At 39.8% G+C, this 284,934-nt stretch overlaps 28 protein-coding genes across 36 annotated transcripts; 16 read left to right on the top strand and 12 right to left on the bottom strand.

The window, feature by feature from the left end:
- Positions 1-33,407: 33,407 nt before the first annotated feature.
- Positions 33,408-34,744, bottom strand: LOC119560675. The gene is made up of 2 exons (XM_037874247.1): positions 34,379-34,744; positions 33,408-33,634 (listed from the first exon to the last, which is right to left on the bottom strand). Exons 1-2 carry the CDS (start codon positions 34,663-34,665, stop codon positions 33,538-33,540), a joined length of 384 nt encoding a protein of 127 aa, XP_037730175.1. The 5' UTR covers positions 34,666-34,744; the 3' UTR covers positions 33,408-33,537.
- A 1,384-nt stretch (positions 34,745-36,128) lies between these two features.
- LOC119560673 (homeotic protein deformed) lies at positions 36,129-49,505 on the bottom strand. The gene is made up of 5 exons (XM_037874246.1): positions 48,213-49,505; positions 47,045-47,145; positions 46,802-46,979; positions 37,615-38,003; positions 36,129-36,902 (listed from the first exon to the last, which is right to left on the bottom strand). The coding sequence occupies exons 1-5, from the start codon at positions 49,000-49,002 to the stop codon at positions 36,606-36,608; spliced, it is 1,755 nt and encodes a 584-aa protein (XP_037730174.1). The 5' UTR covers positions 49,003-49,505; the 3' UTR covers positions 36,129-36,605.
- Positions 49,506-52,593: 3,088 nt separating this feature from the next.
- LOC119560160 lies at positions 52,594-54,594 on the top strand. The gene is made up of 6 exons (XM_037873516.1): positions 52,594-52,647; positions 53,126-53,371; positions 53,430-53,580; positions 53,639-53,814; positions 53,873-54,029; positions 54,093-54,594. The coding sequence occupies exons 1-6, from the start codon at positions 52,594-52,596 to the stop codon at positions 54,569-54,571; spliced, it is 1,263 nt and encodes a 420-aa protein (XP_037729444.1). The 3' UTR covers positions 54,572-54,594.
- A 35,149-nt stretch (positions 54,595-89,743) lies between these two features.
- Positions 89,744-91,537, bottom strand: LOC119560145 (protein amalgam). The gene is made up of 2 exons (XM_037873499.1): positions 91,449-91,537; positions 89,744-91,029 (listed from the first exon to the last, which is right to left on the bottom strand). Exon 2 carries the CDS (start codon positions 91,020-91,022, stop codon positions 90,021-90,023), a length of 1,002 nt encoding a protein of 333 aa, XP_037729427.1. The 5' UTR covers positions 91,023-91,029; positions 91,449-91,537; the 3' UTR covers positions 89,744-90,020.
- A 4,263-nt stretch (positions 91,538-95,800) lies between these two features.
- LOC119560325 lies at positions 95,801-98,377 on the top strand. Its single transcript, XM_037873707.1, has 3 exons — positions 95,801-96,440; positions 96,643-96,937; positions 96,989-98,377. The coding sequence occupies exons 1-3, from the start codon at positions 95,992-95,994 to the stop codon at positions 98,282-98,284; spliced, it is 2,040 nt and encodes a 679-aa protein (XP_037729635.1). The 5' UTR covers positions 95,801-95,991; the 3' UTR covers positions 98,285-98,377.
- An 820-nt stretch (positions 98,378-99,197) lies between these two features.
- Positions 99,198-103,481, top strand: LOC119560841 (homeotic protein bicoid). Of its 3 annotated transcripts, none has more exons than XM_037874493.1 (4): positions 99,198-99,543; positions 100,205-100,280; positions 100,336-101,273; positions 102,362-103,481. In XM_037874493.1, the coding sequence occupies exons 1-4, from the start codon at positions 99,385-99,387 to the stop codon at positions 102,647-102,649; spliced, it is 1,461 nt and encodes a 486-aa protein (XP_037730421.1). In that variant the 5' UTR covers positions 99,198-99,384; the 3' UTR covers positions 102,650-103,481. The 3 variants fall into 3 exon arrangements, with proteins under 3 accessions (XP_037730421.1, XP_037730420.1, XP_037730422.1); XM_037874492.1 differs by having other exon boundaries at positions 100,321-101,273; XM_037874494.1 differs by having other exon boundaries at positions 99,269-99,543; positions 100,183-100,280; positions 100,321-101,273.
- Positions 103,482-105,417: 1,936 nt separating this feature from the next.
- Positions 105,418-106,554, top strand: LOC119560360 (protein zerknuellt 1). Its single transcript, XM_037873763.1, has 2 exons — positions 105,418-105,504; positions 105,568-106,554. The coding sequence occupies exons 1-2, from the start codon at positions 105,418-105,420 to the stop codon at positions 106,552-106,554; spliced, it is 1,074 nt and encodes a 357-aa protein (XP_037729691.1).
- A 7,553-nt stretch (positions 106,555-114,107) lies between these two features.
- On the top strand, positions 114,108-114,994 carry LOC119560986 (tetratricopeptide repeat protein 12). Its single transcript, XM_037874763.1, has 4 exons — positions 114,108-114,211; positions 114,276-114,548; positions 114,599-114,721; positions 114,787-114,994. The coding sequence occupies exons 1-4, from the start codon at positions 114,108-114,110 to the stop codon at positions 114,992-114,994; spliced, it is 708 nt and encodes a 235-aa protein (XP_037730691.1).
- A 3,264-nt stretch (positions 114,995-118,258) lies between these two features.
- LOC119560344 (protein zerknuellt 2) lies at positions 118,259-119,116 on the top strand. The gene is made up of 2 exons (XM_037873740.1): positions 118,259-118,318; positions 118,391-119,116. Exons 1-2 carry the CDS (start codon positions 118,259-118,261, stop codon positions 119,114-119,116), a joined length of 786 nt encoding a protein of 261 aa, XP_037729668.1.
- Positions 119,117-120,360: 1,244 nt separating this feature from the next.
- On the top strand, positions 120,361-157,661 carry LOC119560030 (homeotic protein proboscipedia). 2 transcript variants are annotated; one of them, XM_037873326.1, is made up of 9 exons: positions 120,361-121,227; positions 122,760-123,380; positions 134,530-134,544; positions 151,783-151,925; positions 152,109-152,223; positions 152,802-152,933; positions 152,988-153,160; positions 154,431-155,182; positions 156,601-157,661. In XM_037873326.1, the coding sequence occupies exons 2-9, from the start codon at positions 122,840-122,842 to the stop codon at positions 157,061-157,063; spliced, it is 2,334 nt and encodes a 777-aa protein (XP_037729254.1). In that variant the 5' UTR covers positions 120,361-121,227; positions 122,760-122,839; the 3' UTR covers positions 157,064-157,661. The 2 variants fall into 2 exon arrangements, with proteins under 2 accessions (XP_037729254.1, XP_037729253.1); XM_037873325.1 differs by having other exon boundaries at positions 151,768-151,925.
- Positions 157,662-160,234: 2,573 nt separating this feature from the next.
- On the bottom strand, positions 160,235-161,003 carry LOC119560143 (larval cuticle protein A2B). The gene is made up of 2 exons (XM_037873497.1): positions 160,949-161,003; positions 160,235-160,893 (listed from the first exon to the last, which is right to left on the bottom strand). Exons 1-2 carry the CDS (start codon positions 160,958-160,960, stop codon positions 160,279-160,281), a joined length of 627 nt encoding a protein of 208 aa, XP_037729425.1. The 5' UTR covers positions 160,961-161,003; the 3' UTR covers positions 160,235-160,278.
- Positions 161,004-162,422: 1,419 nt separating this feature from the next.
- On the top strand, positions 162,423-172,310 carry LOC119560392 (cuticle protein). Of its 2 annotated transcripts, XM_037873820.1 has the most exons (3): positions 162,423-162,475; positions 162,542-163,123; positions 171,693-172,310. In XM_037873820.1, exons 1-3 carry the CDS (start codon positions 162,464-162,466, stop codon positions 172,191-172,193), a joined length of 1,095 nt encoding a protein of 364 aa, XP_037729748.1. In that variant the 5' UTR covers positions 162,423-162,463; the 3' UTR covers positions 172,194-172,310. The 2 variants fall into 2 exon arrangements, with proteins under 2 accessions (XP_037729748.1, XP_037729747.1); XM_037873819.1 differs by lacking the exons at positions 162,423-162,475; positions 162,542-163,123 and adding an exon at positions 171,382-171,464 and having other exon boundaries at positions 171,531-172,308.
- Positions 172,311-174,428: 2,118 nt separating this feature from the next.
- LOC119560393 (cuticle protein 21) lies at positions 174,429-175,248 on the bottom strand. Its single transcript, XM_037873821.1, has 2 exons — positions 175,195-175,248; positions 174,429-175,129 (listed from the first exon to the last, which is right to left on the bottom strand). The coding sequence occupies exons 1-2, from the start codon at positions 175,204-175,206 to the stop codon at positions 174,470-174,472; spliced, it is 672 nt and encodes a 223-aa protein (XP_037729749.1). The 5' UTR covers positions 175,207-175,248; the 3' UTR covers positions 174,429-174,469.
- Positions 175,249-176,142: 894 nt separating this feature from the next.
- Positions 176,143-176,975, top strand: LOC119560394 (larval cuticle protein A2B). Its single transcript, XM_037873822.1, has 2 exons — positions 176,143-176,194; positions 176,347-176,975. The coding sequence occupies exons 1-2, from the start codon at positions 176,183-176,185 to the stop codon at positions 176,950-176,952; spliced, it is 618 nt and encodes a 205-aa protein (XP_037729750.1). The 5' UTR covers positions 176,143-176,182; the 3' UTR covers positions 176,953-176,975.
- A 1,181-nt stretch (positions 176,976-178,156) lies between these two features.
- LOC119560395 (larval cuticle protein A2B) lies at positions 178,157-178,741 on the top strand. The gene is made up of 2 exons (XM_037873823.1): positions 178,157-178,238; positions 178,304-178,741. Exons 1-2 carry the CDS (start codon positions 178,227-178,229, stop codon positions 178,739-178,741), a joined length of 450 nt encoding a protein of 149 aa, XP_037729751.1. The 5' UTR covers positions 178,157-178,226.
- Positions 178,742-181,161: 2,420 nt separating this feature from the next.
- On the bottom strand, positions 181,162-182,010 carry LOC119560107 (larval cuticle protein A2B). The gene is made up of 2 exons (XM_037873452.1): positions 181,954-182,010; positions 181,162-181,780 (listed from the first exon to the last, which is right to left on the bottom strand). Exons 1-2 carry the CDS (start codon positions 181,963-181,965, stop codon positions 181,217-181,219), a joined length of 576 nt encoding a protein of 191 aa, XP_037729380.1. The 5' UTR covers positions 181,966-182,010; the 3' UTR covers positions 181,162-181,216.
- A 1,224-nt stretch (positions 182,011-183,234) lies between these two features.
- On the bottom strand, positions 183,235-183,942 carry LOC119560106 (pupal cuticle protein Edg-84A). Its single transcript, XM_037873451.1, has 2 exons — positions 183,851-183,942; positions 183,235-183,786 (listed from the first exon to the last, which is right to left on the bottom strand). Exons 1-2 carry the CDS (start codon positions 183,860-183,862, stop codon positions 183,235-183,237), a joined length of 564 nt encoding a protein of 187 aa, XP_037729379.1. The 5' UTR covers positions 183,863-183,942.
- A 9,466-nt stretch (positions 183,943-193,408) lies between these two features.
- LOC119560060 (homeotic protein labial) lies at positions 193,409-211,495 on the top strand. Its single transcript, XM_037873367.1, has 3 exons — positions 193,409-194,849; positions 209,504-209,922; positions 210,569-211,495. Exons 1-3 carry the CDS (start codon positions 193,622-193,624, stop codon positions 210,821-210,823), a joined length of 1,902 nt encoding a protein of 633 aa, XP_037729295.1. The 5' UTR covers positions 193,409-193,621; the 3' UTR covers positions 210,824-211,495.
- Positions 211,496-213,245: 1,750 nt separating this feature from the next.
- Positions 213,246-213,934, top strand: LOC119560910 (methylated-DNA--protein-cysteine methyltransferase, inducible). Its single transcript, XM_037874611.1, has one exon. The coding sequence runs from the start codon at positions 213,329-213,331 to the stop codon at positions 213,905-213,907; it is 579 nt and encodes a 192-aa protein (XP_037730539.1). The 5' UTR covers positions 213,246-213,328; the 3' UTR covers positions 213,908-213,934.
- Positions 213,902-215,674, bottom strand: LOC119560911 (signal peptidase complex catalytic subunit SEC11A). The gene is made up of 4 exons (XM_037874612.1): positions 215,481-215,674; positions 215,152-215,411; positions 214,167-214,344; positions 213,902-214,104 (listed from the first exon to the last, which is right to left on the bottom strand). The coding sequence occupies exons 1-4, from the start codon at positions 215,547-215,549 to the stop codon at positions 214,054-214,056; spliced, it is 558 nt and encodes a 185-aa protein (XP_037730540.1). The 5' UTR covers positions 215,550-215,674; the 3' UTR covers positions 213,902-214,053.
- A 684-nt stretch (positions 215,675-216,358) lies between these two features.
- On the top strand, positions 216,359-217,984 carry LOC119559761 (probable peptidyl-tRNA hydrolase 2). The gene is made up of 2 exons (XM_037872836.1): positions 216,359-216,634; positions 217,360-217,984. The coding sequence occupies exons 1-2, from the start codon at positions 216,443-216,445 to the stop codon at positions 217,729-217,731; spliced, it is 564 nt and encodes a 187-aa protein (XP_037728764.1). The 5' UTR covers positions 216,359-216,442; the 3' UTR covers positions 217,732-217,984.
- Positions 217,985-218,437: 453 nt separating this feature from the next.
- Positions 218,438-229,066, bottom strand: LOC119559760 (transcription initiation factor TFIID subunit 1). Of its 5 annotated transcripts, none has more exons than XM_037872831.1 (16): positions 228,799-229,066; positions 228,104-228,411; positions 227,502-227,636; positions 227,235-227,446; positions 226,498-227,129; positions 226,058-226,438; positions 225,285-226,002; positions 224,955-225,227; positions 224,417-224,638; positions 222,439-224,326; positions 222,229-222,371; positions 221,839-222,169; positions 220,633-220,731; positions 220,095-220,289; positions 219,308-219,403; positions 218,438-219,183 (listed from the first exon to the last, which is right to left on the bottom strand). In XM_037872831.1, the coding sequence occupies exons 1-16, from the start codon at positions 228,981-228,983 to the stop codon at positions 218,582-218,584; spliced, it is 6,420 nt and encodes a 2,139-aa protein (XP_037728759.1). In that variant the 5' UTR covers positions 228,984-229,066; the 3' UTR covers positions 218,438-218,581. The 5 variants fall into 5 exon arrangements, with proteins under 5 accessions (XP_037728759.1, XP_037728760.1, XP_037728761.1 ...); XM_037872832.1 differs by having other exon boundaries at positions 222,232-222,371; XM_037872833.1 differs by lacking the exon at positions 219,308-219,403.
- Positions 229,067-230,139: 1,073 nt separating this feature from the next.
- On the bottom strand, positions 230,140-231,684 carry LOC119560741 (terminal uridylyltransferase Tailor-like). Its single transcript, XM_037874355.1, has 6 exons — positions 231,550-231,684; positions 231,281-231,493; positions 230,977-231,222; positions 230,760-230,924; positions 230,422-230,617; positions 230,140-230,366 (listed from the first exon to the last, which is right to left on the bottom strand). The coding sequence occupies exons 1-6, from the start codon at positions 231,557-231,559 to the stop codon at positions 230,204-230,206; spliced, it is 993 nt and encodes a 330-aa protein (XP_037730283.1). The 5' UTR covers positions 231,560-231,684; the 3' UTR covers positions 230,140-230,203.
- A 1,756-nt stretch (positions 231,685-233,440) lies between these two features.
- LOC119560868 (argininosuccinate synthase) lies at positions 233,441-235,684 on the top strand. Its single transcript, XM_037874540.1, has 3 exons — positions 233,441-233,646; positions 233,765-234,010; positions 234,509-235,684. The coding sequence occupies exons 1-3, from the start codon at positions 233,476-233,478 to the stop codon at positions 235,349-235,351; spliced, it is 1,260 nt and encodes a 419-aa protein (XP_037730468.1). The 5' UTR covers positions 233,441-233,475; the 3' UTR covers positions 235,352-235,684.
- Positions 235,685-235,910: 226 nt separating this feature from the next.
- On the bottom strand, positions 235,911-237,824 carry LOC119560869 (ectin). The gene is made up of 5 exons (XM_037874541.1): positions 237,678-237,824; positions 237,484-237,621; positions 237,203-237,423; positions 236,144-236,272; positions 235,911-236,091 (listed from the first exon to the last, which is right to left on the bottom strand). The coding sequence occupies exons 1-5, from the start codon at positions 237,723-237,725 to the stop codon at positions 235,959-235,961; spliced, it is 669 nt and encodes a 222-aa protein (XP_037730469.1). The 5' UTR covers positions 237,726-237,824; the 3' UTR covers positions 235,911-235,958.
- Positions 237,825-250,211: 12,387 nt separating this feature from the next.
- On the bottom strand, positions 250,212-251,187 carry LOC119560581 (EF-hand calcium-binding domain-containing protein 1). Its single transcript, XM_037874104.1, has 3 exons — positions 250,834-251,187; positions 250,488-250,595; positions 250,212-250,434 (listed from the first exon to the last, which is right to left on the bottom strand). Exons 1-3 carry the CDS (start codon positions 251,185-251,187, stop codon positions 250,234-250,236), a joined length of 663 nt encoding a protein of 220 aa, XP_037730032.1. The 3' UTR covers positions 250,212-250,233.
- Positions 251,188-252,106: 919 nt separating this feature from the next.
- Positions 252,107-253,109, top strand: LOC119560576 (EF-hand calcium-binding domain-containing protein 1). The gene is made up of 3 exons (XM_037874097.1): positions 252,107-252,611; positions 252,669-252,779; positions 252,837-253,109. Exons 1-3 carry the CDS (start codon positions 252,252-252,254, stop codon positions 253,038-253,040), a joined length of 675 nt encoding a protein of 224 aa, XP_037730025.1. The 5' UTR covers positions 252,107-252,251; the 3' UTR covers positions 253,041-253,109.
- Positions 253,110-253,629: 520 nt separating this feature from the next.
- LOC119560577 lies at positions 253,630-254,535 on the top strand. The gene is made up of 3 exons (XM_037874098.1): positions 253,630-254,108; positions 254,169-254,276; positions 254,333-254,535. Exons 1-3 carry the CDS (start codon positions 253,749-253,751, stop codon positions 254,516-254,518), a joined length of 654 nt encoding a protein of 217 aa, XP_037730026.1. The 5' UTR covers positions 253,630-253,748; the 3' UTR covers positions 254,519-254,535.
- Positions 254,536-284,934: the final 30,399 nt, after the last annotated feature.

Genomic DNA, 284,934 nt, shown 5'->3' with positions numbered 1-284,934 from the left:
TATTTCCAATGACTCCCAGAATGGGAACTTAAAACTAGACTTCTAAATTCCATAACTTTGGTAATTGGATCCCGATTTCGAAGTGGCATACCTCTATGAGTTTGTGGTTGAATTCTCTTATAATCTACATTCAAATATTTCTTTTATACGAGGTTCAAAATTTTAACCCATTTTCATGTCCGATTTTTCCGTATTTTCAATGGCTCCCAGAATGGGAACCCAAAACTAGACTTCTTAATTCCATAACTTTGGTAATTGGATCCCGATTTCGAAGTGGCATACCTCTATGAGTTTGTGGTTGAATTCTCTAATAATCTACATTCAAATATTTCTTTTATACAAAGGTCAAAACTTGAACCCATTTTCATGTCCGATTTTTCCGTATTTCCAATGGCTCCCAGAATGGGAACCCAAGACTAGACTTCTAAGTTATAATCTTTGGTAATTGGATCCCGATCTCGAAGTGGCAGACCTCTATGAGTTTGTGTTTGAATTTTCTAATAATCCACATTCAAATATTTCTTTTATACGATGGTCAAAATTTGAACCCATTTTCATGTCCGATATTTTCGTATTTCCAATGGCTCCCAGAATGGGAACCCAAGACTAGACTTCTAAATTCCATAACTTTGGTAATTGGATCCCGATTTCGAAGTGGCATACCTCTATGAGTTTGTGGTTGAATTCTCTAATAATCTACATTTAAATATTTCTTTTATACGAGGGTCAAAATTTTAAGCCATTTTCATGTCCGATTTTCCGTATTTCCAATGACTCCCAGAATGGGAACCCAAAACTAGACTTCTAAATTCCAAACCTTTGGTAATTGGATCCCGATTTCGAAGTGGCATACCTCTATAAGTTTGTGGTTGAATTCTCTACTAATCTACATTCAAATATTTCTTTTATACAAGGGTCAAAATTTTAACCCATTTTCATGTCCGATTTTTCCGTATTTCCAATGGCTCCCAGAATGGGAACCCAAAACTAGACTTCTAAATTCCATAACTTTGGTAATTGGATCCCGATTTCGAAGTGGCATACCTCTAAGAGTTTGTGGTTGAATTCTCTAATAATCCAAATTCAAATATTTCTTTTATACGAGGGTCAAAATTTGAACCCTTTTTCATGTCCGATTTTTCCGATTTAATCTACATTCAAAAATTTCTTTTATACAAGGGTCAAAATTTTAACCCATTTTCATGTCCGATTTTTCCGTATTTCCAATGGCTCCCAGAATGGGAACCCAAAACTAGACTTCTTAATTCCATAACTTTGGTAATTGGATCCCGATTTCGAAGTGGCAGACCTCTATGAGTTTGTGTTTGAATTTTCTAATAATCCAAATTCAAATATTTCTTTTATACGAGGGTCAAAATTTGAACCCATTTTCATGTCCGATTTTTCCGTATTTCCAATGGCTCCCAGAATGGGAACCCAAAACTAGACTTCTAAATTCCATAACTTTGGTAATTGGATCCCGATTTCGAAGTGGCATACCTCTATGAGTTTGTGGTTGAATTCTCTAATAATCTACATTCAAATATTTCTTTTATACGAGGGTCAAAATTTTAACCCATTTTTATGTCCGATTTTTCCGTATTTTCAATGGCTCCCAGAACGGGAACCCAAAACTAGACTTATAAATTCCATAACTTTGGTAATTGGATCCCGATTTTGAAGTGGCATACCTCTATGAGTTTGTGGTTGAATTCTCTAATAATCTACATTCAAATATTTCTTTTATACGAGGGTCAAAATTTTAACCCATTTTCATGTCCGATTTTTCCGTATTTCCGATGGCTCCCAGAATGGGAACCCAAAACTAGACTTCTAAGTTCCATATCTTTCGTAATTGGATCCCGATTTCGATGTGGCAGACCTCTATGAGTTTGTGTTTGAATTCTCTAATAATCCACATTCAAATATTTCTTTTATACGAGGGTCAAAATTTGAACCCATTTTCATGTCCGAGTTTTCCGTATTTCCAATGGCTCCCAGAATGGGAACCCAAAACTAGACTTCTAAATTCCATAACTTTGGTAATTGGATCCCGATTTTGAAGTGGCATACCTCTATGAGTTTGTGGTTGAATTCTCTAATAATCTACATTCAAATATTTCTTTTATACGAGGGTCAAAATTTTAACCCATTTTTATGTCCGATTTTTCCGTATTTTCAATGGCTCCCAGAACGGGAACCCAAAACTAGACTTCTAAATTCCATAACTTTGGTAATTGGATCCCGATTTTGAAGTGGCATACCTCTATGAGTTTGTGGTTGAATTCTCTAATAATCTACATTCAAATATTTCTTTTATACGAGGGTCAAAATTTTAACCCATTTTCATGTCCGATTTTTCCGTATTTCCGATGGCTCCCAGAATGGGAACCCAAAACTAGACTTCTAAGTTCCATATCTTTCGTAATTGGATCCCGATTTCGATGTGGCAGACCTCTATGAGTTTGTGTTTGAATTCTCTAATAATCCACATTCAAATATTTCTTTTATACGAGGGTCAAAATTTGAACCCATTTTCATGTCCGAGTTTTCCGTATTTCCAATGGCTCCCAGAATGGGAACCCAAAACTAGACTTCTAAATTCCATAACTTTGGTAATTGGATCCCGATTTTGAAGTGGCATACCTCTATGAGTTTGTGGTTGAATTCTCTAATAATCTACATTCAAATATTTCTTTTATACGAGGGTCAAAATTTTAACCCATTTTTATGTCCGATTTTTCCGTATTTTCAATGGCTCCCAGAACGGGAACCCAAAACTAGACTTCTAAATTCCATAACTTTGGTAATTGGATCCCGATTTTGAAGTGGCATACCTCTATGAGTTTGTGGTTGAATTCTCTAATAATCTACATTCAAATATTTCTTTTATACGAGGGTCAAAATTTGAACCCATTTTCATGTCCGAGTTTTCCGTATTTCCAATGGCTCCCAGAATGGGAACCCAAAACTAGACTTCTAAATTCCATAACTTTGGTAATTGGATCCCGATTTTGAAGTGGCAGACCTCTATGAGTTTGTGTTTGAATTCTCTAATAATCCACATTCAAATATTTCTTTTATACGAGGGTCAAAATTTGAACCCATTTTCATGTCCGAGTTTTCCGTATTTCCAATGGCTCCCAGAATGGGAACCCAAAACTAGACTTCTAAATTCCATAACTTTGGTAATTGGATCCCGATTTTGAAGTGGCATACCTCTATGAGTTTGTGGTTGAATTCTCTAATAATCTACATTCAAATATTTCTTTTATACGAGGGTCAAAATTTTAACCCATTTTTATGTCCGATTTTTCCGTATTTTCAATGGCTCCCAGAACGGGAACCCAAAACTAGACTTATAAATTCCATAACTTTGGTAATTGGATCCCGATTTTGAAGTGGCATACCTCTATGAGTTTGTGGTTGAATTCTCTAATAATCTAAATTCAAATATTTCTTTTATACGAGGGTCAAAATTTGAACCCATTTTCATGTCCGAGTTTTCCGTATTTCCAATGGCTCCCAGAATGGGAACCCAAAACTAGACTTCTAAATTCCATAACTTTGGTAATTGGATCCCGATTTTGAAGTGGCATACCTCTATGAGTTTGTGGTTGAATTCTCTAATAATCTACATTCAAATATTTCTTTTATACGAGGGTCAAAACTTTAACCCATTTTCATGTCCGATTTTTCCGTATTTCCAATGGCTCCCAGAATGGGAACCCAAAACTAGACTTCTAAGTCCCATAACTTTGGTAATTGGATCCCGATTTCGAAGTGGCATACCTCTATGAGTTTGTGGTTGAATTCTCTAATAATCTATATTCAAATATTTCTTTTATACGAGGGTCAAAATTTGAACCCATTTTCATGTCCGATTTTTCCGTATTTCCAATGGCTCCCAGAATGGGAACCCAAAACTAGACTTCCAAATTCCATAACTTTGATAATTGGCATACCTCTAAGAGTTTGTGGTTGAATTCTCTAATAATCTACATTCAAATATTTCTTTTATACGAGGGTCAAAATTTTAACCCATTTTCATGTCAGATTTTTCCGTATTTTCAATGGGTCCCAGAACAGGAACCCAAAACTAGACTTCTAAATTCCATAACTTTGGTAATTGGATCCCGATTTCGAAGTGGCATACCTCTATGAGTTTGTGGTTGAATTCTCTAATAATCTACATTCAAATATTTCTTTTATACGAGGGTCAAAATTTTAACCCATTTTCATGTCAGATTTTTCCGTATTTTCAATGGGTCCCAGAACAGGAACCCAAAACTAGACTTCTAAATTCCATAACTTTGATAATTGGATCCCGATTTCGAAGTGGCATACCCCTAAGAGTTTGTGGTTGAATTCTCTAATAACCTACATTCAAATATTTCAAAATTTGAACCCATTTCATGTCCGATTTTTCCGAATTTCCAATGGCTTCCAGAATGGGAACCCAAAACTAGACTTCTAAATTCCATAACTTTTGTAATTGGATCCCGATTTCGAAGTGGCATACCTCTATGAGTTTGTGGTTGAATTCTCTAATAATCTACATTCAAATGTTTCTTTTATACAAGGGTCAAAATTTTAACCCATTTTCATGTCCGATTTTTCCGTATTTCCAATGGCTCCCAGAATGGGAACCCAAAACTAGACTTCTAAATTCCATAACTTTGGTAATTGGATCCCGATTTCGAAGTGGCATACCTCTAAGAGTTTGTGGTTGAATTCTCTAATAATCCAAATTCAAATATTTCTTTTATACGAGGGTCAAAATTTGAACCCTTTTTCATGTCCGATTTTTCCGATTTAATCTACATTCAAAAATTTCCTTTATACAAGGGTCAAAATTTTAACCCATTTTCATGTCCGATTTTTCCGTATTTCCAATGGCTCCCAGAATGGGAACCCAAAACTAGACTTCTTAATTCCATAACTTTGGTAATTGGATCCCGATTTCGAAGTGGCAGACCTCTATGAGTTTGTGTTTGAATTTTCTAATAATCCAAATTCAAATATTTCTTTTATACGAGGGTCAAAATTTGAACCCATTTTCATGTCCGATTTTTCCGTATTTCCAATGGCTCCCAGAATGGGAACCCAAAACTAGACTTCTAAATTCCATAACTTTGGTAATTGGATCCCGATTTCGAAGTGGCATACCTCTATGAGTTTGTGGTTGAATTCTCTAATAATCTACATTCAAATATTTCTTTTATACGAGGGTCAAAATTTTAACCCATTTTTATGTCCGATTTTTCCGTATTTTCAATGGCTCCCAGAACGGGAACCCAAAACTAGACTTATAAATTCCATAACTTTGGTAATTGGATCCCGATTTTGAAGTGGCATACCTCTATGAGTTTGTGGTTGAATTCTCTAATAATCTACATTCAAATATTTCTTTTATACGAGGGTCAAAATTTTAACCCATTTTCATGTCCGATTTTTCCGTATTTCCGATGGCTCCCAGAATGGGAACCCAAAACTAGACTTCCAAATTCCATAACTTTGATAATTGGCATACCTCTAAGAGTTTGTGGTTGAATTCTCTAATAATCTACATTCAAATATTTCTTTTATACGAGGGTCAAAATTTTAACCCATTTTCATGTCAGATTTTTCCGTATTTTCAATGGGTCCCAGAACAGGAACCCAAAACTAGACTTCTAAATTCCATAACTTTGGTAATTGGATCCCGATTTCGAAGTGGCATACCTCTATGAGTTTGTGGTTGAATTCTCTAATAATCTACATTCAAATATTTCTTTTATACGAGGGTCAAAATTTTAACCCATTTTCATGTCAGATTTTTCCGTATTTTCAATGGGTCCCAGAACAGGAACCCAAAACTAGACTTCTAAATTCCATAACTTTGATAATTGGATCCCGATTTCGAAGTGGCATACCCCTAAGAGTTTGTGGTTGAATTCTCTAATAACCTACATTCAAATATTTCAAAATTTGAACCCATTTTCATGTCCGATTTTTCCGAATTTCCAATGGCTTCCAGAATGGGAACCCAAAACTAGACTTCTAAATTCCATAACTTTTGTAATTGGATCCCGATTTCGAAGTGGCATACCTCTATGAGTTTGTGGTTGAATTCTCTAATAATCTACATTCAAATGTTTCTTTTATACAAGGGTCAAAATTTTAACCCATTTTCATGTCCGATTTTTCCGTATTTCCAATGGCTCCCAGAATGGGAACCCAAAACTAGACTTCTAAATTCCATAACTTTGGTAATTGGATCCCGATTTCGAAGTGGCATACCTCTAAGAGTTTGTGGTTGAATTCTCTAATAATCCAAATTCAAATATTTCTTTTATACGAGGGTCAAAATTTGAACCCTTTTTCATGTCCGATTTTTCCGATTTAATCTACATTCAAAAATTTCTTTTATACAAGGGTCAAAATTTTAACCCATTTTCATGTCCGATTTTTCCGTATTTCCAATGGCTCCCAGAATGGGAACCCAAAACTAGACTTCTTAATTCCATAACTTTGGTAATTGGATCCCGATTTCGAAGTGGCAGACCTCTATGAGTTTGTGTTTGAATTTTCTAATAATCCAAATTCAAATATTTCTTTTATACGAGGGTCAAAATTTGAACCCATTTTCATGTCCGATTTTTCCGTATTTCCAATGGCTCCCAGAATGGGAACCCAAAACTAGACTTCTAAATTCCATAACTTTGGTAATTGGATCCCGATTTCGAAGTGGCATACCTCTATGAGTTTGTGGTTGAATTCTCTAATAATCTACATTCAAATATTTCTTTTATACGAGGGTCAAAATTTTAACCCATTTTTATGTCCGATTTTTCCGTATTTTCAATGGCTCCCAGAACGGGAACCCAAAACTAGACTTATAAATTCCATAACTTTGGTAATTGGATCCCGATTTTGAAGTGGCATACCTCTATGAGTTTGTGGTTGAATTCTCTAATAATCTACATTCAAATATTTCTTTTATACGAGGGTCAAAATTTTAACCCATTTTCATGTCCGATTTTTCCGTATTTCCGATGGCTCCCAGAATGGGAACCCAAAACTAGACTTCTAAGTTCCATATCTTTCGTAATTGGATCCCGATTTCGATGTGGCAGACCTCTATGAGTTTGTGTTTGAATTCTCTAACAATCCACATTCAAATATTTCTTTTATACGAGGGTCAAAATTTGAACCCATTTTCATGTCCGAGTTTTCCGTATTTCCAATGGCTCCCAGAATGGGAACCCAAAACTAGACTTCTAAATTCCATAACTTTGGTAATTGGATCCCGATTTTGAAGTGGCATACCTCTATGAGTTTGTGGTTGAATTCTCTAATAATCTACATTCAAATATTTCTTTTATACGAGGGTCAAAATTTTAACCCATTTTTATGTCCGATTTTTCCGTATTTTCAATGGCTCCCAGAACGGGAACCCAAAACTAGACTTCTAAATTCCATAACTTTGGTAATTGGATCCCGATTTTGAAGTGGCATACCTCTATGAGTTTGTGGTTGAATTCTCTAATAATCTACATTCAAATATTTCTTTTATACGAGGGTCAAAATTTGAACCCATTTTCATGTCCGAGTTTTCCGTATTTCCAATGGCTCCCAGAATGGGAACCCAAAACTAGACTTCTAAATTCCATAACTTTGGTAATTGGATCCCGATTTTGAAGTGGCAGACCTCTATGAGTTTGTGTTTGAATTCTCTAATAATCCACATTCAAATATTTCTTTTATACGAGGGTCAAAATTTGAACCCATTTTCATGTCCGAGTTTTCCGTATTTCCAATGGCTCCCAGAATGGGAACCCAAAACTAGACTTCTAAATTCCATAACTTTGGTAATTGGATCCCGATTTTGAAGTGGCATACCTCTATGAGTTTGTGGTTGAATTCTCTAATAATCTACATTCAAATATTTCTTTTATACGAGGGTCAAAATTTTAACCCATTTTTATGTCCGATTTTTCCGTATTTTCAATGGCTCCCAGAACGGGAACCCAAAACTAGACTTATAAATTCCATAACTTTGGTAATTGGATCCCGATTTTGAAGTGGCATACCTCTATGAGTTTGTGGTTGAATTCTCTAATAATCTAAATTCAAATATTTCTTTTATACGAGGGTCAAAATTTGAACCCATTTTCATGTCCGAGTTTTCCGTATTTCCAATGGCTCCCAGAATGGGAACCCAAAACTAGACTTCTAAATTCCATAACTTTGGTAATTGGATCCCGATTTTGAAGTGGCATACCTCTATGAGTTTGTGGTTGAATTCTCTAATAATCTACATTCAAATATTTCTTTTATACGAGGGTCAAAACTTTAACCCATTTTCATGTCCGATTTTTCCGTATTTCCAATGGCTCCCAGAATGGGAACCCAAAACTAGACTTCTAAGTCCCATAACTTTGGTAATTGGATCCCGATTTCGAAGTGGCATACCTCTATGAGTTTGTGGTTGAATTCTCTAATAATCTATATTCAAATATTTCTTTTATACGAGGGTCAAAATTTGAACCCATTTTCATGTCCGATTTTTCCGTATTTCCAATGGCTCCCAGAATGGGAACCCAAAACTAGACTTCCAAATTCCATAACTTTGATAATTGGCATACCTCTAAGAGTTTGTGGTTGAATTCTCTAATAATCTACATTCAAATATTTCTTTTATACGAGGGTCAAAATTTTAACCCATTTTCATGTCAGATTTTTCCGTATTTTCAATGGGTCCCAGAACAGGAACCCAAAACTAGACTTCTAAATTCCATAACTTTGGTAATTGGATCCCGATTTCGAAGTGGCATACCTCTATGAGTTTGTGGTTGAATTCTCTAATAATCTACATTCAAATATTTCTTTTATACGAGGGTCAAAATTTTAACCCATTTTCATGTCAGATTTTTCCGTATTTTCAATGGGTCCCAGAACAGGAACCCAAAACTAGACTTCTAAATTCCATAACTTTGATAATTGGATCCCGATTTCGAAGTGGCATACCCCTAAGAGTTTGTGGTTGAATTCTCTAATAACCTACATTCAAATATTTCAAAATTTGAACCCATTTTCATGTCCGATTTTTCCGAATTTCCAATGGCTTCCAGAATGGGAACCCAAAACTAGACTTCTAAATTCCATAACTTTTGTAATTGGATCCCGATTTCGAAGTGGCATACCTCTATGAGTTTGTGGTTGAATTCTCTAATAATCTACATTCAAATGTTTCTTTTATACAAGGGTCAAAATTTTAACCCATTTTCATGTCCGATTTTTCCGTATTTTCAATGGCTCCCAGAACAGGAACCCAAAACTAGACTTCTAAATTCCATAACTTTGGTAATTGGATCCCGATTTCGAAGTGGCATACCTCTATGAGTTTGTGGTTGAATTCTCGAATAATCTACATTCAAATATTTATTTTATACGAGGGTCAAAATTTTAACCCATTTTCATGTCCGATTTTTCCGTATTTCCAATGGCTCCCAGAATGGGAACCCATAACTAGACTTCTAAATTCCATAACTTTGGTAATTGGATCCCGATTTCGAAGTGGCATACCTCTATGAGTTTGTGGTTGAATTCTCTAATAATCTACATTCAAATATTTCTTTTACACGAGGGTCAAAATTTGAACCCATTTTCATGTCCAATTTTTCCGTATTTCCAATGGCTCCCAGAACGGGAACCCAAAACTAGACTTCTATATTGATGGACGTTGATGCACTACGAGCAGTACAAACAAGTGGCCCAACGACACCAAGCACGTGCTTGTTACGCGCGGGGCCCTTTTATCAATTTGGGCAAAAATACGAGTTCGCGAGGAAGATACAAAAAACAAATAGAGACGGGACACAAATGAAAATAAAGGAAGCATCTAAGAAAGAAGCAAATGAGTTAAAATATTAGTTTTTAATACCGGGATAGAAGTTGAAGTGCAAAGTAAATGATAAAGGTTATTATAATTATTACATAGAACGCGAAAGGGCTCGTGCAGACAAAAATTAGATGTACATCGTGGCAAATTTAGGGGATAATAATTTCGTGTAAGTCTAACAGGAACATTGAAAGTTAGGCGGCTTACAAGTTCTACAGAATCAATATCACCTCTTATAAGATTTTGCATAAAAATAGTACCAAGCATTGTTCTACGATTTGCAAGGGTAGGTAAATTAAGCAATAGTAATCTACTCTGATAGGAAGGTAGCCTTATGTTTTGATCCCAGTTCAAACTACGAAGGGCAAAAAGAAGAAATTTTTTTTGTACCGACTCAATACGGTCAATAAGCACTTGATATTGTGGACTCCAAACCGAAGAACAATATTCCAAAATAGGACGGACAAGGGGTAAATAATAATTTGGTTGTATAAGGGTCATCAAATTCTTTTGACCAACGCTTTATAAACCCAAGAACACTCATGGCCTTGCTGACAGTGGACATTATGTGGCAGTCAAATTTAAGTTTTGGGTCCAGAAGAACGCCTAAGTCATTAACTGAATATATGCGGTCGAGTGGCGTATTTTGAAGAGAGTAACTAACAAAAGTAGGAGTACCCCTATGAAAAGTCATAACGTTGCATTTAAGGCAGTTCAAATTTAAAAGGTTATACTCACACCATCCCTGAAAACAATCAATATCTGACTGTAAGTTGAAACCCGACGCTATATCATTATGTGATAAACAAAGCTTAACATCATCAGCATACATTAGTACACGAGAGTGTGTTATGTTAGAGGGAAGATCGTTAATAAACAAAGTAAACAGGCACTCCAGATGTCACATAGATCAGTTTTGAGGCAGAGTTCTTGAATATAACCCTCTGAGTCCTACCATTCAAATAACTTGAAATCCAAGTTAATAGATTACATGGAAACCCAAGCTGATTTAATTTAAATAAGAGAAGAGAGTGGTTGACAGAGTCAAAGGCCTTACTAAAATCTGTGTATATAACGTCAGTCTGCATTTTATTCTTAAATCCATTTATTACAATAGATGACAATTCCAGAAGGTTGGTGGTGGTCGATCTTCGCTTAACAAAACCATGCTGACACGGTGATATTAGCGAGGAACATAAATGTTGCAAATGAGAAGTAATAATACGTTCAAATGCTTTAGGAATTGCCGACAATTTAGAAATACCTCTGTAATTCTGGGCATCCGCCTTCGCACCCTTTTTGTGAAGTGGAATGATAAAAGAGTCCTTCCAGATAGTAGGAAAAACTGACGATGAAATAGACAAATTAAAAAGTTTAAGAATCGGTTTACATATGGTTGACGCACAAAACTTAAGCACACACCCGGGGAGTCCATCAGGACCGGGAGAATAAGTTGGCGTTGTTTTTTCTAAGTCTCTTACGAGAGAAATTTCCGTAATTTCAGGGGTAAAGATACAATTTGCCTTATTTAAGGGATTAGGGTAGTTAGAATTTGACCAAGCAGCCGAACTATAAGTAGTTTGGAAAAACTCGGCAAATAAATCAGCAATTTTAGAATCCGTCGATGCCTCCATTGAGTTAAAACGTACCGATGAAGGCAATGCTGACGACTTACGCTTGGCATTGACAAAGTTATAAAACTGCTTCGGATCATTTGAAAATTCAAATTTACATCGACTTAAATACATAGAATAGCAATGACTATTGAGAACATTAAAATCCGATCGAGCCACCACATATTTCGAAAAATCAGATGGCTTACCCGATTTCTTATACTTTTTATAAGTGTTTGTCTTAAGGTTTTTAAGTCTTTGAAGCGCATTGGTAAACCAAGGTGTCCTGTTTGTCTTTGAAGGAAACCTATCAGGAACGCATTCATTAAAAAAGGTATTTAACACTATATAGAAGTGTTCAGTGGCACTTTCAATATCCATACAATTGTACAATTCTGTCCAATTATATTGAGAAATCATGTCGTTAAGTTTTTTATAGTTACATTTTCGGAAACATCTCACTTTAGTTTGAGAAACTAAAGGAGAGAGGGTATCAACGCATGGGAGGCAGTTTGTCAATTCCATTGTTGGATGATATCGGTCTTCAGGTACAACAAGAGCGTCAATTCTAGATACCGTGACTTCAGACGGGTCTGAAACAAACACGAGATCTAGTTGTCTATTAAATGAATTCCGTATAAAGCTTACTTGCTGTAACGATAATTCTAGAAGACCATCTACAAAATCATGGGCGGATAGAGGTATAGCGACTAGTGAGTCAGTAGGAGGAGACCAAGAAATATCCGGGAGATTAAAGTCACCCAGAACAATCAAAAGGTCACTGTTAGAAAGAAGGAATAGAACAGATTTTATCGCAGACAGGTGGTGCTCATAAATTATTATATCAGAGCCAGGTGGAATATAGGAACATGTAACAAATATTGAGAATGATTGCAAGGAAACTTTCACACTAACAAATTCAATTTCATTAGGAGTATCAGAGTGAATTCTCTCGGATGTAAGGCTGGTGCTAACGGCAATCAGCACACCGCCTCCCCTACGTGAGGAGCGATCGGTCCTATAGGCATTAAAATTGTTAGACAGAACTTCATTGTCAGATATCTCTGGTTTCAGCCAAGTTTCCGTAAAAGCCAAAATATCAGCAGTAAATGCAGAGGAGTCAGCATAAAGCTTGGGTAGCTTCATATTTAGTCCCCTAACATTTTGATAAGCCAAAAATAAACTTTTTAGTTTTTTGGCGCAGTGGAAGGTCTGTTATTTGTTCTCGGTTTATTGGGAACAAATTCTTTTATTACTAAATCATCATTTAGCCAAAAGCTTTCAGAAAGTAGTTCCTTAAACACATCAGGCGGAGCAAATATTTTAAAAGACGATATACTACGAGCATATGAAAATCTAAATTGTTCAACTGAAATATTCTCGGATGGGAATTTTTCACGAATAAATTCCAAAACATCCTCAGATGTGGTATCTGGGGTGAATCTCGAAACAAATAATTGTTTTCTATGTGGAACAACTGATAATTTCTTACGTCCCCCAGAAGCAGATTGCACCTCACTAAGCTGAGAGCCAGAAACAGTAACTTCTGTACCTATAGGTACGGTCGGCACCGTAGCCGGCACTGAAGGTTTCTTTACCACCCGACTTCGAATGGCAGTGACCTCACCTGAAACAGCTGTATCCATAGGCGCAGTAGGTTCACTTACCACAGTGTTAACAGAGACTGCTGCAGCCACCAAGTTCGGATTTGGGGTGGATACCGTGACCGTATTAACTGACGCTAAGCTAGTTTTTTTACGTTTAGGCGACACAGTTAGTAATTTTTTATTATTAAATTGGGCACAAACGGAATTGAACCCCTCATTGAGCTGTTTAAAAGCACCAGAGAGATTCAAAAGGCTGTCTCGAGTCTGCTTCATAAAGCCGCTCATCTCAACAACCATTTCCTTGCAGGATCCGCATGACCACATGAGTCCAGAATTCTGATCAATGAAGTCTTTGACTCTACCAGTAAATCCTGCGCACTTAACGTGCATCATCGATTCGCAGAGCCAGCAGAAAATAAAAGGGTCTTTAGTTGAACACGAAAGAGTACAATTTTTCTTTGAGCAAACAAGAGCCATTTAAAGGAAATGAAATAAAATAAAATAATATATGAAAAATACCTCAAGTAAATTTGGCACTGGGATCAAATTTCAAAAACACAAAGTCACAAAACACGAAAACAAATAAGAGCGCGAGATCGCGTATTATTTAAAATGTAAGGGAGCACGAGAGAATAAATCTTTTATCGATTGAGCGTTGCTTGTGGGACACTGACAACTTTACGCAGGAACAGTTACAATGTAAAGCAAGCAAGAGAGAGAGAGAGAGAGAGAGACAAGAGAATAGCACACCAAAAGTATACCAGAAATTTGGCAGATTCAGAGAGAGTTTAAGTTACAGTTGTAATATAGAGCGGGAGAGAGAGTGAAAATCAAAGAGTTTAGTGAGTATAAAATTACACTTACAAAGCTAGGAGATTAAACAAATCTAATATAAATGTTAAAATAACTATAATCACTGGGAGATCTAGTAAAAAACACTAAACACACTTACCCAGCGGTTAGACTGAGCTTTGTTAATAAACAAAAACAAAACACTCGCAAAAAATCACAGAATAGACAAAAATTCAGAGCACAAGAGTAAACATAACCGTTCACAAGCGACGCTAAATCGATTCCATAACTTTGGTAATTGGATCCCGATTTCGAAGTGGCAGACCTCTATGAGTTTGTGGTTGAATTCTCTAATAATCTACATTCAAATATTTCCTTTATACGAGGGTCAAAATTTGAACCCATTTTCATGTCCGATTTTTCCGTATTTCCAATGGCTCCCAGAATGGGAACCCAAAACTAGACTTCTAAATTCCATAACTTTGGTAATTGGATCCCGATTTCGAAGTGGCATACCTCTATGAGTTTGTTGTCGAATTCTCTAATAATCTACATTTAAATATTTCTTTTATACGAGAGTCAACATTTTAACCCATTTTCATGTCCGATTTTTCCGTATTTCCAATGGCTCCCAGAATGGGAACCCAAAACTAGACTTCTAAGTTCCATAACTTTGGTAATTGGATCCCGATTTCGAAGTGGCATACCTCTATGAGTTTGTGGTTGAATTCTCTAATAATCTATATTCAAATATTTCTTTTATACGAGGGTCAAAATATGAACCCATTTTCATGTCCGATTTTTCCGTATTTCCAATAGCTCCCAGAATGGGAACCCTAAAATAGACTTCCAAATTCCATAACTTTGATAATTGGCATACCTCTAAGAGTTTGTGGTTGAATTCTCTAATAATCTACATTCAAATATTTCTTTTATACGAGGGTCAAAACTTGAACCCATTTTCATGTCCGATTTTTCCGTATTTCCAATGGCTCCCAGAATGGAAACCCAAAACTAGACTTCTAAATTCCATAACTTTGGTAATTGGATCCCGATTTCGAAGTGGCATACCTCTATGAGTTTGTGGTTGAATTCTCTAATAATCTACATTCAAATATTTCTTTTATACGAGGGTCAAAATTTTAACCCATTTTCATGTCCGATTTTTCCGTATTTCCAATGGCTCCCAGAATGGGAACCCAAAACAAGACTTCTAAATTCCATAACTTTGGTAATTGGATCCCGATTTCGAAGTGGCATACCTCTAAGAGTTTGTGGTTGAATTCTCTAATAATCTACATTCAAATATTTCTTTTATACGAGGGTCAAAATTTTAACCCATTTTCATGTCCGATTTTTCCGCAATTCCAATGGCTCCCAGAATGGGAACCCATAACTAGACTTCTAAATTCCATAACTTTGGTAATTGGATCCCGATTTCGAAGTGGCATACCTCTAAGAGTTTGTGGTTGAATTCTTTAATAATCTATATTCAAATATTTCTTTTGTACGAGGGTCAAAATTTGAACCCATTTTCATGTCCGATTTTTCCGTATTTCCAATGGCTCCCAGAATGGGAACCCAAAACAAGACTTCTAAATTCCATAACTTTGGTAATTGGATCCCGATTTCGAAGTGGCATACCTCTAAGAGTTTGTGGTTGAATTCTCTAATAATCTACATTCAAATATTTCTTTTATACGAGGGTCAAAATTTGAACCCATTTTCATGTCCGATTTTTCCGTATTTCCAATGGCTCCCAGAATGGGAACCCATAACTAGACTTCTAAATTCCATAACTTTGGTAATTGGATCCCGATTTCAAAGTGGCATACCTCTAAGAGTTTGTGGTTGAATTCTCTAATAATCTATATTCAAATATTTCTTTTATACGAGGGTCAAAATTTGAACCCATTTTCATGTCCGATTTTTCCGTATTTCCAATGGCTCCCAGAATGGGAACCCATAACTAGACTTCTAAATTCCATAACTTTGGTAATTGGATCCCGATTTCGAAGTGGCATACCTCTATGAGTTTGTGGTTGAATTCTCTAATAATCTACATTCAAATATTTCTTTTATACGAGGGTCAAAATTTAAACCCATTTTCATGTCCGATTTTTTCGTATTTCCAATGGCTCCCAAAATGGGAACCCAAAACTAGACTTCTAAATTCCATAACTTTGGTAATTGGATCCCGATTTCGAAGTGGCATACCTCTATGAGTTTGTGGTTAAATTCTCTAATAATCTACATTCAACTATTTCTTTTATACGAGGGTCAAAACTTGAACCCATTTTCATGTCCGATTTTTCCGTATTTCCAATGGCTCCCAGAATGGGAACCCAAAACTAGACTTCTAAATTCCATAACTTTGGTAATTGGATCCCGATTTCGAAGTGGCATACCTTTATGAGTTTGTGCTTGAATTCTCTAACAATCTACATTCAAATATTTCTTTTATACGAGGGTCAAAATTTGAACCCATTTTCATGTCCGATTTTTCCGTATTTCCAATGGCTCCCAGAATGGGAACCCAAAACAAGACTTCTAAATTCCATAACTTTGGTGATTGGATCCCGATTTCGAAGTGGCATACCTTTAAGAGTTTGTGGTTGAATTCTCTTATAATCTATATTCAAATATTTCTTTTATACGAGGGTCAAAATTTGAACCCATTTTCATGTCCGATTTTTCCGTATTTCCAATGGCTCCCAGAATGGGAACCCATAACTAGACTTCTAAATTCCCTAACTTTGATAATTGGATCCCGATTTCAAAGTGGCATACCCCTAAGAGTTTGTTGTTGAATTCTCTAATAACCTACATTCAAATATTTCAAAACTTGAACCCATTTTCATGTCCGATTTTTCCGTATTTCCAATGGCTCCCAGAATGGAAACCCAAAACTAGACTTCTAAATTCCATAACTTTGGTAATTGGATCCCGATTTCGAAGTGGCATACCTCTATGAGTTTGTGGTTGAATTCTCTAATAATCTACATTCAAATATTTCTTTTATACGAGGGTCAAAATTTAAACCCATTTTCATGTCCGATTTTTTCGTATTTCCAATGGCTCCCAAAATGGGAACCCAAAACTAGACTTCTAAATTCCATAACTTTGGTAATTGGATCCCAATTTCGAAGTGGCATACCTCTAAGAGTTTGTGGTTGAATTCTCTAATAATCTATATTCAAATATTTCTTTTATACGAGGGTCAAAATTTGAACCCATTTTCATGTCCGATTTTTCCGTATTTCCAATGGCTCCCAGAATGGGAACCCATAACTAGACTTCTAAATTCCCTAACTTTGATAATTGGATCCCGATTTCAAAGTGGCATACCCCTAAGAGTTTGTTGTTGAATTCTCTAATAACCTACATTCAAATATTTCAAAACTTGAACCCATTTTCATGTCCGATTTTTCCGTATTTCCAATGGCTCCCAGAATGGAAACCCAAAACTAGACTTCTAAATTCCATAACTTTGGTAATTGGATCCCGATTTCGAAGTGGCATACCTCTATGAGTTTGTGGTTGAATTCTCTAATAATCTACATTCAAATATTTCTTTTATACGAGGGTCAAAATTTAAACCCATTTTCATGTCCGATTTTTTCGTATTTCCAATGGCTCCCAAAATGGGAACCCAAAACTAGACTTCTAAATTCCATAACTTTGGTAATTGGATCCCGATTTCGAAGTGGCATACCTCTAAGAGTTTGTGGTTGAATTCTTTAATAATCTATATTCACATATTTCTTTTGTACGAGGGTCAAAATTTGAACCCATTTTCATGTCCGATTTTTCCGTATTTCCAATGGCTCCCAGAATGGGAACCCAAAACAAGACTTCTAAATTCCATAACTTTGGTAATTGGATCCCGATTTCGAAGTGGCATACCTCTAAGAGTTTGTGGTTGAATTCTCTAATAATCTACATTCAAATATTTCTTTTATACGAGGGTCAAAATTTGAACCCATTTTCATGTCCGATTTTTCCGTATTTCCAATGGCTCCCAGAATGGGAACCCATAACTAGACTTCTAAATTCCATAACTTTGGTAATTGGATCCCGATTTCGAAGTGGCATACCTCTAAGAGTTTGTGGTTGAATTCTCTAATAATCTATATTCAAATATTTCTTTTATACGAGGGTCAAAATTTGAACCCATTTTCATGTCCGATTTTTCCGTATTTCCAATGGCTCCCAGAATGGGAACCCATAACTAGACTTCTAAGTTCCATAACTTTGGTAATTGGATCCCGATTTCGAAGTGGCATACCTCTATGAGTTTGTGGTTGAATTCTCTAATAATCTACATTCAAATATTTCTTTTATACGAGGGTCAAAATTTAAACCCATTTTCATGTCCGATTTTTTCGTATTTCCAATGGCTCCCAAAATGGGAACCCAAAACTAGACTTCTAAATTCCATAACTTTGGTAATTGGATCCCGATTTCGAAGTGGCATACCTTTATGAGTTTGTGCTTGAATTCTCTAACAATCTACATTCAAATATTTCTTTTATACGAGGGTCAAAATTTAAACCCATTTTCATGTCCGATTTTTTCGTATTTCCAATGGCTCCCAAAATGGGAACCCAAAACTAGACTTCTAAATTCCATAACTTTGGTAATTGGATCCCGATTTCGAAGTGGCATACCTCTAAGAGTTTGTGGTTGAATTCTCTAATAATCTATATTCAAATATTTCTTTTATACGAGGGTCAAAATTTGAACCCATTTTCATGTCCGATTTTTCCGTATTTCCAATGGCTCCCAGAATGGGAACCCATAACTAGACTTCTAAATTCCATAACTTTGGTAATTGGATCCCGATTTCGAAGTGGCATACCTCTATGAGTTTGTGGTTGAATTCTCTAATAATCTACATTCAAATATTTCTTTTATACGAGGGTCAAAATTTAAACCCATTTTCATGTCCGATTTTTTCGTATTTCCAATGGCTCCCAAAATGGGAACCCAAAACTAGACTTCTAAATTCCATAACTTTGGTAATTGGATCCCGATTTCGAAGTGGCATACCTCTATGAGTTTGTGGCTAAATTCTCTAATAATCTACATTCAACTATTTCTTTTATACGAGGGTCAAAACTTGAACCCATTTTCATGTCCGATTTTTCCGTATTTCCAATGGCTCCCAGAATGGGAACCCATAACTAGACTTCTAAATTCCATAACTTTGGTAATTGGATCCCGATTTCGAAGTGGCATACCTCTATGAGTTTGTGGTTGAATTCTCTAATAATCTACATTCAAATATTTCTTTTATACGAGGGTCAAAATTTAAACCCATTTTCATGTCCGATTTTTTCGTATTTCCAATGGCTCCCAAAATGGGAACCCAAAACTAGACTTCTAAATTCCATAACTTTGGTAATTGGATCCCGATTTCGAAGTGGCATACCTCTAAGAGTTTGTGGTTGAATTCTCTAATAATCTATATTCAAATATTTCTTTTATACGAGGGTCAAAATTTGAACCCATTTTCATGTCCGATTTTTCCGTATTTCCAATATCTCCCAGAATGGGAACCCATAACTAGACTTCTAAATTCCATAACTTTGGTAATTGGATCCCGATTTCGAAGTGGCATACCTCTATGAGTTTGTGGTTGAATTCTCTAATAATCTACATTCAAATATTTCTTTTATACGAGGGTCAAAATTTTAACCCATTTTCATGTCCGATTTTTTTCGTATTTCCAATGGCTCCCAGAATGGGAACCCAAAACTAGACTTCTAAATTCCATAACTTTAGTAAGTGGATCCCGATTTCGAAGTGGCATACCTCTATGAGTTTGTGGTTGAATTCTCTAATAATCTATATTCAAATATTTCTTTTATACGAGGGTCAAAATTTTAACCCATTTTCATGTCCGATTTTTCCGTATTTCCAATGGCTCCCAAAATGGGAACCCAAAACTAGACTTCTAAATTCCATAACTTTGATAATTGGATCCCAATTTCGAAGTGGCATACCTTTAAGAGTTTGTGGTTGAATTCTCTAATAACCTACATTCAAATATTTCAAAATTTTAACCCATTTTCATGTCCGATTTTTCCGAATTTCCAATGGCTCCCAGAATGGGAACCCAAAACTACACTTCTAAATTCCATAACTTTGGTAATTGGATCCCGATTTCGAAGTGGCATACCTCTATGAGTTTGTTGTCGATTTCTCTAATAATCTACATTCAAATATTTCTTTTATACGAGGGTCAAAATGTTAACCCATTTTCATGTCCGATTTTTTCGTATTTCCAATGGCTCCCAGAATGGGAATTGGATCTCGATTTCGAAGTGGCATACCTCTATGAGTTTGTGGTTGAATTGTCTAATAATCTACATTCAAATGTTTCTTTTATACGAGGGTCAAAATTTTAACCCATTTTCATGTCCGATTTTTCCGTATTTCCAATGGCTCCCAGAATGGGAACCCATAACTAGACTTCTAAATTCCATAACTTTGATAATTGGATCCCGATTTCGAAGTGGCATACCCCTAAGATTTTGTGGTTGAATTCTCTAATAACCTACATTCAAATATTTCAAAATTTTAACCCATTTTCATGTCCGATTTTTCCGAATTTCCAATGGCTTCCAGAATGGGAACCCAAAACTAGACTTCTAAATTCCATAACTTTGGTAATTGGATCCCGATTTCGAAGTGGCATACCTCTATGAGTTTGTGGTTGAATTCTCTAAAAATCTACATTCAAATATTTCTTTTATACGAGGGTCAAAATTTTAACCCATTTTCATGTCCGATTCTTCCGTATTTCCAATGGCTCCCAGAATGGGAACCCAAAACTAGATTTCTAAATTCCATAACTTTGGTAATTGGATCCCGATTTCGAAGTGGCATACCTCTATGAGTTTGTGGTTGAATTCTCTAATAATCTATATTCAAATATTTCTTTTATTCGAGGGTCAAAATTTGAACCAATTTTCATGTCCGATTTTTCCGTATTTCCAATGGCTCCCAGAATGTTAACCCAAAACTAGACTTCTAAATTCCATAACTTTGATAATTGGATCCCAATTTCGAAGTGGCATACCTCTATGAGTTTGTGGTTGAATTCTCTAATAATCTACATTCAAATATTTCTTTTATACGAGGGTCAAAATTTGAACCCATTTTCATGTCCGATTTTTTCGTATTTCCAATGGCTCCCAGAATGGGAACCCAAAACTACACTTCTAAATTCCATAACTTTGGTAATTGGATCCCGATTTCGAAGTGGCATACCTCTATGAGTTTGTTGTCGAATTCTCTAATAATCAACATTCAAATATTTCTTTTATACGAGAGTCAAAATTTTAACCCATTTTCATGTCCGATTTTTTCGTATTTCCAATGGCTCCCAGAATGGGAATTGGATCTCGATTTCGAAGTGGCATACCTCTATGAGTTTGTGGTTGAATTGTCTAATAATCTACATTCAAATGTTTCTTTTATACGAGGGTCAAAATTTTAACCCATTTTCATGTCCGATTTTTCCGTATTTCCAATGGCTCCCAGAATGGGAACCCATAACTAGACTTCTAAATTCCATAACTTTGATAATTGGATCCCGATTTCGAAGTGGCATACCCCTAAGAGTTTGTGGTTGAATTCTCTCATAACCTACATTCAAATATTTCAAAATTTTAACCCATTTTCATGTCCGATTTTTCCGAATTTCCAATGGCTTCCAGAATGGGAACCCAAAACTAGACTTCTAAATTCCATAACTTTGGTAATTGGATCCCGATTTCGAAGTGGCATACCTCTATGAGTTTGTGGTTGAATTCTCTAATAATCTATATTCAAATATTTCTTTTATACGAGGGTCAAAATTTGAACCCATTTTCATGTCCGATTTTTCCGTATTTCCAATGGCTCCCAGAATGGGAACCCAAAACTAGACTTCCAAATTCCATAACTTTGATAATTGGCATACCTCTAAGAGTTTTTGGTTGAATTCTCTAATAATCTTCATTCAACTATTTCTTTTATACGAGGGTCAAAACTTGAACTCATTTTCATGTCCGATTTTTCCGTATTTCCAATGGCTCCCAGAATGGGAACCCAAAACTAGACTTCAAAATTCCATAACTTTGGTAATTGGATCCCGATTTCGAAGTGGCATACCTTTATGAGTTTGTGGTTGAATTCTCTAATAATCTACATTCAAATATTTCTTTTATACAAGGGTCAAAATTTTAACCCATTTTCATGTCCGATTTTTCCGTATTTCCAATGGCTCCCAGAATGGGAACCCAAAACAAGACTTCTAAATTCCATAACTTTGGTAATTGGATCCCGATTTCGAAGTGGCATACCTCTATGAGTTTGTGGTTGAATTCTCTAATAATCTACATTCAAATATTTCAAAATTTTATCCCATTTTCATGTCCGATTTTTCCGAATTTCCAATGGCTCCCAGAATGGGAACCCAAAACTAGACTTCTAAATTCCATAACTTTGGTAATTGGATCCCGATTTCGAAGTGGCATACCTCTATGAGTTTGTGGTTGAATTCTCTAATAATCTACATTCAAATATTTCTTTTATACGAGGGTCAAAATTTTAACCCATTTTCATGTCCGATTTTTTCGTATTTCCAATGGCTCCCAGAATGGGAACCCAAAACTACACCTCTAAATTCCATAACTTTGGTAATTGGATCTCGATTTCGAAGTGGCATACCTCTATGAGTTTGTGGTTGAATTGTCTAATAATCTACATTCAAATGTTTCTTTTATACGAGGCTCAAAATTTTAACCCATTTTCATGTCCGATTTTGCCGTATTTCCAATGGCTCCCAGAATGGGAACCCAAAACTAGACTTCTAAATTCCATAACTTTGGTAATTGGAGTCCGATTTCGAAGTGGCATACCTTTATGAGTTTGTGGTTGAATTCTCTAATAATCTACATTCAAATATTTCTTTTATACGAGGATCAAAACTTGAACCCATTTTCATGTCCGATTTTTCCGTATTTCCAATGGCTCCCAGAATGGGAACCCATAACTAGACTTCTAAATTCCATAACTTTGGTAATTGGATCCCGATTTCGAAGTGGCATACCTCTATGAGTTAGTGGTTGAATTCTCTAATAATCTACATTCAAATATTTCTTTTATACGAGGGTCAAAATTTTAACCCATTTTCATGTCCGATTTTTCCGAACTTCCAATGGCTTCCAGAATTGGAACCCAAAACTAGACTTCTAAATTCCATAACTTTGGTAATTGGATCCCGATTTCGAAGTGGCATACCTTTAAGAGTTTGTGGTTGAATTCTCTAATAACCTACATTCAAATATTTCAAAATTTTAACCCATTTTCATGTCCGATTTTTCCGAATTTCCAATGGCTCCCAGAATGGGAACCCAAAACTAGACTTCTAAATTCCATAACTTTGGTAATTGGATCCCGATTTCGAAGTGGCATACCTCTATGAGTTTGTGGTTGAATTCTCTAATAATCTATATTCAAATATTTCTTTTATACGAGGGTCAAAATTTTAACCCATTTTCATGTCCGATTTTTCCGAATTTCCAATGGCTCCCAGAATGGGAACCCAAAACTAGACTTCCAAATTCCATAACTTTGATAATTGGCATACCTCTAAGAGTTCTTTATTGAATTCTCTAATAATCTACATTCAACTATTTCTTTTATACGAGGGTCAAAACTTGAACCCATTATCATGTCCGATTTTTCCGTATTTCCAATGGCTCCCAGAATGGGAACCCAAAACTAGACTTCTAAATTCCATAACTTTGGTAATTGGATCCCGATTTCGAAGTGGCATACCTTTATGAGTTTGTGGTTGAATTCTCTAATAATCTACATTCAAATATTTCTTTTATACGAGGGTCAAAATTTGAACCCATTTTCATGTCCGATTTTTCCGTATTTCCAAGGCTCCCAGAATGGGAACCCAAAACAAGACTTCTAAATTCCATAACTTTGGTAATTGGATCCCAATTTCGAAGTGGCATACCTCTAAGAGTTTGTGGTTGAATTCTCTAATAATCTACATTCAACTATTTCTTTTATACGAGGGTCAAAACTTGAACCCATTTTCATGTCCGATTTTTTTCGTATTTCCAATGGCTCCCAGAATGGGAACCCAAAACTAGACTTCTAAATTCCATAACTTTGGTAATTGGATCCCGATTTCGAAGTGGCATACCTCTATGAGTTTGTGGTTGTATTTTCTAATAATTTACATTCAAATATTTCTTTTATACGAGGGCCAAAATTTTAACCCATTTTCATGTCCGATTTTTCCGAATTTCCAATGGCTCCCAGAATGGGAACCCAAAACTAGACTTCTAAATTCCATAACTTTGGTAATTGGATCCCGATTTCGAAGTGGCATACCTTTATCAGTTTGTGGTTGAATTGTCTAATAATCTACATTCAAATGTTTCTTTTATACGAGGGTCAAAATTTTAGCCCATTTTCATGTCCGATTTTTCCGAATTTCCAATGGCTTCCAGAATGAGAACCCAAAACTAGACTTCTAAATTCCAGAACTTTGGTAATTGGATCCCGATTTCGAAGTGGCATACCTCTATGAGTTTGTGGTTGAAATGTCTAATAATCTACATTCAATTGTTTCTTTTATACGAGGGTCAAAATTTTAGCCCATTTTCATGTCCGATTTTTCCGAATTTCCAATGGCTCCCAGAATGGGAACCCAAAACTAGACTTCTAAATTCCATAACTTTGGTAATTGGATCCCGATTTCGAAGTGGCATACCTTTATGAGTTTGTGGTTGAATTGTCTAATAATCTACATTCAAATGTTTCTTTTATACGAGGGTCAAAATTTTAGCCCATTTTCATGTCCGATTTTTCCGAATTTCCAATGGCTTCCAGAATGGGAACCCAAAACTAGACTTCTAAATTCCAGAACTTTGGTAATTGGATCCCGATTTCGAAGTGGCATACCTTTGCGAGTTTGTGGTTGAATTCTCTAATAATCTACATTCAAATATTTCTTTTATACGAGGGTTAAAATTTGAACCCATTTTCATGTCCGATTTTTTCGTATTTCCAATGGCTCCCAGAATGGGAACCCAAAACAAGACCTTTAAATTCCATAACTTTGGTAATTGGATCCCAATTTCGAAGTGGCATACCTCTAAGAGTTTGTGGTTGAATTCTCTAATAATCTACATTCAAATATTTCTTTTATACGAGGGCCAAAATTTTAACCCATTTTCATGTCCCGTTTTGCGTATTTCCAATGGCTCCCAGAATGGGAACCCAAAACTAGACTTCTAAATTACATAACTTTGGTAATTGGATCCCGATTTCGAAGTGGCATACCTCTATGAGTTTGTGGTTGAATTCTCTAATAATCTACATTCAAATATTTCTTTTATACGAGGGTTAAAATTTGAACCCATTTTCATGTCCGATTTTTTCGTATTTCCAATGGCTCCCAGAATGGGAACCCAAAACAAGACCTTTAAATTCCATAACTTTGGTAATTGGATCCAAATTTCGAAGTGGCATACCTCTAAGAGTTTGTGGTTGAATTCTCTAATAATCTACATTCAAATATTTCTTTTATACGAGGGCCAAAATTTTAACCCATTTTCATGTCCCGTTTTGCGTATTTCCAATGGCTCCCAGAATGGGAACCCAAAACTAGACTTCTAAATTCCATAACTTTGGTAATTGGATCCCGATTTCGAAGTGGCATACCTCTATGAGTTTGTGGATGAATTCTCTAATAATCTGCATTCAAATATTTCTTTTATACGAGGATCAAAATTTGAACCCATTTTCATGTCCGATTTTTCCGTATTTCCAATGGCTCCCAGAATGGGAACCCAAAACTAGACTTCTAAATTCCATAACTTTGGTAATTGGATCCCGATTTCGAAGTGGCATACCTTTAAGAGTTTGTGGTTGAATTCTCTAATGACCTGTATTCAAATATTTTAAAATTTTAACCCATTTTCATGTCCGATTTTTCCGAATTTCCAATGGCTCCCAGAATGGAAACCCAAAACTAGACTTCTAAATTCCATAACTTTGGTAATTGGATCCCGATTTCGAAGTGGCATACCTCTATGAGTTTGTGGATGAAATCTCTAATAATCTGCATTCAAATATTTCTTTTATACGAGGATCAAAATTTGAACCCATTTTCATGTCCCGCTTTGCGTATTTCCAATGGCTCCCAAAATGGGAACCCAAAACTAGACTTCTAAATTCCATAACTTTGGTAATTGGATCCCGATTTCGAAGTGGCATACCTTTAAGAGTTTGTGGTTGAATTCTCTAATGACCTGTATTCAAATATTTTAAAATTTTAACCCATTTTAATGTCCGATTTTTCCGAATTTCCAATGGCTCCCAGAATGGGAACCCAAAACTAGACTTCTACATTCCATAACTTTGGTAATTGGATCCCGATTTCGAAGTGGCATACCTCTATGAGTTTGTGGTTGAATTCTCTAATAATCTGCATTCAAATATTTCTTTTATTCGAGGGTCAAAATTTTAACCCATTTTCATGTCCGATTTTTTCTTATTTCCAATGGCTCCCAGAATGGGAACCCAAAACTAGACTTCTAAATTCCATAACTTTGGTAATTGGATCCCGATTTCGAAGTGGCATACCTCTATGAGTTTGTGGTTGAATTGTCTAATAATCTGCATTCAAATGTTTCTTTTATACGAGGGTCAAAATTTTAACCCATTTTCATGTCCGATTTTTCCGTATTTCCAATGGCTCCCAGAATGGGAACCCAAAACTAGACTTCTAAATTCCATAGCTTTGGTAATTGGATCCCGATTTCGAAGTGGCATACCTCTATGAGTTTGTGGTTGTATTCTCTAATAATTTACATTCAAATATTTCTTTTATACGAGGGCCAAAATTTTAGCCCATTTTCATGTCCGATTTTTCCGTATTTCCAATGGCTTCCAGAATGGGAACCCAAAACTAGACTTCTAAATTCCATAACTTTGGTAATTGGATCCCGATTTCGAAGTGGCAGACCTCTAAGAGTTTGTGTTTGAATTCTCTAATAATCTACATTCAAATATTTCTTTTATACGAGGGTCAAAATTTGATCCCATTTTCATGTCCGATTTTTCCGTATTTCCAATGGCTCCCAGAATGGGAACCCAAAACTAGACTTCTAAGTTCCATAACTTTGGCAATTGGAGTTGGAGATCCACTAGAGAAGGAACATGGCATCGCTCGATCTCCGACGAGCTCTGCATTGAGGACTCCACCTCCTCCAAACTTCAAATTTACATAAATAAAAACATTCGTTGAAAATTTCATTTAGTTTTGTTTTCCTTTTGGCAACAAGCCAAGCCGCTTTACAGTAAGACCATGCCACATGCATCGCGGGTGAACTTTGAAAACTTCGGTCACAATACAAAGAATAAGATTTTTCGACTAGTGAAACTCTTAGCCGATCTGAGTACTAGGCTATAAGAAATACACGTGATAAAAAGAGACGGGTATTTTTTAAGAGCTTAATTAGTTTTTGTACTTGGTGTTTCGGGATTTTTTAAGAAGGAACTGCGTTTGAACTGTAATGTCGCCGTTATAATGGAATTGTCGTTGGTGCAGGCTCACGGAGCCTGTGGTGTCAATGTGACTACTAGGCTTAAAATCAAATTCCATTAATATCCTAATATAAAATTTTTTGCTATTTTTTTGGTATTTCTTCTATTGTTATTTCATCCAAAAGTATCGTTAATGTGTGGCAAATTTTTATTCTCAATGCCGTACTTACATGTAAAAATATTTAATTAGAAGGAAAACATTTATACATTTTCGTTTAAGGACAAAGAAAACCCAATCCAAATCTAAATAATTTAAAAAAAAAGTGGCCTTTAAGAATAGAACAAATTTAACATTATTTTGCTGGAAAACAAAAAAAATGAGTTCTTACAATTTATTTTGTGCACTGATTTTTTTTAAATTTTCAGAGTTTTTTTTTCAAAAAAAAATAAAAAATTAACCTGATTACGTCGCTCCATCTTTTAGACAATTTTATTTTTCTTAATTTTTTTTTAATCAAAAATTTCCATTTGTAGCGTTGCCACATTTCTGACAGATTTTAGACTGTGCGTAAACTTTCCTTAATTTAGCCAAGATCACAACCTTGTCTGGATTTTATATTTGACTAAAATACTACACCTTACAAGCGAATTGAAACGAAACTGAGCGAATTTCAACGAAGCCAAGCGAATTTATGGAAGGATAGTATACCAACAGATGGCGCATTTTAATATTTAAACATTTATAAATTTGAAGAACTATTCAAAACTGATGTATTATAATTTGAAGAACATGTTAAAATTTATGTACAATTATATTTATTATTATTTCACGTACGCTAAATGATAATTATAAACAATAAATGAAAAAACAATAAACTTACTTTTTTAGAACCAAGTCAGCAGCCCTGGGAAATTTAAAATTTTAAATTGAATTTAAAAAAAAAAATAAGATCATAAACTAAACTAATGTACACAAAAAGAAAACAATAATTGGTTGCCGGTTCTGGAATTCAACTTAAGATGTTTGGTGTTCTTAGATTAAAATTTGAGATATGACAGAATTTTCGAAAGGATTAAGTCGAAGAAATGCAATTTTATTGAACTAATGTTGGTGTTAAAATTATACATCATTACGTGGGAATCAATGGAAATATAAATTTGATCCTAACATTTATTTTTGCATATAACTGAAAAAGTCGTGTCAATTATACGTAACTTCTTAGTGCTTTAAGATAATACCTATAATATAAAACAGACATTATTACAAAATATTTATAATTAATATATTATCATTTTAAAATTAAAGTCATATCTGCTCTATAATATAATCGTATGATGGTAACCAAACTGGAATCCACCGCAAAGCACGAAAAAATAATGTTAAAAGTGTGGGGGTGTATCTTTTTATTCCCGGACTTTGAGACAGAGAACGTCAACGAAATAATCAACAAAAGCCATAAAAAAGGCAAAGGACTTAGCGAGCGGCAGAAATGACATTGACGGCTATGTGAACGGAATAAAATTTCATCAAAAACGCCACTGTCACAGACACACTCCGCAGCGAGGGTAAGAATTGCAAATGGTTGGAATTGCTACTTTCATCTGGGTCCTTTTTGGATTCTGTTCATGGGGCACTTTCACTCTGGCGCCGGGGTGGCAAAGAACCAGAGGGCGAGGGTGGCTGACGAGCGAGTGAGTGTGGATGTGAGGGATGAGGGTGAGAGCACACATCATATATGAGGATTTGCGGACCCTTCAGGTCTTCTCCAGCTGCCATAGCCTTGTCAAGGGGCTATCAGTGGCAAAAACAAAGCCTTCAGATGGCAGCCATGATACATACACAGTTAAAAAGTGATGTTGGAGGTTTTTGCAAAAAGACTTCAGAATTATTCTGCTTTCAAACTACAACATTTTATGAGCAGAGTAACTTTATTATTGTTGTTGGGTACATTTTAAAATGTATAGTAATAAAGTTCTTCAAAATGGACTTCGTTTTTATATGTTGTACCCTTTTCCCAGTGTACCGAATGGGGACTCAACATCTTCAACGAGGTTGTTTATTTTTCTACACCCCTGGTTTTCCTTAAAAACGTGTTGACGGCTGTTCCGCTGGCTAAACCTTAAATTTGTAAAAAAAAATTTAAAAAGTGTCCACCAACTTGGGCATCTTTCTTTCAACGCGAATAAAAATTTCTAAACCAAACGAATGGAAACGGAATGAAGTAAATCGAAGAGAAAAACATGCTGCTGCATTGTGCAGTTGATTAATGATCGAATGTCAATTACCGCAGATACTTTTGAAACTCGACATCCAAAAAGAACTCGCAAAAACAAATGGAGTCACTTTTAGGATGAAGGCACACTATATTTAGCATTTGCTTATAAGTGTAAATGGACGAAAGTGAGATTCGAAATTGTTATCTTATAAATAACAACGAAGTGCATTTTATTTTTTTGACGGTAAAATAATTGTGTTCGTTCCGATAAAGTATTCATTGTAATATTTATGCCTTTTTAATACATCTTTTTATAAACCATTTATTTTTAAAGAAATATTGAATAATCCTAACTTGTGCAATAAAATTCCCCGCATATGCTCAATGAGTCTCCATGCAATTTTAGATTCTCGCAGAATCCCTATTGTTTTTCCAATACTTTGAGTTAGATTTTGAACCGCTCAGTTCCTCTAACTTTTGACTTTTCGCAGCGGCAGTCAAAGCATCTTTTTCCCTTGGCTAATCCAGTCTCATCCTCTTTCATCCCGGATTATCCCAACAGAAGTCAAGGGACACGGCACGGCCCACTGTCTCAACCCTTTGATTAGGCCCTAAAATGTGTACCCACATTTTTCGTGAGAGCCTGACAGGCTGAAAAGGACAAAACAAAGCATAACAATTAACTGCGTCTACTGTTGCTAATTTCGCTGGACGGACAAACCTTTTTTGCATACGGGAACAGCGGCACGCCCACCGAAAACGCCCACGCGCCGTCGGGCGGCACAAGTGAAGGGATTAGAACGGTAAAGGATTCGCAGCTCTCGTGCTGGGATATGGGATATGGGATTCAGGGACTCCAGCTTGACTTCTGCTCGTTCTCCGTTTGATAAATGCCGCAGGACATTTCTGGCCCTGGCCGGCTACCGTTTTTTCTCCGGGGCTGGTCGACTTTTCCGAGAAATGTCAACTAATTGTTTTCACCTTACCAATTAGTAGGCCATTTATTGCCAAAACAACCCGAAGCCAAAACAAACAAGGAGTGGTATCAAAAAGCTGAAGAGGCATCAATTCTCATTAAGTTTGAATTGGAAACAAATTCCAGGGGACAAAGGAGAGCGGCCGCATAAATAAATCAGTGTGCAGCCAAGGCCAGAGCCACAATTATGTGCAACAATGCACCTCAAGTGTGGCCCTGGGCAGGAATCAATCAAGTCTCATCACTCAAGTCGCAACTCCAGTCCTCCCTCCCTTTTTCTTGTGTGTTCCCTCTCCTTTCCGATTTAATTAATGCTTGGCCATTTATTAAATTGGCAGCTTAGTCTCCTTCCACACACACCTCGGGTCAGTATTGTAGCAATGGATATGGCTCTTACAATTAGAGAATTAATACTAAACACTGGAAGTACAAGTCTACTTCAGCTATTGTACATAAGTACATAACGAACAATCAATTATGGTTAGCTTACACATTTATTTCTGCATTTCTGTGAAAAACGATGATTCATTTTTAGGTACCTACTGCTTAATACGTTGTATATTTTCCCAACCACCCCAATCTTTGCATCTGAAATAAAATGAATTAAAAACAATATTTGAAAATAAAATACAATTTAGTAGTACTACTCTTTTTACCCAGGCTGTGTGCCCACTACTCTTCCAAGGATGCCTGCGGTTGGTCCACCTTGCCACTCCCCTCCACTTGCGTGTTGGCTGCCTGCAACCGATCCAGCCTAATTTGTAACCATTAACCCATGTATTATGTTGGGCATGCGAGTGGCCAGGCGATGGATTGGCTCTTTGAGGCTGGACTGGGATATAAATGGCCACATGAATGGCTACGCTGAGTTTTGTCTATTAAAAATCATTTAGAACAAATGGTTTCAGGATTTCTGGTCTCCTCCAATTGTTGCCAGAAGGTGTGAGACTGTTCTTTGGGGGTTAATGGATTAACGATATATCCCAGAAGCGTATTAATCTCTTTAGATTGTCTTTGGAAATTGAGGGTGTTGTAGCATAAGGGGCAAACATCATTGCTTTAAAATGCAGCTTGTCCTTTTAACATTGATATTTTTATACCCGTTACTCGTAGAGTAAAAGGGTATACTAGATTCGTCGGAAAGTATGTAACAGGCAGAAGGAAGCGTTTCCGACACCATAAAGTATATATATTCTTGATCAGGATCACTAGCCGAGTCGATCTAGCCATGTCCGTCTGTCCGTCTGTCCGTCTGTCCGTCTGTCTGTCCGGATGAACGCTGAGATCTTGGAAACTATGAGAGCTAGGCTATTGAGATTTGGCGAGCAGATTCCTGAGCTTCTTACGCAGCGCAAGTTTGTTTCAGTAGAGTGCCACGCCCACTCTAACGCCCACAAACCGCCCAAAACTGTGGCTTCTACAGTTTTGATGCTAGAGTAAAAATTTAAACTGAAATGAATTGTTCTCATCAATACCTATCGATTGACCTAAAAAAAAAATTGCCACGCCCACTTTTACGCCCACAAACCGCCCACAAACTTCAAAAAACCGTAAATATAAACGCGGATATCTCGGAAACTATCAAAGATAGAGTATTGGGATTTCAGATTTAGATTCCGTAGCCTTGTACGCAGCGCAGGTTTGTTATGCGAATATGCCACGCCCACTCTAACGCCCACAAACCGCCCAAGCCTGTGGCGCCCACAATTTTTATGCTAGATAACAAATTTTAACTAAAATGTATTGGTCTCGTCAATACCTATCGATTGATCCAAAAAAAAATTTTCCACGCCTACCCTAACGCCCACAATGCTTAAATCTGTCTTCCGCCGGTAGGTGGCGCACTTAAATCTCGCTTTGCTGCTTGCATATCTCCATTTCCCTTTGGTCCCTTTAGCTGAGTAACGGGTATCTGATAGTCGAGGTACTCGACTATAGCGTTCTTCCTTGTTTTTTCTTAAGTCTCATTATGGCTACCATGAGATATATAAAGAAAAACCCGAAAAAAACTGCAAAATCTCATTACCACTTTTACAAAATCTTAAAAAATCTGGTCGCCAGGTTGACCTTAGCGTTTTAGGCATTTGTGGGGGCTGGAGTGGGCGTATATTTTCATTGAAATAAACTTGCGTTGCTTAACCCTAGAATCAGTTTGCTCGTTTCCAATTTTTTAGCTCTTAAGGTTTCCGAAATCTCAGCGTTAATACTGAAAGACAGAGAGACGGACATGGCTAGATCGACTCGGCGAGTGATACTGATCAAGAATATGTATACTTTAAATGTAGGTTCGGTAACACTTACTTTTACTTGTTAATTTACTTTACAAGTAACGGGGATTATCGAGTTTCCCCATATCAAATTCCCGATACTCAGCTAAAGGGATGCAATCAACAAAGCTAATTTTTCTGAGATTGCAGGAAGCACCTCAGTGGCGATTAAATTATTTGGGTCTCATTTGTGCAATTTCTAGATAGGTACGTATATAGGTAGTGGTAAACAAATCAAATACCCATTTAAACACTTTGTTATTAATTAAATCCAATTTACACGTTTACGAAATCTCTTAGCGTTATGGGTTAGCGTTTTAACGTATTAGTTCTTTTTTGTTTTATTATTTAAAACAAGTAATGACAAAAAGTATTTCTGCTTCAAAATTCCGGTCTCCTAATATTGTCATTACAGTTTCAGCCAAATGATGCCAGCTCCGCAGAAACAAATAAATTCAGTTTATTTTATATTATTGCTTGTTCATTTATTCTGACTTACAGTTTACAAATACAGAGTTCATTGAAGAATGTATTTACATATGTTTGTATGGTAAGTCATAATATGATAAGGCACTACTTCGTGTCTGCACATAAGTGAACTTACTTAAAGGTCAAAATGATCCCAAATTAGCTTTACACTGGGGGCAGAACTTTGAGGTCTTATAGCCCCACTTGAAGAAGCAAGGGAGGCAGACGCAGGGCCAGCAACTGAGGGAAAAAGATTAGATTATGGACTATATTGTTGTCAGGCACTATCGGCGAGTACTTATTACATTTCCTATAAAATGAATATAAGCAAACAACTGATGTCACAGCAATAGCACAATTATTAAATGTTAATGTCAAGATAACTTTTCATACCAACTAATCGTAGAGTAAAAGGGTATACTGCATTCGGTGAAAAGTGTGGAAGAAAGCGTTTCCGACCCCATAAAGTATTGATTTCTTGATCAGGATCACTAGCCGAGTCGATCTAGCCATGTAAATCCTTTAATTTTAACTGAAATGTATTGCTTTTGTCAATACCTTCCACTTTAATGTCTACAAACCTATAAAAGCTAAATGGCCAATGTTCGCATAAAACCTGCAGATCCTAGATATTCTTGCGCAATGCATGTTTGCCACACCCATTCTCACAATTTTGTCGCTAGAAAAAGACAGAAATATATTGGCTTCTTTAATACGACCACCCTGACGCCTACAAACCGCCCACAATTTTTAGTCAATACCTATCTATTGACTTTAAAGTTTACCACGCCCAGAGGCAGAGCAGAGCTAAGTCCTATCCTCGCTTAATGGGACGCTGGCGACCGCTTGACTAAAGTGTTATCCCTTTTTTGTTAAATATATTTGAGCCTCGATACTTATTGTAGTTTTTTCAAGGGGTCCAGGTGTATTTGGTGCTATTGTTATGGCCACAGCTGTATCTACCTTATATACAATTGTACTTACAGGAAAAAGCAGAGGAACGCCGAGAAGCAGTAAGTCTTTCCAGTACGGTGTTGCTTATGTAGAACGTGAATCGGCTTTTGGCAAGAGGGACAAACTACTGTGTTCACCGGAACCGAGTTATGGATAGTGATCATCACGGGTGGTTGTGGTGACATCGGATTTTTCGCAGACGATTCAGGAACCTGCGTATAAGGTTGGCGTGGCGGTGACTGGTTCAGGACCATCTCTTCCGGAGGAGCGGTGGCAAAATAGTTATAGGATAGGGTTTTTTCATGTTCGGAGTCCATTATAGATAACAAAAACTTTAAGTACAAACACAAAACTGAACCCGCAGTTGTTAAAAATTCTCTTCTGACCAATGCAAGCCGCAAAGTGCTACTAAAAGCTTCCATATTGCATGTGCTTTGGTTCGGCGAAAACAAAAAATAAAACTTTATCTTAACATCGCGTTCGGCAACTATACGATCGCCCTAGCTTGCATTTATCGATTACCTATCGCTATGCGGAATTCAGTAAAAAATAAAAAATTCTTTAAGATGCTTGTGGCCTTTTTGTGGTTTATTATAAATCAGCAATGTTCTTATTCAGTTCGCATAAAAATTGTTTGCGGTGGGTCCTTCGCCAGTGGCAAGTGACAAGTGAAGCTACCGTTGGTCATAATTACGAGTTCCCTTTTCAGTCCTTTTCTCCCTCTCTGGAGGACCCTGAAGTCGCTGTCAAAGTGTTAAATTATATCCCTAACACGTGCTCATGCTCTCGTAATCACTTTGAGCTGCTAATTTCGACCTCGTCCCGTCCTCGACGTAATTTCTCAGTTCTTAGCCAGCTCCCTGGACGAGTTCTTGGGTCGTTCCGGTCTATAAGTAGGTCTTAATCCTTTTATCGCTGGGGACGAGTGCGCGCAATTTCCAGTTTCGGGTCCCGAGTCCCGAGTCCCAAAGAGCACTGCTGATCATTTCGCAATGATAAATTAAGCGCTAAGAGTGTTTCCATGTACGCGCCCGACAATCCACTGTCAGGGATCGGGGGTAGATTGATTATGTCCCCATGTCGGTGGACACTCTCCCGGCGACTCGGACTCGGGTCATTGTCAACGGAGGCCACGCCTGACTAACCAGCCACGATTCGCAATAGGACCCCGATTCGAGCCGATTCGGGGGAAGTGAGCTAAGACCAGTTTATCGCACACACTCCATCGCCGGAGGATCCCCACTCTCGGAGAGGATTTCGTGTTCAACATATTTCCAGAAGCCAACAGGTGCCAATGGGCTGTGATCAATCATTGGCGAATCGATTTTTAATTAAGAACTCTTGTTAGCATTTGGCGACCACAGCTCCTCTCCTGCAGCCAAGTTGATTGCCAACAAAGGCCTGTTGAATTCTTTAGTGCGAAAGCCCCCAACAAAAGGAGCTCGGGCCCAATCGACTCTGAATTTGGCTACCCAGCAGCGTTTGGGCCATGATGTTTAAATTTGTCCTAATTAGTTGACAATGAGCGATGATGAATCAGCGGATTATAGTCGAGCACACCAGTGTGTGTGTCTTCTACGGCGACTCGTGTAGGCGGGTTAAGAAACTTATCTTCGGGCCTATCAATCAAAGGGGTTGTTTAACTCATTCAAGAATCTCACTTTCGCGAGGGCTTCTTAAGTTCTGTGTGCTCATCGCTAAGGAATAATACTTTTCACAAGCAATACATTTTAATATTTGTAAATAAAACATTTCCATTTATTATCTTTTCCATATACAATATATTCTCTTTATTTTGATATACTTTTCAGTTTTCTGTTTTATTTGTATCAATAAAATAAGTACGAACTTACATACATCTAGATACGCACAACAGATGCCAACTACATTCGTTAATAATATTTATAATTACCATAATCATACAAATAATCAATTCTAGTGCTAAGTGTATGCCACTTAATAGCTATGACAAATCGTTCTAGGCTTTATACAAACTCTTAAACCTGAATCCTAGGGTGCTTAAGTTAAACTCATATACAACATTTGTGGGGAATCGGTATTACAACTTTATAAAATGTGGGTCGTCTACCTAATGGTCGGTCCTTAACTAACTACGTTCACTGTATACTCCGATTTGTCTTTAACCTTGCCTCGAGTGCAAGGTTATTGATTCGAAATGAAAACAAAACTCTACAAAGAATGATAGGGATAGCTAATTTACAATGCTGAAGCTATCTTGAAGATCTCCCTGCTAATTCTACAGGGCCGTCAGATCGTAATCCTGTTTGATGTGTAGCTGAAGATTGGTCATGAGATCGGATTGCTGCTGTTGATGGTGTCCGTGCAGGTTCGTGTGACCCAGTTGATTGTTATTGTTGTTGAGGTTACTGTTGTTGTTATTGTTATTGCCGCTGGCATTGTTGTTGTTGTTGCTGTGGTGCTGCTGAGATCCCGCATACGAGTTGGCCGTCTCAGCTGCCGCCGGTATATAGGGCGGGTTGCCCAGGGACGAGCTGACATCACCGATACTCTCCAAACTATCCGAACGAATGCACTAAACGGGGAGATAGAATCAAAAAGTTGTTCAGTTGGTACGTAAGTAATCTATAGTCCATAAGCCCTTGTGGACATTACTTCACTAATAGTAAGCTAAAGCTAAAGCTAAACTTTGCAACCTTTTAAAAAATAAGTCACCACGTAAAACGCTCGAATCAATACTATAATATACGGATATGTGATACATCCTTAAAACTCCTACCAATGTCTCCAAAAGTTTTACTTTTTGGTAAATAACCCACTAGTCACAATTCAATATTTTCAAAATTTGTTTCTGGCCATACACTTTTTAAAGAACTAATATTTCGAGTCCAGACACACGCCAAAACAAAAAGTTCCTGCCCAATTTAAGTAAACCATTTTATAGCAAAACTTGGAACAGGTTTGTATAATTTGTTAGTTCCATTGAGGCCTTTTAAATTTTACTTTACCACCATATCCTTTTAAAATTGTTTCTTCATATAGAGTACTTCAATAAGTAATTTTTAGGATTTCAATTAGCTTTGTATTCATTGCTAACTAGCCAAACGTTAATACGTAACTCAAATTTAATGGGTAAGCCTGCTTCGTGCGTGTTCCAAAGTTAATAAAGTGTAATTTGCTTTAATGCACTATTATATTTTAATAAATGAGCACGCACCAGTGCCAGTTCTGAGATGTAGATGGCCCTAAGTTCCTGTTCCTGTTGACTTTCAACACGCTCCACTCACCTCATTCATCACCGGAGTCTGCTGCGATTGCTGCTGTTGCGGCTGCTGCTGCTGCGCCTGCTGCTGCTGCTGCTGCTGCTTCTTGGAGGCGGCCCGCTTGGAGGGCTTCTTGGCTACCGGTGTTGGGTTGCCGTTGGCGTCCACCGTCTTCTTGCGCACGTTCTTGGTGTTGGGCAGCTTGTTGTCCTTCTTCCACTTCATGCGCCTGTTCTGGAACCAGATCTTGATCTGCCGCTCAGACAGGACCAGCGTATGGGCGATCTCGATGCGCCGCCGACGCGTCAGGTAGCGGTTGTAGTGGAACTCCTTCTCCAGCTCCAGGATCTGGTGGCGTGTGTAGGCGGTGCGTTGGCGTTTCGGCTCCATTCCCGGCTGATAGGACCCGTTTGCTGCACGGAAAAACAAGAAGGATTGTTGTGATTAGCCAAAATAAGTGGTATTGTATTTCCCTTTTTGATTCCATTTGATATACAAAAAATTTTAAAAAGCCCAACCATTGTTTTAGTTTAGTATAATGAAAAGAAAATTATTAACAAAATAAGTACAAATAAGAGTGGAATTCTGGAATATCATTATTTTCAATATCTCCGAAGAGTTCTCTATTCTCTCCGTGTAAAACATGCGGGGAGAACGCAGGATTTCCATAATTAATGATCAGAGAACATAAACAATATACAGGGGTGGGGGTGGGGCACCACAATTAATACACTTCAAATTGCGTTTCATAACAGGCCAAGTTCTCAATAAATCTCCCAGATAAGTTGACAACCCTTAAAAAGCCCCCGCCGAAGTTTTTCTCGCTTTCACCTTGGAACTGGACAGTCCGCGGGGGAGGGGTTGGTGCCTTAGGGGGGCGGGTCAGGGGGTTAGCTCGCCGGCACATGAAAGAGCCTTGTCAGTTGGGCCCAGGATAATTAATCAAAATCAAATAGCGCGCAACTGCCAGGATGTCAGGCCTTGTCCTTGGGCCTCCCGAAAAATTACGCGGCCGCAGTTAGTTTTTCCGGCTGGAAAATTAAACACATCTGGGGGTTGCATCCTTCCGCTTTCCCCATCCACTTTCTTACTCCGTTTTCTTTCTTTTTATCGCCGCCAGATAAATGCCTCGCACCTGCCGCCCGTCCGAGATGGACATCCAAATTTATACACGCTCCATCAATTTCAATTTGCTGCCATCGCCGCTGATGTTTCCATCAGAGTTACAGTCCCTCGCACTTCCCGTCCGGGAGTTGTGCATTTATAAAAATTTCATTGCTCTGTGACAGACAGCTTTCGATTTGATAGAAATATTTCAATCCCAGCTCGGCGGGCCGAAACTTAGATTAATGATATGTGTCCAGCCGACCGTTGACAGGCCCCCCAAAAGGAGGGAGGGGCGGGCTTTGGGCTGGGTGGTCCACCAGAAAAAATGGACCCACATGGGTCAGGTCCCTGCAGAACTACAGAAGGGAACGGAACGATGCGTCTAAGAGCTGCTGACAACTGTATATTTTTATTTTCTTCTGTCGAGGAGACAGGTCAAACAATGTTAAAAGTTTCCTTTTCAAGGGTAAGTGAATGGACCCCAATATTTCTTGGATCATCTTCATTTGGTTATATCCTCTTTGCTGTATCACTAAAAAGGTATACCAACAGGAGCTGTGTAAAATAGGAGAAGTGTAAAATAAAATGGGTACACAACATTTACATATAGAAAATGTTCTCAACGTGTTACAAATATGGGAACTATAATATAAAACTAGAAAAAATAAATATACCTGTCAGTCAACGAACAGTATTGAGAACTTAACTGACTTAAAGTCGTAAGTGAGCGTTGATAACTTTTTCTTAACTTGGGGTTCGTTTGAATATAGAGTTGGAAGCGATTCTTAATCTTTCCATCATTTGTTTGGCCACCGGCTTAAAGCAAAAGCCATCAAAATATTTTTCCAAAACCTCTGCCACATTTACCTTTAACACTTTATATTTAATCAACAACATTTCGCTTAAGACTAACATGTTAGACTAATCCATCAATTATTGATTCAGGCTGCAAGGGAAACAAACCTTGAATCGAAAATTAAAAGAGAACCGGCGAGGGATGGCAGTGAAACCGAGGCGAGCCAACTGCAATATCAATTACAAAACCCCAAAGGAGCAGGGAATAAACCAGATAACGAACAACACACCGATTTCAATGTCAGCTGCTCGAAAAACTCGGCGCTGGCGTTGGCGGCATGCTGCGTTAATTCGTTTTTAATAAGTGCGTATCATTTCATTTCAACATTTCAACGAAACTGCCGGGCCCACGAAGCGGAAGAACTTCGGTCCAGGCAGTCCAAAAGAAACCGCAATGTCATGGCTTAAGACGAAAAACGAAACGAGAAAGAGTGCCAATTGCATTTAAACCGGCAAGAATGGCAGCCAATTTATGAAAATGCCAGATCATACAAGGCCAAGGAAATCAAGATTGCACAAGCAATCCCATCGGGGGAGAGGCTCCTCGGAGGGGATGTTAGGTGGAAAAGTGCTAAAGAGCTGTGAAAAAGATTTGGCGCCCCCGGGTGGATTGGTGCGTAGGCAGCAGCTGTCCCTTTCGATTGCGCACTTTCGTTATGGGGCCTGGGTCAGGCTGTCGGCATGTTTGTCCCATCCGAATATCATATGATTTATCATGCGTTTGTGACTCTACATTTTCATGCAGCCAGAGCGGGGAGGCGGATGAAAACTATGTCAGGCATTATTTCATAATCCGCTGTTGTCTGGCAGCCTCATTTGTGGGCTTAAACCAACCCGATTTTGAGGTGCGGTGGCCACCAGACAACTTCCGGGCTTCAATTCATTACCTCTTTTATTTAGCATTCGATTCGAGAAGATGCCCGAATACAAATGATTAATTGCCGGCCCGATAAGCTGAGAGTGTGTAAATGTCTGTGATTAATCCGAAAAAGAAATTTGACTCGTGCCAACCCGAAAACAAACATCAAAATTTGTAATGAAAAATAGAAAGAAATCAGCCAAAAATATTTAACGGCTGTCATAATTCATTTATGCAAACATCAGTCAACAGCATTTATAGCCAGCGTGAAAAAAACGACACAAACCTGTTCACCTATTAGAGGAAATCGCATTTCGAATGCAGCTAACAAATGGCAAGAAATTAATTTTTGGTCTGCACTAATGAATGCCCGAGCGGAGATTGCGCATACGCCGCGTTATCCAGCTGGGTTCTAAGCTTAAAACTTTACTCGGAGCTCGGTGTTTTTGTGGATTTTTTTTTTATTAAAGTGTGTGAGCTCATGGCAACAACAACGAGAAGAAGAAAAAAGGCAAGTCAACATTTCAACAACAGCGGGAGCTGCATCAGCAGCTTGTCAAGTGACTTGCAATTTGTGGCAGGCAAATAATAAAAATAAACATGAGCTCATGCTACTTACACATGTACGGGCAGAACACCCAAACCGTCGAATATGTATGTATCACGCCGTATATAAATGCTTACATATGTGTAGAGCCGTGTATCCAAGTAAAGTACCCGCAGCACTTGAACTGGTTGTCGAGCTGTGGGAGAATCGTTCTCCAACTCGAATTTTGTTAATTTAAACGCAAATACTTTGGGCGCTTTTCAATGGCTTTATGCCAAGTGCACAACTAAATGGAAAAATATGTTAATTTAAGTAGAGTTGAAAGGGTTGCAGAAAGAACATTTTGCGAATATACTAAGCGAAACTAATTACAATAGGGGAATTAAAATTCTTCCCGTTTCCTGCTTAAAATTATAGGCATAAAAAATGTTTCAATTTTATAATGGCTGGTTTTGTGATTTTGTATGACTTTTTTTAGCTTGAGTAATAAAACACATTTTAATATGTTATAAAAAATAATTTGTTACTTTTAAAGTTTAAGCGTTTTGAGAAATATTTTTGTATACCTAAGAGCTATTTGTAAATTTAATTGTTTAAGCTCACAACACACAAACACCAAAATATTCTATTTTAATTGAAACTAGATATGAAAACCATAATTTTGAAATGACTTTCTATTTCATGTAAAGCTAACTTGATTGAGTTTCAAAGCAATCGTTTTCCCATTTCAAAAGTATTCGTTTCACTTTCGATTCTGGCACCAAAAAATAAAAGAAGCCAATCGAATGACCATCAACTATATTATTCAACTAAGCCGAAAATTCAGCACTTGTCCCAAGACGGAATCGTTTTGTTTTGTTGTGCTAACGAAATGGAAATAGAATGGATCCGAAAAATCAAGCGAAACCGAAACCGAAAGACACCAAAGTGCAGAGTTCCAGAAGAAAGACAAGCCGAGCTAAGAAGCTCACGACCCAAACTCAAAGTCCGGCGAACAATGGAGAACGCGTAAGACGACCTTGGAGAATCGTTGCTTTCGAGACAAGAACCCACAGAAACCCCACCACGTCTATACATATATCATACACTTGTACAAAACCCCAGCTGGACAATGGGCAGAGTGTGGCAGCAGCAATAAAAGCTCCGCTAATTAAAGCCAATTTCAATAATTTGCACAGCTCCAGAGAACTTTATTGGCGTAAATTGCCAAACCAAAACAGAGAGGGCAATAAAGGGAGTGAAAGAGGGAGCCATGGATCGCTAATTATGTTTTGTGAAGAATCCAGCTGAGACTCAGCTGTTCGTGCCCCATCTGTCATAAAGGCGAACTTCTTAATTTTTACTGCGTCATTTTCATCATTGTCATGCCCTGGGCCGCCGGTGATTACTCCCCTGACTCCTCGCCCATACCACCCCCTTTCCCATCGATTTGCACTTTTGCAAAAGGCGCAATTCCCTCAGAGTTTTTACAGCATCTGTGTCTGGGCCTCGTGTATCTGAATCCGAATCTGTATCTGTATCTGTATTCGCGGCTTGCACTTTTTTTGCCCGCCTCTGAGGCTTTTCCGCAAGTCATCGGGTAACTGTGACTCTCAGGCAAATCTGCCTCATGGTGGAAACTTAATCGTGGACTTGCCATTGAAATTCAGTTACAAGGCTGTTCACGTTCCACTGTTCATTGAAAGCGGCTATGCCGTATCTGTAGCTGTGTGTATCCCCCTGTATAAACACGAAACTTGTACGGGTTTTTAGCCGCCTCATCTCGAGCCGACGTCGTGCATGAAATCAATATTATTCAGTCAAGTCCCTCACAGAATTTATTTCGTTCAGTTTTAGCATTAGAATGCGGCTCAAATGGTTCTCAATAAATATTCTAAGGCTAAACATTAAAGTAATGTATGAATATTTAAGGAGCATTTCAAGAAGAATACCCATTAAAATGATTGTGATTCCAAGCCTGGTTTCATTCATTGAGTTATTTTTCCTATACCTCTCGACTTTCGAAGAATCTTACTTGTACATTAAATTATTTTGAAGTAAATAAATTGATCTGATTCGAAAAGTATATGCTCAAAATTTAAATAAATTATCTTTAATTTCTTACATCGCTACAAGATCTAAACGTGATATAAGCCAGAGATACTTAAATGGGAATTATCTAAATTATTACTTTTAGACTTGGAATTCATATTTGCGTTGAACAGAGGAATATAATCTAAGTAAAATGGTTGATTGGGCTACAAAAATATTACACTTTTTATTTTATTTTTTTCAATATGCCTGTAATATTTTCCCTAATGAAATTAAATCGGGCCAATAATTTAGCAAAAACAGGTGTCGGAAGTGACATTATTAAGATCGTTTAGCCTGGTGCGCAAATCAATCGCGTTTTTTGTCAAAACTACGCCTTGGAAATCGGCGAACACCGATTTTATACCCGTTACTCTTAGAGTAAAAGGGTATACTAGATTCGTCGGAAAGTGTGTAACAGGCAGAAGGAAGCGTTTCCGACCCCAGAAAGTATATATATTCTTGATCAGGATCACTAGCCGAGTCGATCTATCCATGTCCGTCTGTCCGTCTGTCCGTCTGTCTGTCTGTCCGGATGAACGCTGAGATCTTGGAAACTATGAAAGCTAGGCTACTGAGATTTGGCGTGCCAGCGCAAGTTTGTTTCAGTAGAGTGCCACGCCCACTCTAACGCCCACAAACCGCCCAAATCTGTGGCACCCACAATTTTCATGCTAGATAAAAAATTTTAACTGAAATGTATTGGTCTCGTCACTACCTATCGATTGATTTAAAAAAAAACTTTGCCACGCCCACTCTAACGCCCACAACGCTTGAATCTGTCTACCGCCGGTAGGTGGCGCATTTGCTGCTTGCATATCTCCATTTTCCTTTGGTCCCTTTAGCTGAGTAACGGGTATCTGATAGTCGAGGTACTCGACTATAGGGTTCTTCCTTGTTTTAAAGTTGATTACACATACTAAAGATAAAAACATTTTGGCTTAATAGAATTATTAATAGTTTTAAAAATCACAAAACGCAAATAAAATAGCAAACACTCAATATTTTTAATAAAATCTTGTGAACATTTTAAATTTATTTATACCTGTTACTCGTAGAGTAAAAGGGTATACTAGATTCGTCGGAAAGTATTGAACAGGTAGATGGAAGCGTTTCCGACCCCTTAAATGATATATATTGTTGATCAGGAGCCAAGCCTAGTCGATCTATCCATGTGCGTCTGTCCGTCCGTAAAAACGCTGAGATCCCGAACACTTTAATAGCTAGAAAGTTAGGATTTGGCATGCAGATTTTTCAGGATCTGAGACAACGCAAGTTTATTTCAGCAGAATGCCACGCCCACTCTGAAGCCAACAAACGCCCATACTCCCACCCAGAAACCTGTCTATCGCGCATTTCTTGAAGATTTTCTAAAAGTGTAAATGCAATTTTTTTATTTCAGCAGGGTGCCCAAAAAGCCTGCTTATGCTTTTTAACTTTCTATTAACAATCAACCGTCGAATATATTTCAGAACGTAATCTTATCAATCGCACATATCTTATTATCTTTGACATTAAGTGAAGACCGACTCCATTAAGTTTTCATTACCTTTCAACACTTTTAATGGCAACTATTAAATAATCCACAAATTGCTCCCCAAATCCGTTTCACACCTAGCTCGCTCTCTCCCCCGACGGAGTTTTAAACAAGTTTTAGGCCGCCTCTGGGCAAAAACAACATAAATTGAGCCAGAGACCACACGCCACATCGGAGGCACAGTTTGGGCCTTAGTTTCGGGCAAGTGCTAAGCGAGTGTAAGTCATTTGTAAAGGGAAGAACATGACACCGAAGGGGACCCGGGGTCACGGGTTTTGGGGCATAACGAGACGGATGCCAAGACGCTGGTTGAGATGATGCACTGGCGATAATCAAGTTTCGTCTTGTTCTCGTGGTCGTGCGCTCATGATAAATGTCACAACATTAACATCAAATGACACGGACCATCCGTCACTCGGTCGGAGTTTTACCTCTACGGTGTGGGGGGGGTGCGGTATCGGAATCCGAATCCGAAGCGGAGTCGCTATAGTATACCTTTCGACTGTGTCAAAAATGCCCCTGAGCGATCGTTTGTCTGTCTGTCCCACTGTCCGCCGCACTACTTTGATATTTTGTTTTGATTTTTGATGCTGACACTTAAAAAAATTTTTCCACAAAATAGGAAGTAAAGAAAAGATATATTACCCCCATGTTGGAATAAAAATTAGTTATATCTTTTTAGCAAATACTTTAAGTCAAATGTAATTGCAGTTGTAGACAAACCAAACGTGAAAATACGATATTTTTCTAAAATCTTTTTCGGATTTTGTTTAAAAGATCTTAAGATTGCAAGCCGTCCTAAATTTTTTTCCCTGAAACGACAATTCCCCAGTGAGACTAAAACCTGGAGTGGGTACTGGGAAACTGACGAACCGATGAGGCATTTGACAATGAGCGAGTCAGAGTGGCGTTAAGCGAAACGTTATAATTACCCATTTGGGTCAAGGTTATGGTCGAACTGGAGTACTCCGACGCTGTGCTAATTAAAAAGCAATCTATCAGTTTTTTCGTACCTCTTCCCGATCCTCTAGTAAATGCATTCGTCACCTACTTGCTGCCCGCCGCATCCCCAGTTCGGTATTATTAAAACAATAAGCGGCGACAATCGCCAGTTGGCCAGTGGATATTGTTGGTAACACACGCGGCACATGGCTGAATGAATTCCCCGTGTTGGGCGCGACAATTAAGGGTAATTATCTCTGCCAGACCAACACTGTCAACTCAACTCAATGGAATCCATTCAGTAGGTCTCTGGATCTGGTGAATGGAACCCAGTAGAAACCTGTTCTTCACGTCCGAGTTTACTAGAAGGTGCATTCAGTTTTTGTACCAAGAAAAGCTCTGTTTGTTGGACCTAAAGAAAGAATGTAAGTCAGTCAGATTGGTTGAAAATTTTGTTGTTATGCCCTTAATAAGGCTGAAAAGCAAATAAAATTGCACTCTATTGTTAAAAAGAGACAGACAAATTATGATTTTCTACTATTTAATTATTTACCAATTTAGTTTGTAAGAATGTTCCTAAAGATGTACATTTGTATATTTGTTTTGTTTGAAAGTTTGACTGGTTATTTCATAAATATATTTTGGGCGTAATCTTGTATTGATGTTTACCTATATATTACTCGAATTTTGCCAGAACAAATTTTCATGGAAAAACATGGAATTACAGAAATTTAACCCTTCCTGTTCCATTAAATTCAATATAAAGTCATATATGCAGTCCGATATGACAAGCCCCAGTCTCCTCTATTTAGATGTTTCAATTGGCACCGTACCATTCAGCAGTCAAAGTTGACTTTAAGTCGTTTCAAGTGCTGAAAGAACCACTGAAGAGACCTTATTACCAGGAGCCGCTTGAAGTGCTGATTGCAGGCGAATGGAACACACTCGACGATATGTGCATTATAATATATAGGAGCAGTATGTACAGGAACTCGTCATTTGGTGAACACGGTTCGCCCCTCGACACAAGGCGTGGCACTCTTGATTTTGATTAATGAGCTTGGAGTCGCAGTTTTCTTTTTTCTGTTACCCGGTTGGCTGGTGTCTTTGGCTTTTATTTTGTTTATTTTCATTTCTGTTTTCGCCAAAGAACGAACATTACAGTGGCCTGTCAGTGGATCAAGTGGGTGTTGGCAGCTAAGTAATTTAATTAGCATACCCCGAAAAATGGGCCACAACATGGGGGCGCAACACAGAGGGGACGGAGGAGGGAAAAGAGAAACTTTCAACTTACCCACTCCCGCCACATGGATCTTCTTCATCCAGGGGTAGATGATCCGTTCACCATCGGTCGTCTCCGCCATCAGATCATCTTCGCTGTCTGAGTCCCCGAGATCATCGTCGTTGTCGTTGGAGCCCAGTTCGTCTGGAGACCGATCCAGCATGAGCCGATCCTCCTCCGACATGTCGTCCTAAACAAGTCAATCAAAACTTCGATTATGCGTTCTCTTTTGGAATATCTTTTCAGGGTATTTACATTTTCGGATCCCATATCATCACAGCGCAATCGCATCCCCAGCTCTTGCAGTTGTTGTCCAGCAGGTACAGCTTCTTCAATGCGTTTCTCTAGTTTTAAGCCTGCAGGGAACGGATATTGTTTTATTTTGGTACACAAGAAATCTTTTTAGAAGGATGAAAAATAATTAAGAATACAATTTGAGTGGTATATATTACATAGTCAATAAATTATTGTTATAAAGTTGCGACTTAGCGTAAGGAAAATGTTAGGTTTGCTATTACCTTACTGTTGGGACTTGAGAACTAGCAAACTTTATGAGTACTATACTTTAGTAAAGTTACACAATTTGTAGCCAATAAAAATTAAACGTACGCTCAAAACTGCATCTTCAAATAAATATTAAAACATTTATGTTGAATGGATTTTTAACAATGTCAAAGAAGGTTAAACAATTTAGGTCACAGGCGAAATGAACAGGCCGCAATAAATTGGTTTTATAATTTGTTTCTCAAAGTTCTTGAGTACTCCTGAGAGTGTGATTTTTTCCTTCAAAAATAATAAAATAATTGATACTTACGGTCCCTGGATTTAATCCAAGTCAATTACCCAATAATTTATAATTATTTCATGGCTGTTTTTTAATACTAGTGGAAAGTTAAAAAAGTAATTTTTCAACATAAACGTAAGTGAATTATTCATTACGGTATTTATAGTAAAAATTGAGAAAGGATAAAAGCCAAAATCATGTGTTCAATTAAGATCAAACGAGTTCCGATTTAGTCTCGCAAACAGAGAAAACTTCATATTAATTTTAAGGATTTGAGAATGAATCTTGATTCTTAGACAAACCTTTTTTCATTTTGAGATTGTGAAAACTGTTTTGAAAACGGTTTTTTTTTGTGGATTTTGGGTATAGTTTAATGGTACATAAAAAGAACCTCTTCAAAAAACTCAACGTTCTATAGAATTTAGGATAACTACATGACAAAACAAGCATGTAATCTGCTCGTCACATTCTACCAACGTATTTAGTATCCGGCTCGTAGAACCTCGTTTTGAGATACTTGCAAAATACGTCTTCAAGTCTTTAATTGCTTGAAACCGGCATTCTACAAATCCCAGAATTTTAACAAAGAGATATCTTAAGCGACCAGGAAAAGTAACGATTATAATAACGTTGACTCACCTAATTCCTGTAGTCCCAGTGCCGTGTTCGTCGGTGGTTCCGTGGAACTGCACTGCAGGGGCAGATCCATCATTTGGGAGTGCGGCGAGTGTCCTTGGGAGTGGGTGCTGCCGACGCTCCCGTTGGCCGCCCCATAGCCCCCGCCGTATCCGCCGTAATATCCATTGGCCGATCCACCCACGGCTCCACCTCCGACCACTCCTCCGGTTCCTGCGCCGCTGCCATTGCTAGAATTTGGTACGTTTACCGCCGGACCGTAACCGTTCGTGGGATCGGAGTGCACCGCCCCCGCGGATATGAACTCGGGGGCGTGGTGCACATAGTAGCCGAGGCTCTGGTGCGGATGTGCGTGCGGATGCGAGTGCGGATGTGAGGGCGGAGTGGCGGTGGCGTAATTGGAGCTATAGCCGCCGGTGGATGGCTGGTGGTGTCCGGATAACGCACTATTGCTATGATGGTGTGGCAGCGAGTGGGTGTGCGAATGGGGGTGGCTGTGCGGATTGTGGTGGTGCGCCATATAGTCGCTGACCATGTCCGCCGGATGCATGGCATGCGGATGTCCAGACATACCGCCTGCTCCACCGCCACCCACCGACCCAACACCTGTCCCTGCCCCGCCGCCGACGGCACCGCTCATGTGACCCGTGGAAGCGGTCATCGAGTAGTGGCCGTTGTAGTGATGATAGTCATCGGCCACCGGCGGGAACTTTGGGTCCAGGCTATTGCCCATGGACATGGGACTCTGGACATGATGGGGGGCATGCGGATAACCCATGAGGAAGGAGCTCATGACGGAGGATCGGGAGGTTGTGGTGCTCCAGAGGGAATTTGGGCCTTTTATTTTTAGATGCTTTCTTTGACACTTTCACTAGGTTTGCACATATTCTGTAGCTTTTGCTTTTAGTTTTTGAAACTATTGGTTGTGGTGCTTCCCACTTATCATTAGTTGTGATTTCTTTTAAGACTATGTTGATTATTAAAAATGAAAGCTTTTTTTATCAGAACACACGTTTGTCCTTAGATTGTAACAACTTTTTCAGGAAATATTTTTGGTTATCTAAAACCAATATCACTGCTTGTTCACTTTTATTGTTTTAAAAACTTTTAAGCATGAGTTGCACTTATTTTTGGCACATTCGAAAGCCTTTGAAACTTGGTTATAGCGCTTTTTCCCGGTTTTAAAAAAACGATTTTTATGAATTTAAAACACACACTGGCAGAAAAGTCGGACGCTTCGGTTTTACGAGTGCGCTGCGAACACGAACCGTTCCATTCGAGCCGATTTTTTGTTATGCTCGCTGGCGATAACTCTCCGCGCGAGCGAACCTGTTTCGCCACTCTTCGCTCGGCCGTTCGCTCTCTCGCTCGCTCTCTCCCACCGCCATTGCCATCAAAACGGGTTTTCACTGCGGCAACAATCGAAGGACGGCCCACACACACACGCAGCGCGATGGAAGGAGAGCCATGCGTGTATCGCAGCCATGCTGCTCGCTCTTTTCTCACCCTCCTCCTCGGGCGCCATTTTCCACCACCGCACGGCATTCTCTCTCGTGTGCGAAGGAGAGGGAGCACTGGGGCCAGAGCGAGATGGCAGGTGGCTTGGTCACACCCATTCAGAGCCGCCGTCACAGTGAGGGCATCGAATATTGAGCCAGTTGAAGGAAAAATACTTTGGAAACTCAAGGTGCTTATCTGGGAAGTTATTATACTATAAGTTTTTGTTTAAATTAATGGAATTGTATTCTCAGTTTGAGGAGTAACTAGTTACTAACATAGGTGTATTAAATCGGAATAGTTACATTTTCATAAATTTCCTAGGGAAGACGTTGTTAAATTATTTAAGCATTAAGGTTGTTTATACATGATTGAGGAAAGGAAAAGAAACCTTGGCATAATATTTGCAGTCAACTTGGTTTTATAAAATTTTAAAAAAGTTTCAAGGAACTTCTAATTCAATAATATTTCTAATTTTCGGTGCTACCTACTAAAAAAAATTTATATCCAGCACTTACTTTAAAATGTTCCTTTGAACTTCATTTTAATTATTATTTTTATTTAGCATTTATTTAAAGTCTCGACCACCACTGTATTGCTGACTAATGCCTATTTACCCCGCCTCGACTGTACGACCCTCTCACAGATACAACATTTTGGTTGCTTTTTGCTGCATCTGTGGTGGTAGCTCGGCAGTCATGGCGCACGCTCGAAAACTGAAGCCGGCGAAAAAGTCGTCTGGTCCAAGAAGCACCGCCCATTTTCAGAGGGCTTTCATCGATCCCCTACAAGACATAAGTGTGGATATGGACCAGACCATTTATTTTCCACTTTCGGAATTGGGTTCCTATAGGAACGCGTGGAGATGCAGCGAACTCTTGGATAACAGACGTATTGATCTTGAAGAGGGAAAAGGAACTATTGGATGCCGATTTCTCCGACTGAAATCAGCTACCGAGTTGGAGAGTCTGGGCTGACTTGCAATAATTTCAATTGAACAACCAACGAATATCACTTTGGCATAATGTTCTCCTATGTGATTATTGCTGTGGTCTCGCTGGGGCTAGGACTGTTATTGTTGGTATCATTACTACCGTGATTTTCCCTCCGATGCTGTTGTTATGGCGATGACGGGCATTTATTCAAATGAAGCAAGCAAAACATGGAAAATCGATAGAATGATTGTTGTATAATGCATGTCGAGAAGGTCGGGCATTTAACGCTTTAATATTGTTTTTAGTAAATATTTAGACTGACTCATAAGACGCATTAAGATGGAAATGGTCGAGTTAAGGTGATAAATGCTTGTACTTTGGAGTACTTGCTGAAATATAAGAAATGTTTTGTAACTGAATTGATTTATTATACGCTGGAGTCAGACGTTAAATATATAAGCTACAGGACATTCGCTTTTATTTTTAAATGTTCCATTTTAGTATATATTATTGCATACTAAGTTCGATTAGTAAGGCCTTTCTAAATATTTCCGCTGTTTTTAGGAATGTATTTTTGATAAAGTGATTCAATTTACAAAAGGGGTGCGCTTTAACTCTTTCCACATGAAAATAGTAACATAAATTCGTGTCACACTTCTGAAGTGTGTTTCTGAATGTGACTCCGGCTAATTGCCGAATAATTGAACCGCCCATAGACTCACCAAAAATATCTTAACCCCCTCACAAATGGGTCCACGTGCTGTGCCACCTCCGCCGTCAATTCCATATGTTAACGGGAGGAAGGCGATAAGGGAGGTAGGGCCACTAATTAATCGACTTCCAACTGATTCGATTTTGATGGTCACCATCAAAACGTCATTAGGCCAGTTAAGTGTATAAAACTTAAATTTAGTCTGCGGTTCGTCGGCCAACTCATGGGTGTAAATGTTTGTTTAGGTATTTACTCCACGTTAAAGTGTTCGAATTAATTGACTAGCAAATGTTAACTAATGAGAGTTGCATGTTAACTAATAGTATTGTGAGGTTCATTACGCTTCTCTTGTTTACAAATAATTCCAATCAAGCTGCTAATATAAAATTATTTATATATTCGCAGTTTCTTTAATTTGTACAGATTGGCCACATACACTCATAAAATTTTTTTTCTAAATACTAGAAAAATCGCCCTAAAACTGAAATCGCCCTTAAATTTAGAAAAATTTTCTTATTTCAAGAAAGGCTAGCCCTAAATATAAGGAAAATCGCCATAGAAAATAATTTTTAGGGTTGGTTTTTCTAAAATGCCAAATTTTTCTATTATATAGGGCGATTTTTTCCGAGTCGACGCTAAAAGTATTTTCTAACTTTAACGGCGAAATCGCCCTAAAAAGTAGAACAAAAATACACAAACAATTTTCTGAATTTAAGAAAAATTACCCTAAAAACCACCAAGTTAAGACGCAATAAATTGATGCATATGTATGTGTGAATAGTTCGCAGGTCAAAGCAAGTGTCAAGAATGTGCGTACGTTAGGGTGGACTTATATTTGTGTGAAATTTGTTTCACATTAAACGCAAGGCTCATCTGACCTTAGGGAAGTCCACCCTAGTTTACAGTTTTCTTTCAATTCCTTTTCATCTAACCTTTGTGTCAAGGGTTGGGGTAGAGACGAATTGCATTGTCATAATTTTTCGGACGCTTGGCTGGTAAAGACGTGTTTGTTAACCCTTTTGTTTGTTGAAAAGTGCAAGTGAAAATGGAGACAGTGGTAAAAGAATTGGGAGGCGAAGCATTCCTTGAAATATTTTCTGGTGAGTACATACATACATATAATAAATTGTAAATTGCTTGTAATAAGTTAATGAATTTATCTATAACAGAAAGAATGTTTACCGTTGAGACATTAAAATATTTGAATTGGGAGCACCTCAGAGGGGAAATTCCAGTAGAAATGGTCGGTCCAGCTATAGAGTTCTTTAAAAAACTGGAGTTGTGGCAGAACAAAGTAAGAACATACATAATTAATTATTTGTATATGTGAGTAATTTTGAGATCACGTGTTAAAAGGATGATGCAACAGAACACATACATGCATACATATATATGTATGTGTATTTCAAAGATCTTTCCAGTTCGAACTGCATTAGAGCGTCGTACACGTAACACATACATACACATGTGTATGCAAAACAACCCCCAAATGCTTTGTGCCAAGTGATTTCGAATTGAAATGAGCAAAAGATACTTCGAATTCTTCTCTTCTTCTTTTTAAATAGTCCCGTTTCTGTAAGACATCCGCCATGTCCGGATTTCGACAAAAACATCTTAGACATTTCGTCAGTGCTCAAATTTGGCTATTGTTTCTGCTGCGGCCTTTTTTTCAGAAGCACAGCAAACGCAAGCTAAATTAAAACTAAGATTGTTTTTAAAAAGCGTATGTGCATTTTCATTTTAATTTTCACACCATTTTCTTTTTTTAAAAGGAGAACGTTGAGGATAGTAACGAGCCAGAACCAGGTGTTTGTGTGGCTCGAATTCTTTCAAAAAGCAAAAAGGGAAAACTGATATTGAAGCATTATAATGAACGCAAAACCCTTAGCTCACAAGTGAGAAGAGAGCTAAGTTCTGTAATAGTCGAGTACTTGCTTCAAAAAGATCTTAAACCTAGGCAGAACCTGTTGAAGGAGATTGCCAACCAAATAACTGATATATTTGATTCTGAGACGGCTGTAAGTGAATGCAACACAGTAAAAAATATTTAAATTAAACATTCTTTTTACTTTTAAGGACACATACTTCTTGAAGAGTAAAGGAAAGAAACCGGGCGGCCTGCTGTACAGCCACTATTATAATATAAAGGCCAAATATAGTACTGGAAAAGTCCCCAAGCCTTTAAACCAAAACGTTTCTCCAAATATGTTATTGTCTTCCCAAAAAAGTAAGTAATACTTCTAGTACTTAGGTACATGTTAATTATATATGTTTTTAAATAATAGCTGAAGTCGAATTGAATTTACAATGGCTTAAATATAATATTGAGCCCTTGGAGTCTGTGCTAAGGTGCTGGAATTCCACATTTGACTGGAGAAGCAATTTCCTGAAGTCGGATGCCAATCTGCTTGATGTATTTGAAGAATTTCCAATTTTGACACAATCCTTCGGATTCAAGCTGGTAAGCTCTAAAATAAATTTGTAAGCACATTTTTTTAAAACACATCTTAATAATATAGATCGAAAACGACTTTGAGGCTTTATATCCAGCTTCTTTTAACAATTTTTCGCAAAAGTGGGACGAGTTTAAGTCAAAAATTGTTCCCCTTTTAAGAGAGAAAGTAAAGGAACAACAGGGTAAGATCCTGCTTAAGTCTTTGGAAAGCAACGGTGAAGGTATGTATATGCGTTTAATACTTTTTTTCAATATTCTCATTAAATTATTCCCATAATGTATAGACATACAAACGACTTTAATTTGGCTTGCGATTCATTCAGTGTTGGTGCCAACCTCGAGGACAAAAGCAGACGGCGATAGCAAGACATTTAAACACACAATTGCGGATTCGCGAGGCCGTTTCTTGGTTTGGAAGGCTACTGTTGGGGAACTGCAAACACATTTAAAGAATCTTACGGAAAACTGCTACTCAGGAAAGCAGAAACTGCAACCGTTCATCTGCAGCGTGGGAACAAGCCCATTTTACCTTACAGAGTTTTCAGTTTACTTATCAGGTGTTTTTTATAGGATGCCAAATTTATTAAGAAGCATTGAAGTGTGTTTCAAAATATTTTTTGTCCTAAACCTCGAGTATCCCCCGGAATGTACATTAGTGTGGTCATTGATACAACAACATTTTTATGAAATTCATTTGAAGTCTGATAAGAAAAGCAAAGCTCTCTCTGAACTCTTAAACGATTTTAAAAACTTTAGAATGTAACCATTTTAGGCATAAGTTTTCATAAATAGGCTGTATTTCCAATTAATATTGACAAAAATTGAAGTTTAGGAATTAATTTTTTCTTTTCTTATTTATTTTTTATTTCGACATATTATGAAGTTTAGACATTAATTTTTTCTTTCCTTATTTATTTTTTATTTCGACATATTATGAAGTTTAGACATTAATTTTTTCTTTTCTTATTTATTTTTTATTTCGACATATTATGAAGTTTAGACATTCATTTTTTCTTTTCTTATTTATTTTTTATTTCGACATATTATGAAGTTTAGACATTAATTTTTTCTTTCCTTATTTATTTTTTGCTTTGACATATTCTGAAGTTTAGACATTCATTTTTTCTTTTCTTTCATAATCTTTAACTTATTACTTTTTAAAATGGAAGTAAAATGCAAAATTTGTTCGGAAAATTTCGGTGACAAAATACCATTTTTTTCCCATATAAAAGAATCTCATTCTCAAGAAACGTATATAAGCATACCGTGTGGATTTCTGAACTGCCCTCAACACTTTAATGAACTTAAAGCCTTACGGAGGCATATGCGTAACACAAACAATCATTGCAAAACCAACACAACACAAGATTTTATTAACGAAAACGAAACATTATATTCGACTACAGATTTTGAAGAAGAAATTGATAGCGAAAAACCCATAACTTTTTCGAATAACTCCAAGATAGACAAACATAATTTGTTCAATAACGCCGAAAATTTGACACTTAACATTTGCTCAAAGCTTAACATTCCGCGGGAAACCGTATTTAAATTGCAGTCCGAAATTAGGAAGTTATTAATAGCGCCAATAGAAAAGGAGTTACAACAAATTCAACAAAGTCTGAACTTGACCGAAGATTCCAAAATAAAACATCTTCTAGAATTTTTTCAAAATCCATTCGAAACCGTTTCTTCAGAATATAAGCTGTTAAAGGTTCTCAGGGAAAAGGGCTTTTATGAAGACCCAATTATTGTAAAAATAGATGACAGAATAACACCAATACGGTCGAAGAATAAGGTCATGCTAATGTCGAAACCATCCAAAGGCGCTATTTTTCCGTTGAAATTTCATTTGAAAAAGTTTTTTGAAATACCAAATTTACTGGACGCATTTCTGAAAAGGCTTTCATTTTTAGAAAACGAAACAAACATTACAAATTTTGTCAACGGCTTTTTATGGAAAAAAATTAGGATTAAAAACACGTTAAATGGAAAAATTATATTTCCGTACTTCCTTTACTTTGACGACTTCGAGATAAACAACCCATTAGGTCCACATTGCTCGCCTATTCAAGGTGTATATTTGTCGTTTCCAACAGCTCCAATAGAATATAATAATATTTTCTGTGCTGCTGTGTTAAAAACAAGTGATATTAAAACATTTGGCTATTCCAAATGTATGTATAAGTTCATAGAACTCTTACAAGATTTAGAGACCAATGGAATAGTGGTTTCCATAAACGGAAAAGAGCAAAGAATTTTTTTCATTTTAGGGCTTATTCTAGGAGACAATCTTGGTCTTAACAGCGTCTTGGGCTTTTCGACATCATTTTCAAGTAATTTTTTTTGCAGGTTTTGCAAACTTTCAAAACAAGAGACAGCTATAGCTTATGAAGTTAAAGTTGAGTCGTTGCGAAACCAAATAAATTATGAAAATGATCTGAAAGAATGTGATGTATCTACATCAGGTATCAAATCAGAGTGTGCCTTTAACAAGCTTACCCATTTTTCTGCCATTAAGAATTTTTCGGTGGATATCCTTCATGACGTTTTTGAAGGTATCTTGCGTTATGATATACCCCACATTGTACTGTATTATATTAACAGTAAAATATTTGACTTGGAAATATTAAATCTGAGAAAAACAAACTTTCAATATGGAAGCGCCGAAATTGGAAATGTTTGTCCTCCTTTCCAGTTAAATAATTTAAAAAAACATAATTTAAAGGCGACTGCTCGGGAACTTCTAACCTTCATTACATATTTCCCTTTAATGGTGGGGGATTTGGTACCCACCGATGATAAAGTATGGCAATTTGTTATAAATTTATTAAAGTTAATTGATAGGGTCACATATTCCGAGTACACAACAGGAGACTTAAGGTCTTTAAAAGAATGTATAGAGATTCACAACAGAGAGTATCCCGTTTTGTTTAATGACTCGCTAAAGCCAAAGCACCATTTTCTAAACCATTATTATCAAATAATACAAGAGTCAGGGCCAGTCAAGAATCTATGGACCTTTCCATTTGAGGCCAATCACAAGAGATTAAAAAGTTATACGAAAAATATAACTTCCCGGAAAAATGTTGTTATATCTTTAGCCAAGAAAATGTGCATAAACTTTGCGAATTTTGTACAAAATTTTAAAATTCATGAGATAGTTTTAAGTAAATCAAAGTGCCTTAGCAAGAATTCGAAATATAGTACTGAAATTGAAAATTTAATTTCAAAGACTGATAATGTAACTTGCCATGTATACGCGAAACTGCGAAACGTGATGTACAAGGAAGGTTTTATTGTATATAGTTACGAACCAGATTTTAAGGCATTTGAAGTAAAAGAAATCATTTCCTTCGAAAACCAAGTATTATTTCTCTGTGTTAAATTAGAATTACAATTTGTTGATCATGTCACTTCCTATGAAATTGTAAATAAAGCCGAATTTAGTGTAATTAACTTAAGTGACATTAAATTCCCTCCAACGGAAACAAAAACCCTAAATGCCAAAAAATATATTAAGCCGAAACATTATTTTTAAAACCCACTTAGCAATATGAATAGATATTAAGAAATATTTTAAAAATATGTAAATAATTATAATTATAAAAATGTAAGTTGTGTAAATATATTTTTAATGTTAATAATAAATACAATTCAAAATAAATAAAAATATATACAAAATAATGGAAAAGTATTTTTATTTAGGGCAATTCGCCCTATAAAGCTTTTGCAAACCAAGGAAATCGGTCCTTGATTTTAGAAAAAAATTTCTAAAATTCAGTTCGATTCGCCCTAAAAAGCGGTACGGCGTAAGAAAACTTTCCTGAAATTTATGGCGATTTGCCTTAAAAGTGAGGAAAAAGAAAAGTAAGGTATAGAAAAATGTGCCTGTAATTTGAAAAAAAGGCTTTAAACTTAAGAAAAATCCACCTTTAATTTAGGGGACTCTTTGAATATTTTCAGGGCAATTTACCTTTACAACCAGAAAAAAACAACCTAAATATAAAAAAAAACTGCCTTAAGTTTAGAGCACTCATTTCTTATTTGAAGGGTAATTGCCTTAAAAAAACAGAAAAATCGCCTTAGATTTTAAAAAAATCGCCCTAAATACAAGAAAAACACATGTCTATTTTTAGAAAAATTTGCCCTTGTTTCGTTACCCAGTCGCCATTGACCCCCGTTTTAGGGCGATTTTCCTTGTTTTTAGGGCGATTTTTTCTATGAGTGTATGATAAAAAAGTATTTAGCTGGCTTGAATCGCACTAAAACTTTGTATTTATTTTTTTGGCAAATTAAAAGTTAACTAATTTTTTTTATAACCACATTAATAACCTAACATATGCTAAAAATGTAGAGAACCACTTTTTGAGGTTTTATAAGTTTTAAATAAAAACTTATTTAAAAATGTGAAATTATTTACTGCTTTATGCTTTAGACAACTCGAAAAATTATACTGCTACAATCTTAAAAGACTTTTGTTACCTAAATCGAATGCAATTTTCACCCTTGAATAAAAAAGGCAAAATGGATAAAGAGACCATATATTTAAGGAAGAAAAGGGCGTTTTCTATACTTAAGAACAACATTTCTAGGAAATGCCGTTATATGGTGAAATTTTCTGAAGTTCTGTACATTTTTTCTCTATTTTAGATTTTTTTTTTCTTAAACATATAAAATTTTTTTATATTTAAGATAATAATAAAAATTTATTGAGTATTTATGAGTCTTTCTACTTAAATTACTTATCAGAAAATACAGTTTTTATCCAAATATTGTTTGTTTATCAATTTTCTTTATACCTATTTCGATCTAAGGCCTTTTCTTGAATATTTTTCATTGCATCTTTAGCATATTATATTCGTCCTTAAACGTTTGCCAAGGAACTTCCGAGCTCACTCGCATTAGTGGCTGCTACATTGAATTTTCTCAGCTCTGACACAGCTCCTTAGGTGGATGGAAACTCGAGGTGGGTGGTTAGGTTACCCCCCGGACTCGGAGGAAGGAGGGCTCGCTGAGAGCTTTTCGTCAGCGGGGGATGCTATGTGGTACAAAAAGGACTCCTCCGAAGGGGGAATGTGTGTTTGTTGCTATTGCCTGCTCTTTGTCCGGGGCATTTGAGTCCGAAATCCCAATTCAGATCCAGCAATCAGTTGCGACTGTCAGGCGGCGGCAGAAGGAAGTTCACTTGCTGCACGAGGCAACACACAGAACGTGATTAATGATGTCGCATCCACATCCACCGAGGCACATTACGACCACCAATGCGAATATATGTATATATAGAGAACCACCATGCCTTGAGTATGGGATTTTCTTTGTTTTCAGCTCGTTTTTTTAAGCCAGCCATCAAAAGTTTGTGATATAAAATTAAGAAGCCCGAGAGTGTGTGATCGAATAATATTATGCAAAATGGGTGGTATCCACAGCCACTGATTAGTTGCTAATACTAGCAATTAGGAATATGCTAATCATGGGAATGGGCACGCAAAACTTGTTTGTGATATCCCAGACATTTTTCTACTTAGGTAAACATATGCTGATTTAGGTAAACTTTTCTCGAATTTTCTTTTGAAATTTCATAGATTCTTTTATTGTAGCTTTTAAACTAAGGAATGTGACACTTTCCTTGACTTCAATTTGCTACTTGAGCTGCACACAAAAGTAACCCTTGGTCATATTTACCGATGTAATAATTATGTGGATCCAACCCATGGAAATTCCATTTTGCTCAATGAAATAGTTACTCTCACAACAACCCACGCTATACAATTTTATAATTAGTAGCAATTGCAATTTTATAGTAGGTGTACTATTAAATAGTAACTCAAGCAAATGCAAAATAAATACCTAATACTAATCTTAATATTAGTAAAATATCATTTATAGTTACATAACTACCAATTTTATCCATCATATTTTATTCAGTCAATGATAAATATATTTAAAGTTCAATAGTGTTGGCATTATTAAATTGATCTTAAAATATGTCTTGGTCTGATTTTGCGCCAGGAACTTTCTTCAGTTCCACACATTATCATTATGGTTAGTAGACATTTTTTTAGATGTATATTATATTTTTTAACAAAACGTAGACCACATTTTCCTTATATATAACCATAAGCAGGATAAATATTTTCTTACGATAATTTTAATATTGAAAAGAATCTCAAATTCCTTATTTCTGCGCTACTCCCCAACCACCCACTTCCACCACATAGACAGCCTTCAGTTAGGGACTGGAATTCCAATCAATCTGGTATGGAAATTGTGTTAACGACATGTTGACAAGTCGACGTAGATTCCGCCTAACCAGGGGAACTCTGGGGATAAGGAACGGGAATGGGAGAATCAGGGATGTTGATTAGCTCGAGACCCAAGTGGAAAGCTGGAGGTTCTTCCAGCGAAAACAACAGGACAATGAAGGCTGCCAGGAATCGTTTGCCAAATGATTGATTGAGTGATTAATGATTGACTGACTAGCTTACTGAACGCCCCTCAAGTGTGTGGCTCTCAGAATTAAAGCCAGTCTTGACTTTTATAGTCATTAAAGTCATATTTACAATACCAATCGAAAGTTTGCATTTACCTTCTCACTTCCCCAGAGACCTGAAACAATTAAATGTGGTTCAAAATATCTCTGGCCATTTATCACCGGCCCCAACTGTTTACCTGTCATATTATGCCCAAATCGGGCCTAGATGAACTCCAAGTCCCGAGCGGAGATGAATGTTTAACAAAATTTACACTGCGGCTGTTTAAAATAATTACACGAATCACTTAAATGAGTCGAAGCCGATCGCTTTGGGGGCTATACGAAAAAAGCGGAGACTGGAACTGGACAGGCACCCATTACCATGATAGATTATCTCTGATTGATTTAATTTTGCTGCACAACTCACCATAATGAAGCCTCCGATGGGGACTCGGAATATCTCGGCGATATCTGCTGCATGTGGACCAGACCAAAGCTTCGGGCCAAAAGCAGACCATCGATCGCCTTTTGCCGCCAATTGGTTGGAAAAGATGAAACCCTAATTGCCTCACATTAGCTCCGAAAACTTAAGAAATCTCCTCAAAATTATGCCTAATGATGCTAGCTGTTTACGATTTTTGGTAAAACCGAGTTCTTGCAAGAAAGTGAGAAGATTTCTGGGTTTTGGGAAGACGCCTTATCGAACCCATCATCTAAAGGGGCCATTAAAATATTCACATATCACAGTATATTTGTCATTTCCAATGTCGTAATTAAGTCATCAAATTAGCAACAATAAAAGGATAATTGCTTCTAAGAACCTCATCTTTCATAAGCTGCCAGCAATTATCCATAATTTTGTAAATGACTGTAATGAAATTTCAACAGAATCAAAATGAAACTCATCTAATGATAGAATTGATTGAGGAAATTGAATTGAATTGATTGTTTATCAAGTTTTTAATAAATGGCAATTAAATGATGAGTAGGCAAAATAACAATGTACAAAAAAACGGTACGAATTTTTTAAACTTTTATTAGGGTAAGAAATTTAATTTGCTTAATTTGCTTAAAGGGATCGTTTCTATGAAATATATGTAAGTTAGGTAGGCAATATTATTTTATTCACGGAAATTATGGCGAAGCTGATTTATTATTTTTTCGACCGCCTTCATACGCCTTTTAAGTGGTTGCATTAATTAAACATATACAAACTAAAATGTGGTAACTTAAATATCTTGTGGATATTTTTGAATAAATGTTTTTTTCTTGAAGTTTTTGCATTGCTCTGCTTTTTGGTACAATCCTATCTATAACTACCGATTGCAAATTTAAGATAAACCGCAAAGTTTCAATACACTAGATAAGAAAATCCGCTGTTATAAACCGATTAGTTATATCTAATACAGATTTCCATTGATTGACCCAAATACCGTGGTCCAGGAAGTTACTAAACTTTCTTTAAATATTTTTCACACCAAGTTTTAGATATCCCCCCAAAACTTGCGCTTATCCATCAAAGAAAGTTTTTCTTTCGGCTAGTTTGAGCCAAAAACCTTTAATTTAGTGAAACTTTTTGAAGACTGCCGATGTGGAAGCCGAAATGCCAGAAGTGGATGAGATGGAAGCGGTAGGGCCGAAAAGCTCTGCTCAAATTTCCAATTACGTCTGTGTCAATCATAATTAGTAACAACGGCGATTTTTCATTAAAGGGCCAGGGAAATATCGAACAGCAGCTCCAGCTCCGGAGAAGAAACCGGAGACCGGAGCATTCAGTTTCTCACACGTATCTCCCCGTGGTTCGGGAGCGTCTAGTAAAATCCGAGGGAAAAAGGGGAGGAGCATAAACATGGCTAAAAGCGAGGCCCGGTTTGTTGTAACATGTAATTTGGTACGGCTCGCTGGCTGGCGGTCTGTTATGAATGTGACTAATTAAATTTAAAGATATCCCAGGGATTATCAATCTTTGAAGCGCATCGAAGATGGCCAGCGAAAGGGAGGGGCTGGGGGATGGGAATGTGGATGCGGGGCTGGCAGAACAGCATCGAAATTTCACAAGATACAACGCAAGGGGAACAACAACAAGCATCAGCACCAAGCGAGCACATTTGTTTCATGATTGAAATAATGATTAATGAACGCGCCGCCAAAATTCAATTCGAATTTACTATGTATTTGGCCCGGGAGGGTTTGGAACCCGGGACTCGCCGAAAAAACCGAACCCACACTCGAAAAATAAGATCGAAAGGAAGTCCTCGTTTTAGCCGAAAAGCATAGTACCTAGAAAAAAACTATTAGAATTCCGTAAATTATAAAATATGCAAACATTTTTTAGACATTAAATGGACTGCTGTGACGAACCAGTAGAGTGTCCATCAAAGTTGAATTGAACACACCTCGCTTGATTTGTTTTATGTTCTGTTAATAATGATAACTTATTCGTTTAATAATTATTTAAAAATATATATATACATTTCTGGTATATTTGCAACCTTTACTTATATTTGCAGATTTTCAGAAGCTTTTCATTTTTCAAAATATTTTGAGAATTATTTATTTGCTTAGATTCGTCTAAATAGTTTAAAAAATTGATTTGTTTTTTTTCCTGCTGATAATGTTAACTTATTCGTTTTAAAGTTACTTACAAATATATATATAGTTTCCTGGGATATTTACAACATTAATTTATATTTGCATTTTTTTTTAGCAACCTCTTCTTTTCCAAAATATGTTAAGAATTGCTTTTTTATTTAAATTCGTCTTCATGGTTCAAAATTCGAACTATACTAGATTTAGAAACAGAGTAAGCACTTGACTCTTTTTCTGAGTGTAAAGCAAACCAGACGGGACGCCGACCGAGTTCCATGCGTGAAATCCAGCCAGGAGTGGGATGGCGATACGCCCAGAAAGAGAGAGGGCGACTGCAAATGCATGTGGGCTCCATGCTGGTCGAAAGCAACAACTGCACCGCCGTCCTGGCCAAGACCATCAATTACCGCTTTTTTCCGGACCCAGAGACACAGAGACACTCTCGGTCGCCGCTGCTGGCCCCTCGATCCCCGATACCCCTACATCACGAGCACCTAGCCCAACTTACGAACACCTTTTGAGAACGTTTTCATTTTCTGAAATGGCCAAATGGCTTTGTTAACAGCTTTTGTGCAGTGGCTCGGTTAATAAATGTTTATTTAATTGACTGCATATGTTCACGACGCGACTCTCGCACCGCTTGTCCCTAGAAATCCGATCAAGTTCAGGCTCGGTTCATGCACTCGTAATTATCATCGCACCTCGCAATTGAGCAATTCATTTGGCTCGTCATAGCGATAAGTACTTGTCTGTAATGTGCAGATTAGAGGCCCGCAACAGCACTTGCAACTGCAGTTCGGAGCTCGCCTTAATTAATGAACAAAGCCTAATTGTCGGATGCTCAGGTTGCACTTTTCCGATTCGCTTTTTCGAGTCACGCAACCAAACGTTTTCCCCGGTTTCCATACTTTTGAAAAGTACCCTCTGTGGAATACTAAAATATTGAGAGACAGTTTATCAGAACTGCGACACTTTTGTAAAATCCTTTAAAATCATCACAGAAATGTTTATTTGAGTACACTCAAAAGAAAATCAAGTATTTCGTGCTTGAATCAAGTACTTTCAATTCGGAGCTCGCCTTATTAATGAACAAAGCCTAATTGTAGAATGCTCAGGTTGCACTTTTTCGATTTGCTTTTTCGAGTCACGCAACCGAACGTTTTCCCCGGCTTCCATACTTTTGAAAAGTACCCTCTGTGGAATACTAAAATATTGAGAGACAGTTTATCAGAACTGCGACACTTTTGTAGAATCCTTTAAAATCATCACAGTAATGTTTATTTGAATACACTCTGAAGAAAATCAAGTATTTCGTGAATTATTAAACTTCGCCACGCATGGAAAATACAGAACCCGTGAACAAAAGTCAGCTTTCAAGCACGAATTTTCAAGACCGAAAATACTAGGATACAATCAAGAATGAATAATTCTTAAATCTAGTCATATTTGTACTAAAAACAAGAATGATTGAATTATAAAGTAAGAAGGTTGCAGGCAAGATTTAAAAACGAATAACTCTTAAATCAACATACATTTCTTGTAAATTTAAATTGGCCTTTAACTATATGTTAGTAAGAAAAATAAGTATTGTAAACTGTAATAAACTAGATATATCTAAATAATTGTAATTTTAAGTTTACTTACGACTTGCCGCTCACGGCAAGTACTTTCAGAATACAAAGTTGGGAATTATTAGATATCCAAAATGTGCTCAATGTGAGAACTTTTACAGCCCGAACGTTCCTAAGCATGAAATCGTTCATAAATCAAGTCTGTTTGTACTTGATTTTAGCACGGTGTTTTTCCCTGTGTGTACGTAATCAAATAATAACTAAATTGAAAAGTTTATATGAGGTAAAGAATAAATATCTTTACACAGGACACGATTAGAATTAGGCAAAAAACACAAGATTATTCGATTAGTCATTCCTTATTTCCATTAGGAAATTCCTTTCACAAATTTATTTCTTTCAGTGCAATTTTGAAGTATAAGTTAATATTATTTATACAAAGATTTTCTTAATATTTTGTTGTAGTTTCTTGTAGTTAAAGTTCTTCAACTTTTTAGAAAACGTGTGGGAGTGTAGAGTTTATAACCCACTTCTAGTTTAACATGTGGATAATGGTGGTTGGTTAGTGCTTTCTCTGTAGTGACTTCAAGAGATGCCATTAAAAGCAGCTCAATTTACCGAAAATGCTCAGCAGTTCCTTAATAAAGTCCTAGCACCACATCCAATTGATCTCCCTCGGCCAAATGCACTCTGTATTTTCCAACTCGGGAGGAGTAACTTTTGTAAGTGCTTGTCCAAAGGTCCAGGCATGTGTCGCCAGGGAAACAAATGATCTCGACTCGCAAGAGGAACCCAAGCGGGTGAAATTCTTTTATTTTGTTGGGAAGAAATCCACAGGATGAGCGGCCGAGGAACGAAGAACTTTTCAATACCAAAAAATGTCAGATAAATCGGCTCAGCGGCAAACACAGGCCCAGGGGCATAATTAATGATGTGCTCCATATTCACGCATTGGTGTAGGTCCCAGTCTCCCTCCCTAAAAACTTGGACCGCCTGCATGTCCATCGTCTGTTTGATTTTGGATTTCACCATCTTTCTTTTTCAGCTCCTGGCAAACTGTCACTTTTCTGTATCCGTATCTGTTCTCCGGCGACAAACGTGACGTGCGTACGTCAGAGACACGTGAGAGAAAGACTTTCCCCGCACCCTGAAGATCAAGGTTCCGATTCCGTTTCCATTTCCCAGATGCATCTGCTGGCGACTGCATCTGAGCAGATGCCTGGCATATATTTTATCTGTCTGGAAACTGGAGAAGCCCGCTCCCCAGACCATCACTCATCCGCCCCACCAAAGCCAAAGACTCTCGCATTTCCATTTCCCCGTCCGAAATGTAAGACACCAAGTTGACAGACAGGTGAAGCTTAGTTTGGAGGTTTCCGTCTCGCCTTTTGTAACTTTTTAAGAGTTATCTTGGCTTTGTGAGAGATTAGGAAAAGCTGAAGATGCTCAAGGGACTAAATGCATTTTTACAAACTTCTTGAGTAAGGATGAAGGTTGAAATTTCAAATACAAATTATAGTTTAGATCAAAGTATTTTATTTAAAAAAAGATTTTAACGAAACTAATATACCATCTTTATTCCATGTTTAAATATTCGTTTCAAAGCAAGTGGGTGCTGCGTATCATAACATAGAACAAAGAAAAGTTGATTTTAAGTAACTCAATGGCTTAAATATAGAGTTTATAATTTTCGTTGTCGTATTAACAAGTTCTATATTATGTAAGGGCAACTAAAATTCGATTTTTGCCAATTTAATGTTTGTCCCTCTTTCTTTAATCATTTTAATTTCATTTCTTATCGCTAGATTGTTGCTGGGCCTGCAAGGCGGTGTGGGTGGCGGGTGACATTTTTATGGGGGACCGCCCGCACTCAGCTAATCAACGCGACCTCAAAATGTAAATAGGCCTGAAACCTTTGCCGAGGGCCCGGCTCTGAGCAAACATAGTCGCCATTTTCTTGATACTTTCTTTTTTCGGGTTTCCTCTTACCCAACCCTGATCCCTTATATCCTGCTCATCCACTTGGACCTCGCTGCCTGCGTAGCTGTCAGTCAAACCCGTGCAAATAGATACTTTTCTTTTCTTTCTCCCTCTGGCTCGCTCTCGTTTCGCTTTCTCTGCCGGCTTTCGTTTCCCCCACTTTTTTTCTGAATTTTATTTCTTTCTCTCACTCGTTGTTTTTTCTTTTTTTGACACATAAAAGGACACGCACCGCGTCACATCATGAAAGGATTGATTAATGATTCGTTGATTTTCGCCCTTATTCTCTTTAGTTACACTTGGGCACATAATCCGCCTCGTCTTCATCGCTTCCATTCTATTTTTGCGGCAGGCAGCAGGAGTTTTCGTGGTCGGGGGTGAAGACACGGCTGCTAGTCCAGTTTTGCGTAAAGTGAGTTTTCAAGAGGAAATAATGCTTCACCAAGTTTTAAATGTCGTATTTATGGGCGAAAGAAACGTCTGGAATTAGTTTATGCTTTAAAGAAACTACGAGTATATAAGATGAATCACATGATAGTTAATCTTACTCTCTATAAAATTGTTTAAGTCGATTTCCTTCATGGTGCCCCAGTCGAAACCATAAGAAATAAAATTATGAAAAAATTGGGCTTGAATCTTGTTATAGTATTATTATTATTCTAAACTAGATAACATACAAAATTTAAATAATTTAAAATAATTTTAAATTATATTTATTACAATTCAAACTATTTTATTGAACTACTGTCAACATACTCTATCATCATAGTATCCCTGATATTTAATTACAATAGCCATGAGTTATCGACTCTTAATCTCCCGCGCACATTAGGAAACCAAATTGAGGTCATTCAGCTCCTTAACTTTCAGACTTCTCAAGGAAAAGACCATTAAACTAAAACAAATTCTAGCTAAGTGCTGCTCGTGAATAAAACAAGAGGAGGAAAGTAATTATCATCGGCCGATTCACACGTGTGAGCCACCCACCCTGTGGCACTATAGCCACATTGAATCCTGACGCCCAGTATAGTGACAATTAAAAAAGGGAAGATGGAATCGGTCTGCTGGGAGGGTGTGGGCTAATGGTCATCACATTCGAAAGGCCACCCACCCACGGACACCTTAATGAATAAGACACTTTGACAAAGTGTTGATATTCCAAGTAATTAAAAGGGACTTGGGAAAAGGACACCCAATTTCTGGCCACTGTCCATTCGTTATTAGCAGCTTAGGCAGCTGTTGAGAGCTTTTCATAGGGTGATTTTATGTGAGGCAAGTTTGGGGATGGTTTCCGACGTGACACATGCCCACTTTTGAGGGGTAGTCTCTCTTTAGTAAATCAGTTTGGCATTCCACAAACTTTAGCAGACTGTGGACAGTGGCCACTGCTCTGAGAATGTCACAAAATCCCATGCACATTGTAAGCATAAACAAGTACAAATACTTTTTACCATAAAACACGCGATTTTGGTTTCTTTAAATAACATCTATTTCTATTTAATATTAAAGACAAAAGATATATCTTGTACATCCAAAAAAGCGAACTATGACTAACTATAGTTAGGACCAAGTCCATTTTAGTCCGTTGATACTTTAGTTTCATATAACTACTTTTTTGTTTGAGTGCAGGTCCTTTTCGGCCAGCCATTTGCTTATTTTCAGGGGCGGATCTCGGTGTTTAAAGTGTCGAGTTTAGCGTCTTAAAACTAGAAAAATGACTCGACTTGGCATTCCCTTTCTCTACCTACCGGCAGTTTAAAATTCTCTTTTTTGGGTCGGTGAAGCGCAGGAGGATGGCCCAAAACAGCGGACAGCGTGGGCAGCGATGGCACCAGCATAACGAAATAGGTCCAGAAGGGGAAGAACAGAAACATTTAAAAGGCGAGCTGCGTAGAAACCTTCATCAAATGTGACTGACAGGTTTTCAAGATGTTCGCACTACCCAACCAAATGGTTTCGCTGCCAACTCCATTTAAGGAATGATAAGGGGGGCAAGAAGTTGACTTAAAATGGCCCATGAACGAAAGCTGTCTTTATCAATGACTGTAAGTCCTTTTAGACGTTCAATACCTAAGATTAAGACTACGCATTTGGTTTAATAAAGGCTGATAATGTGAAACTTAAATAGAGTAAGGAATTGTTTTATAATATTATTATTATTATATATAAGGTATGGTATTATTATGTAATACTATATTTTTCTCTGGACAAAAAATAGCATTTTAAAATTCTACTAAATAAATCAAACTTCTTAAGGTGTCAGGAATGCATATGTAAGTTATTAACATTATTAAAATAATTAGTTACTTAATTGCCATTATTCGATAAAATTGTTTTTTAATTGCAAAATTATGCAAGTTTCAGCCGTCCTTTTACTTTATTTTACTTTTCTTCAAAATTTGTATATTAAAAGAAGTTTTTGGATGTGGTAATGGAGTTGAATAATAAATTATTATCTATCTTTATGCATTAGGAACACCCAATAGTTTTGAAGACATCATATTTGATTTGGTACATTTAGTTACATGTTTTCTTAGTAAGTTAAAAAAGTATTTAAAAATATTGAACACTTTTCTGCTGAGACTATTTTTACTGAGACTTAAAAACATATGCATACCTTCTACGAAAATCATTATTAAAGGTTTAGTGTATCTTAAATTAAGCTAGAACTTACAAAAGAAATTTTTTTTAAAGAAAATAGTTTTAACATTTTTTGAGCAAGCGTACATCGTTTTCCAATGCGTGGTTTCGACAAAAATGCGATTGAACTGTGTTGAGCTAAGCCAAACGTGCTGGAAAATATAACTTTCAACTCTTTTATATATCTTTAAAATATTTTTAACCCTATGAAAGACCAAAAACAAGAAAGAAATAACGCCATCTATTGTAATTCGAGCAAAATTGGGTTCCGTATTCGCTCCGCCTTGTTCGAATTCGCCTGTAAAATGTACAATGTAAGAAGTCATATTAATGTTACACGTAAAATTCAGTTAGTAAAACAATGGTGCTTGTCCTTGCTAAAATGTATAAAAACAGTCTGGCAACACAGTGAGCGAAATTTCAAATTCAGACAGAAATGTTAAGATGTATCAAAATCTAACAGGAATGTTAAGAAAAATCTTAACATTTTGGAAGAGGATGAACACATGGCGCCTTGACTCAAAGATGTTTAATTTTCTTTAGCTTTATAAAATTGACAGAGCAGAGGATGTCGAGAATTGGTAATAGACAAAAAATAGGAAAAGAGAAGGGTAGAAGGTCGCAAACAATTTTAAAAAGATTAACGGACAATTTTCTTCTGTAGGGCGTAAGCAAAGAGAATTTGAAATCTGAAAAAGGTTTACGCAAATAAGTTGTTTTACTTAGTTCATATACCTCAATTTTCCCATCAGTAACCATTTCATCACTTCACGCCTTGCAATTCAAATTACAAATTAAAGCTGGACCCAATCCTTTGGGAATCCTGTTCAGCAAAAGCTGGTAAAATTGTAGTTAGATGGTGCATTAGTTGTTAAGTCAATAAGGTTTGAGCGTCGCAAATTTAGTGTCAGTAGAGAAAATTCACTGCTTGCTGTGTCCACCAAATTCCTGCCTTTGGATGATGGCGAAGGTGCGCAGTTGGAGGTTCCAACAAAAATGAGAAAATTAAGAGGCAGTGTCCATTTAAGGCAAGCCTTTCACATATATTTATTAAAAAATTATATTATATACGTTAAAAAAGTAATTTCTTAGGAAAGTGCCTCCAAAAACACATTTTTTGAAAATGCACCCGAGCCCTACAGCGAAGCATGCAAGTTCATTGCGTGGAACTTGAAGGGCTCCACATGTTAATTTTTGGAGGATGAATTGGACTGGGCGTTCCAGACCGTGACCGATTGGACGAACTTCCTCAGGAAAGTCTATGTGGACTGGTCGGAGAAAATGGTCAAGACCGTAATCGGAGGCGATGGTGCGACTGTGGAATTAGATGAGACGAAGATTGATCGCAGGAAACATAATTGCGTCCGAAAAGTCGTTGGTCAGTGGGTCTTCGGTGGCATTGACCGCGAGACGGGCGACGGTAGACGGTAGAGGACAGGTCGAAGGATACCCTGTTACCACTTATCCTACAGAAGATCGCTGCCGGGACCACCATCGTTTCCGATTGCTGGAGAGCGTATGACTGCTTGGATGACTCAGGTTATCAATATCTAAAAGTCAGCCACTCAATCAATTTTGTTGACCCAGTCACGAAGGCCAACAACCAAAAAATTGAGCGTCTGTGGCGGGACCTTAAAGATAACTTTCCGCACTTTGGCTTTTCGTCCTTTACCAACTAATTTAATTTGGTCTCTGAAGCGAAGATGACGCTGATCAGCATCACTACACTCATAGAAATTTTACTGTAAAATCGCCCTAAAAACAAGGAAAATCGCCCTAAAACGGGGGTCAATGGCGACTGGGTAAAAAATAAGGGCAACATTTTCTAAAAATAGGCATGTATTGGTCTTACATTTAGGGCGATTTTTCTTTGATTTAGGGTTAATTTTCTTAAATTTATGGCGATTTTTCTGTTTTCAAAGGTAAATACCCTTAACATATGAAAATAAAGTTTAAGCATCAACGGCGGTATTTCTTGAAATTAGGGTGAAGCGCCCTAAAAACAAGAGCAAGTGCCCTAAATATTAAAGCTAATTTTTATAAAAAAAATCGTGCTTGGACATGTTTGCTGGTTATCTGCGGTACATTTTCCAGGATTTTTTTAAGTATTATTTGACTTAGTGTCCTTTATTCACTATAATTTGAGAGGGTGGGAAAAGGGCAAGGTTATTTATTATTTGGCCGCTCCACGCATGTTGGTAAACTGCTAATTAGAGTCATATGAACTAAAAAGTAGTTATTAAAAACAGAATCAGGGAAATAACATTAATATAAAACAACTTACTTCTTGAGAAAAATCTTCGTGGTCGCAGCGAGAATCGAACTCACGACCGCTGGGTTCGCAGTCGAGAGCACTACCGCTGCACCAAAGACGCATCGCGCTAGGCGACGCGCAAAAAGGGTCCAAATCTCAATTTTTTCTAAGAACAAATTCTCAATTTAATTCTAAGAAATATTCTCACTAACGACAACAAATTATGTTTTATTTTACCCAATTAGACTAAATACATTAAAAAACTATTATTTTAATGCAATATACATTTTTTTTTTTGCCTCTGCACACAAAATTGTTTAAGAATTCAATTCTAAAAACTTGCACAAAAAAGAAAAATAAATGTTGACTCTTTGTGGGCTCGAACTCACGCCATTTAGATGAGTTTGAAAGTTTAACGCATTAGACCGCTAGGCTACCGAATTTCAAATTTCAAGGGCGATTTTGGATGATTTTTTGTTCCACGAAATAAGGCGATTTGCCCAAAATATGAGAAAATATTAAAAGCATATGCTCGGAAAAATTCGCCCTAAATAATAGAAATTTTAGAAAAATTAACCCTAAAACATATTTTCTATGGCCATTTTTCCTATACTTAGGGCGATTTTTCTTAATGTAAGGGCGATTTCATGTTTAGGCCGATTTTTCTAGTATTTAGAAAAATAATTTTATGAGTGTAGCTTACTCGACCCAGCCATGTCCGTCTGTCCGTATGAACGCTCAGCTCTCGGAAACTATAAGAATATAGAATGAAATTATATAAACTATATAGAATGCGCAGCGCAATTTTAAATGTAAGGCCGAATCTGTTTTTATAATCAACATGTCAAAAATTATTAAAATCATTCATTGAATGGTTATAGCCAAATAATAATCAATAATTAACAAATTCAATCCAGATACTCGAGGCACTCGACTATAGCGTTCTTCCTTGTTTTGGGGTATATTTACAAATAAACCATGGTTTATCTCCTTAGTCCAAATCTGAAAACAATATTATGATATTTATGTTACTTAAAAACTTTGATTTATTATTTTTCATTTTTACAGAGGCCACAACTTAAAATCTTGCGAAGTTTTTAAGTTCATTAGGTCTCCCAGTGAGAAACATAATCAGATGCGACCGAATTTCAAACAGACGCCGATTCTGAAGTCATAAATCCAGCCATTCAGTTTATGTAAATCCAATAAATATTTCCGATCCCGCTCATGCTGCTGCAAAACAATTTGTATTTATTTGACTGGCTATCGTCCTGGGTGGTGGTGCTCCTCAGTCGCAGATCCCTTTCTTCTTATTGTTGCTGTGTCTGGTCCATCCTGGGACAAATTTAAAAGCTCAATTTGTCCATTTATGTCAACTTGTCACGCGAAGCAAAATAAAACGAATTAATAAAATAGACAGCGCAGATGCAGAGCAAGAAGGAAAAGGCAACCTTTAGGAGAAGTGGAGGAGTCGCCGGATTTATACACAAGAAAATACATATTTATTTTATGTAAATTTAAAATCCGAGTACCAAACTACTTACCCATAAAAATATTAATATATAACATGCGAGAAGAATCCCATAATTGTGCTTAATCATCATTATTTTTGGAATAAGTACGTATTTAACACCAGAAGTAAAGTAATGGTATTCCGGAAGAGTTTTAAATTACTTTAAAAAGTAATCTACTTTCTCAATATATAAATATATATATTATTAAGTGTCTACACACAATAAATAGGACATCTTTGTTGCCATATTTTGATAACCATAGTTTAAGAACACAAAATGTTTTTTCTGTGTATGGAAAGCTGGGAAGGAAACTAAACGCGTAAAATATATTCAGCAATTGTTTGTCGCAAAGATACAGATATACTTCAGCGGCAAGATACGGATACACCATCATTCATCGCTTATGTTCGCTGCCCCGCCCCTTTGAGTCCCCCCTACACGCCCCCTTTACCCATCTGAATTTCCCGGCTGCCCTGCTGTTTTCCCTCCCTTCCCGGCATTGCAAACAAATGGCAAAAACTGTCGCTCATTCGCATAAATCCTGACGAATGATTTCAACGCGCTGGTAAAATGGCTGTGGGTGTTGTGGGGGCAGGGGCGGGGAAAAGGGGGTATATGGGAACGTGAGGAGTGCCACAACAAAAGCAATTATATGTGCGAATCACTTTACGAGGTTCCCACTTTTTCCACCCACTTTTCCCCTTTTCCCCCATCGACAATGTGCTGAGAGCTGCAACGGAAAACTCAACAAAAGCGAAAAAACAAAGGACATCGCAAAGCGGGTAAAACAACGAATGACAACAAGCGTACAACAACAGTTCAAATGACAAAGAAATAGCCAACTCAATAAAAGCAACAAGAGCTGGAAAAAAACAGAAACCATCCGCATTTTTCAACCCACCCACACCCAGATCGTAAAAAGGAAAAACGCAGCGAAAATCAAACGATTGTCAATGCGAAAATAAATCGCATTCTTTCATTTTCGTTATTTTGCCAGCACTCGAGCTCTGGCATCCCTCCCCAAGGACAGCAGCTGCCATAAAACCAACTTCGTCCCTGGCATCCTTGATGAAACGTGAGGCAGTTTTATATCGCTTTGTCTCTGGCGTTTGGCCAAGTAGATTCGATTTAAGTTTGAGCTTTAAACCAACCGAACGGAAGCCATCAATAATAAAGCCGAATTCGAATTTATGGCGAGGTAAAATACTAATGACGATCGCATTTTCCTAAACATGCCAAAGTTCTTGTCGAAAATAGCTATCGTTATTATCTACTTTAAAATTAAATCTTGAAGCTTGTTAAAGATATAATCATTTTGGACAATTACTTGTAATCAAAGGTAAAGTATTACATTTCATACTTCCGAAAAATTTCTCAACTGGTCCTATTCGTCTGAGAAGTCAATAAAATCCATTTGAGATTGTTCCTTTCAGATCCGATATAAAAGCTGTTCCTTGCAGTTTCCTCATTTATTTTATTATTTTAGAATTGTTTGTGTCGAGAATTAATCAAAAAGAACGCTACAGTCGACGGCTTTGACTATTAGATACCCGTACGCAGCTAAAGAGGGTGCGAGGGAGATAAAGATATGCCTGCAGAAAATCGGCTGTTTTCGAGATTACACACTTAGTTGCTTATAACTTTTAAATAAATGGTCAGATCTAAAAAGGTTGTAGCACGTAGATGGCGTGGCATCCTTGCGCTGCGCGAAAACTCAAGAATCTGCCAAATCCCAACGTTGTAGCTTTTTTAGTTACCGAGGTCTTAGCGTTCATACGGACGGATAGACAGACGGACATGGCTAGATTGACTTGGCTAGTAATCCTGATCAAGAACATATATTCATTATAGGGTTGGAAACGCTTTCTTCTTTCTACACCCTTTTACTATACGAGAAACGGGTATAAAAATAGAGTAATTGGCCATTGACTTCTAAAGCGGCTATATTTTATATTTACTTGACTTCAAACCCGTCGAAAATCGGTTTCAACGTCTGGACTTTAGCAAGCGTGCCCGTGGTGGCCAGGCAAAAGAAATTAAGTTTCTTACAAATTGGCATAAAATGTACTCTCAAAGAAAAAGAGAATTTAATTAATATCCCAAGCCGTTTTTGTTTTATCTAAAAAAATTAACTTTTATAGCGCTCTTATGGATAAACCTGTTACAAGTCGCTGCCTTCGCACACTCTTCTGGTGCGTTTCGTCACCACGTGGATGCCGTCCACAGTGATTAATTGCACGATTTGAAAAAATTTAATTGGGCTAATTCTACCAACTACACTGTCGCCATAAGCCCCATCAAACAATCATATTCCTTTATGAGCAGAAGATATTTATTAGCTAATACATCCTGAAAAACATGTAATCTTTGTAAGGGCCCACCATCAGCATAAATAACGCTAGCTTCTCAACACTTCGATAGCAATACTTAAGTGTTCAGATTCCATAAAATTAAAAATATATAGTTTTAAGCTTGAATATAAGAATTTAAGAACTATAGAAATATTGATGCTAAGAAGAAACTTAAACGGATCTTTTTATTTCCTTTAGCAATTGCAAGAGCCAATTTATTTGGGATTCGGATCTGAATCTGATGGCCAAAGTGCAGACATTAACAACGACAAGTAAAACTCGTTGGTGTGCTTAGACGTCCTTTCGGCCAACAAAGCGATGACAAATGATATCAAAGCTGTCCGCCAAAAGCCGAAATGTGGGGGACAAAGGAGGCGGTAACAAAAACCCGATGAGATGGAAGAAGAGCCAGGAAAGCAATAAGCTTTCAGCCAACTTGTCGCAGGTGACTTACCAACTACTTAGCACATAGAACATCAACTCAACTATGACACGGGAAACGGGGAGGATGGGAAAACACCTGCAAATACCTGTGGAAATCGGAGGGGAAAGTGCTACTGGTGTCTGAGGGCTGGCTCAGCAATAGTCTTTGCCTTTTACCGTTTATTAATAATTCAGGCCCACGTAAAAGTTGCGCTTCACTTAGCCAAACTCCCCGTGAAGTGCGAGGAAGTGCTGGAAAATCGTGGAAAATCAGAGGCGAAAATCACAACACGACACGCAGAGGAAGTGGAAAACTCACCCATACACACAGGCCATTGTCTGCAGATGCTGGCATGAAAAGAGAGAAAATTCCAAAAGGAGCTGCCCAGCTCACCACGTTTTCCTACATAAATAATGATTTCGATGGGCCTGACGTTGTTCTTTTTCCCCATTTCCGTGTCCCCGTTCTTTGCTAGGTTATGATCACGTTTATAGGTGGGTCCTGGCAGAGGACCTGTTTCTGCTCCTGCTGCTGATATTAAGTATACGCCGCATGGTGTTTGCCTTGTTTATGTCTGGTATTTGCTTTGGGGTTTGATGTGTTTTCCTTTGCCATTCCTTCCATTCTCTGCGGATCTTTATTTCTGCGGCATTAAAAGGGAAACCAGAGATGCCGAAAGCTAATGTCGAGCGCCTGCCAAAAATGGGGACAAGTTTTCTCTGGGGTACAAAAAATCTATAAAGCGTTAATAGGAGGTTTAATAGAAAAGAAATGAATACTAAAATTGTACTCTTCTGCTTAGACTTAAAATTGGCTTAACAAAAATGTGCACCACATCTTTTTTAAAGCATTGCCAATTACTCTTTAAATATGATTTTTAAAATACCAAACTGGAAAAGCAACAATTCTTTTAAGAATTATTTTTTCATGAATAAACAGAAACGGGTATATACTTTTCTCATAAAAACCAATTTAAATATTAACACTTGTAATGGTTTAATTTTATTCAAAGCGAAACATTTTTAAGACTTAGAATTAATTATTATAAATATATTTCATTAGACAACTTATGTTCTTTCGGTTTCCTGATGGTGGTTATTTACCTCTATGATTTTTGTTCAAGAAGTCAATCTTTGCTTTATTTTATGGTATATATAAGCTAAAAAACGCGGGGTTGATGCACTTTGAGAAAGTATTATTAATTTCAGTTCACTTCCCATGTTGTTTCTTTCTACCCTGTGAGATACCTGTAGAGACGAGCTTCTGATAATCGAGCCAGCAATCCGACAATGCATCGAACGCCATTTAAACAAAAGCCCGGAACTACAGGGTAGGTCACGGGAGCGTTACAATTGGAGATCCCGTCCGGCGGGCGAGATAGCCGGAAGCAGCCATTCCGCAGTAAACGGGGCGAACAAGAAGAACTGCCATAAATATGGTGGAGAACAAAACTTTTGGCAGCATATCTGCCTTCGGGGCGATGAGAAATTTGCAGAAAAAGTAAAATAACAATTTCGAAAAACACGACAAACTTCGCAACAAAATGGTAGACAGCCAAGTGTACTTGAGCCAAAAGTTGCTCGTTGGCCGTTTCAGTTACTTCTGTGCAGTACTGGACTTGGACAGTCGGGCAGATGTCCTGTCGCCCTGTAAGGACACAAAACAAACCCAAAGCCCACTTCCGAGCAGCGAGATACATCCCCAAGTACTTACCTTTTGTCCACTGGTCGCCTCGCATTTAATATTTAAATTTGTTTGCATTCCTAACCCGAGCCAGGAAACTGTGGGACGGACACTGTGCGTCCTGAAACGAGTTAAGGTTTACATAAACTTTATAAGCAGATATCATAATTTCGAATTCGTATCTTCGTTGGCCCGGCAATTTACGATTTCGTGTGCGCAAATGTGCAATTAAATGAAAATGAACTTGTTATTTATGTCTTCGGATCCAGGGCGAGGGCCCAAAACTTCCGCCCTGCTCTATTTTAGTTAGCATTTTAATCTGTAATTTACAGCAAAATTGCGTTTATTTATGACGCCGGGTGAAATGCGCATAATGCGCTTTGGCCGCACACACCATAACAATAACAGAAGTCCGAGTGCATATATCCCACTATCTGATGCATATTCCTCATAAAAACATATGTATTTGCGTTAATTATGTCCCTTTGGCCGCTGTATTAAAAGCTGGCAGCAAAAAGCGGTTTGCTCACATGTGACCGCCGCAACACCATAAATTAATGGCTGAACAATGGAATGTCCTGGCGAAATTGTTTTCAGATTCGTAATTACAACGTACACGATAGTTAGTTTCATTAATTGCAACCTCGGAGCATAAATCACAGCCAGCTGAAAGGCATAAACTTTATGATATCTCCTGTGAGATTGCATTTTCTGCCTTGTGTGCAGTTCTAGTTTAAGCAAAACATTTTAATCAAAATTCTTTTTGGGGGGTGTCGGAATTGTTTGCAGTTCTCCAGAGAGTTTAGCCAAAATCTTGATGAAAAATACTACATTAAATTAAATTAAAATATTGTAATCGAAAATCCCTGTATCTTTCGAAAGATAAAGAAAAATCTCATTCAAATGAAAAATTTTAAATGACTTTTTTTCCTGGAAAAGGAAATTAACCTTACGATTTGCCATTTTATTAGCCCTTTTCGAAGGATGTACCTGCATAAAATGTGTATTTTCTTAATTGAATCCCTTTATCGGGCAATGTATCTGCAACTGCAGTCTGCCGTGGCGTGTGCATTTGCAGCCAAGAAGTCAGGAACTCAGAGTAGCCGTAAAGTTTAATTAAATTAGTTCCACGATTTATCATGTCCTGGCAATCGCTTAAAATGCCCAACGAGCTCGGAATCCTTAACGGACGCTGGAGCCAGCCCACTTTTTTCCTGCCCTCATATTTCTTTCCATCGTTCTCTGCTTTTTTCGGTGGTGTTGCAGCCTTGTACAGGAATTAAAAGGTCTGCCATTTCCCATGCCTTATACACATTCCTTTTCGGCCCGCTCCCTTGTCCTTTTTCTGCCTTTTTTTCGACTGCAGCAGAAGGTCATTCGCTGTGAGTTATGGGCCAAGTGGTTCGGGCCACGTACCTCTCTAATGGGCGCATTTTGAGTCAACCAAAAAAGGCCACAATATGAAGAAAGTCTACACAGGGTCGGAAGAAAAAATCCACTCGGTTGTAATGCAAAGAAGTTACATTTTTCAAAATTTATGGAAGAAAGTGAAACTAACTTTTAAATTTTTTTGCTTAACTACTTGTAATACTTTAAGTTAAGCGATTTTCTAACTTAAGGCCGAATCCTCAATGTTTTTTTTAAACTTTTATTTTGCTTTTATCTGACTGAAATCTCTTTACTAGATGAAATATTTATTTCAATTTGTCGGTGTACAAAACTAAACTAAAAACAAAACGTTTTCCTTTCTTCAGGTTTGTCACACCGAATTTAGCACTGTAAATATTTATCGTTCGTTGAATGAACAATTAACTAATTATTTTTTTCTGACAAATAACCAATTTGAAATTTTACAAAGTATTGAGGAATTGTCCTTTAATGATGAAATGGTTTCAGATAGTTACAAGATTTTTTGCCAAACTAATGCCACACACATATTCAAGAATTTAGCTCTCGAATATTTTGCTTTTAACTTTCTATAAAAAGCAGAGAGTGGAAACGTGCCAAAAAAAGTACTTAATGAAAACCTAGCCAAGAAAACTCGTTTAAATTCGCAAACGGAATGTGGAGAGGCATAAAAAGCGCACGAAAACGAGGGAAAATAATTCTGTGCAGGGCCTGTGCCACTTGTTTTCAATTTGTGCGCTGCACTGAGCACTCGCATTTGATGTTTGCTTTTCCAGCATCCCGCTGTGCTTCCGCTAGCTCACATTTTCACTTAGCCAAGACTTCAACGAGGGAATGGAATTTTCCGGGTCCGAGAGGAAAATGGCTTCATCGGAAGGAGACTGTAAAAATTCGCCATGAAACTCACGCTTTTGAGGTTTGCAAACGGACCTTGCGGGGCATTTCGCACCGAAAATGCACCGGATGCAAAAGTAATTTCAGCAGCAGCGTGAGCTCAAGAGCTCTCCGGGAAAATCTCCCCCAGAAAACCCCTCGAAAGCACCCATCTGAAGCTTTTATGCGAGTGAAATGTTTAAGGTCGCGCTGCGTGTTGCATGGCCAAAAGTTTGCCCGGCTGGTGCAAACTTGTAACGAGAATTCGCGCATAAATTTGGTTAAAATTAAACAAGCATAATTGCATGCCCGATTTGATGGTGCCACTTGGCGATGCACATTGTAAGTGGACATTTCGCGTGGCACTCGCGCAGATAAAGATACATTCTGCAGATAGGCAGATGCAGATACGTACTGGCGCAGAGCCCACATTTGCCAGATGCGCCGGCTACATACTCAAATATGAATTAGCATAAATTCAAAAGGTAATTAAAATCTCCAACTCGCCTTTCCCCTTCAACCGACCCCGCCCCGAAACCTTAACCCCTGCCTGCCCCTTAAACCAAAAGCGACCCCCATTAGCCATTATGCTGTGCGTAAGTGTGCGAAATTTATGCAAACGGCCATTTTGGAAAACGCACTGCAAAAGTCCAAAACGAATGGATCCGATGGAGTGGAACATGGGCCGGAGTGCATTAAACAATTAATTAGTCGGGGGAATTGGGGATTTGTAATTGCTGCATGTAAAAGATACTTTAATTAAAAGGTTTGCGGACTGATAAGGTTGCGCTGGCAAATACTTAAAACGTAGTATACTTTTTCGCTGGCAGCGTAACCGAAAAAACAATTTCAGACTTACGATTAATTTCTGGAAACTGAGAAAAAGCAAATGAGGGCATTATGAAAAAAAAAGTTTACATAGACATGGTAAACTAATTATTTGAATTTCAATAAAACCTCGAAAGGATTGTAATTTATTTTTAAAAGTATCTTAACTTTTCAATCGCTTATCGTTATGGCTTCCATTGATTCTTGAACTCCGAAACTGCTTTATTAAGTCGACGGTATACAGGTTCGCAACATTACCATCTATCAGCAAATATTTACAATGTTCGAGGGGTCACGCCCCATTCCGTTCCGCTTGGATTTCCAAAACAAGCTGAGCACATAAAATAGAAATGCGCCAACAGCATATAAAATAGAAACAACCAAAAGGATACAAAAAATGGATGAAATTATATGCAAATTTTATGCGACTAGCCTCGGGATAGACCAAAGTCAGACCAAAACTGGGGAAGGGAGGAAGCGGCAGAAGGGGAGAAAGTGCCGCAGGAAAGCATCAAAAGTGGAAAGTCCAGACACACCTCTCCCTCGGCATCGAATCTTGATACATAAATACGCAAATACAAAGGCAGGAAAAAGTGTGGGCGGGAAGCTAAAAAATTGCAGTAGAATAAAGTTCAATTCAGCGGTAGAATAAAGACAATGAAACAGAGGTAGGAATTCCAGATCCCGACTCTCCGTTTCACTTTCTTTTGGGTTTTATTTTTGCAACTTCAATAATAGCCAGTTTAATATGAATATATATAATATAAACATAATAAGTTAAGATCTCGTATTTCACATATCAACAACTATTTGTTTTCAAAAACAAATCAATGGCTATAAAAAAATTGGATTTCACAGAAAGTCAACTAAATGTACATATATGTATAAGTATTGAGTTTAAATTAAAGCAAATATAATAAATAAACATATAAATTTGGGAGACATTTTTTATTGAACGGTCGTTCAGAAATTCAATACAAGTAAACAGTAACATATATAAATGATTTTGTGGGACAAAAAACAAAAAACACTCATGGGATGCACCAAGCAATTAATATTCATAAGGCCATAAATACCCAGCCATAGATTAGACACATAAGTTTTCCATTGAAAAGCCAATAAAAGAGGGATGCAGTTCTGTGAGGCCCGTGAATATGAATATTTAGTGCCAGTAAGGAAAGGCAAATAGTTTCGAGTCTCGACTAATTTCCGGTGCACAGAGATACAGAGGCAAATATGCGAGAACCTGAAGCAGATGCCAATTCGTGTTCCAGAAACAGGCTGAGTGCGGATCCAAGGACCCAGGTCCTGGCTGGGAGTCCTGCAGAGTAAAAGTTATGGGCGGCATCAACTGCAGAGCTAGAAGGAGCGGCTGGGCCCAATTCAGGCACTAAATTCCGACCGCTCCGCCCCTGCTCGCAAATACGCAATTGCAGATGCGACGATGATGCTGGCGATTGCGGCAGTTTATTTATACCCCCTGGTAAAAGTCAGGGGCGTCCACATGGGGAGGGGTTTCGGGGAGGACCATCAGCAGGAGATGCTGATGCTTGTCGGCGGAGTCGCTTGCCTGGATGGCAACATTTTAATGTAGCCCATGATGTTCGCCTTCTCCTGACCCAAGCCCTGAGTGTCATCTCCGGGTGGGCGTGGCTGCTGGTATAGGGGGCGTTGGGCGGTGTGGGTGTGGGTGTGTCCTTGCCACAGTGTGTGTTTTTTCCTGATAGATATAGATACACGGGTTCCAGCAGCTTGATGTTGCCAAGCGATAGCGATAAAGACGAGCGCGGCGTGCGATGCATGTTATAATGAAAACCCCTTAAACCAAATAATGTGCGCCCAGTCGCCCACTTTGAGGGTTCCACCCCCCTCCCATCTAGTTGATATACGGGAAAGTCCGGGGAAATCGTGAGGAGGAGTCGGAGGACCAAGCTTTCTGGGACATTCATTACACAGCAGATTCTCCAAGATTCCGCGCAGATAAATTGCTCATCATTTCGCATCGGATTTTGGCTTTCTGGCAACAAACAACAGACGGATTCCACCATCAAAAATGTTGCGGAATGTCCTTCAAGCTTTGCGGCAGATTTTGAAAGGGAGTACATAGTTGGCGGAAAATATAAATGAATATGAATGGCATTCCATTCAAGACAAACATGAATTTATAATGAACGTTATTGGCGAATTATGGCCATAAATGCTATCATTAAAACGATTTTATTGTGATTGGGGTATTGAAAACAGCAAATGTGTTCAAGAAGAATACATTATTCAAATGAAATGTTAATCTTTTTTACTTGCAAGCGATGATTATAAAACGTGAAAATTAAAAATAAGGGACTATACCTAATTTTTTTACAGAATGAAGCCAACATTGTGTTGCGACAATGGCCTTCGGTAAAAGATATCTATTGGCGCTCAGAAAAAGATATATTTGTAGACAACATTTTTGTTTGCTTTCGAGTCCGCTGACCCACAATAAATTAGGTTCGCTTTTGACCTCCGAGAATTAGTGCCCAATCAAAGAGCCCTTTCTCTCTCACCCAGCTCATTTTGTCATCGAGCACTTAAGTGAGCTGCAGCGAAAACATAAATTAAATGTCAAAAACATAAATATTTTCGGTGGCACACACACACCGAGACCCAAAAACCGTCTGCAGAGCTTCCCCTTCCTGGCCAAAAGCACCATCCTGTTGGCCCGTTCGGAATTTCTGCCCGAAATGGCGGTGGCCCAGAACTTCCTCCAGAAAGTGCCAAAAGAAAAGGAACCACCAAACCACGGAACACATCAGCAGTATCACTGGGTGGCGAATAAAGTGCCAGCAGTGCGAAAACTTTTAACATGCAAATGCGTTCCTACACTCCCTTCTTTTTTCCCCGGCTGTCCCTTTTATTTTTAATTTTATTTCGTTTTTAATTTTCAACAAAAGAGGGGCGACCAGAAGCGAAAGTGATATCGAAGTTGGCTGAGATAAGTGCAGACAGTTATCTGCCGCACGACCACGCCTCCCTCCGCCCCTCCTCCTTCTACGCCCCCAGCCACGCCCATCGCGACCGTCAAGGAAAAGTTTTAATTTCAGTTTTGGGCACAGAAATTTTTAACGGCCAGACGCGCCCCGTTTGCATCTGCATCCGTGAGTTTCGCCCGTATCTGTATCTGCATTTTGCATTTTAATTGCAAATGGAAACAGTTATCTAAATTGGTCGAAATATTAAAACGACGCATCGGGAGAGATTCCTTTTTTTGCGGGCGTGGCCCCAAAAACGTATCCGCCAGATGCGACCCAACGTGGAACACAAAAAACATTCGAATGCGAGCCTCGAAATGCGTTACACATTTTTGGCGCAAGGCCAACATGCATATCCGTAAAAAAGGGGATCTATTTAAGCCCTTCTGCAGTGGTGCGCCATCCTGGTGCCGAAATCCTCACCTCAAACCACCGAAATAGCCTCGAAAATGTTGGATGCCACACGTTATTTGGTTAAGGGAGAGGTACCGCTGGGCATTGCTCTTTAAACGGCAAATTAAACAATTGTGTAGCCTGAATAAACAGTTGTTAATTTTATCTATGAGACTACAAATATTTGATATATCTTTGAATAAACTTTCTGAACTAAAAAGCAAATCGCATAAATCAATCGGGTTTTGAAAAAGTATGCAACGAAATTTTTAATTTAAACTTAATGAATTAATTCGTAAAGACCTTTTATTCACTGCATACTTTTAGACACCTAAATTGACATTTAAAAGTAATTTGACTTGGGTTTCGCCCCCAACAAAAACTTGTCAATAGGTACTTTAACCCTTTATTAAAATCCAGTTCAGGTGTTATGCATCAACGTTTCTAATCTTTCTGAAAAATATTTTTTAAAAACCCTTTCTATTGTCAAATAATGCCATATCAGCATGAAAAAAAAATGGTTTATAAATAATATACGCATGTTTTAGTTGTTATAAATTTTCCTAAATCATTTAAATGAAAAGCTTTCAGCTTTCTTAGATCAATCATGGCACGAGTCTCAGCTATCCCGATTAAATTCAAAATTCGAATCCCAATAAATCATTAAAAGTGGACTCCGTAATCCCCCGAGTTAAGCCGTTCGAGGAGCTCGACCAATCCATTTCCAACTCCCGGCTGGCTTTGACACTGACCACGCCCCTCTTCGAAAGTTTTCGAACCAAGTTTTCCCAGCAAGGAGATTAAAGGCTGCCAAAGTCGGAAAGAGATGCAGACTCTTTGGCAATGCAAATCGTAATTTCGGCTTTCTCCTTTTGTGCGCTTGGCTTGGTTTGTTTGGCCAATCGCTCGGGCAATTAGTTAAATTTATTATTTGAGCACGCACCGCAACCGCAGCAGCAGGACCCCAGGGAGCGTGGCCGGGCGGGGGCAGCAACAAAGCAGTTGGCATTTGTCTCCGCATGAAAGGATTAATGACAGGCAACAAACAAGCAAACCGAAATCCCCACCAGCAGGACCCCTCATTTTTCCCATCGACCGATGCATGCATGCAATCTTGTCACTCACATTCGCTACACTGCGAAAAATAGCACCCAAATTGGGTAATTTATAAGGGGTTCTATCATTACAAGGTCGTGAATTGTTTTTTGCTATCAACTATTTTGTATTAGTGAAGAAATGGTTATTCATCGAGTAAGATAAATATTTAAATGTAAAGGACCTATTATGTTTTACTTATAAAGTTATATTTTCTCCTACATAAAAAAATTAATACCACCCAAATGTAATATTAAATAAAAAACACTTTATAACTATCAATAAAACCAGATACATATATATGTTTACCAAAGATCTATTATATTTGATTAACAGATATTACCTTAAATATCAGTTCTCTAACTGATTTTAATTTTATAAAAACCATTGAAACCAAAATCGTATTACCAGATACTTATAATATCTGATGACCAGATACTACTCTTAATAACGGTTCTAAAACTGACTCGAAAACGGATCTCCTATTGCAACATGGTCTATTCCCTGAGTACGAACTCCCCCACTTCGTCGTTATTGTAAATATTTGTCTTTAACAGGCACCGCGAGGCTAATTCGTTTTTATGCCCGGACCATGAAATATTTAAATTATTATTTATGGCGGAGTTTTTCCCATTTGCATTTGCCGTTTTCCATTTTTTCACTCGGGCATCTCTGTCGCTCGCCGCATGTTAACGGATATTGGGGAAAATGGTTATGCATTCGTCCATAAATTGCGCAGGACTCATAAATCAAGCGCGCGAGACTTCAATTAATGCCCCACTATTGCCAGCGATAATTCATCTACTAATTTATCTTTTGCAAACAGAGAGCGGCGTGCCAGCATTAATTACAATGCAATTACTTATGGGCGCGTACGGCGAACATGCTCATAATTATCTGATTGGAGGCGTGGCACTCATTCATTTGCATCTGCACCACCCACCTTACCGCCTTCATTTGGCGCCCCAATCGAATCCGTATAATTATCCAGTAATTATCTTAAGACACCAATAAATTTGATCAAGTTTAAACTTTGCAAGATCTTTTGGGGGATTATTTGAAACAAATATATATGTAAGAATGTGCGAAAGTAATGTTTTCACTTCAATTTTGTTTTCCAGCAAATTGCCCATTTATTATAAGAGTGATACATCTCAAAATTTGGCATTTCAAGCTAAACGCATTTAAAGTCTTTCAGCGATCAAACTCCTACATTTATTATGCTCTTTGTATTGAAGATAGGATACATTTTAACACACATGGATCATTAGCTCAAAAGTCGTGTGCTTGGACTTAAGTCACTACTCTAGCTATGAGAGAAATTAGTCAAATTTTTACTTTTAATTAAAATGGCGATATTAACTGAGATTTAAGGATAAAAGATATACATTAAAACCATTATACATTTTTAATTTTAAGCACAATATAATAAATGGACTAAGTGAAAATTTTAAATTCGAAATGGATCTATGATCCTAAAAATTGTATATGCAAGCCTCAAATTTCAAGGTATACAGAATTTTTAAAGAAGTCAATTATAAAGTACATAAATGAGTTTTTGTTAAGACATTCATTAAAAAATATAGATCTAGAGACCTGTAAAATCTGCAGCTACCAAAATTGCAGTATAAAATGTAGTAAAGCCCCTTCTCATCTAGCGAATCCGTAAAGTCTGCGACATCCTTGTTTTTAAGGATGAACATTTATGAATTCCATTCAGTTCGATTAATATTAACCAATAATATTTACTTATTTCAACTATATAGTTTTTTTATTAAAAAAAATAATTTTGTATTTTTTATGAGTGGATAATATATTGTTGTATCAGATTTATTAGCAGTATGGACTTCAACTGTCACCCACTTTAATTCAAAAATTGAATCTGAATGCAAAAACAGAGTATATCACATAATTCGTTTTGGCAAACTACCAAAAAAAACTTTAGGCTTACTTTTCTGGCCACAGTCCAAAAATTCAGTTGCCAAGAAACCTGTTCTTTACATATAGTCAATATTCACTCGGAAAAACTTCTTCATAATTAAATTTATTTAGATGTAAAATTGTCATATTTCTTAAAGGACAACACTTTTGCCATAAATATATATTAAATTAACAACATTTAAGAACTAGCGCTATTATTACTTTAAAAGATGCACTCACTTAAACTTTTGATATTGAGAACAACTATTTATAATTACTTAGGATAAAAGATATAAAAGTCAAGGCGCGGTTAACTTAAATCATAATAAGCGATTGATTTTAAAAACACTCTGCGTCACACACACGGCATAAGAAAACTCATAAAATCACCAAATTCCTATTTCACTTCGGCACACCATTTGGGGGCTTTTGTCAAATCTTCAACGAGATACTCACCCAATCGAATTTCACGTGCCGCTGCCCGCGTTTTATTGTGATGACAGCTCCTTGGCAGTGCATATAGAGTCGCAGAACTGAGCATCATCATCAGCCATCGTCAACTCGTAAAACCAACACCACGGCCTTTGTTTACAACCGCGTTCGCCGTTAAGGCTGTGGAAATAGTGGAAAATTGGGTGCTGGACCCGCGGAATCTGGGCCACTGCATCCTGGCCAAAAGATCCCAGTCGAATGAGCGTCCGCCTGTGGAGGCGGCACGTTTTGGAAGCCAGAGATTGTCGGCGGACTCGGTTTCCAGGTTCCAGCAACAGCATCCAATAAAAGTGCAAGTCGGAAGCAGTGCTGAAATGTTTTTGTTTGGCTATAAATTGATCAGAATGACAGAATGTTTGATGGTTCCCAAAAAAGTATGTATTATTTTAAAATCACATTTAAAAAATTGTCTTACCATAAGCAAAACATTGCGAACATTTTAATAATGATTGATCAGCAGATTAGGCAAGTTTAACCAATTTGTTTATATAATAGTTATGGCTATGCTTTGGGATTTGCACAATAAGGTAAGAATATAATCTTTAGCTTGAAGATCAAGGAAGTTTTCAATAGATTATTATAGCTTAATTAAAAGTGCATTGCATGTTAATTAATATTACAAGATTAATTACCTTTGCAGTAAGGGCAGTTAATATATTACATTGTGTACAAAATAAGTTTTAAAATCACGATCCAGTCACTTACAATCTAGCGATCCAGTACCAAATTCTGTAAATTTTTGAATTAGCCATATTTCGACATTGATATAGAGTGTCTGGATTGTCATCTCTGGAACCAAGGTAACCATTAAAATCCAGTGCGCAGGCGTCAACTCCTGTTTAACATCCTCCTGCAACCTCCTGGAAAGTGGAGGAGGAACTGAAAGTGAGATATCCTTGATGCCTTCGTTCGGGCTCCTTAGCCAGGCCTTACTGTTGCCATTTTCTGCGGCAGGGTGTCGTCGTGAAGGGAAAACCCTGTTTGAGCAGCGCGATTTCCACCCCTAAACTCACCGAGCCGCAGAGCCGCACAGCTTGCGTTCCAATCGACTTTTGCCGCTCTCTCTCAGGGGAGGTTTCGGGCCGAAAATCAATAAAAGTCACGTCGACGTCCATGTTGGGCTGCTCCTGCCGCCGAAGCCTCAGCCTCCGACTCCGGCAGACAATGAAATGATGTTCTAGCCAAAGGACGACAGGATGGGATGTACGGATGGGATGGTATGGGCGGTCGGGTTCGAGGCTGGAAGTTTCAGACGAGGACGCACGTGTTGTCCCTGGACTTCTGGCTCGAATGCGTGCGAGCAGCAGCAACAATACCAATTACAATAAAGACAGACATTTAGCCAGGATTCATTTGGAACGGGGTGCAGGACGGCCAACAGGACATGTGCAAAAAAAAGGACTCTGAGAGCGAGGATGAAAAATTTGCCAAATGTATTCCAGCAACGGGTTTCTAATGGAAACAATTAAGTCATTAGCAAGTGTTGATTTTAGTGAGCGATGAGCCGGGCTGGGGATTTAGCTAAACTAATGTGCTCGGGCCATAATGGAGTCCTTCGGGGACTGGGACTCCCCCGCAACACCCTGAATAGTTGTTGTGCCAGTGGCAGACCCAACTCGTTGGGCCGCCTTACAAATGCCCCGCATTTTTCTCAATTACAATGAACAACTTACTTTCGGGTTCACTTTTCGGCACAAACCCCCCTAAGCCGCACAGCCATGTGAGTGTTTACGTCAAGAGGTGAACTGACTGCCATTTTTTAACCATGATTGAAGAGTTAAATGTTGTGGCACTTTGAGCGGGCCCAGTTAACTTTTTGGCAAATGACTTTCGGCAGTATGAACTGTTTGGATACCCGCCTTGAATGGAGGCTACACGCTGCATACGGTGTCAAGGTGGGACCTCGGGGAATCAAATGGGAGATTTAAAGCCGTTTAAGAAGGCTTTTCTTGGGGGATCTTTTGTTTAGGTAATAGGAAAAGTTGTTCATCTATTTATGTAAGGGAAATACAAAATATATTGATTGTTACATGATTAATCAGACAGACCTACCCAAATCTATATTTACATTTTACACCACTTTATTTGCACTCACATATAGGAAATCCCTTGAATTGATTTGAGTCTATTGATTATTTTGATAGCCTTTGCTTAAGAAGGTAATTTAGAGTGGGACTAGTAGTATATTTAGCTTAGATATTAACAGATGATCCTTTATTTTTAAAAACCAGTCCTTTAATTGCTATTTGCATTTCTAAATATATATCACAGTTTACAATCCCCCTCTCTTCTTGTTAGGATATACACGTTCTGCAATGCCATGTGATTAATTCATTAAAAGATAATACTACTAGCTGTTCTGATGGGTATATCTCACTCTTATATTAGCTCACTTATCCCATATCCTCACCCAACCCCACCACATAGGAAAAGACCGATTAAACTTTATCAGAGGACGTTATTTACTTAAGCATATAAATGTGATTTACATAGAACGACGGATGCGGAGCAAAATTCATAAGGCACAGGCGGTGGCTCGATCTCGAGTGTGTCCGAAAATAATGAAGTCTGAATGGGAGCTAATTGAATGAATCATTAATAATATAAACACAGGCCGCATCCGGACTGGCGAATTGCCCAAAAAGCGAGACGAGATGCGAAAGTGGGGGTCCAGTCTTATGCGTGGGAATGGAGACTGCGATGTGGCGGTGGAGCCTACGACAAGGAGGGCACTGGGATGACGGTCTGGAAGAGATGCAGTCGGGCATCGGCGTGGCCCAGCTTGTTGGTGGCGTTGCAGTAGTAGTCCCCGAAGTCCTCCTCCGCCACGCTCTCGATCCGCAGCACAGAGGTGGTGGTTCCCGAGGAGGAGGCCGTGTTGGCCACCTCGTGGTGCCGACTGGACTGCACGGGTCCTCCGTTCCGGTGCCAGACCACAGTGGGTGCCGGGTAGCCCTGCACGGAGCACTCCAGCTCCGCGGAGTGGGACACCATCTGGGCGACCTTGGGCCTCTGGACGGCAATCTGTGGCCGGAACTCCACCTCCACCCTGATCAACCTCTTGTCCGGCTGACCCTCTCCGTTCTGGGCGATGCAGTAGTAGCCTCCGCGATCCATCCGATGCACTGTGCGAATCCGCAGAGTGGGCTCGGCCAGCAGATGACCTCCGGCCGGCATCACGGCGTTGTGTTCGCGGGCCCAGGAGATCGTGGGCTTGGGGAAGCCGTTGGCGTGGCAGGTCAGCTCCAGATTCTGGCCCTCCGTCACCACGGTGCTCTTCGGGGTGTTCTCCGCAATCACCGGCGGCGTCTTGATCTGCAGGCTCAGCTTCTTGGTCACCTTCTCCGTGGCCGAGACGAGCACCTGGCACTCGTAGGGACCCATGTCGCTGACCTCGATCTTCTGGATGCGGAAAGTGTAGGTGGCACTTCCGGCCTTGGGTCCTTCGGTCACCGTGACATTATAGCGCTGGTCGGGCAGACTGAGGATGTTTCGCATGGAGAGCACCACCGAGTTGGTGTCCGACTCGCTGGGTCGCTTGGCCCAACTGACCGACAGCTGGCCCACCTCTTCCACGGTGCAGGTGAACTCCACGGTGTCGTTCACACTGGCCACCACGTCCTTGCTGATGTGGGTGATCACTGGGGTTCCAAGGACCGTCTCCAAGGCGATAGCTAGGCCTAGGAATAGTCCGATGTATAGCCGCAGACTCGCCATGGCTGATCTGCAAGAAACATATCCGTAATTCGATTTAGTAATGTCATATACATAAGTGCATTAAAGATCGAAGACAGAAAAACCGTGATATTCTTAATAATTTGTCCATCTTATCAACTCTTATAATATGCTTATTCCAAATGTCTTATAAGCTTCAAAGAGTTAAAGAACTTTACTTCTGAAATATATTTTGAATATTAAACTAGACAGCAAAACATTGTTTGAAGACCAAAATATCTCAGGTTATTTAAAAATATTAAGTGTAATACTATTGTCTTAAAGTTGTTGCTTATTTTTTCTTTTAACGGTACCACACATCGGTGCTTCTAACAGCTTAAGTAATGTTCACTATTTTAACAAAAATTTAAAATGTTTTTATCACTATTAAATATTTGTTTCGGATCTTATATATTTTTTTTTTATTACAGGATGTTACTGATGATTTTTTCTCTCTCGGCTTGATTATCTCGGTTCTTGTGGGTTCAATGCGCTTCACTTCGCGTTCGGGGCTCGACTGAATCGGCAGAGGCGACTGAGCTCGGCTCAGAAGACCGTATCTCTGCCGACGTTCTGCTTATCTCTATCTCGAAATTGGGTTCTTCGTATTGTTCCTGACGCGCCGACGTCGAGCGCTCATTATCTCCTCGAACTCAAGAAGAGTCCCGAAAATTGTACACCGCGAGAATGAGGCAGAGCGACATCGTTATGATCGATTGCTCTGTCTAGACTACGTTGCGACTTAATGAGCACACTCAGAGAAATTCAGATCGCTTTTGCAGTATATGAATATCGAAGTATTTATTTTGATTTATTGTATTTAATGATGTCATTAATAAAATGCATTTTAGATTAATTAAGTTTAAAACCATCCCAAATAAACTTTAAAACATTTGATTTAGCCGTGTTAAGCGCTACTAAATTGGTCATAGAAATACAAAAAAAAATGAATTATTAATAACAATAATAGGTTAAGTTATTTACAATAAATCTATGGTATATTATAGGAATTATAATCATTTAATATTTTAAATTAGTTCTTAAACCTATTTTAACGGTTATTTAATAGGTTTTTAATGTAATACTCAATTTTTAATTTATTTGTACTTGGTTTTTTTCTCCTTAAATAATGCACCCCTTTTTTCTCGCAATGCATTTGCCGAAGAAGAAGTCATCGACGTTTTGGATCTTATCGCCCCTCGGTTATTTACTTTGTCGCCTTGACTGTATCTGTATCTGTGTTTGCTTCTGCATCTGTATCTCTTCTTTGTATCTGTGTTTGCGTTTCAGCTCGTATTTAAATTGTTTACTTGTGCGTGAGTTTGACTTCGGGCGCAGTTATCAATGCACTCTCCTCCTCGCCTTAATTGATTTGTTTTGCTGGTCGTTGCTGATGTGGCCCCTTTCCCCTCAGTACCGCCCCCTGCACACCCCGCTGCTCCCATCCCCAAGATAAGCGGTTCGTTGCAAAAACAAAGCGCCAGTGAAAGCGGCCGCGGGCGAACTGAAAGACGGCGTGCGAAATTCAAATGCAAATTCAAATTTGTGCCGCCATTTGGCCGTAAACGTTTAGGGATTCGTGGAAGGAAAAGAAAGGGAAGGGCGGAGTGGGGTGGGAAAGTTGGAATGCGAGCCATTTGTGATTTATGGCATGGCGCGCACTTTCCGCTGCCGGCGAACAAAAGCAACAGCCATGGCGAGCGGTCGCTGGAATATCCTGGCCGCTCTGGAAATGCCAGCGATCCCAGCGCCGAATAGTGCTGTCTCTTTCTGTGACGGAGCAGGGGCGCATGCGCGAAAAGTAACAACAAAAGGGGGTGGAACACGGAGCGTTGGGTAGGATTTATTATGAGCCCTTGTTCAGCCATGCCGGGAAATTCTGCGGGAAATTTAAAGAGCAGCATTCGAAGAATTTAAAAACTTTTATCTGAGCTGCGGGAAAAAAATAATCAATTAAATTAAGGGTGAGTACTTTTAAGTAATCTTATTAAAAACTATTTCCTAATAACGTATTTTCGGTATCTTCAGAAAAATACGAAACCTAATTGATATTAAGGAAATTTTTAAATCGTTGGGGACTTAATGAAGGGAAATGCTAAACACAATGTTAAAATTAATTACTGGTTTGGTATTTCCAAAAAACGGGAATGATAAAGTGTATTCTTAAATTGAAAAGAATATTTTAATAATCGAATATATTTAGTTTATTATAGTTAGATAGTACATATCTTATCTTTAAAATTTATTTGTAGACTCTTTAATAGAAAACAAATTTCGATTAAAATCTTATCTTGGACCTTATGTATTGACTAAAGGAAAAATATGTAAATTATAAATTCAAAGATACTAAAATAATTTTACTTTGAACATATGTAAAAGTGTGAGGCTTAAAAATAAATAGATGAGTTATAGTTTATTCCGTAATACCTCTTTTGCTATTAAAGGTCGGAGAAAAATCTCTTATTCTGTGTTACAAGCTTTTCTTCAAAATACTAACTAATACTAACTTCTCAAGATTTATTAAAAGTATTATTATTTGTAATATTTCAGAAAGTTTAACTTCGCTTGCCGCGGATACTGCCTTCCCAATCGCATTTAATTTCCATATTTCCCGGCCCGACCTCTGATCGGCCGCTGGCCAAGTTCCCCTCTAAGACCCGTCGAGGTTAACCCGGCTTAACTATGGGAAATGATTGATGACGACGCTGTCTGACTGGCCAAGAAATTCCCCTTAAGAGCGACGAGAACTACAGCCACAGTTTCTGGAAAATTAAATCACATCTTAAATCGTTTCGGTGACTTCTGCTGAAATGAGGCCGTTCCCATGGGAGGGCAGCTGCATCTGTCGCCCAAGCTCGGACTTCTACCCGTACCCCCATCCCCAGGATTGCCGTCTCTGAGTGCACATTCGAATCTGATAATTGTAAATTGTGTAAAATAATAAGTTTCCAGTTAACTATCTGTGGACCGCATAGGGCGCTTCTATTCCCTCTCTTGTCCCCTCACGGTTGCGGGTTATCCTTGGTCTCAGTTGCATTCCGGCAGCGTCATTATGACCATTGCGTCGATGCCTTTTTGGATCCAGGTCCAGGTCCAGGTCCTGGCAGGTCCTGGCTGCTTTGTGCAATGGTCGACTGGGCTCGACCGAACTGGACACACACCGAAACCAAGCGAAAGAGACGGCTGGATGGCGTGCGAAAGAGAGGGCTGCCGCTCGCATTCAGGCGCAAGCGGATCCAAAACAGAAAATGTCAAATTTTGTAATTTATTACCCGAATCCTGTTTCTGTCAGTGACTCTTTGGGTGTTTCGCTTCGGCAGCGGCACACACGGAGGGCATTCAGCAGCCGGGCTGCCGAGCGGGAAGGGAATAGTCCTTTGTCACACACTGCGTGTGAATTTGTGGCCCAGTTCCGCACAGTGGTCCCTCGCACATTCTTTTTTGGAGGACCATAATGATCTTGGGATACTTAGTAGTTTGTATTTAATTTATATAGCAGTTTTTGGGGTATAAAAAAATAAAGATACAACTGTTCTTTTTATTTTGTGGCGTTAATGTACCTCTAAAATATAACTATGTTTTTTACAAGGTTCGATACGTCTGAAAAAAAAACACTTATAAAGTCCGGCTGTTAAATGTGTTAAATATATCGGGATACATTGTTTGCTACAACACTTAATGTTTTACTGACTGGGTGAACTTAATCGTTATAAATTTTAATTGTATACAAATAAATATGTTAAATTTTGTATATAAGTTTTAATTAGAATTTTATTTATTCCTATGGACCTTGGAATCTTTTTTTCCGAAAGTCGGAAAGACGGTGAAGTTATTCCATTGCCAAATCACCAAAATACGGGTTTTACAAGTATAACAGTTTGTTGATCATCTAAATTTTGTAAGATTGTTTTAGTGCCTTGGAAACTTGTATTTTGGAAACTTTGAATTGCATTTCTAAGCAACCACTGTACTTTTGTGTGTATCCTTTTGCTTTGACTATGTGCGCGTATTTTGTTTGCCTTTTGGCTGCACTCCGACTCCGCCGTCGCCTGGAGTGTCTGTGAATTGACTTTTGTTGCCAGTTGGCAGCGGCAGAAGCAACAAAAGCCAAGCCAACAGCAACAAGCTCATGCCGGATCCCAAAAGCAAACACGACAATTATTCGGTAAATGTCATTAAAAAATCTTTCACTTAAGGCCTTCTGACACTTGCTTAAAGGTCAACTGACTGGCTGAATTAATTTTAAGAACAAAATATTTGATTGTTAACTATTATTATTTACCAACATGGCATATTCTTTAAAAGTTAAATCAAGTTAATTTATTATACCCAAGCTTAGTTTATATTAAAATGCAATGAAAACTAACCGCTTTAGCATTAAGCAATTCATTTAATTTCAGTGAGGACATGTAGACAAAAATCTGATAGAAATAAAACAAATTTCAAAAAAGCTGCTCGACTATCAGTTACTGGCTACTCTGATCAAATTTAAACTTAAACTTTTAAACTTTTTAAACTTAGTTATTCATAACTTTTAAACTAATAGTGCGACTACACGATTTTTTGCATATACTTGTATTGACAAATGAAATCAGCAGGAAATATTTTGAAACCAATGCCTAGCTTTTGTAGTTGCCGAAATATCGAGATCTGTTTATGGACAGGCCGAAAACGGCCCTTCTACATTTTTAACGGCTACAATATACCCTTTACTTAACCAGTAACAGTAACAGGTATAACCATATCAACGATAACGCTTTGAGTGCAGATCGAAACACTCGTTTAAATTGTTGTCAGATTCATGTTTGATAAAATTACCAAAAACTTTGATGGAGTTCTCATTATAAGATATTATTTAGTAAGTCAAATTTAATTGTTTAATGAACCAGAACTATCTAGTATTATACATCTTTGCCAACGGTTGTATGAACTTGGCTTTGATAAGCGTCATAAGGAGCTGATAACGCCAGTCATGATGAACATTATCTATTCTATTCTGCAATGGCAATGCATCTACTTCATGGCCTTCATTATGATTCCCAATCTGACAAACCAAGCAAATGAAAAGGAATTTAGAACTTCGGAGCTTTTAGAGGCAAAATCAGGATACCTTCCTGAGACAGCAAAACCGAAAGAGAAGGATGCAGTGCCGCCCCATTTCTTTGTGAATACCGCCAAGTGCAAGATTCCGTATGTGGATCCTTTCGAGCCGAATGCCATGGCAGTGTACCATCACGAGCACTTCGAGTCTTGTTCCAACGAAAGTGCCTTGGTTACCCCTATTTATGACGTCAGCCGAAGGCGATATGTGTTGTTTATCAACGAAACACTAGCCTCTATTATTCTGAAATCTAAAAAGGAGAAGTACAGCTGTTACTATCAGAAGATAACCCGCAATCGGCGGCACGACAGTTATAAAAAGTATGTGTTCTTATCATTTTATATATACACGTTTAAAATATGCATATTCTTGTTAAGAAGTGAATACCATCAAAATATATTTTATATTAATCCGTAGTTTAATAGGTCCTACACTAATAATCTAGTTCCTAAATAGATACTCCGCCTATGTGTTCGAAAAGAATAAATATCAAACGTGATCATATAATGCTTTATCCTTTAGGGCAAAACGGAAGTACTTCACTCAGAACTACAAAGTACCTCCCGATGTTCAGGGACTGATTTTGGCCTGTCATCGTCTTGGCGACGAGTCTGACATTTTGCAGAGCGATGCCTACAGCCTCATCCAACACAGCCCACCTCCCAAAGGACTTTCGATGGATCCGGCTAAAAGGAAGCCAAGTGTACTTATGTTCGGCATAGACAGCCTGTCGCGGATAAATTTGCGTCGAACGATGCCAAAGGTCTTTAACTTTCTAAAGGGCAGCGGATGGTTTGAGCTGCAGGGATACAACAAGGTGGGTGAAGAAATCATGATTAAATTCGCTAATTATTAATCCCAATTTCAGATAGGCGACAACACCTTCCCCAACCTTCTGTCCATTTTGGCTGGCTATCATCCAGACTCGGTCTTGGAAAAGGTGTGCGACTGGCGCAAAAAGGGCTGCCTGGACCAGATTCCCTTCATATGGAAGCTCTTCCGGAACGCCAGCTATCTGACTGCCTATGGCGAAGATGAGACGGGCATAAATACATTTAACTCGATGGTACCCGGGTTTCTGGAGCAACCCACCGATTACTACCTCAGGCCCTTCCAGCAGGCCTTCGAGTGGGGCCTGAAGTCCTGGAAATGCCACGACTGCTCTATGAGGTACTGCATTGGCCGAAGGATCACCAGTAGCTACGCCTACGACATGGCCAGGAATTTCGCCAGGCGTTTCCTGCACGAGCGTCCCATATGGGGTCTTTTCTGGTCGAACAGCTTCAGCCACGACAGCTTTCAGATGCCCTCGAAAATGGAGGACTATGTCCTGCAGTATCTGCTGGATTTCCAGGCGGATGGGGTGTTCGAGCAGAGCATTATGATATTCCTCTCGGACCATGGAGCTCGTTATGGGAAAATCATGTACTTGCCCAGTGGGTTCCTGGAGGAGCGTCTGCCCTCGATGTTTATATACTTGCCGCCCTGGTTCCGGGACCAATATCCGGAGTATGTGCGCGGTCTTCGGGAGAACCAAAACCGCCTGACCTCCAACTACGATCTGCACAACACCCTGAAGCACATCGTCGAACTGGGGGGTACTCCAGGTGGCCAGAAACTCACCAAAGCAGCCGACTGTCCAAAGTGCCAGTCTGTATTCCTTCCCATCGATGAGTCGAGAACTTGTGGGGACGCTGGAATTCCGGAGCACTACTGCACCTGCGTGCCATTCAAGAGACTTCAGGCCCATTGGGCTAGGCGGATTGCTCCCCAGGTGATAAGGCGAATCAACGAGTACCTGGCCGCCAGGAATCTCAGTGGCCTTTGCTCGGAACTAACTTTAAAGTACATCCACCATACTGAGATCAAAATCAACCTAGACCGGAGTTTCAATGATGAAGTGCCCTTTACAGATGTGGCCACCTATCGCACCATGTTCAAAGTGAATCAGAACTCTGCCGATTTTCGAGCCACCGTTCTCTTCAACAATTTCACCGGGTCTGTGGAAGTGGAGGTGCCCTCCATCAGTCGGCTCGACAGTTATGAAGAGGTTTCCACTTGTGTCGACGACAAAACCGACAAGAAGTACTGCATTTGCAAATCTAATTATTTCCATCGATTCATCAGAAGAATTCTAAAGTTCAACATTTTTAATTTTAATTAAAAATTGCTTGGCTTTCCTTAACGCAGTGCCTTTAAATTTTATATCGTTATCAGTCAATTTTCGGATAGAAGAAATTATATTTACCCTTTTTTCGTGTGCAATAAATATACTTGTTTTAAGATTTTAGTATTAACATTATAATTGTTTCGATAGTGACGCTTTCTATGACTGTTGCTAAAACTGCTACTTTTATATATATAAATTATCTTGTTTTTCAGAATTGAACATTTTTTAGCTCTTTGCTTCATAACCACCTTGGAAAATATGGTATTTTTAAATGATCTAAGTTGTGTACACTTAATAATTATTTTATTTGTAATATATTTATTAATGAATGAATTAATGAACATTGTTCAGGCTAAGAAGCTATTCAAAAGAAAAGCTTACGCGATTTTTATTGCTTATTTCTTCTTTAGTATTGCCCTTACTCATTATTAACTGTATAAAGATACAAGTGTGCAGGGACATGCCAATAATAAAGAGACGAAATACTCATTTTAGACAAAACGTACGGAAGTTAAGGGGAACTTAAACAATTGGTATACAGCATTTAATCCCATCCATTTGCAAAACTAATTTCAAATAAACCGCCAAATTCAGGTCATTCAGATTTTGTCAGTGAGCCATAGCTGCACTCCGAATTCCGCTAGTTCGCATCTCTCTTATGTGCTGCCGCCCTCTGGCGAACATTTTGGTTACTCACACAATCTACGGCGTTGCCGGACTGCTCCGTTAAGAACGTGGGAGTGCCACGCAGACATTCAAAAATAAACATTTAATTAGTGAAAATATTAATTGAATAACTTATTAAAGATGTATCATTTTTTTTTTAAATATTTTATTATCCTTTGATCGATAACAGGGATCCAGACGGGCTCATTCCATCTCTAGCTTCCTTCCCCCCATCCCTATGTAACGGTACTTTGCAGATGCGAAGCAAGTGGATCGCAAAATCGCAAAATGTTGGCGAAATAAGTTCGCGAACGTCTCGAACGTAACCGGTTACCCACAATAAACGAAATTGTCCACATTCCATTTGCAATTTATCAACGCGGCGCGGGAAAATCCCTTAAAATAGCGCGGCGGAGTGTTTGGGGAAAATGGCGCAACCGCCGCCAGATCAAAACTTTTACCATCATCCGCTGCCCCACACGCACACACATCCGCACTCGCATCCGCATCCGCATTCCCATCCGCACCCACATCATCAACATCCGCAGCTCCAGTTGCCGCCACAATTCCGGAATCCCTTCGATCTGGTGAGTGGAATGGCTATAGGATAGTATCACGCCCAAGCCAGAAAGATGAGAGCTCGCCCAGTAAAGTATGAGTACAGTGCAGCCTCCGTAAAATGATCCACAAAAACCCAAGTGTGATTGCTAGTCACTGTAAAGATTTCTTTAAAAAAGCAATCTAAGCATATGACGCCATAGCTGATCTATAGATAATATTAACCATGCGACCTAAAAAATATTACAGTAGAGCATCCATAACTTAAACCTCCATTTGGCATGAAAAAAAATCGGTCTTGTTTTATTTGACAAAGTTTAAAAACGACACCGATATATACATACATAAATAGTAATGATCAGTATAAAAACCTTATACCAAGATCTCGAACAAAGCGATCCTGTGTTATGGATGTTCAACTGTTATTATAATACAGATATAAGTTCTGAGGCTTACCTTCTTATCATCAGTACCGTTGATACAATTTTTTAAGCATTGCATACATATATGTACTTTTACTAAAATTTTCTTACATGTTTCATATAATATATTACTGAATATAACTGAAAAATATTTATCCCTTTGAAGCTGCAAGTTGTTTAAAATAACTGATCTTAAGCTTCGGCTTCCGAAGCAACCCATCTTTTCATGTTTTTATATAAAGATAGTGTACTCATTGATTCTTTTAAGCTTTTTGATGAACGAACGGGTGCGATAAACTACAACTACATACGCCCGTATCTGCCCAACCAGATGCCCAAGCCAGGTGAGTTTGAGGTAAACATTGTCCACCATCGTCTTATCAGAAATGTACCCTCCAGAGGAGCTGCCCGACTCCCTGGTGATGCGGCGACCGCGACGCACTCGTACCACCTTCACTAGCTCCCAGATCGCCGAGTTGGAGCAGCACTTTCTGCAGGGACGATACCTCACGGCCCCCAGATTGGCGGATCTGTCGGCAAAACTGGGCCTGGGCACTGCCCAGGTGAAGATCTGGTTCAAGAATCGTCGGCGTCGTCACAAAATCCAATCGGACCAGCACAAGGATCAGTCGTACGAGGGCATGCCCCTCTCGCCGGGTCTAAAACAGAGTGACGGCGATCCTCCCAGTCTGCAGACCCTGAGCTTGGGCGGAGGAGCCACGCCCAACGCCTTGACCCCATCGCCCACGCCCTCGACTCCCACAGCCCACATGGTGGAGCACTACGGCGAGTCCTTCAACGCCTATTACAACTACAATGGAGGCCACAACCATGGCCTGACCAATAGACACGCGCATGTGCAGTACCCCACCGGAGGAGCTCCAGGATCTGCCACTGGCGGCCAGTTCTTCCAGCAACAGCAGGGACATGTCCATCACCACCAGCAGCAGCTGCACCACCAGAGTAACCATGTGCCGCCCCAGATGCTACAGCAGCAGCAGCAGGCGGCGCCGCAGCAGCAGTACCACCACTTTGACTTCCAGCAAAAGCCACCTAGCGCGTCCCGTGTCCTGGTCAAGGACGAGCCGGAGGCAGACTACAACTTTAACGGCTCGTACTACATGCGACCTGCTTTGTCTGGCGCCTCTGCATCCGCGTCGGCTATGGCCCGCGGCGCTGCCTCGCCGGGCTCCGAGGTCTACGAGCCATTAACACCCAAGAATGACGAGAGTCCCAGTCTGTGCGGCATCGGGATTGGCGGACCCTGCGCCACCGCCGTTGGCGAGACGGAGTCCGAAGATATGGACGACGGAACGAGGAAGAAGACGACGCTTCAGGTCAGCCAAGAGTCAACCTCCCCACCTTGCTTTTTAACACAGATTAATACTTTCATAAACCGAACCTCCGTTACCCAAACCATTTTCTTATTATTTTATTATTTAAATTTAGACAGATCGTTCCTATACGAGCAATAGGATATTGCCGTCCTGCTATGATCGAAACTCAATTCTAATTTTTTTATAATTTCAAAAAATACTGTTTTCATTGTATTTTTGGAAATTCAGTTAACCAATTTCATAGTTTTGAAATCCTTGGAATATGTGAATCAATAACACCAGCTTACAAAATAAACTCGTCAAAATGCTACTCGAAGGTGACCTTGGTATTCCGGCAAAGATGAGTTCCTTAATTAAAAAAAGGCACTCTATACTTTTTGTATCTTTTTGGGACTATTTTATTTCTTATCTTGAGGTCTGATAAGCCGTTTAAAGTCATTAAAGACACACTGATAATGGAACGCTCTTTTATAAATCTTTTATAAAAAAGAGGATAAGAATGTTTTTACACTAAAAATTAAATTGGCACCATACAAAAAATTGTGCGTGCACCTCCTTTAATCAGGGAGCCTAACTTTACCGGAAAACCAAAGTCGCCTTCGTGTATAATTTTTACGATATTATAAACAGGTGAATTTGGAAGCATAGGACCGATGCATAAGCATTTGCATTGAATGGCCCAAGCTATATCAGTTTTAGCTGATATCCACTTTAGTATTGTTCGTTGGCAGTGCCAGAAAAATTAAACTGCTATACAATTTCCATCCATTTACATCAATAAATATACTTTTTAAGTTGAGAAAAGGAAAAGGTTAAAAAATAAACATTTTCAAAATATGTTTTTGAGTTTCAGGTTTTCATATTATTTTAGTAGTATAGTAGCTTGGCTAAATTACAAATAAAACTTAAATTATGTTTGAATGGCTGGCCCTGTTCCTTTCTGGCTTTAGCTTGGCCAAATGCCCTTTGTTATTATTAATGTTTGGTAACCAAATATTAAAGCAATTTTTGTGCAGAAAATGTAATTTGATATTTAATTATTAAGTCATATTATTTAAAAAATTCTTTCGTATCCGTTTTCTCAATAGATCTTGGAGCCTTTGAAGGGTCTGGACAAGAGCTGCGACGATGGCAGCAGCGACGACATGAGCACCGGTCTGAGAGCTTTGGCAGGATCCGGAAATCGTGGCACAGCCTTTGCCAAGTTTGGCAAGCTTTCGTCTCCACAGGGATCCCAGCAGCCCCTTGGAATGGGACTGGGCGTGACTATATCCGAGTCGAACCAATATCAATGCACGATGGATACGATAATGCAAGCGTATAATCCCCATCGTAACGCCGCAGGCAACTCGCAGTTCGCCTACTGCTTCAATTAGCCTTGACAGGCGGCGTCCCAGAGAGTTATAATAGCTTTAGGTTTAGGTTAACAACTGTTGTTCCTGATTGTACAAAAACCAAGTGATTGTAGATATATACGCGTAGTAAGTTAGGCCTAAACTTAAGATCTGTGTAAATTGTTTTTAGAGAAGTTTTATGTACTAGCCTAGTCAGTGGCGATACGGATTTCAATCCCCCTTGTGGTGATACTCTATTTAAGTTCAAACTTCCCCCGCAATACGCTCTTTGCTTCGATTGCGTCTGGCAGGCCGTTCCAATAAAGCCCAGGAACATCCAGCTAGATCCATTTGAGGCCTAATGGGCTTGAACGTATTCCAGGGAAAGTTACCACCCCATACCTTTATTTCCGTGCCATCAAAAACTCCTTTCTGAAACAAATTGGCATAGCTAAAAACTGTACTAATCGAAATGCAAAATGTTTCTCTTGGGGGTAATCAAAATAAGAGATTACCTCAAAATGATCGAACATTTAAACAATAATATTCGATGTGATATTTTCAATTTCTATGCTATGCCATAGTGTCTGACATAATCAAACATTTGCACATTCTTTCACCAAGAATCGTCAGCAAATTGTTTTATCAACTAATGCAGACCACTTGTTCTAGTTTCTGTGATTTTTTGCTGTCCACGGAATGAATATCCTATCGATTTATTTTAATTTTATCACTACAAGTCGCATTGAAATCTGTTAGGCCTCAAATTAATTTTAAAACGGTGCACCTTTGATGTTGTATTTTAAAGTTTTGTCTATATCAATATGGGAAAATATAAGAACTACTCTACTAGAGTAAGCTGTGACTAACTACACATATTTACGTATTCCGAAGGACACGTAGGTCCTCTCTCCGTCTCTTTCCAGGATGAACGAAAACAGTATCTGGTTTTCCCGAAAACCTTATGAATTTAAAAATACATTTTATGGCACACACTCACACATGCCTGCCATAAAATGGGATTCGCGATTTTCCGCGAACACCCGCGGATCTTAAAACTTGTGCACCAGCTGCCTGTGTTTATATAGCTACCTGATCCGCGACCTTTCCCGACCGATCTTCGTCCGGTCGCACTATTTAGGTAGGCACTGTACAGGCGCCGTCAGGCAACTTGTTGCCCCTATTTTCTTTGATATACATTTTGGAAAACCCAGAAATCCAAAACGAGCTCTACATGAACGAATGTTGATCGGGTTTCTCCCAGTTCTGCCATTTTTATTGATCTAGCTCCTTGGCGCGTTTAAGTGGGCGCGTTTTAGAAGGGTGATTATGGACGTGCTGGGAAATCCTGTACAAAAACTCATTCTTATTTTTCACCACCCCATGCTTGCTTAGGTTACTCTTTTTTTCTGATCTTACTAAATTAAATAAATTACAAATAAATATATCTGTTAACTTATAGCTTTTAAGTTTTGTATTTAGTGAGTTATAAGTATAATAAATTATCAATTATTCTTCAATATAAAGATGCATATATATAATTTAGTTTATAGAAAATCGAAATCAAGTATTTACTATTTTAACTATTATACGTTTCTGCCTGCTCAAATAAAGTCTGTTTCCTGATGTTTTCTGTATAATAAGTAATTCAAACAAATCGAATGTATAAAATTAATGATTTTAAAAGTTATTTCCAAAATATGACCAAATTGGATAAATCTTTATTTTTTATTAGAACATACGATATTGAGCTAAGTTAGCTAAGTTAGTCAATAAGCCCGACATTAAATATAATAATGTAGTTGGGTTCAAAAACTTAAATTATACATTTTTTGTTTAAATTATCCAGATTCATATTTGTAGAAAAAACATAACTACTTTTCAATTAAGTTTATCAGAACCGTATTTTTTCAAAATTTGTAAGTGTAGCTATATCTTAACTAAAATATTTTAAAATTCTCTGTTAATTGGGGTTAAGTCTATAAGATCCGTATTTATTTTAAGTTATGAGCCCCTCAACTGTACCACTTACGTTGCCAAATTTCCACATGGTTGTCCTGCCATGACTTTTCCTTTGTTCCAGCGTATTTTTAGCGAATTCCCAGAAGGAGCAAATCCGATAGCGCCAGTAATAAAATTTGCGAACCATTCCCGGGTTCGTGGACTGAGGATGGAAAGCCAAAGGGACAGGAGGACCGCGACGGGTTTTGCATTCGCCGCGCCTGAGACTTCGGTTTCTCGGGCATATCCTTCTGGCAACAAACGAAGCCATAAACTCTCTAAATCGAGCATGAAACCCCGAGGAGCATCCTTTTTCGCAGCGTCGCTTTCATTGCATTATGAGGATAATTGCGGACGGCGAGCGACCGAAAGCCGCGACAACAGCCTCGGTTTCACTTTCAGCGTCGCCAGCGGAGGCTCATTCAACAGGTGCTAGAAGTTGGACAACAATCGTCCGGATCGCCGATCATCATCAGCCGTCTACCTGGCGAGACTTGGGACCCCTGGAACTGTGTCTCACGCAACGCCAAGTCCTGGCAGGATTTCGATCAAAACAAGCCTCTAGATTGCCCATTGCCAAAGCCCGGGAGTCGCCGGACTTGGCTAGTCTCCGAGGTGCCAGTCGGGCAGCCCAGCGACGAAGGGATTTACGACTCGCGGACTTAGGCAAATTTTTTCGCAACGTCGCGTCGGCGGCGTTGACCTGCCCTTTGTCCTCTACCTAAACGGATCCGTATATAAGGCTGATGTTTGCTTAGGACGGCAGATCATTACACTTTTGACAGCTCAGTCGGCAGTATCAGCAGAATATGTCATCCGTCATGCATTACTATCCAGTGCACCAGGCCAAGGTGGCCACTTACACAGCAACTCCCTCGGAGGTGAAATACAGTGATGTGAGTACCGCCTAATAAAATCAAAATCAAACACAAACTGATAATTTATTTCGCCATTTTCAGTTGATCTACGGCCATCATCAGTCTGTGAACCCCCTCAGCCTGCCTGCCAACTACAGCCAGATGAACTCCAACCCCACCACCCTCAACGACCACTGCTCCCCGCAGCAGCTCCATCAGCAGCAGGTGTCCTCGGATGAGAACCTGCCATCGCAGCCCAGCCAGGACTCACAGAGGGTGAAGCTTAAGCGATCCCGCACCGCCTTCACCAGTGTCCAGCTGGTGGAGCTGGAGAACGAGTTCAAGAGCAATATGTATCTGTACCGGACGCGCAGGATCGAGATTGCCCAGCGGTTGTCTCTGTGCGAACGCCAGGTGAAGATCTGGTTCCAGAACCGCCGCATGAAGTTCAAGAAGGACATCCAGGGCAACCGTGAATCCAAGGCCAGCGCCAAGTTGGCTCAGCCCCAGGCGGAGCAGAGCGCCCATCGTGGGATAGTGCAGCGACTGATGTCCTACTCCCAAGATCCCAGGGAGGCCTCCGCGGCTGCAGAGAAGCGTTCTGTGGTGGCAGTGGCTCCGGTGAATGCCCAGCCCGACTACGGCCAAGTCAAAATCAAGACCGAAGTAAACACCAGCAACACGATTAGCCACAGCAACAACAACATGTGCTCCAGCACCGATCTCAGCGAGATCTTGGAGCACCTGGCCCAAACTACCCCTGCTCCAACCACCAGCATTTCCCATCCAGGAGCCATTGCCAACTCCAGTTCCAGCTCCTCGTCGGGACACTACTCCTACAATGTGGATTTGGTCCTGCAGAGCATCAAGCAGGATTTGGAGGCGGCTGCCCAAGCCTGGTCCAAGTCGAAGTCGGCACCGCTTTTACCCACTCAGTCCTGGCATCCGGTCTCCCAAAGTCAGATCCCCACGAGCGTGCACGCGACTCCCTCTATGAATCTGTCGTGGGGCGAGCCCGCTGCCAAGTCCAGAAAGCTGAGCATTACCCACATAAATCCCTGCGTTACCCGCTTCAATTATCCCAATTGATTTTGATGAATCCTCCCAAGAACATACATGTTAATTTTTTATAGAGCTAAGCAATCGTCTCTGGCAATTGGACGCAAAATTCTAACCCAACTCAGTGACAAAAGGCATTCACACTATAAGTTTTTTTTTTTAAGTATACTAAAACCTATCGATAAGAACCTTATGATCAATAAAACAATTTAAACCGTATACCTATGTAAATTTTATAATCTAAGTAATGATGGTATTGTTTTCAAAAATAAATTGCTTGAAAACCAATTATCCTTTGACGTTTCAATGCAAACTGTACAATATAGTCGAACGATCTAGTTCCAATCCTTTAAAAAAATATCCAACATTGCACTGAAAAATTATATACATCAGCTGTAAGCTGTAAGATACTTTCGCAAAACTTTGCCTTAGTAACAGTTTTTCCCTCATCAATCCTTTAAATATCCTTCAGCCCACCCCTCTCCTAAGTGGGCACTTGGATCCTGGAAGGGACAAACAAAAAAAGGAGAGAAACAAAGAAGAAAGGGTAATTTTTAGCATTTAGCCCGTGTCCCAGTTGTCTTCGGTTTCACTTTTGCATTTAATGTCCCATTGCGGGCGACTTGAGGTCAAGTCGAGGAATTTCCATTGCATCGCCCATCTATTAGGACCCAGAAAAGTGTCAACCGCATTAACTCGGACAGGTCCAGCCCCGTTCTCGTTCTCGTTCTGGTTCCCACTCCCATTCCAATCCGTATCCGGATCCAGGTTCTGTTTCAGTTACAGTGGTTGGTTCCGTTGGTCATCTTGAGCGGCGGACGTGGAGTGTTAGGATTTGATTTATGGACATTTAACCGCACACATTACTTGCTACTGGCTGCGGTGGCTGGCCAGCGTCTTGCAGCGCGGAAATGCGGCACTCAGCCTCAGCTCCAAGGAATTTCCACCAGACCATCCATACGAACCCATCCGTCCCTTTGGTCCTTGGGCCCTTAGGTGTGGTATGGTGTGGCGTGGAATGGAGAGCTGTGTGTGTGGCAAATTGCTTCCCCTGGGAGGAAATTGTCGCTCGCACTTGCCACGGCCAATGTAGTCAAAAGGGCTGCACTGGAAAAAAATATTTATCTTGGAAGTTTTTTAAAAATCATAGAAACCTTTCCCCAATTTAGGAAATGGTTCTAACTTGCCTACATTGTGTCACAATAGTAAAAAAAATTTTTAAGTTCAATAACTCAATTGAAATACTTCAGGCAGTCTGAAAAAATATTTAGTTTGATTCACAAATATTTAAAAGAAATCAAATGTTCCAAGCAATTTAAAGGTTAATAATTTAATTCTGTGGATAATCTAGGAATTGGTTTGGGGTGGGGAGTATGGTTTCAAAAATGGTTTATTGATTACTTTTTGAATATTACATTTATTTTTACTTTCAGCCTGTGAATGGGGATCCCCACCCATAGTATATTCAATTCTAGATTAAAGAATTTATTGAAATGTCATCTTAAATGTAATGTTGTCTTGGAATTACAACAGGGTACATATTTTTTATATAACTTAATATTTCTTTCATTGTAAGGGGTAATTTTTTCAGAGTGTGCCCGTGTGGATGTCACGGGTCAAAGGGGAGGACCTTGTGCAGGGGGTGTATCCTTGGAATTTTCATGCGCATTGTTGACATTTCCTGACATGTGGTCCGTTTCGCCTCGGTTCTGGTTTTGGCTCGGCTGCTTTCGCCGGGAGCATGTCCTGCACATGTTCCGGGGCTGCCATAATGAATATAGATGCCGGATTCGAGGAGCGTGGGCGTGGCTAATCGCCCGGCAATCAGAGGCAGCTAATCAAACTCGCATAAAAAGCAAACAGCAGGAACAAGTAAACATCTCTTCGCGGGCCAGCTTCAATTACGCGAAATGCCAATGTAATAAACATGTCCAACAGCGCACAGATTGTTCCCATTGCTCCAGTTAGCCAATTCCTAAGCTCAATCATTCGCTCGGTGGCAACATTGCGGTTTTATTAGCCGGAATCGAGAGATTGAAGTTGGGGCGCCGGGGGCGGGAATCCGAGGCCTTGATGACAATGACAACGCCGCAGTCTTGGCCTGGTCATAACAATAAATTCCGCAGCCGCAGCGGAGGCTGGGCGAAAAACATTTCAAATTGTTTCTTGTTAATTAAATTAAATATTCACTTGGGAGTCGCACGCCCACTCCACAAGGCCCAGCCGCAGCGCTTTGTAATTAGATAGAATCTATAATTTTTATGGCTAATCGCCATTCGGAAGCTTTTGGCTTTCAACCGAAGCTCACCCCACTCCTTTGGCAATGAATTTTGAATTCGCGGCCAGGACTCCAAAGCCAAGTGCTTGGATCCTTGCGACAGCCGAGCGAAATGTATTTTGCGTGCAAATGAAATGGCTTCGCTGAGATATACGCTTGGTTTTGGCCGGGAATCTGTGAAAGTTAATTAAGAGGGTTACTCGGTGGAATAGAGTATACATATCTTATTCTCAAGAAATAGAAAGTTTTTTTTAGAAAATAAACTCTTTTAAGCAACAAAATCGTCATGGAAAAAAGTAATTAAGATAACAAATGTCTTTTCAAATCAAAATAACCTAATCAAAATCATGTACCTATTAAAATGTATGTTTCTTTCAGATTCGTAAGCTTGAATTCTCTACACTTGCATTTTAAATAAGAAGAAGACCCACTTTTCCGTTATGAGGAAGTGGGCATAAGTGCACCATCATTTATAAAATAGAAAGCTCTTTACCGAAATCCTTTTTGACTGTATTTCACTCATCCTTTTTAGCATTTTTTGCCCAACTGTTGTTGGTTCAATTTGGATATTTTTGGCACGTTTAAACGTTATGACATTTCACAGACGTGTTAGTCCCTCAACGCCACCGATATGGCCAACACCTGTCGTATAAACAAATCGTGCTGGGCCAGAAAAACTTTCCGTCCGTTCCACATATGATGGGGCTGTACAGTTTTGGCCCACAAAAATATGCATATATAGTGAACAGCAGGCACAGGAAACTCTTCTTATTTCGTATTCCACGGAAGATTGTGAATGCGTGAAAAAAATCACTTCAAAATTTGAATGCCAATTGCTTGGGAATGGGTCGAGGGTAGTGGAGCATCCGGGACCCCAAAATGGAATTCTCGAGCTTTCAACCCGGAAAAGAGTCACTTGGGTCGTGATGTTGTTGCAAGCATCTGTTGCGGAATTCATTTCACCCTTAGAGAGGGTTCTAAAGTTGTGAGTAAAAATTTTAAACCCATTTAAGGAACCCGATCAACTATTTAAGTAACCATTAATGGGTTTAAACTATCATTGTGTTACTTTAAAATCATTAAAAAATTGGAATGGTGTTGGTGTTTACATAATGATTAGTGGTTAATATGATTGTATTTTAAAATGTAATTATTCAAAAATACTTTATTTTAAGTAAGGTGAGTTTGAATATATTATCATTTTGGTATTTAACATTTTCTCACGATAACTTAAATAACGCCGATTAGAGAGTGTGACAGATTGGTTTCTAAACCATCAGACGGTTTCGAATGCAATCCTCCCTCCATCCATTTGAAATTCAGGTTGATTTCACAATTCCATTACCATTGAACTGTTCCCACTTCATGGACGATACGATGGGGCATTTCCTCAACCCTCTCCAACAGCTGATACGCATAAGCAGCATGTGACCTCCCATCTGTAGGGTTGGGCTGTATTTATGGCCCGTTGGCCGGTATATTTTTCATCGGTCTAAAACCCATAATTAAATTACGTGGAATTCATTTATAACAATTACGTCGAAATGGCAATCTATGCTGATGATGCCGCCAGGCGGCGAGTGGTTGCCGCAAGGAGCGTTACCAACTTTTGCTAACCAACAACGAAATTCGTGCGGAATAAAAAATGCGGTGCGTCATGTGAGCAATTTGGTGTCGTTGTCGTTTGTCCATTTGCTGGTTTGCCGGTTTGCTGGCAGCAGCGAAATGGTGCTACAACCAGTTCAGGCTCCTTTTGCCGCACTGCAATTATTTATCCCCGTGCACTGTGTTTCCGCCCCTTTCCTTTTCCTTCCCTGCTAACGTGGCCAAGAGAGAGCCCGGCGCTTAAGCATGTCCATGTCCGGTTGCCTGGCCGAGTGTGTGTGGAAGTGTGTGAGTGAGCCGGCTCCTAAATGCCTGGCCCCCACACACGACCCAGCTCTCACTCGCAAGGATCCTTTTCCTCCACCCCGCCCCAAAATGCACCATTGCTGGTAATGTGCCAGCGACATGCACTTCTAGGTGATCCAAAGGAGCGAGTGCAAAAGCAGGAGAGCACTTGAAAAAATTACTCAAAATGGCAAAAATTCACCATTAATAAAAAATTAAAAATATTTTTTTTCAAATATTGTTTTCCGTCGTAAAACATAATTTAAGGAAGAATAAATATTTAGGTCAGTACAATAATTAATGCAACTGTTTGTTACTGTCGAAAATGCTGATAGTAACTATCATAAATATTTTATAGTATTAAATACATTTTTAAACTTGAAAAAGTTTGATATATAATGACTAACAAGAAATTAAAATAAGGCTGTATTTATTTTCAGAATATTTGGAAAACATTTTTTATTTAGCATAGCATTTGGGTATTATCAATTTGTTTATTAATATTATTATTATTATTAATATTAATATTATTATTAATATTTTAAATGATAGTTGTTTTTACTGTTGTATTAAATGAAGTAACGGCTTCTACAAAGCATTAGGTACTTAAATTTGAACATTTGTACAATCTAACATTGTTTTTTGGTTATATTGTTATTTAAAATAACTAAAAAAATTTATTCATTTAGAGTAAATTTTGATGAGTGTACAGCTTTTGTACCGTGAAGGGACGTTTGAGGGGCTATGTTTAGTTGCGTTGAGATTGCGGCTCTACTATTATTAGATGCCATTATGTTTTATAGTCTATAATTGATCCTTTGAGCCAAGCTGAGCTGAACATGCATTTGTGCATTTCTTTATCTTACAAATTGTATGAGATTAAATGAAAAGTAATGTGAGCGTGAGTATGAATATGACTATCAGCCAGAGTGCTAGTATCAGGGTATGCAGGTGTGTGTTTCTCTACACCCATAATCATTTAAACGATTTAACGCAAATGACTGGCAAAATCATAAAAAATCTAACTCGTTTTAGTTGCAGTTTGAAAACAAAATAAATATTTGATAAAATATTTTTATACCCGTTACTCGTAGAGTAAAAGGGTATACTAGATTCGTCGGAAAGTATGTAACAGGCAGAAGGAAGCGTTTCCGACCCCATAAAGTATATATATTCTTGATCAGGATCACTAGCCGAGTCGATCTAGCCATGTCCGTCTGTCCGTCTGTCCGTCTGTCCGTCTGTCCGTCTGTCCGTCTGTCCGTATGAACGCTGAGATCTCGGAAACTATAAGAGCTACAATACTAGGATTAGGCACGCAGATTCCTGAGATTCCTGCGCAGCGCAAGTTTGTTTCAGAAGAGTGCCACGCCCACTCTAACGCCCACAAACCGCCCAAAACTGTGGCTTCTACAGTTTTGATGCTAGAACAAAAATTTTAACTGAAATGTATTCTTCTAATCAATACCTACCGATTGACCTAAAAAAAAGTTTGCCACGCCCACTTAAACGCCCACAAGCCGCCCACAAACTTCAAAAAATCGTAAATATGAACGCGCATATCTCGGAAAATATTAAAGATAGAGAAACGGGATTTCAGATTTAGATTCGGTAGGCTTGAGCGCAGCGCAAGTTTGTTACGCGAATATGCCACGCCCACTCTAACGCCCACAAACCGCCCAAATCTGTGGCGCCCACAATTTTTATGCTAGATAAAAAATTTTAACTGAAATGTATTGGTCTCTTGAATACCTATCGATTGGTTTAAAAAAAAGTTTGCCACGCCCACTCTAACGCCTACAAACCGCCCAAGCCTGTGGTGCCCACAATTTTCGTGCTAGATAAAAAATTTTAACTGAAATGTATTGGTCTCGTCAATACCTATCGATTGATTAAAAAAAAACTTTCCCACGCCCACTCTAACGTCCACAACGCTTAAATCTGTCTACCGCCGGTAGGTGGCGCATTTGCTGCTTGCATATCTCCATTTTCCTTTGGTCCCTTTAGCTGAGTAACGGGTATCTGATAGTCGAGGTACTCGACTATAGCGTTCTTCCTTGTTAAATCACGGTTAGTGGTTGAAATGGGGTCTAATCCTTCTTATCCGACTAAATTAAGCTGACGAATTATCAAAATAAAACAATTCAATAAAAAACAAGGAAGAACGCTATAGTCGAGTACCTCGACTATCAGATACCCGTTACTCAGCTAAAGGGACCAAAGGAAAATGGAGATATGCAAGCAGCAAATGCGCCACCTACCGGCGGTAGACAGATTTAAGCGTTGTGGACGTTAGAGTGGGCGTGGGAAAGTTTTTTTTTAATCAATCGATAGGTATTGACGAGACCAATACATTTCAGTTAAAATTTTTTATCTAGCACGAAAATTGTGGGCACCACAGGCTTGGGCGGTTTGTAGGCGTTAGAGTGGGCGTGGCAAACTTTTTTTTAAACCAATCGATAGGTATTCAAGAGACCAATACATTTCAGTTAAAATTTTTTATCTAGCATAAAAATTGTGGGCGCCACAGATTTGGGCGGTTTGTGGGCGTTAGAGTGGGCGTGGCATATTCGCGTAACAAACTTGCGCTGCGCTCAAGCCTACCGAATCTAAATCTGAAATCCCGTTTCTCTATCTTTAATATTTTCCGAGATATGCGCGTTCATATTTACGATTTTTTGAAGTTTGTGGGCGGCTTGTGGGCGTTTAAGTGGGCGTGGCAAACTTTTTTTTAGGTCAATCGGTAGGTATTGATTAGAAGAATACATTTCAGTTAAAATTTTTGTTCTAGCATCAAAACTGTAGAAGCCACAGTTTTGGGCGGTTTGTGGGCGTTAGAGTGGGCGTGGCACTCTTCTGAAACAAACTTGCGCTGCGCAGGAATCTCAGGAATCTGCGTGCCTAATCCTAGTATTGTAGCTCTTATAGTTTCCGAGATCTCAGCGTTCATACGGACAGACGGACAGACGGACAGACGGACAGACGGACAGACGGACAGACGGACAGACGGACAGACGGACAGACGGACATGGCTAGATCGACTCGGCTAGTGATCCTGATCAAGAATATATATACTTTATGGGGTCGGAAACGCTTCCTTCTGCCTGTTACATACTTTCCGACGAATCTAGTATACCCTTTTACTCTACGAGTAACGGGTATAATAATCATATTTCCTAGTTCTTAAGACCATTTGAAATCCGATCTTATCGATAGTTGTTCCAATGCCTGTAAATACTTTTTGATTTTTGCTAGGCAACCAGTTGGTTATGGGCAGTAAATAGTACAACCCCAAGTTGCCACGCGATTCGTTTGCCCAGCTGGTAAACATTTAGTGTAAACAGAAGTCCACAAGGGTCAAATCAAAAACAAATATTTATTTGAATCCGGCGGTCATTATTTGATATTTGGAAACATGTATTCCTTGCAACACCCGCAAATCGATGAGCGCTTTTTAGATTCGGAATCAACAGTTGAAGAAGTGGTCAAGTTGCTTGAAAACCTTCAAGTGCCGAAGGAGTAAGTAACATATCCTAGTAAGCAAAATATCCTAGAGAAATAATTCCTTTTCATTTGTTTATAGTGACGAGGACGACCAGCAAGATAAAGTTGAAAAGGATACTAAACCGTCGATTGTAACAGAAGAAAACTTTATAATAACTGCCCGGACAAATGCTACCCCTGTTATTTCCGCAACTAAAGATACTGCTTCCAGAGATAAATCAAAGCCTAGAACTTTCAGCCGTCTGGATCGAAGTAAAGATCGATATCCGTTTATGCGTCAGGTCGAAATGGATCTCGATCAACGCTCTAAAGCCCGGTTAGAAAGAGAACGAGTGGCTCAAAACTTTCGAAAGTAAGTAATTAAAAGTTATTAATCCTTAATTTACTTTGCTTTCTATTTAGATTGGGCAACGCTGAGTATCGCAAGGGTGACTATGAGTCCGCAATGCAGATGTACACCGAAGCCATTGAAAATATCCGGGACAGTCATATCCTCTACATAAATCGCGCTCTCTGCTTCATAAAGTGAGCAGACGAAATAGAAATTCCTTTAGATATTCCTCCTGACGGTTCCCCTTACATTCCCGCAGGTCGGGCAAATTCAAACGAGGCATAGTCGATTGCGATTTCGTTCTGAACAAGTTGGATGAGAAGAATCTGAGGGCGTGGATGTATCGCGCCATGGCCTACAAAGGCCTCAACGATGAGTCCAATTTTGAGAACTGTGTAAAATATGCGCGCAAATTCAATTCGAAGCAGATGGAGTTCATTGATGATTTCCTGGAAAAACTAAAATAAAATTTGGGGACTGGTGATTAATATTTCTGGGTTTCTGGAAGTATTAAAAAACCAGTTCGTCTTGAAAGGAAAATAGTAAATATAACTCTGTTTCGAACAGCAATTCATATAATGTTTCAAAGGCAGTTTTGATTCTTAAAATGCCCATCTTGTTTCTGACAAAATTATTATCCCAACCTGATTACACAGCTTACATTAAGCTTTAGTCGAGAGCACCCTCGTCTGCGTTTTAAAACGCAACCCTATCCGCATCCCGCAAAGACTTCAAGTGTTGTTTACACATGACAGCAGGAGTATCGTGTTTGGTGGCTCAACTCTTTCGATTCCATTCCGATGCCATTCAATCGAAGTCAGGCACACAGGGCACATTCTCTGACTCCCCATCCGCCGCTGCAACCACCCTGGATGAAGGCAAACAATTCGATGGCGGTAATCAATCTTCCTTCACTCTCTGCCAGCTGACAGCTCCGTGGTGTAGAGTCAAATTGCGATCTTTGTTTGTGCCGGGTCCGGGTTTCGGGCCAGGACAGCCGTCCGGAGACCGTACTGCGAGGAGCTGACACTCGGCATTGGCATGTCTGAACACTCAACAAAATATTGCATTAAGGGATTTCTTAAAAATAAAAAATATATATTCACGAAATAATTTAAATTTCTCGTTTTACCAAAATTTCTTGCGTACAAAAAATATATAATAAGAATTCCGATTAAGAATTTTTTTAATAATTCAAAATTGTAACCAGCTTCCCAGAAGCAGAAGGATGATATGTTAGTATTATTTTAAATGTTTAAATTATGGACATTTAACTTCACAAGTTTTAAATGTAATAATTTTCTTATAAAGACAAAGATACGAAATGGAGTACTTTTGTATAAAATAGCATTTTCTCAGTGCAGATCCGGAAGCAGGGGGATATCAGGGGGTGGAGCATAAACCGGGGGTTGACTGTTCCATTTATGCGTGTCAAAGGTTGCGTGGCACAGGCGGAGGGCGACAGATTGAAGCCGAGGCAGGCGACACAAATGTTGTACTTGTCACGGTTGTTGCGGTAGTTGCATCTTGTTCTTGGGTGTGTGTGGGTGGCACAGGGGGCAGAGGGTGTGTAGCCATAGGGAACTCCAAATGAATCGCCCCACTGAGTAGGCACAAAATTCTTATCCACTCATTAATCCCTTCCATTTACCGCAATTATCTGACAGTTATGTCTCCGTTTTATTACATCTGAACAATAGGAAAAGGCTAAATATATCTGAACATAATGCGCATCAATCAATTGTTTTCCGCAATTCACGGAATGTTTTTACAGCTCTTTATCGGCGTTTTATGTCAACCAATAGAGTGAAAATATTTCAATTAGAAATACATTAAGCAAGAGTTGATCAGGATAAGATCGTAATAATTGCCTATTACGGTCATGACAACGCATCCGAAAATAAATATATTTATATGTATCAAATAATCGTTGAAGGCAATCCTTTATATTCATTTCACATCTTCAACTTTATTCATTTGTTACCCAATTTTCTTATACAATTTTTCCACATACTCCTGTGATAGCAAAACTTTATCGATAATGAAATTCTACAAGTTTCTATTATTGGCATAATCAAATAACTAATAAAAAGACACGACTATGTGACAGCTGACGATGAAATATTGTTCACAAAACATGGCAAATCTAATATGATCCCAGTGTCCTCATCTCCTTTCCATGTGACACAACACGCTGGCCGAGATGGAAAAGCTGGAGAAAATTTCAATATGCTGGAAATCACTTTATGATGTGATGACACCAATTTATCTGAGCTCACTAAGGAGAAAGAGGAGCCTGCCGTTGAGACCACAAAACTGTTCGACCAAATGGCTTGCATGTTGGCTTCATATCTGAGCCATGCAAAAGAAAGGTTTAAAGTAAATGATAAAAGGCTCTCACTTGTTGTTTTTATAATAATTGCATAGACAAACTTGTATATACAATCAGAAAAAGTACTTATGTTATTTAAACTTGATTAAATAAATTATAAATTATTATTATAAATATAATATATAAATTATAAATAATTATATTGCAGAAAAGCTGAGATTTTGTCAAAAACGATAAAAGTATAACTTGTTGTTATTATATCCGAAATATTTGTATGCCAACTATAATAAATTAAAAGAATTGTAATACCTTTGGCAATAGTATACAAATTGCTTAGAACCTAATATTGTATTAAAATGACAATTTTCAATATTCATTTAAATATTTTTACGTTTTTAAAAATGTATTATTACAAATTACAAGTATTACGGCCAAACCACTTTTTTGGAATATCAAGACCCCGATCTCGTTTAAGAGATTTGCTTTTAGTCGCACCTATGATTTTCCCTCCAAGAGCAAATATGGTTTTGGTTTACATAAGCCAGGACGATCGTAAATCTGTGCTTTGTAGCACGTAGCCCGGGGGATTTTATAGCGGGTTATTGGATTAGCTTGAAGTGACACTCTTTTTACGACCGAGGATCAGGGATGGATCGGATCGCTCTTCCTTTGCTAAGCAGGTAACTCAACCCGTAGATATTCATAACTGATGTGGAAAACCCCGGGAAAAACCAAAATCTTTCCCGTTCATGGCCAATAACTACCTGATCGGGGGATTGGGGTCCTTTGCCTTGCGCTAAAGCTGGGCAGAACTGTAGGAATGGTTACGGGCCTGTTTAACTTAAAGTATTATGTTAATGTTATTATGTTAATCAATAAATTTGTTGTATCAATCGATGTACCCCAATTTATAAATATAAAATTATACAGGAACTTACATGTTATGACAGGTATAATAAATTATTATTTTTTCCAATACTAATTGTAGGCATTGTAATTTGTTCAACAATTTTAACACAGAAGTACCATGAATAATTGGGTTGCCTTCGAACCGTGGTATAGTTATATCCATCCTTGCATACAGTCCTATAGACTACTATTGAAGCGAGACGGAGCCAGGACTCACGCCGCCATGCGACGGTGCCAGCAAAAGTGTCGCATACTCTGGAGCCTGGATTTTACCTTGATTCGGAGCCAGGCTCAAAAAGACGCGACACCTACGAGACCAGACCAGCCGTCTGCCAACCGAGATGGGACAGGCGGGACAGGTAGGAACCAATCCGATCCGTTACCTAAGGCGTCTGAAGTATATAAGCAAATCAGTCTACTTTACAAGCATCTAGTTAAAAAAGACAGCTCAAAGCGAACAGAAGCAAGAGATAAACGCTCTCCAAGAAAAATGTTTAACATTGAAACCGAAAATTATTTTGTGGACAACTGTTCAGTCAGTGACTTCAAGGTGTGTTACAAAATATCATGTTGTATTTTGACTAAAACTAACCAACTTTCTAAATTTTAATTTTATGTTTAGATGCATCCTTGTCTTGACTTAAACCTGGATGCTGTTCCATTAACTGGAACAAAGTCCTTTGAGAAATCTAAGAGATCCCGCACTGCATATACCAGTCATCAGCTTATTGAACTGGAAAGGGAGTTCCATCAAAATAAATATTTGGCCCGGACGAGGCGAATCGAGATTTCTCAACGTTTGGGACTTACTGAAAGACAGGTTAAAATCTGGTTCCAAAATCGTCGGATGAAACTCAAGAAGTTGGCCAATAAGAAAGCTATTAATGAGCCTCTGACCACCTCTAATTCCACCACTTGCCAATCAAGAGGACATCTTCTGGAGGACGAACAGATTGTAGAGCGCCTCCTTCAATATGCTAGCTCAAATACGGAAACCGTTTACCTGCCGCAGGATACTCCCTTGATCAAAGAAGAGGGTCATATCACACCACCCTATCAAGCCTACGATTACCTCAATGAGTTCTGTCCTGCTCCAATGGATCTTCCCCAGATGGCATTTAATGAATTGGATTCCAATTGGGCTAGTAATTTGTTGCGTCTTGAAGACACAGTTCCTCCCAAAGGAAACATTATAGAGCCAAATTCAAGTAGTTATACTTACACCCCGAATCAACCAATGGTGCCGAATTTCTGCTGGGACTCTAATAGTTCTGCTTCTGGTTCCACATCATCGGAAGATGTTCTGGATGTGGACTATGACTTCATTCAAAATTTATTGAATTTTTAAAAGTAACACTGAATATCTCTTTACCAGACTGTACATATACCAATATAAATATAACTGAATTGTATTATATTATTTTTAAGGCATTTTTCCGATCACTATTTAATAATAAGGCACTTATTTTTGTAAAAATAAAATATATTTCACAAAAATGATTTCCTAATTTGTTTTTAAATCTTTCCGAGAAGAAAACTTTGAAGAAAGTACATTAGAAATTATATTCAAATATCGACCAAATTGGTTGTGTATTAAAGTATCTTAAATTTAAATGTTGTTATTTTATATATTAATGTAATGGCGCCGTTTTATAAAAACCGTACAAACTGGACCCAACTTGCCAGTTTTCGTTGCTAAAAATGCTTCAAGCTTGTTAAATTTTATTAAATTTCCAAAAATCATAGTATTACCATAATGTCTTGCAAATTTAATATACTAATGGATAAATTAGATGTTGTCAGATACTATCCCAAATGTTTCAGAATTGTGGCCCGCTTTTTCAGCCCTGTCTCCCAGAATTTCCCAATCGAATCTTCCCTCGTGCAGTAGCAAATGTGACAATATTTTTACACCTGTAGTGACACTCGTGTGCATTAAAATCCGCACATAATTGCGAACTTTTGCCGCCGACTGCACGGAGTGGATTGGAATCGGAGAATGTGGCAAAAAGAGAGCGAAAAGCGGGCGAAAGGCAAAAAGCAATGCCACAAGATTGACAACGTGATGGTTGGACAAGAGAAGAGGCGCCCAAAACAAAAAGAGCGATGAGCAAAGCGAAATGTCAAAAATACCCGAAAGCCAAAAAAGCCGGAGAGCGAGAAGAAACTCGCTTCTGTGGCTTTTTCAGCTTATTTTTTCGCTGCTGCGGAATGTGTAGGCAACAAAAAACCAAATAAATTCCGTCACAAGCAACACGTTCGCGTTGGAAGTGGAAAAAAGCGAGTGAGGCAAGAAACCGCTGCGGAAATGACGGGCAAAGATACGGGGGTACACAGGCCATATACATATACAAACCGAAGTGAGGCACTGGCCAATCGGAGGGCCGGAGACTTGTGCGCGAACTCCACCCCCTGCACTGCGGGCATTGGGAACCAGTTTCCATGTGGCACCGCGCATGTGCCGGCCAGGAAAAGCGTGATGGATGCGGTGGCTGTCGCTTAGGCCACTCCTTGATGGTGCTCCCAAAATCCCAGTTCAGTACGTTCGGTGCTATTGGATGGAATGGTTGTTGGCTGCTCTCTAGCTCGGGAACCGCACGAAGCTCCCCAAAAGCGTTCTGTCTCGCCCACGCCCTGAATCGGTTCGGTAGCCAAGGCATAATAATAATATTAAATAAACTAATTTCTTGAAAAATTAAAAATCTAAAAATAATATTTTTTGACTGAGATGAAACAGCAAGTTTGACCATTAACTAGTGCATTCGGATAAGAACCACTTGGGAACCCCTGAAAAACCGGTTCTGCGCACCTTCGAAAGCCAGACAGGGACAGCTAGTGCCTACTTGTGTGTGAGTGCGAATGGAGAAAACCATCTCAGACAAATTGCAACAATTGAGCGTGTTTGTGTGATTGTGTGTGGCCATTGCAGCGATCGCAGCGACTCTACAAACTCTCCAAAGTCCACACATTACGCATACGCACCGCGGTACAGCGCGTACTTGCACTATCGTCGTTATCGCCGTAGTTTCGTCGGTTGTGTTGGCCTTTTCGCGTCGCCATGGCTGCCAAAAGGTGTGTGTCGACCTGAAAAGCGAAAAACAAACCCCAAACAGCACTTGACGGTTGAGCAAACACAACGGTGGCCATATTTATACTCGGATCTGGGTTCCCTCGTTGTCGTCGCGGCTGTCGCCTCTTCTCGCGGCCCACAGATAAGCCCTGACACACTAAAGTTCTACGCAAAACCCGCATCGCGAAAGTTGTGCCGGTTAAAAATAAAAAGTTAAAAACAAAAAAAAAAGGGCTAAGCCAAAGCAGTTACCGCGAACAAGTGCAGACAATAGTGAAAACTGTGACCTAAGTGATATTGTTGAAATTTCGACAAAGAACGCATATGCTTACCCAAAACTGGAAGATAAATATGGAGTACAGTGATCAGTAGGCGATCAATTTAATATGGTACGATCTGGTTTGTACTTTAATTTGGTTTTGTGAAGTCTGGAAAAGGAGTGATGAGAGGAAGTGACAAGCCACAGAAAAAAGTCTTTACATTCGGTTTAAACAAAAAGTATTTTTAAAGAACTCTTGTAAATTGTCTTATAGTCAGAAATATACACAAAGTCCGATTAAAATAAAAGTATTTTTAAATAGTGTATTATAGTTTCGGTCAGCATTGAAAGCTAAGCAAAGAAAAATAAATAAAAATGTATGTATTTTCAATTTATTAAAATATTTATTTTTAAGCTATAATACTGTAGTTCCCATAAAACAAAGGTTTTAAAAGCTGATTTAGTTCATATTGTATTCAAGGCAACGTCTTAATGTTACTTTTCAAATCAATCAAAATTAATTTAATTTAAATAGTTAAAACAAAGAATGAGCCGCAACAATTCCTGTTTATATGTGCGCGTATAAAATAATAAAATCGGCGACCTAATACACATTTTTATTTTACTCATTTAATGTTTTTAGATAGTTAAACAAGCAAAAATTAGACTTAAATGAAAAATAAAACATTTTATAATATATATAAATATTCAATATTTTGAGATTAAAAATATTTTCGGTTCAATTGAAATACGCTGACAAATGTAGAAATGTGTATGACAAAGTCTCGAAACACTTAAATATTTTTTTTTTGGGTTTCGATGTCTACTTTGAATTAAGAAAATTTACTAATTTTACTTTTTTTTAAAGCTTTTTATACCCGTAACTCGTATAGTAAAAAGTTATACTATATTCGTCAAAAAGAAAGTAGCTGGTAGAAGAAGGCGTTTTTTGACCCCTTAATTTATATATGTTCTTGATCAGGATCACGAGCCGAGTTGATCTAGCCATGTCCGTGTATCCGTATGAACGCTCGGAAACTATAAAAGCTAAAATGTTGGGATTAAGCATGCAGATTCTAGAGACTCATGGGCAGCGCAAGTTTCAGAACAGTGCTACGCCCACTCTAACGCCAACAAACCGCCAAAAGCTGTTGCATTTACATTTTTAAAGATTTAATTTTAATTTCTAAAATCGGACCATTAGTCCATCGCCAATGACATTACAGCCAGTGGATAAAAGTGAAGTGTAAAATGTAAAACTGTAAAATAAATAAATTGTTAAAAGTAATTACCATCTTCTAAATTATGGTTAGCTAACGGGTATCTGATAGTCAAGGCACTCGACTATAGCGTTCTCTGTTGTTTCTAACCTTTTTGGCTAAAAATTATTTTCAATTTAAGATTAAAAGACATGTTTTTAATAAGTATCAAACATATTTATTCCACTTAACTCAGAGCACCATTTCGAATAGTTCGGTTTAATCATAACATATTTGGCTGTACAAATTGAACAAAACTGAACTTGAATTCCAAGAGAAAATATAACCTGTCTTTCAATAATTCTTTACCACTTAATCAGGCTTCGAGATTGTAAAACTCGTTTGCTGTTTGATAACGAATTTGAACAACTTTAAAATAATAAAAATGTGTTTGTTGTTGCAGGTCCCCAAGCTGAGGTATACTTAAGCCACTCAGGAATTGCAAGAGAGAATAACTTAATCTAGAAAAGATAAACCCAAGCCATGCAAGAGGTCTGCAGCACCCTGGATACCACCCCGATGGGAACGCAAATAAAATCGGAATCGCCGTTGAATCCGCTGCAGGTGCAAACTGGCCAGACGTCCCTGCCAGTGGGTGGTTGCGGTGGTGCGGGCGTGGTGGGTGGTGTTGGAGTGGGTGTCGGACAGCCCGGTCACGGCCAGCAGGGGGCGCCACCGGTGCCAGCGGTACTGATGGTCAACAAGATGGCTCCGAACTGTGATAAGCGGACCGCGGACACGGCCTATTGGATGGCAGCCTCCGAGGGCGGATTCATCAACTCGCAGCCGTCGATGGCCGAGTTCCTTAACCACCTGAGTCCGGAGAGTCCCAAAATCGGAACACCTGTTGGATCCGGCGCCATCGGAGGTGTGGGCGTCAACGTTAATGTCAATGTCGGGGTCGGGGTCGGATATCCGGTTGGCGTTGTCCCTCAAACGCCGGATGGAATGGACTCGGTACCAGAGTATCCCTGGATGAAGGAGAAGAAGACATCCCGAAAGGGCAGCAACAACAACAATCAGGGTGAGTACAGAAACACATTACACTGGGGGGAAATCAGGATCCATTCGAAAAACAAACAGAAAATCCATTTAAATTTTCAAGAATAAAGTCTCTGACGGTTTTAAATACCTTGAGTGAGATATATGTGTAGCATAGCAGAATCTCAGTAATGTGCAGATACTTCTTTATAGATTCTATCAGCTTTTAAAAGTTGGTTTGTGATTACTAAGTCAGACAATAATCAGAAAACCATTTTTCTGTAATTAGATTAGGTTGATATTAGTTTATAGTTCCTTTAGAGGCTAGTGACTTTATCGAATTGCGGTTTATTCGCTCAAACGCATCCCGAACACTTTTCTTACCGTGCAGCCAGTGAAATGCGAAACTGTCATTAATCAAGAAATCAATGCAATTTACCTTGCATCAAATGAGGCGCAGCATGGCGGCGCCTTCGCCACTTCCCGTCCAGAAAGTCAGAGCCCAGAACGCAGAACTCTAGGTCCGTACCGCCCGGTCCCGATCCCAATCCCAATCCCGATCCCTTTGCCTCTGCCTCTGCCACTCGATCACGCACCGAGAGGGTTCGGCTCCTTTGATGGACAGCTCGCTCTGTGCCGGCAAAGATCTGTTATTTGCGATCATTTGTAACAATTTTCGAGAGCAGAGCGAACCTCGCTGGAAATGTTTCATTTATTTCCCTTCGCTTCGACTCGAGTCGAATGTGTCGATTTCATTTGCGCAAGAAATACGAAAAGGCGACGCGGAGAGTAAAAAATACAGAAAGTAAAGAAAACTACAGCTGGGCCAGGGATCGAGGCAGCCGCATTTAAAATAAATGAGGTATCAAGGTTGTCCGACCATACGTTTTCCTGTCCGACTTGCCCAAAACCCGAGCCCCTTTCCTCAGAGCGATTGCAACCTGTTATTTGGGTTCATTTGTCAAAATATTTTTTCCTGTCCCCCTTTTTTTTGCCTTCGATCGAGGGGGCAGTGGATGCCGAGGCAATGCCGTGTTGCACGTTGCAATTGCAGGCCTTTAGGCCTCTGGCGATGTTGCAGCACAGAAAATACGAATTTCGTGTCTGCTGCTGCACCATTTTAAACCACTGCCTCCCATTCGCCATTTCCCCATTCACTTGCCGAGGGACACGTAAAACCGACTGGATCGTAGGGAAAAAATACTGCAACATGGAAGAAGAGAGCTTCAATTTATCATTTATATCGGACACAAGTGGAGCAATGGCTGCGGCAAGTCGGAAAATTATATGTTCTATAAGAAAAGCATTAAGTTTCAGAGCAAGTTTTGGTATTATTATTAAAAATTATTTAATTAAACTATTTAATAAATTGTGAATAATATTATTGATTTTACTTAGCAATGTCAAGGTTTCGATCTCGTTAAAAAGACGCCCTTAAAGTTGGCCCTATCCATTCCAACCAAAAATTGCATATGTTTTTTTAAAAGATTACAGAAACAAATTCCACTACAAAGATGACATTACATGTTTCAATTAAGATTCAAGTTTTTAATCCGGTTTCGGAATATAAATAAGCCATTATTAGGAGACCCGCAAATGTTTGTGGCAGAGTGTGTGCTGACTTAAACTAATACATTGTCAATTAATATTGACCACACTCAGCAACCACACATCCTGTTGACAAATGAGCAGGACTAATCCCCTGGAAAGTGTGTGTAAGAGTGTGTTTAACCGCCAAATCCCAACACGTGGCCGGTGCGGAGTGGCAAATGGAACCATCAAGGGATTCCCCAGAGGGGAGAAATCTTTCTCCGGGTCCGGGTCTCGACTTGCCTCTGGTTTCCCGGAGTGAAAGCGAGCCAATAAATGGCGTGAAGCATACCGAAGCGCCGTTAAAGGGTCAATACATCTTTTCACACTTCCAAACACACTGCATATATATACCTATATGTACTCCCGGGTCGAAAGACGAAGGGACGACGTGCTGAGCGATATGGATTACAAATGATGTTGTAAATGTCCGTCCGTCGACCATTTGTTTATCTCAGTGTTCGAACTGGGATAGTGTGTTTGTGTTGGTTTAACAGTTTAATTTGTTAACGTTGTCAAATTAATTCCTTGTCAAGTGGTAACCGATCTAAATGATTCTCATGTCGGCGGATCTGTAAATGGGGAATGTGTAATAGGTTACACATTGAAGATCGCATTTGGGGCTAGTGAACATTTAAGATTACTGCCTGCTAAGAGGTAAAAAAGTCCTTTTTTCATGGTCTTATTTTGTGTTAATTTATTTTGTATTTAAATATACTCGTATATATATTATTATTTTAATTCGAATAACCAAAAAAATTTGTTTTTATGGAGAAAAACATAGAGATTAACAAAATTTAATATCAATTTGGAATAATAATTAATATTCTTATACACCAAAGGAGTATCTCCCATTTGTTATTACGAATTTCAGATATAATTTAAATATATTGTAATTGGTACATTTAAGTTAATGTTACTTTGATTATAAATTGAATATCCCCCAATTAGATGAGGCCTATTAAGCCAAATCACCTAAGACTTTATTTCCAAATTCCTCTTCTTGGCTTAAATAACCATTTGTATCCTTTCCCCGCAAACTCCCATTGTTTGCCGCAAATTGTTTGCAACGCATCCTGAATTTTAATGTGTGGCGCGTATTACGGGTGTAGTCCCTTCGCAGGATGGGTTGTATGGGTTTACAAAGCGAATTTCTCCACAGAAATGGTTTGTTGTTAGCCTGTTTACATGCACACAAAGTGGAAGCAATAAAATTTCCGCTCAGCATCAAGTGTTAATTAGGCGTAATGAACTGCAAGAAAAGTTTGTAATTGTCGAGCAACATGTTCGCGCTCTGCTCAAGTATCTGCGAGATATGCGAACGGATCTCGCCAGGAGAGTGAGATACTTTCACTGAATGGAGCGGCATTGGGGGTAAACCAATAAAAAACAATTTGACTTCGTTGGCCCCGGCTATTGAGAGGCGGCAATCCATTCGAAGCGCCATCTGCACCATCCACCCCGCGACCATATGTTGCTCCATTGAGAACTGAAGCAGTTCATCCTGCTCCTGGACGGATTTTGTGGGCGGAGGTGGGGGGCGGAAGAGCATAAAAAATGCGTGCGGCACGACTCGAAACTTACCCCCCGAGGATTACGATTATAACAAACCATTTATCATAATATTTATGTTGATGTGTTGTACTTTTTCTCAATGAAGGTCTCAAAGTCTGCCAGGGTCAGAAAAAAGCGGAGGACAGGGCCAGGTTCGCGGTGCCTTTTATTAATTTTATTTATGATGAGTCATTTGCACATTTATAATTTTAACCTTTACAGTTGAATTCATTCAAAACGAATTCGGCGCGAGTGCGAAATAAGAGGGGAAGGAAAAATATTCCTCTGCAGTTATGTTCGGGATATGCAGATTGCTATAGGAAAATCGAAAATATTCCAAGTCACATCGCATGGTTGTTTTTTCAGGAAGATTTTTTCTGTTATTTAAATACCTTGATTATGTGGTTGACATTAATAGACTAGTGAAGTCGCGGGAGATAAGTAATAGTATAAACTTATATTTCCAACAAATTTTAGAAGTGGAGAAGTGTTTTGCAATATATGGTCAAAGTTGTATGGGAACATAACAGTTATAAAACCAATTATTCGGTTTACTAGCAAAAAACAAAAACCGTAATCATCTTCTTTTGAACCCATTGCGCCCAAGCCAGAATTAAAGTCCATTTAACCAGAAAACTCCCCGTAGATAAGTGCCTCTGAAAAGGTAAACTTCAGAATCATGTCGCCGAGCATTAAATTAATTGGCGCTCGTCAAATAAATTTTAAGCACTAATTACGCGTCAAACGATGAAAAATTCCAGGGCCAAAGAAAAGGCTCCATTCAAGGACTTGAAGCTTTTGGGTAAGATGGCCCGTTTTCGGGCCGCTCAATTAATTGTTACGACTTTATTATGGAGATAAGTGCACGGCGTCTTGGCCAAGACAAACAAAGGGTTCTAATTGGCCAGCCGCAGCCAGGATAATGCCAGGCAGACGTTTACGCCCCAGAGGGTTTTTCCATATTTTTCTTTCGCCTTTTCAGGCCTTTCCCTTTCCAACGTGACTGTGAAAAAATCTGTTACAATTAGTTAAGCTTAAGCCGGCGGCTGGCCGAAGTAAATTTTAAGATTATTATTTTCTACCAAATTTTTGGGTGCTTTTTTCGGCGGTTTTATCTGCAAACTGATTTGTCATTATTTTTAAAGGCGAAAGGCCCGCAAATTTATCAGGGAATTATAAGCCTTAATGTTCAGTGTTTTTTTGGCATCTTAATAAGGTAAAAGGGAAATCTAACTGGCCATTTGGTTTTAATCTTATCTTTAATACGAACATTTCAGAAATCTAGCTACATCCCAACAGCTAGAACAAACTAAATTAGTAAATATTAAATATCATTTATAGTCATAGAAAATTTGCAGTTCCTTTGTATTTTAACACTGGATTAGGACCAAAAAGTAATTTTAGCGAATCAATTTCCTGCATTAAGATGGGTCCCATCTCACAGCGGGTTCCCTATAATTTACTCCCCAAATTGGTCATTTGAGGTTTCCCCTAAAAACTTTGACGTTAACCAATATCGATTTAATTTTATTTCCACTCATTTAGCTAAAAGCGTTTCAGTAAGAATGAAAATATTTGCCCGCGATTAAATTAAAAAAAGCTGGAAAAGGAAAAAAGTGGGAAATGGGGGAAAGTGAAGGAGAGAAAAGCATTTTATGAAATGAATGCACTGACACTCTGGCCTCGCCTTGGAAAAATTTGAATACATTACAGAGGGTTTTGGGCAGAGGACTAGGACTCCCTGCAAATAGACTGCCGAAGCCGCCCCCTTCAAAAACCTCAGTTCCCCGCCCCTTTTTTTTAGCCAGGACGACGGCATGACAATGACACAAAAGCCGCGCACTTAATCGCCGCGGATCACATTCCGTAAAAACCGCGACGATAAAAATTTTTACGCTCCATTCTTGTGTACTTAGTGGAATGGAATGGATGGGAGGGGACACCACCCACTACCCGTGGTGGTTGACCCGCCTGTCCGCAATTTCGCTGGAGACATCTCTGTCCGGTTTCCCACTTACCAGGAGAAAATCAGATCCGAAATTATTTTCAATTTGTACGCGATTTATTTTTATGTCTTTTTTTAGAGAGCCCTCCTTCTCATCAGCCGAGATCCCAGTTTAAACGATTTGTAAACATTTGAATTGGATTTTCGGCCATAAAAATTGCTTGTTTGCGACTTTATCTCAAAGACCGGGCTAAGTTGTGGGCATTAGTGCTATCATAAATAGGCGAAGTACACCTATTTATTTCCGTAACTCAACCCGGAGTTAATCGCCATGCATTCCACTTCACTGAAGTCGCTGGGGGGTCTATTGGCCACCGAGGCGGGGGTTGCACCCTTACAACTATAATAAATTAATAAATTACGGAGTTTTTGCATAAAACACAGTTTTACTTATCAATGAGCCAGGCCAACTGCAGTAATTACTAGCCAGGTTCAGTCGAGGGTGTTGCCAAAGACAAATGACTGTAAAAATGTAAAACTAAGCCCAGCCAGACAGTAAAAATGTCATAAATTATCATCACGCACGGACCGATTGCCGGCTACTGATTCCGACTTCTGAGTTGCGCTCCGGTGAGTTGCATAAACAATGCAGGTCCAGTATCTTCTCAGTTTTTATTTTTCTAAAAGCTTTAAAGACATGTATTAGTGCACCATTAGATCTTTATGCGCAGTCCAAAGCTGGCTATTTACATAACTACATATCTATAGATATCTGCATACACTTACGCAATCCATTAAATCTAGAAAACTTTTACAAAATACTAACGTGTTAAAATATTTATTAGATATTCTACATCAAATGTATTGGCTCAGATTTTTAGTTACAAAACTACATATTTTAAATTTATTTTTTAAAACATTACAACTATAATGAAGAATTCTTATGCCTAACATAATTTCCTGTTGCTTCTGTTTTCCTAATCTGCTAATAGTAAGGTCGTTGCTGTCAACACTCAAAATTAATATCAAGGAGAATATTTTATTTAAAAATCCACCTACATGTTTAAATTTTTTGATTAATGTTACCGAAGCCTGACAAGGCTTTCACATTTAACGGCATTTAAAGGAGCGTGAAAAGTCAACAAGGACGCAGAGAGAATCACATCCACACACTCACATGATAGCCCGACTCCGGTTAACCCCTGTAACCCCTGGATGTGAGTGTGATTTAAATAAAACTAATGTTTGTGTGAAAATGGATTTTCTGTTTGTCATCGGCTGTTGACTTCCCCTGTGTTTTATATTCAAACGGCGAACCGCAGGGCCAAAGGATTTCTTCCGTTCCTGCTCCTGCTCGAGGATATATTCAAATTCGGCGGTAGCGGCAAACAGATTTAAATTCGCATACGCTTAGCACGTGAACGTGAATCCTTAAGGGCGACTGGCAGGAACAGCGACAACGACACCGCTTTCCGTCGAGTCATGCATCATATCTACAGCTGCGGAAGCCCCTGAGTTGGGAGGGGTTCGTCCTCAGGATAGGACTCGATTGGGTTGGGTTCGGCTTGGGTCTGGAGTTGGGGGTTGGATAGAACTGAAACTGAAACTGAGACCGAGAACGCGCGTGGTTGACACGTGATTCCGGTGCTCGTAAATTTTCAAGAACTTCCCATCCTTTTTAGTGCTGCTTGTAGTTTTTAATTTGTGGCTTGTTGGGCCCTGTTAACAGTTATTATTTATGCGATCAGCGGCGAGATAGCGAAAGTTATGGGATATTTTTAAAGCGGATATTAAGTTAGCTACCTGTGATAAGGATTGCAAGTATCTGAGAACCACAGAGCACTTGCAACCCCAAAAGGCAACGCAGGGCGGAGAGAGCGAAAGATGTCACTTGGGGATGCTTCTCTATATATGTATCTACATAGGTTTGGGAATCTGCGAGAGTGAGTGAGTGTCACAGCATCATCCATCATTTTGGACTTGACCTTTTTTCGGGCTAAGCTTCCGTTTAACGCAGACTAAAGGCGAATCTTTAATGTTGTATTTGCCATCTATCGCAGAGTGAGATACAGGCGAGGTGCACATGTTACATCCGAAGGACACAAAGATTGTCCGAGAGGGCGACAACAGTCAAATGTCAGACAGACCGCAAAGGCGACTCTCTGGGAAATCTGCCTTGCAATGTCCCATTGCGAGCTTTTCTCCACATACATCTCGGTGTATAAAACATATTTTCTCAGTTGGTTTTCACTTTTGTGTCGTGTTAAAAATGAATTTGTCATCTGTAAACGGTCTGACATGTTTGCCAAAAAAATAAATCTCATCCACTCTCCACCTTTTTGATCATCTCATGTCTGGCAAAGTCCGTTGGGCAATACATCAATTGTTGTTCGATGGTTGACTTAACTCCTGAGCGCAGTTAAGTCCAGGTCCACAAGCCCCTGATTGATTTGCATTGAAAATTGTGATTTTAATTGACATGCGATGAGCGCAGCAATACAACAGACCAATAATTATGTCAATCTGGTCGGCTGGTGATCGATGGATTCTACTTAAGTTGGATGAGGATTGATTTTTTAAGCGTATTTTTAAGAGGTGGGGGGACATCACTTTATTTAAACATACAATTAACCAACTGATTTGCTGGGATCATCTATCTATCATCTTCCTATTTATACTGAAAATGTTTTAAATAGGATTGGAACAAAAATACGTAATTTTACACATATCACTTCCAAAATATTTTTATCTTTTTTGCGGCTGACTCGACGTGCAGAATAAACTGGAATTATTGAGCACCCGAAACATGAATTTACACAAATGCAGATTATTTTTGGTGGTTACAACTCTTTTCTAGTTATTAATTGAAATTCGTACACAGGTCACATAAATGGAACAGAACGGGCCGAACGTGCGATGTAATACGCCATAAAAATAACAATAAGTGGGACAATTATGAACCAATAGAGGCGAACACACAAAGGTTGGGGGAGATGTAAATCATGGGGAGTGGGAGTCGGACAACATGGTTCCCTGGGCTTTTTAAATGGCCCCGAATCGTTTAGCTTTAACTCGAAATGGGTGGCTGGAGGTGGGCCAAAAACAAGGGGAGTTCGCGGCAGGTGAGCGGTGGGTGGTGATTATTATAAACGCATCGTTCACATCATTGGCCAAATGGCTTTTCGAACAATTTGTTGCTTCGCTGCTGATTGAATGCGGATCTCTACTGCGGAATGGTGTGCTATGGGGCTAAAGAGCGTGAAATTGATATGCAATTAAAATAATATTTTTCCAGCCGAGTAAAAACACTCATGATTATTGCCGAGCAGTCGTATAAAATAATTATTGATATCTCTATATCACGTATAGAATTTTATAGCCAACAGCTGTCAACAAAATGCGCGCGAAATAATGATTTCCTTTGGCTCGAAAATATTTGGAAAAATAAATGTATACCTCGCATTAAAGCCGAGTTCAAGGACTTTCGCCAGCTCCATTTTCTTCGGTTATTTTTTAAATTCTTAGAAAGTGCAAAGGGGATAGCAGGCCGAGTGACTGCTGCGGTTAATGGCTTTTGAATGCAAATTCAATTTTATCGCACTCTGTTCACTTTTTAATAAGATTTCCACCCGGCCCCACCTCCTCCCCTCGACGGCTGGCGAAAGGTGCACTCTGTTGGAAATGAAAATTAGTTGCAAGAGCCGAAAAACAAAAAAGAAAGACTGGGAGAGAAATGAAATGAAAGCCCAGAGACACGCGACTTGCGACCTGCGAGAAATGCTTTTTGGCGCCACAAGCGAACCTGTCTCTCTCTTTTTTCTTATTTAAAAGTGGTTGTATTTTTACACTCCAAAAAATGTAGGTACTTAGTTAAGAAACACCCACCGACTCATTGCTTGAGTTTACTTTGGTAAATTACAAAATTAACAGCTGTATTTAAAAAGGAATTTACTGTATTAAAACGCTTGCTATAATTGTTTTTATTTTATTTTTAATATGAGAAACAATTATTATATGGTTTGTAATAATTGCATTATTTATACCTTCTTTTTGTGGTCTTACGTTTTGAATTTAAAGGGGTTTCTTAAACTTTAAAGACGACCCTGATGTAATACAAATTTTAAGCATACTTGCTTTTCACGGGCTTATTCTGAAAACTTTCTTAAAAATCTCTTTTTAAAAATGTTTACTGTTGCGAGAACATAATTTAAACTTAAATTTGAAATATCCTTTTGACTGTCTTTCGTTTTCTCTTCAATTGGTAACTTCGAAGATTCGTATTTTTTCAGAGTGTTTTTCTGCTCGAGGGGCACTGCCCACAATCCAACAAATTGCGTTTCGTGTGCGAGAGTGGGTGGGAAAACTGTCAGAATGAATGAGTAGCCTGGTCACACCTACTCGCTGTCAGTCAGGCCCGAATTCGCCCCAGAGCAGCCCCCAGCTGGAAAAGGCAATGCCAAGTTCCCCAAGCAGTTGCCTTAAATCGGACCTGGGATCGGGCAAAAAAGAAACTTAAGACTGCAAAACATTCACGGGCAGAAACAATACTCGCAGATGGATAGATAGCTCACCACATTCTTTTCAATTAGGTAATGGTCTTTGAGTATGATTAGAAAGTGTCTACTGGTACCTTAAGGTGGGACCAAGGGGAAAGTCTCTTGTGGGAACAAGAAAAGTTTAAGGGCGAAATAAATATGGCGTCCATTCAAAAAAACTAAGATATGGTTTCAATACCATTATTTTCAAAGATTTCTTATTTGTTTTCGTAGAGTATTAAAATAACATACATACTTTACGAATAAAAATGCAATATTTATTCCATAAACCAAACAGAAAAGCCCCATGAGCTTGAACCGGACGTAACTGCAGCTCCACCCATTAAAACCAGTTCCATCTTAAACGGAAATATCCGAAATAACTACACAAAGTGCCCAGTCATATTCATGAGCTTCGCATCAGCTGCATATAGAAATGGGAATGTTCGCTGATTATCAAACGAAAATATTTGCTAATCACGCAGCTGCTGCCGCTGCACGAAAAATATCAAATATTGCTTATGAAACTGCATAAACTTGGCAGCAGTTCGAAGGGAAGGGGAGAGAAGGACAGACTGGATCCGAAACCCAACCCAGTAGGAATTAAGTTCCAGGCTAGACGCTATTATTTCCGACAGCATGATTTTATTTGCCTTTGCCCATCATCATCATCATCATCATCGAAATCCAACCCCTTACTTGGGATCTCCTCCCTTTTTCGAATAATAGACTTCTTAGAGAAGTTCTGCGCTTCCTTGAGACTTTCCTGGCTGGGATTTCCTCCTTATTTTTTGCCATCGAAACTTCTCAATTACGAAGTTGGGTTCCAGGAACGAACTGGGCAAAGTGGGGATAGGAAGTACCACCACTTGACCACTCGTTACGTGCTGCATGTGTTGACCATGTCAAACCGGCTGGGAAACTTCCGCTTGCCGAACTTTGAGGTTAATTATTTTCCACTCTTGATACAAGCCAACTTCGGGAAGAAAGTTTCTTAGCCAATAGTATATAGTTATATATAGTTGGCAGCTCGGGGCAACTTTGTCACCAAAAAAGATAAACAAATACGGGCTCTCAATATTTTAAACTGAGCACCTCTACTTTGAAGCAGTCATGTATGCAACTTTGCAGGTGAATGGAGTCTTAAAAAATTTACACACCTCAATAAGCATTTAACGATTTTTTCGTGCATCTGGATGTATGCCATTTATGCTCATGTTTATGTTTAACCCCCTATTAAATTTCAGAGTAAGAATTTTAAGTTGCAATGACGAGAAGAATACAAAAATTCTTGCTACTTTTAAAGTTCCAGGTGGTTTATGGATATGACATTTTTTAAATATAATCTTTATGAAATCTTTAGATTTTAATACTTTTTTAATTTATCGATTCCAATTTATTTAGAGTAGTAAGACTTTACTTATTTTAGAAGACCTAAAGAAATGTGAAAAACTTTAGATACGTTAAAACTTCATCATTATTTTTTAAACAAAATATTGAAATTTCATCGTAAAATACTTTCCGTTAAAATACATTCCTAATTAAAACTCTATCTTTTCCCGTTTCAGGTGATAATTCCATAAGTAAGTACTTACATGCTAAACAAACAATTTCTCACCCATTGCGCAATACTTTAAACCACAAACCATAAGATTCTCCAATTGGCCTAAAACGATTAAAACCGACAACATTTTGCATTTGCTGTAAGAGATTTCTCAAGGCGAACCCGTAATTTAAGGGGCCCAGACCGCAGTAGCCTGATTAAATCTTATTATACCAATTTCGGTCCAGCCTACAGGGATGTGTGCAAAAACCGCAAAGCGAAAAATGCGAATTTCAATAATTATTGTATAGCGATTTCCCTTGAAAATTTGCTTAGCCAAATAATTATATCGTTTCTGCGGAAAGATCTTTCAAAGTTGTGACGACCATTTTGTGTATCGAAATCATCTAGAGTAAGCCCAAAATCAACCATAAAACCGAGAAAAAAGAGCCAATCAAGCGGCGACCATTTTGGAGACGGTTCAACGGAAACGTCGCTTTTTCGTGTTCGTGACCAAAGTTTAGGTTTACTTTTTTGGGGGACGGGAAGACAACAACGCAAACACGGCTCAAAACAAAAAAACGCAGACGGAAAAATACATATTTTACCTGAATTAAATTGAGTAACAAAACACGAATGTTTTTTATTCCTCTCTGTGTGTGTGGGTATATATAATTTAAGAAATATATGTAGACCAATCTTGTTCGTGTTTTTGTTGCTTGCTTGAAAGGGAGAGAGCCACGAACACGCTACCAGTTTAAGTTTGGCCCACACCACAAGGCACCACACACACCACCACAATCCGAAAGTCTCTCTCACTCTCTTTTTCTGGCTTTGTTGCGGAGGAAATAATTACATGATTGAGGTACTCCACACACACTTGCCCGAATACCCACAATGACAAGCAGCGGCCCTTCCCCTTCCAAAGTTCCCCGATCTGCCCACCTCGCCGTGTTTTTTGCTTTCGGTGGTGGTCGTTGTCTGATCGAAAAGAACATGTCAGGTTCCCGACCTGGCCATTGCACGCCTTGGGTTCTGTATGAATGAATGACCGCCATGGCGGCTTTTTATAGCGAGTGGTAGTGGTTCTTGCTGGTCGGCTTTTTTCCTAAGCTCAGCACTTAAAAAAATTCGAACAAGAATGTACACGAAACCCGGTTGGATTCAAGTTTTAAAAGAAAACGGCAATGTTTTATTAAGAACTCGGTGACTGTTAACATATTTGATCAATTCGCTGTTTACTAAGGTATTGACAATATAATTTCACTGAGTGTTTGAGAGATTTAGAGAAAAGCTTGGCATCTCATGGTATAAAACGATCTCAATTTTTGTTCAAAGAGATATTTCTAAGTCGGTTGTAGTTGTTTATGATGATCAAGAACATCTTTAAGTAAAGCGTCTTAAAAAATAGTGAAATTTAATTTTTGTATGTGGCGGAAATACTAATGCTAGTGAAACCATGTGTTCGATTTTTTATTTTTTTGTTAAAGTTTTTAGTAACATGTTCTATAAACCATGAAACCATGCTTTATTTGTATAGATATACAGTAATAAGTTCTCCAAAGTCTTAAAGGTTTGGAGGAAAGAAGAAACAATATATACCAACATTTTAAAGTAGAGATTCTAATATAAAGTCATAAAATGATAGTAATTGAAACTGTAATATACTTGGCTGAACTCGGCTTTGTTGCTTTGTACCCTATCCAAACCTTCTTGTGTATAAGACCCTACAAGGCGCTTTCTATAATTTTTTTTGAGTGTATGTAATTTACTCTAAGCCGCAACAATGTCGACTGACGACTGGCGACGGTGGAAGGCCCTGGCCCAGGGCAATTATTGTATCGCCGGCTCTGCCCACCCTACTACCCCTCAGCCCTACCACCAACTTACCCCTTGAAACTCCTGCTGGGCCACAAAACGGTAACCACTCTGTGAGGTTGTTTGTGTGTGTGCCAGGAGCCGAGTTGAGGTCAGCGCATTGTCGTGTTGTAATTGGCTGGCTGTGGGTTGGTTATTTCACAGGACATAACCAACACCCACGCTGGAAGGACACCATGTGTCACATAGGTTTATACATCCAGCGAAATCGGGTTCCAAGTACAGAGGGCTTATTATTTATTACTAAAATGTTTTCCTGTTTTACCTATCTTTCTGTTGATAATCCGCAGATTACATTATTTACTTTATTTATTTTTTATAGACCACGTGGCCTTTTTTGCCTTATGTCATAATATATAAGTTATAAGAACGTTGTGGTACTCCAAATATAATCAAGCTTAGTTTCCAAAAAAAATTTGCATTTCATAGAAACTACAAAAGGGAGTTATGTCTGAAACTTACATATATTAATCGACTCTGGCTCTTAAGATAGCAGGTTTATTTCCTTTTGATAGTTTCCATTCTCACTTGACTTTTTCCTTAACATAATACCATTATCCGTCTTGCAATATAACCTATCCTTCTCGCAATATAATTTGGGACTTCCTCGAATGCTCTTCTTACTCCAGTGCCTCTTTCGATAGATCATCTATGATATGTGTATAAGCTATTACTCCGACTTGTCAGTCATGAGGATTTCCCATTAATTTTGCCTGACCTCTAAAGTTCCGCCCCCAAAAGAAGTAGACGAAAAAAAGACTCTCCCCACGCTCAGACCTTCGAGCTGGGATCTTCCCATACCATCCCCCTTGGAAGTATTTCCATCTGTGGTGCGGTGGCAGGATTAATTTCTAATTTCGCCTAATGTCCAAGTGCTGCCCAGTTCGATGTTTACATTTCGGGTGTCTCGACTTCTAATTTACCTTGATAAAACGTAACCATTCCTATTCCCGATCCCGTTCCCATGCCCAGCCCTGTCCCCGGGCTGTTTTTGTCTCTGCCCCCTGAACGCATTCGAGCCGTAGAGGCAGAGGTAGCCGGACTCGCAGCCGGATTGGGAATCGTATAGACAGAGACGGGCCCACATGTTTGCATCATTAATCATGACGTTTCAGCTCTGACACATTTGGCCGATCGGCGGCAGCGGCAGCGGCTGCAGCAGAAGCAACGGCAAGCGGATTGTAATGAACACGTTTTGTAAGGCAGACAGCGAGAAAAACGCGGAGACACAGATACATTTGCAGATACAGATACTCAGATACATCGAGTGAGATACGAACGCAGACGCAGACCGAAAGATATGGCCAGAAAGCGGATGGAAGACGAAGACGGCGAGCTTGAGACAGACGCACGTCAGCGATGGACGTCGTCCACTGCGGATGCGTGTGCACTCAGAGATATTTCTTACAGAATTAAACATTTTCTAATTCTTTCAAAAAGTGAACAAATCCAAGAAAATCATTTCTGAAAATGTTCCTTTTTATAAGGGGTTTCAGGTTTTAGGCTTTACAAATTCAATTATTAAAGAACCTATTATAAACTAAAATCTTAGAAAACATCAATTTAATAAGCAATTTAAGTCTTAATAAAAAGCTAGTAATTTTTTATAATTTTTCTTATTATTATTTCTTTATAATCCTTATTGAAATGTGTTTTACAAAATTCAAATTTTATTTAATTTTAAAATTAATTTCTTACTTCCAAACACTATATGAGATATTTAATTTTTAGGTTCAAAAAGCATTAAAATTTTTTTGAGTGTACCCGCTGTGCGGCGAGAGACGGGAGAGCGGGCAGAGACAATGGCCCATTTGAAGACAAATATTTTCACAATGGCAGCAAAAGACAAAAGGAACAAAACCAACAGGCAGCCGAGGCAGAAGGCAACTCATGTAAATATTGGCCAAAACTATTTACGAAACTATTAGCTGCTGTTATGGGCAAGACTAATTGTGACTCTCCGGGGAGGGTTTGTTCATAAGGCGGGATAAGCTAGAGATAAAGGGACGTTAATAGGGGAAGAGTTTCTTAAGGATTGCATAAGGACTATGCACAATAATGAGGTTTAAACGATAATATGGTGAAACTGTGAAGTATGATGTTTGCGTTCTTAAAAATATCAATAACTATGGTGAAAACATTTCTCAAGGGTAGAAAAATATATATTCAAAATTACTTAACACTCTTTAAAAAAAACTTTACTTTTCTCACCTTCCTATTTCTTTGCCATCTTAATATCCCTATACTTTGCATCGGAACCTTGTTCTCTTAACCAACCATTTTTATACAAATTTAAGTAATGCACTCCTTAAAGCACGTTTACCCCGGCTTTCGGCAAGTTTCTGACTGAAAGACCATTTGTCCTTGGTATCAGCAAAGCTGCTACTAAACCAAATCTAGGTTGACTTATATACTTCCGTTTCCGGCAGCGAACATACGCTCCAACTCGGGTCGGATCCCCAGCCAAACCGCCGCTTGTGTTCGAGGGGTTTTTTATGGCCGCCTTTTGGGGCGGGGAGAATGTGATGCGGAGTGTGTACTTGGCGCAGAAACAGAATTTTATGCAAATATCCTAATCAAATTCGCATTTTGAAGTTCAACTGTTTTGTCCAAAAGTTTTACCTTCCGAAAAAGCCGAGAGCAAAGCCGGCAGCGGCGTTGTCGTCGTGTGGCAGACGCGGTCGAGACTCGAAGCCACGACGATGCCACCCATTTTTAATTTATTTCCACTTTTCCACTTAAAAAAGGAGCCACTCCACCCCCCGAAGTCCCGCCCACACCTTCATCCGCAGCCCGTATCCGGTGCGTGCGTCCGGCGGAGTTTGCCGGGTTTGGGGTTGGTGTTATCAGCCGCCCGTTTTCTTTCTTCCGTGCACTAAAAAAAATTGTTATTAAACTAAATATATATTTCTTAAAAAATAATGGTATATTATTTCCTAACAAAGAAAATAACTGTTAACTTCTGAACTATATCTCTAAACAAAACTAATCTTACCTGTTGTTTCTGAAATAACAGTTCAATGAATAGATTTATTTTACTGGTCTTTTTTATAAAGACAAAATTAATTTACTACAGTATTTTTTACAAGGGCTGTCAACACATTTGACGAATTTTAGTATGCTACTATTTAATGGACTTTGTGATATGTAATACTATTTAAATTTGTGTTTTTCAATTGTTTTTCCATATTTAATGAGGATCATAAAAACAATGATAGAAATATAAAATGATTCAAAGAATTCAAGTATTACAAACAGCTTAGCAACAATTTTTCTGTGAGTGCGGCCATATCCTCATCCGCCCGACATCGCAGCGGGGGTTGTCGCCCATATTTTCACTTATCAAAACGCCACCCCATTTGCCACCCACCGCAAACTTAAATCTGCATATCGAAAGCGATTAAACAGTTACCGCAACTTCTACTCCAGTGGCTTCTTAATTCGCTGCAAATTAAAACAAAGAATCAGCTCCTGGCGGGCAAAAAGGATAAAAATTAGTCACTGCGGTGACAGTAATTCAGGCGAAGGCCCCACATCCCCCTCCCAATCACCTCATCCCCTCAGCGGGGCTTATCCCCCGCCCCACCCCCGCGGGGACTGGCTGCGCCACTCGGCAACAACTGTGCAACATTCGTGCCATCCTCGCCGCCGGGTGATTAATTGCAATTTAAACGGTTTCAATTAAGGCAATGCGCATCCTTCGCATCCACTGCACTGAGCAGGCTAACATTTTCGGATCCGCTTTTTTCCACCTTTGTTCCATATTTCTACCCTTAGGATGGAATCGATGGCATTGACAGACACATGTTTCAGATGAGCGGATTTTCCCTGCGTTTGAAATGATTTTGGTAATTCTATTGGGAACCATTTTATCCGCAAAATGCTAACAAATGAGTACCTACACTTCATGGCTTCAAAACTCACCTGCCCTGCTTATTTTATTATTGTACGTTATTATAGAAGAAAAATATTGGAAAATAAAAATTTTTTACCCACTTTCGAATAAGGCCCTTTACAATTTTCCTTAAGTTAGACCAACTTACTTGATTTTTTTTTTAAACATAGGCATGTATGTTTCGTTTAATATATAAATTTATGAGATGTTTTTAAGCTTTATCCTTTCGGCTAGGTTGCCCAGATGTCTTAATCCAGTAATTTAGTCGAAAATCAAGAATTGTCATGTACGCTATGTCTAGGAATCGTTTAACAAGTGTCACAATATGGGTATATTATTGTTATTCTAACTATAAAACGTGTTTGTTGATTAAACTTAATTCTCAAATTTCACAAATAAATTCCTTGAAAATTAAATTTTCATTTAATAATAATAACTAGCTTTTACACTTAAACAAAAAACCAATAAAAATGACTGGAATGTCCTAATGAGAAGTGATGCAATCTGCCCACTTGCATTGGCCCCCCAGAGGAAACACAGATAATCGTTTCCAATCAGGCCATAATCGTTTCATCAATTCGCAGCAACTGCATGAAATATGGCCCGGCTCAATTGACTTACACCCCGCCGAACGATATATGTTTGTGTGTCCAGGCCATGCATAAATAAGCCAAATAAATGTGTCCGTATATCATGCATGCGTAAGTACATACGTTTACGTGCGGCCCGAGGAACTATGTGACATTTAGCATATGTCGCCACCTGTGTGGAATGCCCCGGCCGAGCTACACATGCATCTGACACGACCCACGTAAGACCTGGAAAATGGGGGTCGGAAAACCCCCGAAACGCAGGGGGCGGAAAACTTTGACGGGTGGCAAGACAAAATGCTAAACTTTGGCAAAAAGCGAGTTGCTTAGGCAAATTCGTATGTGAAACATTTGGCAGCAGGCGATTTATTTAATGTCTTTGCCATAGAATAAGGACCTCGAGCGGTTCAAGGAGGCGAATGGCAGGCAGTTGCATGTTTTAGTGATTTAAATGATTTATGTCCCGAGACTTTGACTCGAGGGTTAATATCGGCCGGGGAAACAGCAAAGAGCAAGCCAACCGAACAGCAGCAGCAACATCCACAAGAACAACCTGAACAACAGCGGGAACATCTACAAGAAAAACATATTTTAGGGGACAAATTCACTCAGAGCACTTAAAACAAAATCATCCATTTGCTAGGAAGACGTTTGCTAACGGGATCGAAAATGCAGAGACTTATTCGACTTTTCCTATTTTAAATTTATTTTACGAGTATAAGGGATTGCTATTTATTATATTTATCTTTGATATACACAATATCATTTTTCGATCATATTATTTAAGATTTAGGCCTCAGGAGTTCTTGAGAATAATAGAAAATGGTTCTGACTTAAGGGAATTCCAGTTGGTTGTTTTTCAGTTTTTTTTAAAATTTGTTTTAAGAGTCCTAGGAGAAAATTGTGTGTATTTTTACTGGCACTGGGTTCCAACTTGCTCATTGCCCATAACTCATTTCGAAAAGGCGGCGCTTGTGGCAAATTGAAGGCTACACCACCACCAGCTCCACCAGAATCCCGGCTCCAATCCGCAGCTGCAACTCGACGAGTTGAAGTTGAACTCATGCGAACACCGTTGAAATTCAATTATCAGCAGTGGCATCACGCATACGCCATGTTGTCGGGGCCGACATGGTGCGCACCGGCAATTAAAGCCACTGCCGTCGGAGCCGTTAATTAATTTGCATTTGCGACAGGCCAGAAAGCCTGTGCGTTCAGTGGCAACAGCTATGCTGAACAGAAACTTAAACTTGTTGATTGGCCAACACGACAGGTTAAAACTAAAGAAAGCAGGCTTAGCTGAAGTTGATGGAGCCGAAAAACATACTCTAAAATTTGTATTTTATTAGATAATTTTGTATATTACAAAACATAGAATACTAATATTAATTCTCAATGAATTTAGAGCATTTCCACAAGTGTATCATTATTCTAAATACCTATTCATAGTATGTGACGAGTAATTAAAAGTGAAATATGCTCAGAAGCCGTAAGGGTACAAGTTGCTCGGCCATTGCCAATTAGCCAATTTGTGTTAGCCGGCAACAAAGTTGTTCGGCCATTTTATCGAGCAAAGATTTATAGCATTTTTAAATAGTTTTCTGTTGTTGTTCTTTCTATGCATTAAGTGGTCTGTGTTGAAAGTTTATTGGTGAGAAGCGATTAAAATGAGAATGGAAGTTAGAAATGAAAAACTAGGAAGTATTTAGTAAATCTTGAAGCTGTTATATAAAGATCGTCTAGACGTTTATTATGAGAAATAGTTAAGATAAATTGAAGTCATAAAATATATAATTTGTATATCTATTGAACATTGCCTTTATTATAGTCTCAATCGATGTAACTGAGCTACATTTTATTACTCGGCCTTAGAAAGGTATTTCTAATGAAAAGTGAATTGTTTATTTTTTCTTTTGATTAATTAAAAATAATATTTAGCTTGGGATTATTCGTACTTTCATTCGAAAAATGTATTGTTTATACAACACATATATGTTGCACTGTGTTAAAAAAACATCAGAGATATCTGTAAAATATCATTTTATATATTTGTAGATAATCTGGATATTATGTACTTTGAACAAGGTTCCCAAGACATAATATCATATCGCGTTCTTTCGTACTTTTAATCTAATTGGATGAAGGAAATTCCTCAAGTTGTGGCCACCAGCTATTACCCCCAACTCAGCTATAAGGTTGTCCATCTTATTCTCGGTCTCTATTCCTCTTTTCCACTACACTCGCAGACTTTTCGCGTTTTCCTCTGGCATGCCGGAAGTGACTTTTGCTTTTTCTCTTTTTCCAATTTTTTTCACAATGAATATAGTTTTTTGCCGCCGGTTGTTGTTGTTACTCTGAGAGCTGTTGTTGCTGTTCGTGTTTAAAATAAGCAAAACTTGCGAAGAGATAAAAATGCCGCTTCAAGAAGTGGAAAAAGAAGCGACGATGATGGAGGAGAGAACCAAGAACAGGAAAATCGCAAAAAAATGCGAGTTGAGCTTGGCGTGTAAACGGTTTTTATTTTATTTTGTTTTTTTCAGAAATGTTTTTCCTTCAGCTCCCCAGTAAAATGTACCTTGAGATGTGGCCAGCCGACTGGGTGGCCAGAAGTCCGCAGATCTTGGAACCCCAATCCCCAAACCCTCCCAGATGAGCCCCCTTCCCACGAAGTGACGCGGCCACTCTGAAGTTGGCTAAGGGCGATTCACTTGCGAGACAAATGGAAATGAAGCGTTTATTCAGCTTTATTGCGGCGATAAGGAAAAATGAGGCATTATTTCGTTGTTTCAAGCAGAGTTTCATCTCGGGCTCTTGCGCTTTTTCCAGTCACTCGCACTCCCCCAATCCGTATTTATATTATTTATTTGAATCCGCAAGTTTTCCATTTGCGCCCCGAGGCGCTGAGTCGGCCTGACCACAGGTCGGGTTTTCCTGCCAGGGACGCGGCAATTTCCTCCAGCGTCTCCGGTTTTCTGGTGGCTGACCAGCCGTGAGTCGGCGGTTTCCTTATCCGCCCGCTTGGGAATCAGATTCGAGAAGGGGGTGGAGCCCAGGAGCCGGAATTACTTGCATTTAGATGTGACTCAAATCGAGCGGAAAAGAAATCACAGAATGCTTCTCCTGGCTGTAAAGATTAAAACGTTTACGATGAATGAAAATATTTGTTAATGTTGCGCTTTCCCAGTTGGAACACACAATTATTGCAATTAGTGTAGTTATCTGTATACGTTTAATATTTATTTTACATAGTATCATAGATCATCCTCATTATGAAACCTGTTAAAATGTAGTAGGCCCAATATGTGTTTTCCAAAATGGTTAGGCTTTAAGTAAATATATTTAAAAAAATATTGGAATTTTTACAAACTAAAATCGATTCCTGTTTCAGTATTCATCACCCACTTTCATGTTATGCCCCCTTTCGAAGATCATCACCCCCGAGTAAAGCCAATTATTACCCGACTACTGTGAATTTTGTTTTGGTTTCGATTTTCAATAACTCATCAGCAATAAACCGTGAAAATGAACAGTAGCCAGATCAATCAAAGGCCAGAACTTCGTTCGGTTGAGCTGAGATCGCGATCGAACACACGTTCACACTGTATTCCTAAATAATCCGATGGTCCGAGTGGCGTGAAGCCAATGCGATCGAACAATGGATCCCCATTGCCAGCGCCAAATTCAAAAGCGCCCAAAGCCGCGCATCATTAATTATGCTCAGTCGTTGCTCAACAGCAAATACAGCCACAAAAGTGGAAGAAGATCGTACACAAAAGCTGTCAGCACACGTTGATCTGTCAAACGCGGCAGCCGAAAAGAAATGCCAGCGACATCGTCAGTCAGTCTTTCAGTCGCTCAGATATTCAGCCACTCAGTCATTCAGCCATGCAGCCCCTGTCTCAGCCGTCGGTACTGCCACTTGGCTCTTGGCAACGCGACGCTTTTGTTGCAACTCAAACAAAATATTGATTAATCATAAGGAAACCAGGGAATATTTCGTCGAGAAGTCGGCCATTGCTAAAGGGGCTTCTGCTACCTCTTGCTCTGCAATTGTCGTTAGAGGTGACAGCGTGTCGGGCATATTTAAGACCCCCAATATGAATTTAGATCCCCAAGCCTAGCTAAATTGTAAATAAAATCTATCTCCAAGCTCTGAGTTCGAAATCCTTATTAAAGCGTTTGTAATTTTACTAATTAAATACATAACACAACACAAATCACTAGCTTTTTAAAGTCATTATAAATATATCTTAAGGTGTCTAAAAGTGTGATGTGAAAAAGGATATTCTTTTTTCTTCGCTTTAGGAATACTGTTGCATACTTTTAGATACCTAAAATGGCATTAAAAGAAGCACTCCCATTATGTAACAAAATAATTTTAATTAATTATTATCTAAATATGAACGTACAAATAAGAATATGTCTGCCATTTTAAAACATTGCTGATGATCATTATAAAACAAGTTACTTTACTTTAAATTAAATACTTGTTCCAAAAGATAAATTCTAATTAGTCTTCGGCAAAAGAAGTGTTTACAAAATAATTTATTCGTCATCTAAACAAGTAAGAAAATTTGATGATTCAAAGACCAAATTGTTATAGTCTAACTTCAAGGAACGTTAAGTAGGATCTTTCAATAGAACACCTTCCGGAATTACCATGTTTCCATCTAGTAACTCCATTTCATTCACCCATTCATGGTGCGTGAGCCCCTCAAAAGCGCATAGAAAATGTCTAATCACTCACCCATCTCTAACGTCATTCATGGCGAAGTGAATCTGGGTTGGCAGTTGGCTCCAGGAGGTGTCAGACCTCAAACGATCGTAAGCTGATTTTTGGCCTTCAGCTCTGGTATTTGTCTTTGTCCGGTCCGCAGGGGAGTGTGAGGCGGGGTCTTACAATTTACTCGTTAAATAATTTTTCATGCAACTGAGACCGAGGGGACTAATCATTCTCGTTTCCACGGCTCGCAGGCGGCACGCTTTCTTGTCCATTGTTTGCGAATACCGAAGAGCTTTCCAGGGGCCATTGTGCGGACTTCTGTTCGGGAATCCCACATCAGATCGGCTGGAACTAAGTATTGTCAGCACATGAAGAGGCGGCTTCCAGTGTAATCGCATTCGAGTCGAGCCTTGGTTTAGTTTTGGTATTTACGAAAATCAATTTCCGACGGGGCGAGCTCTTAAATCGACATTAATTTTCCATTGACTGCGATGAGGCTTTAAGCAGTTTTTTTCCGCTCCCATTTTTAATTCGCTTTCAATCTGGCAGACATGCAAAAACATAATCCACCCCACCCGCAGCACCCTCCACCCCTCGGGAATGTAAATTTACCCCATGAGTGAGAGAGAAGGAGAGCTGGAAAAAGTTTCCCTCGCTGATTTTGATTGACAGCTCTTAGCATCCCTGATGGATTTCATATTTTGAGCCCGCAGGACGATGTGACAGAAGGAGCAGGAGCAGAGCAACGCACCAGGCCAAAATGACAGCCAGCGGGAGTGGAAACCTGGCTTAAGCGTTGGGCAAAGTTTTTACAAAACAGCTTTCATTTTTCCATGGCAACCGGGAAAAATCTTTTCTTTTTTTCAGCTTCACCCTGCTCCTCGTCCATCCCCAGCCAACACATGGGCTTTTGTGTTCAAAGACCACAATATATAACACAAATATCGTAAATATTTACAAACTGCTGGGCCATATTGAAAGTTTTTCAATTTGAAACGCTTTAAAGTATTTAGCTAACTCCCTTTTCCCATGGTGCCATCTTTCATCTATGTCAATTCATTTTGAAATGTATAAATGCCGAGAAAATCTGGATAAATCATTGAGGGAAAAACTCAAACGAAAATGAAACATTTTAAAAAGACTGACAATTTTTATCATTGTTTTCAATTTCAATTTTCTGTTGCTAGCTTTCATAGCCTAATGACTTTTTGATAAGACTAAAAAGAGAGGAGAAAAATAAACACGCGTTAGTAAAGTCCAAAAAAAGTTTAAAGATCGTACATATATACAAGGGAAAATTTAAAAGTTGAGTGTCCTAATAATATATTTTTTAGTTAAATCAACAAGTTTACGAAATATCGGTGGTAAAATGATCTAGTAAAAATTAACACATGTATAAACATGTAAAATACACTATCATAATTACAATTAGCAATGCTAGTAATTTACATTTTGAAGTATGAATCTTTAATTAATTTGTTGGGTCATGTTAGTTAAGGTACAAAAATGTATTCCAATTATATTTTAATGTCTAATAACGAGTAAACGTTTGGAATGGATTGAACTCTGACCTATCCTTCCTCCTATTTGGTATAGATATTTTCCTAAAATATTGAAACATTAATCAACAATTTTCACACCTCCAGCAGGCAAAACACCGACCTCTCCATTCTCCTTCTGTCCTGATCAACAATCCTGAGGGTTTAGTTTCGTTGAATTTGTTTTCCCTGTTTGTGTAAATGTTTCGTATTGTTGACATTTGCTGGTCATGAAAAGTCATTAAATATATTTCTCTAATTTATCTTTCGACTGTGGCAGCTTCGGTCGGTGGTGGTAATGGCATTAAAGTAAAGTTGGGCAAAGTGAAAAGAAAGCGGAAATGTTTGTCTGGCCACCATTGCTCGGTTTGGCTTGGGACCTCTGAGGTCTGATCTCCGACCACGACCACCCACCCTTCAACCCTTTTCCTGCCCGCTAATTAAAACTAATCCCGAGGAAAGGACCCAGCCATTCAGGGTGTTGTTATACTTTTCGCATAACTGTCAATCAGTCCCACAATTAAATGATTGAAGACACTCAACTTGGTCTTTACTTCCCTTATACATTTCAGCTGAATCTTGAGCAATAAAATATATATGGCCATGCGGAGCTTGGTTTTTAGTTGGCCTGAGCTGGTTTAGTTTGGATGCATATCAAGTGGATGCAGATACAAAATGTTTTCATGAGAAATTGACTTTTTCCATTGCTCCAAAGACGACGTCGTCGTCAGATGTCTGTTGGCTGTTGTCTTCCTTTGGCCGGAATGATTAATGGTTCTGCTCTTTGCGCATTCGTCGGCCCACACCAGGGGCAACAAAAAGACATCCACATCCACATTCACATCCAGCATTTGTTGCTCCGACCGTATCTGTATCTTTTTGTGCCGCCGAATGAGAATTTCTACTGCATCGCGCATCAGCATTTGGCGTTTTCAGCTACTGAGCCGCCTCGCCATTGTCTCCCAGTTTTTATTGTGGCTCCCCATTTTCGATTGAATTCGCCTCGGTACTTGCAGATACTTGAGCTCGTCGCCTGGCCTTTAAAGTTTCAGCCAACTCGTTGTCGCTCAACCGCAGAGTGCTCACGTAATTTAAGGCCAAGTCAAGGCAAAGTTCCCCATACCCGGCTAGACCGACCGAAACCTACAAGATAAATTGAGGTCATTTTTTGCCAGTGGCCACCTTTGGTCAGTCCGGGTTCGAGTTCGGGTTGTTTTGGGGCTTGGGCTTGGGCTCTGGTCCGGGTACACCTTGTTGACCGGCCACAAATGTCCTTAATGTGCATCCTTATGGACTGCGGTCATGTGCAAGTGGTCGAGCCCAAAAAATGCCGCCCCTCCCCAGCTACTTACGTAAGTATTCACGAGTAGTTAGCGCTAGGCAAACAGCCACGAGTGTAGAATTCATTCTGGAAATTCCCTGGCATGTGAGTGGGGAGCTGATGATTTAGATGGTAAGGTGGGTACGAGTACACTGAAAGGAACCATTACCGACAAGGCAGATTTGCTTACGAAGATATTTAATTAAAGCGACCAACTTTGGTACATCAGGTAATCATATTTAATTCTTCTTAAAAACCTGTAATGTAACCTTAAAAATCTGTAATGTCTTTAAGTCATAAATAAAAATCTACGAAATAATAAAACTTTTGAATCTTTTTGATACATAGGTATTCTTAATAACTTTATTCTTGCCTCTTGAAACGTAGGATATTTGCATTTTTGTTCACATTAAATATGAAAATTTGTATCTGATATCTGAATTGGATATATCATATATTTATCTGCGTGCACTGATTATAATATGCGTTTTAAGCAAAAAACAAGAGAGTACTGGCCACCTTTGACCATTTGTGCAATTGTTGCAAAATGTACGCTCATTTTAATTTCAGCCCAAAAGAGCGGCAAATGCGTTAAATGTTCCGCTTCTGACCAAACTCTTTTCTGCCCTGGCTACTTGTGTTTTTTGTGGGCTAAGTTCAGCCCCAAATATAAACATAAATCCTGTCCTTCAGCAGGAGAGGTGGCGAAAGAAAGGTCCTGTTGGTGGACAACGAGTGCGTTTAAGTGTTAACATGTAAATGATGCTGTTGAAGCAGTTAATAAGTGTATGCCAGGGGCTGTAAATCATCAGGAGTGTTTCCTTTCCGTCTGCCTGGCCATAGAAATTAATTTTATTTGCAGACCAAAGCGGAGATTTACGAGCAAATAATAACCAAGTGATGATTGCGAGTATTAAACGTAAGGCTTTATTTCCCACCCACTCCTACTCCCACCGTCGAATGTCATTTCTAGTACAACCTAATCCAAAGGCAGCTGCAAAGTATCCTTCGGCCGTAGTTTGCTGATAAGTTTCCATTCTGACTTTTCCGGCATTTCATCCATGCTGATGACATTTCCAATGTCTCCCCAGTCCCCCCTCTGGCCGTGACAAAACAAAATTCATTTTGTAATTTCCAAGCCACCTAGAAAGGGCCAAAACCAGCCAGCTGTCATTTGGGGAGTTGGGTGGATGGTTGGTTGGCTGGTTGGTTGGATGGCTGGATTCCATTTTGACCGGGCTGCAGAAATTGCACTCAACTTGGCTGCCTTCCGCCCACCGCCCCTCTGGCACTGCCACGCCCTCTCCCTCCGCCGCCGCCCTCCGATTCGGGTTTAGAAAATTATCTTTTTGCTCGTCGTCGCCAAAAAGGAAATCATATTTTCTGCTTTTGTGCACTTTACTTTTCAGTTTTCGTTGGCTGCCGTTGGCTGCTCGTAAACAGTTTTCGGGTGCAACTTTTGTGCGAAATTTATGCTTTCATTCCGTATCTGTATCTGGGCACTTTTCGCACAAGTACATGCGACTTGGGTCTGGGAAAGTGGAGATGGGGAATGGGAAACGGCCCTCCTCCTGGAATTTTCTCTCTGTGCGGTGTGTGTGCCCCACCAGGTGGTGTTTATGGCATCCGCTCTGCGAGTATTGATGAAGGAACTCGGGCTCGGGCTCGCATCTGTAATTCAATCAGTGTCTATGTCTGGCTCCTCGTCCTGCCCTCGTCCTCCTCCTGCTCCAGGATCCTTTTCCTTTCGCCATTTTCCGCTATTGAGACTCTGTTTACGCAGCTCGTTCAGCTGGAAATGCCGTGCTTGTTGCCAAAAGGCAAAGTGGCGAAAAAATACAAAAATATTTTGCAATCGCATCAATGCAAATAAGGTGGCAGAAGTTCGACGGCGGGCAAAAAGGTAGCGAAGTGTTCAGTTTCCTAAAATGATATGCGCATTTCTTTACTACCCAATGCGATTTTTATTTGGGGAAATTTATTTTCGTTGAGTTTATGTCCCAGGCCGTTGGAGCAGAAACAACTTTGCTGATCTCTATCATTAGAAGTCAGGTTTGGCAAAATCACAAAGGTGATTTAAGTAGTTTTGATTTTTGAAATGAATAGTCGGTAAAATAAAAAATTACAGAGAACTTCCTAACAACGGTGTTAATAAGTTTGATATTATTTAATCAAAGAATGCCACTTCTTAAGTTTTGTACTTTACGTAAAATAATCAAAAAACTTAAAAACAGAGTAGTTCGTTCCAAGATTGTCAATTGAAAGTTGATAGTTGAAGATTATTAAATCAAAGTTTGAAACCTCTTGAATTTTTGAAGCATCAAATATTTGACCTAAGTTTCTTTTTATAAGAATTTTGATATATTTATGTCTATATAATTATAATAATAATGTTCCTTAGATCTAAATGTTAAATTCAAATGGTAGGTACTTTTTGTTTAAGCTAAATAAACGAATTTTTACGAATTCATTTGACTTAAAAGTTTTTGTACGGAAATGACAATGCGTTTTCGTTTAAAAAAGGAACTACATTTTTATTTTGATGAATACAACTTTAGAACTGAGTATTAGTACTAAAAGTATGAAACTAAAAATGTATGATTATTTGGTCTCTTAAAATCCTGTCTCAGAGTCTCTCAGTAGTTTAAAGGAACTGTTTAATACTGCTAAAAGTACTCTCGTATAGATTAGTCCCGCCTTAGCAAAATTAGGAACAAAACCCGTTTCCCATTTAATTAACAGCTTCTTTTGTCCAAAAATTAAAATAATTTTCTGTTTGTTATTCAAATTAAGTTTTTCTGCTCCCCCTGGAAGCTATTTTCCAGCGAAGCTGCTGGCTGATGCTTCTGTTTGGAAACCGAACTACTCGAGAGCCCTGCTGTGGGCCAGTCTTTCCCTCACTGATTGATTGATTAGATTTTTGTTAATTACTTAACGCTCGAGCTGCGAGTGTCGCGTCTCAGCGGCGATGGAAAAACGCTCGAGACGAGGAACTTACCGCGCGGCATCAGCTGCACTTTTTGGCAGATATGCTGGAGAATCCTGAAAGTTTTCTTATCTAGTTGGGCGAGTTTCGCTGAATTAGTTATGCCCCCTGACGAGCTGATAGATTGATTACGGGCGGAGATAGAATGGTAGAATCCTTGAAGCCCGGGTCTCACTGCGAATGCAATATGTTAACGAATGTACCATGGCCACGCCCACACGGGGACATGTTGGAGGGAAGCCCCCTTGACGAACTAATACAGAAAAATCGAAAAAATTCACATTCACTCTGCAAGTCTCTCAAACGAACAAAATGCAATTTCTCAATTGCAGCTGAATTCGTTCCAGAAAACGGCCTGCCCCGACGACTCCGCACCGCGTACACCAATACCCAGCTGCTGGAGCTGGAGAAGGAATTCCATTTCAATAAATATTTATGCCGCCCAAGGAGGATCGAAATAGCAGCCAGCCTGGACCTTACGGAGCGACAGGTGAGTGCTCCGCAATGCAATTTATTCCGCTGCATTCGCACATGGCAGGAGGATTCCATTATTCCGCTGACAAATTGCTCCCAGGCAGCATTTCTCGGTGAACGCAGTTATCGCCCCTCGATTTTCCCACTTTTAATTGCACACACCTTGACGGAAGTCGAACTAATCGCATCTCGGTTGCAGGTAAAAGTTTGGTTCCAAAACCGCCGCATGAAGCACAAGAGGCAAACGCTCTCGAAGACGGACGACGAGGACAACAAGGATAGCCTCAAAGGTGACGATGATCAGTCCGATAGTAGTAAGTAAAGCTCAAATTCCATTTATTGTACCATTAGGATAAGATGTGGATGGGAAATGCCGAAAATTACTCATTTATTAACCGAAATATTAAGGAAAGTCTATTGGTCTTCAATATAATATTACTGCTATTAATATTTATGATTTTAAGGTATTTTTTATCCGCCCAGCTCCATGAACAATAGGCAATCCAAAGTTTCGATTTATATTTAGAATCATCAAACTTATGACATAAAATAATTATGAAGACTCTCCTTTTTTCGAGTGCTGTAAAAGGATTGAGATACCAAAGAAAACTGTACCAAGAGTTAAACTCTTCCTTAGAGTTTACCAACAAGTTGTTCCACTTTTACTTTTTCGGTCTTGCATGGTTTCGTTTTTGAGGCTTTTACGCAGAAGTAAGAGATGGTGTAGCTTATCAATCATTGTCAGAGGTTGGGATGGGACGGAACGACTTTAGGCAGGGCGGACCTCGGCGTGCTAACCCCTCTCGCGTGAGAGTTCCGACTTTGGTTCTCGTCTCCGTCCACCAGTTATACCTACTGATTTGCTTTTATCTTACCTTCCTGTGAAATGCAGACTCCAATTCGAAGAAATCGTGTCAAGGCTGCGAACTGCCCTCCGACGATATACCCGATTCCACGTCCAATTCCCGGGGTCACAACAACAACACGCCGAGCGCCACCAACAACAATCCGAGTGCTGGAAGCCGTAAGTTTGGATAGAGAACTTGGTAATATCTTTAAAACATTTCGAAATCTTCAGTAACACCCAACTCGTCCCTGGAAACGGGCATCTCCTCGAACCTGATGGGCAGCACCACCGTATCCGCCTCGAATGTGATCAGCGCCGACTCCAGTGTGGCATCTAGTGTCAGCCTGGACGAGGACATCGAGGAGAGCAGCCCCATCAAGGTGAAGAAGAAAGACGAGGGACAGGTGAGTAAACTACCTAGGCTATTGGGGAAAAATAAGATGTTCCTTAGATCTGTAAATTATAACGAAATGTAATCAAATGCTTAAGCGTTGAATTAATTTGTATAGGTTAAAAACAAGCATAGTGCGAAGAACCATTAAAGAGAAAGAGAGCTCTAAAACATTAACAAACCACTAATATTCAACAATTTGCCCTATAACCAACACAATTATACGTTTCATTTCAAAAACTAAAATAATATTATTATTATACCCGTTACTCGTAGAGTAAAAGGGTATACTAGATTCGTCGGAAAGTATGTAACAGGCAGAAGGAAGCGTTTCCGACCCCATAAAGTATATATATTCTTGATCAGGATCACTAGCCGAGTCGATCTAGCCATGTCCGTCTGTCCGTCTGTCCGTCTGTCCGTCTGTCCGGATGAACGCTGAGATCTCGGAAACTCGAGCAGATTCCTGAGCTTCTTACGCAGCGCAAGTTTGTTTCAGTAGAGTGCCACGCCCACTCTAACGCCCACAAACCGCCCAAAACTGTGGCTCCTACAGTTTTGATGTTAGATAGAAAATTTTAACTGAAATGTATTAGTCTTGTCCATACCTATCGATTGACCCAAAAAAAATTTTTCTACGCCCACTCTAACGCCCACAAACCTCCCAAGAAAAAAAGCTATGACGTCAGAGCCAGACAGTGCGAAATGTTTTTACGCGTGTATGTGTGTGTATGTAAATAGTTGCCGGCCGAACTTAGCGGCAAAGAGAAAAGCACTGCCGGCGCTCAGAGAGAGCAAAGTGCGCGGCTAACTTATTCTATTGAACAATGAATTTGTCACGCCTACCCTAACGCACACAACGCTTAAATCTGTCTTCCGCCGGTAGGTGGCGCATTTAAATCTCGCTTTGCTGCTTGCATATCTCCATATCTCCATTTCCCTTTGGTCGCTTAAGCTGAGTAACGGGTATCTGATAGTCGAGGTACTCGACTATAGCGTTCTCCCTTGTTTTTAACTATATATTTTGTTGTTTTTTTTCGCTGAATATGTAACATTCTTTAAGACTATGTCTCTAACGATTTTTTTCATATGCATATATACAATAGGCGTGCCTTATAAAATTAGCAATATGCTGATTTTTTTAAAACATAACCTTTTAGGGCTTAAAAGTAATTAGGACATGGGAAACATACACTAAATACATAAGTAAAAGAAGTAAATGGGGCTGACATGTCCGGTGAATTTGATAACAATGTTGTATGCTTTTTATTGCTGAACTGCAGGTCATCAAAAAGGAGGCGGTGTCCACCTCGTCGAAGGCCTCGCCTTTTGGCTACGAGAACTCCACACCCAGTCTGGTCAGTTTTCGACGGGACTCAGATGCCGCCGCCGTCGGAAATGCACCCGCCAGCAAGGCGGGCGGCAAGAAGCGCTTTCAAAACGCGGCCAATGCCATTGCCACGCCCACGCCTCTATCTGACAGCAATAGTGGAAGTGGAAACGGAAATGGGGGTGGCGCTGGCCCAGCTGGCGGCTACTTTCCAGGCTACTATCCTAGTCCCAAGCAGCAGCAGCAAATGCAGCAGCAGCAGATGCACCCGCAACAGCAGCAGCAGCCGCAGGACTACTACGGCAAGTACGACATCGAATTCGCCGCCTCGCCGCACCACAATCCCCACAACAAGCAGCAGGCGCTGCACGGCGAGTATCTGAGTCCCAAACCAAACGCGGCCAACTTTCACCAAAGCGGTCAGCAGCAGCAGAGCGACCAGTTCTACTACAACTACAACGACACCAACGGCAGTGCGTACTTGAACCACCAGCAGCAGCACCACCAGCAGCACCACCCACAACAGCAGCACCACCAAAGCCACGTAGCCGACTTTGAGGCGCCCGTCAACGGCCCCAGTAACTTCAACAACGGCGCCTACTACGACAACATGAGTTTTCAACAACAGGCGCAGGCCCACCAACACCAATCGGTGGTCTTTCAACAGCAGCAGCAGCCACACCAGCAAGCAGCGATCAATCACCAGTGAGTAGCCAAGAATGTGCTATAATTGCATAGTTAGTTAGTTAGTAAATTGTATTAATTAATTTAATTAATGGTGGAAAACAATATTTACTTGCATTTTACATGGCTTCTGTCTTAGCTATCCACAAGATCCAGCACTTTCCAACACTGCTGGTTCTTGACTTGGGTGGTACTTATCCGATACCCGATCCATTACCTATCATTAATACATTAGCTGGCCGCGCAGGTGGCGCTAGCTCAGCCTAGTGAGCAACAAATACTTTAGAGCTGCTGCTGAATATTTTTCAAAATAACGTATCGATGACAATTTTTATACCCGTTACTCGTAGAGTAAAAGGGTATACTAGATTCGTCGGAAAGTATGTAACAGGCAGAAGGAAGCGTTTCCGACCCCATAAAGTATATATATTCTTGATCAGGATCACTAGCCGAGTCGATCTAGCCATGTCCGTCTGTCCATCCGGATGAACGCTGAGATCTTGGAAACTATAAGAGCTAGGCTATTGAGATTAGGCGTGCAGATTCCTGACCTTTTTACGCAGCACAAATTTTAACTGAAATGTATTGTTCTTATCAATACCGATTATCAATATGGATTGATAAAAAAAAGGTTGCCACGTCCACTTTTACGCCCACAAACCGCCCACAAACTATCAAGGATAGAGAATTGGGATCTCAGATTTAGATTCCGTAGCCTTGTGCGCAGCGCAAGTTTGTTACGCAAATATGCCACGCCCACTCTAACGCCCACAAACCGCCCAAGCCTGTGGCGCCCACAATTTTCATGCTAGATACAAAATTTTAAGTGAACTGTATTGGTCTCGTCAATACCTATCGATTGACCCTGAAAAAAAAAATGCCACGCCCACTCGAACGCCCATAACGCTTAAATCTGTCTACCGCCGATAGGTGGCGCATTTCAATCTCGCTTTGCTGCTTGCATATCTCCATTTCCCTTTGGTCCCTTTAGCTGAGTAACGGGTATCTGATAGTCGAGGTACTCGACTGTAGCGTTCTTCCTTGTTTTTTTAAATATAACAATAATTTTTTGATAAATATTGTTATATTTAATATGATAATATTTTTTCATATTAAATCTTTACTCTGGCCCCTTTATAAAAACATTCTTTATACATTAATTGGTGGTATATGGCTAAGGACATCAAACCCTTCTAAATAATTTTTGAAAAACACAGAAAATGACTGACGTATACATATTTATTTAAACTAGGATAAACAATATACTTATTTATGCCAAATGCATAAAACTGGCCTTAGCGACAGAATGGTTTGAGAAAATATTCCAATATCTAAGTAAGGTATTCTAAATCACATAAAAAATGAATGTGATAAGAAACCTTTAACTCTGCTGACCTGAATACGAGTTCTCATCTTTAAACTATTTTATCCCCGCACAGGCACATGCATCACCTGGGCCCTGGGGAGACATACAGTGCTCTAGGCCTGCAGATGGAGAACTGCGAGGGCTACAACAACTTCGGCGGCGCCGGGAGCGGTGGTGGGTACTACGAGGCGGGTCAGCAGCCCCCAGGTCCAGCCACCCACGGCCACGGTCTCCACCCCCATCACCACGTGCAGGTGCCGGCGCAGGCGCATGCCCACATCCATGCCCACCACAATTCCGCGGGAATTCCCGGAGGAGTGGGAGTCGGAGTCGGAGTCGGACCACCGCCATCGCACATCCACGGATTCGCCCTCAATGGGACCGCAACGGGTCAGGGCCAGGGATTCGGGAACAATGGGAGCACTGCGTCTGGGACGGCTGCGATCAGTGGACTGGAGAACTCGAACAGCTCGGACTTCAACTTCCTGAGCAACCTGGCCAACGACTTTGCGCCGGAGTACTACCAACTCAGTTAGTTCATGTAGGAAGCGAGCCCGAAGCCAGTGTAAATATGTCTTAGCCTAATTCGCCGCCTGGGCGTGAGTCTTGTAATTCTATTCAGTGTCGTAGCCTCTTAAGCTCTTTGTCCGTAGCACATATCTGTAAATATTAAGTAAAAGATTTAGGTCTAAACAGAAGCGCTGTTTCACTTTTTTAGGCTAAACAAATCGAAAATGTCTTGATATCGTTTTGGCTCCAAGTCAAAACGAAGGTCTATCTTGAAAATTCCATTTAGAAATTAAAGAGGAATCGAAATTGTATATAGTTAGAAAAATTCAAAAACTTTCACACAAGTCTTAATCAATGAATATAAATTACTGAATGATCTTTGATTTACTGTGTTTTGTAAATATCCGAAGTAGCTTAAATCAAAAATTAAGAACAAACTGTCATTGAATCTAAAAACTAGAAGTAACTTTTTGAATCGCCCCGGTTCAAGATACAAACTTTGATTTAGAATCTTAAAGCACTCTCAATTATTTCAATGTTTGTAATGTTTGTATGTTGCTCTACATTTCCCATAATAGTAAACAAATATATATTATAAATATGACTATAAATATCGGCATAGATATATTTGTAAGGCGAAAGAATAAAAAACAATTAAGATACAAAACTTCAGAATAAAAATATCTTACAACAATCTAGTAAATAAGGAACGTTATTTAGGTTTTAAAAACCGCCAATTCGATAAGTCCGTTAGTCCTTATTAACGTCCAGATCTCGGAAACTACAAAACAGGGTTTTGGAAAATATTTATTTTTATTTTTGCTTCAGTGCCCATACATAAAATCAGATCCGAAAGCTTAAATTTAATAAGCGATGTGCTTTAAATATACAAAGTGCAGTAAAAAATGTAAGTATAAAAACACTAAACACTAAACGAACATTGTATTAAAAAGTAAACACAACATTTTTAAGAGTCTAAACTCAGAAGTTTAAGTTATACAATGTATATACCGAAGAGTTGATTTTCGTTTCTGGGGTGAAACCATAGTACTTACCTGGGTTTTCAGTTACCATTAAGAAAGTATTGCTACTGAAAACATATCTTTTTCAATACAACAATACACTTCATAGGTATTGCAAAAAAAACAATGCCACTAAAATAATTTTATTAGAGTCTTGGATACAACGATTAACCTGCGGACTGTGTCTATTAAAATCTTTTGAAGAATTGCTTACCTTTTTTTGCCAGAGGATGACGCACAAAGGAACCGCGAATTCTTTAGAAGTGGATGATCTCTTGCTCCTTTTGCAAGAACAGAAGACTTGATTGATTGACATTAAGGATGAACAATAATTGAATCGCAAATTCTTCAGAAGAATTACAATCTATTTTATTGTTCTGTTTGCTTCAGCCGAGTGCCATGCCCAATCTAACGCCCACAACGTCCCATCGTTTAAATCTGACTATTAAATAATAAGTAAAGCTGGATGGCTAATAGTCGGAGGATATATAAGGTCCTCGACTATAGCCTACCCCCTTTTATAAATTACTTATATATTGTATATTGAATTCAAAGAATAGTATATAGCAGGTAGAAGGGATCTTTTCTGACCCTATAAATTATATATGTTATTGATTAAGCTTACTAGGCGAGTCGATCTAGCCATGTTCGTCTGTATGTCCGTGTAAAAGCAGGGATCTCGGAAACTGTAAGAGCTAGAGATATATGATTTCAGATTTAGAATTCTTACATATTATGATTTATAGTAACTTTTACTTTAGAATATTTAGAGTCACTATTTCATGGGTCAAATCACGAATTCGATTGGATGGGTCCTTTTAAATTAATTTGGTCTATTTGAACAATGTTTATACCCATTACTCGTAGAGTAAAAGGGTATACTAGATTCGTCGGAAAGTATGTAACAGGCAGAATGAAGCGTTTCCGACCCCATAAAGTATATATATTCTTGATCAGGATCACTAGCCGAGTCGATCTAGCCATGTCCGTCTGTCCGTCTGTCCGTCTGACCGTCTGTCCGTCTGTCCGGATGAACGCTGAGATCTCGCAGCGCAAGTTTGTTTCAGTAGAGTGCCACGCCCACTCAAACGCCCACAAACCGCCCAAAACTGTGCCTCCTACAGTTTTGATGCTAGAGGAAAAATTTAAACTGAAATAAATTGTTCTCATCAATACCTATCGATTGACATAATAAAAAAGTTTGCCACGCCCACTTTAACGCCAAAAACTTCAAAAAATCGTTAGTATGAACGCGGATATCTCGGAAACTATCAAAGATAGAGTATTGGAATTTCAGATTTAGATTCCGTAGCCTTGTACGCAGCGAAAGTTTGTTATGCGAATATGCCACGCCCACTCTAACGCCCACAAACTACAAGATCTCAGCGTTCATCCGAACGGACAGACAGACGGACAGACGGACACACGGACATGGCTAGATCTACTCGGCTAGTGATCCTGATCAAGAATATATATACACTATGGGGTCGGAAACGCTTCCTTCTGCCTGTTACATACTTTCCGACGAATCTAGTATACCCTTTTACTCTACGAGTAACGAGTATAAAAAGTCTGTCTGCCTCCAAAAAAAACTAGTTTATAGTGCCGTCTATTCTACGTCATACGCGTCATGATACGAATATGAATAAGAATAGTTGCTATAATTGGAATGGAAAAAGCCGGCTACAGAGGTCCGTTTTGCAAATAACCGAGAATAACCGAAACACCAACCGGAAGCCAAATGACCACGTGCTACAACACAGAATCCCATGTTGTTATAGTTAAATCCGTGACATACTTATATAAGCATACATACTTTACAGCTATCAGATTATGATTTATTATTCGCTGATAGGGTTGGTCAATATTCAGAGCTGAATCGAATCGTAGCGGGTGTAGCAAATGGGTCTCTGAATGGAATGGAACGATTGAAAGAAAAATCCAATTAAACTTTAAAACCCAAACTTTGGAATTTCAATGTCGCAGCCCAGTTCAATTAATTGGCTATACAGCCATTCGAATTGAGCCCTAATGAAGCAGAAATAATTAAATTGTGTTTGAATCTTAAATTGAATTCCGCCCCAGGTCAAACGTATCCTTAGAGCCGGATACAGTTATAGAGTGAAATTGGCTATTTAAATGACAAATATTGGTTTATTTTTAGTGGTCGTTTGTAAAACTATAACAATAAAGGGATGTAGAATGTGGAATGGCAGTTCTTAGTGATGGTAGGCAACAGCGGGGGCGGCGTAGGAGGTGTAGGTAGCGGGGGCGTCATAGTGCGCCACTGGAGCCACGGTCTTGACCACAGCAGGGGCGGCGTAGTGGGCAACTGGGGCCACAGTGCTCACAACGGCAGGGGCGGCGTAGTGGGCCACAGAGGGGGCGGCGTAGGAGGCGTAGGCAGCGGGGGCGGCATAGTGGGCGACGGGAGCGGCAACAGTCTTGACGACCGGGGCAACGGCGACGGCCTTGACCAGGGGCTCACGGTTCACCACGGCGTTGAATCCGTTGATGGGGTCGGCGGTGTACTGGACGGTCCTCTTGTAGCCATCGGCGTCGATCAGGGAGTACTCTCCACGGACCACGTCGCCATCGCGCTCCTCCACCTGGCCCTTGTTGTCGCCGGTCAGCTTGTCATCGACTCCGTAGGAGAAGCGGTACTGGGGGTGGGGGTCGTACTCCTCGGCGGCCTTGACCACGACCTTCTGGGCAACGGCCACGGGGGCATGAGCGTAAGTGGCAACCGCGGGGGCGGCATGGTACACCTGGGGAGCGGCAATAGGGGCGTAACCGGCGCTGGCCACGGCGACGAAGGCGAGGGCGAAGACGAACTGGAGGGTATAATCGTTAGATAAATCGTAGGAGGATATCTTAAATAGGACCCACCTTGAATGCCATTTTAAAGGTTTGTTTTTTGATTTGAGGGCTGGTTCTTTGCAGAAACGGTGCTGAGGGCTGTATGATGTGGCTTCTGGCCCGGCCAGTGGTTTTATAGCCCCCGCTTGCACTTTCTGCTCATGTGAGGCAAGGTGCCTACGCTTGACCTTCTGAATATCATGCTCCAAATTAGCGCGAAGTCACCGCTCTGCGAAGTCAACGTCGCAGTCGGCAGAGTCGACGGCAGAGGGCCAAGAGAGGAGATTGGCGAATGCGAAGTGCAGTCCAATTATTTAGAAAGGATTCGTCGGATTCGGCGGGATTTCCCTTCTGCCAGGTGCCCATGTACAAATTGGTCGTTGTGAAATGATTGCATCTGCTAATAGCGTTCCGATTAATCGCAGATCTTTAAAGGATGGGATTTGGGATGTGTCTTGATGCTGGGTGGCCTTGATTCTTGCAGATTGCGTAAAGGGCGAAAAGTGTCTGATAATTTAGGAATGAAACAGCGATTCTCTATATTCGACTCGAAAAGGGAAATTAACAAAATTGGATTGCGGTTGCCTCCTTCAGGGATAATGTATTACGTAACATATTTAAAACAGAGTTCATATCAATGCAAAAGCCATCTAAGTAATATAACATCTTTGAAATTAGTATCTGCCGTAATATCAGTGGGAAAATGGATTTAAAGAAAAAATGAACAAGATAAAAGTTATAAATAGGGATCTTTATATTTCAAAAATCCCATCCTTTAAAGAGAAAATATCTCTCAAGACAAGTAAAATAAAATTTTCTATAGATAATCTTAATATGGCACCTTTGCTAAGGTTTGCTGATCCTTGTTTCTGATTCAATTTTGAGGTAGCAGACTTGTAAAAAAGAATGCTGAGCAAAAGGTCACTAAACCTTCTATCCAAATAACCGGCACATTTTTAAAGTTACATAACTCATAAGAGATTACGAAACCGTTTCAACAATGATTTTATCTCAAGATTATTATTTCTTAAGAAGCTTAGAAAAAGATCCTACGATCAGAATATGGAAACAAGGGAATGTAAAGAAATATTAAGGAAATAATTGCTCACACTTCTGTAAAATAGATGAACAAATTTAGTACATCTCATTCATACAATTTTATGCCTAGTAATTTGGTTCAGTAATTAGCCACACATTAAGCCGGGCCAAGCCCTTTGTTTCCAAGCCAACCTTTCGCCGAAGATCTTTCACTCTTTTGGTGCTGACGGCTTTAGAATCTGTGGCCAAAAGCATTTGCACACCCACAGAGCTTAGCGCCACGAACAGGAAGTACAAGTTATTGCCCGACAACAATCGCAGTCGTGAAACATTAAATATGCTTCGCTGTCACCGCGAAAATAACGCTCGCTGTCGACGGATTGGGCCAAAGCAGAGCAGAGCTGGCAGCTTGATTTACTATAAAAGTTGTCGATCGGTCCCAGAAAAGTATCATTCGCAGATCCAGTTCACTTCTGTAAAGAACAACCAATCAGCACTCCCAGCAAAATGGCATTCAAGGTGAGTAACCCGACGGGAATCCGGGATTATTGATTTGGATGGAGATCTAACGATTATACCCTCCAGTTCGTCTTCGCCCTCGCCTTCGTCGCCGTGGCCAGCGCCGGTTACGCCCCCATTGCCGCCCCCCAGGTGTACCATGCCGCCCCCGCGGTTGCCACCTACGCCCATGCCCCCGTGGCCGTGGCCCAGAAGGTCGTGGTCAAGGCCGCCGAGGAGTACGACCCCCACCCCCAGTACCGCTTCTCCTACGGAGTCGATGACAAGCTGACCGGCGACAACAAGGGCCAGGTGGAGGAGCGCGATGGCGACGTGGTCCGTGGAGAGTACTCCCTGATCGACGCCGATGGCTACAAGAGGACCGTCCAGTACACCGCCGACCCCATCAACGGATTCAACGCCGTGGTGAACCGTGAGCCCCTGGTCAAGGCCGTCGCCGTTGCCCCGGTCGTCAAGACTGTTGCCGCTCCCGTCGCCCACTACGCCGCCCCCGCTGCCTACGCCTCCTACGCCGCCCCCTCTGTGGCCCACTATGCAGCCCCTGCCGTTGTGAAGACTGTGGCCCCAGTTGCCCACTACGCCGCCCCTGCTGTGGTCAAGAGCGTTGCCCCAGTGGCTCACTACGCTGCTCCTGCCGTCGTCAAGACCGTGGCTCCAGTGACCCACTATGCCGCCCCCGCTGCCTATGCCACCTACGCTGCCCCCTCCCACTACGCCGCCCCTGCTGCCGCCTACACTTCGTACTCGGCTCCCTCGGTCGCCTACCACCACTAAGAATCCTGGCTGAAATCGACTTTGTACATAGAATTGTTGGCTTTATTATTACTGTACATTTATTTATTGACAGCACCAATAAAAAAATGCATACAAGTATGTAGACATATATCACGAAAACAACAAGAAGAGTGTTTTGGGTAACTTATCCAGAGGTAGACTCCTGGCAAAGGACTCTCAGAGGTCGTTCACATCGTCCTGTTCGGGCTCGCATTATTTATGTGCTTGTTTTCACAACGAGTTCTGGCTTTTTTTATGTGCGAAAAAGTTCACAGACATCATAGGAGCAATCCTTGCCCGAGTCCTTTCTGCAGTCTTAGAGCAATGCAATTCATGCGGTGCTTTTGGTGGTGCAGTCTGGTTTTTTGTGCGGCGATCCTTTAAGGAGGCTGCGAGGGCAACGAACTGCGTTGGCCTGCTTGATGATTATGATTCCGATACCCAAACGGATCCTGATCCCCTCTGTCTGTCTGAAGGGGCAGACAAATTTCTGGGCTTTGTGTCGGTCATTTCCATTTGAATGGAAGGACTCGTCCTCGTCTACCGCAACGCGAAGAGAATCCCTTTGTTGTTGATGTTTGTAATATAAAACGGAAATTATGGGGTCATGACTTTACTTGCCGGGTGATAAATGGTCTTACAACTCATCGGGGGAGCTGTTTCAGTGTGTCTCTAGTTCGAGGCTGTATTTTCCCACAGCTTTCATAGGATCTTTAGGGGGAGCTAGACAGCTCGCACCTGTTGTTTTTTCTAAAGAACAATTCTGGATTCTGAACTGAGGGTTCTGGAGGGGCCCTTCAAGGTCAGACTCTGAGTGCAATCTCAGCTAGCCAACTGCTTCCTTCGACATCACCCTTTTACAAAGCCAAAGTACGACTAATCAAGTGGAAGATTTCTGATTTCGGGTGCTTCTCCACGTCGATACGCAGCCAAAACCCTTCTCAACTTCACCATCGTCATTATCATCCAGAAAGCAGGGAACAACAATGCAAACTGACAATGCAACCGGACAACAACAGAAAGCACAAGCCCAGGGAAAACAAAGGGAACAGGAAAAAAATCCAGAAACAAGCCCGATGAAGTGAGTTAAAGGATCGTCGAACCTCACCAGGGGTAAACAGGCTTTCGATCCCGGGCTTTCGTATAAATAGAGGGCAGGGGCTCCTGGCTGGCTCATTCAGTGTTTTGTGTTGAGTCCGAGAGGTTCGGGACCAGGAGCAGCTTGCGATCGCGCCTTGGGGTCACTCAGACCAAAAAACCATCAAAAACCCATCTTTGGATACCTTTCTTCAGGATTCAGCCTGCTTGCAGACTCCCAATTGGCAGATATGTAGAGGTAACTATGTAGAATATCAGGAAAAATTGTGATTTATTATTCACAAACGTTAAATATTTTAGTATTCATTTAAAACATTTATGTTCATTTGATGGAAGTTGAAAACAAATTTGTTAATTACTTAAGCCTTAAAAATATTTTTATTACGTTTTGTAGAAATATATTTTATATATGCATATTGAAATATTAAAAATAATGTTTTAAAGTTACATTTAAAAACATACAACTCCTTACTAAATCTATATTTTCTAAGCAATTTCTATTACTAATATTTTCATTTCTTGCAGATTTTTCTTTTCTGTATCGGCCTTGCCGCTGCTCTGAATAATAACCAAAAATGATCAGGATTTTGTTTCCACCTTCCAAATCAACACCTAGTTGTTAATGATGACAGACCGGATCCGTCCAAGAAAACGAAACTAGGGCTCAATCAGGGCTTGCACCTGGCCAGAACACCTATTGGCACTCATCACGGAACATTGAATCGTTGGAAGGCCGCACAACACCGCCATCAGCCATCCACCACCCATCCATCCATCACCCACCAAACGTCGTCTCGGCCCTTTGGACAAAATTTACATTTGAGTTTAAGTTTAGGTGTAAACAATAAACGAAAAACAACAATAGGCTACCAAAAAAAGCGAAAAATCCAATCAAGTGTTCATGTTTTTGGGTTTTTATCTTCTGGTTGATATCGACTTATCCGTAATTGGTCCGATTGTAGAGACGATGGACAAGAACATTTCCACAAGCTTGTACAAGTGCCAACAGTTTATTGAACTGGAGGATTAGAGCGTAAAAGCTTTTGGAAATTTTGTTACTACAAAATATGTTTTCTACCTAAAAAGTGCTTGCCTGGTAACTTGTATAATTCTTTAATGCCATTTTGTGGCATCTCGAATACCATAATTGAATTCTGTGAGTATCATTATTGTTGGGTATTTTAAAACCAATCCTCGACAATCCCTCAGCTTATAGTTTGTTCGTAGACCCCCTTGACTTTTACTTTGCCGAGTGATCTAAAAAATAGTGCAGCGAATGTACCCAAATATTTCATTATTCTCCTACCAGAAAGGCCGCAGTGCGAACAATAATTTATGTGTATCAAGGTCAGGCCCGACAGCAAAGCCTATAAACTATATGTGAGGCGATTGCCACCAGATATCCAGCAAACAGTCAGCAGATTTCAAAGGTGGACGCACAGGTGCTGCTGCTGATGGTGCGGTGGCTACTGCCAAAAATGAGACATAAAGAAAATGGTAAGTGAACTGGTTTCTGTGCAAGTTTAATTGGCATTATTCGAGTCGCCGGCCGGACAGCGTTTACTTCGCACTGTAATCCCCATAAACCATTTCCAGCTTAACCCTTGGTAAATTGCTCGCCGATTATTAAGCCAAACAAATGTCGGTGCTCGAGTGCTTGAGTGTTCCCCACAAAATTAAGCAAACTAAATTGTAATTAACCAAAGTTTTTTCAACAGTTGTCCAATAGAGACAATGTCTTCGAGTTAGCCGGCCGTTGACGGTCAGCGGGCTACTGAAGTGATTACTTTTATTGTTTTCAATACAAATACGTTCCGTTGGAATTTTTTAATTTTTAACTCAGCCCAGCATTGACCTCACAGTTGCAGTCGTGCCTGGTCAGCGGTGTTTCGCCAGGTGGAGTGGTGTCTGCTAATTAAATTAATCCAACTTGACGGCTACTCCCCCTGCACTCGGTCTGGCCTATCCTTCGGGGGATACGGATCCTGCTGCGGGCGGACATTTTCCAACATTATTTGGGTTTTAGCCGGCACTCGACATCGACACCCGGACACCCAAACAGCTCAACCAATTTCCAGCAAACACTCGGCCCGGTGATCAATCTTAAATTTTCACCGCTTCTGTCAGAAATGTGCGTAGTCGACGACATGGGACGACATTGGCATCATGTGGCTTAGTTGTCCTGGTCCAGCGCCTCTCTCCCAAATACCTTAAAACGTTGACAGGCAAAACCCAAAATGCTGGTTGACGAATGAGGCCGAGGCGAATGAGTTTTCTCTGGGGAAAGCTGCGAAAATGCCGTCTGCCTGCACCCGAAAGACTCCTCAAATCAACCATGAATGGCGGCACTTTTCCTAATAAAATAAAATATGTTCTCGGTTGACATTAAAATACTTTGATGGTGAAGATCCGTTGCCTCTCGTTTTCAAATTAATTCTAAAAATAATAATAGAAAAACTTAAATAAACTGAAAAGTCAAAGTATGGCGATGGAATATAAGGATTAAGCCGCTATTGAAATATAAATATACTTTTATTCAATTTTCGTATTTACTATATAACACATATATACTTAAATAGTACCGAAGATATATTATTTTATTTGATTACACTATGCCCGCGAAATCCGGTTTTAGATGTGTTATGCGGTCCCGAAAATATTTTAATCATGCGTGCAATGGTTGTCGCCAACGCAAAAGTACTCAATTGGTATTTCTGGTTTTCCAAACTTTAAATTAAATCATTGCAATGCAGAGAAACATATTTGAATACGGAAACAAGCCTTATCACTCTGCGAAGGTCCAAAAAATCCTCGACAAAATGTTGATTCAATATTTAGATATTTAAAAACAATCCGAATTGGGATCTTCGTTACCTGTACGAGGCCGAATTCTATTTAAAGCCGCAGAATTGAAATGGTATCGCAAAAACTAAAGGGATTGCATACCAAGACCTTGATAATTTTATTTGACTTGGGATAACGAGTACAAATTTAGAATTGGAGATGTTGGGGCTGGTGGTGATAAATGTCTGAGGTTGTTAGTTCTTATTTTGTTCTTACTAAAAATAAGCACCGAATGAGACCTCATTTGTTGAAATCTGCAGCACCATTTTAAAGTTATTCCAAAACCAAGATTTCGGGGGACTTTCTAAAATTAAAATGTTTGTCCCTTTGTTTTGTGGGTTTGTTTGAATCTCTCTTTGGTGTTATGTCTTCGGTACTTTATTAGGAAGCCCGAGATAGAAAACATTTTGGATAAACTCGCTATACTAGCGGGAAAACCAAAAAAAGGAAAGATTTTGAAGGCTTGTAGTTTCTTAACAACTAAAGCTACAGTACACTCATAGAAATTTTACTGTAAAATCGCCCTAAAAACAAGGAAAATCGCCCTAAAACGGGGGTCAATGGCGACTGGGTAACAAAATAAGGGCAACATTTTCTAAAAATAGGCATGTATTGGTCTTACATTTAGGGCGATTTTTCTTAGATCTAAGGTTAATTTTCTTAAGTCTAGGGCGATTTTTCTTTTTTCAAAGGTAAACACCCTTAACATATGAAAAAATATTTTAAGTATCAAAGGCGGTATTTCTTGAAATTATGGTGAAGCGCCCTAAAAACAAGAGCAAGTGCCCTAAATATTAAAACTAATTTTTATAAAAAAAATCGTGTTTGGACAAGTTCTCGGTTCTCGGCAAACATTATCTGCGGTACTTTTTACAGGATTTTGTTTAGGATTATTTGACTTTAGTGTCCTTTTTTCACTATTATTTGAGAGGGTGAGAAAAGAGGGCAAGGTTATTATTTGGCCGCTCCACGCATGTTGGTAAACTGCTAAATTAGAGTCATATGAACTGAAAAGTAGTCATTAAACAGAATCAGGGAAATAACATTAATATAAAAAAACTTACTTCTTGAGAAAAATCTTCGTGGTCGCAGCGAGAATCGAACTCACGACCGCTGGGTTCGCAGTCGAGAGCACTACCGCTGCACCAAAGACGCATCGCGATAAGCGACGCGCAAAAAGGGTGCATATCTCAATTTGTTCTAAGAACCAATTTTCAATTTAATTCTAAGAAATATTCTCACTAACGACAACAAATTTTGTGTTATTTTACCCAATTAGACTAAATACATTAAAAAATTATTATTTTAATGTAATATACATTTTTTTTATTTGTTATTTTGACGTGTTCTAAAATTTTTTTTGCCCCTGCACACAAAATTGTTTAAGAATTAAATTCTTAAAACTTGCACAAAAAAGAAAAATAAATGTTGACTCTTTGTGGGCTCGAACTCACGCCATTTAGATGAGTTTGATAGTTTAACGCATTAGACCGCTAGGCTACCGAATTTCAAATTTCAAGGGCGATTTTCTAGTTTCAAGGGCGATTTTGGATGATTTTTTGTTCCACGAAATAAGGCAATTTGCCCTAAATATGAGAAAATATTAAAAGCATATGCTCGGAAAAATTCGCCCTAAATAATAGAAATTTTAGAAAAATTAACCCTAAAACATATTTTTTATGGCGATTATTCCTATATTTAGGGCGATTTTTCTTAATGTTAGGGCGATTTCATGTTTAGGGCGATTTTTCTAGTATTTAGAAAAATAATTTTATGAGTGTACCTACTATATGTCGCTGAAAAGGAAATTCAATATGCTGATCACGCTGTCCTATATACAATTGTCTTAATACAATAGATTTAAGGTTATAGCTTAAAAAAACTCTTAAATCCATTTATTATACTATTTTCTCAACATTGGTTCGAACGATTTCTTTTCAAATTTTAACTATATATCCCTCAACTGTTGATTTTGTTATAAAAATTACCGTTTGAAAGTTATTGAGCGATATAAAGTTCAATACGAAAAACCTATCATGCTTTCTTAATTTGCTGAAAACTAGGCAACATTAATTTAATGAGAAGGCATTTTTAATAGATATTTTTTAAGTAAAAGGAAAACATTTAGAGGGTTATTATTGACAACTAAAGACTAAACATTTTTTGTATACATTAATAATAAAAAGTCCAAAAACGTAAAAAATTTTGTATGTTCAATTTCCGATTCCTAACAATGATTGAACAATGTTTCCGTAATTTAGAACGGGAAACAACAACCAAGTGAAATTGGCCTTCCCAAAATATATATATATATTCGTTTTAATGCTATTACAAAAGCTCATATGAGTATTACAGCAAAAGTTAAGAGGACTCCCATTTTATAGTTGATGCTTAAAACAAAAACGTTTGATATCAGAGAAAAACATCATTTTATCAAGTTTTGTGACGAAAAATCTTGTACCTATAATGTTCTTATTTGGCACGCTTTATTTTACGTTAGTATGCGAGAAGTTTAAATATTTTAAATAAAAACATTTTAGAAACTGTATTTATTTAGTCGAATGTAAAAGCACATTTCGTCACAAAACTTGATATTAGAACTTTTGTATATTGAAGGTGCGTTCATCGCGTTTGATAAAGCTTACCAAAAGAAATGAATTGATTTTTTTAATAAATAAATTCTAAATTGTAGCGAAAATTGCGTGGGCAATTGCCTTCCGGTTGGTGTTTTAGTTTGTATCTAACGGATCTAAGTTACCGGCTTCTCTCCTTCCAATTTTAGCACCTATTTCGATTCGTATTCCTACGATGACTATGTGAAATTGAAGTGAACAGGAACTGGTTTGACTTGCGGCCAGACGTACGTCAGACGAGATATGAATCGTTCTTTTAATCTCTAGTCTCATTTTTTGATTGTCGGGTAATGATCTCGGACCTTTTGCACAACAATGGGGGTAACAAATTAGATAATTAAAACGTTGGATTGAAAGTGAAATGAAAATAAACTAAATTAATTGATGTGGATTAAAATTGAAAATGAGTGGAGCATTAAATCGGTCTTAAGCGGTCATTGATTCCTGTGTTTCTTAATACATTATTAAAATTGTTTAAGTTAGCTTAAGGATAGCTTCTATTGAAGATATACCATATCAAGATAAGGGCCACTTTACGACCACGATTAAAGAGTTTCTATACCAATTAATGAACACCTTTTTTTTACTTTTCAATGTAAGGTACTGATATTTACCTGATTTAATTAGCTTAAGATATTATCATTGTTACTATAAGTTTACCTTGACCGGTTATTGATTCATGTTTTGATTCTCATGACATAATACATATCAGAAATCAATGAATAATCCAATTAAAACATTTGGATCTCAAACACACCCTTTTTTAAGTATTTGTTTAGATCATTTTACTGCTTTCACTTCTTTGACGACGACCTTCAAATGAAATTCTTTCGGTACCAGCCCCCGCTCAATATTGTATTACATCACTTGGCCGCCGGTTAAGTCACTTTCCTGCGCGTTTCGACTGCGGCCATGATTGAGCACTTACCAATGCCACAATTATAGCTGTAAGACTGAGAGCAAAAAGCTTCGACTTGAAAGCTTAAACGTTACTTGTCCATTTATCCATGTGCGGTGATCAGGCATCTTTTTTGGGTCATTTACCAATGGGGGGGTTAGGGGAGGAGGTGTATCTCCAGCCGTATTTCTCTATTTTTACCAAATGTGTGCGCTTGTGTCAAGTGCAATGCTGTTCATCGATCAAGCGGCGATTTATTGGGTTACTTACACGAGTTGAGTGTGCCCCAAAACCACGAACCCCCAATCTCCCAATACCCCGATTTCCAAAAGGCTGATCCGTGGCGAGTTGCTCGCTTAAGTCTTTTGTTTGTAACAACTCTGGCTGCTTTGTCCGCTTATTCGCCGTCCGTCTCCCATTCATAACAATAGCGAAATGGGTGTGACTCGTGGGTGCAAATCTTTTTGGGTAAATCTACCGATCGGCGGGTAGGGAGGCATGCAAATGAATTACGATCGAAGTGATTTCTGTAAGCCACCGAGTTGAAAAGTGAAAGAAAGGCCGGCGGAGAGACAATGGGCCGGAGATGTGGGGCCAACGAAAATTTCGTCTATAAATACAAATGCAGCGGCGGTTCGATTATTATTCAAGCCACGCACTCCACAGAAGGAGGACAAAGTCTCGCTTCTTTCGCTCTGCAATTTGCCCATCAACCTCAAACGCTCGCCAAATGGCTTTCAAGGTAAACCGGGGCTGATGTAATTCCCACCTTGGCAACAGGCTATAATATATTTCGTTACTTTTCCAGCTGATTGCTCTGGTCTCCTGCTGCCTGGCAGCCGTATCCGCGGGACTCATCCAGGTGGAGCAGCACGAACAGCAGCCCCAGCTGTACCAGGCCCACCAGGCCCACCAGCCGCAGCATGTGATCTACCAGAAGCAGCACGAGATCCATCCCCACGGCCACGAGGTGTACCCCGACGATCCCCATCCCAAGTACAACTTTGCCTACGATGTGCAGGATGCCCTCTCCGGGGACTCGAAGAGCCAGGTGGAGTCCAGGGACGGGGATGTGGTGCAGGGCGAGTACTCCCTGGATGACGCCGATGGCTTCCGCCGCACGGTAAAGTACACCGCTGACTCCGTCAACGGATTCAATGCCGTGGTGCACCGCGAGCCCCTGGCCCATGTGCACAAGGTGGTGGCTGCTGCTCCCGTCCAATATCACCACGCCCCTGCCGCGCCCGCTGCCGTGATCAAGAGCTATTCCGCCCCTGCCCCAGCTTATGTGGCCCCCACCTATGCCGCCCCCACCTACGCCGCCCCTGCCTACACCGCCCCCGCCTACACCACCCACCAGGCTGAGCAGCCCCAGGAGCAGGATCACCAGCAGCACCACTACGCCAGCTACGAGTCCCCCGCCCACTCCCAGGCCGCCCACGAAGGTCATGAGTACTACCACCACCAGTAAGGGCTTCCTACCACAGATCACCCGACAGGCAAAAGTATTATCCCGCACCCATCCCATTATAAGACCTCATTTAGCTCCTTAACCTAGTTGTGTTGCTTAGTTTTTACGTCAATGTAAATATTTTTTAATAAAATTTCGAAATATGTATGTAAACAAGAGATTTTAATGACCTCTCAGGGGATGTTTTCCATTCAATTGTGATCCAAATGAGTTCCTTGAAAAAATATTTTAAACGGAACCACAAAGTTTATATAAGCAAGGATCTGCATAAAATACAAAAAAGGAATTCATTGGAAAGCTTTTTTTGTTTACTGAAATTAAATATCAGCAGATCTTTTCTATAAACAAATTACATTCTTAGTTAGGAAAAATAAAAATTTTTTGAGAGTAAAATTGATTTTAAATTTCAAATTAAATCTCAGTTCAAAATACACAGCTGGCTTAATTTATCTTTCTTCAGCATTAAAATACAGTTTTACCAACCGCCTTCAAGGCTTAGCCTGTGGAATGCCAAGGCCAAGGCAACGCCTTATAAAAGATTCAAATACTCCAATTAATGATTCGCATTATTCCATATCAAAGGCCCCTAAGCTAACCTGATTAGGAATGTATTCATACCGCCTCTTGTTCTTTTTAGATTACATTCTTCAACATCCATCTTAAGCAAGCTTATTTCGCAAACCCAAAATAAATTAAAAGTGCGTGCAAAGAGAACAATTGGCATTAATTTTATAAAGTGTGAGATTTACATTTAAGCAATTGGCTAGTATTTCCCGAATGGTCATGATTAGCGTGAGCAATTTAATGCGAATACTTGCCCGTGCTCGATTTTCGCACTTCAGTGGAGAGGGGTAAATCGAGACCGGTTTTCGGGCTTGCCAAAATATCCGGTAGCAACAATCGCACTTTTTGCAATTTTAATGTCGCACACAAATTGAATCTCAATTTACTTGGGACATATCTGCTGCTATCAAGTCCGGCAACTATATATGTACAGGCTCTGGCGCTGACTCGGGCCCGAAATATGTGTGTCCAATTGCCGGCAAGAAATAATTTGCTCCACATTTCCCACACAAAGGTCTATCGCAACCACATTAGCCAGACCTCTTGGCCTTTCGCTCCTCTTTGTTGGCCAGCTGGGTTGCTCGGCTGGGGCTTGGCTTTGGCAACGGTTGAGGTTGAGTGCTGGCACTGGGGGGGATAATAATCGATAGCCTCGGCACTGGCCAATGCCCACCTTGGATCACATTGAAATCACTAAGTTTGACATCTTTTCAAAAATGCCGCAGAATTGCTTTCTACATTCAATGAAAAAATGTAACTTAATTAAGTGCAAGCCGATAACGCTTAAAAGTTTCGCAGAGAGAACTTTTCAACAATTTTAAAGTAAATTTTTAATACGTTTTTAAAAAGAGTTCGTTAAATCCTTATTTCCGAAAAATCGGGTACGGCTTTTCTGTTTATAATATTTTTTCTTTACACTATTAAACTTAAAATGATTTTTATTCATAAAACTTTATTTTTGGGTTAACTAAAAATAAATCATGGTTGCCATCGATATATCACTTGCGGTGCGAAATTTTTTGCAAAAAAACGAAAGACTTAAGCGAGCAACTTGTTTTAGTCAGGTACTCTTAACCTGACATACATTAAATTTCCGTTTAAGCCAAACCATGTCTTTTTTTATGTAATTTATCCAATAAAGCTATCTAAACCATAATAGCTAATTTTGTTAGCCAGTAGATGATTTCCTATTTTAGCCTTATGCCTTTATACCTTAATGGCAAAAATAGGTGCTCATTCATGGCTAAAAAGGAAATGGAAATTAAGCTGATTCGCTTCTCTGACAAGTAATGTAATAATACATTCGCAAAGGTTCATAAGTTAATTGTATTTAAAGGATGCAATTGGTGAAATTGTAATTATATTTAATTTTTCCAAAAAAAGTAATTTAAAAGCTATTAATTAATGCCAACTAGGCAAACCCGCAGATGAACGTTTCCATTACAAGCAAATTATTCTCACATTTTGACCAAGTCATTTGACGCACACATTGCCAGATAGATCAAATTATGTTTTGCAAGTCTGCTTAAAGAAGTCCAGGTTTGAATTAAATAAATTAACTTGATTTGATATTAAAACTTTAAGTTCTAATTAACTTTGTGATACTCCATCCCGATTTGAAGATACCAAAAACAAATAAGTTTTATGAATAATATGTGTGTATTTGTAGGCGTTCGTAAAACTATAATAAAAATTGGCAGTGGAATCAGTTCTTAGTGGTGGTAGGCAACAGCGGGGGCGGCGTAGGAGGTGTAGGTAGCGGGGGCGGCATAGTGAGCCACTGGAGCCACGGTCTTGACTACGGCAGGAGCAGCGTAGTGAGCCACTGGGGCAACGGTCTTGACGACAGCAGGGGCGGCGTAGTGGGCAACTGGAGCCACGGTCTTCACGACGGCAGGGGCGGCATAGTGGGCCACAGAGGGGGCGGCGTAGGAGGCATAGGCAGCGGGGGCGGAGTAGTGGGCAACGGGAGCGGCAACGGTCTTCACAACAGGGGCAACGGCGACGGCCTTGACCAGGGGCTCACGGTTCACCACGGCGTTGAATCCGTTGATGGGGTCGGCGGTGTACTGGACGGTCCTCTTGTATCCATCGGCGTCGATCAGGGAGTACTCTCCGCGGACCACGTCACCGTCGCGCTCCTCCACCTGGCTCTTGGAGTCTCCGGAGAGGGAATCCTGGACATCGTAGGCGTACTTGTACTGGGGATGGGGGTCATACTCTTCGGCGGCCTTGGCCAGCACGGGCTGGGCGTGGGCCACGGCGACCGGGGCATGGGCGTAGGTGGCCACGGCGGGGGCGGCGTGGTACACCTGCTGGACGGGAAGAACTCCGGCGCTGGCGGCGGCGATCAGGGCGAAGAGGGCGACGAACTGCAAGAGGGATGGGACAGATTAGGATCTGGGGTCTTTGGTGGGGCTATATCCTCGGGACCAACCTTGAATGCCATGTTTAGAGGTTTGGTTTGCTGGCTGCTGCTGCTGTTGGTTGCTGGAAGGCGAATTGAACTGTGAGGGCTACTGGGCCAGCACTCCGCTTATATACAAAGATAGAGCCATTTCTTGAGCTGCTGCTGCTGCCAACGAATCGCCGAATTTGCTTTGGCCCGCTGACCACGCTCTTGGCGTAATTAGTGCAATTCATTTATGCTAAACGTGTGTAGAGAGAGGATAAATGTAGCATTGAAGCCGTGCTCAATCTTTGTATCTTTGTGTTTTGTCATCAAAATAAGTCAATTTATCCAAGAGATACGAAAAGCGTGCGCATTGACACTACCTTTGGCCAAAACCTTTATATTCACGGAGCTGTTAATGAACTAGTGAATAAGACATTTAAAAATAAATTAGTTGCTTAGAAACCGCTATGACTTTAAGATGTGGTTATAGTATTTCCAAAAAAAGATGAAGATGATTTGTTTCCAGTTTACATTTATTAATTATTAATTATTACTAAATAACCATCATAGCAACTGTATCGTTATATATTTATTATGCAATACTCATTTCATATAATTATTTTGTGCTTTACTTACATTCTTTTTGATAACTTACAAATTTTTTTGAGGTATAGTATTTGTAATTCTTGTTATTACAGTAACTGAAGCTTAATACTTATAATAAATACGTTTCCTTAAATATTTAAAACATCTTGAAAAATGGTAATTAAAATTAGCCTGGCGTAATCAATTAAGTGCAGCTGGTTATTCCAATCGGACACTTTCAAATTGGCAGAACTGAAGAAGGCGCGTGACAATTTTTTCAAGCCACCATCGACGTTCGAGGTGATGCGCCAAAAATGAATTCCAATTAGGTGTCATCAATGTCACCAAGTGGCGTATAAAATCCAATGGCCCACACTGGGTCAGACATTCAGTGTTCGGCTTCAGCACAAGACAGCAGCAGTTAATCAAAATCAACCAACCAACAATGGCAGCTAAGGTTCGTATTACTTTTCGAAGGATAAACGTTCCAGAGGATTACCAGTGCATCACTAAAAATTAAAAAAAAAAAAACCTAAATTCTAGATGATAATATCCTTATAAAATAGAATATGGAATAGATCTATAAAAAGTGTTAAATGTATCCCACAGATTGTTATCGCTTTGGCCCTGTTCGCCGTGGCCCATGGTGCCGTCCTGAGGACTGCTGCTCCTGTGGCAGTGGCTGCTGCTCCGGTTCCCGTTCTGGCCAAGACCGTCGAGCTGGAGGAAGTGGACCCGCATCCCCAGTACTCGTACAGCTACGACGTGCAGGACACTCTTTCCGGCGACAACAAGGGCCACGTGGAGGAGCGCGACGGAGACATTGTCCGTGGAGAATACTCCCTGATCGACGCCGACGGCTTCAAGCGCACCGTGACCTACACCGCCGATTCCATCAACGGATTCAACGCCGTCGTCCGCCGTGAACCCCTCGCCGCCGTCGTGGCTGCCGAGCCGGTGGTGAATGTCGCTGCTCCTGCTCCGCTGGTTAAGGCTGTCGCCCCCGTCGCCCTGGCCGCCCCAGCCCCCATTGTCCGCTCCGCTCCTGTGGCCGTCTCTGCTCCCCTGATCAAGTCCGCTCCTCTGGCAGTTGCCACGCCCTTCGTCCGCTCTGCCCCCCTGGCGGTAGCTGCTCCCGCCCCAGTCCTGCGTACCGCTGCCTATGCCACGCCCCTACGCTACACCGCCCCCACATACACCATCGCCAACTTGTAAATACCCACGATGCGAGCTTTGTTTATCCAATCTGTTGTTTTGTTTCTATGATAATAAAATGTGATTTGTTATGTTAATTTTAACTGTGTTTTGTTTTGGCTTAGAATTCTAATAAAACTATTTTTGCCACAAGGCACTTGACAAACAAAAACCTTAAAAAACCTTAATATATGTGGTTGACCTTTAAATTTGTTGTTTATTTATTATTTTTTAGAGGGAACAAATTTTTTTTATCTTATCAGCAATGAGCTAATTTCTTAATTTTCATAACCTAGTTTACACGGATGTGTAAGGAATACAAAACATATAAATAAATATATAATTATATAAATATAAAAAATTATTCTACTATACACACTTTATAAAAAAATGCTGCCAAATACTCTTCTAAGCAAATAGACACCCCTAATAATATTGTAACAAGACAATCTTTATAACTTGGCGCATTACTGAAATTATAAGTTTTAATAAGCCAGCTACTTATTTTTAATTAAGTGACTTGGAACTCTCGATTCTATCCTTTTTTCGAATATCATTTCTTTTATAGCCCATATCTGAATTAATACAGCTGTTTCTGCATGTTTTATGGTTTACTTTTGAAAAAAATGTATTTCCCAGAATTATCTTTTGTAAATATTGTACAAATTTATGTATAAATATTTGTTCTTTCAAATACTTGGACATTTTCGAGTCCAATACCGTATCAAGCGGAGTATTATTCGCTCTTACATTTACACCCTCGTTCTTAACATATAATACTTTTTTGAACAAGTCATCTGTGTAGGTCAGTTCCACGCTCTATGTTATCTTAAGCTCTCTGGTCTGGTAACATGATATACCAAGGCAGAATAGTGAAAGCGGCTGATTCGCGAATAGCCTGCGGAGGGTCCGACTTATTCCAAATACCTAAAGCAATCCGAGGGTCTCTCCTATGACACTAAGCCGCACTACATTTGCATGTCTCTGCGGATTGCATAAATGTATCTTTGGCCCACGGCGTGGGCAGTTGTAATTGCCCCTTTTCCAGTCGATAAATTAATGAGGTAAATAGCATAACAATAATACAGAAACGAATGAGAAAAAATGAAAAGTGACAAAAATGATTTGCCCAGCAGCGAATTAATCAATTTCAGTTCGTTATTCGCATTTTGCTTTTTGCACTTTTTCAGTGGGTATAAAAAGCAGTGCTCGTGGTCCAGTAAATCATTCCACATCTTCTCTGTCTTTGCAGCAGTTAACGGATAGCCAACAAGCCCACTTCCAAACTCAGAGCCATGGCCTTCAAGGTGAGCGATCCTGAAAGGACAATCTGATCCCTCTTGAAACTAATCCTTTTTTGCTCGGCTTTCAGTTCTTCGCTGTTCTCGCCCTCGTTTCGGCTGTCAGTGCCGGAGTCCTTCCCGTCCAGCAGGTGTACCATGCCGCCCCCGCTGTGGCCACCTACGCCCATGCCCCTGTTGCCGTGGCCCACGCCCAGCCGGTTCTGACCAAGGCCGCCGAGGAGTACGACCCCCATCCCCAGTACAAGTTCGCCTACGATGTGCAGGACGCCCTCTCCGGCGACTCCAAGAGCCAGGTGGAGGAGCGTGATGGCGACGTGGTCCGCGGAGAGTACTCCCTGATCGATTCCGATGGCTTCAAGCGCATTGTGCAGTACACCTCCGACCCGGTCAACGGATTCAACGCTGTCGTCAATCGCGTGCCCCTGGATCATGTGAAGACCGTAGTGAAGACTGTGGCTCCCGTTGCTGCTGCCCCAATCCCAGTGGCCTACCACCAGCACCACTAAGGACCTAGCTAACTGGTTTGTGGAATCTGTTGTAGATCAATAAATTGTTGAATATTTGTAAGCTCAAGAAAAACATATTGCATTTTTCTTAAGCTTAAGGGGGTTCAGTTGGGTCTTAGAGTAATGTTTTTAAAAGGTTATTAGCAACAGAGGGAGTATCCCTAATCCCACCCCATAAACGTCAATGGAAGTGCCTATTTCGCATTACCTTGGCTCTTCCCAAAGCCCTCTCAACCATATGCACTTTGTAATCAACTTTCTGACGGTAATAAGTCATTAAGGGCCCCAAATTGATCAGGCGTTCGCGTCCGACCCATTTTGCACCAATCAACGAAAATTGGGGTAGACGTCCGATCGGAACGAAAACGCATCGATCGGAACATTTCAATAAAACCATCTGCGTCGAAGGCTTATTGAATTTAATGCATGTAATGCGGTCCGCTCTTGAAAACCAGATAAGGTCACTTACGTTGCAGCTTTGGCGTGGCCAGAAACCTTTCGCCAAGTCTTTCGATTTTTTCGGGCCTGCTTGAGAATGATTTACGCGACATTATTGGGCCCCGCGTTGTTTTCCTTATCTGACCGACCGCCTTTCCAACGCGGACAAGTGCAAATATGCCAAGGTACTTTAAAGGGGACATTGGACAGCGGACAACGGACGGCGAGGGTTAAGGTCAAAGTCAGTTGGCATTGTTAATTACCGTTGAAGCGAACGGACTTGGCTGCCCATTTCCATTTCCATTCCCATGTTTAGCATGTAAGTACACCGGCTAAGAGATCCACGCCAGCAGTTCAGATTTTAATGCCAATGCGCATGCGCAACTCGCGGCGAGGCCCATAAAGTTAACCAGGCGAATTACAACCATGCTCGTCTCGCATTGAAAACCAGACCAGACTTACGGCCCAGTTTACACCGGCTCCATGAATGAGAAAACGGCTTTTGGCTTTGGGGCTTCCCTCTTTAAATTTATATTCGCTGGAACTGTTTTATGGACCTTACATTGGCCCGGTGTAAACGCTTCTGGCATTGCCTCCGCTGTTTTGTCGCGCATTTTGTGCGTTCTTGGACGTGTTGGACTGCGGTTTCGCTGTCCAATTATGCGACATTACTTCATTGTTGGCTTTTTGTGGCAGTAAGAGCTATTTTGTCAGTAGCAGTCGTTTTAACATGCGTTCTTTCTTTTGAGCCGGCCTTGAACACGGTCGTGGGAGAGTGAAAGTGACCGGCACTTTCGGTTTTAACCAACCAGAAGTTACTAAACGAGGATTTTGATCAGATTATAATGTTTTAAAAGTGTATCTAAAACGCTTCCTGCTATGGCAGCCTGAATATAAATTTAAGAAATACAATTACCGGAGTTGGTCTTTATATGAAAGACTAAAGTAATATATGACTTGAAGGATTAAAAAAAACATACTACTGTGGGCAAAAAGTATTTAAAAAACAATTATTTTTTTTTAGATTTTTGTGGTGTTGTGAACTTTGAATTCCTTCCACCTGGCCAAACTGTTAATAAGGAATATTATTTGAGCGTTATTCGTCGTTTGCGTGAAGCAATAAATAGACCACACATATCACTCGTTCTTCGTGACCATTTCGCCAAAAATTCAAAGCATGTGACTTTTGGCTATTCCATAAACTCAAGAGAGTCGATTGAGAAGAAGAAGGCTTTACCGGAGAGGGACTATTTGGCATGTTTCGAGGATTGAAAAAAAGTTGGCTTACGTGTATTTTATTGGACGGGGATTACGTTAAAAAGGAAGAAATTGAGTTAGAAGAATAAATATATATTTCTCATTTTACAAACAAATTAGGCTTACTTTTTACCCACATTATTATTGTAGCTTACATTGTTTAGCCCCAAATCTGGAACATATTAGTTCAACCCGAATTTGTCGATGAAGTTTTTTGTCTAGGTATAAAATACTTGTTATTCTGTTAAGACTGTAAATACCTTAGCTGCGGTCAAAATTTTCTTATGCACTTTCAAAAAAGGTACAGCTATTCAAAACAATTACCATTTGCCCGCATTCTTAAATACAAACTTATAAAAAAAAATTGAGTTTAACATGAGGGTAAGAAAACGACTCTTAGATTAATACAATTAATTTCAGTACTTTCGTATTTCTTGATAAGATGACTTCGCTTGTATCGGGGTTTGAAAGCAAGTTATGACCTAATGCCAAGAGGTTTGAAATATTTTTTGATCAATATTTTTTTGAATATCCATTTAAGTATTGAATCGTACTGAATCTTCTATCGATAACATTAATATATCTTTCTAAAATATTTTTTGCCTTGCACAAGTATTATTTTCTATTCTATTCTGGAATATATCTGTTTCCCAACACTTATTACAGTTAAGACCCCGCCCAACCATAGAAACCAACTTGAGTTCCACTCAATTAGATCACATCCTTTTATTCAATAACAACTAACGGCAATTATCGGGTCGTGGTGGCCTATTTAGCTCTTTAATAGGCGTATGAGATAAGAGGCGAAGCGAACTGGGTCTTGACGATGGCGGGTCCAGCGGCGACCAGGGGAGCGGCCTTGACGATGGGCGCGGGGGCGGCGTAGGCGAGGGGAGCGGGGGCGGCGGCGTAGGCCAGGTGTGCGGGGGCAGCGGCGTAGGCGGCGGTCAGGGGGGCGGCACGGACCACTGGGGCGGCGACGGCGGCACGGACAACTGGAGCCGGGGCAGCCACGACGGCAGCGGGAGCGGCGGCGACGGCGGCCACCAGAGGCTCACGGCGGACGACGGCGTTGAATCCGTTGATGGGGTCGGCGGTGTAGTCCACAATGCGGCGGTAGCCGTCGGCGTCGTTCAGCGAGTACTGGCCCTGGACAACGTCGCCCTCGCGGGTCTCCACCTGGGTCTTCGAGTCCCCGGAGATCGCGTCCTTGACGTCATAGCCGTAGGTGTACTGGGGATGGGGGTCGTACTCCTCCACCTGGGCCACGGCGGCCAGAGGAGCGGCGGCGGGAATGATGCCAGCGCTGGCCACGGCGATGCAGGCGGCGAAAAGGATGGTGAACTGCAATTGTCCAGAAGAGTTGGTGTGATTAGCTTAACAATTTTAGTCCGATGTCTTAAGTTTATGGTGCACTTTTACTACATATTAAAAAAAGAGAAACCACTTTGCTTAATTTTCTCCGCTTATTATCACTCATGTATCACTTTCTCCACACTTTAGAACTTGATCCTTACTTTGAATGCCATTTTTTCTTGGGTTGGGTTGGGTTGCTCTAGATACCGAAATTGGTTATGAACTGATTTGAACAGCGTCCAACTGGGGCTTTTATACCGCCTCGATGGCACTCTGCCCGGCTTCGATGTCAGCGGCGTGCACTTGCGCCACAAGGCAACGTCGACCATATCAAAATGCGAGACGCTCAAGACTAGAAGCGGTCGTTGCTGGGGCGGCAGGGGGGCGGGGACTTGAGGTAGGACGGCGGTGGGCGGCACGCTGCCAAGGCTGAGCGGTGACAAAGCCTCGGCGAGCATAATGCCTTCTTGATTGAATTGGACTTGAGCGGGCAGCCCGGCCGAATTAATATTGGCCTCAGAAGTCGCATACCCGAATACGTGCACTTTGGGTACCCCTGCCCCAGAAAACCCCCACCCCCAAATCGATCCAGCAATAATGATGATCGGCTGGCATTTGTTTGCGCTTTCGAAAAATACTCGCTCGCTAATGGCAGCCATATCGTATGCAGCGCATGCGCAAATGCATAACAACGGTTTTTCAAATTGACTCAGCACCTGCAAGCTCACCCATACCGATTTCCGATTCCCATTCCAATCCCCTCCTGGCCAGAAACTTTGAGTTTGGCCAGTTGGTAACCCCACCCCCACCGACGACCTTAAACGGTTATTTTCGGTGGCTGTCGCTCCAGTTGAACGCTAATTGGATTTCAAGCTTAACTTTAGTGCGACACCTCACTTCCGAATGCCCACCCAAAAAAAGAGCTGTGATTGCGGACGTTTTGGCGGTATTCTTTATGAAAATGGAATTGTGGAATGGGCATGACACGACTTATATTCTTATGTTCATGTTTTTCTGGGATTACTTTGCTTATTGATAATAGAAAGACAGCATTTGTTGTGTTGTGTTTTTGAAATGCAAGACCGGATTTATATTTTATTTGTTGTTAAATAGAGTATATGTTGAATTGAAATTACGAATAAAAAGTAGAACAGATGAAATCGATTATAAAAGTAAGAAAAACTAACCATCCCTTTTTTAGGCATTGCATTTCTTAATTGATCGACTATCTGAACACCTTTTTTTATGGATCTAACCTTTTCTTTAATATCGACCTTAATATATTTTTCAATTAACGAGTTTAGGAGTATTTTCAAAATACTTTCCTTTTCAATAATATAAAGCCTTGGCGTCCTCCTGACTTTTGGAAATAAATAATAGATACGACATTTATCTAAAAGTGTTTTATTCAGGCATAGTTTAACATAATCGAAAGACCCAACCTAGAACACATAGGAAATGGCGTGGGGATGGTGAGCGTGGTGCAGCGAGGTCTTCAGCAGGGGGACGTGGGAAACGTATGAATGAGCAGGAGCTGCGTGGTGCACCACATGGGTCACTGGCGCATGGTGGATCACTGGTGCATAGGATCGGTGCACCACGGCCGATGCCTGAGAAAGAGGCTTCAGTGGTGGTAACTTTTTCAGAGGCTGGTACTGAACTTTGGGAGCCACAACTGGCGCCTTTGGCTTCAGAACCACCGCGGCACTCGAAATAGGTTCACGGCGCACCACCGCATTGAAACCACGGACATCATCGGCGGTGTATTCCACAGTGCGTCTGTAGCCATCGGCATCGTTAACGGAGTAATGCCCATGGACCACGTCTCCATCCCGAGACTCCGATTGGGACTTAACATCTCCGGTCTCTGCATCCTGAACATCGTAGTTAAAGGAGTAGTGCGGATGGGGATCAAAGGTGGCGTCGCTGCCGGACGATTTAACGGGCAGTAAGCCAGCTTGAGCCATGCTTAAAAGAGCCACGAATATCACAATCTGCGGGTAGTCGAATGGTATACGATCAGATTTATCTCAAGAGGTAGAGCACATTGAAGCTTACTTGATTGAACATGATGATTGAAGTTTCAGAATCTGGTAGAAGGTTGACGTTTGCTCCTGTCGGTAGCTGATTTTACACAAGTTTACTTCGGCATGGCCATCGGCTTTTATAGGAGACTGACTGCTCGTTGACCCAATGCCACAGTGCCCTGCATCTGCTTCTCCTTCTGCATCTGGATGTTGACAAGGTCAACGCGGGGACCTCCAGTCCAGTCTCTTTCTAGACCGCCTAATTGGCGCTGAGATGCCGATGCCCCAACAAGTTTATCAGGCAATCGACAGGTTTTAAAAACCTTTTCTACCTACATTCGGGGTATTGGCTCCTTCCATAATGTTGTGTTGTCTTCCGAACTAAAATTCATTGAGTTTGTAATTTATTTTCCAATAAAAAAAATCAAATTTGCTTGCAATTTAAATAAAAGGATTATTTTATTTTATAAAAAAAATAGGAAGTAGTTGATACTTTAAGATTCGTTTTAAGATTTTAAGAAATTAGTTTTTTTATTATAAGAAAAATAGTTGATATATATTAAGATTCGTTTTCATGTCCGCATGCAATACCAATATTAGGTTTTAAAGTGTACACATCCAAAAGTAATTTTAAATAAAATAAATTAGTAATAATAACGCTGAGCAGCTCTATCAGTTAAGTAGATAATTTTCTTAATGTCACCACAAACCTCTTTTATACAGTTAATTCGCATTCCAAGCATTATGTTAGGGAAGTGGAACATTTTTAAAATTTACAATCAACGACATTCTCTGTTTAAAAAAAATCAAAATGATATTTAAAATATTGCTATAAAATATCGATATATCTTTAGTATTCCAGTTTTCCAAAATAGTGCCTCAGAATAAAAAGTAATACAAATTAAGCACATCAATACTTTTTCTATCTCTTTGACCCAGCAGAATCCTCCCTCTTCGCCACTCTTCACAACGAAATCAAATCAGCGGAAAAGTATGCAATTTAATGTTCAATTAAACTCGAACAACAGATGGCGCTCAACTCGGATAAATACCTTAATGTTGCCTTTTCTTAATGTTTAATATTATTAATATTTATTTGGAATACTTCTCCAAAAATCTTGTTTTAATTTTAAATACTAAAAACAAATAAAATGATATTTAAAATATATTAATTATTTTGATTCGAAAAACGTATATATGTACATTACAATACACATTTTAAGTGTTCGGAATCGTTGAATCAGTTTATTATTTGATAATTTTAGCCTTTTCAGATTATTTGTTTACTTTTATTAAATATGTTAATAAATAGGCCATAAAATAAAGCATTTTTCTACGGTCTTTCGACAAATTATGAAATTGTCTCATCTTTCCATTTCTAAGACAATTCCAAAGTCACACAGATATACAATTTTGTATCTCGCGAGATTTTTATGTTCTTTGTTATTCGGTAATGATACGAATTTTAATAATTTTGCAAAAAAAATTTACTCTCACCAAGAAACTTACCCAAACTGCGAATCCGGCTTTCCCCCGAAGCCTGCCAATCAACAATAAAAACCGGTGTCTAAGCATTACTTATATTTTCCTGTTCAGCTGGTTTGTACAAAAGATATATTTCGCAAAGGAAAACAAGGGTAGAATGTTGTTTTGGATAGAATATTTGTGTAGCGAGGGCAGTTCCATAGAAAGTCTGCTCCCATTGGTTCGCTTCAGCTGAGAAGCGGATAAAGAGAGTGTGCAGCCGGTTGTCTCGCTTCAACTTTATCCGGTTCAAAAATGAAAGACTTTTGAGCCATAGGATTTTGGTTAATGCCGGGTAGCTTTACTATCTTGTCCGAGGAGGTTTTGCATAATTTTGCATCTTAAACTGTCAAGGTCATTCACAGGTCCTTCGGAAATGTTTATGTTGTTCAAGTTCCACGAGATTTCAAGAGATTAAAGTTAAGTGAATTATCAGGACGTGTACAATTCGAATTAACGAATATAAATATGCAATGCGTATATAATTAAAACATAAAATCTAATTAAAAAGTTTTAAGTTAATTTAATAAAGCAAAAAAGGTTACAGTGCCCTTTTTTCTTTATTTTCGTTCTTTGAATAATTTAAAAATGGAAATATCGTGTAGTTTACGGTTGCACTCTCTGAACAGCCCAGCATACATTCTAATTGCTAATTTTATGTTACCATACATTTTTATACATGCTAGGGAAATTTTCGCAATGTTTAAGCAATAACTTCCATTTAAATTATTTCGCTACTGGTGGAAACTAAAATATGCTACAGTAAAGTTCTTACATATACCAAACCAATTTGACGTTTTCTTTATTTTTTTAAAGGTTTTTGTTATTTAGTAACACGGTGGAGAATATATTTGTTAACCTATAAATTCTATATAATCTTAATAATCAGCCGTCTTTCTGTTTGTCTGTCCGTTTCTACGCAACTCAATAAAATCTTTGCTTAAAGCATTTTTGGCTGATTTAATTATTCTAACGATTGTAATACTAGTTGATCGTTTTATATATATATATGGACGTTGATGCACTACGAGCAGTACAAACAAGTGGCCCAACGACACCAAGCACGTGCTTGTTACGCGCGGGGCCCTTCTATCAATTTGGGCAAAAATGCGAGTTCGCGAGGAAGATACAAAAAACAAATAGAGACGGGACACAAATGAAAATAAAAGAAGCAACTAAGAATGAAGCAAATGAGTTAAAATATTAGTTTTTAATACCGGGATAGAAGTTGATGTGCAAATTAAATGGTAAAGATTGTTATAATTATTACATAGAACGCGAAAGGGCTCGTGCAGACAAAAATTTGATGTACATCGTGGCAAATTTAGGGGATAATAATTTCGTGTTAGTCTAGCAGGGACATTGAAAGTTAGGCGGTTTACAAGTTCTACAGAATCAATATCACCTCTAATAAGATTTTGCATAAAAATAGTACCAAGCATTGTTCTACGATTTACAAGTGTAGGTAAATTAAGCAATAGTAATATACTCTGATAGGAAGGTAGCCTTACGTTTTGATCCCAGTTCAAACTACGAAGGGCAAAAAGAAGAAATTTTTTTTGTACCGACTCAATACGGTCAATGTGCACTTGATATTGTGGACTCCAAACCGAAGAACAATATTCCAAAATAGGACGGACAAGGGAGGTAAATAATAATTTGGTTGTATAAGGGTCATCAAATTCTTTTGACCAACGCTTTATAAACCCAAGAACACTCATGGCCTTGTTGACAGTGGACATTATGTGGCAGTCAAATTTAAGTTTTTGATCCAGAAGAACGCCTAAGTCATTAACGGAATATATACGGTCGAGTGACGTATTTTGAAGAGAGTAACTAACAAAAGTAGGAGTACCCCTATAAAAAGTCATAACGTTGCATTTAAGGCAGTTCAAATTTAAAAGGTTATACTCACACCATCCCTGAAAACATAAATCACAATTTATGTAAAAATTATACAAAGAGCATTATATGTTGTTTTCCATAAACATATACGGTAGTAAATTAAAAGACAACATTGTATTAATATTTCTATAATTAATTTTTGGTGTTTTAAAAATCGGAAAGCTCTGAAGGGTATAGAATCTTCGGCTTGCCGAAGTTAGCTTCCTTTCGTGTTTGCTAATAACTTATTCTTGAATGGTCCGATGTAGATGGGTATTGCATATGGGCATGTAGGTGGGTATTGATAGAAGGGACAAAATGGGCGCTAGACAGGTCCTAGCGTTATAAGCGTGGAACTTGGATTGAACAAACATGCGCTGTGCAAAAAGCACAAAAATCTGCATGCTGAATCCCAACATTCTAGCTCTTAGAGATTAAAATATATCAGTGCTCATACGCACAGACGAACATTGCTAGATCGAATCGGCTAGTGATCCTGATTAAGAATATTTATACTTTATAGGGTCGGAAACGCTTATATACAAAGGTATATTTGCCTACTTGAATATTTTACCATTAACCAGAACTAAATAAACAAAAAAACATTTCCCTGAACTACAGGAAAGAAAAACTCTTTCGTAACTTCGCAGCCAACGTCGATTTGCCGACTCGAAGTCACCGACTTATGTATGTAAATTGAGGAATTTTCATAAAAACTCTGGAAAAATGAGGCGTCGCCAATTAGAGGTATCAATCAAGAAAATACTGGACGAGATCCCCGTAAGGAAGTTTAGGAATTAGCCGAAAAATGGACATGTGATGAATTTAGCAACTAATTGGGGTAGGAAGCTTAAAATCCTATTCATAAAGGTAATGAGTTTGTCTGGTCTGATTCAATATTCAATTAAAAAGGCGACGGACCAGTTAGAACGACTCTTGGCCAACATGCAACAGGCATCCGTCGCCGTCTCAGCAGAGCCTGATAAGTACTTTCGATTAATTAATCATTACAGAAGCGAACAAAACGCCAGAGTCAAAAGCTGCACAAAACCAAAAGCCCAGAAAAAAAAACGAATCAAAAAAATGGCACAAATATCGATTTACCCAAAAATTACAAAGGAAACCCAAAAAGTACCGCCAAGTTTTGTTCTTGGAGCGGTGACAGTCGGCGCCGGGCAATCCATCAATTTGGTTGCAGTGCCAATTACGCCAGTTACTCGTCACGTCACGTCTCGAACACCGGCGGACAACGAACACTGGACAACGGACAACGAACTACGGACACCGAAGACCGGACAGATACGGGCTGCCGTGGGGAGACACGAAAACTGTGTAACAAAAATCGAATCGAATCAACTTAAATCGAACGACGCTAGTTCAGGCTTTTGGAGTTTCGGAGCTATAGCAGCGGCGCCCATCAACTTGGCGTCAGCTTTTGGTCAGTTTTGGGCTTGACGCCTCTCGCCCAAATATCTTACTTCTGACGCTTTTCATGGCGCTAAACAGACGTTAATGGCGCGCCTACAAATCCACCGAAAGTCATAAGGTGCTTCAAGCACTTGACTAGACATTATAGGAAGGGTGTGGAAATGGCCTCTATTGTTCAAAGATTGTGATAATATGATCTTTGTAGATATGCCTTAATGTACTATTAAATTGGAGGAGGAAATAATAAAGAAACAACTCTTTTGGATAATGATCACGAGTAATTTAAAATCGGTGGCCATTGGGCAAGGGCAGGAGATATTTAATATTAATGAACTAAACATTGGATTTCAAAAATTGATCAAACAATTGCATTTCAATAACACCGTGAAACATTTCTTTGAGTTTTGAGTTATAGCCGCAGTTTGGATTTTAAATTCTAAAAGTACTGATTAAAATGAGAAATTGTTATAGCGACATGACTTTTCAAGTAAAAATTGGCTATATCTAGGACCGAGTTTTCATTGTAATATTCACTATTAAAAAAGTTATTAAGCTTCTGTACAGTATTGTCTTTACCTACAATTCTTTAGAGGACGTGTACTCAAAATGTGAAAAGAAGAAAACCCTATAAATCAAGAAGAAAACCCTATAAATCAATTTTCATATACAAAAAAAAAAGAAAGAATGCTATAGTCGAGGTACTCGACTATCAGATACCCTTTACTCAGCTAAATGGACCAAAGGGAGATGGAGAGTGGGCGTGGCAAACTTTTTTGGGTCAATCGATCGTCAATACGAGACTAATACATTTCAGATTAAAAAGTTTTTCTAGCATGAAAATTATGGTTGACACAGGATTTGGCGGCTTGTGGGCGTAACAGTGGGAGAAACTGACGAAACAAACTTGCGCTGCGCAGGAATCTCTAAAATCTTCAGTACGTTTCTACGCAAACTCTCAGTTCTAAAGCTACCGACTATATCATACAGATGCCACAGAAACAAAAGGGAATCAACAAGAAAATAATATATAAAACATTTTACCTGCGGCGTTCTTCTAAAGTTCTACTCTCCTCAAGAGTCTAACATATTTTTAAGATGTTATAATTTTGAATAAAGAATAAACTAAAAATAAAACAATTTACTCTAAATAAAAGCTCAAAAAATGTGCGCGTCACAAACTGCAAATTGTGGGAGCTCGAGGGGGCGTAACATACTGTTGAGATCAACTTACGATGCGAAAGAATCTCTAATACCTCCGTTCTTAGTCCCAAAGTTATAGATTTTATAGTTTACAAAATCTAAGCGTTCATACAAACATGGCTAGCTGATCCTTATTAAGAATATATATCATTTATGGGGTCGAAAACGCTTCCTTCTACCTGTTACTTACTCTTACTTACTAATATGCCCTCTTACTCTACCGGTATAGTAACATGAACAAAGTAAAAGCTCATTTGTTTTTAATCATATTCTCTTTCAAATGTATAGCATATTAATATTTCAGATCTTCAAAGTATTTTATTTACTTTAGTTTGTTTTTAAAGATTGGCTGTTATAGGAACTACACTCAGAAAAAAAATCAAGTATTTCGTGCTTGAACCTAGTATTTTCGGTGTCAAAACTTCGCCAAGCATGGAAAATACAGAACGCGAGAACAAAATACTACTTTTGAGCACGAATTTTCAAGACCGAAAATACTAGATTTAAGAACCTTTCGGTCTTCAATCAAGTATGAATAATTCTTAAATCAAGTCATATTTGGACTAAAAACAAGAACGATTTAATAATAAAGTTAGAAATTTGCAGGCATGATTTAAGGACGAATAATTCTTAAATCAATATATAAATATTATGAAACTAAAATTAGTTTTTATTTTATGCTAGTAAGAGAAATAAGTATTGGAGACTGAAACGAAATAAGCGAGATATATATAAATAATATTAATATTTTAACTTTACTTACGACTTGCCGCTCACGGGCATTAACACTGTCTAATTTATGCGCCTTATATACTGAGTACTTTCAGAATAAACAGTTGGGAATTATTAGAGTAGGCAGACACAAAAACTCCAAAATGTGCTCAATATGAGAATTTTTTGAGCACGAACGTACTTAAATGTTAAGCATGCAATTTTTCTTAAATCAAGGCTGTTTGTACTTGTTTTTAGCACGGTGTTTTTCCCTGAGTGTATTGATATATTTATACGGTTTATATGGTTTCTGTAATATTCATACGTATAATTTCATTACATGATATGGTTTTACCTGCAAGGGTATAGAATCTTCGACTCTAGCGTCCTTTCTTCTTTTTAGTAATGTAACTTAAATCATTTCTTTTCATAGCTAAACATATTTTTGAAATTATTATAAGCCCTGTTTTCAATAATATTGGTCATATACTATTTACATTTCTTTTATAATAAAATCCAGTCACTTAGTCGAAATTTAAGAAAGTATCACACCGGATTTACATAAAGCGGGTATCAACTCTCCGATTTTCTTAATATACTTATAAATTACTTACAAATATACGACTTTTTAAATAAAATAATGGTTTCAATTTTACCTTTTAAACAGAATAAAATAATTAACGGACAAGTTTGCCGCTTACGTTTCTTAGCCAAAATTTCGTTCCTACATTAAACATCTACATTATGGTAACAAACATTTGCAAAAAGAGGAAATATAGCCTAACTACCCAGGAATGTCGTGTAGTATCCCAATCCCTACACAATGCCGAAACAAGGATTCCTTGGCCATTACATATACTTCGCTTTAGCCATGTGGGACAGTTTCAGTTTTGGGATCGGGATTGGGCCGAGTTATGTTAGTTGTGTACATATGTGTGTATATTGAGAGACACTCGCACACATCCTGTTACTATTAATTGCTGCTGTCCGAAAAATATAACAAATCACCTTGGAGCGTTGGGCAGGACCGCCCGAAAGGACGAAACGAATGGCCACTCCAGTATTCCTTTCCCTCGCACCAAATTCCCCGTGCGAGTGTAGAGACAAAAACTTGTGAAAATGTCAATCAAGTTGTACAAAAAAACGAAAAATTCCCAATCCGAAAGAGGAAGGAGCGAACAACGAAGTTTTCCAGACAGCCAAAGATGATGCATTGTGCGTGAAAGGTGCATGAAGATATCTGACGGTTGTATCTCTATCCCTGCCAAGTGACAGACCCATACACCGGATAACTCTTAGGGGGCGCCTACGAATTGCATCCCACTGAGTCAGAGTCAAGGCCCGGAGATAATGTCAGGAATCGGTGTCCGTCGGGATCGGGGGAAGTCGTTCGACGACGATTTAAATTCCACAGTGCTGCCATAGATGAGCTGTCATATGTGCAAATGACGATTGACAGCTGCCACAGTCAGCATCCGTTGGCAGCTCCTCCTTGTCGCAATCCCAGTCTTGAAACGCACTCCTAGTTCCCAGATCCCAGTTCCCAATTCCAATCCCCTGGCAAGCTCCTCTTCCTTACCTGCCCGTCAATTCATTTGGGAATTTCGTGCGAGGTGCCAAAACGTGCCAAAACCACAAAACAAATACACAACATTGGGTTTCCAGTTAAAACAAGACGTCGACATGAGCATGGTCTGGTCAGGGGCGTAACTTTTAGTACTATCAGCGGGCGGCAGGGGTGGATTATCTTGGAAACGAATTGGGCCCAAAACAGAAAATATGGAACCTGTGGGTAGAATGCATACGTTGTGGGCGAGCAGTTGTCTACTTTTACTTTTAAATGGATAAACACGAAATATCTGATAATATGAATTTAAGTATGTTTCTCTACTTTTTATGACAATCAGTTTTCGCAGATGTGAGGAGTTTTGTTTTCTAATACAAATCATCTTTGCTATTTGAGGTATTAATATTTGAGGTATAAGAAAATACAACACTCTTAGCAGATATTTTGTTCAAAAATATAAGTTTTCAATAACTTATACACTTAGAGAATATTTCCTTTGGTTATGTATAATGTTTTGTTAGGTCTAAGAGATCCACCTAAACTCAAGAACAGTGTTGTGTGAAATATTACGCTTTATTAGGAATGGATTATAAATATAACATTTACAATGGAGATATTATAAAGATCACATAAATGTAGAAGTTCATACTCGAATAACTTAAAAACTGTGTAATGCCAAAAGATTTCCTAAACTAATTACTATGATTATTTCTAAACTATACTATTATATTTATACTATTCTATGTATATATACTATTATATATTATACTATAAGATCTAAGGTTTATTAAAATGCATTGAAGGATAGGAAACAGTGAGGTACTTTACTAAAATGAATTAAGTTGTTTTCAATAATAAGTGCACTTAAACGATATCTCGGGTTTTCGAACTAATGGTTATTCCAGACAATTTCGACTCATCTCCCTACATAGATCCCCCATCTTGGTTGCTGGAAATCCGCTCCTGCCATGGCGACTAGCAAAAAACACCGGCAAACAGAGAACGAGAAAATCTAAATGGAAACGGCAACTGCCAAAAACCGGTAGTGAATATACGCTATTTATGACTAACCCCCGAACCACTGATAAGGCCAGTCATGCGGGGAACCCGGGAGAGGGAGCGAGATGACAGTCGCACCACATGTGCAGCACCCACAAGAGCAGGCGAGACAGCAGGCTGTGCGCAGAGGGGGCGTGGCCTGAGTCCAGTGGTTGTATGGTCTGAAAGAAATCGGATTCGGGCCAGTAATCAGTCACGACTTGGTTAGCGCGCAGGCAGCACGTCGTCGTCGTCACCGGGAGTCGTGTTTGCAGTTCGATAAAGATAAAACCCAAACACCAACCGATACCACTCGACCGTCGCGTAATATTCTAGAGGAGCAAACATTCAAAACAAATAATTCAAGAACTGTGTGCGGCAAAGTGAAGTGAAACAAGAGATATACCGGTTATATCGAAGTTGGAGAAAGTGCGGTTCCGGCTGGACAATATGATGGACGTAAGCAGCATGTACGGCAACCACCCGCACCACCACCACCCACATGCCAATGCCTACGACGGCTACAGCACCACCACGGCGGCGACCGCCAACGCCAGCAGCTACTTTGCCCCGCAGCAACACCAGCACCACCTGCAGCAGCAGCAGCAGCAACATCAGCAGTTGCAGCAGCAACACCAGCAGCATCTCAGCTACAACGAGTACGAGAGCAGCTCCCCCGGCAACTACTATCCGCAGCAGCAGGCGCAGCTGACACCGCCGCCCACCGGCAACCACCAGGTGGTGCAGCAGCAGCAGCAGCAACAGCAGCAGGCGCAGCAGCAACAGCTCTATCCGCACTCGCACCTCTTCAGCCCCAGTGCGGCGGAGTATGGCATCACCACGAGCACGGCAACGGGAAACCCGGGCACTCCACTGCACCCCAGCAGCCACTCGCCGGCGGACTCCTACTACGAAAGCGACTCTGTGCACTCGTACTACGCCACCGCCGCCGTGGCCACCGTTGCCCCACCCAGCAACAGTTCCCCCGTTACTGCCACCAATGCCAGTGCCACCAGCAACACGCAGCAGCAACAGCAGCAACAGGCGGCTATCATCAGCTCCGAGAACGGGATGATGTACACCAACCTGGACTGCATGTATCCCACGGCCCAGGCCCAGGCTCCGGTCCACGGATACGCCGGCCAGATCGAGGAGAAGTACGCCGCCGTGCTGCACGCCAGCTATGCCCCCGGACTGGTGCTGGAGGAGCAGGATCCCATGATGCAGCAGGCCACGCAGTCGCAGATGTGGCACCACCAGCAGCACCTGGCCGGTGGCTATGCCCTGGACGCCATGGACTCGCTGGGGATGCACGCGCACATGCACCACGGCCTGGCCCACGGACACCTGGCCAACCTGGCCAGCAACTCGCACCAGCAACACCCACAGCTCCAGCAGCAACAGCAGCAGCAGGCGCACCAGCAACAGCCACACCCGCAGAACCAATCGCCAGCGGCACAACAGCATCAACACCAGAACTCCGTGTCGCCCAACGGCGGGATGAGCCGCCAGCAGCGCGGCGGGGTGATCTCCCCCGGCAGCTCCACGTCCTCCTCCACCGCCTCCGCCTCAAATGGCGCGCATCCTTCAAGCACACAATCGAAATCGCCGAATCAATCCAGCAGCATACCCACCTACAAGTGGATGCAGCTCAAGAGGAATGTTCCCAAGCCTCAAGGTAAGTCCGGAGCTCAGAATTTAAGTCAAAAAAATAGGTTTTAAATGCACAAATGTTATTTTAATTTTTTTTAGAAAACTGGGTAAAGTTGAATTTAATAAATAAAAGCTTAAGTTAAAAACAATAATTGGAATACAAGATTTAGCACAATCGTTTCCTCCATATTTTGCCCAGAATTAATCGCAATTTTCAAAGTTTTTAAGAAAGTAAGTTTTAACTTAAGTACTGAAAGTTACTGAGAAAAGAATTTTTCAAAATTTGATTTCGTTATATTTTTTATGAATTTTTAATTGCTAGATTGCACAGAATTTAAATGACCTTTCCATTGATGCCATAATGTCCATGAAAAAAATTTATATTATGAGTATATTTAACTTAAGCCTAGTATTCAACCTAACAAAAAGTCGTCCAAAACCAAAACGTTTATATAAAAAAACTTCTTTTTTGGTTTTGGGCGACTTTTTGTTAGGTTAAGTACTAGGAATTATGTTTTATTAAAATACCTATGACCCCTAGTGTAGCTCAAAACTTACAAATGTAAGTCCTTTTAAAAATTTTTCTGGCTATGCTATTTAGTGAACTTAAGTTTTTATACACATCTTTTTCATTTATACCTCTTAAATCGTCAACATGTCTTCACACTCGCACCACTTTGAAATAGTATCCGGTTACTAGAAGTAACTAAATATATGACAGCGGCTCATTAGGCACCGCCTCTGGCAATTAAAGAACCACATATTTTTCTAATTGCCGCATTTCAGCTTTTCACCTACCTGACTGCAAAAATAGTGTCAACTCAAGTGGTTCGCTCAATAGATCACATATTAGCTTAGGGAATATATTAGGCTAATCAGAAAGTAATTATGCAAACATGCTCTCCCATAAATACAAAAAAATGTTTGTTAAAAGAATGAGCGTATAAAGGAAAACAAAGACGATTTCAAAAATCATAAAACGATGACTTTCAAAACTGATTGACAGGCCCAGATACAAGAATCAGTCAACCAGTGAAACCAAAAAAGATGAATAAGTATGAGAATGATATGAAGTCGAAGGAGAAGATTCAACAAATTTATAAAGAATGTAAATACATAGTATAAGAAGAAGAAAATTTTCAACAATGGTAGGATCACAAATATGAACAATTAGCACTGCAGAAATATTAGCAAACACAAAGCAAGTTGATGCGTCAGACAAAATGTCAAGAAAGACGTCCAACCGAGGGCATGTCACCTAAAAATAAGAATGTCTCTTCAAATGCCAAAGATTTCGCCCACCTCTTCCCTCCTTTCTGCAGCCCCCAGGCTACAGAATCTCAATTCTCCCCGACCTCCACGCCCCACTCCACCTCTCATAATTTTCGCCGTTCTCTTGGACTCTCCTTTGGCATATTTCTTGCATATTTCAGATAATTTTGTCAATGCCTGTGCAGTCAGTCAGGTTGTCACTTGTCACATTGCCGAGTGGAGTTTTGTATCTCGGAATTAGCCAGCTAAGAAAATGTATTTGCTTTGATAAAAAAGATTCGAGCAACGTATAATGTATTCGATAAATAAAATGTTGAATATCTAAAAGAAGCAGCTGCCACTGAAAAAACGAGTATTTTTATTGATACTTCATGAATTGCATAAAATTCGAGCTTAAGCTTTTAATTGCTTTTCTAAGAGTTTGAGGTCGGTCAAATAAATATCAACTTACTGAATGAGGCATATGCAAGTGTTTATGGTTCACCCTGAATTTGATATAATTGTTGGGGAAAGGTTGTAAAACAAATTTGAGGCCAAATTTTATTCATCATAGTTAAATTTGGTTCAAATAAATGTTTGAAAATTTAAGTTAAATATATTTTGTTCTGCATCATATGTATTCTTATTAGATACTCCATTTAAATAGCAATGGTAGTATAGCCGTAGGGACTTACTTTACGTTTTGTACACAAAATTCTGCTACTCAAAGTTCATTATTTAATTTACCCAGCCCCCAAACCTGCTGACCAATTTCAGTTGGCTTGTGGGCCTGTTGGTAATGCACTTAACCTGTTCATGAATCGGGTTGCACAACTGACGCTGATCGCTGATATCGGAGCATCGAGCGTCGGACCACTTACAGTTCAAACGTTAATCCCTTGGCTACACCAATAATCATACAAATATTTGCTTATTAATGCTGAAAAGTGTCATTTACATGCATCGTTTTCAATTAAACGACGCCACAGAGGCCCAAGTCGAACGCAGCCGATTTGAGATCCCAGATCGCCGATCCGAGATCCCGACGCCGCACCCAAAACCGAACCGCTTCGAGACCCAAATACGATCCCAAAAGCCCCTCGAATGACGCGTGCAAGTGAAACCAGGCGCTAAGAAGAGGGAGCTGGGTGGGGCAGGGAGTTGTAGATTGCACCGAAAGAAAATTAATTAATTTGTAATGATTATTTGGTAGGTTTGCGTTGCTTAAAAATCTGGTTTTGATCCTTATATTACGGGAACTTTTTAACGCTCTTGATCATTCCGACTATCCTCTGCTCACTCCACTGCTTCTAGCATTCTACGTCTACAAACATTAAATAGGTCTGATATTGATAAACATTTAGTGGTATTAATTACTTAATTATTTGGTGGGAGAAAGTAGGGACTTAAGCCTATCATGTCATCTTACCCAAAGATGCAATTGAAAATCAGAAAATAGGATAACTTGGAGTTTTTAAAAGATATTTGTTCTTTTTTAAGAATTATGGAATCCAAACCATCGATTCTTTTTCACCGATTTGGAACATGTTTTTCTCTGTGTGTTGCAGGGGCGACCACAAGTCAAACAAACAATTAAAGCGTGCAGCCAGCGGTCGGGAGATGCAGCTCGAATCCAGAATGAAACTTGCAGCCAGGGGCGGGGGCTTAAATTGGGGGACAGGGGCTGCTCCTCGGCATGCCGAACTGGAACTGGAAGTCAAGTTGGCTGTCAGAAAAAATGATTATTTAAATAAGAGTCTCTCGTTTGAGCCTCACTGCAACCGAACTGTCACTGAGCAATGATCTGTTGCCTCGTGGCTCCCCTGGAATCCCTGGGACGTTGGGTGCTGGATGCTGTATGGTGGATATTGGATGCTGGATACTGGATGCTGCGAGATGCCGGGAGATGCTGCAAGCTGTGAGCACATGCTTGGGTCCATCTGTCATGTCATCCATTTTCAGGCAGGGAAACAGCATAATCAGCAATCATGGTTATAAATGGTAGCATTCGACATATTGGCATTCACGCACATACCGACTGGATGTGCGCTGACCAGTCTTCGATTCAAAGAGTTCTCTAATGTGTTAATCAGCATTTTTCAGTAACCAGACCACGATCGGCAGTTGGAGTAGGAAGGAAAAAGGAGCTCGCCATGAAGATTAATGGACATTTTTACAGGGATTTGTCACTGACTAGGAATCGGTTTAAGATACACAAATACACCCATAGAACTTTCTACTTTTTCAGTAACCAATATCAATCAATGTGCGAAATCTCGAAAATACTTTTGACAAGATTATGATGACACCTAGATAAAACTAAAATTAGCAAACGCTGAACAAAATAAGCCAAGCAAGGAAACGAAAAACTTATCCATCATTCAAATGTCAGGGTTAAAGTATTTAGAACTCATAGGAACTCAACGTTTGCGTTCGAATCATGCGAGATTTGAGTGGAATAAACTGACGCTTAGTATGCAAAAAGGAAACATTTAACAAAATCACTTTATAAATATTCATAGACCCATTTTCAGTTTTATGCTTCAATGGTAAATCATGAAATGTAATATCATTCTTAAATAATTAAATATCCATTTAATCTCTTAAGATTTCTCCTCTATCTTCCATTGATTTTTCGCCTTATCTTCCGAACATCTACTATGCTTAGCACCCAACTAAAGTTTTACGACCTGATATAGTGATAATTTTGTTTACTTTTATTAGCCTTTTGATGGGTCCTATCGTAATTGAAAAGTTCCCATCGAGGCGGGACAGCCTTGTTGTGGTTGAACAGTTTAATTAATGCCTGGCAACTGGAAGTTCGCCGCTGTTTCTGTTCGTGTTTTATTGTTTTTTAAACGATCTACCACTTTGTTCGGGAATTTCGCCCACTCCCCTGAGAGCGGGTGGGAATTTCCACACGCAAAGCTACTGCTCAGAAAATATGAAATATGAAAATAGCTGACAAAAGTGAAGGAAACTCGAATTAACATAAATGTTGGTGGAAAAACGAAACGCTAGAAAACTTTTGGCCAAAAGGCTGCAAAAGGTGTTGGTTCTCTGGGCCAATGGAAGTTCAGGGGTCAGGGGAGTGGCAGAGGAGGGGCCTTTGCTTGGGGTATTCAACATTTATTTGATGTGATGTTTTGATATTTCTTGACACCAACACGCGACGCTGCCCGAAGAGCGACGAATGTGCCACAATGAAAACGAAATGAATTAATTACGTGCATTTCAAAACAGAAATTGGTAAGATATATAAACCAGCGAGCGGCGACCGAGAACCCCGAAACAAAGACCCTTGGTCGAAAAATGAGGCAGACTATTTAAATGAAATGATATTGTGGATAGAAAAGTGACCACCAGGAATGCGAGATAACATCAAACGCTTGCCCAAACCCAGCCGCACCGAACTGAACCTAACCAAACTGAACCGAGAGCTCGACCGGGAGCCCCGCCCGCCTGTCTGTCACCGACATCGTCATCGTCAGCTCTGGGGTCTGGGGTCTGCGGTCCGTCACAGAGGCTAGTTAGTTAGAGATCGCAGCGTGAGCGGTTCGGAATAAGATCACGACTGTTATAAGTACTATCATCATATCTCCAAAGCATGGTTACAGAAACATGTCCTAAAATGCTACATTTTTGTTTCACATTAAATTGTTTTAAAAGTAAATTGTTTATTTTCCCAGTTAGGACATCATAATCCTTCTAGATACTTATTTTAAATAAATATTAAATATATCTTATGATATAAAACCATTTTATTTCATCTAATCGCACTAAACAGAGCCAAGTCACAACCAGTATTTATTATTTTTGGAACGACTTTTAATACCCAATGACCTTAATTAGTTTCGAAAAAGTCCTTCACTCGCCACCCTCTCACGCTTCCATCTCTGTCTTGGGTTCTCGTATACCTCCTCCAACCTCAACCAAAAACAAAAAGGGCCAAACCGGAGCCAAAAAAATGTATGGCATGTGTCGTGACAAATTTTGTTGGCTGGCGCGCGCTGAGTTAACATTTTTGAAAGCGTATTATTAAATTTCTTACCCCTCTGTGCCTTTCCCTTTCTCCACACACCTCAATCAGGGTCGAGGGGTCCAAGCCTTAACGAAACCCCAGAACCCAAAGGAGCCTAGCCTTGGCCTTTGATTTTTTTTGGCCGATCAACGAATCGATTTGTTAGGTGATAAGCCCCGGTTAGTACTTACAATAATTACCACTTAAGTGGAATAGGAAAGGGTCAGTCTTGGACCCGAATCCGAATCCCTATCGCACTCCAAATTACCTCTACTGCCAACCGAACTTCGTCTGCACTGCCTCAGTGACATTTACACACCTAAAATGTCAGTTTTCATAAAGTCTGACTCGATTCCAGGCGAGTTTCTGGAGACAACATGAGAAGCACATTAGTCCAGTCCGCGTGACAGTCTGGGGAATTTTGGAAGGGGAGAAACTGGCAGAGCTGCTCCCAAATATAAAAGGAGACAGCATGGTATAGCTGATATATGACTTAGTTGTTACCCGGTACTTAGTTTTGCTAGACAGCTTAACTGTGCAGATTTTAAAATCAGTTTAAATTTGTGAATAAGTTGAAAATGTGGGTCAATATAATATATAATTTTCAGTAACGAATTACTGTTTCATTTTGATTAACAAGTTGAAAAAAGATCGGAAATCAAGTTGCTTACTTTATATATCTATATATTTTTTTTTAAAATTCAAATGTAACTTAAAAAGAAAATCGTTAAAGGTCGCATAAAAGTCTTCTGAATGAAATAAAATATGTGGAACAGTGCCAAATTCCCTTTTCGAAAATGAGTGACAGCCCGACTACGCTGCATTAAAGGATATTCCTTCAAGGGTGCGCTTTCTCGATGTCCTTCCTTGCGATGTGTTATGTAATATTAAGCACAAATGTACACACAGTGATGTGGGTATCTGCGCGGAGTTGTTTGCCCTGAGCGGACATTTGGTGCAAACAGTGCGCCAAAAGCGGAGGATACGGATATCTTATCTGCTGTTTGCATTCGATTGGCGTTGGCCCAAGGTTCCCGTACTCTCCATATCCATGGCGCCCCGTATTCCGTTTCCTTCGGCGGCGCTGGCCGCCTTAATACTTTTCGAGTGTATAATTTAGTAAATTATATAAGTATCGCGTTACGTGGCCTGACACAAGCCCAAACACACTCAGCCCCCACCTCGATATCGACGATAAATGCGGCTCAATATCGTTAGGCTTTGCCTTTTGTTTTCCTTCCTTTTCGTCTGCGAAATTGCACAATATCATCGTAGTCTTTCGATTTTCCAGAGAACTTTCGTTCTGATAGGGTTATCAATGCGTAGCTAATTGATTGTGATTTATTTGTGGCGAGACTTTCGTGGTTCAGGGCTTTCCTTTCCAAACTTCACGTTATTTTTAAGTTGATTTAACTAAAAATAAATTTCGCTTGAAGTGGCTCGTCTAGAACTGCAAGTCAAGTGGATTATCGCTTGCGGAACTGGTGAAATAAGCAAAAAGGCCAATAAATAATTGATTTACTTTCGTGAAAATTTAAATAGAATAAATATTTATCAGTAGAATGCGGAAATTCCGCTCAAGACCATGTACCATTTTTTTGAGGAAAACCCCATTCCACTCAAATTGAGTTTCGTTGTAAGCGGCAGCAGAAAACAAAATACTTGGCGTCCTAATGAATCATTTGACGAGACAAACAGTAGTCGGCCAACAATTTAAGCTGTTCCCAAACTGATTTGCGGCCAAAAAAAACGGGCAAAACAATGAGACAAATGGCTCGGGCAATGAAAACTTTTGCTCTGCGGTGCGCTTTGAATAGTTGGTCAAAAAGCTCGAGCATTTAGCAATTGATCTGCGAATCAAAGGCACCGCTCTGAGCCCCAGAGCTCTAAAATTGTCTCGATTTCTCAGTGTGCCGGTGTGCGAAGGTGATTTCATTCCAAAATTCTCTCCGTACCCTCGAACGGTAGATAAAATGGTAAACGAAAGCTGTCAATTTGAAGTCCCATTGTTGACTTCGATTATTGTTACCAATTTTACTGCTCTCGCTTTGGATTCCGTTCGAAGAAGGTGTCAGCCACTCCCAACTACCGATCCACCCGATCCGCCCCACCATCACACAGATAACAACAATGGACAGCGGGCGGCTTTAAAGCGGACATTCTAGTGTCCAGAAAGGTATAAGCCATGAACGCCTGAACTTCAACTTGGCTGCCGAGTTGATTCATTTAGTTTTCATTTCGGCCGCGAACGAGGCCAACTGATGGATGTATCCTATCTATCTTTAGGCCCGGCCACTCGGGACAGAAGGGTGGTATTAGGGTATTAACTGTACGACCCCATATGGGCTTAGTTTAGATTGAAAAGATTTGATTCGACGATGATTGAGAATTGATGGCAAGTATCGAAAATTAAAGCGTGGTGAGAAATTAGGGAAGGGGCTTGTTGAATTCGTTGTTTATTCGCAATGATCAATAGAGCTATGTGTTTCATATTTTTATATATATTTATTATTAAACTCTTTAAGAGTTCTCTAAAAATGTATAAAATTTTCTTACTTTTTAATTATTTAAACTAAAAATGCAGCTGTGTTCGATTAAATAGGGGACTTTGAACCACATGATTCATGATTTCATGCCCGAGTAGTTCCTAAGCCTCGTAACACTGGGCTATGACAGTTCGAATCCAAGGACAAGCAAAGAACCACCAAAAACAAACATCAAAATTAAAATCTCAATTTTGTAAGAACAGCTAAGAAAAAAAATACACCGAGAAAGAAAAAATGATTTATTATATAGAAATTATCTCATGTAAACAAGTCAAGTCAGTTGCCAGTTTTGCTAATGCCACTTGTCTCCGCGGAGGCCCCATAAACCGCCACCCCCGCACACCACTTCGCACCAGTCGGTAAAATTTGTTAATTTGTCTAATGAAAATTTTATATACTTTCTGGGGGGACTCGGGAAAATCCAAAGTAAACCCGAGGCCTATGAGCCATGTCGCAGATATACGGGTAGTATTGAAGGCGACAGCCTGAAGTCTGAGGCTCGGCGTCTTGTCTGCACGAATTTCCACGGCAGGCACGAAGATTGATGATGACATTAGCATCATTGTCGAAAAATATTTCTTTTAAAGCCAGCCAAAGGACCAACCTTTTCCTTGCCATCCACTTGAGAGGCAAAATGTTTTGAAATTTGTTTTGTTGACATTTTAATTTGCAAATACTTGGTGTGTTGTGTGCGAATATAGACATGGTCGTGTGTGCGAACGAATGGAGCATTAATTGAATTAAATCATCAAAAAGTGGAGGACGGGATGGGGTTCTGGGATGGGGAAGGGCCATGTCAAGTGGAGCCACTCAAAGTGTTGACTGCCAGCCACACGCACACCCAACTGGAGTGTATATAAATATATATAGATCTTCGTGCGTCTATGTGTGTCAGCCCACATTTCTCTTTTTTGGCATTTGGCAGCCATTTTTATTTCTTCTTTTTCTTAGACCCTATCAAACACCCTTATTTCTTTCCTTATTTCAACAGCTCTTCGGCAAATGTCCGTATATACGGTGTACTTATGTACGAATACAAAAAGGGAAACTATGAACATCCACACATCTGCACATGTGCTCGTGCATTTTCGTTTGGTGATCCGTCATCTTGTCAGAATGTATTATTCGAATTAAGATTTTACTTTTTTTGCTGCTGCCATTGAATTGAATTAACACAAGACCGAAAGAGCAGCTGTAACTCACACAAACGAAAAACCAACCCCCTTCCGATCTCACCCACCCCCTGGAATCAGTAATTTCACTTACTCACTTCTATTTTTACGTGCAAATCAAAGCACTTTAGCCTAAGTTTAAAAATAAGCACCGGCCAACAAATAATTAGCCGTGAAAATAGCTTTTAGTCGGAAATGTGGAGTTGTCAATCCTATCGGCCGGGGAATAAGAAAGCCTCTCGAGCCAATTATCGCCAAACGGGGAAAGATAATCTACCAAATAGTTGTCAAACTCAACTAAATTTCTTGAAAATACCTTCAAGGAGCTATCGATGCATAGTGAAAGACAACTAAAATTAAATCGACCACGTTTTTGGAAAGATTAGACTGGAAAGTAGAAGAGGTATTAATGTTTACTGAATATGAATATGATAGAAATATTTATATTTTTAACAAGATATAAAATACTGAATTTGATTTCTATTTTATATTTGATTAAATTTTCAAACCAATAAATATAAAATATTTTATTAAACTTGGGATGAAAAAAATGTCAAGTGCTTCAGAGGATTTACGCTCTATGCCGAGACTTACTTAAATTAAGATGGAAACACTTTCCACTTTGTTCAAACCTTCTGGTTAATGTTTCCATATGCTTCCCAATGTGGTTGGGAACCAAACCATCACAGGAACCATAACCAAATCACAATCACTTCTGTAGAACATGCCTAATTTAATTTTTTCCCTCGAACACACTTCCTAACCCTATGTTGGGCAATTTCTTATCGCCAAAAAATATGTAGTACAAATAATGTCGACAATTTTGATTTTCGGGTCTATCAGATGGCTACCGGAATTCAGCGTAATCTATAGAATAGAAAATAAAAGTAAAACAAACAGAAAACAGTAGCCAAAACGTTGCTATTAAGATAACACAAATATGTGCATTCGAGTATCTGAGTAAATATTTAATTCGAGTTTAGTGTTGTGTTGCGTGTGACGGCGACATAATTTTCCGATAGGTAAACAAACCGATTGAGATGTTTGATAAGGAATTGAAAACTTCTTCCGGGCGACAGAAGAGACAGTTAACAAGATTAAGAACTGTTGCTCGGGCGCCAGCTGAAACATTTTCTAATGCCCTGAAGGAGGTTAATATCTGACTCAGACAAGCCGCCAGCTCGGTTTCTTTTTGGGATTTCTTTCAAAAACTTCGAGCCCTTTGTCGAACAATTTCCATGTGTGTTAGACATCGTGACTAATAAGCCGCGGGGCGTCCGCTATGCCCATACAAAACTTTCAATTAAGCTGGAAAACTTCACCTCACCTTTGTGGCAGGGAGTTGGATATCTTTGGGGAACGATGATCTGTAGATACAATTATGGGAATTCGGTTTTTATGCATTTCACGATTCGTGTTTGAAATGTAGATGCCAAGATACGACTGCATCATCGCATGACATGTGGAAAAAGTCACCGGTTGACAGGCGGCCAATAAAACTGACAGAATGAATGGACATGGCTCGTGGATTTTCGACGGGATTACGGCAGTTTAGTCAAGTCAGAGTCCGAGGGTCCGTTCCTCGGACTCCGAAATGCCAAACAGTGTTGACTGTGCCTAATTAGCTGGGTCAACCCTCCCCCGAAAAGGGTTTTCAGCTGAGATTTGGACTGCCAACTCAATTAGTGCCGACTGATCTCTGGCCAGTGGAGTTGAACATCTGTCCGGCCAAAGCAAATAATCCAGCCTCTGTTGATTGCAAAATATTATGGTCTATATTAGCTCTCTTGCTTCTTTCCGATTGGGGGCCATAAATTACCCGCAGGTGATCAATCACTTCGTCGCCAGAGCCACCGATCGTCAGCATATTTTGGTCAGCTTTTCGTGCACTTTTATGGCCCCCAGATTAGGGGCAACAGAATCGGTTCTCGAAAGTTTCGCCACATGACGTTGATGTTGATGTTCTGTTTAATCAACAATTAAAACAATTTACTTTTAATTGAAATATAATTTTCTATTTGCACTCGAATTAAATATTATTATCAATTGAGCCGCCGGCCAGACGGCGTTCCACGCACCACGGTCCCGGGTCTCCAGTCTTCGCTCTACGGTCTACGGTCTGCGGCCTCAGGCCCACTTAATCGCCCCAAAACGGACCCCATGTAATGCCAACCGGGCTCACAGATTGCCAGCGAGTGTGTGAGTGTGGGCGAGTGGGGATCTCCGCAAAGTGGCAGTGGCGCCTGCATAATAGAAATGATAATATCATTATATCATATCAAAATGGCCGTTCTCCAGCGGGTGATTCACGGCCTCGGGGAACTATACTTGAAGCGCGGAATTCAAGGACAAAGACTAGACTATTGCGAGTCAAATTCAATGAGCAGTAGATAATAACTAGATCAAAAAGTTCTAGTTAATTAAAAGGGTCAACAAAACGGGAAAATAAATGTTTTGTTTTTTTTTTTGAATGAACTATGCTAAACAAAGTATATAGAAAATGCAATCTTCAGATTTAACCATAAACGATTCCAAAAAGATTTTTTTGTGTATTTAAAAATTATTGCTTTAATAATATAATTTCACATATTGTTAAAGCTTAGATGCTTACATTCACAACCTGACACTTGCTTTAAAAATCTTTCCATTATAAACGCCCTTTTTTTAACTATTCAAGACAATCCCATTCAATTGTGAATCTTTCACGGATTTCCCCAATCAAGATATGCAAAAGTCAACAAACGTTTGACTGGGTTAAACCTGCAATTGTAATTACCACTAGTTGAGATGTTATCAAATTACATTGACTCCCTGTGGCGCCCCTAGCTGTTGCACATAGCCCCCTTCACCCTTCCCGGCTCATCCGCCCCCTTGGTAAATTCTGCAGCAGCGACTCTGGTTGTTTACATTGATTGTCAACAGTGTCAGCTAAGCGCCATGGTGCCAACTCCACTGTCCCACCCACCCCCTTCTGGGATGGCCTTCAGCAGGAGGGGGTGGTGGCTCCGGCTCCGACTGCGTTAGCCGCAGAGTTTCACTAGGTTCCTCCACCTCTCTCCTCACCGAACCCGGCATTCGGAGCACTGAAGTGGAAGCGATCCCCCGATAATGCTCTCTAAAACTAATATTACAAAGTAGATATCGTTTGGCGCCGGACAAAAGCGACAGTGCCGCCAACTGGCCGCGACATGTTTGACAACCCGAGCGACACCAGCAGCGCCCGAGGCAGCCGTGTCACTAACAGAGGCCGCACCGTGCCACAGTGAAACCAGGGAAGCGAACATGACAACCTTTTAAATATTATACTTCTTCACCTTAAGTGGAAATGTTGAGTTTACTAAATTTTGATGAATAAGTAAAGATATACTTTAAAGTGTTTACTACATACCCTTACTGTCATGTGGGTCTATGCTCAGAACGAATTTGGCCCAAGGAACAACATAATGCATAATTTGTAAGATAAGCTTGAGCCTAGTATTATATGCAATCAACAAAAAGCATTTGTCCAGTTTTAGTTTTAATTCATACCCTTGTGTTCTTTAACACTATTTTTACAATCATCCCTGTAGAGTTTTTTTTAACATAAATATGGAGAGTAAATTCCAATATTTTCTAACGAAAGCTTTAAAAATAAAATACCAATGTATTCTTTTGACTGGCTGCATAAAAGAAAATATGAAAATTATGGCGCTCGATGAGGGTGAATCGAAAACACTTGATACGTTATGTATACTACAAAAGTTTATTTATTTCTTTCTCATTATAATCATTAGTTTCCTATATAGAGTTTAATATCAAATAATTGAATTTCATTGTATTCGAAAAAATGTATATAGATCTCTGTTGTTAAATTTGCATCTTCCAAAAGATATGATGGATACAACTAAACCACTGTGCAACGATTGGCGGCAGCATATTGATAGCCCAGCTGGAATGCAGTAACTCTCAACTGTCGCTGTCTTTGCTGCCGTTACTGCTACCGTGAATGGGAACGTGAAGGTGATTATGACTGTGACTGTGACTGGCGGTGCAACTACCGTCGCGTTTGCTCAGTTTTGTTTGCCTACTTGCGGGAAAATTCAAATGCAGCCCAGGCCACTCGGCACGGTAATCCTGAGGCTTGTTTTCTTAGACATTCCTGTGTGCATTACGATAGGAGAGTTGCGTTCCCAGCACTACTTGGCACTTATCGATCGATCCGCGCAAGCAGTTCCCAAATCCCCGAAATGTGCGCGCCAGCTACTGTGCGGATATTTCGACTGGATGCCAATTTGGGTATCGGTAGCACTTAGAGGAGCAGTCATAAATTCATCACTCATTCGGCTCTGTAAAACTTATTTATTGCCCGTGGCTTCGGGTTTGATTTATTGCACTCGCAGTGGCCAATTGCCTAAAAACTGTTAAACCAACTCGATAACTAAACGGGATCGGGCAGTTCATATTAATATTGCCACCGATCGGCACCTTTTAACTTGATCGCCGTCATCATCGAGTCATAAGGTCGCATAATGCTTATTAATTGACTTGTGCTGTAGAAATGTTCTTTAAGATTTATGATTGTGTTAAAAGGTTTTTTATGAGCTAGCGATTTATATTCCCTGCTGCTGTTGGCTCCATAAATTAAACAACTACTAAAACTCTGTTTTCCATTTATTGTATATCAGTTCAAAGATCCCTAAGGTTTTTATTCGTGGGACACATCCAATATGACACCTGTAAATTGGAAACCAAAAAAAGACTACAAAAATTATTGGAAAACCTGCAATTATCCGCTTTCCCAACCACACTCGTTACGTCTTTAAGAAATTCCCGGACTAAAAAGCAATGCTAAGTCCCAGACAAACCCACAAATATAATAATTCCTGAACCTCCCACAAGACAAGGTGAGAGTTAGAATCGGAATCAGGGAATCAGAGTTAGGGGACCGAATGCCCGCTGTCAGGATAATCCCAATATTTCCAAACAAACCTATTGAGCGCATTAAATCCTTCTATGGAAAGGCAAACGGCCACAAGGAATTATTTTCATCATCGTCGGCTTTAGCCACGGGGCGCATGTCAAATTATGAATAAAATGCAAAATCACGCAAAAAAGCCAAAAGTCAAACGGGAAAGAGAGAGTTTGGGGAAGGGGCAGGATGGGCCGGCGGAGGTCGAAACTCTCACAATGATTAGCTGCGACAGCTAAAGATCAACGTTAAGGGATCGCCCGCCTCACCTAAACCTCTCCCTTTGCCCCTAACCACAACAAAGGCAAACACGAAAACCAATATTACACTGAAGAAATCCTCTATATATATATTTTTAATTATTCCTGATAGTATTTTTGGTGATTTGTACATTTGGTAAATCAAAACAATTGTGATACTTCTTGATACTTTTACTAAACAAAAGAGTTTTAATCTATATCGATGTTGTCGTACATAAAGTATCGTTTTAGTTTTCTAGTCATGAAACCGTTTATTCCAACCGAATCAGGCGCAGCCCCCAATATATGCCTAATATTTCTGAATAACTAAATTAAATTGAAATAATTTCATTAAACAAGAGGGGTACATTTATATGTGTGAGGTTTTAAAATCTATAATTATTTACCTAGACCCTTTCTTCTTATTTAAATATTATGAAGCAGTTTTATTTATACAAATTTTGGACAGTGTGTCTCACAACCCTCTTCCTTTCCGTTGCAGCACCGAAACTACCTGCCAGCGGGATTGCCAGCGTACACGACTACCAGATGAATGGACAGCTGGACATGTGTCGTGGCGGAGGAGGCGGGGGCAGCGGCGTCGCGAGCGGTCCTGTGGGCGTTGGGGGCAACGGATCCTCTGGGATCGGAGGCGTCCTGGCCGTGCAGAACTCCCTGATGATGGCCAACAATGCGGCGGCGGGCAGTGCCCATCCCAACGGCATGGGCGTGGGTCTGGGCAACGGATCCGGATCCGGCCTGAGCAGCTGCAGCCTCTCTAGCAACACCAACAACTCTGGCCGGACGAACTTCACCAACAAGCAGCTGACCGAACTGGAAAAGGAGTTCCACTTCAATCGCTACTTGACGCGAGCGCGACGCATCGAAATCGCCAATACGCTTCAGCTGAACGAAACTCAGGTGAGAAAAAGTTTCTTGACATTAACTTAACGTTGGCGATACTTTAAATGATCATTTATATTAAGAGTAGTACATTTTTAATGCACATTGTAAAGATTATTGCAAAGATTACATTTTGAATATAATTTTATCACCTCAAAAATTTTTAAAACATAAAAAATATTTTTTTGTAAAACATTAAATTAAGAAAAATTAATTAAAGTATACTACATAAAAATACTACAATAAATCTATTTATTTTTTAAAATGCAAAAGGTTTAGGGTAGGTAAATAAATAAACAAAATACGTAAGATGCGTCCTGAAAAATTCATTCCGACAGCTAATAAAGTTTTACTTATTAACATTTTTTGTTTATAATTTTTAAAAAACCTTTCTTTTTTTAATTGTGGTTATAACCAGTATATTTTTAAGCGAGAAGTAGAGACGTAATCAGTTTCTTTAGATTTGTCCTATTGTGAACTGCTACAAATTGTTTTTAGGTATCTTTCGAAGATATATTTTAAGGTAGCACTTAAATTTACTTGAATCCTGCCTAACAGCATAGAATAGATGTATCCTATCATAATAAATGATAAGTCAAAACTGTTAGAAAATACAAACAAAACGACCAATTTAACTTATTCGATTTTTACCATTTTCTTGCAGGTTAAGATCTGGTTCCAGAACCGCCGCATGAAGCAGAAGAAGCGGGTGAAGGAGGGTCTCATTCCGGCAGACATTTTGACACAGCACTCTGCGCCCGTGATCAGCGAGAAGCCCCCGCATCAGCAACAACAGCCGCCGGAGCTGCAGATGAAGCCGCAGGGCGGAGATCTGGGCGGGAGTGATCTGACCACTGGAGCAACTTCGGCTCCTTCCACGACATTAACACTAACAGCTCCTACAACCAAACAAAGTTGAAGGACTTTCTATGTTAGTTGTTATTGTTATGCTATTGTTGTTGCTGCCGCCAAAATATTGACGCATTTCGTTGTGATAAATTAAAAGAAAATGCACTGAAGATCGTAAAAAAGCTATATAAGGAAATACAATAATTAAATAAATATTATGTCACGTAGCAAATTGATAATGCAAATCCATACGAAATCTATAATAAAACGCTAGGAACTTGTGGAACCGAGGTGCCATATTCATCTAGGGGCTGTAAATACTTAAATTAACATTTCGCATTGCCGCAGCTAATGTTTATTGGACTAGCATAAACTAAACTCAGGGTTCTTTAAAAAACTAAACTTACTTAAAAGCACGCAGAGCAATTGACAAAATACGAATATAAATCAAATACAAATCAAAAGGAAAATCCAAAACTAAAATATTTAAAACTTTACAAGAACTATACCAAGTAGAACCCCTAGCGTAAACCCCTGCCCACCACCACCACCACTCGTCTGTAGTATTATTAGATAAGTTTTGGGATGCCCCCGAGTTATTCGTTTTGTGCTAGAAAGTAATCGGTAAAACAATCTTGATGTACGTCTGTATATTTAATCTAGTCCTAATTGTAATATAATTATAACTGTACAACACGTGTATGAATAAACAATAAAAGAAACCCGATTGCAAATTGTTAATAAACAATGTGGACAACTTATTGCGAGTGTAGGCATTACAAGTATATCTCTGACGAATTGTGGACGTTTTAATTTTTGGTAATCGTCGATTTCCAAGTACACCGATAAGCGAGGTAGCATTCGACTGGGGATTTCTGCTGGAAAGGGCAGTCGCCATAACAGCCTTGAAATAGAGTCTAGGATATCATGATTAATTGGAAACCAAGACCCATGGTCAAAATATCATATGCAAATCTATCATTGTACGGACAGACCTGGGTTGGGGATTATACTTTTTTTATATTTATCACATGATTGTGAAAATTCGAACTTCGTGGGGATTTATTGATTTTATATTTTTTGCTTTTGATGACTTGAGTTATTCTACCGACAAGAACTATAACCAGGAAATTCATCAAGTGCTTTTTAGCAAAACAGTTTTGCATATGGTTGATAGATATGATTTTAAGACCACATTATAGATTGCAGATAAGTTAAAAAAATAAACCGAAATTCCATTCAATTTCTATGTAGACGATGAATCACTAAATAAGCAAAACAAATAGTGGCAAAGTTTAATACGAAACGAATAGTAGTTCGGTTTACATAAAATATTAATAAGGCAGTTACATTATAAATTTAAAATGAACTTCAGAAAAAAACCACATTACATCGACTGTAGAAGCTACCCTTGCAGAGTGTATAATGATTACATTCAGATGTTTGCATCGCAGTAAAGGAAAGTAAATATATTATTGATCAGCAACACTATTGGCAGTGGCGGATCCAGAGACGATTCTTGGGGGGGGGAAATTGAACTTATTCTTCGATTTGGGGTTCAAACTTACTGCTTCTGTGGTTCCAAGGGGGGGAAATTTCCCTATGCACGATCGGATAATTAATGGGAAAATAATTAAAGCTTTCTTATTTTTTTTCATATTTTCTTCTATTCCGGTATATAGCCTTTTTTAATTATTTCAGATTAATGAATTCCATTTAATAAAAATCAGACTTCTATATTATCTAGCTGCAATATGATGGATAGAAAAATGTATGGCAAAATAAAAAAAAACGTTATATTTCGTTTTCAGTCAAACATATACATAAGCTATTAAATTAAAATGGAACAACATCATTTAGTTTTCCTAAAACCAAAAAGTTCCCGTAGGATCGTTGGTATTCTTGTTATTCGTCATTTGGCTGAGATTTACGTACATATGTAAGCTCTTAAGCCTGCATACAATTTGCTTGTTTAGAATTTAGACCGTTGATTTGCTAGAGCTTAAAAACTTTGGCTACAATAAACTTTTAAGTTCTGCATTTAATAAAAACATTTCATGAGGGAGACCTGGTTCTTTAGTTAATATTCGTATTAGTAAGTTTATTTTTGCAACATGTTCTTACTTGCACTAAAAAATTAGCGGCGTTTTGGGATTAAGATTAAATCAGATAGGTTTTAATTAAAGAAAAATGTATTTAAAACATTGTCTCATGATAATTTATAAGTCCGATTTAAGTTTACATGACATTTACATCTCTCAAAAATCACAATCGCTTCACAGTGATCTTTAATTATGTGCACTATAAAGTGCACTTTACGAAAAAAAATTTTTTAATATGAATTTTATGATATAAATTTATACATACATACATTTCAAAACTATCATGGGCCTTGGCTTATTCCTAACACAAATTTGGCGGAGTTCTGACTTCATTGTTTGTCATCCAATCTGGCAACCTTAGATTTAGCTCTGAGCGAAGGGTTTTTTGGCGCTCTACCTGTGGTCACATTGTACATTTTCATTCACAAAATTCTTGAAAGTAAATCGACTTGGAAATTAGGCGCGAATTGACAATGTGGTTCGCCCGGAACGCCCAGGTCGAATTGATTCCGTTGGAGAATCCGCCGAAGACCATATACTTCACCTTCCTGGCGACCAAATTTGGCCAGATGATTATGGGCGTCACAAAACAGTCCACCGTGGGTTTGAAAGACCAGTTAGCAATTTGTGTACTCTATTTTGTGGATAAGAGCGTTGAGAAAACTTACGAGGAAGTTCAGAAGCGATGGCCAAAGTCTGAGCTCTTGAAGGACGACGTCTCCATCCAGTTGGTAGCGGAAAAACTCGTCGGGGACGACAAGGAGAACTCGGAGGCGATTCCAATTGCCATCGTGGGCACGGAATTCCAGCTGTCCGTGTGGCAAGCTCTTGTGGATCTGAAAAGTGGTGAAACCTGCACCTACTCCCAACTGGCCGAGCGTATGGGGCGTCCAGCAGCGATTAGAGCAGTGGCCAATGCCGTGGCCAAAAACGAAGTTGCCATCCTCATTCCCTGCCATCGCATTGTGTCCCAAAATGGAGCGTCTAAGTACCACTGGGGTGCTGCTCTCAAGCAGCAACTACTTGCTTTTGAAAAGTCATCGAACTATTAAAAATTGTTACTTGTATCTTTATTGAAACTCAGCTCCGCACAAAGGTCTTTCTGTTCGGGGTGGTAAGGAAATGGAAAATGCAGACAGGCTCGAGATTGTGCACTTCCTACTTATAAATTGTACCTACAAATTAAGAGCGAACCCCGTTATTCCCGATGCAGCAGCACGAAAATGGCCAGGATGGAAAGGATGGCCCACTGAAGAGAGAAAGCTCAGGAATAAGTTGGGAAACAGGGTTATTTCGGGTCGATCGACCTACCTTAACTTTGGGATATTCGTTCATGAAGATCGTGATGATGCCCACGTAGGGCAGGAAGCCCCTGGCCCGGCCAACAATGTCCTTTTTGGTCAACCACAGCTGGTTGGGCGCATACAGACCCCGGTCGTCCACATTGTTATTGTCACCCTTGGTCAGGAACTTGACGGAACCATCCTCCCTGTGAAAAGAAGTGGAGATTATTAACCAATTCGGTTTCAAAATATGTTTACCTGTGATGGGCAGGTTATCATTTAAATTTACAAAAAAAAAAGTGTACATTGCAACTGAATATTACATTCACTTTACAAGTTAGGGCCTATTTAGATTGCAAATTGAAGAACAATATTAAAAAAACCTTTCTATCTAGTCTCCCGCAAAAATTTAAATTATACATTAAAGAAAGATAGCATATGCAACTTTGCTATCTACCTAACCGAGATTCCTTAAAATCTCCACCAAAGTTCTCACATCGATACAATTTATTTGAATCTAACTAAAAGCCAAAGAAACCTTTTTAAACGCTTAACTCTCATTAATGAACTATCTAGCACGATGCTTTCGCCAATACATTTCGAACTCACATGTGTACAAACTACTCATCAAGTAGCTGAGAAACTAACAAAATATGTCGTCTATATGCGAAAGTCGGATATGGATTTCAACAATTTATAATTGAAGACCTTTACAAACTCTTCGCATAAAATAATATTTGGGATACATTTTTAACGGAGAACATACAACCCTTTAGTTCACTCTGCTGTTTGCGAAAAGGGTATTTCGGACGGAATGGAAGTTTCGAAACGATCCTTCAAATTACATATAAACATCCTTATTCAACATGTGCACTACTTGGACAACGTTAAATCAGACTTTATCCAGGATAGATAAGCCATAAAGCCTAGAGTCCCTGGGTACATCCTGCTATTTAACTTTAAATCTGTACGCCCTTTCTGGGATTCTTATCCCCGCTCCACAGGACACTCACTTCTCGTGCAGCTTGATGACGCGGTGCACTATGGGTATGTCCCTGCCCTCCACCTTGAAGACGACGATCTCGCCGACGCGCACCGGCTCCTCCTTGTAATTGGTGAGGAAGAGGAGGTCGCCGCGGTGGAAAGCCGGCTCCATACTGCCACTGAGCACCACCACGATCGGGGACTCGCTGCCGGTGACCACCATCAGGCCCTTCCAGATCATCAGCGCCGAGGAGACGATCATGGCGAAGCTCAGCACCTGGTACAGCGACTGTGGGAGGGAAAAATCCGGATCAGGATGCTGTATATGGCATATGGCCGGAAGAGCGGCGCCGCTCACCTGACGCTTGTTCATTCTGTTGAAGTCTCCCAGCATCTCGTCGATCTGCAACATGCTGGCTACGCCCATGGCTGCGGCTGTGTGTTCGGGGTCCTTAAAGAGGATATTAACCTATCTAAATGCAGTTATCGGGCCTTTAACAAAACTCCTCGGCTTCGTCCACGAAGACAGAAAATTACATACACGTATGTGGCATAGTGATTAGAGCTGGGCTGACCCCCCGATAGTATCGATACATCGAATGCTATTTTCGATTTTGGGAAACACTATCGCCGTTTTGGTTTCGATAGTTGAATTTATAATATTGCAACCAAAGTTGTAAGAGAAAAATGCATTAAAGGAACGACACTAAAAATATCCTTTTGTCAAATTTTTATAAAAAAAAATACATGTATTACTTAGTTTTTCATTATAAGTTTATAATTTGCAACAAAATTTGGTGAGAATCTCAATTTTCATAAATTCCAGCAGTTACAACCTCGAGACTGTTGAGTTTCTAAAACCCAATCAATGCCCCAATAATTATGTGATAATGACTAGAAATACACTTCTACTAATACTTATTTTGACAAAATCAATTAATCAAATTCTTGGGTCACCTTTCGTTTGATAATTTACCAGTACCAATTTATATTGAATTGTGTCACATTATTTAAAATTATATACAATAAAAAGATGTAGAATACAATAAAAAGAAGTAGAATAATAAAAATATTTCTATAAATTTGGTTCGGCACACATGGTTAAACATTTTTGAATTTTTTCTACACTTTTTAATGTATCTTACAGAATACAGAATACCCTTTCTGTAGCCAGGCATCGCAATTCACAAGTAGAAATGCCATCTCCATTAGTAAGACCGTAGGCGAAATCCGCACTTCGTGTGACCGTACCCGGAAACGTGAAGTTAGCGCCATCGGTTGCGTTTTCTCGCGAAATAAATTGGAAATAAACGAAGCGACATGGGCGACAAACTGCTGGACTCGACGCAGATCATCAATGGCCTGGCTGTGATGCTGTCCTTCTTCGTGGGCTACCGCTACGCCCTGAAGCGCGGCGACGCCAAGGACTCGACCGCCGACGAGGGAGCGGCGGCCCCATCTTTGGCCGGATCCTCTGTGACCAGTGCTTCTGCGGCTCCTGTGTCGGATAAGGTGAGAAAGAAACCCTTCAGGTCATGGGAGGTAGTCCAGAGGTTTCACCGATTGGCACACCTGGTAACTGGTACTTTTCACAGCTACCACAAATGCGAAAATACACACCTACACTGGCGGCCACAAGAATAGCAGTGCGATTCTAGGCTTTTAAATTTGTATTTCAAATCATTTTCACAATTTCGGTTAGCTTTTTCTAAAAAAAACTAAATTTTAATATAAGCATCGGGCTATAAAAAATAATTAACATATTATCAATAGGTTATTATTTCACATTTCAATCATAATTAAATCAAAGTTTGTAAATACAAATAATTTAGGTTCGTATTTGTGAGTTCCATTAAACTCCCTAAATGCATTTCTGAGGATTGACAAACTTATAATTTTGATATGAACTAAAGCCGACTTCCAAATGGGCGAGCTTATTTCTCAATTCCCCAGGTTCAATGATTTTTTTGTATTGACCCTTTTTTTATGTTTTCGATTTTCACAAAAAAAAATTTTAACCAAACTGCGAGTTCGGATAGATTTCAATAGCAATCGAAATTAAAATCTTCAAACAAAATGTGATTTATATTTTCCAATTTACATTTGTATTCTTTTAAAAATTTTGATCTTAAGAGTTAGTTGAAAAAGTTGTAACCAATGTTTTGTTGTTCAATCATCATTTAGTGGGTTTTATTAACAGATTGATTAACTAATGTACCATTCGTCCATTCCCTTAGGGCTACGGTGGTTTCAACGAGAACTTCAAGATGGTCCTGGTGGTGCGCAACGACCTCAAGATGGGCAAGGGTAAGATTGCCGCCCAGTGCGGTCACGGAGCAGTGGGCGCCTACCAGAGGGCGGTGGTCAGGACGCCCCGGTTGTTGCGGGCGTGGGAGAACTGCGGATGCGCCAAAATCGCCGTGCGGGTTGAGAGCGAGGCGGAGCTGATGGCCATTAAGAAGGCAGCCGAGCGCCAGCAGCTGAACACGTGCCTTATACGCGACGCCGGTCGCACCCAGATCGAGGCGAACTCCAAGACTGTGCTGGCCGTGGGTCCAGCGGCTGCCGTGGACATCGACCGGGTCACCGGCCACCTGAAGCTGCTGTAAAATCCACACTACGGGAACTCTCGAAGGCCATGAGGCATCACTTACTCGCCCGAGTGCAATCGGACAATTCTCAAAGCAATAGGGCGCATGGGTAGAGCGGTGGAGGAGGCTGGAGATGGCGTCATGCCCCCGCGGAGGACGACAACTGTGACATGCAAGTTAAGCTAAGATTTACGTTATCACGTTAACTGTGAACTGAGCTATTAAAAATTAAACGATTGACAGTCCAACCTGGCACTGCAAAGCTCCTAAACATTTGTTTTTCTGTGAGGGTTCAACATTCCAATCACCAGTTTAGGCCAGCGTGACTACGTAGTCTATTAACTTGGAATTAATTGATTTAAACTTAAAATAAAAAAATATTTCTTTGGTGCCTCCAATGGAAGTGTTTATTTTTTAAGTAGAAAATATTAATTTTTTTAACCGTTATAAACGAAAATGTTTTAAATAAACACAATGAACTTATATAACTTTGCATACAAATTATATGAGTTTTAAATTGACAGTTACATAAGTCGGACTAAATGAACAGACATTTCCACACAATAGGTATATCGATCGATCCTGAAATTAAAAATAAAATTTTTTGGTTCTTACAACTAAATTTATACTTATGACCTAGATAGTCAAATGATAATTTTATTTATATGAAAAATAAGGAGTAAAGTTAATTATAATTTTTGCGACTTTAAGGGAAAACTAGCTGTTTTAAAGAAGTTATAGAACATATAGCAGTTTTAATGGATTTTAAAGTCAAGCTTAATGAACATGTAAACACAAAGTGGTAAACGTTCAGGAGCAACAAAAAAGTATTTTTTTGGTTCTTACAACTAACAATGATATTTAATCACTAGAAAGTCCAGGCATAATCATTGTCTCCTTGCGGCGTCTGCTGCTGCAGTTGCTCTGGTTGCAGTGGGGGCATCTGCTGTTGCATCACTTGGTGTTGCAACTGCTCCATTCCCTGCTGGAAGTCCAGCTGCGGTGGCTGCTGGTAGTCTAAGTTTGTGGGCTCGTTGGACGAATCCACGAGGTAGATCTGCGATTGCGATTGCTGTCCCATCTGCTGGTGATGCTGCAAGCCGTAGTCTCCGTCGTCAAACACCTCCTTTTTGATGCGCACTCGGGAACCATCGTCCTCCTCGTCGCTCTCCGAAATGTCCAGATCATCGTCGATGCCCATGCCGTTGTTCATCGTGTTGGTAGGCATTTCCGACGGCATTTGCAGGGCGAGGGAATCATCCTCCTGGGACGGAAGACTCATTCCCATAGCTGAAGCGGCACTTGTGCTGGCTTCGGCGGTATTGTACGACCCATTGTCATCTTGAGCATGGGAGAGGAAATTGGTAAAGGCGCCCTGCAGGCTGCTGGGCTCGCCGAGATTCTGGCGAGGCTTGTGCATGGCCAGGAAGTCAGAGGGATCGTAGTTGGGGTCCACATCCATGGACTCATCTGAAAATTTGGTAAGTTTTGATCAGTAAGAGTGTACTTCATGACCAAGTCAAATATGGGATTAGGGGGTAGGAGCATGGACATCAAGAGCACAACACAAACACTTATTAAGGATAATAAAGACCTTGCTGCTGTTGAGCATAGTAGCCAGCGCCCACGCTACTTAATTGCACCATTGCTTCGGCCACCTGCTGGCTGTCATCTTCGCCGATTGGCTCCTCTGCTCAGGCGATTTAAGTAAAATCAGAAACAGAAACAAAATCCAAACAAAGTAAACGATCGAAAGTGTTTTTAGATTAGTATTAAACTTCCAAGTTGGGACCGAGAACCATAATAAATATAATTGTTCATAATAATGCCTTGCTTGAAAAGTTCGTGATTTTAACAATATAAAAGTAATTTCACATTGAATTATAATTATTAATAAAAATATATAGTACCGACCCCATAACACTGTGTTACAGCAATAATTCACCTCGATGAATGCTTAGATTTCTTATTTGGTGTTAAAAAGAAGCTTGGAATGGAATTTTTAAATGTTTTGAATAACTAACAAACCAAAAATCCCCTCCCCATTTCGGGCAAGGAAAAAAACATAAATGGTCTTCTTTATCTAAAAATCCGTATGTTGGGGAATTTTTTCGCGAACGAATTTTTAAAAATCGAGTCAATGCATATACGGTTTTCTAGAATCCATCGAGGTAAATAAATAAAGGTTCAATTTTGTAACACAGTGTAAATTGCAAATAGTCGCAGTAGTACATTAAATAAATTTTGATAACTAACTATTAAAGAGAGTGAACCAAATGGCTTTCTTCACCGTTTTGCAAAGTGTATGAGTAGCTAACAAATTATTCGATTCGCTCAGAGAATGATCCGAAGTAGAAAGGCCTTTGACCGGAAACACCCACCTGCAATTTGCTGGGCCTCGATGTCGATCTCCGTCTTAATGTTTTTGGGATCGAACATGCCATCCATGGCTTCGGCAGGTGCGTGAATGCGTTCGCCCTGATCCAAAATGCTGGCCGCATTGTTCTCGTCTTCGGAGACCTCTTGGAAGTCCTCCTCCTCGTCATCATCCTCGTCATCCGTCGAGCATTGCAGGTCTGATAGAAAGCGAATTAATTATTAAAAAGTTCCAATTTGGGTAGGCGATTTGTGCATTACCAACAACTGAAATAAAACTCAAGTTTAATTTACAATTTTCAAAAAGGTAAAATCAAATTCCAATCTAAGAAATCATGCCAAAACTTATCTACTTAGTTATGTATTTAGGGTTAGCACTACAGTTAGTAATCTAAAATCCAAACCAAAAATGAGGTGCGTGTGAAAAAGCAGTGGGGTGGCTATCAAATTTGGGTTTCATGTGTATTAAGAAATTATTGCAAATGAATATTTGTGTGGAGGTCCGATGACTTAGTTCAGAGCAGTCGGCGATTAGAGGCTTACCTTCATCCAGGAAGTAAGCTTGCGTCTGACTCATGTTTGAGGCAAGGCTGTCCTTCCTCGGACGCCCCCGACCACGCTTAACCGGATTCTGGGATTTGACTAGAAAAAGGTAAAAGTATTTGCAGTTCGTGGGTGGCAACAGTATCAAGGTTTTCGGTCTTTTTCATTTGTTCGTGTATATGGCTATCCCAAAATGAGATCCTCGCTAAGCGAGTATCGTTTGGTCAGAAATAAACTAATATTGTGTTCGTCTAACTTAAAATCTGGAAAGAATTTTTCAAAAATCATTTTGCTTATATTTTTTATGATTTTTTGAAAATGCTTAGAAACATGCATTTTAGCCATATTTTTCTCTTTTTCATACAAATTTTTTCCGACATTGTCACCTTTAAAAAATCATAAAAAATATAAGCAAAATGATTTTTGAAAAATTCTTTTTGCAGTTACTATTATTTTTGTTTGAAGAAACTTTTTGCATTAAAAAATTTTAGTTTTCAAGTCGAGGAAAAAAGTTCAAAAAGGACATTTTTACACAAATTCGTCCTTTTCAATAAGTACTGAATGGGTTAAGAAATGTATTGTATCATTCAAACGGCATTTAAATTACCTTTCCATTGATGCCAAAGTTAACAAGATGTAAGTTCAAATTATGAGTATATTTAACTTTTTTTTTGTGAAAATACTTTTGACCACCCTTGTATAACAGTGAGAGTAGGGGACCTTAAGGATTCCTATATAAATATGGATCTAGCTAATATACATAAATTCATATATATATTAAGATTATATTTTTATACATAATGAAATTCAAATTGTCAGAAATAGAGTTTCTTCTGTTTACTTTACATATACTCAGTTTCATGCATGGCGATTAAGTCTGTTTCCCCAATATCTACATGATATCAAACAAACATCATCCATTCAGAAGTTCAGTTTTACTACGCTTAAATTGTTTAGGATTAGTATAAGCATAAGAATCCGTTTGGATCCGTGTCAACCATAACCAAAGATGTTGCCATATGCAAATTTTGTATATATTTCTTATAGTTTACTGATTTCGTAATGTAGGAGGAAGCGTGATCAATACCAATAGTTCTTAAGAAGACCAGGAGAAAGAGTAAATATAGAAATGTATATGTATGAAATTGTAGATCCTAAACCGATCAGGCGTATTGAAAATGAGGTAAGAGATCCTAGCCCACTTACCCTCCTCCACGGGATCGCGCTGCTTGCGGGGTCTGCCCCTTCCGCGCTTCACTTCACCAGGTCCAGGAGGTACAGATTTCCGCAATGACGGCGCGGTATGAGACGCACTCATCTCAGCTCCCATGCTGCGATGGATAGAATTCGATGACGAAGCGTGCAACCCATGGCCCTCCACATCGATGTAGTCGTCCCCTGGAGAGCTAGCACGGCTGCCGCGGTCAAAGTTGTAGTCATCGTTGCCCCAGGCTTCTTCGAACTCTGGCGCATTCTCTCTAGCACGCTCCTGGGTCTTGGATATGTTATTCTCTAACTGGGCACAGTGCTCCGCGAACTAGGGTGGAATAAAAATATAAGATGAACTAAAAGTCTCTGAGGCAATAAGAAACATACCACCTCTAACTGGGTTTGCGCGTAGTGCAGTATCTTCTTGGCAAACTTGGTATAACGGGTATCGCTGCCATTGTATTGTTCACAATTGGTGGCAATCAGCTCGATGTCAGCCAGATACTCGGCTCGACTGTGATAGCGATGACCTGGATTAACAGTTAGAATTAGTACGCAAGAGCAGTTAAATAATATGGAATAACCCTGACGACTCACTTTCAATGTTCTTGCCAATAGTTTCGAGGTCCATTGGTCGTTTAATGACCGTGTAGTAGTCTTTAACCTGTTTCTTGTTGACCGGCTTGAGGAAAGGCCAGCTTTCGGTCAATTGTTTAACCTGCGCGTGCAGCTTGTCGAAGATAAAGGAGAGAGCCACTTGATCGTCGTCGTCCAGGAGCGGGTTTATGGCCTTTTCGAGGCGCATCAGCTTATCCTCTCGCTCGGCGAGCAGCTCGTAGCAGCTGCTGAACATGCGTTGGGCGGCCAAAGTGTATGCACTTTGTTGTCCGTTATAGATGATCGAGTTGTCTACAATCTGCTTGAGATCTTCTAGAAACATCTCGCGACTTGTGTAGCGCCTCTGACGAATATACTCCCTCATCGTCTGCAGGTCCATGGGCTTGGTAACCACGCGGTAGTAGTCCGGCACTTTTTTAGCATTCACCGGGAACAGGAACGGAGTTACATCCGGCATAGAACGCAATTCGTTGTGGATGATCTCCAGGATGGAGGACAGCACTACCACGGGATCCGTGCGCCTTCTGTTGGCCGTCTTGTTGTGCCGCTGTAGGTAGTCGCAGTGGAGATCGCCACCCACTCTGCGTTTCTTTTTGCCCATCGCATCTCGGGGAACCTTTAATGTGAGACCCGAGCTTGAGCCACTGCGTCGCTTGCCGTCATCGACACCATGCCGTTTGAGCACCTTGCTGCTCAGCGTCACCTTGGTTCCATCGACATTCACCAGATCGTCGTCATCCATGGCCATCTCCTTTTCGCTCTGCTCGTCCAAATCGTCGGCCAGAGAAGGATTCGACTGGGACAAACTGCTTTGCATACCCGTGTACAAAGGACAGGCCTTGTTCGTGCGCATGTGTCCAACCTGCCCACAGGCGCCGCACTTGAGCTTCAGGTCCGGCTTCAGCTTGAACTTCTTGCGTGAAGGACTAACCTCCTTATAGCCACTATCCCGCTCCTTGTGCGAGTGTCCGCCCGAGCTCTTGGGATCGCCCAAGGAAGTGGGCATGCCTCCTGGCTGCAGCTTTTGGTTTTGGGCCAGCTGCGCTAGGCGCTCGCGCTCCTGGTTGCGCTTAATACGTCGCAACTGCTCCTGGATGCGCCTCTTCTCGCGCTTCATCTCCTCCTTCTGCTGCTCGTCTAGCGTGGCGAACTGCTTGATGAACTGCTCATCCTTAGTGGTGCGTATCTTGATGTAGGCATCGATCACCGGCTGCCGCCGCACAGTTTCCACGCGGGTATACTCCTTGCCATCGTTTCCTCTGAAGGTACGCGTGATGCGAAGAATGCGACCTTGATTGCTGGTGGCCAGCAACTGCTGACCGGCCTCTTCCTTGCCCTTAGCTCCCTTTGCGCCTCCACTACCACTTGGCCCGCCGTGCTCTTCGTCCAGCTGACGGAGCAACTCCTGGCGCTCTAGCTCTTCGCGTTCTCTTGACAGCTGGGTGGAGGTCTTCTTGTTGGACAACATGTTCTCCAAGTTCTTGCCAAGTTCTTCGAGGTCAGATTCCTCGGAAGCCGACGACTCTGCCTCGTCGGTGGATAGCACCTCCGAGCTGGCGAGAACTCGGTTCTGGAGATCGAAAATGCGTTGGCACTCTTCCTTATAACGCTCCTGGTGCTCAGCAATAGAGAACCGATTGCCGCGGGAGAACTTATCCATTCCCTCCTCGCCGGCCTTGGCTTTCTCCGTGGACAAGGTGCGCACCACGTCAATAACCTCCCAGCGGGAAAGCTTTTTAATCTCCTCCTCAGGCACTTTGAACTGTCGTAGAAGCTCCTTTGCACGCTGGAGTGGCAATCGACGCAGATCTGCATCCGTTCCGGTAACTGACCGCTTTGGCTGCGACTCCTGTTCCTCCTTGGTTTGCTGTTGAAATAAATTTTGACATTTATTTAGATAACATGTTACTTTGTATTTCTAAAATGAATCATTAATTGTTTAATTATTTCATGTTACCGTGGGCTTATTTGGCACTCGAACGTAGGAGAATCCTTCACCACAACCCGTGGGATCAGCAGGACCACTCAGCTGGAGCAAACACTTTCCACGCATGGCCTGGATATATGCACGAGTCGTGTTCCAGGGAGCAACCTTCACTTCGTCATCAAGTTTCAGTTGCGCTTCTTCGTCGTCATCTTCCTGAGGGGCGAACAAAAACTTCTCCCCGTAGCCTGCATCCTAAGAACAGAGAAAATTATTTTATAATTTATCAAGTTGAATATGGTCAGTTAAAAGGGAATGTGCACAGATATCAAAATCCAAGAATGGTCGAGAAGCTGACTAGTAATTTTTTATAACCGCTTCCAGGGGATGGAGTTGAGTTTTTAACAGGTTTTAAGCTGATGCGGGCTGACGCAAACAGGAGCATTGACAATCTCCTAGATGCAGAAAATATTACTTATCGTAATTTACCAACAAGAAAAGATAGCGTAATTTTCATATCGAGAAACAAAACATTAACTTCAACTAAATAAAAAAAAAACAGATTACTAACCTTCAATCGCTGTTCTGCCGCGATCATGCTGAAGTAAGCACAGCACTGCTCAGGTGAGACCATGGCACGGATCTCCTCCTCAGAGGGAAGTCGAAACTCCGGCTTAATTACCCACCAATTGGAGTCCATGCCCGTGCGCTTAAAGTCAGCGCACTGCTTCAAGCGCTTGCGGATGCTGCTCTCGGAATGGGCGGGAAACGCTTGTTTTATGTCGTCCATCCGAATGCGGCGAGGATTGTCGCGACTCTTCCAGAACAAGCGATAAATAAAGACCTGACAAAACAAACAGATTTAAAACAAATTAAAAACAGTTCTGATCTCGTCACTTACCTGCAGAAAGTCGCGAGTAAAGTTGTTAGCGCGCTTGGAGTTCGGACCCGGAACTTCGTACAGCGGACACTCCTGGCCGACTGTGAAGATGGAGTTCACAGATCGGATCCAGTAGCTGTTTCGGGTGCGAATAACCAGGAAATCGTTATGTGCCATCTTGTGCGGATAAATCGGCGCACGGTACATGTTGTTCTCAATAGCCTGGATGCATTGGCCAGGATGCAGTATACCCAGGAAGGGACTAGTGTGTGCAAAGGCGACCTCTCCGTAGACATAATCCTGAGGGCCACTGTCCTTCTCCGCCTTGCGCTTGTAGTAGTTCTTGATCTTGGAGCACATGCCCACCTGGTTCATCAGCGGCGGGTGCTCCTCACAGAATTCGGCCAACACGATGTCTCCGTCCCTGCCGCTCAGATCCTCCGGGTTGCGCATAAAAAAGACGTCTCCGCCACCAGAGGCGATGCGCTCCACCTCTCGCTGCTTGGCCTTTTTTGCGATGGTCTTTAACAGTGGGAAGACGGGATGCGGCGAAACCTGGGCCATCGGTCCGTGCGAGTACTTCTTGAGTGGGGGGCGATGGAAAGAGCGGAGCTTCATCGGGCCCATGTGCGTAGGCACGAAGGGAGCCCGCAGCTCTACCACCGGAGTCGAGTGCTGAATGAGATTTCCACCACCCACCTTAAGGCGCAAAGTCGGTTCTGTCTTGGGTGTATAGTAACTACAGGAGGATTAACAATTAGATTTCGCTTCTGTAAAATCTATAGAAGACTTACGTGTCATTAGATATGTTAAAAGGGTCTCGGTCAGGACTTTTGGGTGGCGGCGGCGGCGTGTCCTCAGCCAGCACATTGATTACGCCAGCCTTACCCAATAGAATTTTGGACTTCTTTACGTGGGGATGCGGTATTTTGATCTTTGGCGGAGGACCCGTGCTCTTGTTGATTTTAGAGGGATCGATGTCGTCGGGTATGCCCAGGATGATGTTTTCGTCGTTGGGATCCAAAGTGAGTACCTTCGGCTTGGGCACCTTGCTCATTTGCTGTGCATCCCATATCACCTCGTCCTCCCACTTGTGGTATATTAGCTCCTCGTTCTCCACCGGGAACAGACTGTACCAGGTGTCATCGGGTGCCTCCGCTGGCTTTGCTTGAGCACTGAAATTAAGAGGAATATTAGTCCTATACACCGGTATATTGTAAAGACGATAAATTACTTTTGCTGTGCCTTTTTGCTGGATGCCGCTGAGCCCTGCTTGGAGCTACCACTGCTGTTTCCCACCGGCAGAGACGTCTTTCCCGGCTGACTGAAGGCGCCAGCAGTTCTCGATCCGCTGGAGGGCAGCCATCCAGCTGCATTTGTCTTTGAATTGAGCTTTTGTAGCACCTTGGCCTTGATGTCGTTGCCATCCCAGACCACGTCGTCCTCCCAGTGAAGCTGTGAGACCATTAGAAAGGCGTCGTCCGCAATGCTTGGCTCCTCGGTCTCTTCCTCTGGACTGTTAACACGCCGCTCATCCTTGGTCTGAGGCTGAGACGAGGACGTTGCCGTCTTTGTCTTGAATCCGTAGTTGAATCCCTCGCCGGAGTCAGGCACCTCCAACATGTCGTACCAAATTTGTGCTGGCCCGTAACGCCAGTCAGCCACCTTGGGCTTTTGGTCACTGTTCTCTCCGTTTTCCGGTCCCTCCGGCCGCACGTCCTCGCTATTGAAGTCGCCCAGCAGTTTGTCTTCGTCGTCAGACATGCACTCCGCCGGCGTTGGCTCTGATGCATAGTGCAGACTGAAGCCTCTCTTTCGAGGCTCCTCAGTGTCGCTAGGGGAATCGGAGCCACCAGTGTTGGTCAGCTGCAAGGCATGAAGTATTTACAAGGGTTATTAAAGCAATTAATGTATATTATGCTCAAAAATAATATCCGTTTATAAAGTGTATTTTAAAATATTAGTTCCTACCTTCTGATCTCTGGACTGATTGCGCTTCCGGCGGCGTTTGCGCACGTGTCGCCAGATCTGGGGCAGACTAGTGGGCTTACCCGGTCCAAAGAGACGCGAAAAGCGTAGCACCTTTTGGGGGCGAAAGTCGGGAAAGAGCTCGCGCACATCCACGTTCTGGTACTTGGAGGGCAGAATATCGGCCAGCGGTGTGTCCAGTTTGCGATCCGCATCTAGAAGGCATTAATTATATTAATTAACATTTTTGCTTTAAAAATCCCAATTTACCTTTGGCATCGGCGGACTTGGAGTCGCCGCCGGGACTGGAGCCCTCGTTTGGTTTGGCCGGCTCATCAGTGCCGCTGCCAGAGCCCGATCGCATGGGAGCACTAGGTGGAGGCATCAGTTCCTTGTCGTCCTTGGCTGCAAAAGAAAATTGTTTGTTTTATGTTTTATTGGGATAATTTGTTTAGGGCTATTTTGACAGATGTTCTAGATCATAACGATTGTCTTTAAATCATAACTGTCACTTTAACTTGAAACACACAGAGACTGCGATGTAATCGTTTAGGCGAAACCTAAATAATTCCTATAAATATTTTCAATCGCTAGACAATTTTCCTATAATAATTAAACATATGTGGAATTATTTAAGGACTCTACAAAAACACGCTGGTACTGATATGTTTATGTATAATGAAGTTATTGAATTTATTATTAACATTAATAACTAGTTAGCACATAAATATGCATTAAAAAACATTCTAGGGGAGTTTAATAAAAAAATTCAGAAGAAATGTATGTATATTCCTGAAACAATATTTACACCTATAATTTTTCCTTAAGCCCCGAAGATGTTGTCTAAAATGTTGATTCGAGGCATCACTTACTCAGCTTGGCCTCCACCTTGGAAGCGGGAATGGCGTCTTCTAAGTCATCGTAGGGCGTTGATTCTTCCGGCGGAGTGCGAGGACAATCCTCGGATAACTCAGTAATATCCGAATAATCTATGGCATCGTCCTGAGCTCTTACGGCACCATCCTCCTTTTCGTCACTTTTTACGCCAGCCTTTAGAGCATCGAAAACACTCAGTCCTCCACTGGCACTAGCCTCAGACTTTTCCTCGTCGTCGTCCTCGGACAAGGGCTCGGCCTCCTTGCGGTCTATTACTTCGAGCAGCATTGAGTCCAGACCCAATCTGAAAAGGATGGTTTTTTATACATTTGATAAGTTTCAATGTTAAATATTAAAGTTTTGCCTGCACCAAAGATGTCAAAAGAGTCCATCAAGAGTTGCTAGTCCTTAAAGGCATATAGTAGTGTCACTAGTAGTATCACTAAATTGTAATTAGCAACGACGATCTTTGAGTTGTTATAAATGTTAGTTCATGTTAGTTAGTTCAAATAACTCAAATAATGTAAAATAAGAAAAGGAAGTTTATTGAAATCTCCAAATAAACCAGCCTACAAGTTCATACATACATATTCGAGAGATAATTAGGATACTAGAAACGCACTTCTGAACGATGTACTTTTACCTAGATGTCTCCACAAGCACCTCGGGACATCTACATATGTATACTTACTTGGATAGGGATCCAATGTTCTCCCGGAGCTCCGCATCGAATCCGGTGCCCCCGCGTCCCTCGCCATCATCATCTAGCAATCTGCCCTCCGAGTCGATGTTTCCGAAAAGAATGCCGGTCAAGTCCAATCCATTGCCAATCGAGCCCTCGTCGTCGCTGTTGTCGGATTCCATCTCCATATCCATTGCTCTCCAATGTTTACGCGGCAAAATTCTTGTTTTTGTCGGAGCGTAATTACATTTTTTCCACGAAACACGGTTAGGTATGACCGTAGCGAAACATCTCAAAAATATCACACACAAAAAACCATTCATCCATATGGGCTGGCAATTGAAATGGCCGAGGGTTGGGAACTTGGCTATGTACAATTTCGGTCAAAATAATAGTAGTGCCTTCGCCGTTTTCTTCTGCGCAATTCAAACAATGCATCCGATAAAATGTTTGGCTCACATTATTTTTTGTTCATAAAATTAACGAATCCCTGGAGAGTTTGCGAAGATGACTACTATATATAGCCGCAGAATTGAAAAGTGATAAAAAATGAAAGGTATCGAAAAAACTAAAAAGATACCAGTACTTTTGAAATTGGTTTGGGAAAATGAGCGGTAAAAGTGTAAATTTAAAAATTCGAGCTGTTGGGGACATTGAGGATATAAGTTCATTAGGCATGTTGTATTCTTACTGAAGTACGCATCGAATGACACCTCGTTTGCTAAATGACACCTCCATTGCCAAAAACAAGATTCAAGGCGATTCTTAAAATAAAGATTTTTTTTTTAGTTTGTCCCAAAACGTTGTTTTGAGGTCCTGGAAATATTAAAATGTTGTTTAACAGCCCGATATAAGAAACTTTAGTTTTACCACTTTTCTCAAAACTCGCTAGTTTAGCGGGAAACAGCTATAAATAGCTAGATTTCAAAGGTGAGTAACTTTAGAACGTGAAACGAACAGACTTGGGCTCTATGTCGTTGAAAAGTACTTCAAGAAACTATAAACTCCTTAACGTAATTACACAATTACTTAGAGGATCGTGTAATACATTTTCGTAACAAAAGTTGATATAAAAACTTTTGTATGTTCCGATCGTCACTAGTTTTTACCTAGTTAAGTTGATTGTTTGTTTGATTGTTTATATTTTTGTAAATTTTGTTTGTGCAATCTTAATCCTATGACATATTAACTCAATATTGTGCAACAAAGGCATTTGCCCTTTGTTAGTTTTTGAGAAATTACAATACGAAATTACAGTAAGCGGGTGAGGATCATGAATTTATGTACTTAAAGTTTTATTACGTTTTCCTTTTTTAATGGAAAGAGCTTAGAGTTACAAAAGCTCTACTACACATTCAAAAAAGCCGTAAGTCATTAAATGCGAGAGTAAAGTGACGCTTAAAGCTGGAATCAGTCATAGATTGAAGAATCCGTATGTTTCCGACCGGCATTTTTGTAGAAAGCCGTCTAAGTCCGATTGTTGAATAGACGCCCCCTTGTTGAATGCCAGGTGTACCAGGTCCTGCATAGCAACAGGTGAATTAGCAAATATTTTTTGGCCTACGAATTGTCGGCATCTGAAATTTCGAACAATTAGGAATGTGTATAATATTAACGCCAATGTTATTTTACCTTTGAGGCATTGAGTATTTAAGCTTGCTGCGCCAGACTTCTCTTCCCAAATATGGACAAATAATTCGCGAAAAATTGAATGTCGAATAATAGCTAAAAAATTCTGCGAGTTTCTTGTGAGTCTGGTCAGCATTTAACGGAATCTTCATCATCTTGAAGTCGGACAACTTCAATTTACAAAATGTGGTTATCCATGCTGCGAAAGAATTAAAGAATACTTAAGGCCTTGAGAACGGATTAAACAACAACCTTATCAATTTGCGAAATGTAAAGCTTTATACACAAACATAATAATCAGTTTTATACAATGGACCCAAGAAGAGATAAAATGTACTCACGACCAATATCGGGATTTATACCCCTTTGAAGTTGGAAGACAGATGGTAAATATCCGCGAACTTGCAGGAAAAATATAACCATGAGTACGAGCAAGTGGCTGCGAAAGACCGACTTAATCTGATGTTTTTCCGCCCATCCCCGTAGATAGATCACCATCAAACGAGCTAGGTAATAACGATTAACATCTGATCTTTCCAACGAACCAACATTACTCACCGACGGGCTGTAGCTCAAATATGTAGATAACCAGCTTGTTCTGGCCATAGGTTAAGCTGTTCGTAAAGTTAATGTCGCACTGGACGTTCGAGTTCTTGTGCCGGACAACAATTACAGGACATTTACCTCCCGATTTTTTTAGAAAGGCCCACATCGAGCGATTGTTTTGTAGGGCTTTGGTAATGACTTCCTCTTCATGAAGAACTTTATCAGTCACAGTTAGGCTGTATATAGTGCTAGAATTGTCTGTCCCCAAAAATTTTTCAGAAAAGTTCCAGAATGATTTTTAGAAAAAAGCTCTTACCAATATCCACATAAATGTCAAGATCCGAGTCAGGTCCGGCCAAGCATAAAATTCGCGAGCCGAAAAGATTGATCTGAATTAACTCAGAACGAAACTCCGGGCGCAAGGTCGCCACTAGTTCGGATGTAATTTTCTGATGGAGTTTACCATTGTTTTGTAGCTTATTAGCTCTGCGCTCTTTATTTAAAAGCGAAAACCAAAAACGGCGGGTTTCTAATGGGTTTCAAAACATCAAAAAGGATGCTTGAATGCTTTAACTTTAAACTTACCCCGATCCATTTTGTGGTCAGGAACTTAAATTAGTTCGAATAATCTGAACTTTCAAATTCCCCCAAAATTATTAGATTGTGTAGTGTGACCAAGACTTCTTTTATTAAGGAGGCCCTACGTAGCCATGCCCTTACAATTTGGGCCTGTTCAGATTAGGGTCAAGTCTTGTCGTTATCGGGTCTTGGGCAAGACTCGCGTTTTGAGTTGGAACAGTTTGTCTAATAGCCATCTGTCCATCTGTGTGAAACAGTGGGCTATTTTTTTTTACAAATTTAAAAATACGATTCTCACAGCACAGTCATAATCCAAAACCAAAGAAAAGCATGATTTGTAGTCGGCGAAAACATATTAACACTTTTTTGTGCTTTTATATTATAAAATACCATAAAAGCGTGATAATACCAAGATGGAGTTACGGACCTATAGGGTTATTGGCTTAATCCTGTTGTTAAATAAAAGTTTTTGATAGGCAACTAGAGGTGGACAAAGGTAGGGTCTTTGCCTAGAGTCTAAAATTTTTCGGTATTTTTGCCTATCGTTGACGTTCCATCAGCTGTTCTGCCACAGCACAGGTATACAAGGTAATATGTCATAACAGGTGCGTAGACAGGGGGTTTTGGTAGTTTTACCACCCCATAAAGGTTTTTTCTTAAAAAGATTTATTTTTTTTAAATTATTTTTTGTTTAATAATTTATTTTAAATAAGCCAAATTTGTATATTTTCTTGGTGATATAAAAGAGCCCTGCCATAATAAAATCAAATTAATATATATATATATATTTTATTTTGAAAAATTATAAAAATCCTTCTGACAATATTTCTTCTAAGCCACTGTGTTATGACATTATATGTTCCATTATATGTCCATTTCTAATTTTTGTGGTCATACGCGGCCACTCAGATGCTGTTTGACCTACGGAAAACATCGACAAAAAAATTGCGTGCCTTTCGTGTTAAAATAAAAAAAAGCAACAGCTGACATGTTTTTTAAAAAATTTAATCTGGAATCGAAAGTGAGTTTTGGTTCAAATCAAGAAGAACATATTCTTGAAATGAAGCACGATTAATACTGAAATCAATCAAAAACAAGTATTTTTACAACAATCACTGACGATTTACTCCTGGAAAGGAGAGCGCCTAGCATGAACTCGAGAGCGCTTATGCTTGAATTCGAGAATTCTTCTTCTCGATATCGAGAAGACTTATGCTAATAGTGAGACAACATATTTTCAAAAAAGTATTCTCAAACCAAGAGCACTTCTTCTTGAATTCAGTAAAAGCTCGCTCGGCCTACTATTGATTTTTTAACGGGCATACAAATAGTTCATGGTTATAGTGGAGCTTTGTTTATTTTTGGGCAAACGGATATAAAGACAATGATATTGATTAAGGAAATAACGAAGAATCTTGATTTAATATGGGAATTGATTTATTTATTAAAAGTATTGTTGTTTTCTTTATAAAAACAGTTTTGAATAATTTATTGCGGTTACTCGAAAAAGTTGTTTTTAAAGACCAAAACGTGTTTTATGCTCTAAAAAACAAAAAAGTAAAACAAAACTAAACTACAAATTAAAGTGGGATGACAATGCCTAAGGACTTCTTAAAAAATGCACGTTGTGTTTAGTTAGGAATCTTGTCAGGAGTGCTAGTATCACATTGAAATCCAAACCCTTGGATTTCAGCAATTTGATAAAATGATTTTTTAGCAATAATTTCAATAAAATTTACCAGAATGCTAACACTGTTATCTGCGTCAGCACCATCACCTTATCATTAGAACTAACTTTACAGAGAATCACAAGTGAGGTACTGATAAGCTCATTAGATTAGACAAAGATTACTGCAAGCTCAATGAGCCAGAAAGTCTCCGGTTTTCAGTATTTTTGTTCCAGCGTATAGTGCAGACGGGCAGCAGTGAAATATGGCTGGAGAAACTGTAATTTTGGCCTACTCTGGTGGCCTGGACACTAGCTGTATCCTCAAGTGGTTGTTGGACAAGCAGTATGAGGTCATCTGCGTCCTAGCCGATGTTGGTCAGAAGGAAGACTTTGCCGCCGCCGAGAAGAAGGCCCTAAAGATTGGGGCAAAGAAGGTTAGTTGTAATGAGAGGTGTGAACAAATATGTGATATGATGAGGCAAAGCCATCATAGAAAATTTGAATATGTAAAATATTTTCACTGTATTAAAATCAGCTTTCTTCGACTCCTAGGTGATCGTGGCTGAAGTGAAGCAGTCCTTCGTAAACGATTATATATGGCCGGCCACACAGATGGGTCTGGTCTACGAGGAGCGCTATCTGCTTGGCACTTCTCTGGCCCGGCCCTGCATCAGTGTTGCCCTGATGGAGGCGGCCCGCCAGTGCGGGGCTAAGTACCTAGCCCACGGAGCCACCGGAAAGGGGAACGACCAGGTGCGCTTCGAGCTGTGCGCCTATGCGCTCAAACCGGATCTTAAGGTGCGTCTAAACATCCCAGGGGTATCAGACTGACTGATAAGCGTTTTCAGGGGCAGATTGGTGGGCCTATCTCCTTTCCCCTTACAAAAATGTAGTATTAAACTATGAACGCTTTTTTCTTGAGGTTTTATAGATACTTGTAACAAGCTAGGTATACAATAATCTCTTTTTTTGTTAAGAAAAATATTTGTTACACATTTTTTCATTTTATAAAAAAGTTCCAATGTTGTGCCCATCCGAGTACAAGGAAAAATTAGAATTTTTGATCTAGAACCAGTCAAACGGACTTTGGAAAAAATACTACATTAAAAGATGGAACAACTATCCTAACATCTGTGTGCTTTGAATCAATCTTTTGGTTTGTTACTATTTATGAACAGTATTTATACATTTTATTTATAAAACTGTTACCTAGTGCTTTAAAATATTTAATAAATTTCAGTACATAAATAAACCAAGACGTATTTTTGACGATTATGCCTCTTCTATATTTTTTAGATCATCGCTCCCTGGAGGGATGTGGAGTTCTGCCGCCAGTTCCAGGGTCGTCAGGACCTCATTGCCTATGCCCAAAAGCACGGAATCGAGGTGAGTGCCAAGCCGGCTACTCCGTGGAGCACCGATGCCAACATTCTGCACATAAGCTACGAGTCCGGAGTCCTCGAAGATCCCAACACAGTGGCTCCGGACAATCTGTACGAGATGACCGTCGATCCTTTGACGAAGGCTCCTCGGGATCCCGTGCGTCTGGTCATTCAGTTCCATCGCGGACTGCCGACCAGTGTGGAGGATTTGGCAAGCAGTCGAGTGTATACCAAGCCCCTGGATATGCTAGAGTTCCTAAACGAGCTGGGTGGATCTTACGGCATCGGACGAATTGACATCGTTGAAAATCGTTATGTGGGCTTAAAATCGCGCGGGGTATACGAAACGCCCGGAGGCACCATCCTTTATGCTGCTCACCAGGATCTCGAGGTCTTTGCCTTGGACCGCGAAGTACTCCGCACCAAGCAAGTCCTGAGAGATCGCATGGCCGACTATGTGTACAATGGCTTCTGGTTCAGTCCAGAGGCAATTTATGTCCGAAAATGCATCGAGTTGGCCGAGGAGCGTGTCTCTGGAAAGGTTACCGTGGAATTGGCACCTGGGTATTGTCGTGCCGTTGCCCGCAAGGCGGCGGACGATGTCGGAGCTCTTTACAACGAACAGCTCGTCTCCATGGACGTCCATGGTGGCTATGTCCCTCAGGATGCAGGTGGCTTTATTGCCATCAATGCTGTCCGGATTAGGGAACATGTGCGAGCATTTGGCGCCTACGAAGTGCCAAAGCAGGGCAAGTAAACGATGTTGTAATACATTTATTTTTTAAATATTTTGATTTTTGATTTTGCTTTTATTGCCCATGTGCTGCAATAATATATAGAGTTTGTAAACATTTTATTTTTTTAGTCGATATTCTTGACCTTTTATTATATTACAGATATTAACCAAATTACATATGTATAAACCGAGGCGATAAAATTGGTTGGATAACCAGATTACTGGAATTGATTTTACACTACATATAAATTTACCCAGGGCTTTAAAGATAATGTTGGAGTTAGTAAAACGCGGAAATAATATTGATTACCTTTACTGCCAAAAACAAAATAAATATTATCGGATAACATAAAATGTCGAATATTTTGACGAGAGTTTTCAGCGTTTTTATATAAACTATACCTTTTATTTATCTTTTCATCATTCTTTTTTTGGGGGCACTTTTTCCGTGTACTATCCTTTCACATTTCTGGGTGCGGTTTATCACACCAAACAAAAACTAAGTCGATAAAAGCATTTCGTTTCCTCTTATATTAAACACATATTTTTAGTTTTTGGTAAAAAAACCAAGGTGATAAGATTGGTTTGGGAACCAGCATACTGGAATTTATTTTACACAAAATTTTTATTATGTCCAGTAGCAGTTATAGAGCGGAGTTAGAATAAAAAGTAAAACATCATCGAGTGACATCGCTGTTAATAGAACAAAAAGGATCGACAACAAAATGACGTATCGATTACCCTGACGATTGGCACAACCACTGAAAACCATTAAAATTAATAAAAGCTTAACATTTTTTACGTAAACCTTACTCATCCCTATGTTTGTGCTTTTTCTTACGCTTCTTATCCTTTTTCTTTTTTTTACGCACATTGTCCGTGTATAATCCTGGAACATTTCCAGGTGGAGTATATCTGACCACAAGAACACCTTGCAAAGCACTGTAAATAAAACAAGGAAGAACGCTATAGTCGAGTACCTCGACTATCAGATACCCGTTACTCAGCTAAATTGACCTAAGGGAAATGGAGACATGCAAGCAGCAAAGCGAGATTGAAATGCGCCACCTATCGGCGGTAGACAGATTTAAGCGATATGGGCGTTGGAGTGGGCGTGGCAAATTTTTTTTTGGGTCAATCGATAGGTATTGACGAGACCAATACAGTTCAGTTCAAATTTTGTATCTAGCATGAAAATTGTGGGCGCCACAGGCTTGGGCGGTTTGTGGGCGTTAGAGTGGGCGTGGCATATCTGCGTTACAAACTTGCGCTGCGCACAAGGCTACGGATTCTAAATATGAGATCCCAGTTCTCTATCCTTGATAGTTTCCGAGATATCCACGTTCATACTTACGATTTTTTGAAGTTTGTGGGCGGTTTGTGGGCGTAAAAGTGGGCGTGGCAAACTTTTTTTTTATCAATCGATAGGTATTGATGAGAACAATACATTTCAGTTAAAATTTTTATTCTATCATTAAAACTGTAGGAGCCACAGTTTTGGGCGGTTTGTGGGCGTTAGAGTGGGCGTGGCACTCTACTGAAACAAACTTGCGCTGCGTAAGAAGCTCAGGAATCTGCACGCCAAATCTCAATAGCCTAGCTCTCATAGTTTCCGAGATCTCAGCGTTCATCCGGACAGACAGACGGACAGACGGACAGACGGACATGGCTAGATCGACTCGGCTAGTGATCCTGATCAAGAATATATATACTTTATGGGGTCGGAAACGCTTCCTTCTGCCTGTTACATACTTTCCGACGAATCTAGTATACCCTTTTAACTCTACGAGTAACGGGTATAAAAATATTACAATTAAATACATGGATTAGTTGTACGCCTGGCATCTGATATTCATTGATCAGGCTACTTACTTTATGTTTGCATCTCCATACCCCATAAATTGTGAAGAGCTCCAAATCAGGGCTGTAAACTCTTTAGCTCTGGGGTCTAGTACATCAAATTTTCTCCCACTATACCAACTGCGGACACACCGAGACAGTGCTCCCGCACTAATTTCATATTTGCAGATGTTTTCTGTGTATTCTTTGTTACTGGGATCCGAATACGTCAAATTGGCCGATTTGGCTAGTTTCTGTGAAAAAACTCGTTAGGCAATCAGGGTAGGGGTACGAATGGTAGAACTGAATCATACGTTAGCATATTTTTGGCATCCATCGCTGAGAGTCATATCCAAAGCCAATGGTTGCGATCCGTGGCGTTTTCTCCTCTTGTTTGTATCTCTCAAAACTATCCGGGCATTGTCCATGTTCATGGCATATATCGGGCTGACCTGGAATAGATTGTGAGCTCCGGAACTGTTACAGATTACGTATTTTTATCAATTACCTCGCTCGCCGCCAAAAACATAAATATTAAAATTTTTATAAACATCATACTTGAATTTTTGGTGAGTCTCTTAGAGAGTCTCTTTACGAAAACTTTCGATATCTAATAGTTTAACATTTTTGAGTAGTTCTGAAAGGTTTTTCAATGCTCAGTTGTACCAGTTTTCTCAAAAATATGAAATATATGTTAATTCAATTATTTGGATCTTAAAAAATTCGTATACTTTTTCCCAAAGTCCCAGTTTCAACAGGAAAATTCGAGTAAAGTGCATTCCTGCCGAATTAAATGTTTAGTCCACATGCATTTCGGAATGGCAGTTAGCTGTGTGATTTCCATTGCAATCAATTCGAGTGTTTGTTTAATAAATCTGCTGCCCGAGTGTGTCGGCGGGGACACTTGTAAGGGCAGAAGAATACACAATTAATGAAATACTAGCATATAAATAAATATACATATATCATTCCCAATATTTGGCAGAGCTGAGGCAAGAGTAAACAGAAGAGCCAGCACAACTGCTCCATGTTGGATTCCCAATTGCATTAATCTTATTTCCGGAGTGGCTCAGGTCCGGCGAAAGATGAGCAAAACAAAAGATGCTCCTTGTGTGCACACACTGGCACATAAATGCAAAAACTAATATTATTACAACAAATAAATAGAGACCCTCGGCCAGTCCGACAGCAGCTGAAACATCGGCTGGGATTGTATTTCAGACTAGTTGGATATTTATACGTCCGTCTGCAGCTGTGCCTTCGAGTGTAGGCAAACATTGTCTATCTATCGACATGAATTGATGACGGAGGCGAGTGTCGGATGCCATCGAAGACATTTTCGAGCGCAGGGAATCACGGCTAGTCACAGAAATATAAGTGATGAAAACTTTCTACCCAACTTGGTTCTCCCAAAGGACATCGTGCATCAATATTTCGTTAAGTTCTTAGGACCTAACTGTTCTTTTTTCCCCCTGTGATTAAAGTTATCGCAAAAATAACTATAATTGAACATTGGTGTGGTGGTTTTTGTATTACATTATCTATTGATTAAGCATGCGGAAAACGAAATATACTTATAGTATACAGTTGCTATAACTTTCAATGGATATCCTTTGGTAAATTGAAAACCTTGGCCTAGCAAATACAAAAACAGGTAGAAGTATGGTGTTTTTTGACATATTAATTACTTCCCTTGGGAATATCATTCTTTTAATATTTCAAAACTTCGACCGATATATTTAGGGTAGGAAATTGAAATGGAAAATTATCTAAAAATTTCTGTACTTAGTTTTTAGTTTTCTTAAAATCAAATAGCTCTGTACATGCAATGATCCCACGGGAACAACCTGCAAGGGTATAGAACCTTCGGCTTGCCGAAGTTCTTCTCCATTTAACCATTTGATATGGCATACTGATTTTCTTCTGCGCAGAAGATCTACTTATGTTTGGCTTTGTTCAATGCGGAATTTCGCTGAACTCTGGCCAGAAAATGCCTTTGTCTGTTGGTCAGGCTGGTACGTCTCCTATAGAACACAAACGGGGGCCTCGAAACCGCGGGGATGGACCAACTTAACTGAACTCGACTCGGGGACGGTGCCACCCATCCATCCGTCCACTGGTGCATCCAGGAATCTATCCATCCATCAGCGGCAGGGACAATGTTGCTTTTGTTGGTTGCGTCGGTTCCTGGTGGCACACGATCAGAATCAGACAGCGTTGACGTTTCAACTTTGTGCCAAACTAGGCGAATGGCAAAAAGGGCTTTGGCCCAAATATGGGCGAACGCAACCCCCCATAAATGCTGAAAAAGTTAAGCTCTCGGTTTTTGCGGGATTATTTGCGAGCGTTCAAAGGATGTCGTTAGTCCTTTGCGATTCGCAGGCGCAACTTTTGCAAAAGCCCCGCGCTCTCTCTTTCTGGTTTTTGTGGCCCCTCTGTGTGTGTCGCCTTTTTTGCTGTTCTGTTTATTGAAGTTGATAAATTGAATCAAAGGTTAACTTTGCGAAAAGTGTGAAGTATGATTAACAAGAAAGCGGGAAAAGCGGCTTAAAGCGCGCATTTAAATGCTAAATGGGCTGCTAATTTGCCCGAGTTACCCGATGATATCCTTGCCGGGAAAATTGATTTAGTCGAACAGTAAACAAGACTCGAAAGAGCAGCCCAAATTCCCCAGATACATTGCACAAGATGATAAAATAGAAGTCCTTGTAATTGCAAAGAAAAACATGCTCTGTCTCTTTTACTGGAGCTGTCTGAAAGCTGTCGGAGCTGGCAACAACAGCCAGAAATTTATGGCCAACTGGAACTGGAACCAGGAGCCAGGAGCCAAGAGCTGGAAGCTGGGAGCCGGGATCCTGGCACGCCCAATACACTTCAGCAAACATAAATTTATTTATGAGCATGTGTCCGCTCCCCGCCCCCCCCAAATTTCGCAGGAAAGGAGGAGGGTCCTTCCGCCCAAGCTCACAAATTGTTTGAGGGTGAATTTTAATTATTCCTCATTGTTTTGATAGCAACGCATGCAGCGCCCTTCTCTTTCATCCAAGAACCGTGTAGCTATAGGGAACCGAAATGTTTATATACCTACGACTACGATAATTGATGGTTTTTTAGGAGCTGTTCTAAAATATTAACTGTTAGTATTCTTTTTGGATTAGGAAAATCACTGTAGTGAAAATATATGCTTAAATAAATAATAATAAAAACGTCTCTCGACTCGACTTTTGCTAATCAGTGATCACAAAATTTTATTACAAAAATGTACACATTACACACAAGTTTCTACTGAAAACTTTTTAGGAAACTAAAATTAGGTAATTAAATATATCTAATTTTCGAAGCATTCTAATTTTAACTATATATAAATTCGAGGCTACATTATAAAACACTTAAAGTTTTGTATGCCACATTTCTCCTTGTGTTCTGAATAAATTTTTTATGCTTTTCGACCTACTACTCATAAAAATGGCTTATAAATGACTTTAATTGTTAGCAAACTACAAACTACATAGCGGAAATGTGTCCCAAAAATATCTTGCCGAATATGCAAATACAAAATTAAAAAAACATTGATATTATAAACTTAGTTTATAAAGACATCATCAGGCTGATATTCACAAAATGCTTTTATGTTCTAATCGGAGACCATTATATGTAGATAAGATCAATGGCAGTGGAGACCTGTTTTGCATCATTGTACTCAAGAATTCGCCTCGATGTCCCATTCACAATTCAAGCGAAAGTCTTGACCTCTTTCAGCGCTTTGATTTTAATTATCACGCAGTTGGATTCGCCAGCTGCGCTGTCTCCATGACTCCTGGCCTCTGACTCTTGACTCTCGACTCCTGACATCCGACTTCCGATTTCCGACACCCTGCTCCGGACTTTTCGTCCTGCTCCTTCGCGGCGCCAAAACTATGGGGCAAAAGGAATTTTAATATTGAAATTTGTTTGCGCGGCTTTGTTGTAGCTGTAGTTGCTGGCCCTGCCGTTGGATGCATTCTCGTTTTGTAATTAAGTGCAGACAGAAGTGGAAATCAGGTCACTCATACGCCCCATTGGCCGACGGTGTGACGCGGCGTTGTCCGTGAGAAAACTTAATTTTTCAAATGAATTTTTCCGTTTGCAGCAGCGGCGCAATGGCTTTTCAAATTATTACACTTGGCAGCGAGGAGAGAAGACCTTTTTTGTTTTTCCCGCTCCCAAGTCGGCGGCAGCAGCTGCAGGTAATGTTGAAGGGCCGAGATCTGGGGACAAGCGAAACTAATTAATTTGTGAACATCCCAGGTGGACCTAAGAATTCGTATATTTTTTTCTGCTGCAGCGGATGATATTGTTTTTCAGCTCCCTTTTACGTAAATATGCAAATCGCAGCGCACAAACTTTTTCCGTGCAATTGAAATTGAGTTTTAAAGTTTCGAAATCCATTTTAATGCATTTCGCTCCACTCTTTTCCGCGCATGCAGTTGGCAAAAGCGGGTAAAAACCGTGGAGCACAAGGTAACTACAAAATTCCAGATACAATTTTCCAACAGAATGTTGCCCTGCCAACGCGGCACGTGGAACGTGGCCAGATTATGCTGTATTATCACCTGTAAATCCTTATTGGCAATCAAAACTTTGCCAGTAGCGCTGCCCCTTGTCCACCTCCAGCTCCACCCACTACCACCCGGCTGCTTTTCCTATTTTTCGTTAGTATTTGTATTTGCTACTTTCAATGGATTTCGTGAAATCTACAAAATCTGTGCATGCAGGCAAACTTTTAATTTTATTGGAAAACTTGTTGAGTTTTTCGGTTTGGCATATTTTTATATTCTCTGCAAAAAGTATGGGGGTGCACAAAAATCTCTATAATCACAATCGTTATTTTAGCAAAACTAAACAAAATAATCGACTTTGATAAGACCGTTTTCAAGTCAGAAAAAAATATATTTAAAATTGAGATGTAGTAGCTTTATACTTTAACTTAACTTATATTAAGTCAAATAAGGATAAACCACTGTTTTATGATGCACACATTTTGTGAAATAGTTTGCAACAGTTCAACGGATATGTTAGAAATATGATGTTACGTTTGGTACTCATAAACATATTTTAAAATAGGCATCTAAAAACAAAAATGGTATTGTTGGGACGTCTCATTTATATTATTTCTGTGCAGCCGTATAAGTTATTTTACAAATATAAGATTCATTGACAAGATTTTCACTTAGTTAATTTAGCAAAAATAAGAAACACTTACATATATATTCAAAATCATAGAATATTCTATTACCAAACTACTTATCAAGGTCAGATTTACAGCTAAAGAAAGAAATAATATATTTTTTAGCTAACCACTTTTTTCCAGATTGCCTATAAAAGCATATCTATTTTTTAGCCAACCCAATTTTTGGCCAGATAGCCTATAAAAGCTTCAAAAGTTCGGATCCGCCGGCTGTTCTGCGGTTGATGTCCCAAAGCAATTACGTGTGCATTATGCCGCTGACAGTGTGGATTTGAGAGGCGGTTAAATGCCGCTTCGAATTATTTTGGCAAGGCCTTAGTCGAACATCGCGTAACTGTTTTGAAGGCTGCAAAGCCCCAGTTCGATGTGTGGAAAATTGCACCTTGGCCCTCACCTACCAGCTAATCACGCAGCTGTCGAGGATGGGGACGGGGACGGGGACGGGAAAAGGGAAAAGGGGACAGGACGAGGATGACAGGATGGCAACCGCATCACACGGCACCGCAGCATATTTCCGTCACCGATTGCCTGCCGATTGCAACGATGGGTTGCCAGTTGCCTGGTTGCATCGCCATTAAACTGCAAATCCGCAGTCGAGCAATTCTCGCATGTAATGCTGATGTCGACATTTTACTGCTGCTGCTGTTGCTGCTGCAAGTGGCATTGCTGCTGCTGCTGATGCGGGCTCGTGTTTTGCCACAACAGCGCGCCAGTGCCAGGGCAGCGACACCTTCTGTGGCAACAAGGAAGCCGGAGCAGACATTTCACCCCACGCCAGTCCATTGACACCCGGTTCTCCCATCCCCAGCCCCATCCCCATCCCCATTTCCCTGAAAACTGCAGCACTTAAGCATTGCTGTTGCTCCTCCTGCTGCTGCTGCTGCGATCGGCAGCTGCTGCTGTTGTGGATTTTTGCATCGCCCTGACAAGGGGCCAGCGGCAGGAAGAACAGGACTAAGGACACAGGACGACGGGCGAAGGGGAAATGCAGCAGCAGTAGCAGCAGCAACAGCCATAAAATCCTTTGCAATCAGTTGCATGCAACAAACACTTTGGTTCATGTTCCCACAGCGCCGGCTCCGGCTTTTGTGCACTGAGCGTAATTATTCTGATTCAAGATCATAAACAAATGTTTTATTAAATTCTACAAGTTGAATAATTCAAAAGTTTTGAATGTCCTCGGTTCAATGCTATTCAAAATCATATTATTATTGCTCTGTCCAAAACTATTTAAAATCATGTTATTTTAGCCATGCTTCGAGTTGTATAAGTGTTAAAAAATATATTAAATAAGTATATGTAATCTTTTGTTCAGGAAAGTAAAATATATATATGTATGTAATGTAAATGTAAATGTAATATTAATTTAAGTAACATATAAATTTTGGCACAACTTAAAAATTACAAAATCTGTCTTTAGCTTATCCGAAATCCAAACTAAAAATTTGTGTATTGACTAGTGTGTTAAATATAAGGATAAACTTTGGAGAATTGGTAATATTTAATATTTATTTATTTAATTTTTATAACAATCTCGCTTATGAAAATATTCCCGTTGCCTTCTTTATTAAGAATGATGGCGACATTTGAAGATCTTGGAGACACATTGATGTTTAAAGGTTTACAACTAAACTAACTGCATTTCTATTTTATTACCTATTAATTTTAATTTTTCTCTTCAGTGCATCTGAGGCAAAGCTTACTGGAGCTTCTTCAATGCGAGGGAATCGAACCCGGGCTCAGCACACACTTGGACCCGTAGAAGAGGCCACATTTACGTTTGTCTATTTGGGATTTCTTATCGTTGTTGCTGGGCAGGACACAAACACACACAGAAGTACAAAACAATTTCCTAATGCCGAGAATTGGCTTTTGTGCAATTTACAGTTCTCGGGTACTTAAAAATAATTTGAAATCTGAAGTGTTGCTGCATTTCCGATAACTCCGAAATGCGAAATGAATGGCCACACATGAGAAGATGGGATACTAAAAGATATTACCATGTTGAAATGGTAAAACAAAATTGTATTTGTTGCTGGAAGCAATGCCATCCTGAGGCATCTTGGGACTTTAGTCGCCTAAACGACACTTACTCTCCTGATTTTGCATTTGGACTTGGCCTCTGAGGTGAAGTTTCAATCGATTGGCATTGATTCCTTTAAAATTAATGAACTGTTTGGTAGTTGGAGCATTAGCAGAGGCTGATTAGAATTCTGTGTAGGAATATAGTATAGATTAATTAAATGAATAAGCAACCATTCTGTATGATGTTCCTAATCAAGAGATCTAAAATACATACAATCTTTTAAACGTGATATTTTTGCATCGGCTAAAACACCATTTGTTTTTATTTTTACTGCCAAAATACGCATAGAATTCAAAAAGTAAAGTAAGACTTTTAGTTTACTTATTTTAGTCCCATCAACTAACTAACTAAACTAATTTAGCAATAGCTGCTTTTAACATTGGCTATTTAAAGCCGAGCTTTTGGCCAGACCCGCGGCTATTATTGAAAGTTGAGCGAGCTGCCATTGGAGAGATTAAATTCACATGACATTTCATCCCCACGTGGATTTGGCTGCGTAACGCAGTCGAGAGCTAAACTCCGGGCTAACAACTGTCGGGTGTCCTGTAGTCCCGGTGTCCTAGTGTCCTGGCGACGTGTGTAGCTGTCGCACGAAACTATCGAACGGAAAACAGAAAGCCATCAGCCTGATTTGTACCCCCAAAAAGGACGGTGTGTACGACAAACATTCGGATATGGTATAAAAATCCGATCGGCAACAAAAAACGAGTGAGACACCAGCGCGGGCAAACTTTTTGAATATTTAGCAAAAATGTCAGCGCACAAAAGCGAAGTAGAACAACTGACCGAATCCGAACACGGATCACAAAAAATAAATGGCAACCAATGTGGAGCACTGTAAGTGCCGCAGGGCCAGGGTTTGGACTTTATCCCTGCCGGGGTCTGCGGGAAAATGTGGAAATATTTTTGGCACTGTCACAACATCCGGCATGCCACATGCACTTCACCATCGCAAGCCAACTGGAGTCGGTTGGTGGCTTTAGCCCTGGGAGTATCCCTGAGAAAGGTGGCGGACTCTTCCAAGAATCCACTTTAAAGCACAACAATTAACCGCTGGTAAAATGAATTGTTTGCGGGCAATTATTATTTGACAAGCGTTTTAATGATTCCAGCCACTTAGGGGCGTAATTAGAGCATCTTTGGCAGCAGACAACGAACATGGAGAAGCGCTTCGAATCAGTTGCAGTGGCAATTATAATTTCAATTTTACGATTTTTCAAGTACGAGTTTTCCGCAGCCAAAGTCGGTCTGCAGCTTTTTCTGCTTCCGGCAACCCCTGCACTTTCCTTCTTAGCCCACTCTGTGGCACTCCCAATTGTCTGACTTTTGTTTATGCCAGTTGTGTGCTCCGAAGTGCTTAGTTTTAATTCCGTTTCGAAGACAAAGAAAACGAAACAGTGTATAGACAGCTGGGGGCAAACTAATAGCAATTGTCTAGCACCCAAAAAGAAGAGTAAAGGGGTAGTTAAATATATAATCACTTTCTAATAAAAAGCCCTCATGTCAAACAATAAGATATCATTAGGTCGATGGCACTGACAACTAGTTCCTTGCTTAGTCTTAGGTTTTACAAACCTTATACTAACATCGTAAAAGAAAAATTTTTTTGGAATGTCATAAATTTAATTGCATTTTTACCCTTTCGGCTTAAGGAAAATTCATATTATTTTGACGACCACTGTACATATGCAGTCCCAGGTCGAGTTCAGTGCAGCACAGTCATTTGTGGAAGTTGGTCATACTTAATTGGAGCTTGTGTTGCTCCAAATGAGTTTTTCCTCTTCAGTGCCACGTGAGAGATTATGGAGAATATTTGTACAGTACACAGTTCAGCACAACAATGGAGCAGCACTTTCTTAAAGACTCACCGCTCTATCATTAGCACAAAGGCCAGGATAATCAAACGACTTCACGTGCCTGAAATGGAATCCGTTTCCGATTTCCTTTCTCGCCCAAAAACCGATTTGATTTGATTTCGCCTTGCCGCCGTGTCAAACGTGTTGGGATCCCATCCCGTATTCACCCCCTCAACACATTGGAAAACATTTACATTTGCTCCGATTCGTGCTCGTTAACAAAAGATACATATGTATCTCGTAGATATTTGGCTTTTGTGCTCCGTGCGCGCAATGTGCTCGGGGTTTTTCTTATTCCCTGCCGCTTGGTTGGATTTAAATGCCGAATTTCCAATGCAGCACACATCATCCCGAGGACCAAGGACATGTGCTCACCTGTATATCTGTTTCTATCCCTGTATCTCCCGAGTGCGAGGGTGTAATCACTTGTACTTAATATGCAGATGATGACAATGTGACAATCAAACCGATTCCAAGTCGCCTGGCACTCCTGCCTCGGCATTCCGGTCTCTCGCCCCCATATCGCCCGATGTTATGCGAATCGGATTATTATTATCATTGTTATCGTTATCGTAAAAAGCAAAGGCAGAATGCGCATTTTCCTCTTCCTTTTGAGGCGCAGATTTGCCCGTGGCATAAACGCATTAAACCTGCCCCTGGCGGCACTTTGAATCCTAAAAAGGCAATTTGTTTGCATTATGATTTTTATCTTCCTGCTCGAATTGTTTGTTTTCATATCAAATCGCTAATGCAAAATAAAATATAAAGCTAATTTTAAGAATTTTGAATGGAGAGAAGGTTTTTCCTATGTTCTGTTATAACAATAAATATTTTACAATTGATTTTAAGTAATATGAAAAGCAAGATGTCCTTAAAATGGATCGTAAGGAACGCTTAGCTAAGCTAATTTAAGGCATTTTTAAAAGATTATTTAACAATTGGTTCCAAGTAATGTAAAATACAATATGCTTTTTTTTAAGGGGCCTTAAAGGAATAATTTTCCCGGCACTTACCTGAACTCCATAAATCGATTGTATATGGAATATTGTGTCTGGAATCTCATATCGCAAATAAAAAGCATAAATTGATGCCTTAATAGCGGCGGTTAATCATATTTGTATCCGCCAGAGCATTGTGATGGTAAAAAGTCGCTCATTTTTTTGGCGCCTCCTCCACACAATCGTGTCGGTCATTTCATTTGGAAAATTCACATTTTCATCTGGCATGTGTTAATGCACTGGGCGTCGGCGGATGGAATGCAGCTGAGTTTGTGGTATAACTTCATAAAAATGCCAACTGGTTGCACTGCAAGATTTACTGCAGGCAGGGAAAAAATGCGAAAAGGAAACCGAACCGTTGCCAGTCAAAAGTTTGGCTGCGATAAATGGACTGACGAACGCGAAAGGATAACAGCAGGATACATCGTTCTGGAATACAAATGTGGGGAGCATGTTTGTTTTACCCAATTTGTTGCTGCCCTTTTGCGTTTTTGCTCTACGGCATTGTTTTTCGCTGAGAACACACTCCAGGCACAAAACCAATGGAAAAGGGGGAGGGTGCGGTGTGGTCCTCGACATTTTAACTGAAATGCAACAGGAGGCCGCGTGTTAATGCTGAAAAAAGGACAACAACCCAAGGACCCTTTTGCAGCAAAGTGGCAAAGTCGTGACGAACTCTGAACTCCAGCGAACAAGTAAAATAAAATAAGTGAAAAAGGAGTGGGGCAGCTGCCAGCTGGATGTCGCGGTCACTTTTCATGCTTTCTGCTGAGCCTTTTCAGATCCCTTTTTCATTATCCCGGACCTGGCTTGTGCAGGATTTTCTGGGGCGGGCCAGCAACAAATGTCTGGGGTGAAAGTCACGCGCTGAATTTAATGCCCAGCCAATGCCCCCGAAAACGAGGCGTGTCAATGACTCTGGGTCACCAAATTGTTGTCCCAGGCAATCCGATTTCTGGCATCTCGCTGATTGCCCCACACAACTTGATGGCCAACTTTCAGTTCTGCGCTTTCGATTTCGATGTTACCCATACGCCCCGTCGCACGCACAGCAATTGATGGATGGATAGAAATCTGTGGCGGGCCCAATGCCAAAGCAAGGCAACCGCTGGGTAAAACTTCCCGAGTATCTCGTGTTGGAAATGTTCTTAAACATTTCACCCAACTGTCGGTGAACTGCCACAAAATTCCAGCTGACAAGAAGTGCTTCTGCTGAGAACAAGGCCTTGGAATATCAGAATCCTAATGTCGTTATATTTACCATAGTCGTTGCAACGATTTATATTATGTAATTTTATAAGTATTCAAAATAAAAAAAAATTATTTTTATACCCTTGCAGAGGGTATATTGATTTCAGTCAGAAGTTTGCAACGCAGTGAAGGAGACGTTTCCGACCCCATAAAGTATATATATTCTTGATCAGCATGACTAGACGAGTCGAACTAGCCATGTCCGTCTGTCCGTCTGTCCGTCTGTCCGTCCGTTTCTACGCAAACTAGTCTCTCAGTTTTAAGGCTATCGGGCTGAAACTTTCCCAAAAGTCTTATATATTTTGCAGGTAGTATATAAGTCGGAACCAGCCGGATCGGACAACTATATCTTATAGCTCCCATAGGAATAATCGGACAAAAAAATTTAAAAAAATTATATCTTTGGTGTTTTTTAGCATATAACCTCCTAAGCTTGGAAATAACATTTTGTAATTAGTTTTGAATTTTGAATTACATTTTATCGAAATCGGACGACTATATCATATAGCTGCCATAGGAACGATCGGAAAATTTTTGGAAAAATAATATGAAACAAATTATAGCTTCAGTGTTTTTCAACATATAACCTCGGAAATAACATTTTTTAATTAGTTCTGAATTTCGAATTTAATTTTATCAAAATCGGACGACTATATCATATAGCTGCCATAGGAACGATCGGAAAATTGGTAGGAAAATAATATGAAACAAATTATAGCTTCGGTGTTTTTTAACATATAACCTCCTACGCTTGGAAATAAGATTTTTTAATTAGTTCTGAATTTCGAATTTAATTTTATCAAAATCGGACGACTATATCTTATAGCTGCCATAGGAACGATCGGAAAATTGGTAGGAAAATAATATGAAACAAATTATAGCTTCGGTGTTTTTTGACATATTATCTTATACTATTGGGAATATCATTTTTTGTGTTTTTAAATTTAATAATTATAGCTGCAAGGGTATATAAGCTTCGGCTTGCCGAAGCTAACTTCTTTTCTTGTTATAAATGGTTTCGATTTATTTAACACTTTAAGTTTTGAAATGCCATAGATGTTGAGATATCTTTAATAGTAAAGAAGAACCTAGATTGGCAATGATATCTGCCACTTTTCTGTTTATTTCCTAGACAGGGAACATTTGTTTCATGTAGAACTAACATTTAACCAACAAATGTATGAAATCCGTTCCCTTTCATCTGCAACCTCCATAGACATAATTTTTGGGGGAACTTAATTAGAATTTTGCTGGCTGTGAAAGTTTCCCTTGTTTCGCCTCCGGAACCCGCATATGTTGCGCAAATTTAATTGCTCTACAAAGCCGCAAAATAGACAAACAAAAGTTCCCGCACCGCCTACACAACATTGAAATCCGTTCGGAAGGAGTTGAACATGAACACAAGACTCAGATTTTGGAAAAAAAAAACAAAACAGAAGAGCCCGCAGTGGCATTCGCAGTCTGCGGAGGCAATTTCAACTTTTCCCAGTGTGTACTTAATGGAAAATGACTTTATTGTAAGCCGGCTTGCAAGCCTCTAAGCGCCAATTTTCAACACTTGCGCTATTTTATGGAATCTGCTGTAAGAATGTATAAAATTATGCAAGACACAACGACTTTTTGTCCACAAAGTAAAGCGTTTTCCTTTAATATTCATCTTCCGGCGGAAACATTGACTCAATGTTATGGCAGTATGCCACCAATGATCTGTCCTTGTCATCGGGAAATATTTTTCCTAAGAACTCGAGCAGACCAGGCTGATTTTGGACAATCTCGGCATACTCTTCAAAGGCAATAATTCCATCCTTGTCCGTGTCGAATTTGGCGAATAAGAACTCGCACATGTCCTGTTCGGGAAAATAACTTAAGTTCAAGGTTATCATTTCATATTTACACTCACCGCTCGGAGCTCATTGACCTCATCATCGTCATCGCCGTAGAAGAATTTTTCAATGGCCAAACCGACCACCTCACGATTCAGAACCACTGTACCAGCACTTGTATAAACCTATAGTTGATATGGGAATTTAGTAAATGGCTTGTCATCAGATAGTTGGATTAAATGAAGCTGTGAAATCAAAGTAGCGTTATCAAAAAAGATAGGTAAAAGGCGTGAAAAAGGCAAAATAAATATTAAAAAAAAAATTTTTTTTAAACCATCTTAGCTTTTAAGTATTCCAAAAAGCTTTGAAACTAGACTCGATTAGGTTTAATTAGAAAACTCAAATTATCGTAGCACTAGCCACCTCAAATGCAAACTTCATTCGCTCCTGCAGATTTCCGGTGAAGAACACGCAGAACAGTCGCATCCAGGCTTCTGGAGAAACGGAACGACCGTCCTGCGTGATGTTCATCAGAACGCGGTCGATGATGGTTGTGTCGAAGATCCCAAAGCTGACTAGGAACAGGTTGTAGAGCTGGTTGGTGGACATCATGCGGGATCCGTTGTTGAGGGCGTATTTGTAGAACACGATCAGCAGGCTGACCACGTCGTTGGAAGAGAATTCCGTGGAGGCGGTGAAGCTCTTGATCAGGCTGTTATATAACGTAAGGAACTTGGTGTTGGCCATGTCATCCAGGGTGAGGTCGATGCGATTCATTGTGGTTTTGGTTGTCTTTAATTAATAAACAATAACTATGTTTTTAGTTTTTTTTTATATTTTTACTCAGTGTTGTTCAGTGGGGTCTGTGCTTTGGGTGTGTGATGAAAATGATTAACATGTGGGGCCCAGGCCTACTTAAAAGTGTGTGGGTTATGCAAGACAAATTGCAAATAGATTGGGTAAGTCGGAGCAGCAGCCCAAAGACTCGCAGGGAATGTAACGAGCGCAATTTAAAAGCAATAAAACAGCGCCGCGACATAAAAAATACATCAGGCACGCTACATGGACTACATCTGTCCCCCATTTCGAATAAATATTTGAAGCAAGCCCGGCCGAAACACACAAAGGCCGAGGCAAAAGCTGAAAGCTGTGCGCATGAGAAACGCGAATATAATAATCCAAACAAAAGCGCTGAGATGGGTGTAAAGCCTTCCATGTGGAAATTCGGCGGAAATGGCTGTGTAGCCATTTTGTTTGGGGTAACAAATGTTCGGAATCTCCCTCCCTTTGTTGTGTAATTGTATGCCCCCGCCGCTCGCCACACACTCATACGTGCCACGCCCTCGAAAATACCAAAGAAATGAGGAGGCGGCTGAAACGCTCGACACGGCATAATAACAATAAAATAAGAGGGAAGAGCCTTACAAAAAAGAAGAAAGGGCGGCAAGGCTTCACGCTCCTTAATGTCTCCAAAGTTGACATCGCAAAGTGTTGGCGGATTTGCAGGCGAGTTGGGCTGGATTTCGGTATAGAGTTTAGATTGATATATTCTCAGCACGGTGTTTGGAAGAGACTTAAGGCATAAATTTGTTGAGTAAGACAAATTGTGCGGAAACAAAATTGGAAACATTTTAATTCCCATAAAAAGGCAACCATAAATGTTTAACATTTTATTTAAGCAGGCTAAGGCATCATATGCCATTGAACCCTAACAGATAAATACAAAAAAACATTAGGACAAGTCGAGCATCAAGCAACATATAGAAACCGAATATAACCAGAGCCATCAATAATTATACCTAAAGACTTTACATAGGCCACCTATAGAGAATACCTGAACCATGGAAAATCTGGATTCCACAATAAATTCCACCGAGAACAGCCGCTTTTCCGCACTTTATAGCGGACTGATAAAGGAGATTGCTGCCAACTCGAGAATGTCGACCTTGGACATTACCTGTTTGCTGTGCGTCTACTACAAGTTCGTCAAGTTCAACGGACCGGGAGCCAAGCAGATGAAGAAGCATCAGTTCTACCAGATCTACCTGGTGCTCTTCAACGTGGCCAATGTGCAGGTCATCGAACGCAGTCTCCTGGCCATCACGAAGGATACGAAGTTCGTCAGTCCCCAGGCCTGGATTGATCTCTTCGAGCTCTATACAACAGAGGACCTTGAAAGGCGCATGCGTTTCGCCTTCGAAGTGAGTGTTAGAATTTCAAAATTATTTAGGAACTATATAGGTTTTCCCTCTTTTTAGGTATATGACACTAAGAACACCGGAGTTATCGATCGCGAGCAGGTGGGCGTGGCATGCGAGAAATTCTTTATTGAGGGCGACGACGAGGATGAACTTATTGAACTGAGGGCGGTGAGCTTTTAGAGTCGTGATTTTAAATTAAAGACTTACTTAAAGATGTGCTTTCAGGACATGACTGAATTTATTATGAAGAAGTTTGATGTCGACAAGGATGGTGTCATTTCTTTTGAGGACTACTCCTCAGTTGTCTCCCAGCAGCCCGTTTTGGTTGAGTTCTTGGGATGGCTCTTTCCGTCGAACGAAGAGAAGGATCTCATGGCTCATGTTATTAACATGGACTCCATGCTTAAATATTGTAACCCCGAGTTATAATATACTGGATTTTCTTAAAAATATTCTAAATTTTCTATATATATAAATAAATACAAATACTGATATTAAGAACGTTGAGAACGGATTTTTTTTCTGAGTATAATGACTGGGGAATAGCTGACTCATTCTTAATAACTTCTTTAATGTTCGATTTGACTCTTAGGTGAATTTATAGGTGTTGACAAGTATCATTTCAATTCTATTATTAACTGAAGCTGCGCTTGCTATGCAAGACTCTCAAATTTTCTAGCCTGTATGGTTCCCAAGATATCGCCGTCTATACGGACAGACGGAAAAGGATACATCGAAGCGGCTGGTAATCCTGATCAAAAATGAATAAACTTTTGGACAAACGCACTATCCGCATATTCTGGTAGCAACGGACTTAAATTTTTCGGGGTTTCAGTACATTTAACTTAATAACAATTCCAATTCCTTTTTAAAAAGACAAATGATTAATTGATTACTACTAGCAATAGTTACAATTGATTCTGTTATGATTGGCATCATTTATTTCTATTTCTTTATAGTTTTAATTTTTTAAAAACAGTTTTTTGCTTGAATAAGAAGGCTTCCGAAATAGTTGTCATTTATAAACAAGATATAAAGAAATGTACTAGAGTCAAAACTACAAAAAAAACTCAAAGGGAAAACATAAAAATAATAAAAAAAAGTAATTTATAGACTAAAAAAATAAAAAACCACGGAATGGAGAATCTAGACGCCACTATAGATAACATGGAAAACAGTCGATTTGCGGCCCTTTACGGAAGTTTGATTAAGGAGTTGGCCGCAACTTCGGAGATGTCTCAGACGGATATCACCTGTTTGCTTGTCGTTTATTACAAGTTCTCTAAGGCCAATGGTCCTCAGTGCAAGAAGATGACCAAGAAGCAGTTCTATCAGATCTTTTTGGTTCTGTTTAACGTGGCCAATGTCCAGGTAATTGAGCGCACTCTGCTGGCCATCACCAAGGATACGAAGTATGTGAGTCCCCAGGCCTGGATCCATCTCTTCGATCTCTACACAACCAAGGACATCCAAGTGCGCATGAAATTTGCCTTCGAGGTCAGTATATGGGACCATACCAATAATTGCATAGGGAACACCTGTACATTTTTTTTATAGGTCTATGACACAAAAGGAACTGGTGTTATTGATCGAGAGCAAGTTGGTGTAGCTTGCGAAAAATTTTTTTACGGTGAAGATGAAGATGAGCTGAACGAACTTAAGGCGGTGAGCATTTCTTAAAACAACAAGATTAAAGATTATTTAAATTTTTGTTCTTTTAGGACATGACTGAGTTTCTCATGAAGAAGTTTGACCTGGACAAAGACGGCGTAATTTCATATGAGGACTACTCAACTGTCGTCGAGCAGCAACCAATTTTAGTCGAGTTCTTGGGCTGGTTATTTCCGTCGAAGGAAGACAAGGATCTTATGGCCCATTGTATTAACCTACAATTGAATCAAAATTAAACATTGCATTGAAAATACCCACATTATTAGTTATTTTCTCTTTATGATTTTTGTTTTTGAAATTCTTTGGCTTCTAAGATATTTTAGATCAAACAAAAACACCTCTTAACGAGGTAAAAAGTAGTGGCGAACGCGCCTTTAACAAAAATTTCTGATATCAACAATTGTTACGAAAAATGATATTACATTCGATAAAATAAATAAACTATATTAAATTTATGATTTCGGCCCGCAACAGTAAATATTTTTTTAGCTACTCGTAAATTTTCTGCTGTAGCGTGCCGAATACATAAATTTAATATAGTTTATTTATTTTATCGAATGTAATATAATTTTTCGTCACAATTGTTGATATCAGAAATGTTTGTTAAAGGCGCGTTCGCCACTACTTTTTACCTCGTTAAGATGTGTTTCTGTTTGATATTAGAAGTTTTTTTTGCACAAGAGTTTAAGTACCCCAATTAATAACAAGTTTTATCTCTTTAATTACCTATTTTAATAGCACAAGTTTGGAATCTCAAGGGCTGTATAGTTTCAGATTCCAAGAGAAATCTGTCGTTTCTTACATTTCTCGCCGAACTAGCGGGTTTTTCCAAAGTGGTAGAACAAATAGATCAAGTTTCTTATTTCGATTAGCTTCATGCAAGTAAATGACCATTAAGCCATAACAGATTTTCCGTTTGAAAAAAATTCAATAAGAATATTTTTTATCAAATTGATTTATTTCTTGTTTATTCCAATAAGTATGAAATTTTTCGTATACGGAGCTGAAACGAGTTGCACTTTTTATACCCGTTACTCGTAGAGTAAAAGGGTATACTAGATTCGTCGGAAAGTATGTAACAGGCAGAAGGAAGCGTTTCCGACCCCATAAAGTATATATATTCTTGATCAGGATCACTAGCCGAGTCGATCTAGCCATGTCCTTCTGTCCGTATGAACGCTGAGATCTCGGAAACAATAAGAGCTACAATACTGGGATTAGGCATGCAGATTCCTGAGATTCCTGCGCAGCGCAAGTTTGCTTCAGAAGAGTGCCACGCCCACTCTAACGCCCACAAGCCGCCCAAAGCTGTGGCTCCTACAGTTTTCATGCTAAAGTAAAAATTTAAGCTGAAATGTATTGTTCTCATCAATGCCTACCGATTGACCTAAAAAAAAAAGTTTGCCACGCCCACTTTAACGCCAACAAACCGCCCACAAACTTCAAAAAATCGTAAATATGAACGCGGATATCTCGGAAAATATCAAAGATGGAGAAACGGGATTTCAGATTTAGATTCCGTAGGCTTGAGCGCAGCGCAAGTTTGTTACGCGAATATGCCACGTCCACACTAACGCCCACAAACCGCCCAAGCCTGTGGCGCCCACAATTTTCGTGCTAGATAAAAAATTGTAACTGAAATGTATTGGTCTCGTCAATACCTATCGATTGATTAAAAAAAAACTTTGCCACGCCCACTCTAACGCCCACATCGCCTAAATCTGTCTACCGCCGGTAGGTGGCGCATTTGCTGCTTGCATATCTCCATTTTCCTTTGGTCCCTTTAGCTGAGTAACGGGTATCTGATAGTCGAGGTACTCGACTATAGCGTTCTTCCTTGTTAATGCTTAACAAAACTAGCTAAACAAACGGGGGCCCTTATCCCCACCGTATCCAGCAGCTTCAATTTTCTAAATTTTTACTTTTACACTTTCACCGGATTTGCTCCCAAACAAATCTATATTTCGAAAGTCTTGGTATGCAATCTTCTTAGTTTTTGCAATACCTTTCGATTGGTGTATCACTCGTTATGATCGGACCATGATGGTAGAGTTTCAATTCTGCGGCTATATATAGTAGTTGTCTTCGCACGCTCTCTTGCGCGCTTCGCCACTACGTGTACTGCCGTCCACAGTGATAAAAAAGAAAAAAAATATGTTACTCAAAACTATCAGTACAATAGACAAATCGTAGGCAAATCGTAAACGTAAAAAAATGTTGTAAATATTTTTTAGTCTGCTTCAAAACTTCCCTCATAGTCAAATGTCCTGAATGTTATGAAGGCGTTTACTTTCTTCTATCCACAGGGTTCCTGTGGATAAATAGTCGTACGTTAATACATTTCCCTTTCTAAACACATTAGTACATAACTAAGATTTTAGGTATGTAATTTGCGTTTTTACTGCTCGAAGGCATAATATCAATTGCATTGCCAATCATTAAGAGGAGTGTCCAACTACATATATGTTGAACTATGAAATATTCACAAAATAAACAAGGTTTTCGACCGGCAGCAAAAGCCTTTAAAGCTGAATAAATGCGATAATACATCCCCTGGTTGAAAGTGGTCTAAGCCCACCTTTGCTGCGGGCATTTGTGGTCGACTAGGCTCCTCGACCTGATTCAAGGCATCCCATAATTATATGACTTACCACAGCCGCACATTCCTCTGTGGATGGGATTCAGTTCCAGGTCGGAAGTGGGAAGTCGGTTAAGTACCTCATTAACTTCAATGCGTTTGATTACATTACGTACGGTTTTGTGCGGTGTTCAAGCCAAACAATTTGAGAATTGTGTGCTGCGGCCCCCTCAGTTCCCCTTTCCCACCGTGTCTGTTAATTTGCCCGATTCAATTGGCATTTGAAAGTATTTGGGACATGGCTAAGCCCCTGAATGCTCACGTATTTGCCATGATTTGGCATTTATGCAGTGGCATTATGTGATGCGAATTGATTTACATTAATTGCTGCCAGCGGGCGGCTTATTTTCCATCCATCTAGTTTCCCACCATAACCCAAAAATCTGGCCTCGACATCAAATTTAAGTTGCAGCAAGTTGTAGTTTCATTTAAACCACTAAGACGGGTTAACTGAATCGACTCGACTGGCTGCAGTTGACAACTTCCAGACTCGAAACCCCATATCAACGGTCTAAGCCAGCGTGTGGCCCAGGGACTTCAGTTGGCCAGAACTCCCTGGCCGAGTTGGACTTTTGTTAAGCCGTCAGTCCGCCGTCGGCCGTCGGCCAACATGTTTGAGTCTCGCTGGCATCAACATTAATTATCCCTGATAGTAATCATGCAATTTGTACGTGAGCCTGAGCCGAGCAAGCGCTCCTCGGGCCATCGGCATCCATGCTGCGGTCTTTATTGTGGCATTAACAGCAGCATCCGCATGGCCTGCAGCCCCGGCAGCATCATTATGCTCATTATTGTCGTCAAAGGCGTGCAGGGCGTTCTGCCGGAGGCCCAGGGAACCGAGAACCGGAGAACCGAGCACCGGAGACCCAGCCGGAGAAACGGGAGTCGAGGCACGGGCACGGCGGCCTGGAGATCCGGGGACAATGCGCGTTTGATGAATTGCATTAGGACATGTATGTAATTATAATCAATTAACCCAGGCGGGCATGTGGTGCCCAGCAATTTACTCTGCAATTTAAAGTACAAATGAGCAATGGGGTGGACACAGTGTGGAGCTTTCGAGTCGTATAACTATGCTATTAAAGATCTTGCATCATTTATTTCTTAAATTTTTCTTAGTTACTATCTATACGATATGTGATTTCTATCAAATGAATATAGATAAATATATATCGATGGTTTTTAATAGCTTTTTAGATATGAGAAGTTCTTATTCAGAACGAGGTTGTTTAAATGTGATGGTTTAAAATAACCTTTAGTAATAATACTAAACTTAAAATAAAAAGATTAGTTAAAATCCTTCTTTTATAAAATACCCCCTAATATAGAAAATTGTAAATAACATTTAAAACAAGAAAGGAAGTTAGCTTCGGCAAGCCGAAGCTTATATACCCTTGCAGCTATAATTATTAAATTTAAAAACACAAAAAATGATATTCCCAATATTATAAGATAATATGTCAAAAAACACCGAAGCTATAATTTGTTTCATATTATTTTCCTACCAATTTTCCGATCGTTCCTATGGCAGCTATATGATATAGTCGTCCGATTTTGATAAAATTAAATTCGAAATTCAGAACTAATTAAAAAATCTTATTTCCAAGCGTAGGAGGTTATATGTTAAAAAACACCGAAGCTATAATTTGTTTCATATTATTTTCCTACCAATTTTCCGATCGTTCCTATGGCAGCTATATGATATAGTCGTCCGATTTTGATCAAATTAAATTCGAAATTAGGAACTAATTAAAAATTGTTATTTCCGAGCGTTGGAGGTTATATGTTGAAAAACACTGAAGCTATAATTTGTTTCATATTATTTTTCCAAAAATTTTCCGATCGATCCTATGGCAGCTATATGATATAGTCGCCCGATTTCGATAAAATTTAATTCAAAATTCTAAACTAATTACAAAATGTTATTTCCAAGCTTAGGAGGTTATATGCTAAAAAACACCAAAGATATAATTTTTTTAAATTTTTTTGTCCGATTATTCCTATGGGAGCTATAAGATATAGTTGTCCGATCCGGCTGGTTCCGACTTATATACTACCTGCAAGAGATATAAGACTTTTGGGAAAGTTTCAGCCCGATAGCTTTAAAACTGAGAGACTAGTTTGCGTAGAAACGGACGGACAGACGGACATGGCTAGATCGACTCGTCTAGTCAAGCTGATCAAGAATATATATACTTTATGGGGTCGGAAACGTCTCCTTCACTGCGTTGCAAACTTCTGACTGAAATCAATATACCCTCTGCAAGGGTATAAATATTTAAACCCAACTGATACAATGCAATATCATGTATTTATAGTGTAGCTTCAATCTGAAAATTTATCAACGTTAGAAGGTTAAAATGTTGTAGCTTTCCTAAAAATAACTTAATAATTTTACCCAAGCTGCAAGAACTTATTTGTTTAATAACTTGTAGACATAAGAAATTCTTATAAACTTCTTATGTACTATGATATTTTAAAAGAATTTATTTAATAAATTAATGAAACTTAAAATGTGAAGGCTAGCTAATATGCCATTTTTTATAAATTACCCATACAATTTAAAGGTTTTTAAACCCAACTGTATTCAATGCAATATCATCTATCTTATAATATTACCAATCTAATAATGTATGGGTCAAGTACTCAAAATGTTGTAAGCTTAAATGAAAATAACATAAACATTTTACCCAAGCTGCAAGTACTTAAGTTCAGCAGTGAATTCCAGTCCACCCACAAGAAATACAAGTCCCTGATTGTATCTCCCCCGAAATCTAACCGCAGTCCGTTGACAATCTTAGGCGATGGCGACAAGTGACTTTTGGGCTATCAATGGCCAAGCCGAGTTGGCAAAGCAAACAGACCATTTAGCTCAGTGGACAATGCAAACTTTGAAGCCAAACGGGGCGGAAAAGGCGACCCGCTGCAATTTTCGATTAAAATTCCAGTTTGCAATTCAATTAAACACTAATTAAAAGACATTTTTCCGCCAAGCGTTCCCTTTGACAACTTGCCTCACTCACTGCCACTCTCTCCCGGAGAAATGCTCGTTTTTGTCTCGGGATTCTCGGGGCTTTCCCCGGGGATCTCGGGGCTGTCAAAGCGGTGGCGGATGTTAGGCCACCCACTCGGGATAAGGCGACTCGACAAATGCGCACAAACTGTGATAAATGAAGGCGAATCGAGGGGCCACTAGGTGCAGGACGCAGGACGAAGGACGAAGGACGAGGGCGGGTCCTGGCATAATGAATGCCACAGAGGAGCCGGGAAGATAAAACACAAGGAGAACGAACCGAAGCCAAGGGGCGGGGACAGGAGGCCAAGGAATCAAAGCCAAGTATATTTTGCTGCATTTCTGCACCGGCTTTTGCCATTGACTTTCTGTGGGACAGTGTAAGCGAGTGAGTTAATTTCTGGCCAACTCAAAAGCTTCACGGAATTTGAGTTCGTTAAAGTAAATTTCATCTCCGCCTCTTTTTTGCCCCGTGTCCCCATCCTTTTCCTCTTCCGGGTGGCAACTACTTTGTGGCAAATTGAGAAGGGAAACACAAACAAACCCGGTTAAAAGGCAAACGCGTTTGTCAATTGTATCCAAAGATGAAGGTGCAAAAAGTGTGTGTGCTTGTACTCGGTTTTTTTGGAAAACTTCATTAACTTGGGAGCATCTCACTTCTAAAGGTAAAATGAAGAAAAAGTAGTTTTCGTAAATGTAACTTTTACAAGTGGTCTTTAAAGTAATACTTACTTTAACGTTTATAAAACATTTTCTAAATAAAATTTGTAATTCTATACATATTATAATAAATAACTTTTAGAAAAAAATATAAAATATTTTTATTTTATTGATTTTTTTCAAAAGTATTCATATTTTATACGGAAAGGCAGTTTCATTTAAAGATATTGCGATTTTGCTTATAAGACAGTTCCACAGATTTTATTACGATAACAACAACATAGTAATAAATAAGTATATTACATGACCATGAATATTAAGCTTAGTTTTATCGTGTTCAATGTATAGTATTTAAACTAAATCCTAATACCCTTTTAACTAATTGCCAATAAGGCAAACTCATTGTAGTATCAACTTTCTTCCTAGTGGCTCCAAGCTAAAATCACTGCATTCAATCTCCTAATTATCAGTTTCATTGACTAACCAGCACAACTTCGGCGAATCAATTACCAGAGCTCAGAACTTTGGCTAATTACCCGCAATTTTGTGGCAAATTTTGCAATGCGATACAAAAATGTCGGAGCAACTTAGAGTCAGGAGCCGTCAAAGGCGGAGGACTTTTGAGCGCTTTCCATTATCCGCTTGGCTGTGCTCGTCAAAGCTCGGAGCGGATGAACTGGCGGATGCATCCTGGCAGGACGGCGGTGGTGAAGGAGGCGACTTAAGGGGGCGGACCTCCTTGTCCTGGCCAGAAATATTGGATGGCAATTTGTCGGAAACTGCTTAATTGCATCGCAGCTCAATTTTGCAACTCTTTGCCCCTTTCCCCGGTTTTGCGGACCCCAACTCTTGTGCACTTGACATCGAATCGGGCTAAATGGCTCTGTGTATCTTTTCGTTGGCGGCTTAGTTGCATATCATTATGATAAAAGTTTAAATTGTTGGCGGTTGTTTTGTTCACAGCATGACCAGCACATTTTTATGGTCCGGCTCGACCTTCAGCCCCCAACAGTTTTATTTTCTTTCCTTGCTCTTGCAACTGCTGTTTTGTACGATGGTTCTCAGTGCACAGAGCCCGGCTAATGCCATAATCCGATTTGGGATTGGAAATTCATAGAATTTTCATAAAAAAGGGAGCAAACAATGGAAAAGTGAAAACAAAAAGGAACCCACACATACCAATAATAATTGCCAGGACGTGGTCGGCAACGCGAACATAAAAAATAAAGCTTCGTATACGGACGTGATCCTCGACAAGAAAAATGCGGAAGTGGGTCCGCATAAATTTTGAACTAATTACAATTTCAGTGTCCGGCACATTCCCATGCACTCACCCACATTTGAACAATCGATGCGAAAACTATAACAATTACAAATACAAAAGGAAATGCAAGGAGGAAAAGCGAGGAAAGTGACCCCTTGCGCATGAAAAAACGTGTAAGAGCAAACAAGAGGGTCAGTTAAGATTTTGGAAAACAGGTGTTTGCTTACCCTTACACGAAAATTGCTAACTTTCACAGTATATATTTTGGGATAAAGACTACGTATTTGACATTATTATAAGATTTCAATTTGAATTTAATAAAATAAGTGCAACATTTTGAGTTCCATCGATAAGGCATAATCTTGCTAATTAAAAAAACTAATTTTAAGCCATAAAGAAAATTATTCTTTTAAATATTTGACTTGATTCTTAAATATTTTGTAAGTTCTTTAATTAAAGAAAAATCGATAGGGAAATATGTGTTTGCTATGAACAACCCTTGCAGAATATACATATGAAGATCTTACGCAAAAAATGTCGGAACAATACAGCACCAACAACATTCCCTTTTGAATTTTTTAAAAATTGCAACAATTTTTCAATTTAAAAATCATGTTTTTCCACGACTTACGAAGTCCTATATGATAGCCCCTTTGCCTAGGGTATATCAAACAAAGGCAACACGGAACAGATTACTGTTTTTGGTGAGTGCGCTTAATGGCTGGGACTTGGTCCACGAACCCACATTTCGGGAGGGGTAGGAAGTCCCGGGGTTCTGTGTGTGCATTTGGGCTTTTGGCTTTCTGCTGTTAAACCCATTTGGTGGGCCGCTTGCCGTCTGCTCGACCACAGTGAAAACTCATTAATTTATTCTTCGTTTCGTTTCGTTTGTTGAACTTAAAATAACAGCGTTAATCCGCTTAGCGCTGCCATTCAACTAAAAACAACGCCGAGAACAACAGCTGGAGAAGGCTTCTCGTCTGGCTCATCACTTTGTGCACTGCAAAAAATTGCCAAAATGAGTGACTAAAATGTATAAATATTAACAGAAAATGTATTTCAAAGAGTATATAATTTAATCAAAAAGAGGTACAGATCTAACGATATTTTTTAAAACAGTACTTTAAGTTAGTATGTTTATTTATACTGTTAGTATGTTTATTTTGGTAGTATAAATAGGTTCAGCTTAAACTATGTTTTTTAAAAGAAGAAGAAAAGAAGACTTCCATGTTAAGTTTCTAAATAATTTTTGAATACTATAATTTTTTTTAAGTGCCTTGTTCTCTGTCTATATTGCTTTCTCTTTCGCTGACAGTGTTCCCGTCTCTTTCGCCGCCTGTGTTTCTGCACTCAGTGGACTGCGGTTTTCACTGACAATGACGATGAGGATGACGATGACGATGACGATGACGACGACAGTGACAATGTCGCGCCGCCTACAAACAAAATGAATTAAGGAAACCGCAATGACATAGTTACAGTGGCAAACACTCGCACACACAGTCGGAGGACTTATCCATAATTGTGTGTGTGAGCCGGCTCCAAGTTTTAAGCTGACTTCAAGTTGTTGCCAAACTCCGGGACAAGAAGTCAAGTAATGACCCGAAAGCCAATGGAGGAAGCACTTCGCTGTGGATTCAACTTGCAAATGCAAGTAAAACTTTAATCCCCCGAAAATAAATTTCCGGAAATTCGTTACCTTCCTTAATATTGATACGGTGTGTACCCAGAACCACAGACTTCAATAGTTCGGGCACCCATGTTTGGGTTTTGTTTTTATGCAAAGCTATAAACAAATCTGCTGGCACCCACACTAGCGACTCTATTTATACATACATAGATATGGTTATATGTACAGGCATCATATTTGTATTGGGTCTGGGCAACAACTCAATGCGCATAATTTCATATTTCCCCTCTTTTTATTCGGGGTCTTAAGGCCCAAACTCATGGGCCCCCAAGACAATCGAAATTCGATAATATTCGACTTGCAAAAACAAAAAAAAAGGAAGCGATGGGGCTGTAACCAAAGACAGTGCCGCAGGACACACAAATGGGTCAGCAAAAGGAGCAAGTCGGGTGCCAGAGCGAAAACCCATCAAAATAAACTACAGCTTAGCTTTGAAATTTGATGACAGAGGGGGAAAACCGGAGCCTGGAGGCTAGGAAATAAAGAGTATAAAAAACAATGAAAATGCCTCGAATGCATGCTAAATAGAGAATTTACGTAAATGGATTTCTAGGCATTTTCGCATTTTGGCCTGGGAATTGAATATAAACTTCGTCTGTCTGTGTCAGTGTCCTTTTTCTGTCTATCGCAGAGTAAGCCCACATGTGTGTGTGTGTTGTGGGGATGCGTGTGTGTGCGTGTGGTGTACCAACATTAATAGGCCAAGTTTAGGCAAAGATTTGGTTTTATTATGTGCAAATTTATGAAAGCCTTTGGGCCAGGACCCTAGCATTTTAATCGTTGCTCTTCGTTGAAGGCCCGGGCATTTATATACTTATGTACGTAGCCTGGCTCGAAGTCCTCTGCTCTCCGCTCCAGCCACTTTGCCAGCCAGTGGGCTGTGGTGAAGGAATAATTGGATATCCTTGTTACTTATTTACAGTCCTTCTGCTCTGCACTGCACTGCCACTTTCGCCCCGCCCAGACAGCTCCGACTCGGACTGGGATTCTTGGATTTGGTCTTGCAGCTCCGAGGGCTGCGACTGACGTTGACGTTTGTTAGCTTTTCAAAATGCTTTAAGTAAGTTTAATGGCTTCCCTAAGCTGTCCCGAAAGTGCTGCAAAGTATCCATGGCAATGGAGCAAGCTGGGCCTTCAGAGAGGGAAAATCGTAAATGTTTCACTAAATGGGAGTTTTATATTTCCAGCAACGCAACCATTACATACGCTATATTTTACTTTCCAGGGGTAATAATCTGTAGCTGTTTGGTAAGATTGAATGAATGTTAGCTTTTATATGTTTTGAAACACTTGGGTTTTATTAAGTTATTTACTGCACGACAGTATGACAAACAATGCATATAATAACTGAATTATATAAATCCGAATCGGACTTGAAATATATTTGGAACTAAGCAACGGAGTCCGTGTTTTACTTCATGGATCCGGACAAAGACCATCGAAATGGGTTAATTTTTGAATAATAATAAAGGTTTAAGACCATTTGTTATAACTATGGAATATATCCATTGCCATAATACGATTTTTTTAAATAACTAATACCTATGCAAAGAAGTTCTGCTGAATATGCCAATTAAATATTAGTTTTTTATATTTTCAAAGACATAAGTATAAATTAAAACCAGATATATTTTTTAAAATCAATTGGCTTTTTAAGCAGTTTCAATTCTCTCCAGATACCCTTACTGTTTTCCCTGTCACCTTTCCCCGTGGCAAACATCTGTTGACTTTATTTATTATCCTGTGCCATGCTCTGGGTCAATGATACGTGCCTCGGGTAGTGTGTCTTCCAATGCACTGTAAAATTCAGTTGATTGCTTCCCATGTTTGTATCCGCCGTTCCTCACTCTTTCCACACCCGCTGGAGAAATCCGGCAGGACGACAAACAAAGACGGCAATTCCACCTATTTTTTCACCAACTCACTTTGCTTCCGTGTTTAGCTGTTCTCAGCTTCCGCTGTTGTTTCACTTGGCTCTTGGGAATGGAACGGTCCCTCATCTCCCAACCCTCCGCCCACACCCACACTTTTCCGATGCGCTTTTCCAGCCCGCAGGATGAGGGACGTGGCGAAGACGAGGTCGTCGAGCAGGGGCGACAATCTCAAATGGGAATTAGCGCGGTCTGTAATAAGGATCGCCGACGCAATCGCCAAGCGCACAATCATTGGCCTGTGTAAACCTGCACTTAGCGTGGTCATCGCTCCGCCTGCACTGCGAGTCCAACGAGTCCGTCGGGTCCTGCGAGTCCTGCATCCTGCGGATACGCGACTGTGTATCCCAGCTGGGCGCAAATGGTGGCACGCTTTGTGCGGCTTCCGCCTCGCCGGCTAATACCCAAATGGATGTTTAGTGTAAGTCGGTCCGACCCGCCCTCTCTTTTTACAGGGTAGGTGTCTCACTAAAGGGTGTACTAATGTGATGCAAGTCAAAGGAATAAATTAAATGCAATTTGGGGTCCTGGGGAAAGGGGAAATCGTTAAACAATTAACATAAAAAATGTGATTAGTTATAGAGCATCTGTATTTGTTAGTGATATATTTTGAAAATATCTGGCATTTTATTCCACATTCTGCAAATTATGATACGTATAGCATTGCTAGATTAGTGTGTCCAAGTACATTTATTTATTTATTTTTATAAAAGCTCTACTACAGGATTTGACAGAAATTGGATTTTTGAGTACTTAAGATAGATGCTCTTATATAAGTAACTAGAATCGAAGCCCAGACTGTACGAATCTTTTTAATCACCAATAGAAAACTTCTACCTAATAAGAACAATTATGATCATATTTTTAAAATGTTTGAAAAGGTGATACTTGACCCAGCTTATTTTCACTACAGAAATCGATAAGGAACTACACACTTATTTTGATAGGAATACCGGAATCCGTGGAGGCCTTTTTCAATGTTCTTCTGTTCATTACTTACAATATCGACTATTTAAAATTTTTGATTTATTATACAGGCGCCATTTTAAAAAACAAGAAGTGTGTGAGAGGCCACCCAAATTACCAGGTATCCCCTGGTCGAACCGCATCCCTCTAACCTTCTTAGGTGTCCCTTTTGGGGCGTCCTTGTCGCCAGTCGCCATTTGCCATTGTTCGAGGCTTTGGTCGCATCCTCTTTATGTTTTGCTTAATTTCTCTTTCGCTCTCTGTCGCTTGCTTTTGTTTTTGTGGCGGCTTTGGGTCCAGTCTTGGACCCATCGTAATTACGCCGCTTGTTATTGTTGACAAAGTCGCCATCGTCATCACCAGCCCCAACTCCATTGCCATCGTCATCGAGTCCTTTCTCCTCAGAGTTCGAGTCCCAACTCGAGTCGCACGTTGTTGCTTACTTCTGCTTAAAACTTAATGACACTTTTAGTTAATTATCGCGGTGGATTTGCAAAATTAAGCGATTTGGGCATAATTACAAGGGATTATGTGGCCAGATTTTTTTCCAGTCCTCCTTTTAAGTCCTCGACCGCAGTGGTTGAAGGACCCGGGACAGCAGATTCCCTTTTTGATGGCGCATAAATTAAATCTGCCTTTTTGGTTAAACACAATTCCCAATTCATTTGAAAGGTTTGTTTTTAAGTTGGCTTGGCTCTAAATATTTTAGCACACCTTGGGCCTTTAACATTTTCTTTTCTTCGCTATTTCCCTTGGCCAAAAGTGCAGCAAGGCCAACTTGGGCAAATAATTTGTGCGTTAAGCTTAACGCAACCCAAAAAAAAAACATGAAACCGCAGGAGAAACTTTTTAGACAACAATTTCGCAAACTTTTCACAAGTGCTGCAAGTTGTAGCACAAGGCGGAGAAGAAGGATGTTGGCAAAAATGCCGAATGTCGATGTGGATGTGGATGTGGCTGCAGATGCGGATGGGAATGAGAATGCGGCAACTTGTATTTGCCCACTTAGACAACGAACGAGTTAAAATTTATAGGTATTTCGGCTAAAATCTCGCCGAGTATAAACCACTTAGGCTGGGGTACCGGCCCCCGAAAAAGGGGCGTGGCCAGCCACTTTAGAGAGCATCCTCGAACCTCGAAGCAAGCAGCACTTTCGGCTGCCGCTGCACTCGCAGCGCATAAATCAGCCATGAAGAGCAGCCAAGTGCCAGGACGCGGCTAACGCGTGTGTGGTTATGTGAGTGTCCAGGTCCGTGTTACCAAAAGCAGGTGGAACGGTTGGAATGCTTCTTAAGACTGCCGAGATATCCTTAAGGCCAGTTTCGACCCCTCTCTATATCCTGTTTTCCGTTTCCGGTTGTGGTTATCGAGATATGATTCGCTTTTATGAAATTCAGTATAAATTCTATCCAAATAAGGGGTTAATCACTTTAACAGGCTCCCCATCTTGCTTTTAAAGCTCATTCTCAGCTTGGGGAAGTTTCGGAAATTGCTGTTTCGCTCTTACACAGAGTTATTAAGCTAAGAGTTTAAGCGCTCAGATTGGAAATCAAAGATACACCAAATTTTCATTGGTGTATCATTGGTAATGATACTAAATAAATTTACCATGCGAGTACCAAATTAATCTATACGGGTTTTATCCTGTTTAGTAAAAGGCTTAAGTTAATATTAAAATATATATCTTCATTATGGCTAGAATATGATCACCGTAATGGGGAAGTAAGCAATGTTGATCAAAAATATTTGTATTAATAAATCTCTATGTTGTCCCTAAGTTTATTAGAAAAGAATATTATATTTTATTTCCAAAGCAAGCTAGCGGAAAACGAATCCACTCACTTTAAAATGCATACCCCTGTTAAAGCAGCTTTCTATTCCACCACTGTTTAAGCCGTCGTAAACTTTTTGTTCTGAGCCAAACTTTGCTTATATTTCATTGTATTTTTCGCGCCACATTGCCTTTTAAGCGGGAATATTGAAGGAAACTATACATAAAGCAAATAACAATAAATTGTGGAAACCAACAAATAAACAACAGCAACATACAAAGTCCTGGGCCAGGAGAGCACTTATCCGTAGGCTTCTGGCCAAACATAAAGAAGATTTCATTTAATTTCTGTGGTCATCCAGCTGGAGTGGTCTGGCTCGCCTTTTCGAGTGCTCGAGTGGCGGGAAAAATCAGCATAGAACTGCATCGAAGGGGAGCAGTACAGGTGGGGCAGTGGTGCAGTGGTGCAGGGGCAGTTGTAAGTGGATCCAGATCCAACATGAGTTGCATTTGCATACAAAGAGCTTTTACTGTTCTTCTGCTGTTGTCATTTCTTTATTGCACTCCTGCCCCACTGAAAGGACACCACACACACGCCCTCATATTCGCCCTTGTCCAGCCGCTTATGCATACAACTATGCCATGTCGTATGTGGGATGACAGGCTATTTAATAGTTACCTGTTCACTTGGCCAGACTTCTCCTTTTCTTTTCGGTCCTGGCCCTTGTCTTCCGCAATAAAGTTTACATCTTTCAAAGAATAGCTTCGAAATGTGCTCGGAAAGAATTTCTGAATGTGGTCGAAGTGCCTTTGTGTGGGTGGGTTTGTTACGCAAACAAAGCTTAAACCACTTTTGGTTGATAACATCGACGAATGTTGCATTTTCGTAGCATACTTTTTTGGGTAAGTAAGGTGTGAGTATTGCAAATATAAGAAATCTACAATAAACATGTTGGAAAATGAAGCTAAATTCTTCTGTTTCAAGGAAAAGTATTTCTAGTACATGTCGTTTTATTAGTATTAGATAAAAGTGATATCCCAATCATTAAAATAAAAGCTTTACTAAAGTGGAAGTGGTCTATTGACAATGTAAATTTAGGAAATAGATACAGATTTAAGTTAAAGTTACAGTACTTAGAACCTTTTTAAGAATTTGACTGTACTATGAATTCCTGTTGATCAATACATATTAGCTTAATATCTTACAAACCTTGATGTCTTCTTAGAAAAATAATAATATCTGGAATCTTTCTGGAAGTAAACCCAATATCTAAAGATGACTTATATGTAGTTTCGAATAAATCAATACATAGTAGCTGAAAGAAGAATATGATAAAATCTGTAAAATAAATTAAATTAAATTCAAATTAAAAATGCAAGCTAAAGAATTTAAAATTTATTTTCGTAATGCTGTAACACTGTGCAGATGCCAGGTGCAGACGGCGTAATCCCAGGGAAAAGGCTACCGGGCTAAGTGTGTGTCCCATCTGTATTTTCTCAGCGACCATCGAGCTGGGGGATGGCATATATTCGCACACCAACGTACATATCTGCTCTGGCATATTTGCCAGGCATATCTGACCTCATACCTGAATTTACGTTGAAGATGCATTGAACGCCAGGACAATCTGTTGCCGCTGAAAAGTCGTTGCGGTTGCTCCTTATTCTGTTCTCAAGCTGTTTGCCCATTTTGCGTATTTATTATTGCCAGGCTATCAATGTTGCATTGGCATATGAATTATTTAAATGCTACAGTTGGCATCGGTTATGCAAATTAACCCCTGAACTGGGAAAGTGGTAAACCACTTGGAGCATATTTTATATTTGAGGGTAAAAAATAGCATTTGACTTAGACCTATAAAATGTCAATGACCTTTATTGTAGTCTATTAACGAACAATTACAGAATAATTAAAGTAAAGTTTGTTTGGTAATTAAATTGATTAAAATACTATCTAAGTAGCGAAAATCATGGTTGAAATATAAAAAAAATTTAAAATTCGTGTTTAATAATATGATGCCTCCCTTAGGAGTGATTTCACCAGGACTTAAGCTTGATCATCTAACTACCTTATCTATTTTCGCTGCCAGGATCCCCACCGGATCTCTAGCCGATTGTTCGATCCTAATCAACTGGCCGGAAATTAAGCCTGGCCTGCGATTTTCGCAGGTTCTACTTCTCTAGCGATTATCCCGGCGAGTTTGGCCACTTGAGAGGCTATCCCGGTGGACAACTTCGTTAACAGCTGCGACAGATTCCTTTGAGCCTTCTGCTTCTTTACTCAATGGACATCCGGTGATGTTTTAATAATTTAATTTTTTCCACCCACTTTTTGTGTTTTCGGAGCACGCAACTCGGCCAAGACTTCAACGGCGTCCATTGGGAGCGGCGGACAGGAGGAGGAGCTGCTGGCCATATACTATATAGCCGGCTGGTGCTGCTCTTGGAGCTGGTTCTGACTGTTCCTGGCCCTGGCCAAAAGCATTGAGGTTCAGCGAGGCAGAAACTTGGCAAACAAAACCGGATGCGTGGGCTGAGGATCTGGGGGACGTCTTCAAGTTTAAGTTGCCCGGAAATTGTCTGTTGTAGCGATATCCTGCAGCGTTTTTATATTCGCGTTATGAACTTGTGTCTGTCCTGGTATCCTTGTGCGTGTGTTTGAGTGTGGATGGATTAATAGCAGCAACGTCTGCCGCACGCGCTGACCCCAATGGAAAGCTCCTGAATCCTTAGTTCTGAATCCGCCCCTGCCCCGCCCACTTCCTCACCTTTGGCTTCATCATGGTCATCATAATTTTCCCCAGTTTTTTCCCCAACTCCGCTTGTGTCTTTTAGCTTTGTCTGTTTGTTTGTTTGTTTCGTTTTCGCTCTTTTTCCACCGTGTGCGTGTCTTGCCAAAGTTTTAATTAATTTTCATATTTTGCGCAGAGGAAGTGTCCGAGTAAGGAGCTGCGGCGAAACGCCCTGGGGCGTTTTCCGAAAGCGAAATTTCCTTTTTGGCCAGCGAGAGCTGGACAGGTTCATCTGGGCTTTGAGCTATTTCAGTTTGTTAGTTCTGGCATAAATTCCATTGAAGGAATGGAGAAGATGAGTGTAAGGACCAAACACTTACAACTTATTCTGCAGATATTTCGGAATTCAACATAAATTGTCAGCCATAGTAGCAGTGATAAAAATTGATGTATCCTTAATGGCACATTTTGCAGTGCTTAAAATTTTATTCAATTTAATAAATATTTTGGTAGTCTTAACTAATTGGTATTAGCGGAAGTAAAACTAATTAAACTATCGACATGAAACATGAAAATTTTTTGTGAACTAAATAAGTTTTGTTTGTTATAATGCAATACTATCACAAAGAGTTTGATGAACTCCGCTTCGCTTTCTTTAAGTCCAGTTTAATCCAGTTAATCAAAACTGTGTTGTTCAATAAAAGTTGTTTTCCCTGTTTTAAAGAATGTTTGAAGTTAACATTCCATATAGTTTATAATGATTTTAATAAAATTATTTCGCAATGTCCAGAAAAACGACCAGGGGAATTCTATTTTTTCAAGTGGCAGTCGTGCTTACATGTGTAACGAACACACTCTATGAGCGTTGTCCACCCTAACACCTCTGTCTACGCTTTGACCGGCCTGCTCAGGGAGATGGGTGTGGGTTTGTGTTAAGATGAAACAAGAGTGTCACAGAACTAACAATAGTAGACAGAGAGACGGTAACGATAAGGATTTTTAGCCCATCGGCTAAGATTCGGACGAGAGACTGTACCTATCGAAAACGGAGGCCCAGATGTTATTGGCCACCTTCTATACCCACCCTACCTGCGAAGTCTCATTAGACTCCACCCTTAAAACAACCGCTGCGCTACATCCTCTAAGGTGCCCTCAAAAGATCACAACTAATTCATCTTAAATTTCCTTTAATACGGCAAATACGATAATATGGTTCATGGTTCTTAATACTACAAATCCTAACACTAAAACCTTAACACTAAGCGTTCTTTACGCCAAAAGACTCTCTATATGATCGTGTGTCAGTACAAGATTATTAAAAAGGAAAAGAAATGGATATTTTGTTTACGTTAAATTATTACGAAACTGATTACATGTTTTATCGATATGCAGCAAACTTATTCAAAAATTACAGAAAAGCACTTAGGCGGATTACGTTAAATTATATAAGGGCAAACGATTCTTATTTAATATTTATCGATACGCGAATGAAGAAAATTTACATGTATATATTAGTACAAAAAGTGTGCGGGCTCAGACAAGAATGAATATATATGTAGGAATGTAAATGATTTACGGCTATGCCGTACTTACGAACTCTCCAACGAAGTCAGCAGGCCTGATGACGTTCGATGTGCGCTGTAGAATAGTTTAATTTAGGTGTATATATGTCATACTATGTCATAAGCACACACGCAATTAATATGGCTAAATAGGAATCGTAAATTAAATTAGAAACTTGTCGTACAAATAATTAGAATAAGAAAATTAAACTACAATCGCTTTAGCGATACAAAAACAAGTTGGCAGTCCCGGCCAAAATTAACTGGAAGCCAGAATTGGAACTCAAATTCCAATTGGGATGCGGCATCCGCTTCCGCGGTCTTGCCCGAATTACGCCGAATCGGCGCCGGTGCGTTTTTCGCCCGAACTGCAACGTGATCCGACTTGTAGATCGAGGTGCGGGCTTGGTAAGGTCAAAGCCTCACGCGGGTTGACGACGGCGATCCTTACAGCCGCTTATGGTTTGCCGATAATGGAATTTATCTAGGTGTGGCAAAGGTAAAAGATTCCTTTCACGCGGTGTGCGGTATGAGAATCTCAAATGGCGATTCTGGCCTGGCGCTGAAGAAACGTAGAGTTCCGCTAATGAACCGCTGCACGCGGCACCTGCTCCTTGCTGTGCGCAGAGGGAGGACTGTAAATCTTCCGTCAATTCCGAGAATTTGCACGTGGGTCTGGTCACTGCTGTTTTCCGGGAATTTCAATTAGATTCTTTCCATATATCGTCCCCAATTCTCTTACCACCAATATTGGGAGTGATAACCGGTCGTACTGGTCAGAATTCTAAGAATTTCACACGCGGATGTATGGATGCGGACGGGTTTGATAATTGTAACACTTTATGCAGGGAACGAACCGATCTCGGGAGAAGCTTGCGACAAAGAGGAGGAAATCATGGCGTCTAGAGTGGACGTAGGATGTACAAAATCCCCAAAATCCATAAAAATGGTATTTTTGGTATTTGGACGAGGATCAGATCCTTGCTACTGAAGGGTTGCATCTGGGCTATTTATGTTAATTACCATGGGTAATGTCTTAACTAGGAATGCCAACTTAGCCGAAAATACTGACTCCCACAACCACAGTTTTGATTTTTAGTCCCTGTGACTAACAATAAAAACTGAAAAAGGAGTCAGGAGGGATCACCAGATGTCCTTGGCATGGAATTTACCAAGCTCTTTGCCGTTCATATCTTCCAGAACATAAAATGATTGACCAAGTTTCTCCTTAACTCGCGCTTTTGTTCTGACTGGGGCTAGCTTTGCGTTGAAATGATTGGCAGCGTTGCTCAGCGCAAAGTTCCGTTTTGTCACCTCTTGACCTACTTCGAACGATCTAGGCCTCGTACGTAGGTTATATGTGCGCTGGAAGTCGATTACCCTTTTCAGCTTTGATTTCTGTGCGTTGGATAAACAGATGTGTGAGGGGTCGTCCTCGGGTTTGTATTCAATTTCGTTAACAGAAAACGAAAGTTGGATGGAAATGCCAAAGGTTTCCCAAAAATCCATGCCGCATATCACGCTGTGTTGAATAGAGGGTACTATTAAGAATTCAAATTTTGAATCTATAGAGTTGTACGTCAAGGGAATGGAGATTGTGCCAGCCACGGATTGTGTTTGGCCGTCTGCAGTACGCACTACGCTTTTGAATTTGTTATACAGCTTGTTAGATATTATTTGTTGGGCAAGCTTTCCACCAATGACACTTTTGTTGGCTCCACTGTCTAAGAGAGCTGAATATTCGAGGCCGAATATCTGCACCGTTGTGAAAGGCCGGATGTCATTCTTTTTGTGGATTATTGATGAGATAATGCAACGGTTAAAAGCTCGTTTGCGCATCCAAAATTTACGTATACTCAAGGTAGAACGACGTTTGCAAGCAAAGATAGAATTGACACTAAAAGGTTTAAGCCTTCGTTTAAGATACTCTTGCAAGCGCAGGTGATACGGATTGAACGCTTTAGTAGTCGGTACATCAGGTTTAGGAGTAGACAAATCAGGTAAATTATCCGTTGCCGCAGCATCCGGAGTACTAAGAATATCCAAGGCTAACTGCGGACATTCATTTTGCGAATGTCCTGCTTGGAGTTTTCCGATACCGATATACATTTTGCACAGTTTGGTTTATATACATCGGGTATGCCGCAACCGTAACAGAAAATACGGCGAGGTTTTAGACAATCATGGTACCTGTGACCTGTTCCATCACAGTTCCAACATATGAATTTGTCTGCAGGCTTAATTGCGCAGACTTCGCCCTCGACATCGGCTTCATCTTCGGACTGATCTTCAGAATCGTATTCGTGAAGAATTGTGTTGACAAACCGTTTAGTTACATTAGGGCGTTGAATTGGCTTCGATCGAGTGCTACGATAAAATTCTTCGTGGCGGTGACACGCCTTACGCAAAGCTTCCAAAGAAGGGATGTCAACATGGAGTAACTCAAGTTTCAAGTCTGGCTTAAGATTGTGGCGCACTTCGCTGGCTAGCTCACTATCATGCATGGGCTCTCGGAGGGAATTAGCTATGATAAGCATTGCGTCAAGAAAGTCATCAAAACTTTCGTTTGAACCCTGCTTACGACGACGCATGGCACTTTTTATTTCACGGTCTGATCTCTGATCTGAGTATCTCTCCTTTAAGCGTCTGCATAGTACATGCCAGTTCATGTCATCTACCGACCTATGAACACGCCAGTAAAAAGATAGAGCAGGACCTGCAAATAGCAAATTTGCAAACTGCGACAACAAATCGAAATTTCCGTTTAGGCTTTGAGTAGTGAGACAGTTTACACGGTATATAAAATCCTCAACTGCGATGTCGTCAGCTGACCCACTGAATTTGATTCGCCAGTTGGAAATCACATTTGAAATTCTGTCAGGACGATCCAGAGAAAGATCGCTGCGATCGCTTCGCACATCCGGAGAGTTCCTAACTCGCTGACTGTTTTGACCCTGATTGTTCTGGAAATCGACTTGTCCTGAATTGTTACGAAATTCGTGATGCGTATTGTTATCCGCAAACGTAGACCTATTCAATTGGCTAAACATCTGAGTCATTTTTTCTGTGATTGTATCTGTCATGGTTACTTGAAATGTTCTCTGGTTCTCTAACATGCTTTTTTGAAATGCTCGCATTTGATTCGCAAGACTTTGCTGATCAGGGTCTTCGCTTACATCTGAGTCATTAGTTTGCCTATTGTCTTGATGGGGATTCGAGTTGCCATTCTGAGAGACGATAATATTGTTCTGATTATCGGCGTTACGAGACCTAGATCTGGTCATCATTCGATTTTGCATACCGGAATTCGGATTAGATACCGTCTGGGACTGAGAACATGGTTGAGAGCATGTTGGACAAGTGTTGTTATCCTGCAGCCAGTTTTGTAGACAAGCCTTATGAAAGCAATGTTTACAAGCAGTTTCAATTAAATCCAATTCGAAAACTACTGCGTTGCAGAGGGTGCACGTCACTGAGTCATCATCATCTAGAGAAACTAGGTTCTCGTTGCTGTGCCTAACCGACATTTTTAAACGATTTCAAGCCTAACTAAACAACTAACTAAACTCGAAAACTTAAAAAGAGAAATGGAAGATATACGATATGCGATAGAAATATACGATAGTCATTCAACAATGACAAGACGAGAAAGATCCTTGAGAAATACGGAATGCGGTAGTATCATAAAAATAAGAGGGGCTTATCCTGAGGAGTAATGTAGCAGCAGGTTGATTTTTGTTCGATAGGTACTAATTATTAACTGAAAATGTTTGCGGAATTAATTATATAAAAATAGTGTTTTGAGGTCTAACCAATCAAAAGAGGGACTAGCCGAATTTTTCCAGCTAGAACAAATCTCGATTTTAATTGGATAGAAGATGTGGTTTGAAAACTGAAAACCTGGTAAAGAACCGACCTTAAATCAGAACTAAAATTCCGAAGTATCAAGTAATCAAAATGGAATGCTTTTAACTATAATGTCCGAGTATGACCGAACTGATAGAAAAACATGTAACAAAAGTATAACATTTCTGCTGGTATGGCTCCGAATCTATCCAGAGTACCATCAAATCCAAGTCAAAAATGAAATACCAACTGAAACTACAATTTTACAAAAATGGATGGATTGAAATATTTTCGGGAAGCTCGGCTGTCAAACGACAGATGCCTGATCAGGCATCGGGCTTGCTCCATTGTTGGGCGCCATTTAATTCTGTAACGAACACACTCTATGAGCGTTGTCCACCCTAACACCTCTGTCTACGCTTTGACCGGCCTGCTCAGGGAGATGGGTGTGGGTTTGTGTTAAGATGAAACAAGAGTGTCACAGAACTAACAATAGTAGACAGAGAGACGGTAACGATAAGGATTTTTAGCCCATCGGCTAAGATTCGGACGAGAGACTGTACCTATCGAAAACGGAGGCCCAGATGTTATTGGCCACCTTCTATACCCACCCTACCTGCGAAGTCTCATTAGACTCCACCCTTAAAACAACCGCTGCGCTACATCCTCTAAGGTGCCCTCAAAAGATCACAACTAATTCATCTTAAATTTCCTTTAATACGGCAAATACGATAATATGGTTCATGGTTCTTAATACTACAAATCCTAACACTAAAACCTTAACACTAAGCGTTCTTTACGCCAAAAGACTCTCTATATGATCGTGTGTCAGTACAAGATTATTAAAAAGGAAAAGAAATGGATATTTTGTTTACGTTAAATTATTACGAAACTGATTACATGTTTTATCGATATGCAGCAAACTTATTCAAAAATTACAGAAAAGCACTTAGGCGGATTACGTTAAATTATATAAGGGCAAACGATTCTTATTTAATATTTATCGATACGCGAATGAAGAAAATTTACATGTATATATTAGTACAAAAAGTGTGCGGGCTCAGACAAGAATGAATATATATGTAGGAATGTAAATGATTTACGGCTATGCCGTACTTACGAACTCTCCAACGAAGTCAGCAGGCCTGATGACGTTCGATGTGCGCTGTAGAATAGTTTAATTTAGGTGTATATATGTCATACTATGTCATAAGCACACACGCAATTAATATGGCTAAATAGGAATCGTAAATTAAATTAGAAACTTGTCGTACAAATAATTAGAATAAGAAAATTAAACTACAATCGCTTTAGCGATACAAAAACAAGTTGGCAGTCCCGGCCAAAATTAACTGGAAGCCAGAATTGGAACTCAAATTCCAATTGGGATGCGGCATCCGCTTCCGCGGTCTTGCCCGAATTACGCCGAATCGGCGCCGGTGCGTTTTTCGCCCGAACTGCAACGTGATCCGACTTGTAGATCGAGGTGCGGGCTTGGTAAGGTCAAAGCCTCACGCGGGTTGACGACGGCGATCCTTACAGCCGCTTATGGTTTGCCGATAATGGAATTTATCTAGGTGTGGCAAAGGTAAAAGATTCCTTTCACGCGGTGTGCGGTATGAGAATCTCAAATGGCGATTCTGGCCTGGCGCTGAAGAAACGTAGAGTTCCGCTAATGAACCGCTGCACGCGGCACCTGCTCCTTGCTGTGCGCAGAGGGAGGACTGTAAATCTTCCGTCAATTCCGAGAATTTGCACGTGGGTCTGGTCACTGCTGTTTTCCGGGAATTTCAATTAGATTCTTTCCATATATCGTCCCCAATTCTCTTACCACCAATATTGGGAGTGATAACCGGTCGTACTGGTCAGAATTCTAAGAATTTCACACGCGGATGTATGGATGCGGACGGGTTTGATAATTGTAACACTTTATGCAGGGAACGAACCGATCTCGGGAGAAGCTTGCGACAAAGAGGAGGAAATCATGGCGTCTAGAGTGGACGTAGGATGTACAAAATCCCCAAAATCCATAAAAATGGTATTTTTGGTATTTGGACGAGGATCAGATCCTTGCTACTGAAGGGTTGCATCTGGGCTATTTATGTTAATTACCATGGGTAATGTCTTAACTAGGAATGCCAACTTAGCCGAAAATACTGACTCCCACACATGTTGTTACCTATTTTTATGCATCTATGACTCCGTTCGGAATTTGGTTAGCAGCTTTCCTGGACGTGCTCATCCTCCCAAGAGCTTCTGAAATTGCTGCCAACAATGGTGAAATCTAGCAGAGCAAAACGGATGTTCATTTGGCATTGGGCACCCACACACACTCTCCGGATGCCAACGGCCAAGGAATGTTTCCGGAATTATTTATCGGAGCGAATGCAGCGGAGGTGCACATTAAAAGGCGAAATTTATAAGGGCATCGCACCGACTCCCAAATCTCGTTGCGTTCTGTTGCTGTGTGGCTGTTGTCGTCGAGGTGCACTTTATGATGTCTCCTTAGCCGCATTTGGGATGTGGCTGCTGCGACGGCGTCGTGGAAGAACCCATCTAGGTTTGCCATTCGGTTGGGTGGACAGCTTTATCTGCGGCGAAAGTGGCTGATACTTTACGGTGGAGACCGACGGAGCAGCATACACACATTTCCCGCTTCCGTTCTAGGGCTGCACAGTGGGATTAAATTACAAAAATTGCGGTAGGTTAAGAGTATCTTTAGAAATGCAATAAACAGAGAGCTTTCGTTTATGTTTTTAATGAAAATTGATAACCGGGGTGACACAGAAACCACTTCCAACCATGTTGAAGATAGGTGAATATGGTTAGTTAGGTGTCATCAATATAAAATAGTTCTTCTTTTACTGTTTCGAATAAGAATTTTGAGATAAACATTTTTGTTATATTATATAAGTGTTTTTGAATACAGCTTATATTTGGAGACCATTACTATATATCTATTTAAGTAAATTATAAGGTTATATATATATGTTCACTTTACACTTATGTTCCCATTCTTACATTCATTACAATGTGGAATTCAATTGCAAATAAAAACCATCTCCTTTCTGTAACCTATTTTATCCCTACAATTGTGCTATTAATCTCTTGTGATCATTTTTCGGACCAGCAACCTTCGATTACATCTGATTTAGAACTTGCTGTGAGTTTCTGTGAATAGAACTCGATTTCACACAAGACCACAGGGTCATTTCCATTTTTCATTTCTCACAGTTGTCTTGCGGCGATGATCGCAGCGCTTTTGTCGTCATCAGACGACTATCCTATCCGTCCCCATTTCCATTTCCATCCCCATCCCAACTCTCGTCGTCCTGGCCATTGTCGTTCATCCTGCGTCCTGCGTCCTTATCGTTGAGACGCTTGCAAGCCGCCGCTGACTCTAAATAATCCTTTCCATGCGACACAAAAAATAAAGGAACACACAGAGAAAAGTGGCAGCCGCCGCAGATGAAACGAGTTCGCTGGCGAAGGGGGCATTGCGAGAAGGGGGCTGTAAAATCCAAGTTAGTGCGCATAAATCAAGCCTTTAAAACGTGCCTCGCAACCGAAATGTCCGCCAAGGATGCATGCGCCCCACTGCCACCCATCCGTCCACCCACTTGGCCCCCACCACCACCACCACCCACTCGCAGCTGCTCCACTCTTCCGCAGCCACAACGACGTCGCAGCCATCGACGTTGGCCCAGAAGTTGTGGTGGTTCAGTTTTCCGTATGCAATTTTATGCAACTGTGGCACATCCGCCTCTTTTTCCATGGAAAATCCATCCCCCATTCCTTATAGAGATACCCACCCGGCCTGCGGTCGCATGCCTGAAATTGTTTACAACTGCATAAAATTTATAATCTTGAAGAATTTATATATTTATTTATTCCGTGCTGTTCATTACAGACTGGTTAAGGAGCAAGGAAGTCATAGCTGACATAGGGATTCCGGCCCACAGACCGGGAATTTAAAACCATCAACACGCTGTTAATTGGATACGTTATTTGGCCAGAAACCATAAAAGCTTGCCAAATTAAATAGGGATTTCCGCAGTAAGATACGATTTTATTCCTTGATTTGCTCGTAATTATTATTTAAGCGCTTGCAATGCTCAGACAAAGGTCTGCCCTCTGAGGGCTTACGTTTTAATTAAATTTCGATTGCGCACTGCCAGGGGAAACACAAACAGTGCAGGCCAAGCACACTTTGCCCTGACGAATTACAAAAATAATTACAAATATCAATGCAAGGCAAACAAATTCGCACAAACACATCTTAGGTGTAAATCCAATAATAATTGAATTTCTTTGAAAAGGTCCAAATGAAATTGACAATTCCCATAAGCACTCGAAAGTCAATTCTTCCAATTCAATTAACAAAAAATTGCGTTTAAATAAAAGCAAATATCAAATGGCAAACCATCAATAGGCACTGAGGGCCACTTCAATCTTCCGAGACAACAAACAAACAAAACGTTCCCACTTCTGAGTTGTTGGCTGTGCAAGTGCAAGGAAATTGCACTAAAGTCCAAGAAAATAAGGCTGAAATCCCTGGAAATCTTCGCCCCGGGCTCCTTTTATTTCTCCACCAGCTCCGAGTGGAGCGGAGGATATTTCCGCCCATTTGGATCATTTCCATGATGGAAACGAAAGTGAAAACAAATGAAAGTCGTGCGAGGGAATACATTAAAATGAGAGTTCCTTTGACCGGGTCTGAAGTGAAAGCCCGCCCGCTGCATTATAAATATTCATGCACCGAACTTATATATCTGGATACTTCCACCGAATGAGATTCTCCGTGGAGTATGTTTAAGAAATGTAGGTGAGGTATTAGAATTTATGGGTTTGGGAGAAAAAGGAGTTTTAGAGGAATCTTGTTTCCCATTTAAAGGTTCCCTTATTTTTTATGTTTAAATGAGCATTCTTACTTTACGAAAATATACCTACATATCTTTTTTTAGCTTGTGCTTGTGATAACCTCGTTGTGGGATTTATATTATTATATTTTAGTGTTTTTTTAGATTTATTGAATGTTTTTTTAAGTGAAAATAGTACGTGCATTTCTTTCTATAAATAAAACAGAGTTTTCAGAAAAATGTAAATTTTGAGCTTAAGCAAGTCTTTTATAATGTTGATTTTTTATCAGTATTTTAGATTTAAATATAATTCTATGCGCATTTCTTGTAGTTTTTTCGAATGTTTACAAATTGATGGGGAACTAATAAATATGTTTTTTGAGTTGGTTTAACATTGAATACCTAGCTTATATCAGATCAATCAATGTCATTTCAGTTTCCGAAACTTAAATGTGGAACAAAAACCTTCTGTTCTGAATTTGGTCCCATATTTTTTAAATATGATATGACTTTGCCTCGTTTCCATTTGCACCTGGCTGACTTTCGGCTTTGGCGAATTTATCGACCCGCAACTCCTGTCGTGGATAGGCCAAATATTTGCATCTGTCATTACGCCGGCTGGGTCAAGTGGGCCGTCCTGGGCGCGGGTTCGATTCGGTTTTATGGAATCATAAAAGTAATTAATTGATATATGCGTGCTGGCGTAATTGCCCGGCCAGTGGGAGGGTAAAATGCGGAGATAAAGAGCACCGGGAATCCCAACAAAAATATGCAATGGGTTGCGTAATGAAAGCATTGCAATTTTTCAGCTTTTTGCCGCCACTTTTCCCCATAATCCCCCAAGAGGCCAAGGCTACTGAACGGGTTCGAGTTCGACTCCGGATCCGGGGCCGTTACGGATATTACGTAATGAAAGTTAACAATTACGCCCCCGCGCGTGGGCGTCAATTAAATTTTTGAGTTGTGGCCGTTTTTATTGTAACTGATAATTGCATTGTAATGACACTGGGACACCACGACCACGACCAGTCCTCCTCCGTCTGCGTCTCCAGGTCGTCACATGGGTTTAAGCGTGCATCTCTGTCGATGCCACAGCCCAGCATTTTAATTATCCCATTGTGCGGCATGCGAATGTCGACGGTTACAGATGCAGACGAGGGGCGGGGCATATTGAATCGCATGTGGCGTGAAATTGCCGAGAAATCGGGCAAACAAGAATCTCAGAAATGTTCAGCGATAATGGCTGAGAGATCGATTTGGAACGTTGTATCGCCCGTGGATTTAAATTAGCGCCGAAGGGAATCGAGCCGAAATTGAGCCCCCGCAACCACCAGTTGAGGGTTGGCCTGCAAAGGGTTAACGACCGGGGGCTGAGGCGAACCATCGGTGACGCATTTCCGCTGGGCATGAAGCTGTTATCAACAATTAATTAAATAAAAGCCCGATCATTAGGCCACGATTTGTGGGGCGTTTCCGTTTCCGCATCGGGCTGACCCCAACACATACGCACCCCCTCACACACACACATATCTAGCGATGTGTTCCATAAAGCTCTCCAGCCAGGAGGCAGGATTTCGACGGAGTTCCGAGCAGATAGCTCCGGAGCCTCGCACAAATTACACTTAGATAATTAAATTAAGCTCAGATAATATTTTTAGGCACAACTAATCTTAAAATAATAATAATAATTATTAAATAAATGACTTATCTGCATTATTTGTGTTTCTAATTTTATTACAAAATAATGATGATTGTATATTTTTTAGTGAAATAAATGTTATCTCCAGGGTTTTTTGTTTTAAAATAAATTTTTATTTACTTTGTACATATATTTTTTAATAGTGGGAGTATTAAAATAAATGGCAGTATCATAACCATATATATATATATATTAGGGGATATCATTATCACTATTAAAATAAGAGATAAAAATAAAACAGTTGTAAAATAGTTCTTCTGGGCAACACTTTAGCTTACTTCGACCAATAATTACAATTGCGATCTGTTGTTGGTTTTGGCAGTTTAGGATCATGAAAAACATTTTTCTCTTGGTGTACCAGAATAGGTGGCAATCAGCACACCCACATGCAAGGGCCTCCGGACTTCCATTGTTGCCTTTTGATGGCTGGGGGCACTCTGCTGTGTTTGTTGTGCTGGCTGCTACTGCGCTTCTTGGTGGTCGTGCCATATCATCATTATTGTTGTACTGCCGACTGTGATTTGTTGGCATCGTTACTGTTGTCGCTCTCAGCAAACTGTGCATAAATCGTGCCCACCTACATTATGTTGCGATAAATCTGTAATGACCAGAACAGACCAGCAGTCCAGCAGACTGGGCAGCCGACCATATAACCATCCAGCCATCCAAACATTCGACCATCCTGCCAGCAACAACGGAACACACAGTCGGTCATACGAGTTGCGTTCAAGTTAATTTGCGTGTGTTTAAATGTGCGTAATTATTGTTTATCTACCATGCCATACAATTTAACCTCAAACGGGGTTTTTATATCAATTGCAATCTATTGAAATATTTCAAATGAACATGAGTACGAGCAAATTAAGGGTCGGATACCAGAGTGTTTGTGTGTGTATTGCTAGAAAAGGGGAATAATGCAATATTATCTTACATTGTATTGGACATATAAAGGACTTTAACTAAGTTTATACAATCCCATTTATTTTTAAAGTTATGGTTTTTATTATTCACGATTAATGCCAAACTTTCATTTTCCTTCAACTACTCACGGTTCATAAATTTAAAATACAAGAAATATTTTTTAAAACTTTTCTCCATTAAAATGTTCAATAAATGCAAATGAATTTCTGCTAAGTAAACCAAGAATCAAGGCCCTTTCAAAGGCAAAACTTTCGCTCTAGGATACTGCCAACTTGGGTGCAAATACGCTTGCAATAAAATTAGTATGAACATCCAACAAATTTACAGAAATATTCTGCTTAAATCATTTGTATAATTTCATTCCCATTTCCCCGGTGGCAAGCGCCCATTCCTTGAGTGCCATATGAAACTTTCACCTTTGCGAGGGCGGCTGAGTCGCGAGTTGCGAGGGGAGGGGGAACATTTGCCAGCCTCGCAGTCAGTTTGGAGTAATTAAGTTAATTTGTCTTGACTGCCGGGCCAGAGATTTCAACTTTTTCCTCATGTTCTCGTTAGCAGGCGAACGTTGATTACGCTGCACATTAATTTAACCATTTCATTTTGTCATTTTATTACGCGAGTGGCTGGCAGGGGCCCTCCAAGAACTTCTTCCCCTATCAATTGCAACTTTAATAAACTCTTTTGCTCAAATTATATTTACGAGGGTCACAAAGTGCGGAAAAATTGGCGAGGAGTGGTGTGACTGGGATACACGGGTAGGCAGCATATTTTGCCAATGTGCCAAAGTAGATACGCGGCCAAGTCTGTCACTGCTCGAGTGCACGGAGAAAAATGTAGACAGAATAAACACCACAATAAGGTTTTTTCAATGAAAAAAGGATTCCCAAACAAATCATTCGAAGGAACTCCAATTTCTCCTATTACTCTACACTTGATTAATTCTTGACTCACTGGATTTAACTAAACAAGTAATGGCAACCTAATCCTGATTCAAAAAACAAATTCATAAAATTTGGTTTAGCTCTTTCTTTTGGTTTTAAGATAGTCAAAATCAACAATAAAACAGGGAGATTTATAAAATGTATTAATAACATATATTT

Source organism: Drosophila subpulchrella, unplaced genomic scaffold (genome assembly GCF_014743375.2).
Source record: "Drosophila subpulchrella strain 33 F10 #4 breed RU33 unplaced genomic scaffold, RU_Dsub_v1.1 Primary Assembly Seq354, whole genome shotgun sequence".
Lineage (NCBI taxonomy): Eukaryota > Metazoa > Arthropoda > Insecta > Diptera > Drosophilidae > Drosophila > Drosophila subpulchrella.
This window is presented reverse-complemented; position numbering and strand designations above follow the sequence as displayed.

Coding starts and splice junctions, on each gene's coding strand:
- LOC119560673 (XM_037874246.1), bottom strand. CDS start 49,002: ATGAGCTCCTTCCTCATGGGTTATCCGCATGCCCCCCATCATGTCCAG. Junction 46,980..47,044: donor ATGATATGGGATCCGAAAAT/GTAAATACCCTG, acceptor TGACTTGTTTAG/GACGACATGTCGGAGGAGGA. Junction 36,903..37,614: donor AGACTCCGGTGATGAATGAG/GTGAGTGGAGCG, acceptor CTCCCCGTTTAG/TGCATTCGTTCGGATAGTTT.
- LOC119560145 (XM_037873499.1), bottom strand. CDS start 91,022: ATGGCGAGTCTGCGGCTATACATCGGACTATTCCTAGGCCTAGCTATC.
- LOC119560060 (XM_037873367.1), top strand. CDS start 193,622: ATGATGGACGTAAGCAGCATGTACGGCAACCACCCGCACCACCACCAC. Junction 194,850..209,503: donor GAATGTTCCCAAGCCTCAAG/GTAAGTCCGGAG, acceptor TTTCCGTTGCAG/CACCGAAACTACCTGCCAGC. Junction 209,923..210,568: donor TTCAGCTGAACGAAACTCAG/GTGAGAAAAAGT, acceptor ATTTTCTTGCAG/GTTAAGATCTGGTTCCAGAA.
- LOC119560344 (XM_037873740.1), top strand. CDS start 118,259: ATGTTTAACATTGAAACCGAAAATTATTTTGTGGACAACTGTTCAGTC. Junction 118,319..118,390: donor GTTCAGTCAGTGACTTCAAG/GTGTGTTACAAA, acceptor TTTTATGTTTAG/ATGCATCCTTGTCTTGACTT.
- LOC119560360 (XM_037873763.1), top strand. CDS start 105,418: ATGTCATCCGTCATGCATTACTATCCAGTGCACCAGGCCAAGGTGGCC. Junction 105,505..105,567: donor CGGAGGTGAAATACAGTGAT/GTGAGTACCGCC, acceptor CGCCATTTTCAG/TTGATCTACGGCCATCATCA.
- LOC119560030 (XM_037873325.1), top strand. CDS start 122,840: ATGCAAGAGGTCTGCAGCACCCTGGATACCACCCCGATGGGAACGCAA. Junction 151,926..152,108: donor TGGACCTTACGGAGCGACAG/GTGAGTGCTCCG, acceptor TCTCGGTTGCAG/GTAAAAGTTTGGTTCCAAAA. Junction 152,934..152,987: donor CAATCCGAGTGCTGGAAGCC/GTAAGTTTGGAT, acceptor CGAAATCTTCAG/TAACACCCAACTCGTCCCTG.
- LOC119560986 (XM_037874763.1), top strand. CDS start 114,108: ATGTATTCCTTGCAACACCCGCAAATCGATGAGCGCTTTTTAGATTCG. Junction 114,212..114,275: donor AACCTTCAAGTGCCGAAGGA/GTAAGTAACATA, acceptor ATTTGTTTATAG/TGACGAGGACGACCAGCAAG. Junction 114,549..114,598: donor GTGGCTCAAAACTTTCGAAA/GTAAGTAATTAA, acceptor CTTTCTATTTAG/ATTGGGCAACGCTGAGTATC.
- LOC119560910 (XM_037874611.1), top strand. CDS start 213,329: ATGTGGTTCGCCCGGAACGCCCAGGTCGAATTGATTCCGTTGGAGAAT.
- LOC119560868 (XM_037874540.1), top strand. CDS start 233,476: ATGGCTGGAGAAACTGTAATTTTGGCCTACTCTGGTGGCCTGGACACT. Junction 233,647..233,764: donor TAAAGATTGGGGCAAAGAAG/GTTAGTTGTAAT, acceptor TTCGACTCCTAG/GTGATCGTGGCTGAAGTGAA. Junction 234,011..234,508: donor CGCTCAAACCGGATCTTAAG/GTGCGTCTAAAC, acceptor TATATTTTTTAG/ATCATCGCTCCCTGGAGGGA.
- LOC119560841 (XM_037874492.1), top strand. CDS start 99,385: ATGGCGCAACCGCCGCCAGATCAAAACTTTTACCATCATCCGCTGCCC. Junction 100,281..100,320: donor CAACCAGATGCCCAAGCCAG/GTGAGTTTGAGG, acceptor TCGTCTTATCAG/AAATGTACCCTCCAGAGGAG. Junction 101,274..102,361: donor GGAAGAAGACGACGCTTCAG/GTCAGCCAAGAG, acceptor TTTTCTCAATAG/ATCTTGGAGCCTTTGAAGGG.
- LOC119560581 (XM_037874104.1), bottom strand. CDS start 251,187: ATGAATCGCATCGACCTCACCCTGGATGACATGGCCAACACCAAGTTC. Junction 250,596..250,833: donor GAATGAAGTTTGCATTTGAG/GTGGCTAGTGCT, acceptor TATCAACTATAG/GTTTATACAAGTGCTGGTAC. Junction 250,435..250,487: donor AGGTCAATGAGCTCCGAGCG/GTGAGTGTAAAT, acceptor TTTCCCGAACAG/GACATGTGCGAGTTCTTATT.
- LOC119559761 (XM_037872836.1), top strand. CDS start 216,443: ATGGGCGACAAACTGCTGGACTCGACGCAGATCATCAATGGCCTGGCT. Junction 216,635..217,359: donor CGGCTCCTGTGTCGGATAAG/GTGAGAAAGAAA, acceptor CCATTCCCTTAG/GGCTACGGTGGTTTCAACGA.
- LOC119560392 (XM_037873820.1), top strand. Junction 163,124..171,692: donor CTCCTGCCGTCGTCAAGACC/GTGGCTCCAGTG, acceptor CACGGCCACGAG/GTGTACCCCGACGATCCCCA.
- LOC119560869 (XM_037874541.1), bottom strand. CDS start 237,725: ATGATGTTTATAAAAATTTTAATATTTATGTTTTTGGCGGCGAGCGAG. Junction 237,622..237,677: donor TGTTTTTGGCGGCGAGCGAG/GTAATTGATAAA, acceptor AATCTATTCCAG/GTCAGCCCGATATATGCCAT. Junction 236,273..237,202: donor TATGGAGATGCAAACATAAA/GTAAGTAGCCTG, acceptor TTTTATTTACAG/TGCTTTGCAAGGTGTTCTTG.
- LOC119560675 (XM_037874247.1), bottom strand. CDS start 34,665: ATGGACTCCGAACATGAAAAAACCCTATCCTATAACTATTTTGCCACC. Junction 33,635..34,378: donor GCGTTCCTCTGCTTTTTCCT/GTAAGTACAATT, acceptor TTTTTCCCTCAG/TTGCTGGCCCTGCGTCTGCC.
- LOC119560325 (XM_037873707.1), top strand. CDS start 95,992: ATGATGAACATTATCTATTCTATTCTGCAATGGCAATGCATCTACTTC. Junction 96,441..96,642: donor CGGCACGACAGTTATAAAAA/GTATGTGTTCTT, acceptor TTTATCCTTTAG/GGCAAAACGGAAGTACTTCA. Junction 96,938..96,988: donor AGCTGCAGGGATACAACAAG/GTGGGTGAAGAA, acceptor TCCCAATTTCAG/ATAGGCGACAACACCTTCCC.
- LOC119560911 (XM_037874612.1), bottom strand. CDS start 215,549: ATGGGCGTAGCCAGCATGTTGCAGATCGACGAGATGCTGGGAGACTTC. Junction 215,412..215,480: donor ACAGAATGAACAAGCGTCAG/GTGAGCGGCGCC, acceptor TCCCTCCCACAG/TCGCTGTACCAGGTGCTGAG. Junction 214,345..215,151: donor GTCATCAAGCTGCACGAGAA/GTGAGTGTCCTG, acceptor TTCTTTTCACAG/GGAGGATGGTTCCGTCAAGT.
- LOC119560576 (XM_037874097.1), top strand. CDS start 252,252: ATGGAAAATCTGGATTCCACAATAAATTCCACCGAGAACAGCCGCTTT. Junction 252,612..252,668: donor GCATGCGTTTCGCCTTCGAA/GTGAGTGTTAGA, acceptor CCCTCTTTTTAG/GTATATGACACTAAGAACAC. Junction 252,780..252,836: donor AACTTATTGAACTGAGGGCG/GTGAGCTTTTAG, acceptor ATGTGCTTTCAG/GACATGACTGAATTTATTAT.
- LOC119560577 (XM_037874098.1), top strand. CDS start 253,749: ATGGAGAATCTAGACGCCACTATAGATAACATGGAAAACAGTCGATTT. Junction 254,109..254,168: donor GCATGAAATTTGCCTTCGAG/GTCAGTATATGG, acceptor TTTTTTTTATAG/GTCTATGACACAAAAGGAAC. Junction 254,277..254,332: donor AGCTGAACGAACTTAAGGCG/GTGAGCATTTCT, acceptor TTGTTCTTTTAG/GACATGACTGAGTTTCTCAT.
- LOC119560160 (XM_037873516.1), top strand. CDS start 52,594: ATGGTCGGTCCAGCTATAGAGTTCTTTAAAAAACTGGAGTTGTGGCAG. Junction 53,581..53,638: donor GTTATTGTCTTCCCAAAAAA/GTAAGTAATACT, acceptor TTTAAATAATAG/CTGAAGTCGAATTGAATTTA. Junction 54,030..54,092: donor TTTGGAAAGCAACGGTGAAG/GTATGTATATGC, acceptor CATAATGTATAG/ACATACAAACGACTTTAATT.
- LOC119560741 (XM_037874355.1), bottom strand. Junction 230,925..230,976: donor ATTTGAGCTACAGCCCGTCG/GTGAGTAATGTT, acceptor GTTATTACCTAG/CTCGTTTGATGGTGATCTAT. Junction 230,367..230,421: donor AAATACTCAATGCCTCAAAG/GTAAAATAACAT, acceptor TCGAAATTTCAG/ATGCCGACAATTCGTAGGCC.
- LOC119559760 (XM_037872831.1), bottom strand. CDS start 228,983: ATGGATATGGAGATGGAATCCGACAACAGCGACGACGAGGGCTCGATT. Junction 224,639..224,954: donor CGGCAGAACAGCGATTGAAG/GTTAGTAATCTG, acceptor CTCTGTTCTTAG/GATGCAGGCTACGGGGAGAA. Junction 222,372..222,438: donor TATTGGCAAGAACATTGAAA/GTGAGTCGTCAG, acceptor CTGTTAATCCAG/GTCATCGCTATCACAGTCGA.